Source organism: Pseudonaja textilis, chromosome 13 (assembly GCF_049901715.1).
Source record: "Pseudonaja textilis isolate UNSWEBS1 chromosome 13, rPseTex1.2, whole genome shotgun sequence".
In the NCBI taxonomy this organism is placed as follows: domain Eukaryota; kingdom Metazoa; phylum Chordata; class Lepidosauria; order Squamata; family Elapidae; genus Pseudonaja; species Pseudonaja textilis.
The window spans coordinates 1-274,577 of NC_142002.1; the positions used below are offsets into that span (position 1 = coordinate 1).

Below are 274,577 nucleotides of genomic sequence, written 5' to 3' on the forward strand. Positions count from 1 at the left end.
AGATCCTGGCGCAGGAGGCCGGCGTGGCCGATGTGGCGGTGCTGCAGGTAAGCCGGGAGGGCGGCGGCGGCGGGGGGGTTCCCGGCGGGCGCTGAGCCTCCCTCGCCCCGCAGGCCGCGCTGCTGCACGACACGGTGGAGGATACGGACACCACCTTCGCGGAGATCGAGCAGCGCTTCGGGCCGGAGGTGCGGCGCCTGGTGGAGGAGCTGACCGACAACAAGGCGCTGCCCCAGGCCGAGCGGAAGCGCCTGCAGGTGGAGCGCGCGGCGGGGCTGAGCGCCGGGGCGCGGCTGGTGGCGCTGGCCGACAAGCTGTACAACCTGCGCGACCTGGACCGGCGCGTGCCCGAGGGCTGGTCCGAGCAGCGCGTGCGCGAGTACTTCGCCTGGGCGGCACGCGTAGCCGACCCCCTCCGCGGGAGCTGCCCGGCGCTGGAGGAGCCCCTGTGGCGGCTGCTGGCTACCAGGGGCGTCGCGCGCTAGCCCGGAAGCATCGCGGGGGAAGTGCCGGAGCCGCAGACCGCGCACTTCCGGGAGGGGCTCGGGCTCCCCCGCCATGGCCTCCCGCGGCCCGTCCGACCTGCCGGACTTCGGCCTGCTGAAGCGTCTGGCCCGGGACCAGCTGGTCTACCTCCTCGAGCAGGTGGGCGCGGGCGCGGGCGGGGCGGGGCTGGGTCGCGAGGGGCGGCCCTGACCCGATTCTCGGTTCCGCAGCTGCCCGGCAAGAAGGACCTCTTCCTGGAGGCCGACCTGATGAGCCCGCTGGACCGCATCGCCAACGTCTCCATCCTGAAGGTGGGTCCGCGAGGGGTCTGGGACCTTTAGGCTCCCACCCTGGGACGCGCGCCTCCTTCGCCTCCAGCCCATTGACAGGCAGCTTTCTTCCCCCAACTATTCTCCATGGCCAGTGGGTCCCTGGCCATTCGTGCCTGCCCATTCGCCCAGGCACCCTTTGACCCCGCCTTTGGCTGCCCGCAACAAATAGCCCCCAGCCAATCGGGTGATAGGCAGAAGCACTGATGCTGCGGGGGCAGCGACGATTGGGTGATCGCAGCGCCTCGGGTGGGGCAGCGTCTGATACAAAAGAAAGATTTAGTGCAAAAGCATCCCGATCTGTCACAAGGACCAGGGGGAGGAGGAGCAGGAGGGACCAGGGAGAAAGGGAGGGGCGCCTCTAGGGAGCTTGACAAAGACAAAGCTTGCAACTCGATCAGCTCCAACCAAAGGAGGGAGCAGGGGAAAGGCTGGAGCGGCTTTTGACGCTGGGGGGGGGGGGGCGCAAAACAGTGGTTTGCGTTTTATCATTTGTCAGGCTAGTGATTAACTAGAAACATTCTGCAAAAAAGTGATTCCTGGTAATTGGCTGGGATACTTGTTTGCACCTAAATGCTTTCTTTTCTAAAAGGAAAGGAATCTTTCTTTCACTCATTGTGTCCCCATCCTGTAACACCAGGAGCTGGGCCAGCCTTGCCACTCCTCCCTCCTTTCGTTGGAGCTGACTGAGCTGCAAGCCAAGCTGTCTTTGCAAAGCTCCCTAGAGGCGTCCCTTCCTCCCTGGCCCCTCTTAACACCCACCCACCTGTGCCCTCCCCAATGGGTCTAAAGGCTGCTAATCCCGCTACCACAAAAATATATATATTGCATCACATGCTGCCCTCCCCACATCGCCTGCAGTCACCCATCATCAATTGTACATTGCCCCCACAGCATCATTGCATCTGCCTGCCACCTAATTGTCTGGTGCAGCCAAAAGCTGGTGTGAAAGGGTGTCTGAGCGAATAGGCAGGGACCCGTTGACTGTGGAGAATGGCTGTGGGAGGCCAAGCAGGGGAGGAAAGCTGGCTGAAAATAGGCTGAGATGGGTAGTTGGGGGCAAAAGAGGGGTGGCCAAGGATCTGTGCTTTAACATCCCGTTCTGGTCCATGGGGGTGGGCACCTCCTTTGTTCCCTCCCGCATCTGACAACGTACATCTCTCCATGCAGCAGCACGACGTGCACAAGCTCTACAAGCTGGAGAAGAAACCAGCGCGCAGCTCCAGTGACCAGTGAGTGGGCTGGGGGGGAGCCAGGGGCACTCCACCTGAGCCTCCCTGACTGCATCCTGCCCTTTCCTCCAGGTTATGCTTCCTGCTCCGTCCACGACTCACGAGTGTCCGGCTGGTGGCAGGTGAGTGGCAGGGAGCACCTCCTGGGGTGTGTGTGTGGAGGGGTCCCATGAACTCAGTGCTCACTCCGTGCTCCTTGCAGAATTGATCAATGCTGACAAAGCAGCAGGTCGGGTGCGCAAGTACAAGATCATCTTCAGCCCGCAAAAGGTGAGGCTCATGGGGGGAGGCTGCAGGCAGCCGGAAGCGTTGGGTTAGCCTGGTGTACCAGTTGAAAAGCTTCCCAGCCCGGGGGTGAGGGAAGTCACCACGGGCTTGAACTTTGTAGAGGTATTGGTCAACATGTCAGCTCACATTTAAGTGAGCCTCCTAGCAGAATCCCCCTTTTCCTTTCCAGGGCAGATTATCTAAGGGGTGGGGGCAGAAGTAGGTTTCAGTTTCCTGTCCTCAAAACTTCTGGCCCACTGAGTGGATACTTCGGATTAGAGCATCAGCTTTTGGGGAGAAACTTATAAGGGATGAGGAATAACATAGAGGCATTGCACTATCCCACTTGGAAAAAGTTTCCTCCACCACCTTTATTTGTTGCTGGAAAGAGATGTTTCAATCTGTGCTGGTTTATCCTGCCACGCACACAGCCCGGTTCAATTTGTCAGTTTAGCTTGGGATTCCAGTGACATTGGTAGCGTGGCTTCTTGGTGGCGTGTGTGTGTGTGTTTCAGAAGCTGTTGTGATGCCCAGGAAAGGTGGGATAGGTTTCCCTTTCTGTTTCCTTAAAACAGGGTTGGGGAACTATGGCCCTTTTATGACTTGTGAACTTCAACACCCATGCTGGTTCAGAAATTCTGGGAGTTGAAGTCTACAAGTCATAAAGAGGCCAGACAGTTCCCCACCTCTGCCTTAAAACCTGCACTATTAAAGTCCCAAATTTTTTAAAAAACGAGATTCCGGGAACAATCTTCAGGTGAAGGCCTTGTGTGGTACTGGTTAGAAATGCTGTGTCTTGAAGGCGGCACCACACACCACCCTTCCCTGGATTATTGAGCCTCAGCTGGTAAATGAGATTTGTGCCATAGAAGGCCCTCGGCCAGGAAAGATTATGAAGCCCTTAAGGTCCTTGAGGCTTCCAAGTATGGCACTTTCATGGTTACCTGAAGTTGGCTGTCTTCTCCTGCAGTTCTACACATGTGAGCTGGTGTTGGAGGAGGAAGGGATCTATGGTGGTAAGTCTCGAGAACGGTATAAACACATCTGGATGCCTCTGTTCAACCCAAAAATACGGGGAAAGGGGCATGGAAATAGATGGGAGGTGATGATTTGCTGGTTTCCTTTCCTCTAGACTTAAACCTCTGGCTATTCACTCAGGTTGTGAAAGGTAGATAAGAGAATAGGCATCCAAACAATATCTCTGACCCTCTAGATGTGACCTGGGATGAGTGGTCCTTCTCCCTCCTCCCTCTGGATAATGACATCATCAGCATGGAGCTGCCCGAGTTCTTCAGAGATTATTTTCTGGTTAGTAAGGTCATTTATGCTGGCTGTGATGAGTGTCTTGGTGCTTGCCTGCTGTCTCACCGGTATCACTAGTCTTGGAGGTTGCATTTTGGTCCCGCCTTGTAAGTCCTTGAGAGGCAGTTTGGTGTAGTGATTAAAGCACCAGGCTACAAACTGGCAGACTTGAGTTCTAATTCCACCTTATGTGCAAAGCCAGCGGGGGAACTCTGGACCAGTTGCTCTCAGTCGAGGAAGAAGGAAGAAAGGACAAATCACTTTCACCCTGGAAGAAAATTACAAAGACTTGTCCCAGGAGTTGCAGGCAGTCAACAAAGGCATACGTACTATATCCATGTACATGCACACAAATAGCAATAGCACTTAGATTTATATACTGCTTCACAGTGCTTTTACAGCCCTCTCTAAGAGTCAAGCATCTCGCCCCCAACAATCTGGGTCCTCATTTTACCAACCTCAGAAGGATGGAAGGCTGAGTCGACCTTGAGCTTGTGAGATTCGATCTGCCAAATTGCCAGCTGTTAGCAGAAGTAGCCTGCAATACCGCATTCTAACCACCTGCGCCACTGTGGCTCTTACATACAATCTTTAGGACTTGAAGGTGATCTTTTAAAAAAATCACTTTTTTACATTTATCAGAACACATATTCTAAAGAAAAGTATTACATATTCACATAAGATTATAAGCCTTACGTATTTGTATAAAGAAATCTTTGTAATAAAAGCCACATTTAATTATTAACTGCCAATTAGTAATGACATTTCAGTATTTGCACATATCGGTGATACAATGGTTGGGTCGTATTGCAGGTCATGATGCTTAACTGATACTGTTAATATGATTTCTGTTTTGAGTGCTAGTGGAGTTTTGGGTTTCCAAGAGTCAACTATTCCCTCCTGGTTCCAAGGTTCCAAGGTTCCGTTTACTCTTGCAGGAAGCGGACCAGCGGTGGATCAACACAGTGGCCCAGAGTTTACAGCTGATGAACTCTCTCTTCGGCCCATTCACTGAGACTTACGGAATTGGGCGGTGTGCCAAGGTGCGGCCAGATCAGCCCAGGCGGGTAGAGTTGCTTAGAGAGCATGTGCCCCAGAGAAAGAAATGGCTCCATGGAGGCTGTTGTTGGCTGAGCCATAAGAACACATTTCAACTAAATGCAGCGGTTTATGTAAAAGGCGCTCTTCCTTCCAAGCTATCCTGAAAGCTTTGCTCTTTTTTGTCAAGTTTTTTATTTTATATTCTTTATACATATCAGTATGTGAATGGTGCGATACCTGTATTTTGATACGAGTAAGCATAATATTATTGCTCCCAATTACATTTCATTTTCATTATTTCCTATTATTTACACATACCTTATACTTCCGCCCTTCATTTTCTAAACCTTCCCCTTGTTCTTTCATATATCTTGATATATTAATATATATGTACTATTGTTCCTCTCTTATTTCTATCTAATTTTAATTCTTCCCCCATCATTGTAATATTCAAAGACATGTCTTTTTAATTGTATTTTCCTTATTTATGTCTTCTGTTTGTGTTAAAATTTTATCCTTTCATTAACTAATATCTCAATGTATGCTTCTAGTACCAATCACAATCATTTAAATAATTAAAATACATCTATTCATGTTCTTAGCAATTATCCAATTCATGTCTCTACTGTTAATACACATATTTACATTAAAATATATTCTTTCATTATCTAATTGCCCATTAATTTTAGCATTTTACTGCTAATATTCTATGCATATTTAATGTCATCATTTAATCTCTAATTTTCCAATTAATGCTTAATTTTTATTCATAATTCTTATATTTCACTCTAAAATGTTATCCTAATGTCTATCGCACCGTATACAAATAGCTATCCAGCATAAATAAATCTAATATTTATTCACCTATGTTTAGTAAACTGTATTCATGGAAGACCTTTACTCTTTTGTTTTTTTTTTATCCATCATCTCTTGTCCGCATCAGAACTTTTATTCTTATTCTTTTGACTTGCCTCCCATATTCTTCTTTTAAATCTTTTACTTCTTCTAGCTCTATATTTTGATTCTGCAATCTAACTTTCCCTCTCTTCTCTACCCTTTGCCACTATCTAATTTTAAAGCTATCTGTTCTAGTCCCTATCTCTTTCCCACAAATAGCTTCTTGTTTCTCCCATTCCCTTTTTAAATCCTTTAAAATATTTCCCTCCTGTTTTAATTCCTTAATCATTATTAATTGTAGTAGCTTCTCTTTGTTGTCTTCTTTTTTTTGTTTTCTCAGTTCTGCTTTCCTCTCCATTCCTTCTTTGCTCATTGTTCTGATCTTTGTTCCTTGTATAATATTGTCCAGTTTTTGGTCTATATGATCAAATATTTTCACCGTCGCCTTATGTTGTTCCTGTAAAAGGTCCTTAATGCTTTGAAATTTCATCTCCATTCCATTTAAAACTCCGCTCCTTTTCGCCTTGCATTGTGACTTATTTGGTTTAATATTTCTCCTTTTTGGCCAGTTGTCCAGGATTCATTGATTCAAAGCAGAGCTTACTAGATCACAATTTTTAATGCTTAATCACTAGTCAGTCAAATCAATTTTAAATACACCAGGGTGTTTTTCACACCTCTTCAAGTCACTTTTGAACATTCAATAACATTCAGAGGTCTTTTAACTGAAATTCTTGTTTCTTATTCAAGTTTCTAGTAGTCTTAGAGTAGATGCATGTAATCCAATGAGTATTTTCAGTCCTTCAGATAGTTATTCCCAGACTCGCACAGTTGCCCTCTCATCAGCAGGTAGCACTCTTTCTTCAGCCTATTTTAACCTCTCTGCTAGCAAGTTCGATCTTAATTATTTTAAATTATAAATCCAATAAGTAGGCAGTATTTATAAAAAAGATTTTAGGTCCATTATTCCAGCATTTTAAAATGCTTTCTTGATACCATGTCTTTTTACTTTGAAAGTTCAATTTTCTGTAGATATTTTTTTAAAATTTCTTAAATTCTCTGACATTTTTCAAAGGTGCCTGTTCGCCGCTTTGATAAATAGTTCTGGATATATATTCCCCTTAAATTCCTTGGGGTCAGATTTCAACAAAAAGTATTCTCTCACCCAGTTCACACACCATTCACTGTCTCTTCGCTTCTTCACTATCTTAGGTGTTCAGACTGCTCCTGGCTTCATGGCAGCCATTTTGCTGCCGCTAAACTTAGGATGGGGGGTGGAATTTCGAAGTCAGGGAGGAGAGATGGGATTCTCCTTGACCTGCAGGGCAACCCCCTTTACTTCACCACCCCTCCAGGGTGGCTATGGCCCCTTATGGAGCCCTCTGACTTGGAGCAGGGCCACAGAGCTCGCAGTCCTTGCTTCCCATAGCACTGGAAGTACAGCCAGAAGTTCCTGAAAGCTTGGCTCTGTGTTGGTAAGATGTTGGCTCTCTTTTGTCATGACGAAGCAGGTGCCTGTCATTAGGAAAGGATCTTGCAAGGGAGATCCTTGCAAGGACCTGAAGGGTCCTATAAAGTGCAATGGGTTAATTTCTCCTAGATGGTCCATGAGCTTTGGCGTGACATAGCAGAAGAGAGCGAGGTTGACAACATGGATCGGAAGCCAGAGATTAGCCATGTCTTCCTTATAGACAGAGGTGGGTCTGGGGGAAAGGGAAGAGATGGTATCCGGCCTAGAAACTTTCCTTGGTTCCAGTGGGAGCTCCTGCTTAGCCTTCTTTGGGTGCAGGTGCTTGCTTTCCCCAAGGTTTTTTTTTTTTGGGGGATTTTGGAAATCAGAAAGTGATTCCCACAGATTTTATTTCTTGGTTTCACATGTCCTGGAAGTTGCAAGAGACCCAAGCAATTGCCAAAATTGTGAGGCACTCCCAGTGCCATTGGAATTTCAGAGAGAAGCAGCTGTTGTGCCTTAGTTTGAGCAAACATTAATGAGCTCGAAATTGGTAGCTAGAAGTGGCAAAATAGTCTGCTTGACCCTGGAAACTCCCTGTATCTGTACCAAGTGGAAGCTGTTCTCCAGTTTCAGATCACTGTTGTTCTACTCTGCCCATAGACACTGCTTTTGGCTTCTGAGCTGGGCCTAGGACTCTTGTTACAAGAGAGGCATCATGTTTATCTCTTTTTAGATGTGGATTACGTTACAGCCCTTTGCTCTCAGGTGATCTACGAAGGCCTGGTGGATGATACCTTCCGCATAAAATGTGGTGAGTTCCTCCCCAGCCTTGAGCTTCTGGCATTGGCATACTCCAGTTTCTGAAAGCTGGATTGGAGGTGTCCAGAGATTGCCATCATCCAGAATAATTACTGGGCAACTAATGAGAGGACCGTGGTAAGATGAGTGCCATGGGGCAAGTGACTTGAGCAACTCACGTTCTGCAGGAAGTGTGGATTTTGGTCCAGATGTTACCTCCTCTGACCAAAGCATTAAAGTCCTGCTGAATTCCCAAGACAAGGTAAACTCTCTCTGCTCTTGGACAGAAGTTCAGGAGTTTCTGAGAGCAGAAACCTGATGGTTGGGAGAGTGGCAAGGGGCTTCTCTGGATTACTGTGGTCTGGCCTGCATCTCTCTACAGGTGTTCAGCGAAATCCGCAATGAGCACTTCTCCAACGTGTTTGGTCTCCTGAGTCAGAAGGCACGGAACCTGCAGGCCCAGTATGATGTGTGTAGGCTAGAATGGGGCAATAATGGCCACAAGGGATGGATTTGTGGCTGGCCCAGCCTATAGGAAAATGTCTCTCTTCCAGCGACGACGGGGAATGGATATTAAGCAGATGAAGAACTTTGTCTCCCAAGAACTGAAGGGCCTGAAACAAGAACATCGCTTGCTGAGTCTCCGTAAGTGTTCTCAGTCAGAGTGTCCCAGGCAGAGGAATCATAGGAACAAAACCTCCCTGGACTCTTTTTTTGGCATGGCCCACTGCCCCGTCCCAGCCAGATGTGGGCAGCGGAGCCTTTTCAACCATTCTGTAAAACCTGTCTCTGGCCTGGCCCTAGCAGGAGGGCTTCAAGCTGTCTTTAGTTATTAAGACTCAGTGCTGAAGGATTCACTGGTAGCTTTAGGTGTGTTCCAGAAAATATTTTCTCCTCCTGGTTTGATCATCTTCCTTATGTGTGTAGATATTGGGGCCTGTGAGTCCATCATGAAGAAAAAAACTAGACAAGATTTCCAGGAACTGTTGAAGACAGAACATGGTAAGAAGGAATGTACAAGCGAACTAGCTGAATTTGATAATGGGATTGGAGTTGGTTACTGAATGTGGGAAGGTATCAGATGATGGAAATTCTCTCCTGAAAACCATTAGAACCAATGGGAAGGTTAGCAAGTGGGCAGGAGGTATTTATGGATAAATGTATAAAAAAGTATCTTGGCAACAGCAGAATTTGCTGATTGTGAACATGAACATTCATGTCCTTTTGCATGCAATAAGTTCTGTGTTGCTGATTGAAAAATGGGTTCATCTATAGTGATGTAGCAAGCGTGGAAATGAAAATGTACTAGAGATCAAGGTAGTTGTGTTTGAGAGGGAAAATAGAATGAGTAGATGCAAGATACATATATGGTAAAGACCAGCTCAAGGAGGTGAACACTTTGGAGGAATGTTTGGAGATGAGGGGGAAAGGATGCAGAAACCTTAAAACCTGCAAATGCTGCATAAGGGAAGTGGATTGGATGTAGTGGATTGGATGTAGTCCATTGTATGGAATAAGCGGCTGGAAGGGCAGAAAAGGACATTGATTCCCTTGTTGCTGGGAGTATCTGGAGAAACATCAAAGGAACTTGAGTGGGTGGGCAAAGAGGTGGTCTGGTCTTGCAGAGGAGATGATTTCAGATCCAGATGCAAAAGAAGTGCATGAAGGAAGAGGAGAGATGACAGGCAGGATATGAAGTGGGGTAAGCATGGCTGCAAGAAGAGGAATGCATGAAGAACTGTATTGAACGGTTTTGGTATCGAAGGTTTAGTTAAAAACTTTTAAAAATGCCTTTACATTTCCTTGGCTCACCGCACTTCGTATAACCCTACCCCAAAGCAAGGTTGGAATCAGTACGCATTGTTCTTGGGAGTCTCCATATGAAAGCGGGGAAAGTCTCCCTCCTGCCAGCCTTGGGCACCAGCCTGATTCTGAAAGATTCTCAGCTTGAGGGTTGGGTCTGTGGGCATTGGATGTTTCCTTTCTGATAGCTGGAGGGGCCTCATGAGGAGGGGAGGTGCTAGGAAGCAGAGGCCACGCGGGGGTCTTTGGCAAACAAAGGTGAGAGAGAGGCTGGGCCTGGCTTTGCTATCACTCTGGTTTGCTCGGCAGCTCTTCTGGAAGGGTTTGATATCCGGGAGAGCATCAGCTTCATTGAAGAGCACATTGACCGGCAGGTGAGAGGAGGGGAATGAGGAAGTGGCCCAAGCCTGGGAAAGGCTATCCATTGACTGGTTTCTCCTGCCCTCTTCTGGAAACAGGTCACCCCGATTGAGAGTTTGAGAATATTGTGCCTGTTGTCGATCACGGAGAATGGTGGGTTCTGGCTCGGAAGGGTGGGCTGAGTCAGGTAGGCCCTGCTGTGTGCCTTGACCCCACATGTTCTGCCTGCTTCTCCAGGACTTTCTCCCAAGGACTACCGCTCCCTGAAAACCCAGTACCTGCAGGTGAGGCTGGACGTGTGGCCCTCCTCCCACCCCTGGGTAGCAGAGAGGTCCTGAGTCAGTTTTCTGGAGGTGCAGCTCTGCCCCACTCCCCAAGGCTTTCACTTTCAATGTGTTCTGCACCTGTCTCTTGTTCTGCTGTGATGCCCATCCCTGCCCGTTGGCAGAGTTATGGACCAGAGCACCTGCTGACCTTCCATAACCTGAAGCACTTGGGGCTCTTGACAGAGCAAGTGTCCGGTGAGACTCTGGCGGCTATGGAGAACAAAGTCAGCAAGCTGGTGACAGATAAAGCGGCAGGTAAGGGACTTTGGGATTCCATTGTGCCCTGGCTCCTTCTGGGAAGGGACAAAGAGATGGGTATTTTCAGTCTTCAAGAACCCCCCCCCCCTCTTCCCCCCCAGAGAAGCTCTCGGATGCCTTCAGTTCACTGGCCAGGAAGAACAATTTCCGAGCTATAAGCAAGAAGCTGGGTCTGGTGAGTTCATGATTCAGTTAAGGCAGAGAGGGAAGAGGCCTCCAATTTTGACCACCTGTTCCCATGCAGATCCCACGTGGGAATGGAGAATACGACCTGAAAGTTCCCCGGGACATGGCCTACGTGTTCAGTGGCGCCTATGTGCCCCTCAGTTGCAAGATAATAGAACAGGTGCTAAGAGCCTTTGGACTGCTGGGACTAATAGGGGTGTTTGGGGAGGGCTCCTTTTTCCCCCCCTCGGCAGCTCTGGCTTGATTCTACTCTTATCTCAGGTGCTGGAGCGGAGGGGCTGGCTGGGCCTGGAAGAGGTGGCGAGATTGCTCGGGGGCCATGAGTTTGTCACAGGTAAGTGGCTGGCTAGGCCCACTGTTCTTCCAGCTTAAAGATGTTCTGTGGGTCCTGCTCCCACAGCCGGGTCTCTATCCAGCAATTTCACCCTTCTGGACAGAAAGGGGCATGCTGCCTGTTCCCTTCAGTGGTCGTGATGCAGATTTTATTATCAGTAAAAGTACTGGCATGTGTCCCCCAAGAATTGTGGTGACTCAATCTTGCTAAACTATCTAAAAGGCAGTATCAGCAAGAGAATTGGGGAGATTAAGAGAGCTGCCAGGGTCCTTGGTACCCTCCCGATTCCCATTCTGCCTCTGGGAAATGCTGATATAAAGGAATCATTGTTAGGACTCTGCTCTGAGTGGATCCCAACCTGAGGAGAATGTGGAAGGGATACTGATCAATCGGATGCTTCCATAGGCATCTTCCAACTGATCTGGAGGCATGGATTTAGGTACATTTTCCTTGCAGCTACAGAAGAGCCTCGACCTCCAGCCTCCCAGCAAGTCATCCTGGTAGTCTTCTTAGGAGGTTGCACCTTCTCTGAGGTTGCTGCTCTCCGCTTCCTTGGCAGAGAAAGAGGTATGCGATGCACCCAAACTAGGGCAATGAGTGGTGGACCTGCATGGTGTAACATTCTGAGCCCCTGCACATAAACTGGGTGGTGATGTAGGTTAGTTTGAAGTGAGGGCCCTGCTTCTAGCCATTTTAAAAGTAAGCTTGAGCAAATCAAGAGAAAAAGTAAGCTTTTTGTAACCGGTTTCCCCTCAGTGTCCAGTTACACAGATAAGCCAGTTGCAGTAGCTTCCCATCGGGCTTCTTTTGGAGTTTGGGGTCTTTGGGATTTTTGTCCTGCTCTTCTTTCAAGAAGTCAAGCAGGTGTCCCCTCCCTCCTTCCAGTTCTTCTCACAGTCCCATGGGATAGTTAGTTTAGGCTTACAAGGGGCTTGAGCTGGGGTCTCAGGGCAGGGAAGCCTTTTATTCTCTGCAGGGTCACCTTTGCCTCTCCACCAGGGCTCCGATTCATAATCCTGACGACGGCCATCACCAACAGTGCTCGCCTGCTGGAATCCACCATGGAGATGAGGATGTGACCGCATCTGAAGCAAACTGGAGGCAAAGGGATGCTTGAAAATACCTTGGTTCTTCTGCCCAGCCAGGGAGAAACTGTATTCCCACCAGCTAATCACCATCATTTACCCTCCCAGGTGCAGAGAGCACCTTTCCCCTTCTGGTCTTCCATTGGGTGGGAGCTGCTGGGATTTCTCTGTTGGAGTTTATTAGTCCAAAAGTGCTTCTTTGGAAACAGGAGCTTTCCTTGGGAGAGAAAGTGTCTAGCAAGGCAGAGAAGTGTGCAGCAGTGAAAGAAAATTAGAATCTTTAGTGAAAGGAAGAAAGCCCACAATTTCAGACAGTTCTTTCCTGCTCACCCAGGAAAAATGAAGAAAAATCCTTCATAGACTAAAAACAAAACCCAAGTGGCCCAGGGTCCTGCCCCCCCAAAAAAAAAAAAATAAAAAAAAATTTCAGCCTTCAGCTATCTGGAAACTTTTCCTGCAATAAATGGGTCCATGTATAATGCACATAAACATCTTACAGGAAACCACAGGAATAAAACAAAATAAAAGATTAATTCATGTAACTGCTACTGGTCCATTGCCTTTTGTGCTATTTCCTTGATGCCTTTGTGCATGCTTGCTCTCATTCTTTACCTTCCCCAAATCCCAAATCAGAAGCATGACTTTAAAACATTAAATTCTTGTATTTTAATATAAAATCTGAAGGACTTTAAATAACAATAGATAAACCAGTGCAACAGTGCCATCTAGAGGTGAAAGAAGGAATATAAGACAGGGAGTGTCAGCTGGTGCTCCATTCAAAAACCAAGAAAGAAATACTTAAGACTCCTTTAATCAGAGAAAAGATATCTTTTACTGGAAATCAAGTGTTAGCAACACTCTGGATAAAAGAATGGATAATTTTAAGAAATACAAGGGTGCTGACACTGGAGGGACATGATTTGTAACTGGATTGGCATGCATTTTCATGGTACGGGAAAAGTAAGAAACATGGCAGGAAATGCTTTATTGTTAGTATGGGAAAAATAGAGAACATTACTTAAAAATTCCAGTCTCGTTATCAGCAATAGAAGCTCTGATACACCCAAATACTGGAAAAATGGGAACTATTGTTAGATACAAGCAGAGGTGGTATTCAGCCGGTTCTGACCAGTTCTGGACAACCGGTAGCGGAAATTTTGAGTAGTTTAGAGAACCGACAAATACCACCTCTGACTGGAGATTTTATACTATCCTTCCCCTGCCCTGCCCACCAAGCCAGGCCCAGGTAGTAAAAAAAATTGAACCCCATCACTGGATACAAGGATATATTGAATGAAAAGGATGAGCTCAAAACTAAACAAGAATGAACAAAGGATTGATATGCATTGGTATTCATACATGCAAATACAATCAAAATATGAAGAAGATATTAAAGCTATTCATAAGGAGTTGACAGAACTGGATAAAATATTAACAGGAATGGAAGACAAGCTGATTAAAAAAAAAGTACTGTTATTTACTAGGTGTAAAACTAGAACAACAAGTAAAGGAAATCATGATAGCATGGGCAAAAAAAAATGGAGTATAGATAGAATTAGATAGATGGCAGAAACTATGGGAAAGAAATTATAAGTTAACAACATCAACAGCATATAAAGAAAATTTGTATAAGATGTTTTACAGATGGCATTTTGCACCAGCAAAATTGGCAAAGATATTTAAAGATAAATCAGCCAAATGCTGGAAGTGTCACCAGACACCTGGGTTGTATTACTGTATGTGGTGGACACGTACCGAAGCAAAAAGATATTGGACAAAAATCCACACATGGTTGGAAAAAATGATAAAGCAACACATAGATTTTAAACCTGAAATATTTTTATTAGGAAGGTTACAGCAAAGAAAAAGTATACTTGACTATTCATGTGTTAACAGCAGCTAGGATTGTATTTGCTCAGAATTGGAAAAGCGATAAAATACAGGCAGAGGGAAAAGTGATAGAGAAAATAATTGAATGTGCAGAGATAGATTAACACTGGCAATTAAACTAAAAGAAGAAACTGAATATTACTTGGTATGGGATTTACTTTATCAATGGTTAGAAAATAAAACAAGTAAAAGCTGAGTAGATGAATATATAGACGAATAAGATAATAGATTTAAGAAATAATGACTTATAAAGAAAATGTGATTATGGCTATATCGGTAAGAAAAGTATTAACTACAATTGTTAGTACTAAATATATGTACCCACCCTGTCAACACAATGTATGAACGAAAGATGGAATTATTGTAAATACCCAAAACATTAAAAAATATTTAAACAAAAAGCGCTCCCGCCCCCCCTTTACCGTAGCCTCCAGGCGGCGTGGTGGAGCAAAGGAAGGTCACTGACCCCTTTCACTACCGTTTCCCCTCTTCAGTCGTGGGTCTGGGTCGGGACCGAACCTGCAGCTTTCTTGCAAGGGCTTTCAGGTCGCCCAAGGCTGCACTAGAAGGCGGCGACGGCGGGTTTCTAGCCTAGCGCCAACAACGGGCTACGGGGCGACGTTGCCCCAACCCGGCGAAGCCTGGCCGGCCCTGAAGAGCTACAGCAGGGCGGGGGCTCGGGGTTTCCGTGGGGCGGGGCAGCTCCGTGCCGCTCCCGTTCCAGGCCAGCAACGCCCCTCCCTGCAGAGACGCGTCCTCTGCCTTTGGGGACCGAGAGGGGCCTGTGGGCGCCCTTCTGGTAAAGCTGGCCTTTATGGCCCCGCCCCCAGTGGCCGCCGCCGCCCCCGGATTGGCCGCGGAAGAGCTCTCGTGGGCGGGTCCTCGGACGGAGCCAATCGCGGCGCGGCGGGGGTTTGAATCGCGAAGCAGAAACGGTCGGGACTGAGAGGCAGCGGGCGAGGAGCCGCCTGGCCAGCCAAGATGAGACGCAGGTGTGAGGCGGGCCGCGGGGGAGGGGCGGGGGCGAGGACCGGGCCGGGGGCGTCCGAGCTGACGCCCCCCGCCTTGCTTCCCTCCCTGCACAGCGAGGTCCTGGCCGACGAGTCGGTGGCCTGCCTGACCCAGGCGCTGAGCCACCTGCGCGGCATCTGGGAGGAGATCGGCATCCCGGAGGAGCAGCGGCTGCAGCGCACCGAGGTGGTCAACAGGCACGTCAAGGTGAGCGGGGCGGCGGGGCGGCGGGGCGGCGGGGCGGCGGGCGGTGTCTGAAGCGCGCTCTTCTCTCCGGCTCCGCGCAGGACCTGCTTGAGCGGATGGTGGTGGAAGAGGAGAGCCTCCGGGAGCGGCTGCTGAAGAGCATCACGCTGTGCCGGAGGGAGCTGGCCGCGCTGTGCCAGGAGCTGCAGGTGGCGCCCTTCCAGGTGAGTCAGCGTGGAGGTGCCCGCCCCCCCCTCCGAGCCCCCCAGCCCGCCTGTCACCTTCCTGTCTTGCAGGAGGAGGAGGAGGCCACGATCCTGCAGCTGGAGAAAGACCTGCGCACCCGTGTGCAAGTGATGCTTAAGCAGAAGCATGAGCGGCGGCAGGAATTGCGCACCCTGCAGGAGCGCGATCAGGAGCTGGCGGGTCTGCTCGGCCAACCACCCTACAGCATTGGCAACAGTGAGGACGTGCCCAGCCTGGCGGACCTGGACCACTTCCGGCGCCACCTGGCAGCCTTGGCAGCTGAGAAGGTCTGGCCATCTCCAAGAGAGGGTGGGGGGGTGGGGGGGCGGCTTGGTGCTGATTCTTTCCTTTCCCCTTAGGAACATCGGCAGGCAGAGTTTGTCCGCCTGAAGCAGCAGGTCGTCCTCTGCATGGAGGAGCTGGAGCTGGAGCCAAGCACCGCCTTTGAGCGAGAGGCCATGTGCCAGGACACAGGCACCTTCTGCCTCTCCCTGAACAACTTGGCTGCCCTGAAGGATCTGCTGCAGCAGGTTGGGGGAATGGGCTGCGGGGGGCACCCATCTGCCTGCCTTGAGTTCTCTTTAGGCCTAAGGCTGTTCCTTTGCTGTCTCCCAGCTGGAGGACAGGAAAGCTCAGAAAGAGGCCGTATGTGAAGAACTGCGCTGCCGCATCCGGATGCTCTGGGACTGGCTGCAAGTGCCTCCCGAAGAGAGAAACAGCTTTGCTCCGTACATGGAGGGTTCCAGAGCCAGCATTCTGGACGCTGTAAGAGGCTGGGCTCCCTTCCTGGGTACGAGGGCCCTGTCGACTCCTGAAGGTCCAGGAGTAGCACTCTCGCCTACGTTCCTATTGAAAAGTTGCCACCTTTCCATGGAAGAGTGGGGTGCATCAAATGAGCCCTTCCTTGTGTTTCATTGCCTTGACTTCCCTCCCCACTGCCTCTTCTAGCTGCACCTGGAAGTCGACCGCTTGGAGGAACTGAAGTGCCAGAACCTGCAGAAGGTGGTAGAGGCCATTCGGGCTGAGCTGGCCACTTACTGGGACAAGTGCTTTTTTGGGGAAGAGCAGAGATGCTCCTTTGGCCCCTACTATGAAGGTGGGTTGGTAGCCAGTGTTGAAGGTGAATGAGGCCATCTTCAGTGGCCCTTCCTGCCATCCCTCATGCTTTCCTCCTTCATAGACATCTTCACCGAAGAGTTGTTGCAGCAACATGACGCTGAGCTTGTGCGACTGAAGCATTATTATGAAACACATCAAGAGCTCTTTGAAGCAATCCACAAGTGGAAGAAGAGCTGGTGTCTCTTTCAGGAGCTCGAGGTAGTTGTGGGCTGGGCTGGGCTGGGCTGGGCTGCCTCTCCAGGCAGCAGGAGACTCTCACCTTTTCCTCCCTGTAGAAAAAGGCCACCGATCCAAGCCGCTTCACCAACCGAGGAGGCAACCTCCTGAAAGAAGAGAAGCTGCGTGCCAAGCTGCAGAAAACCCTTCCCAAGGCAAGTGGACCCAGCCACTCTCCCCATCCCAGGGACCTCTTGATAGCCCCACCTTAACCTGCCTTGTTCTGATGCAGTTGGAGGAGGAGCTGAGGGTCCGTGTTGAGCTGTGGGAGCAAGAGCATGCTCAGGACTTTCTAGTGAGCGGGCAGCGCTTCATGGAGCATGTGGCTGAGCAGTGGCGCCTCCATCATCTGGAGAAGGAGAAGGAAAGGCAGGAACGGGTGAGTTGGCAGCCTCAGCCTTCCCCCATAGCTGTTAGTTTACCCTGTCCAGCAAGGGTAGCAAGCCTGCTGACTGGTGTACTTAGCCCCTCTAGCCAGAGGGCAGCCAGGAAGAGCGATTTTGCCTGCAAGCCCACCCAGCAATTGCTTTCCCCTCCTCCCAAGGAGGCAGTCAATGCTGGCTTTTTTGTTGGTTTGCTTGTTTTTAATAGTAATTTTATTAAAGATTACACCAATAAAATTAATTATTTTATTATATCTATAAGTTTTATTGCTGCCTATCTTACCATAGGGCAACTCTGGGTGGTTTACAGTTAAATGTAAGCTAAAACATAAAAAGTTAAAAACTCAAAAAAGTTTAAAAAAGGAAAAGAGTAAAAACACAAAACAAAAATAAGAATAAAGGAAATATGTAAAGAAATGACTTTCTCCTTTAGTAAATTTCACAAATAATCTCTTCTCCCCTCATCCCACTGGTTACCCACAAACAAAGCCATCAGACCTTGTCACTTCAGTCCTGAAGCCAGCAAAGATCCATTGAAGGGAGAAGAACATGTCTAGTTCAATCTTTATTTTTAACAATCATGGTCTTTAGTCCCTTCAAATAATATCCTAGAACAGGGGTCCTCAACCTGTGGCCCACTACCAGCCCATGGCCTATACCTACAACATTTTGTTTTTCTTTGTCCCTTCTCGCAAAATTCTTCAAAACATTAACAATCCTGCTCTCTAAATCCAATATAGGAAAATTACCCAGTCTTGGTTTGTCATCCCCCCCCCTTTTTTTTTTACAAAATTATTTATTTTTATTTCTATAAATATAATTTTTTTCTTTTTTTCCTTTTTTCCCCCCGGCTTTCCTCTTACTCATTTCCCTCTTCTCTATTAGATTCCATTTTTTTTCCGAATTATCTAATTCTACCCCTATCCTCGGCATATTTTCCTCTTAAAGCATTCCCCCTTCGTTTTATTACCTCAGTCGTTATCATATATCATATCATAAAGGCTCCTGGTAGCTGAACAGCAGCTAACAAGTAATTTTGGAAAACAATTAGAAAAGGAAGTAGGTCAACCAAATGACTTGTCAAAGGAGTCAGCTGCACCTGGGACAAAAAGCAGTTCAGGGGTGAGAAAAGTCAGGTCCTACACTTAGGCAAGGAAAACCAAATGCCCAGGTACAGAATGGGTGGCACCTAGTGAATGTGAGAGCCAGGTGTCCTAGTGGACCATGTATGAGCTAGCCATGTGTGACAACTGCCCCAAAAGCCAATGCAATCCCGGGCTGCATCAGCAGTGGGATAGAATCAAGATCGCGGGAACTGCTTTATACTGCACTAGTAAGGCTACACTTGGAATGTTGCATCCAGTTTTGGTCGCCACAATATAAAAAAGGTGTTGCGACCCAGCATTGTCTGGGGTGGTCTTGGGTCCCTGCTTGCACAGGATTTGGACTAGAAGACCACCGAGGTCCGTTCCAGCCCTATGATTCTGTGATTCTCTAAGATGGCTATTCCCTTGCCTCCCAGAGCTCTAAACCCATCAGAGACCTTGGGGTCCCCTCACAGCGATCCCGTCTTTTCTGGGCTTTGGGACATGCAGAGCAGGGCTCCCCCACCGGATGCCAGAAGGCTCCCTTCCCCAGGCTGAAGCAGAGCCGGTTCCAGCTGGGCTGCTGAGAATTGGGAGGCCTCGCAGCCACTCCCCTTACTTCAGACTTGCCCTCTGATTCCAAGTGTGACAGCCAAGCAGTTGGTCCATCTCGGATGAATGGAATCCATTTTTTAAAAAAGTTCGCTTGAGATCAGTCAATCTCGGATACTGTTTCTGAGGTGGCCGCCAGCTCCTGTTTAGCCTACTCCTTTCCCTTCTGTCTTTCAGCAACTCAAAAAGTCCCGACAGACGGAGGAGGAGATGCTCTATGGCAGCACCCCCACCAAGAGACGGGCTTTGGGCATCACCACACCTGGCAAAGCACGAAAGGTAAGTGGGGTTGCCCAGAAGTCAAGGTTTGCCTTTTTACCTCACGTATATAAATGCAGGACAGCTTTTTCCCTTTCCTCTTTAGTGTTTGTGGACATTTTCCTCTGGAGCCCTGGAGACTCCTGGTCTTTTGAGTGCCTGAAGACAACTCGGGTCCAGGACTAACCCAGAAAGGGGGAGGTGGCTTTGTTACTTGCTGTATATCGCAGTTAGAAGCTTTCTTTCTAAACAAATGGTAGTTTTAAAAAAACAGGGAGGTTGGAGGGTTTCTCCAAGATACAAACGCCACCCACAGTATTATCAGGCGCAAGGCACAAAGAAGGAGACAATAGGGTAGTTTCTTTACTGCTGTTCCCCATGGAGAAACTCTTGCCAGACTAAAGCACTCTCTGCATAACTGCTAAATCTTGGAAAGATTCAGGGAGGATCCCTGCTGGGCCTCTATCTGCACGCCAATAACTGAAGGCGGATCTGCCTCGAGTTCCTTGGGAAAGGCCCCCACATCCTGCAACTCAGCACCAGGTTCCACCAGAAGCATACAATCCATCCTTTACAGGGACATTTTGAAGTAGAATTGAGAAGAGCAACAGATGATTAGGGGGCTGGAGGCTAAAAACATATTAAGAATGGTTGCAGGAAGTGGGTAAGTTTACTAGGAAAAGGAAAGGAAAAGGAAGAAATTCAGTCCAGTTATCCTGTTGATAATTAACAAAACATCTTAGATATTGTTCTAGCACCAAGTTAGTTCTCTCAGTTTGACCTTTAGTGCACCCTGGGCAGTGCCAAGTAAGCTTAAAAATGCCTTCCAAAATTTGGAGGTGAATTGGACCCCTCTATCGGAGATGATCCTTTGCTGAACTCCATGAAGATGATAAATTAGGAATAATTTTTCTAGACTTTTGGTAGTTGGGATCTTTTGGCAAGGTATAAAATGTTCCTGTTTTGGAAGCAGGTCTGTCATGACCCAAGTAACAGTAGTTCCTGCACTTTCTGGCAGTTTTACAATAAAGTCTATAGAAATCTCTCTCAAAGGTACTGAAGTTTTGGCTACCTTCTGTAAGAGTCCTCAGGTTTTGCCCTGACATCTTTTTGCTGCTGCAGAAATGGGGAAGCTACTTACAAAGCTCTCTATGTCCTTTTTAGGTGATGGCCACCAAAATCATCTTTTAATTAGGTGTAAAGTTTTCACAAATCCAAAGTGTCCAGCTAATTTGGAGTTGTGTCCCCCTTGCCATTAGGTGCAGTCTTTGGCTATCTGGAACATACAACTTCCCTCCCACCCAAGCTAAGTCATCTTTCATCAAACAGCTGGATTTGTGGCTCAAAAACTATTCATCGGTGGCCAATGCTTGTTTAAAAGTTTGAGTGGTGTCATTGTCCATCGACGTTTCCTGTTTTGCCTGGGATCTGGTGATTACTTTAAGTGGCCAGTGGATTGATTGTATTGTGGCTTTCTGGATAGCCAGATTTTTTTTCCCCCTGGAGAGATGTTTGAGAGTGAAATCAAATCAGGGACCCCGTTCTTTCCTAACACCTAGACTTTTCTTGCAGTTCAACATTACCGCCACAACTCCCAACAGCACCATCCGCTCAGCCCTGAGAGGTTCAATATTAAACTCTCCCGGATGCCACCACCCCCCATCTGGAGGCAAGGTAAAGAGCTGACCCCTTTGGTCCAGAGGGAGGCAGCCTCCCATCCCATTCCCAGCTCTGTCAGAAGGCCAAGAGGACAGAGAAACTAGAGGAAGCTCAGAAGCGGGAACTGGTCAAGTGCAAAAGTACCAAAGTGTAACCCAGGAGTGGAAAAATTACAAAATAAGGGAACTGTAAAGAACTGCTTAGAAATGAGAGAACGCAGAGATTGCTTCCTAGAGAAGACTGGAAATGCCTTCAGAGCAATAGTTTGAGGAGGATGGAGAATGGAAGTCATAAATTCCCAGAAGAGTTCCACCATGCCTTAATGCATTAATTTCTTTAATCTTCTGGCTGTCCTTGCTGCCTTCTTTGCCTGCAGCCTGTCCGGACCCCACTCCGTGTGGTTGCCAAGACCCCTTCCAAAGGCCAGATGGAGCGCAACAAGGAGAACATGTCTCAGCTCAACGGAACAGCTCTGAGCGGTGGGTGTACCCCGACAGCCCTTGCCCAGCGCAATGGCAGCATTTACTCTGTTGCCAGCACCTATTCGGCATTTGCGGTAATTCCCTTCTCCCTCTTCTTCCCCTCTGCCCCTTCTGTCCTACTGGCTCTGGAGCCAGAAGCAGCCTGTGAGAGTCACCAGATGGCTGTACTTCCCATCAGGGCTGCTGGGCAGTCAGCCGTTCCCAGGGGGAGGCTAAGGGGGCTGGGCGGGCCCCACTTGCCGCTGCTTCCCCCCTGCCTGTAAATGACAGTGTCGAAGGAGGGGCCGCTGCATGCAGAAAGAGAGGGCTCCATGGCTGGAAGCAAGCTTGGGCAGGAGAGCCCAGTTCTGCTTCCACTCCTGCCCTCTCTTCCCTGCCGCTGCTTCCACTCCTGCCCAAAGCCCCTCTGAACAGAGTCCTTTGCATGCTGTCCGAATAGCTAACCCCCCCCGCTCCCTCTGACCGACTCTGCATCCTTCATGCCAATCGTTTTCCCTCCCCAGCGCGCACTTTCAGAGGCTTCCAAATCTGAGCACCCATCCCACGTCCTCAACTCCACGATGTCCAATCCCGACGGCTGAAGGGGGGCCATTACCAGCCCTGGATCCTCTCACCATCCAGGGTCCGGCCGGCATGAACTGGACCTTTTGGGGCCTGGTTTATGCTGCCACTTTTAACATTTTTTAATGAATTGATTTCCAAGTTTTATGTTACAGGGAATAAAGGTCTAGATGCAGCAGCTGTTGTGGGCTCAGGCCTGCTGCCTTGTTCACGGGGGAGCGGGGGCAGGGAGAGGTTGGCCTCCTTTCCTTGGGCAACCTTGTCCACTCAGGCCCAGCAGATGGTCTCCGGCTCACCTCGGGCCCAGGAAGGGGAGACACTACAGGGAGTCCTCTACAAGGATGCACCCCTTCCCTCTTCACCTCCTGGCCCGTCTGCTGGCTGGGCTGAGAGGCTGGCATCCCTGGCACTTTGACTGTACTTTTAACGATCATGGCTAGATTTGCACCTTCTTCACTACAGCAGCCTCTTATTTATTTGTGTGGCTGTTCGCTTGTTCAAAGATGTAGGTGAGCAGCAAAAAATCAGTTGTACTGTTTTGAAAGGGCTTTTTAAAAATGTCTGACTTTGCTCTACATAAAAGATATTTTTATTCTGCATTTAATGTTGTGCTTCTGATATGTAAACGTGGCTGGACTGCTTGAAGAAACACCTGTGAGGCTCACGAGGAAACCAGGAGTGTCATTGCCCCCCCTCCCAAATTCTCCTTCATGGGACATCCTGGGACGGCTGAATCAAGATGGAGCTCCGAGAAGCTGCTCGGCCTCCAGAGAAATGCCTGGGAGACGTGGCTTCTTCACGGCCCACTCTCGGCAGCCGCAGCTTGGACAAACGTGGTCCACGGCCCACAGACCACGTCCTGCACCCTGAGATTCCTCTCCACAAAGTAGGAAACTCTCCTTGGCTGGTCAGATGTGGCGACATCCTGGTGCCCCAACTGGCCATATTTCCCTGGGAACAAAAGCAACCGTTGACCCCACAAAACCTCTGGCCACCCCCCTCCAGCCCCAGGTGTAGACATGGACACGCTTGAAAAGGAAACGTGATTCGCCCTTAGAGGCAATTTCTGATGTTTTCCTCCTGCCTCTCCCATGGCCATATAGAGCTTCTTTCACTGTTGCAAATGCTACAATTTCAAACATTGACTATACCAGATGCAGGAAGTGTCTTCTGTTTTTATTTATGCAGCGTGTCCTGTTATTCCCCAAATCCTACAGAGTTGTCTGCCAGAGTGTACAAAATGCGAAAAGTGCAAGAGAAGAACCATTGTGTAGCAGCATATGTATGTATGTCTGCCCTAGGGCAGTTTGTGTTGTGTTTGCCCCAGGACCCCCCAAGAACTCCCTCTTTGCCAGGTCCCAGCAGCCAGTAGCACCCCACCAGGCCCAGCTGGTGCGTGTGGCCAGGTGCAGCAGAGGTGCTTCTGAGTGGGGGGGGGGGGAGAGAATGGGATGGGGGCCCTCACTCCCCGGCAGCAGCATTGGGCTTAATCAAGCCATAGGAGACAGCGTGAGCCAGGCACTCCTGGGCCAACTGAGCCACCTGGGGCTTGTCCTCTGCCCTGGTTGCCATGGACAAGATCTCCAGCATCTCGCTCTCCATCAGCTTCGTGGCCACCTCCCGGTCGGCTGCCATCATGTTTCTCACCACTACCACACCGCGGTGCTGAAGCTCTGTGCAGGGGCTGAGCAACAGAGACTGCAGGATTTCCAGCCAGTCTGTTGTCTTGGAAGAGAAGCAACAAGAGACAGGTGGCAGGCATGCCCAACCCTACCCTTGCGACCCACTGGATGCTTCAGCAGGCAACAGCCCTGGTCCCAGAGCTGGCAGTGCCCCTGGAAAACAGGCCTGTGGCAGAAGGATCTTGCGTCTTGCCTTCCCAGGCTCAGAGCAAGGTGCACCCCTCAGGAATTGGTTGGGGGTGGGGGGAGGAAGGGGGGAAGAAAGCTGGCTCACATAAACTTACCACTTGGGAAATTTGGATACAAATCTGTGGCAGTAGTGAGGTCAAGACTGCCAGCGTGCCAGAAGCTGCCCGACGAAGCCTCTCATCTTCCTCCCCACTGTATAAAACCAGCAGTTTGAGCCGATCACTACCTTCGGCCAGAAACAGCTCTGCCACCTGTATGAAAGAGGAGCAGTGTCAGGCCTGGAGGGGTAGTGGCCACCCCTCCCCAGCCTGCTCTCAGTTGCTCACCTGGGGGCTCAAGGCCAGGTTGCACATGCACTCTGTGGCTGCCAGGCGAATCATCTCGTGCTCCTCAAACATGTAGCCTTCGATTATGGGCACGGCCTTTTCCTTCACAATCTTCTGCCTGCAGGAGACATGGGGAGAAGTAGCCAGAGAAGCCATGCCGAGGTCCCAAAGGACCCTGTGTTCCCAAAGCCAACACAGGTCTCACCTGAGCCTCTCACTGGTCCCAGCCAGGTTGGTGAGTGCCATCAGCCCCTCAAAATTCTGCAGGCCAGAACGAGTCAAATGCAGGAGACTCACCAGGGGTCTGACCACCTCATAGACCTGTGGAAGAAAAGCACCCAGCTCAGCTATGAGTAGCCCTGCCCTCCTCCACGAGAGAGGAGGACCCAAGGAGAGTGGCCTCCCATTCCCACCAGTGCTCCCCCCGCACAGACCCGTTCTCCAGGAAAGGCAATCTCCGGAGCCGTAGTGATGGAGATCTTGGCCAGCGCCTGGGCGGCCTTGCTCTGCCCCACTTCAGTCCCCTCCAGAGCCAGAGGGATGAGCGCCTGTTGGGTGACAGGAGAGGGGGAAAGAGACTGGTCAGCCCCAAGAGCCCTGCTGGGAAGAGCAAGAGGAGGAAGGGGCGATACTGACCTTCCCTCCTCCAGCAGCTACCACAGCCCCACGGTTCTCCGGGTTCTCCACTACGGCCAGGAAAACCCTGTAGCATAGCAGGACGGGGGGTGTCAGAGCCAGGTTCAAGCACATGCCCTCCCACCAGCCATGTGGGCGTACAGAGAGGACAAGCAAATAGGAGTCCTTCTCTCCACCCTGCCCTGTTAAGTCACAGTCCAAATCACTGGCTAAGACATGCTGGGTCCAGAAGCCCTGCCGCATCGGAGAGCAATTTCAGGTGGAGGTGACATGGCCTCCTCTTCAGCTAGATTCCTGCACCAAGCAGGGGACTGGATTGCAGGCCTAAATGGTATTTTCCAACTTTGGGGACTCTAGTTTTAAGTAAGGAGCTTGGAGGAGCCGAAAAACAACAGCTGCAGAAAGCCGGGCACGTGCACGCACGTGCACACACATACACACACGTGCGCACATACACACCAAACAAGACCATTCAACGAATGTTTTCCTGTCTCAGGTATCATAATGCTATTTTGCTCCAATAAGCCCCCGGGAGAAAAACACGATTCATAACTTTTTGCTGGAGATGCATGGAGCCCATGGACTGCTGGTTCTCAAAGAGTCTTCTGTAGCACTTTCTTTTCCCTTGTCCAAGTGTAGGTCTTAGAGCAAGGGTGTCAAACTCGATTTCATTGTGGGCCACATCAGGGTTGTGTTTGACCTTAGGGGTGTGTGTGGGGGGGGGGCACATGGCCAGCTCATCACTTGGGTCGGGGGCACCTGTGGTGGCCCAAGTGCTCTGCCAGCAAAAATGGGCTCCCAAGTGGCACCCATGGCCCTCCTGGGCTCCGTTTTTGCTGGCAGAGGCACCGCAGGCCAGTTGTTTTTGCTTCCAGGGCGGCCCCCTTTGGGCCAGCTCCGACTCCTAAGCCTTGAGTTTGACACCCCTGTCTTAGAGGAACCACTGCCTAGCAAGGTCAGCAGCAAAATGACATGCTGTACCTCACAGGTATGTTCAATCAATGGAGCATTAACCAATATCTGAAGGTATCGAGCTGCAAGTCACCCTTGACGTATGGCAGGAAAGATGAGCAGCCAGCTGTCCCCTAGGAACTCATGCCATACACTGAGAAACCCCTCCCGGTTGCTAGCCCATCTGACTTCTGAGTTTACTTGCCTCTGGACTCCAGGTCAAGTCGCAGAGCCTCACCTGGAAATCAGCTCCCGGCAGGCAGGGCTTAAAGAAGGACTCTCATTCTTGATCATGCAAACAAGAGCCGAAACCACACCAGCGGCCAAGAGCTTCTGCACACGCCTGTGGACAAACTCTGGCTTATCCTAGAAGAGGAGACGAGTGAAGGCACCAGCAGGGGCAGCTTTTTACAGGCACCTCCATTGTATCTTTGCCCACCCCCCTAAGATGCGCATCCCTTTCTCTCCCGCAGGGATTTTGCATCCACTCTTCATCCACCCCGGGCACTTGTCTGTCTCACCTTGGGGTGCTTCTCAGGGATGTGCTGCTTGGCATATTTAGCAAGCTCCACCATCTGTGGGTCAGGTTCCTCAAAGTCATAGCTGCTGGTACAATTGACCAGTATAGAGGCCACTGCAAATAAGCAGCTCCGATTCTCCGACTAGGATGAAAGGAAGGAGAAGGGAGGTTTATTTGGCAGCTGTTTTGAATTCACCAATCAGCATCTGTAACTTAATCTGGAATTCTGAAGTTGGATAAACAAGCCACTTAAGTCAGAGTATTCCAAGAATCAAAACTGAGCACCCCCAGACAGCTATCTTCTTCCACTGGACACAGCCAGCCCATTCCCTTTGGGGCGACTTGTCATTAGGACATATCTTCCATCATTCCAGCAGAATCTACCTTCCCCTGAGCCACCAGTCAGTGGGCTGTATAACTTTTTTTCCAAAATGTTACTGCTTTTATCGCAGACAAACGTGCAATACAGCCATACTGTACTGATAGTGACATGGCACTTTTCAAGCACAGGGGCAGCTCCAGACTTCAGCACAGACTCCCCCCAACCTGAAGCACATTCTCACAAGAAGCAAGAACCAACAGGACAAAGAGGCCAACATGAGAAGTAGACACTGCAACCAACCCAGACCCCTCTGTCTACACCGAGAGCCTCATCACAGGCTCAACAAAAACACACAGGATCATTTGCTAGCAATGCTCTCTGGATTCTTCATACAACCAAGAGGACAACTTTGCACAAAAGAATTAAGAGACATGTTTGACATTGGAACTCAAGCAAGGTCTAAATAATATCGGAAAACTTCCCAGAAGCCTCCATAGCAGACTTCCAAGGGACTCTTTTAGAAAAGCAGGACTTTCACAGGATCAACCAGTAAGGAAGAGCTACACCCGCAGACATCAAAAGGCTTCAGACAATCTCTGAAGGTTTCAACCAATACAATGGGTTTTAAACAATTGATCAGCTACTCTGTCTCACATGTCACTTCCATCCATCAGACCAACCATCTTCCTCTGCCATTTCTTCCAACTTCATCCCAATTTAACTCTACATTTGTCTTCCTAAAAGTTTTTAATCAGAAAAAATGCACTTCCCATCAGAGACTACGACTCTCCACCCCAAGAGATGGGAACCCCACTGACTTTGCTTGCCAAAAGACAGCCAAGGTTACAAATAACAACCATGTGACCACAGGATGCTATGACGTCTCAACTTCAAGGACCAGCCATAAGTAGCATTCATTCAAAACCCAACACAAACTTGACCGGTTGCTGAATGAGTGGTTGCTTAGGAAGGACCACCCATGTTAGAATATGGCTGATGGGACAGTTTCCTATCATGTTCAACTCCCAAAGAAGCTCTACCTGTGCCAGCTGGAAGAGAGCCTGCAGAGCTGCCTTGTCCTCCAGAAGTTCTTCCTTGACATCTGCATCCAAGGTAAGGAATGCCAAACCTTCTGCTGCCCAGTGGCGGGTGCCAGCATCAAGGGCCTCATTGCACAACCATCTATATGTGGGAAAAGGTGCCATTAGATCCATTAAGATCCTGGCCATTCAGCAGGAAACATTAGAATTTTACTCTTAACCATTAGGACAAAGAGCTCAAACATGCAAGGTTGATAGCAATCACAGAATAGCAGATCCAGTCCATATTGCAGCTACTGTACATCAGATCAGCTCAGGCTGTTAGCTTCCATTCAGCATAAAACATGTCGACCTGCAACCAGATCACACTCGCCCCTGGACATCCACCACGTTTACAAATCCTTCGGTGGAACGGAAGGGGCTTGGGTCTTTAGAGCAGAGCACCTCTTGCATCCAAGGAAAGCCCACACTCACTTGCAGCACTGCTTGGCCAGTTTCATGGTGGAGCCTTCGGCAAACTGTTTCATGCTGAAGTCCGTGCCCCCTGCCGAGCCCAATTTACAAAGGCCCTGAAAACACAGACAACAATCCATCACACAACCTGCACCAGGCAGGTGTCACTTACCAAAGGCCTTGTTCCAAACAAGCAAGAGAGAGAAAGGAGCGCATCTGAACAAACTCCCTCCCCCTCCCTCCGTCACCCAACCTGATCCAAAACAAGCTCCTTCTACGCACCACCAGGGCCCGGATGCGAATGCTGTCACGCTCACTATGCTTGTAAATCTCCTTGAGCAGCGTCACACCATTCGCGGTGATGAAGGAGGCACGTTTGGCCTTATCAGCTGCGTGGATCAGGGCCTCGACAGCCACAAGCTGGTGAGCCACCTGGGATGAGGCACACAACGCCAGAATGTTCTCCATGATGCCATTCAGTTCCAGCACTCGGTTCCCGGCCTCTGAAGGGCCTTGCAGGAGACAGCTCACTGTCTGGATGGCCCTGAGTTTCCCAGCGATGCCATGGTCCTGGAAACAGTCCCTGGAAAGGAAGAGCAAGCAACCACTATAGACTAAATATGGAACTACTAAGTAAATACTGGATATATATTATAAGAAGAAATCAACAACTGAAGTACCACATTCCCCCCCAAATAAGACCTACCCCCCAAAATAAGCCCTGGTTAAGGTCATCATCACCTGGGAGAGGTGCAAGGTGCCGGGGGGCATGGAGACAGGTGACATGGACATGCTGCGCGAGCCATGGGGGAGCCCAGAATTGGTGGGATGGAGTGTCCAGCCAGGCAGCAACGGGAGGCTCGCCTTTGTGTCTCTCGGCTTACCTGCAGCCCATGCGGCGCGTTGGCATCATCTGCCTTCCTCCCCCACACCCATGCCTCTACCTCCATCTGCAGCCAGTGCTGCCATGCAAAGATGAGCCTCCTGTGACTGCCTGCCCACTCTAGCCCAACTCTTGCCTTTCCCACGGCCCATGTGGTGCATCCGGATCACCTGCCTTCCCCCCCACACCCCCAGTGGCTGCTGCTTGGACAGATAATCAACTCACCTGCGCTGTACAAGCTGCACAGTCCCAGAGTGCGTCAGCCAAGGGGCTGGTGGGCTGCACCTGCTGCCGGACACTGCTGGCCCTGTGCGCTTGCCACCTCTTCTGTGCATGCCAGGGAGGTGGGACACCCAGCCCGGCAAATCACCCTGAAATTGTGTTTTTCCAAAAATAAGCCCTAATGCATATTTTGGAGCCCAAAAAGATATAAGACTGGGTCTTATTTTAGAGGGAACTTGGTAACTCGTTCCTCTGTCATTCGTGAGGCGTCTGACATTAAACATTCACCAACAGAAGCCAGCAAAGCCAAAAGACTGATAACCAGCCCAGCATTCATTGCGAAGAAGCAACAGTTCCCTCTGTCAAATAGCAGTTCTTTCCAAAGGGCCACATTTAAATACTCACAGACCTACCGGACATAATCCTCACAGAGTCGATGGAAATTCTCTCTCTCGCTATCACACTTCAAGTCCTCATAAAGCTTACTGAGCAGCACAGCCACAGTCATGGGGGTGTTCTCTGTCACACGCAGACCTCCAGGATTGTAGGGTACTGTGCCCCCAACTTCCAGGATCTCTTTGAGACCTGCAAGGAACCATTTTTTTTACTAAAGCAGGGAAGGGACCAAGAATAGAAAAGTTACTGCACAGAGAGTCATGCTCACCATGATCAATGACCCAAAGAGTCAAAGAGTTGTTGGAGGCTTGCAATGACTTTGGGGCTATTACGTTGATCAGCAGATTGAGAATACTGTCGCGACCATAAGAAGAGATGCCTGCTCGAGTGAGAGCCTCTAACAGCCATCTAAGGAGCAAACGCAGCTCTCTGGATGAGTCTACAGCAAGAGTATCAGATACAGGGGTAAACATCATCTCCACTGATACTTGGTAAGCTACCATCACTTACAACACTTAGGCAAAGGCATACATTGACTTAGCATAACTGTTCTCCTGCAAATGTCTTAAGATGCTTTATCCAAGATGAATGCATGAAAACATGAATATGAGAAACATGAATAAAAGCACAGTAATGATTAGGAACACCCACCCCACCCCACCCCAAAAAAAGCAACATGGAACACAATTTGAAACAAGGCAGGACAGACTGTATTTTTCTTGCAAAGCTAGGAAATATGCAACTTACATTTCTGGCCCTTCCTGGTATAAGAGCCATCATCTAGAGCACGCTGTAATCCGTCCAGACTTAAAACGCCATCATGAAAATGTGTCTCTGGCCACCCTTCTACTAAGCAGTAAAGACAGTGATGCCATCCCCACAACTTCAGAAAGGCAGCTGGAGACTCACCTGATGCTAAAACATTGTCTTTGTGCAGCACTTCTTTATGCAGCCCTTGCCTGAGGGTCTCAAACATGACCTGCAACAAATTATAGGCAGCCAATGAAAGCTGCTCATCCTCCCTCTCTAGCACAGCAAACAGGCGTTGAGGCCCCAGGTCACTCAGAATCACCACCGTCTGCAAGAAAAGTACCAGCTCTGAAACAAGGGAAGGATTTAGACCCATCTTACCTATCATCTTCTCTAGAACCAGCTACTCTGAAATTCAAGTCTAACCAGAATTGCTCTTGAGGAGGTAGCACAGTTTCTCAAAGTCCTAGAGAAGCAGAAAGTTTTGGGATCCAAGCCAGTAAGGCCAAGGAGGTAGGGTTGATTTCTCAATAACACAGTGATATCTAGTCCCCACTGCATCATACAAAAAGATCAGAGTTCAACCACACTGGTGTCCATTCCAATATGGCAAGGAGTCACCAAGCTTCTGTGAGCAACACAAATTCAAAACTATTTCCAGAACTGAGCTACAGAACAACGTGATTGTCTTGTTCTCTCCCAAGCCCCTTTTGCTGGGTCACAAAACCAGAGGCAAAAAAGAGTCTGGTTACCAGAGATGCTTTCACTAGTTCCTGGCTGTGTGCAGTAGGTGTTTCAGTAGGTTCAGGAAGGACACTCCCATCCACCCAGTCTGCTAACTATTTGGTAAGATACTCCAAGAGAAAGATAAGTGCTGTTAGCACCTAAGCCCCCAGCTCTGAAAAACCATCATCTTGCAGCAGCCCTTACTCGAGAAGAGTGGCCATGGCAGAGGCCAGTGAAGGTCCGCAAGCCTGCTATCATCATGTCCAAATGGCCTGTATCCAACAGCTGCAGCAGTAAGCGCACTCCATCATTTTGGAAAATTTTCTCAGCACCAGGCTCCTCTCGAGCCAGAACTATCAAGTTCTGAGCTGCCTGGTCAGAAAAAAAACAACAGTTTAGCTACATGAGAGAGCTTTCCCTGTTCATACTGATTTATATTGCATTGGGAAATCTTGAACCATCATACGTCCACCTCTTGCTACACACTGGCAGGAACAGACCTTCTAGCCTAAAGCCCTCTGCCTATACTGGACTTCACACACACTCATAAATCCAACCTAGAGAAGCCACGAACAAGATTTAAAATCTGCTATGTCAGAAAATGCTGCTATAGGAGAGAGTTACCCGCAAGCAAGAACACGCTACATCTAAAATTCTGCACTGCTTCTACGCTCTTTCCAGCCTACCTGTTACTTGCAAACTTCTGCTTTCAGAATAACAAGTTCATCAGGCTTCATGAGATGCAGCACATTTTGCCCAGCTCATCACCGAGGGGCATCCTAACTCCCTGTTTCTCGACCAGTACCTTTTGCTTCTTGTCTTGATCCTTCTCCTCGTTGCTCAGCAGCAGCTTAAACATGGCTTCTACTTTGGAGTCAGTGCAGGTCATGGCTTTCATCTGAGACCAAGAGGAAGAGGAAGAGGAAAAGAGAGAGAGAGAGAGATGCTACCAGCCAATTCACAGCCTTACTTTAGGGAAGCCAAGAGCGCACCGGCCCATCCCTGAAGCCTCGGTACAGCGGGAGTAGAGGGGCCCCGGGGCCTACCTTCTCCTGGGCGCTGCTGCCAAGGTCGCGTAGTGCCTCCTGGAAGGCCTTGTTCTTGGGCTCCAAGCGCACGCACCGCTGCAGGTCCGAGGCGGCCCGGTCGAGGCGGCCCAGGCCCCGGAGGGCTTGGCTACGGCGGAACAGGCTCTTCACGTCGTGGCCGTCCAGCTCCAGAGCTGCGCGAGAGCAAAAGGGAGGCGTTTCGGGGGCGAGGCCGAGGCCGCCGGGGAAGCGAGGGTGCGGGGGAGGGGAGGCGGCCCGCTCACCTCGGGAGGCGTCCACTTCGGCTTGCGCGTAGTCCTCCTGCGAAGGGAAGACGGCAGTCGGCAAACCGAAACAGATGCTCCCCCAGCTCCGTTCCGCCCCACCCCGCCGCGCCCCCCGGCGGCCCGACTCACCAGCTTCAGGTGGCAGGCAGCGCGGTTGCGGTATAGCAGGGCGCGCTGGGATGCCTCGGGCCCGGCTTCGGGCAGGTCCAGCGCGCGCGCGTAAGCGACCAGCGCCTCCGCGTAGCGGCCGGCCTGGAAATACTCGTTCCCCTCCTGGCGCAGCTCCTCCATCGCCGAGGCAGCCATGGCGCATCGAGTAGGCGTCATGCGGACGCGACTGCCAACACTTCCGGGGGCGGGCCCTGCGCGGGGCATGTGACGGCACTCCTTCTGGCGTCACGGCGGCGACGGAAGTGCAGGAGGTCGGACGCGGCCAGCGCCAGGACAAGCCCGCCGTAGAGCCCAACGGCCAGCAGCGGCAGCAGCGGGCCCCTGCGGCGGGACGGAGCGGTGTCAGCCCGGTGGTAGGACCTTGCCTTGGTCCCCTCCCCGGCCCGCCTTCCCAACCTCACCGGAACCCGCCCGGGAGCGCCGCGGAGGCGTTGGCGCTCCGGGGACGGTCGGCGTCGGGTCGCGGGCAGCAGGACTTGAGGGCGCCGCTCCCGCCGGGCTGGCAGCAGTAAGTGTCGCCTGGCGCGTCGGAAAGGCGCGGGCAAAAGAAGGCGGCGTGGAGGCGGCCGTCCGTGCCCGAGTAACCCTCGCAGAGATGCGCGTTGGCTGCCGTGAGCGGGAGAGTCCGCGGGGCGGCGGCGGCCAGTTCGGACGAGCCCCGACGAGAAGCGGCGGGTCGTGGCTGGAAGTTGCCGGCACTTGGCCGGAGGAAGGCCGGCAGCAGCAGGAGCCAGAGCAGCATGTTCCCCGCGGCGCCCAGGCGGAGGCAGCCCGGACTGGGAGGGAAGGCAGGGAAACGGCGCTCGCCGTCCTGCTCCCACATCCATTAGTGGCCACTCCCCTCCCCGTGCCATTAAGCCCTGCTGCTTTTAGCCGTGGGGACGCTGCCAGCCTGGCGGCGGGGAGGATCCATTAGGTAAAGGCGTCTGCTAATGGGGATCCTGAACTGGCCTGCTACACCAAAGGCTTGGAGAAGGAAAAACGAGCATGATGCCTTTTGATGAAGTACCAAGCCTTTTGCAAAGCCAGTCTCCTACTTGCCTCAGCATCTGTTTAATACCTGTGAGGGGAGATGAGATTTCAGATTAGCAGGAATTACTTGCAGGAATCAAAGCTGGAAGGAGCCACTTTTGTATCCTTCACAGGGAAGGAAACATGTGGACAGTTGAAGAGTCTGTCAAGTGTTCCAGTGAAAAGAAATGAAGTAGCTCAGACATCCCCAGATGGGGGAGGCATGCATTTGGTGACTCACCACTCAAGAGGAATAGTCATCCGTTTGTAGTCCAATTTCTTAAGGGAAGTGAATTGGCTTACAAGTGCAAAGACTAAAGATGTGACAGGCTGGATATTACGCTTAAGCCCACCTATTATTATCCCTTTCTCCTTTTTCACGTGTGGATGAATGATATAACTAAGAGCCTGAAATCGATTTCTAAGGACTATGAACGATTAGGCTGAAAAGCAAAGGATCATCTGGCTGCCCAAATTGTTTTCTTATCTATACTGACAAAAGGGCAAAAACTAATGAGTGAATGGAGGATTTGAGAAGTAAACCACTGGCTCAAATGATGGTGATATTGTGAGAAGGTTGGCTTTCTACATTATGGATTGGGGTGTAGAAAGGGCGACACTGGAGCCTACAGGAAGGACTTCTAGCAAGAGAAAAACTGCATCCGGGACTATCAATGTATTTGGGAAACATGTCCGAAGGGCTTTGAAGTAAAACTACAGGGGGAAGGAGACCAAATTGTAGGACTAAACCCTACATAGCCACATAAGAAGAAAATTAGTAGTGAAACAGCATACAATTAGTTTGGAAGATACAGGAAACAAGCCCAGAGTCAACCATAAAGGACTCAAATGTCTGCATATAAATGCTCCCCATATGAGGAACAGAGAACTTGAAATCCTAATATATGAGGGCAAATACCAGTGGTGGTATTTGACCGGTTCTGGAGAGCCAGTAGGAGTGATGAGCAGCAGAGACTGAACCGGTTCTCTCCGCTGCTCTAATGGGTCTGCTGTGGGGCCCACCTGCCCGCCCAGGATCCCATACTCACCTTTAGCTGCTGAATTTGAAGCGCAGCTGCTTTGCACAGCACAGAATAGAGTCGCGCAGCAGCTGCTGACGCGACCGGGAGATTGTGCAGGCTTGCAGGAAGCAAGGCAGAATGCCTCGGCGCTTGTGCAAATGTCTCTATGCCTGTGCACAATGTGTGTTTGGCATGCGCATGCAAGCAAAGTGTGCATGCATGCAAAGCACGCCCATCGAACTGGTAGCAACAATATTTGAATCCCACTACTGGCAAATACCATATTGTAGCACCTACTGAAACTTGTTAGGACAAAACATATGATTGGAACACACATCTGGAAGGATATAAATTGTTGAAAAGAAACACGGGGGGGGGTTGCATTGTATGTTAGGAAATATTACCCAATATTCAACACTAGAAATGAAAGCCACCCTGGAAATATTTGGCTAATTAGAGGAAAAATAAATGATATAGCCATAGGTGTGTACAGACCACAGAACCAAGCAGAGGAGGTAGATGAACCCTTTGCTAAGGTGTGCAGAAAATATGACACAGTATTAATGGGGGACTTTTAACTACCCTGATAACATTGGGGGGGAAACTGCAGGTAGTGGGACCAATCTGCAAGGATCAAAAAAGGTAAGGCCCATATGAGTTAAGACTGGCAATTACTGCCAAAATAATTTTTGAAATTTCAGTAGGTAAGGAACCCAAGAAGTCAGCCCTGCTCTGTGGTGGCTTGTAATGTGCTTCCCTTATTTTGTGCTGGCCTTTCACAGACAACAGAGCTGTGGTTTTGTCCCAAGTGTTGCCATGTACCAGCTTGACTGCCTGAGTGCCATACTTCAACCTTTTCCTAGAATTACTTATATTTTTCCTACATACCAGAGCTGTACAATTCCTAAGATGAAGAAATAAAGAACACTAGATCTATGCAGTGACTAAGGTTTTCAAGGAATTTTGGACCATGTGTTGTCTACAGGGGTTGGACTTTTTGCTGTAACTTTATGCAGCTGCCAATGGATCTCTCTGCACTAGGAATTAACACTTGGGATCTGGATTACTGCACAGCTGTAGTAAACACCAGAAGCCTACTTGGCTTTTCTTAAAGCTGACTGTGCCCCAACATTCATTCAGGGTGCCTGTTTTAACAATAAGTTGAGACTTCTACACTTGGAACTTCACAAACATCTGAATCTTTTTTTTCCTGGGGTGGATCTTCAGCTGTGGTTTGTGTTTGTTTTTTATCCTCATATGGAAGGTGAGACTGGACTATATGCATCTACTGCATGTTTTACAAATGTTGGGAACAGAAGCCTCAGAGACCCTGTTTCTTATCCCAAACACCGATTTTCCTGATTCTAACCCATTCACTGGCTCTGTTGGTTGAGGGACAGCCAGAGCAGGCCAACCTGAGTCCACTTCTGCTTGATGGATTCCTGGTCCCTCCCCACCGCCCACAACAATTATGGTAAAGACAAGACACAAAGATGCACTTTCACATCCTGTTCACTGAGTTAATGCAGCACAAATTGAGCAACACAGAAAACAGTAGATTGCGTTCTCTTCCTCCTAACGTAATCAACATCCCTGAAAACTAAGAGATTCCAAGGTCTAATTTAGGTTTCAGAGCATTTGCCATATGCATTATGTACAAGTCTTATGGGTAGGTAGATCTCTTAAGGTCCTGTGGTATAAGACTAGGAGTGACAGCCCACCCATCAATCTGTTTGTAAACATACTACATCCAAAGAAGAGCCTGTCACAGAGAAAGAAGCCTGCAGAAATGAAGCAAAGAGCAGAAAAACTCTACTGCCTTTGCCCACTTCTAGGTTTCCCTCATGGCAATTGGAAACCTTGAGGCAAGTGCCTGACAGGGAGGAGCACCTTCCTAAGATCAAAACTGGGCAGTATGACCAATCCTGCAGGGCTCAATCCCACCAGATTTGCTAGAGTCATAGGGCTTTCTTTACAAAGTATGCTAGCTGAGAGCTAGCTGCATCATGGTTTATTCCAATGCGTTTTCTGGGTTTGCATGACACATTGAGCCATAAGAAGCATGTGGGCTGTGCACACAAGTGCCATGCAAAATGCACTGGTGTGCCCCAAGGGTCCAGGTGGCAAATCCCAAAAGTTAGCCTGGGAGCCTGCTGGCCAGGGAGAAAGGACAGTTGGGGCAGGAGCTGCTCCTCAGCTGCATGTTCTGCACTTCTGTAGCTGGGCTGGCACTGCTGGCTTCACCCTTCAGAAAGGAAGAGACTGAGCCAGCTGGCTCTTACTAACCACAACACAGCAGCAGGCTTTCCTCTTGGATTCAAGGCAGGAAAGGCAGCAGAAATGTCCAGGGAGTTTTCTGTCTTCATCCATAATGAAAAGGCAGGCCTTCAGCAGACTCAGCCTTGTGCTAGCTAAAAGTTGTCTTGGACCAAGCTGCAGCAGAGACTGGGGGGGGAAAGCTTTGCTTGCAGCATATCAATGTTTTTCCTTCCCTCTAGCTCAGAGTATGAATGTAGTCAGCATTTCTCTTGAGAATTCACACTGTGGGGAAACACTCCATCCTCTAAGAAAAAATATGGGGAGATGTTTCCCAACCTCTGATTGCAAGTCTGCCCCCCCCCCGCCCCCTTCTTTCTGGAGGAAGTGAGCACTCAGAGATGAGGGCTTTGCTTCAAGCTGCAGGAGCTTCACTTGGCCCATCCTCTGTTCTAAAGTGTTTGCTGTTCTGCATGTTTGGGATCATTCAAATCAAATGCAAAGATGGTTTCCGGAGCCAGGGGAGAGCAGAAGTGGGTTCTTCACTGCTGCTCAAACAACGTCCGCCATCTCTCCTTGTCACATAGTCCGCTGCCTTCCATGCCAAGCTAGAATCAAATTCTGGAAGCAGCACCACAAGTCCTCCAGGCACAGGCAACACCCAGAGCAATTTCTGCAGCGTCAAAAGAGACAGCTGCCCAAGGGTCTTGTCTTTGTCTCTGCCTGGCATGGAGCAGCACCCTTTGGGACAGCTGTGCCAGAAGAGGAAGAAGGTCCATTCGCAGAGATTCCCAATGAAGGCTATGCGAGGCGAAGACGGAAAGTGGCAATCTCCATGGGGTCAAGATGGATGGTGGTGCTGTTGGGGGAGGCCATGGTCAGTGGATACATCAGTGTCAAAGAAGAGGGCTGCAGGGAGATCAGGTTCAGGCTCTGGAATAGGCTGCCTAGGGACAGCTGGAGAGCAAGAGGCAAAAGCTGAGGGTGCAAACGCCCAGCAACCCAAGCTCCCCTTAATTCCCTAAGGCAACTTCACACAAACTCCCCCCACCAGCAAACATCCATTCCTGGTGCCTCTCCCTCCAAGGCAACCAAGAACTCTAGACATACCACACCCTGGGTGGTAGTACAATTGAAGCCCAGATTCCTGGCCTCCAGGCCACAGTCGAAGCCCTTCCTGTGCAGTATCAGAGCTGTCTCAGCAGATGGCAAAGCCTCATCCTGGGAAGAAGAAAGCCTGTGTACCACCTGGAAGCTCAAGGGCTTCTGCTCAGCAGGCAGAGAAGTCTGGGGAAGCAGGCAAGGGTTGTCTAGGCCAAGGGCTTGGCTTCTTTCCTCAGCTCTGCCAGGCCAGGGCTCACCTCTCCTTGCAATGTTCGAAGGTTGAGAAGGTGGAAGTCGCAGGGCACTGTGATCGAAAATGGCGCAAAAGACCTCAGTGCTGGAGGGGGCAGTTTTTCCTGGACAAGTGGCATGGTCAGAACCTCCGCATTCAGGTGCATGGAGGTGATGTGACTGAGTAGAGATGGGAAGCTGGTGGGCTGGTTCTCCTGGGCCTGCAGTGAGAATGAGAGAAGATGGACACAGCCATACAGGCTGTGGAGCCTCAGCCTCAGATGAGCCCCACAGGAGCCTCTACAGTTGTTCTACTATTGGCTACTAAGCATTAGGCTGGGCTTACACACACACACACACACACACACACACACACACACACACACACACAACAGGGCAGGGAAAGGCCAGACTACACCACAAGACCAGATTTTACCTCTGGGCTTCCAGCCTTGCTGCTGGGGAAGACCAGGTCTCTCAGCATGAAGGCCAGTTTGGAAAAGAAGCTGGAGCTCTGGGGGGTGGAGGTGGGGCGATGAGAATAGGTGAGTTACCAGAGTGAATGTCACTGCCTCAGATTACACCCCTCGCGGACAGGAAGCTCGTCATTCCCACAGCAGGGCTGAAGAGGAGCCGGTTCCATCTGCTTCCTGCGGCCTTCCTGCCTTCTGTTTGGATCATCTCTCTTGGGCTTCCTTTATTTCCCTTGCTTAGCCCCTCTGTTAGGTCTAATATCTCTTAAACAGATCTCTATTTATATTTATTCCCAATAGAAAGTTCTCTCTCTCTTTTTAACCTCATTGTTACTGATGGATCTACTTTTCTCTGTCACTCCTGTTCTGAACTGGAGGCCATGTGTATAAGTCACACCCACTACGAAATGCTGACCATTGACTAGGAGAGGAAAAAATGCCCTCCACTTTCTCTTCTGAAATGGAAGCGAAATGGTTTGTGTTTCTCCTGGCAGAAAAGGAGACAAGAGGGCAGCAACGCAGAAGGAATGGGGGGAAGAGGAAAGGCCACAGGGCTGCTTCTTTGGCGGAAGACCTGCCACGCAAGGATCATGGCCATGACTGTTCTGCCTTCCAAAGTCAAAGGAGAAAATCAGCTGGCTGCTTGATGGCAAGAAACAAGTTTTGCTCACAGGTGGATTTAAGATCATTTCCCCAAGCCCTTCTGAATATCCAGCTCAACGAAACCTATCTGCAGGCACTGAAAAGGTTTCCCCAAGAAATCCCAGGCGAGGAGGCGGCCCGATGCAGCCACAGAGCTCCAGGGCGTCCTACCTTGTTTGCCGAGCTGAATCGCTCCAGCAGGAGGCGGAAGCGGTTGCAGGTGCGTTTGTTGTCCTTCAGACCTTGTCCGAGTCCACGGTTATCATCCTGCATGAGACGCCGGTCCAAAATCACCTCCAGCTGGCCTGCCAATTGGTGGAGAGAAAGGAAAACCCCAGTTAGGAGGTGCCTCATCCCACAATCAGGGTCCCTCTGAGCAAATGCAGAGTTCTCCCTCTTGACTTCTCCCAGGTCTCAGGCACAACCCTCCTCCTCCTCCTGGCTTTTTCTCCAGACTGGCTGCTGGGTGCTTCTGTATTCACTCCCTCACACTCACCACTGCTAAGGCTGGACACTCCCAAGGCCTGGGCTGTGTGCAGAGTCAAGCGCTGCTGGCTATCCTGGATGTAGGCCATGACTGGCATGGGATAGAAGTTGGCCTGGAGTGGCAGTTTTTTCAGATACTGCCGGGGCTGGATCTGCAGGGTGGGCACAGTTGGCAAACATGCAGGTGGCTTCTCCAGCTGCACCAGGAAGAGGGTAAAGGATGGTTCAAGCTTCTGCTAGTCCTTTACCTGAAAGCCATTCAGGTCAGTGAAGAACCTGCCCTTACTCTCAATGCTGCTGCTGAAGCGCAGGGCCAGCTCCCTGTTGACGTGGTCGCGAATGTCAACCAGGCAGGAGATCTCCAGAGAGAGGCCATCAACCCCTGTGGCCAGAGACGCAACGTGAGGGGACTGCACCATTCTGCACAGCCACACCCCCTCCTGCAGCATGGCCAAAGTTCTCACCTGGCACATTGTAGAGTCGGACCACTTCCTGGATGTGCTGGTAGTAAATGGCTGCTTCTGAAAAAAAGGGGCCCTCGGTCACTCGCACCACCGGAGGGTCCTTGGGGCTGTAGGGCTGCAAAGAAGGAAATGGGGAGCCAATGCAAGCGCGGAAGTGTCTCTGATCCAGCTTCATCTATTTCTAGCCTGCCTTTGGCTAGTTTTTAATAGTACTACATAATGCAATTTAAAAACAATTGCACAAAGGTGCATGTTTGAAAATGTTAACAATTAACAAGCTTTTTTGGAGAAATCCCAGACTCAAAAAATCAGCAGAAGAAGCAGCAACAGCAGCTGTTCTGAAAGCCATGAACCATTAAACCTTCTTTGTGGCACTTATCAAGTATTAGGTGGAGCATTTACTCCAGAGAAGAGATGAGTAAGTCATCCATCAAAGCCAAGCAAGCACTGCTGATGTGGAAGTAGGAGCCCAAAGACATCCGTGGCAGAACTCAGCAGGCAGCCACTCTGTCAATGCAGCCATGGTTAGGATGCCCCTCACCCGCCTCCCCATCAGCAGACTGGGAGGCACAGAGGCTCTTTGCAGGTTGAAGATGGGTTGGCCTGATGGGTTGGCAATACAGTTGCTTTTCTCATGCTGGAAGCGGGCAGAAAAGGGTCTCCCACCTCCCACAAAAGCTGCCCTCCCATCCCTGGGGATAAGAAAGGCAGTGTTTCATGCCCATTTGGAAAGCCACGAGGCAGCATCCATCCTAAGCAACCCCAGCTGCATCAGATTCCCCCCCCCCCCGCAGCCCATCTCATCCAGTGGTCTGCTCTCCCGGTGGCCAACCAGGTAACCAAGGAAGCCCACAAGTCTCCCAGGAGATGACTGGGACCTCCATGACTTGATCCCACCCTTTTGGAAGCCAGCCAAACATCACATTTCATGGCAGATAGACAGACAAGATGCAGGCTCAGCAGGCTGTCCAAGTGAGGACCAGGTAAAGGTGAGCAACCCCAGCCCAGGCAGTCCACTCAGACCTTGGCTTCACCATCGGGCAGGAAAAGATAGGCACCGCTCTTGTCCTTGGTCGTCCGGGTCCCGTAGATGAGGAACTGGCTGCTCAGCTGCTGCTCTTGTTTGTCACCAACATGATGCACACTCTGCAGTCCACAAGCCGGACACCAGTTAGTGCATTTCCTCCCCCTGCCCTCCCCTTTTCCCTCCAGCCTTGTCCCCTCTGCGGGTCACCTTGAGCGAGCCACTTGGCCCTGAGAAACAAGCTCTCATGTGCTGGTTCTCCAAGCAGAAATCATCTGTGGCGGTGGACAAAACCTGTACAGGGACGGCTTCATGCTTATGTCCAGCAAAGTCATGACCATGCAGGAAGAGGCGCACTGAAGATTTCAGCATGTTGTGGCTATCAAAAGATTTGATCAGTTGCAGGATGGTGAGGCCCAGTGCTGGCAGGCGTATCATGACAGACACCTGTCAATGAAGAATAAAATAAGCCTGGTGGAGGAATAAGCCTTGGTCCTTACAGGCCCATCCATCCATGCAATGAAGGAGCCAAGCATCCACACACCTCCATGCTCCCTCCCTCAGGAACTTTCCGGATTAATTGGGACATAAACTGGAAGATGAAATTCGGGTCCACACAATCTATGGACCCTCTAGACCTGCATGTATTTAAAAAGCTCTCTGTAGACTGCAAGATTTGCCTTTGTGATTCCCGTCTTCCCTGCCAATTCTCCTAAACTACCTGGAAGACATCAGGCACCATGTCTGTGGCAGACTGCCACTGGGCACTGAGCTGCACTGCAAGGGGCTGTCCTTCCTCATTCAGGACACAGATCTGAGGGGTGTTCACCAGCAGGGACACCACAGTCAGGCGCTCTTGCTCCAGGGGGTTGAATACCACCACAAACCTGCAAGATGGCAGAGAGGTTAGCAAGCTCTGTCCCTGGCTCCACCAGCAGCAGAACTCAGTCCGGACTGTTGCTGGACCCCACTTTCCCTGGCTGGCAGCACTCCCACCCCATTTCTCCCACCTGGGTGTGGCATCCAATTTGATCACCATTTTCTCTGGCAAGGAGTCCTGATTGAGACGGGTCTCATCCTGGAAGGAAGAAGGAGACTGAGCGTGTCCCAAATGGGCCCCCACCCCTTTGCTAACATTCCTCCAGGCATAAAGGCAGAGGGAGATGAGAGCTCACTGTGCCAAGGAAGGGCATTGCCATGTCGTAGTGGTAGGCTTCCTTGTCTGCCAGGACCAGGTAATGGGCAGCATTGATGATGACCCTCTTGGCATTCATCAGCGAGTGAAGCAGTCTGTTGTGGAAGAAGAAGGTCAGCCAGGCATGAAGCTGAGTTCTGTTGCCCCTGTCCAGCAGCCCAGGTTTACTCCTACCTGACACCATAGTCCACTACTACTGCTTCCTTGGCAGTGCCAGTAATGGCATCGTGATGCTGGAAGAGTCCCAGATTGCGCCGGGCATCTGTGAGCATGGCATAATCGGACAGTGGGTACCTACTCTCTAGGCCAGCGTGGCGGGCGTGACTCAGAGCCAAGCTGTATAAGGTTTCGGCAGCCCTGTGGCAATAGGGCAAAGAGCCCATTAGGTTCACAGTGCTGGGATATGATTCCCCAGCAGAGCGCCACCCCCTCAGCAGGCCACTCACCGGAGATGGGCCTCGAGCACTCGTCCCATGCTCTTATAGAAAGGCCGGGAAGTATAGTAGCCTGTCCAGTAGTGGTCTTCCCGGTCTGCGTAGGAAAAAAAGTCCCCACTGAGCACCGGGAAGCCAGGTGGGCGCATGCCTGGGACAATACCCATCTGCTTGTAGAGGGCATCAAAATAGTCTGAGAGCGTCCCAAACTGGGCCTGCGGGAGAGAGTGAACATCATGTCAGAGGCCAGGACCTCAGCGAGACACCACCCCACCCTGCCTTTATGCTCCTTTCCCAAGATTGGGCAGCACCTGGACGTGCAGCTCTGGGCGAGCATTCAGGAAGTCAAAGAGACGCTGGTAATTGAGGAACTGGGCATCCCATTCCTGGGGCTTGTCATAGCGGAAGTCATCTCCCAGGGGCACCAGCAAGACGCTGCTTCGGAACAGCTTGGACTTCTTCCGATACTGGTCAAGCAGAAGCTGTGCCCTGGGAAGGGAGGAAGCCAGGCTGGCTGACAAGGCCCCTGAGCCTGCTTGGAAAGTAGGGCAAGAGCAAATGGGCTGCGAGGAAGAAAGCAGGAAGGGCTGCAAGTGCGTTGGAGAGGCAGGGCTGGTCCAGACCCACTTTCGGTCACTCACCGCTCGGCCACATTGGTACTGGTGATGGCCTTGGGAGGGACTTTCCAGGGACAGTTGATGCGCCCGCCTGGCAGCCTCTTGAAGTCAAATTGGCAGCAGATTTTTGGGTCAGGCCCACAAGTGTGGGGCACATCGTAACTGTAGAAAGGCATCATGTGGCAGAGGAGGTCTGTGCTGGAGTCTGGATCTGGGGGAGGGGGGGAAATCAGAACAGATTCACGCTCCCGTGTGCCCAAACAGCCCCCCAGATCCCACAGGGACCAAAGCAGTCTAGCCAAGTGACATGGGGGAGGGGAGCATATCCTGGCCGTTGGGGAGAGAGGCAGGCTATGTGTGGTTGGTTTTTTGGGGGGAGGCAATAGGAAGAGGTATGTTGGGTACGTTTCCTGCCTTGAGCTATTTGTAAAATTAATAAAGGTTTAATTAAGAAAGAAATAATTCCAAGGGGGCTGCCCCGGTCCTCAGCGAAGAAGAGTGAGTGCAAAGCAGGGTCCCAAGGGCCTCACCCCAGCTCTGCCTCCAGATGAACTCCAGGTTCTGGGTAGCTGCAAAGTGCTTCTTGATGGCATAGTGGACCCGCTGGATGAGCATGCTTGTCAGGTTAGCCCGGCGCAGGAGATAAGGCATCGTGGCACTGTGACCAAAGGGATCCACTGCCCAGCCGGAGCGTGGCGTCACCCCTGCCAAAGAGAGAGGAGACACTACCAAGGCCAGCTGCAGCCCTCCTGCCCCGCCAAGGCAACATCCTTGCTGGCAGGAGGAGAGAAAGGCTTGTTGGTGTGGGGGGGTGGAATTGGGGGGGATTCCTGCAGTTCCCACACTTTTTCCCAATAGCGTGTCTTGCAGACAGTCAGGGGGGGCTCTTCCCCTTCAAATGCAAAGAGAAGCAGATAAAAACAGGCAGTCAGGATCACCTGGCATGTCTTCAGTGGCAGGTCTGGGCAGACCCGGCCTAAGATTTGTGCCGCCAGTTAGAGGAAGACTACCTTCACTGTTTCCTCTATTCTTTGTTAGTAGGGGCAGGAACAGGACACTTCCTGGTCTTCAAGACATTTTACCTCCACCTCCATCAAATCAAGGAAAGAACTCTGGCTCTGCATCAGGCCTGGCTTCTACCTTTGCATCAGGCCCTTCAAAGAGGCAATGGCCAGTTGAATATAGTCCAAAGCAACCTTTTGCAAACTGTTTGAGTGATTTGGCTCAAGGCCTGCCTCTTTGGTGGTTATAGCCACCAGGAAGGGAATAAGAGACATTGCTTTGCAAAAGGGCTTTTCAAGCTTTTATATTTTACTCAGACTTATTTAGTGAACAAAGAATCTATCTGATGCAATCAAAGCTTTTAAGCTAAAATAGAACTTCTATAGCTCTAATCCTCAAGTTATGTTATTAGGCACTCCTCTGAGTAATAGAGGAGAACGTAAAGATGGATATGAACAATAGGTCTAGATGGATTTTCTATGGGATGGCATAAACATTGACTGTATTTTATGCTTGCTGTTAATCTTGCTGTACAATGAGATTTTGAAACTGGCATTCCATGTACTTTTTAAAAATGAAGCGTATGTCAGAGTTATACCAAGACCCAGTAAAGATTATACATTATATGCAAAGTATTGTCATATTTCATTGATTAAAGCAGACATTATGTTTACTGTTTTTAGCGAGTGATTTCGTCAGTAAGTGAGAATGGTAATGTTTGGTTATTAGTGGATTTGATTGATTTACATAAAGAAAGCTGCAATTCTATTGCTCAAAAAAATCTTTGAGTGTGTGGGAATGGATAAGTTAACTGTGGAACTAAAAGAGAAAGCTGACACATAATACAATGCAATATGGGAAACATGGTATATCTGGATTGACAATAGATATAAGAATAGAAAATGTAAATAATGTATATAAATAGTTATGAGGGTACGGAAGTAAGTGTGTATTGAAAGATTGGATAGGATGTATAAATGTATATGTATTGTCACAGTATTGTTCAATTAGTAATGGTATTATTAGGCTTGAAAATAAGCATTTGGGTTTATTTTCGGGGAAGTTTTATTTTTATTTTTTGAAATGCAGGAGGCAGCGAGCACAGTCACCTCATGGCTGCTGGGCCCCTTAACTGCGGCTGTGCTGCTGTTCATGCGCGCAATGGCACAACCTTGCACACCTTTGCAGGGGCTGCAGCAGCGGCGTAACGAGTCTCACAAAGATTCATTTCTGGCAGAATTTGTGGGAGAGAAAGAAAGACCAGGGTTTCTGCTTTCTTTCTCTCCCCCAAACTCTGTCAAAAATTAGTCTTTGTGAGACTCGTCGCACCACTGCCGCAGCCTCTTGGAGCAGGACTCTGCAAGGTTTGTTGTGTTGTTGCGTGCACGAGCAGTGGCACCACTGTGAGGTTTGACATACTGGTGCAGCCATGAGCAGCAGGACATCAGCTGTGCTGGTATGATGAAGCTTGTGGCTGTGTTCGGGTGCTGCCATTCACACACACAATGGCACAACAAGCCTTGCAACATCCTGCTCCAAGAGGCTGCAGTGCCGGCACGAGTGTAACAAAGACTCATTTCTGGCAAAATTTGGGGAAAGAAAGAAAGACTTCTGCTGCTTTCATTGCACGCAGCCAAAAGTTTGCAAAAGGTGGGAAGATGAAATACCAAACTCAACACATACTCACACCTCGTGTATGGGCCGCCCCCGAGCAGAGCAGAGGTGAGGAGGCCATCGGAGGAGCCCCGCACTGCCCCCGCCTGCTTCAGCTTTGCCTTTGCCAGGGCGGCAGGCACTAGAAGGGTGCTGTGCCAAAGCCTCCCCACCGCTTGGTTTGGGGCGGACAGTGCCCAGCAGGCCCAGGTGTGGTGAGCGGGCAGTGGGTGGAGTGGAGAAGAGAAAGAGTGGAGAGGAAGCTCTTTCAAACAGCATTGCCTACAATTCTTGTTACTCCCCTCTGTCATTTCTCTCTCTTTCTCATTCTCTCTCACACACAGAGACATTTGATTGCTTAAAAGGGAAAGGCTGGGCTTTGCTTCTATCATAAGCACGCACTTCCCACAATGTTCTGCAATTGCCTATCCTTTTCTCAAGCAGCAGCAGGGTAGACGCAGGGGAGGGGAGCCAATTCTGATGGACCGCATGGCTTTCTGCCTCATAGTAGCAGCAGCCTAAGCAACACCAGAGCTCCAGGCCTGGCAGAGCATAAATCGTGCTCGCCGCCTGCTCCATAGCCACAAGGTGAGCTGCGGAACAGAGAGGCCCTTCACTGCAAGGTTGCCTGGTGCCATGGGTAGGGCTGGGGCTAGCAAGAGTGCGCTGGAAATATCTCCAGGCACCTAGAGAGACAAAATTCCTGGCCCTCGCTGGGTCAGCTGATCCACGGGCCACGATGAAGGGGCCCAGCAGCCATGAGGTGACCGGAGAAGGGAATAGCTGCCTCCTGTGCTGGCCACGCCCATCCCCTTCACTAGGGCTTATTTTTAGGGTAGGGCGCATATTAGGCTCATCCCAAAATAATCAGGCTAGGGCTTATTTTGAGGGTAGGTCGTATTTTCAGGGAAACACGGTATTAAGCAAGTCAGTCATATTTATAATAGCTTGCATAACTTCTTAAAATATACAGATAATTCTTAGTTAACAACCCCTTTTTCAGTGACCATTTGAAGTTAAAAAGGGAGCCCTAAGATGGAGCCTTGTATTGCAGTCTTCACAGACTCCCCATTGTCATGTGATTACAATTTAGGCACTTGGCAACTGGCTGGCAGCTGCAAGGGTAACAGGGTTCTGCCATCATATGATCGCCAGTTCTGACCTTCAGTGCCAGGTTCACAAATAGCAATCACATGACTGTGGGACACTTCAAGTGTGCAAGATTTGTGTAATGCTGGCAACTGGAATGGCCACAAGTGCTATTGTTGGTCAATGTGGTCACGTGACATCTCATTCTACAACCATGTTGCTTAGCAAAAGAGTGGCTGACCTCAATTACAATCGGTAAGCAAGGACTATCTGTCAATCGGCATTATATGCTGATAGGATTTTGTTTTTTATTTCTGACCTTCATAATTCAATTCCAGCTCTGGTGCATTTGATTGGGGCATTTGGGCAAACTGAAGGATGTTTCAGCGTGTCGAGTTCAGAGACCTGCGGCAAGAGAAGCCTCTTGTTCCCCTGTCCAAGTCCAGAGAGGTCAAGACAGAAGCAGCAACTTCTGGAGAAGCTCCAAGGGAAACCCTTACCCCTCGCTCCCTTGGATCTGCCACTAGGTCACTGGAGAGTAGCTGAAGCTACAGAGCTTGACAAGACCCTGAGGGGCCCCTCCTGGCTTCTTCCATCATAGTTAGGTCTAGTCAATTATCGAGCTTGGCTGGTTGATTGGTAGTTTCTGTTCTTTGATGGAATATGGAGGAAAGATCCAAGATGGAAGTTTCTGCTGGGGTGGCCTGGGTGGCCCTGCCTTCTTTCCTTCTGGGATGCCATCTAGCCCCATCACCATGACAGCAGCAGGGAGAGGATCTTTGACCTCACCAGTGCATTCTTTGCCACACTATGAGTTTAATCGCATTTGCTTTTCCTTATTTTAAGACACATGTGTTGGGATTCTAAATTCTGTTGATGATAGTGCCTTTTTTAAATTCTCATTTATTAGTCTAACCTCCATATGAACTGCCTCCTCTTCTCTGTTTCAAGCTACCCAAGGTTACTAAAATGCTTTTGAGAACTGTGTGACTTTCATGGAGGAAAAAGAAAGAGGGGGCATAATGAACCCCCTCTAATAAGATCAGCCATGGAAGAATCCGAGCTAAACAGAAACCAATGTTTCTGTTTCCAGGCTATCTCTTGGCTCCAATTTTTCTTCTGAGTCTGGTGTCTGATGAAGTTTCAGTTTGAATGGATTTTCCCTCAATCACACAGCTCATGGAAGACCAGGAGCACCACCTATGCTCCGGCACAAAGGGCAGGGTCTAAGTCTAATAAGTAATAATGTAAAAACAGACATCAGTTAAAAAAGAGTGAAATGGTCAGAGGTGGTTGTAGATACAGTGCAAAATGCCTTACATGGTACAAGGACAATACCTTGGAAAGTTCCCCCCTTGGCATATCTTGATGCCTTTGGATGTTTGGATATAGTGTGTTTGGATGATCAACAACTTAAAGCCCTATTTGTGTAAACCAGCTCAAATTCCAAAAACATTGGTTAGACCAATACTTCAGTTATGTTAGGACAGACTTGACTAATTCTTTATGAAAAGCAAAGCCACATAAAGGATAAATGTTGTTTATATTTTTTTAAAAAAATGGAAATATAGAGTTCGGCACACAGTAATCATAATTTGATTTAAATAAATAACTAACAAAAATTGATCTAGGAATTTAATTTCACATGAGTCTATAGAAGGCAGAATACGAAATAGCCTTTACTGAGCTGTGTAACAGAGTTTCCCCAAGCATTCTCTGAAACCACACTAGGTCCATCAGGGGCCGGGGGCAAGCTGATCGAATGGGCCCCACCTCTCTACAGTGCGGGGCAGCTGTGGAGAACTCTAAGGCCAAAAGAAAGTGGTACGTCATAGCAAGAGGCTGATGTTATTGTCCCCCAAATCCAGATTACAACAACACTGCCTGGAGCTACTGGAGTGCCCAGCTACAAAGATGGAATTCCTCCCAAGTGGCCCCAAACCCCTTCCAGGCGATGCCATCACCAGTGCTTCTGCCTGGCCCTCACACACCACACCGCTGGCTTCAACTGTGGCACTCACCAATGTTCTTCTCCAGCCACTGGTGCCCTTCAATGAGCTGGTCAATCATGGCAAAATAGTGGGAATTAGCTTCATCTGGCATCACCCAGCCCCCCGTGGCCATCTCAAGTTGCCCATTCCCTATGAGCCTGCAAACAAGAAGTCTATGTCAAAAACTCTCCAAAGGAGGGAAGTGCAAAACTGTCTGAATATTCAAAATGTCTGAATATTCAAAATAGACTGGGTCAACCATTTCTGAAGCATTTTATCCATTATGAGCTGATTCAAATTCAAGACTTCTCATTTCTGGAATGATTTGAATAATTTGCTTGGAACCTGTAATATAACATTTTGAACTAAAGATGCTCAGATGTAAAATATTTTCACCTTCCTGCTCACTCAAGCAATGGTCTAGATATCCTTCAAGATTGATTCAAACTTTTAAAAATTGGTCAAAATATCCCACAAATAAAACAACATCCAGGAACAGAATTTCAGAGTTTGCACCATATGGTTAAGTACAAAGTACACTTAGCATACCGCAATGGCAGTTTTCACATAACACCCAAGCCACACAAACTCCCTTTCAGCTTAACACGATGGCCTGGTTCATGCACAAATATACTGTATAACAGCATGGAATAGTATTGCAAGGGGATGAAAGTGAAAGATTTGGAATAAATGAAAATAGTTTGTGAATGCTAATGGAGGGAAATGGAAGTGAATGGCGATTCCAACAGTAAACTTAACTGGGGGAGCTGAAGCTCTTTGCTGTGGAGGAAAATGAAAGAAAAGCAAGGCTGCCTGGACATGGCAGGGCTGGAGGTGCTTGGGGGCCCCTGGAAGGAGCGGGCTGCACAGTGGGCCTACAGTAGCCAGTCACTCTGACAGGAGGGTCTGCAGCTGCTTTAAGGAGAGCAGGGAGAATCATGATGCAGCAACTGAAAGATGGGGGAGTCTGTGGGAGAAGACTGACCCAGGAGGGAAACTATTCCATGCAGTGTTGCAGATAGCAGAAGCAGGGGCAGAAATGTAGGGTGCGTTTTCATTTTTGATGCAAGCGGTGGTTGATTTACTGATTGAGTAGCCACATTCTGAGTACTGGCAACTTCCTGTGGACAGTGCCATGTTTCAAGAAAGTTAATGAAACAAATTGTCATGCATGAAGACGATCAGCTGGCATCTAAGAGACTGGCTTGGCAGGGGAGGGATTAGACTCCCAGAGAAATGTGGCAGATGGAAGAGCTTTGTTGGAAAGGAAGAAAATGGAGGAATGGTAGAGGAAAAAGCAGGAGAGGGCCATCTTGGGTGAGAGCTGCAGTGTGGTGTTCCAGGGATAAGAGACCAGGATGGACAGGCCTTCAGGAACTGGGTGAGAGCTTAGAGGATTGTATAGTATTGGATAGGTGAATCTTGGTAGCTGTCAGTTGGGTACGTGAGGCTTGAGATGACTGACAAGCAACTGTCAGGTATACTTGAGAGATTCTGATTATGAAGAGAAAAAGAGAGGCCTAGAAATGGCCTCTTCAGGCAGGTTTACTGGAGAACTGGGCTTATTAGGGATCATAAAAGGAGGTAGAGTATGGAGAAAGAGATGAAGATCAGATCAGAGGAAGGGCAGAGGAAGTGATGACAGGAGGCAAGGGGAAGGCTGTTCTTGGGGAAGTGGCATGGATTGTTTAAGACCAAGTCCCACATGGACTCTCCTGTCTTCTACCCTCAAGCTAGATTACCAAGTCCTCAGAAACCCTTAATCTGCTTCTTATTGCCAAATTCAATTTTCTCTGTAATAAAGTTCTCTGCACCCACAAACTCATTGTGGACAGAAGGACAGGCCTGACCTATGTTACCACGATGCGCAAAGGGCAAGGATATATGCAAATCCAGAAAAATGAGTTAATTTGGTGATAAGTTTAATGTACTGTGGAACCAGTAGTAGGATTCTAATGTTTTTACTACCAGTTCTATGGGCGTGGTTTGGTGGGCGTGGCAGGGGAAGGATACTGATTTACGTGCCCATTTTCTCAGATTCAGAATTATTTTGTTGCTACCACTTGATTTCCAGTAAAAGATTATCTTTTCTCTGATTAATGGAGTCTGAGTATTTCTTCCTTGGATTTTGAATGGACCACCAGCTGACGTTTACTATGAAATCTACAGTCAGAGGTGGTATTTACTGGTTCTCTGAACTACTCAAAATTTCCGCTACCAGTTCTCCAGAACTGGTCAGAACCTGCTGAATGCCACCTTTGTGTGGAACCCAGATCTCATGTGTGAATAAGTGATGCTGCTTTTATGTTATGTAGCTGTTGTTCTATATTATCTCATGGATGCCTTGCTATCTCTTAAGAATACCCCTGTGTCACCTATGTAATATTACCAGTATTTCTTTGCCTGTATGTATTGAAGGACTCTGTCTTTCTTTGCATTTTCTGGCTTGTTATTCCTATGCAATCTTTTATATCATTCTCTTATATTTCTCCTCTATCTTTGAAATATTTGTTTCCTGTAACTCTCTCCATTCCACCAGGTTTACATTTTTAACACTTAACATCCTACTGATTTTTTTATAAGTCTGGTATAAAGGTGGGTGGAAAACCAATTCCCAAATTCCTCAAATGAAATCTGGGAGCAGTTTTTCCAGTTTTTGAGGGTGACAGAGAAAACACAAAACAATATATGATGTCCAAGTTACTTAGGGTAATATTCTTGCTCATGGACTCTATTGCTCAAAACAAACTGTGCATCTTTTGCTGCAGTCTAGTTCCTCTGGTATTTCTGCACACAGGATTACCCACCTCTGTGGCTGAAATACTTACATTTCTGCACCAAGCTCTTTCATGGCATGGATGAGGCCAACTAAGCTACCTTACACTCAACCCATGATATGATCCTTCTAAAATTATGCTTCCCAAATTCCAAAATCAGAAAATAAATCACAGACACACATCAATCGCAGTTACCTGCGGACTGCAGCCTGTTTTTGGCTGCTGATGTTGTCCCACCATTTGGAGAAGAAGGAGATTTCGGACCAGATGAAGCGCCGCCGTGGGTCTTCCTGCAGCTTCAGCACCATGTTGTTCAGAATGTGCTGAGTCTGGTCAACATAGTATTTGTCAAACGTCTTGATCCAGCCTTTGGGTAAGAGACAAGGAAGCATAAAAATACACTCATCACAAATATGTCAAAACACTAGCTCTTGACAACAAGAAGGAGATGTCAGGAAGATAAATTGAACAAAAATATGCTATTGTGGTCTTAATTTGCTACACATCTCTCATTATATCATTTCAAGGAATTGTAATGATTTTAGCTCAAAATTTGAACAAAAGAGCCAAGAAAAAGATAGAGAACAAACATTGTTCACATCACCCAGCCTAATTGAAATTTACAGACCAATCTCCTTATGCTGCATCACCTGTAAAGTAATGGAATCAATTATCAACCAATCCATTATCCTCCACTTAGAGACAAACAACCTACTCTCTAATAAACAATTTGGTTTCAGAAAAAAACTATCCTGTAATCTGCAACTCTTACACTGCAGAAACATATGGACTACACAACTCAATCAGGGCAAAACAATAGACGCAATCTACATAGACTTCTGTAAAGCCTTTGATTCAGTGGTACACGACAAATTACTCCTAAAACTAAAATCTTATGGTATCTCTGGACACCTGCATAACTGGATAGAAGTATTCCTGTCAAACAGACAACAAATGGTCAAAATTGGGAGTTTCCTATCAAATTCTGTACCTGCCAATAGTGGTGTCCCCCAAGACAGTGTTCTAGGACCAACTCTCTTCATACTCTACATAAATGACCTCTGTGATCACATTAAGAGCAACTGCATTCTCTTTGCTGATGATGTAAAGCTGTTCAATACCACAGACAATACTGCTACCCTTCAAAAAGACCTCAACTATGTATCAGAATGGTCAAACAAATGGCAACTTCAAATCTCAACAAATAAATGCTCTGTCTTATATATTGGCAAAAAAAATCAGAAAATAAAATACAAGCTGTTGATGATCCAAACTCTGCCAAGGACCTTGGAATACTCATCTCTAATGATCTAAGTGCTAGAGCCCACTGTAACTACATAGCCAAAAAGGCATTAAAAGTTGTTAACCTAATCCTACGTAGCTTTTTCTCTGGTAATATCACACTACTAACTAGAGCATACAGAACATTTCCTAGACCAATAGTCGAATACAGCTCATCATTCTGGAATCCACATTACGTATCTGATATTAGCACAGTTGAGAAAGTCCAGAAATATTTCACAAGAAGAGTTCTCCACTCCTCTACTCATTGTAGAATACCTTATGCCACCAGACTTGAAATTCTAGACCTAGAAAACCTTGAATTATTCCATCTTCGGTCTGATCTAAGTATGGTATATAAAATCATACATTGCAATGACTTACCTGTCAATGAATACTTCAGCTTCAACCATAACAACACAAGAGCAAACAATAGATACAAACTCAAGGTTAACCGCACGAAAATTGATTGCAGGAAATACGACTTCAGCAACAGACTGGTCAATTTCTGAAATACTCTACCTGACTCTGTGGTTTCTTCCCCAAACCCCAAAAACTTTAACTTTAGACTGTCTACTATTGACCTCACCCCTTTCCTAAGAGGTCTGCAGGGGCCGTGCATAAGTGCACCAACGTGCCTACTGTCCCTGTCCTATTGTTTCTTTTATTTTTCTTATATGTACCCATTTCATGTATTCATAACTATGTATATACTTATACCTATTATCTTGTAAGCGATTGAAAAATCAAAATAAATAAATAAAACAACATGGTATACCATGAAGGCAATAAGAGACAAATGTATAAATAAAATGCAGGATAGGAAAGAAATCTGCATAGATTATGAACTTCAGAAACTAAGGATTTCTGGATATAATATAAAATTTTCTGTTAACACATGCTTGTAACTGGAAATGAAAAGAAAAAATATCAAAGTTTTAGACACTGACAAAATATCAATCCAAATTTTAATACAAAAACACTATAAATTTGACAATAAAACTTCAAGATTATTGGCAAGTGTTTTAAAAATGAAAAAGTGTATATGAAGCCAATGAAAGATATTAAAAACCCACTGTCACAAATATTAATATTAGTAAAAAGTATTCAATTCTTAGACTCATTTGCATATTAAGAAGTTGATTATATTTTTGAAAATATTAAAAATGGAAAGTCTCCAGGTCCTAACCAGTTAACAGATTCTAAAAGACATTTAGACATTATTCTAAAAGACATTATTGATTGCTCCACCAGAATTTTTCTCATTAAGCAAAATCGCAGCATAACCCCAAAAAAGCTTAATTCCTAAACTAGGTAAAGATCTGATAGAAGCTTCTTACAGACCTGTCTCTCTCCTTAATCCATCAATCAGAATAGAGTTGGGTCTTGGAAATCTTCTAGTCCAGCCCCCTGCTCAAGCAGAACTAGACTAAGGGTGTCAAATTTACATTGTCACATGATGTATCACAACTTTTTCCCCTTTGCTAAACTGGGCATGGCTAGCGTGTGACACATCTGGCCCATGGGCCACAAGTTTGACAGCCCTGCCCTATACCATTTCAGATAAGTGACTGTCCAGTCTTTTCTTAAAAACCTCCAGTGATGAAACACCTACAATTTCTGAAGGCAAGCTATTCAATTGGCTAATTGTCCTCACTGTTAGCAAGTTTCTCCTTAGTTCCAAATTGCTTCTCTCCTTGATTAGTTTCCATCCATCGTTTAAGTGACCATCCATTAGGACTCCAAAGTGTCTCTCTCACAGTTACTGTTTTTGAGTCAGGCTTTATCTAATCTGTACTTGTACCTTTGTTTTTTCCTGCCCAGGTGTAAAACCTTGTTTTTCTCTACATTAAATTTCATGTTGTTGGATGGGGCCCATTGTTCAAGTCTGTCAAGGTCTCTTTGGATCCTGACCTTGTTTTCTGGGGTGTTGGTTATTCCTGCCAGTTTAGTGTCATCTGCAAATTTGTTGATTTCCTCTTCTATCCCCTCATCTAAGTCATTTATGAAGATACTGGAGAGTACTGGGCCCAAGATGGAACGTTGCGGTACCCCACTGCTGTATCCTTCCATGTAGATGTAGTACACGTAATCCCCGAGTTACAACAGCTCACTTAGCGACCATTTGAAGTTATGACATAGCCCCCAGGTACTTACAACCCAGTCCCAAAGTTATAAATGTTGCACCATCACAGCCATTGTTCACTTACAGTCGACAGCAAAAGCAGTGCAACATTGGTCCTGCCTATTCCGCCAGCCCCTGCTGGAGGTCTCCCATTGGGCCTGTGCAGATGCTCTTACCTTGCAACAACCTACTGAGCCATCGGTTCCTTTGCCTGCTTCACTGCATTTGCAGAAAACAGAAGCTTAAAGTAATGAGAGATCACATGAGAGCAGTAGTGCACAATCTCACCCTACTGATCTCATGTGATCTCGCACTATAGTACTTTAGGCCTCTGCTCTCAGCGCACCGAGGCCTGCACAAGATCCACTGAAAAAGGCTTTGCAAACAGAGGGATTTGCAAAAAGCCTCTTGCCCCAGATCTCGTGCAGGCCTTAGTTCGTAGAGAACAGAGGCCTAAATATGTAGTGCGAGATCATGTGAGATCAGTAGCACAAGATGCCATGTTAGTGATCTTGCAAGATTTCACTGCCCCATTTTTTGCGCCCGGCAGGATGAGGGAGAACAATTGTGGGGACCCCAGGGAAGGGAGTATGAGGTATCTCAGTGGGTCTGGGCAGGCCCTTGCGTAGTTTGAAGCAGGTGGCCTGTTCCCAGGAGCTTCTCCACCCTGAGATACCTCATGTGCACTTAACAACCCATGTATTCGATTGGCAAATGAGTGATTGTGGTCAATTTATGTGATTCACTCCTACGAATCTTCAGATTACAAATAAAATTGGCAGGCTCCATTACATTTGTAACACGAAAACTACCTGTACCATTAAGGACTACTTGATTAGTATGGTGGCAACCCCGAGATGGCTCGTCGGACGCTCACCATGTTGCGAGTTGACATAGTTTGTCAGCCAGTTGCAAATCCATCTGGTGGTGATGCTGTCTATCTCACATTTTCTCTAGTTCACCAAGAGGTAGTAGGTTGTGGTCTACTTTGTTGAATGCCTTGCTTTTTGTTTTTCAGTTTATCAGGAGATCTTTGTGGAACCATGCTGGTTTCTTCTTGGAGTTCTTGTTTTACTTTTTCAATCATGTTGTGTTAGACTGGGAGTTTATGATTATATTTTTCAGTGTTTCCCACACTTCTTGAGTTGTTTTTCCCTTCAGGATTTTTATCCATGGAATTTTTCTTAGGGTCTCTGAGTTTGTTAAAATCAGTTCTTTTAACACACTGGTTGGATTATATTCTATTGCTTGTGTTTGCATTATATTGAATTCCAGTATGACGTGGCCACTTTCACCTGAGGTTACAGCAACTTCCATTCCCTCTAACATTTCTTCTCTATTAGGAAGAATTAGGTCCAGTATAGCTTGACTTCTAGTTCCCTCCTCTACCTTTTGGATGACAAAGTTGTCAGCTAGGTTGGTTAGGAATCTGTTTGATCTCCTATTTGCTGCAGTTTGTCTCCCATTTGATATCAGGTTAGTTAAAGTCTCCAGTTACTACTATGGTATGTTTCTTACATACATTTATTAATTGATCATAAATTATATACTAAACTACTAGCCAATCATCTTAAACTAATTATGGGAAAAATTATATACCCTGATCAATCAGCCTTTATTCCAAAATAAATATATTTAGTCTCATCAGAATCTTAAACGTTACACTATTCCTTCTGCTAAAAAATTAGCATGTTTTCTCTATCAGTAGGCTCATGTCAGCTAGCCTACTGCTTGCTAGCATGGAAAAGTGGGGAGAGGTCAGTGGAGAATTTTTCGTTGCAGCTCTGCAACTACAGTCTGGTCTTTGCTTATCTCTCCAAGGTCATTTCTTCTAGCTTTGGCATGCAGTAGCCCTCTGGTTGCTCAGCTATAATGGAGTTGAGCTCTACAGTTTGTTTCAATTTGCTGCTTCATGTGCTTTTGCCTCAGATCTTGTCTGAAACTCGTTGCATTCAGTTCACTCCTGGTAAAAGTACCTTTTCTCTGAATCTGTGGAGCCAAGAGTTTTTCTTTCCTGGGAAATGGACAGAAGCAGTCCTGATAGCTCATTAGATATGGTAGTGTTTCTAACTCTATCTAAACCAACTCTAAAAAGATTTAATTTTGGCATTTATTTTGTCAAATAATCAGATCAAATTATTAGTTTTACCAACACCTAGATAAGAATTTCTACTTAATGATTCTGACACAGTCTCAGCAGGCACCAGATAGTGTGCAGTATTAACCTTGTTATAGAAACATTTGCTTGGAGGAATAAATAAATTAACGGAATAAAAACCAGAGATAAAAAAATACCCATTAAATATATTTGTAAGCAATATGTTACTAACTTCTGCAAATTTTGGTAATACAGTTAAGTGAATTAGGATGGAATGGACGATTTTGTAGAACTATCAATATTAATAGTAAATTGTCAAAAGTCATCATTCATGTTCTTCTACCCTTTTCCTAAACTACCGCAAGAGATAACTGGAATTTCAACTGTATCAGTGAAAAGGATCTCAGTGGAGAAGTTGCAGGCTGGAGTTGGTACAGTGACAGAGAGGGCACCACCTCTGCTTCGCTCTGAGCCATTGGTTGTTTGGTCTGTATTTAATATTTTGCAATTTTAATATAGTTTTATTTTATGGTTGTTTTTATATCTCTTATTATATTGTAAGCTGCCCAGAGTCACTTTGGGCAGTGAAATGGGTGTCTTATAAATTTAATAAATAAATAAACGAAAGCCAAGTATTTCATATATCTAGGAATCAATACCCGTTTTCCCCCTGCAAACTCTGCTGATCAAGCATTTTTTGTTTTAGATGAGGAGTTGATTATATGAAATTAGTAAATGGTCTAGCTTTAAATAATGCTAAAGTGGAACTTCCATAATTATTTCATTGGATATTGACAAGACTATATAAAACACATTAGACTCTTTTCTGAAAATTACATTTTTCTCAGCAAACATGTTAAACTGCTTAAATGCTGCTTGGAAAGGAACTGCTGCCATTTCTTCAGCTGATCCAGCCTTTCGTCAAAAAGCTCTTTGCTTCTCTTGCTCTTCAGCCAGAATTGGCTTCCCTGTAGTTTTGAACAATGAATTGCAGGCCGGCCTTGGAGCAAGCAAACACATCGCTTCCCTCTTCAAAAGGGATCCCATCGCTTCTCACTGGACCAGCTTTCCAGGCTCCCCACCTGAGCTTTACCCCATGGGAGAGAAATTGAGGCACCTTCAGAACGGAACCACCTGAAAGCTCATATTGACAGCTGTGATGGCCTCAGGAGCAGCTGGCCTTCCAAAAGAGGACAAGAGCCCAGGGTCCAGGAAGCCCAGGGATCTCTAGAAAACTCTTAGCAACCCTCCTGTACTGGACATCCCAGGGAAAACCAAAATAAAGTGATGTTATGCATCCCTTCCCATGCCCAGCAGGGGCCACATCTTGGGGCCACATCTTGGATGATTCACAAAATGGCTGCCCTAATCAAAGCAGCCAGGGAAGCGGCATCAATTTCGCTGAAAGATGTCTCTCCCACCACTCTCCCCAGGATACTCACTCTCTACCAACTATGAAGTGAAAGGGGGGCATTTTTTAGGTTGTGAACAAAGCCCTGAGTTTAGCTAACCATGCTTTATATTTTTAAGGAAACTCTGGGAAAATCTAGAGGCATTCTTGACAATGAAGTTGATTCCAGTAGTTTGCTTTGGACTATGCCTGCTTTTTAAAGAATGTTATTCAAAATAATACTTCAACAGTGATAGAGTGGGGGAGTAGGCCTCAGGGGAAACTTCCCTTGGTCCTTTGGGGACCCTAGATGTTTGTAGTGTCATGGAGTCTCTGTTTATCTCCCACACCTAAGAGAAGTCTGCTCTGCCACCTGAGCCTTGGGGAGCTATCGGCATTCCTAGGTAAACCAGACAGGAAACCCAACCAGATTACCAACTTATATCATCAAGTTACACCAGTTGAATCACACCCCTGCTTACAAGTCAACAGATGGTTGTCTGCATCCCACCAACTAGAGTGCATCACCTCCATGAAGGATATGCAGATACATAAAGGATGGATGGATGGATGGAGAGATATGTAGCGTAGTACATCCTTGAATAAAAAGAAAAAAGTGAAAGGAAGAACAAATAGCTGCAGTAAGGGAAAACAGGTGCCCTGGATGGGAAAAAATTGGGCCTGAATGGGGGGAAATTCCACTTCAAGAAGACCAGATGCTGAAAGGGTTAAAGGGAAATTAGATAAAAGGTAGGAAATGCTGGTGACTTTGGGTAAGGCCCTTTCTCAGTCCAGCAACCTCACAGGGTTGTTGTTGTGGGGAAGATTGCATTAACAGAGGGATAGTATCAAGAGCAATTGAAGTATTAGTACCACTTTATAAAGCCTTAGTAAGACCACACTTAGAATACTGCATCAAGTTTTGGTCACCATATTATAAAAAAATGTAGAGATTCTGGAAAGAGTGCAGAGAAGAAGATTTAGCCTGGAGGCTAAAACGTATGAAGAATGATTGATGGAATTGGGTATGTTTAGGCTAGTGAAAAGAAGGGGCGACATAATAGTAGTGTTCCAATATTTAAGGAGCTGCCACAAAGATGAAGGGGATCAACTTATTTTCCAAAGCACAAAAGGCAGGACAAGAAACAATGGATGGAAACAGGGGTGGGATTCAAGAATGTTAACAATCGGTTCTCCGCGTGGTTGTTGGGTGGGCATGGCCATGTGGGTGTGGCCTCCTCGGCCTCCTGCACCATGGCAGGGGGAATGTTTTCACCCTCCCCAGGCTCTGGAGGCTTTCATTGAGCCCCCAGGAGGGTGAAAACAGCTTTCCCTGGGCTCCGGAGGCCCTCCAGAGGCCAGAAACGGGCCTGTTTCTGAACTTCCGGGAGTCCCGTTTTTCACCTCCTCTGGGAGGCTCCAGAGGCTTCCCTCAAGTCTCTGGGAGGATGAAAATGGCCTCCTCCAGGCTCCGGTGGCCGGAAACAGGCCCATATCCAGACTTCCAAGAGGCCCGTTTTTCCGCCCTCCCAGAGCTCCACACGAGCCCTGCACTTAACTGGAATCCAAAACTCCGGGGAGGGGAGGGGAGGGGAGGGGAGGGGTGGGCGGGGCCAGCCAGTCCTTGCAACTACCAGTTCGGCGAACCAGATGTAAAATTAGCATCCGGTTCACTGGAACTGGTCTGAACCAACTGAATCCCATCCCTGGATGGAAACTAACTAAGGAGAGAAGCAACCTAGAACTAAGGAGAAATTTCCTAACAGTGAAAACAATTGACCTGTGGAATGGCTTCCCTCCAGAAGTTGTGGGTGCCCCATCACTGGAGGCTTTTAAGGAGAGACTGGACAGCCACTTGTTCAGGACAGTATAGGGTCTCCTGTTGAGCAGGGGGTTGGACTAGAAGACCTCCAAGGTCCTTTCCAATTCCATTATCCTGTTATTCTGTTAACATTCAAAAGCTGATTATAGATGATTCAGAAGAGGAGCCTTGCACCTCAAGGGATGCACTACAAAGAGTGCTGGGAATCACTGTACCCCATATAGAATATATCACGTCAGAAAGGTTGCTAACAGAGCCAGAATCTCCCCTTTCCTTGGCTCCCTTTCAGAGCCATCTAGAGAACTAACACAAGGGAAGGTCCACAAAACAAAGTCACTCTAATTAGTTGGAATGTGGATGGCTGGTTGTCCAAATGCAGAGCTATGACCTTCATAAGCTTCGTTAATACATCTGCTGTCCTCTCGCTGCAAGAAACCTGGCTTAATAATAGCCCTCATGGGTTTGGGGTTCGTTGGCTCAGGGAGAATTGCCACCTTTGGTCTTGGATGGGGTGGCACTACTCCAAGCAGACCCTATGCGTAATCTAGGGGCTTTCCTGGACTCATCACTCCTGCTTGAAGAGCAGGTGGCAGTCGTGGCCAGGAGAGCCTTTGTGGAACTGCGAGTTGTGCACCAGTTACACCCTTTCCTGGACCAAACGGTCCCTACTCACAGTCACTCATGCCCTAGTCCCATGATGGTGAACCAAGGGCATGTGTGCCACAGGTGGCACGCAGAGCCATTTGTACGGGCACGCAAGCCCCAGCCAAACTTACCTGCACTGCGCATGCACATGCCTCCCAGCTGATTTTTGGCCCATTTGGGGCCGTTTTCGCCCTCCCGAAGGCTGAAGGGAAGCCTCCGCAGCCTGGGGAGGCCGAAAAATAGGCCCTCTGGAAATACTGGAAGTGCCCATTTTCAGCCTCCGGAGGGCCTCTGGAGTCTGGGGGAGGCCTTTTCACTCTCCCAAAGGCTGGAGGGAAACCTCTGCAGCTTTGGGAGGCCGAAAAGTGGGCCTTCCAGGAATACCTGGGACCAGGTTATCAGAGGAAACATCTCTTGCCGGTCACATCTACCCAACCCATTAGAGCGGGGAGGCAGGGAATGCTGCAGGTCCATCCCTGAGGGAGATACACCTGGTGGGATCCAGAAGAAGGGCCTTCTCCGTGGTGGCTCCCTCTCTCTGGAACATCATTCCCCCAGAGATTAGAATGCCTCCCTGTCTAATACTCTTCCAGAAGGCACTGAAGACCTGGTTCTTCCAGAGCAGGATGGAGCCCATCAAATGGCTTGTGTGATCTGCTGTCGTCAGGGCGGGGGTGGGAGTTGTGGGGTCATTACTATTACTACTACTACTACTACTACTACTACTACTACTACTATTATTTTCAGATTTTGTTATATTGTACTTTATTAATTTATTTGATTCTTTTTGTTAGTTTTTTATTGTTTTGTTTTTTAAAATATGGTTTTACATTCTGTAAGCCACCTCGAGTCGCCATGGGTGAATAGGCGGCAATATAAATTAAATAAATAGCTATACAATTTACTCTTTAAATGCCATAGCAGGGGAAGATAGAGGCAGACTTAAAGGGAGCTTCAATATATTAACCACCAGCCTGAATATAACAACCCAAGAACTTCTGCCATTTGAATATTATGCCCTGTCAGTAAAGATTCAATCAGGACCCTGTACTCTAATAATAGTCAAAGTATATTAATTATATTCCACCTTTGAGAAGAAAACACGAGATCAGGAGCTAATGGAACAAATTAGAACATTTCTCAAATAACTTACTTAACAATGCCGATCAACATATATATCGATGGGGGAGATTTAAATTCTAGGGTTGGCTGCTACAATGAAACTCTATATATACAATATAATCAATCTATTTTAGAATCTGACTTTCTTCCTTGTACAAGGAAATCAAAGCAAACTTTGATTTCCTTGTACAAGGACCTTGTTTGTACCTAGCCCAAACTAATAGGCTAAATCTTTATATCTTGAATGTGTCCCTTAAATCAGTTTATGTTTTGGAATGGGCCCAAGAAACCCACAGAAATACACAGACAATGTAATTGTATCTGGAAAGTTTTTAGTTTCTTGACTCTCTTTAAGTTTCCCCCTTATTGTTGATAGCAATAATTTGCCACTTATTCTATGCTCATTACCCTTAGTTGGACAGATCTTCACCAAATCAATGCACGGGTACAATGGTTATCCAATTATAGAGTAAAATGGACCACTAGATAATTCAATAGCTGACCAACTCTTTTGGCACACCACTGTAGGACCTCCTGGGGCTGGCTCATGTCAGCTGAATAGTGTTATATTGCCAGAAATACGGGGAAATCCCTATAGGGAACTTTACAAAGATAGCTCAGTGGCAAATAGATCTTTCTGTACTGACATGGAAAAACTGCCTATTTGGCAAGCAGTAAAACCCAAGGAATTTATGGACTGAATTTTTCACCTCAAATCAGGTGCAAATGCTATTTATACCTGAGCTAATTAAAAATAATCCCTTATGGTGGCATCACCTTTTACAGCATCTATAAATCTGGCTAGATATTTAAGGACTAGGGCCTCACGATCATTATACCTGTCTATAAGAAAGGGAATGAGACCAGTCCTGCCAACTATCGAACTATAAGTCTCCATAATATTATAAGCAAACTTCATGGGGACATCTCCAGTGGAAGCTTAAGTGGAGACTGGATGGAAGAGAAAGGATTATTGGCAGAGAAACAAGCCAGGTTCAAGGAAGGCCGCTCAATAAATGACCAATGTCTTATATATCAACATCTTATTGAGCTGTGATGGTGCAGTGGTTAGAATGCAGTGTTTCAGACAAGCTCTACCGACTGCCAGGAGTTCAATTCTGACCAGCTCCAGGTTGGCTCAGCCTTCCATCCTTCTAAGGTTAGTAAAATGGGGGCCCAGATTGTTGGGGGCAATATGTTTACATTGTAAACCACCCAGAGTGCTGTAAAGCACTATGAAGCGGTATATAAGTCTAGGTGTTATTGCTATCGAGAAATACATCTCTCAGGCTACTATTTCATTCTACACAGACTTTGCTGATCTTAAGACAGCATTTGTATCTCAAATCAAGCTATGGGACAAGCTGTATAATACCACCATGGATAATACTTTCTTATTTGCACATTACATGAACGAACGAAGGTAAGAGTAAGATGTAGTTTGAAGGATACCTGACAGTATGAATTCCAACTACCAAAGGTGTAAGATGAGGCTGCATACTGGCACTTCTTTTATTTAATTTTTATGTGAATGATGTGGATAAAACAGCTGGAGAGAGTGAAGTTTCATCCATCCAACTAGCAGAGAGACATTAAATTATACTACTGTGTGCAGATGATGCAGTAATTCTCTCAAGGATGCCTACTAGACTCAGGAGAGCTATGGACACCTTTGTACATTGTTGTAAAGAGAAGCAGCTGGAAATCAACTACTTAAAACTAACTTAATGGCATTTGCAAATCACCCTAAAAAGCTTACCTGGATTATTAACAACTGTTCCATCAAACAGGTTGAATGCTTTCGATATCTAGGGGCAATCTTTCAGGCTACTGAATATAAAAAGGCTCATGTTAACTATGCTTCAAAAAAGGAACATCAAAGTGCAGCAGTTATTCTAAGATTTTATTGTATTTTACTATACCACTGTAGGTTAGCCTCTTAAAAGCTTGATGACTGCAGGTATGCATTAATCCACAAGCTTTTAGAGACTAACTCTCTAGCCCAATTATATAACTGTACCGTCTTCTAACTTGTCCAGTCTAAATTCTTAAGAGCAATTTTTCAAGTTCCACACTGCATCTTTAATTCGGTAAGCATGGAGGCTGGAATGGTGAGATGGGAGACCAGAATTTGGCAATTCTACAAAGTGAGGTTAATATTCTTCCCTACAGGCCTATCATGTTGGTATTAGAAGTTTCAAAGGGGGCGGAAAAAAGCAGTTTATAACAAGGTCCCCCTCCTAGGAGTCTCCCCCACTTATTAGTATCTCTGTGCTATGAGCAGGCTAGAACCCACCCTCAAATAAGGCCTGTATCCAAGATATGCAAGTGGGAAATACTACTTGGCTTCCCATGATGGACAGTCAGAGACACCTCCTGGTGCATGACGTGTATCTCACACATCTTAACATTCCCCACCAGAGAAGGGCCTTTAACTTAGCCTGATGTAATGTGCCACCTTCGGATGTCCTAGGTACAAAAGATGCCATGCCCTTTAGGAAGATGCCCTTGGCAGTCAGGACACATAGAAACAACCAGATTATTTTGTACTGCCAGTTTTACACAGATTCCCAAAATGCTCTCACTGCCCCACTCCTGGCTTGTAAAATAGGATATAATGATCAGCAGTACAAGCAATTCTTACTTTCTGATATTAATCCTGAAATAACTTATAAGATTGCCAGGTTCTGTGTGGTGGCACACAAAATTAAACAAAGAATAAATAAGAGCAACTGAACTTTTTGAGTAAGTAAATGGCTTTGCCTCAGCCTTACCTACTGGTCATTTTTTTAAAGTCAGCTACTGTTCTGTACCTTCCTTAGATTTGTCAGGGGCTCTATACAGTATTTCTTAATTTTAGGTTAGTAAAATAATAAGAATAAAGCTTTTTAGCAAATTTTTCTATGTATCACTCATTTATTTTTGGATGTTCTGGATCTTTGAAAACTATTTTCTCCTTCATTCTGGTGATTAACAACTGCAATAAAGTTATTTGAATTTGCTCATGGAGTGATTTGCTTAATGTGTGTGAAGGCTGAGATTGTGCCTGTCAACTGGAAGAATGTGTTGATAGTTCCTGTATGTGAACAGGAAGGAAGCAAACACTGAAACATTTAGACTGAAAAAGACTAATGAGATGTTATGATGAGAGATATTTCTCTCTTGACAGGAGATGAGATCTGGGAACAAGTATTTTTAGTGCAACATCAGAGAAGGTGATAAGGGACTGAAATTGTCTGGGAGAAGGGAATTCTTTTAAATAATTTTTTACTGTACTTTTTTTTACTTTCTATAGACTTCTTAGTTTAATTTTTTATCCTTGTATTTGTAAACTTTAAAAATATATACAAAAAGGGGAGGGACAAGAAGCAACATTCAGGATTTCCAATGCACTTTAATGCCGGATGGGGAGGAGGTGTGCCAATCACATTTCTGCTCTTTCAATGTTTTTTTCTTGGCAGAAGCGAGAAAGAATCTCAAGCATGTCAGCTATTTTAGAGGAAGTGTATGATACAGTGAATAAGCTTGAATTTCATTTCTGTACAAATACATTTGTGGCTTGCCTTCTGAATATGGTGAGAATAGTATAAAAGTAGTCCTTAACTTATGACCCTTCATTTAAGAACCATGCAAATTTAACACCAAAAAATGTGACTTATGACTGGCCCTCACAACCATTGTACATCCCCACAGTCACATGAGCAGAACTAGGGCGCTTGGTAACCAGCACGTGTTCACGTCAGCTGCAGCATCCTGGGGTCTTCTGATCACAACTTTCCCAGGGATCTTTCAATCAGCTAACTCAAGGGAGGAAGCTGGATTTGCTTAATGATCACTTAACTGATCTTAGTGGTTTGCTTAATGACAGCTGCAAAAAGATCATAAAACTGGGTATAAGTCAACACCCACATTGCTTAGCAGAAGAAGTTCCAGTTCCAATTGTGATCATAAATTGAGGATTACCTGCAACAGGGAAATAAATATAAGGGAGAATAACGAGAATACTTAGCCAGTGCAAGGTGAGAATGCTACAATCTCCTCTTGGATAGGTGAGATATTTTTGGAATCCTTGCAGGGACATCACAGGTGTGTTAGTTGGGGAATGTGACATGTTCATCTTAGCGGATGAAGTCACATTATTGGCCAAATACCAATAGCTTGTATATTAAATAGCTTGTATGACACAAGGAAGAGTAAGTACTTGAAAATGAATTCCAAAGACCAAATTAGGTGCGTCTGATAAGTTCATTCCCAACAGCTGCATATTATCATAAAAACTGAAAAACTACAGCAAATAGAACATTTCCTTAATATTTTGGCATTTTAAAATATTCAGCTTGCAACAGAAAGTATTAGTGTATAGCGGGGGTCTTCAAACTTGACAGTTTTAAGACTTGTGGACCTCAACTCCCAGAATTCCTCCTCCAGTCATGTTAGCTCAGGAATTCTAGGAGTTGAAGTCCAAAAGTCTTAAACTTGCCAAGTTTGAAGACCCTGGGTGTATGGACTGATGATTTAAAGAATGTTTGTCAAAATAAGTGAAACTGAAGCATGCAATTGCCCAGTCTGTTGGGGGTAAGAGGTGAAACATAAAAACTTGGTGTCCTTGGAATGGGCAACTTAACAATCTGTACAGTAAAATAAGAAGAGTGGGAGAAAGAGAGAGTCAAGAATGAATCAGTGCATAATGAACATTGACTGAACTCAAATGTGATTGACCAACACAGAAAATGTCGTTATGGTTTGGTCAAAGAAAGAGAATAAAGGACTACAAATATATGAAAGAAAATTGAATGTCTTCAGAGAAAGGAGAAGAGTGTGGGAAACTGGTGCTGAAATATTCATAGACATTAGAAGAATAAAAGGCAATATAGGAAGTGGTGCACATCTGTGATAGAAATTCCTTTGTGCTCTGGAGCTTAGTTGTTTGCTTGCAGATGTTTCCACAATATCAAAGACCTAATTATAGAAGAAGATGAGATTAAACTTTCATTTAGTATCACAGCACTATTTATATCATAGATCCTGTGAAAGAATGCATGGTAGCAGTACCACAGAACACACCTGACTTAACTGGATATACTAAGATTGAAATACTCAGAATCGTGAACCTGATCAACCTTTCCCTCACAAGAGGGAGTTCTCAACTTATGATCACAACTGAACCCAAAATTTCTATTGCTAAGCAAGAAAGTCCCATTTTATGATCGTTCTTGCCTACCTCTTAAGTGAATCCCTGTAATTAAGTTAGTTATGCAGTTATTACCATATTTTTCAGACTATAAGACACTCCGAGGTATAAGACGCAGCTAGATTTTAGGGAGGAAGACGAGAAAAAAAAATCTGCCTCTGTCTCCCAGCAATTTGCCTCCTTGCAGCAAACAGCAAACAGCCTGATCAGCTTCAGCCCAGCCTGATTAGCACAAGCAGTTGATTGGCGGTTGGATCAGCCACCCAACAATCAGCTGTTTCAGGCTGCAGGGATCACTATCGCCTATTGCCACTTCCGCTCACCCTGCAGCCTGAAACAGCTGGTCGTTGGGAGGCTGATCCAACCGCCAATCAGCTGCTCGTGCTAAATCAGGCTGTGCTGAAGCTGACCAGGCTGTTTGCTGCAAGGAGGCAAATGGTTGGGAGGCAGAGGCCGAAGGGTGGGGACCGGTGAGTGGGTGGGGCTTCGGCATCATTCACTGTATAAGACGCACAGACATTTCCACCCACTTTTGGAGGGGGAGGAGTGTGTCTTATACACTGGAAAATATGGTAAATGATCACAGGACCCTGGGACAGTGCAACCATCATAAATATGAGTCAGTTGTCAAGTTTCCTAATTTTGATTATGTGACTATGGGGATGCTAAAATGATCATGTGGAAAATGGTCATGTCACTTTTTTCAGTGCCACTGTAAGTTGAAATGGTCACTATACAAATGGTTATAAAATGAGGACTACCTGTACCTACTTTCACTTTGATGGAAAGACCTAGCAACAAACCAGAGGAATAACCTGATAGGGCAACCACTCCAGGACTCATAGCAGAGACTGTAATGCTGCCTCTAGAAACCACAGCACTCCCATACATAGACAACATAAAAAAGGAACAACCAGAGGAAACTTGAGTAACACTCAGTTTGTTAGAAAATGAGCAACTATATACATATTTTAAATAAACAAATAAGATAAAGACCCAAAAAATTATCAACAATATCTTCAAAGGAATAAAATTCCCAAGGGAAGAAAAAATAGACAAGCCTGACAAACCTCTCCTTCCAATTGTATCATTGCCCCCACCTCAAAATTATTAACCAAAAAGCCTCAGGACCTCACAGGGGGAAGCAAATACTCCATCAACTCCCCATGACAGGCCTTCAAAGAATCAAAGGCACAACAATAGATGAGGATGAAATGAGGCTCTCATTTGATGTCACAGACCTTTTCACATCCACAGAGCCAGAATTAAGTAAAGAATCCAGGACAACATTTCATCTCATCAACCTCTGCTTAACCACATACTTTCAATTTGAAGGACAAACAAATCATCACTTTCAGGACTTATAGCAGAAGTTATATCTGGAATCAATAGCACTTTCACAAATTCAACCCAAAATATGGATCAGGTATGTACAGTACACCTTTACCATAATAAAAAAGGACCACTTAGAGAACACCCACAAAACCACCACCAACATCTTCAAAGGAATCTAACTCACAAAGGAAGAAGAAAACAACTCGCTATCCTTCCTGGTTATCCTTATCAGCAGAGACTGTGAAGGCACATTAGAAACACAAGTATACCAAAAAGTCACCTACCCCAATCAAGTGCTCCCCTACCAACTGCTCATAAGAGAAGCTTTGTAAGAACTTTATTTAGAGACAAACACAACCACTGCAGCAATCCTGACTGGCAGTAAAAGGAAACTGATCATCTATTTTTTTATTTTATTTTTTACATTTGTTTACTGCCCATCTCACCGTGAGGTGACCTTGGGGGGTTTACCATGTTAAAATATACATCTCGCAATAAAATGGATATCCACAAAACTTCATCAAAAAGTTCCTGACCACTCAAGCCAATATAACATAACATGCACAAGCTGTAAAAAGTATAATAGTGCCATACATCAAAAACATCTCAGAAACTACCAATAGACTACTGCAACCACATAGTATCATCATAGCACACAAACTAACTAAAGCTCTCTAAAATATCCTAAGTTATCAAAACAACAACAACAACCCAGCAGCCCCAGAAGTAAAAACATACAGTGGAAATAAAGACTGCAACAGCCAATATGAAGGCCAAACAGGCAGAGAACTGCCAGAACGCATCCATGAACACAACTAAGTCAGAAGAAATGATAAAAAATATTTAATTTCACAACACATGGACAGAAGTAGCCATAGTTTCAACTGTGAAACCGTGACCATCCTAGACCAAACCAAGTCTGAAAACCCTAGAGATTTCCTAAAAGCCTGACATTCTGCAAGAAAACAACCCAGCTCAGAGAACACCAAGGATTCCACAGTTCAGCCTTCAGCTGCATTATTCTATTGAAAGTGATTCATGAGAGAATAGAAGGGGAAATCATCAAATTTGCAGATGACACTAAGATGGCAGGAATAGCCAACACCCCAGAAAACAAGGTCAGGATCCAAAAAGACCTTGACAGACTTGAACAATGGGCCCCATCCAACAACATGAAATGTAATGTGAAGAAAAGCAAGGTTCTACACCTAGGCAGGAAAAACCAATGGTACAAGTAGGCGAAACCTGGCACAAACACAGTAACTATGAGAGAAATCTGGGGATCCTAATGGATGATCACTTAAATATGAGCTAGCAGTAAGCGACAGTAGCAAAAAAAGCTAATATAATCCTTGATTGTATAAGTACAGAGGCATAGAATCAAAATCAAGTATTAGAACCACTTTATAAAGCCTTAATAAGGCCACACCTGGAATACTGCATCCAGTTTTGATCACATTACAAAAAAGATGTTGAGACTTTGGAACAAGTGCAAAGAAGAGCAACTAAGACAATTAAGGCCTGAAGACAAAAAATCTGGTTGCAGGATTTTGGTTTGGCCAGTTTAGAGAAAAGAAGGAATAGGGGGGGGCATGATAGCAGTATTCCAGTATTTGAGAGATTGCCACAAAAAGGAAGGGGTCAACTTAATTTTCAAAGCACCAGAAGGCAGGACAAGAAACAAAAGATGGAAGCTAATCAACTTGGAATTAGGGAGAAATTTCCTAACAGTGAGAACAATTAACCAGTGGAACAGCTTGTGGTCAGAAGTTGTGGGTGCTTCATCACTGGAGGTTTTTAAGAGACTGGACAGCCACTTGTCTGAAATGTTAGAGGGTCTCTCGCTTGAGCAGGGGGTTGGACTAGAAGACCTCAAAGGTCCTTTCCAGCTCTATTTGGATTGCTATGCGATGGGGGTAGAGTACTTCCAGGGACATTTCCTGCTCTATTAGATTGCCTTTTCCCAGGTACATATGCTTTTCTAATCATGCATTTAATCTTTGGTTTCCCATTTAATTCTTTTCTGCCTCTGTATCTGCTTACTCTGGAAGGGAAGAACCGAAATGGGGTTAAATCACAAAGGCTCAACGGAAGGTATGCATCTGAGCAGTCGGACACTGAGTGGGTTGCATCCCATTCTGCATCCTTCCTCTCCAGGACCAGAGGGGGACCTGTGGCGCCCAAGGGCTCCACAAGCACCCCCTCTCCGCCACAGGCCCCGGCCAAACAGCCCCTGAGTCCTACCCGCAGGGAAGACCCTTCTGCCCCGCCGGCTCACCTGGGTCGTTGTGGGAGTGGGGCACCACGAAGACCTGCAGCGGCTGCGCATCCCACTCGTGGGGCTCGTAGGTGATCTCGAAGCCCTGCTTCCACGCCCCGCCGTCCTGGTTGTCGTAGGGCAACAGCGCCGACACCGCCAGCATCTGCGGGCGGAGGTTGGAGACGGCAGGTGCACCGGGCGCCCCCCCTCCCCTCCCCCGCTCTCTCCTCTCACCCGCCGCTCACCTGCAGGTCGGGCTCCGGGGGGGCGGCGCGCGGGCCGAGCCGGCAGTCCCCGGGCGCCACGGAGAAGAAGGCAGGCCGGCCGTCGGCGGGCAGAGCCCAGGAGCCGTTAGGCAGCCGGAGGGGCAGCGGCGCGCTCCGCCCCTCGTGCCCGACCGTCAGCTCCAGCACCGAGTCCTTGATGCGCCCGATGATCTCGTGGTTCTCCTCCAGGAGCTGCTCCAGCTGCTCGATGCGGCTCTGCAGCGCCGAGATCTGGCTCTGCGGGGGGGGCGCCAGGTCAGCCTGGGGGAGACCCGCCCGCGCCCCCGCCCGCGCCCCCCCGCCCGGACTCACCCGCGGCAGGTGCCCCCCGGGGAGGGGGCGGGCGGGGTCGCGCTGCACGTGGTCCAGCATCAGGTAGAGCGAGAAGACGGCCACGCAGAAGACGGCCGCTCCGCACACCGTCACCTGCTTCTTCAGCTTCATCGGCCGCGGCGCCGCGGGGCCTCGCCGCCCCGACCCAGCTCCTCCGCTCCCGCCGCCGCCGCCGCCGCCGCCGCCGCTCCTGCCCGCGCCGCCTCGGGAGCCGCGCCTCCGTCGACGCGGTCACAGCGGCCCCTGCCGGCCCGGCCGGAGCGGGCGGCCCGCTGGTCCCATCCCGCGCCGCGGGCCTCGCCCCCGAGCTGGGCCCGGGCCCCGGGAGGTGGATCCCGCGCCTCGGAAGGGCTGGAAGGCAGGCGGGGCGCCGACTCGTTCCCCAAAGGCCCGCCGGGTTCCCCGCGGGCAGGCTCCCCGGCTTAGCGTCCGGGACCGCTGTGTTGCCGCCGGTGGGCCCTGCGGTTGGGGTCCCGCAAGGGCTACGCGAGGGTCCGGAGGCCCAGCTGCCCGGCCAAGGGCTCCGCTCCTCGCCTTTCCTGGCAAAGGCCCGAAGCAGCCGCGGTTGACGCTCTCCCGGAACCCCTTCAGGCCCCCGAGCGGCTCTGCGAGCTCTTAAGGGAAGCTGTGGGAGCCCGGCTTTCCGTTTAGCCCAAAGCGCCGGCCGGGGGGAGGGGGCGGCCTGGATGAGTTGTTGAAACTGTTGTTGTAAAATGGTCTTAATAATGACCGAAGCCTTTGCCACCCGTATCTTCCCGCTGAATCTGGCACATTAAATAGCCTCATCAAAGATGAGGGAGACAAAAAGAGGAAGGCATGAATGAGTCAAGATGGAGAAGCAGCCGATATACATCCCCATCCCCAGGGCCTTCGAAGAAGGGAGGGCAGGATCAGCATCTGGTTCTCCTGCAGGATTTGATCCCTGTGCCTGGATCGCTCTGGGGTGGCCTGTTGTTAACTGGCCATGGCAGTTTATGGAAAGAAGGCCGTTGATGCAGATTCGTGATTCTTTGAAAGGCTTTGGCTTGGAGCTATAAAGACAAGCTGTCCTGCTGCTTTCCTAGGAACCAGGATGGTTTGGTTGATGTGTTTCATTGGGCCTGGCCTCCTTTAAACCCTTGGTTGTGTTTGGTCATGTGGATCTGGTGCTATATCCAGGTTGTAGATGGTGCATATTGTGGCATGTTTTGGATGAAGTATCTTGCTTTGTTTCTGGTATAAGGCTTCTGTAACCATCATGAAGCTTCACTGTTAAATTTCAATTGAAACATTTAAACCTACCTCACCCCAACACAGTGAAGTGTTTATACAGTACAAGGCCTTTTACTCCTTAAATTCCTTCTTCTGTAGCTTTGTATCTTATCTATTTTATTTGAGGTGAAGATTGGGACTTGCTTTTAATTAAGCATGCATTTTTGAGGATCTAATCCAAACTTTATAATTATTATTATCAACTTTATATAAAATACAGATAACTTCAAAGACCAAAGCTTTAGGGCTCTTCTGGCCACCATTGCTGAATGCTTGGCAGGTGACCTGATTGGAGATGGTTTGTGTGACTAGAAAAATATGCCAAGAGTCGAATAGTCTGGGATGTCAGCACAGGATTTGAGAAGTGTCCATGCAAACATCCTGAGGTCAAGGTTCTCAGCGTTGCTTCTTCTGAATCACAATCAAGTCTTGGAGTATGGTACTGAAGCTGGGTCGTTTCTGTGGTTTGTATTCCCAGCACTTTAACATGAGCTGGTATACGTCTTCGGGACACTGGTCTGGAGCACTCAGACGAGTACCTGGCAAAAGAGGCAACCAGGTTATAGAAGGGACATATAACAAGAAACAGAACAAACTCCTTTTCACAACTCACTTAGTATCTTCCTGAGAATTAAAATCAATCAACCAACCAATCAAATAGGACAGACCAACCAGCCAATCAGAAACCTGATTATGGCAGTTAAATTATTATATCAGAAACCTGATTATGGCTGATCTCTGCACTAACCATTTTTTAAGTCATCTTTAAGGACATGGCACATGGCAATTGCCTTGCAATAATCCAGTCTGTTCATCTAGAAATGACCTTGGCTGGCAAATCAGCCAGAACTGATAAAACTATTTTTCATACCACTGAAGTCAGCAAATGAATGTTAATTGTTGAAGTCCAACAACGAAAGCCAAGAGCAATGATTTTATCTTCAAACTGTCTTAATGACTAACAGCAAACCTGTCTGGAGTTGTGATGTTTCTTTCTACTTATTTAGTTTCTTATACTTATTTAGTAGAAAGCTTTTACCAGTAAAGAGCCTTGGTGCAACATGAATTGTGAAGTTATTTTTGTTTCAGATATCACCATCTGCCATTCAGTTTTACTATATGAAAACAGCCTATGAGGGAAACCAAGTGGGCAGACCATTTCATACTCCAATCCAAAGTGAGCAAATATAAGGCAGATCAAATGAGGAATTCCTGAAGAAGATTCAGCAATTTGTCAGAATCTGTTGTATTTTGGTCCATGTGTGTGTAAATACTCTGTGTGTGTGTGTGTGTGTGTGTGTGTGTGTGTGTGTTTATTAAAATTTAAAATCAGGTAAAAGCTAATGTTAATATAAAGAAGAAAAAGAACAACTAAAAAAAGAGAGAAAGAAAGAGAGAAAGAAAGAAAGAAAAAAGGACAAAGAAAGACAAAGAAGTGGCTTCCAATCTTCTTTGTAACAGTTATAAGTCAAAATATAAATTGACCACTTTCTCTAAAGTTACATTTGGATTCTCTTCTTGCTGTAATCTATCCTATTTAATCATCAAAACAATACATTCATTTTTTCTGATTTATGCAAAAAATCCATAAGGGGTTTCCAGTCAGCATTAAACTTAGATATTGTCTTTTGTCTACTCAAACAAATCAACCTGGCCATCTCTGCAAGTCCCACCATCTTCACCAACCATTCGTCCACTATAGGTATTGTCAAAGAATCTATTGGATTCTGAAAGCAGAGCACCTGGGCAACTAATGGCTGAACCTCCATGGCTTGATCATAATATCGCCCCTCTCCCTTCCAACCCTCCAGCTTCCTGCTCAGGTCTCAATACCTGAGCCACTCCTGCAGCAACCAAGCAGCTCCCAACCCTTTGCTGAGTTTTTGCTCAGATCCCCAGCCATGGACTATGCCACTCTCTGCCTCTTGCTCCCCTGTAAAGCCCTTTTAGGACTCACCCTTCTCCACAGCTTCACGGGTCTGCTGGTTGCTCATATTGGCATATGGTGTGGCACCCAGGCTGAAAGCCTCCCAAAGCAGGACCCCAAAGCTCCAGACATCACTTTCTGAGGAATACCGACCTAAGGAGTGGGGGGGAGAGTAGCAGGCATGAGCTGGAAGCATGGAGGCTGCCCATAATCTTCAAGGAGAGATTTCTGTCCGGGATTAGACAGGGCGGTTGCAAGAAGCTCAACATCCATATGGCAACAGCTGAAAACAACTCAGCCAAGGCTCCGCAGCAGGCCTGGACTATGGCATTTGCAGGGCCAGAGCCAAGGAACTATGTACCGTAACTGAGTGCCTCTGGAGCTGTCCACTTCACAGGGATTTGTTTCATTCCACTCGTGGAGGAGTAAATGCCATCCACTTGTTCCCGTGACATCCCAAAATCGCTGATTTTCAGAGTGTTACTTTCTGTCACCAGACAGTTCCGTGCTGCCAGATCTCTGGAAAGTAGCAGAATCACAGGCGCCAGTCAGGCGGTTGCTCAGAGTGAAGTCCAGTTGTGGTCAGGTACTTTTCCAGCAGCCTCTGCAAATGGCCATCTCGCCATTTCTCTGTCCTCTTCAAACAGAAGAGGGGGGCCTCCCGGCTTTTTCACCAGGGTACAAGGCGACTCACTCGATCAAGTCTCGCTCAGCGTAAGTCTGCCCCTCTGATCGCAGCAATCAGCAGCCTCAGTCATGGGACAGATTGGAAAGGGCCATCTGACATCCCCAGGCAGAGGCATCTGGGAAGCTCAGCCAAACCTGACAAGGCCCTCCTAATTGGCTGCAGGTTGGGCTGAGCAGACTCACCGGTGGATGCAGTGCTTGCTGGCCAGGTATTCCATCCCTGCAGCAGCATTCTCCATCATCTTCAGGAGCTCCTTGGCTGTGAGCCGAGCCCTCTCATTGCGCAGGAAGGTCAAGAAGTCGCCCCCTGGGAAGGGAAAAGGCAGAGGCTGGGACCACTCTGGCACAGGAGCACCCCCATTCATGAAAACTAGTTCAGCCTTCCATCAGCAGAGCTCCCTGAGGTCCAGGGGTGTTCAGGTGAGCAACAGAGAAAAGAGGAGGGACACCTGGGCATTCATGGAGTAGCCACGATCAAGTAGGTAGAACATTCTTAAAGCCAATATAACAACAGCCAATCCCTTATTACTTCCTGTAAGCGTTGGTGGAAAGCAGAATACGGGGTCCAAGAAAGCAAGAAGAGCAAAAGGCTGGACTTACCCTTTACGAGCTCCATGACAATGTAGATTGGCTGCTTCTGAGTACAGACACCAATGAGCTGCACAATATTGGGGTGGCTATACTGCTTCAGGATCCTGCAGGGGGAGTCAGAGAAGACATAGCTGGAAGGGGATGGTCCACGACCGGCTTCCCATGGCTTCTCCAGTCATGGGAAAGTGGGTGGCAGTTACAAAATACGCAGTGCAGAAGATCAGCACATGCTTCATCAGAAGAATTGCTAGCACCTTTGTGTGTATTGGTGGTTAGCAAAAGGATTGGGATAAACCGGATGATACAGGAAACGTATCTAATTGCCAAGAGTACCGTCTTCAATATCTCTGGTTAAGGAAGACTTGCAAAAACAATACTGAAGCCTTCGCAGCCAGCTTCCTTGGACCCAGGGGCCCCTGCTGTGCCTGCTGCCTCCTCTCAAATGCTCAGAAAAGGAGCCCACAGTGTCAAAGGCGGATGTGCCATGAGACAGCAAAGGTAGGGGATGGCCAGGGAATCACACACAGGCTCTCTGCTGATCTGCCAGAGTAAGCGGAAGCTCCGAATGCCTCCCTCTGGGAAACTCCCCACAATCTGCCTATAAGCTGGGAAAGAGCTGGCCACTGGATAGCCAGTGAGAGAGCTGTGCGTCCTCTAAACTTCTATTGAAAGGGAGATCCTGAACATGTTCTTGAACGCCTCGGCTAACAAAGAACCATACGTACCCAGCCTCCTGAAGAAACCGGGCCTTCAGCTCATTTGGAAGCGTTTCACGGCAGGATTTCACTGCCACTGGAGTGTTACTGCCACGCAAGAATCCACTGAAGACTTCTCCAAAATTGCCCTGTGGAACAAAGGGCGAGGCCACATAGCAGCAGCCCCTCCTTTGGCATGGCAAGGAGTAGCCAAAGGCTAGAAAAGTGGGCTCAAAATTTGATGCATTCTGGCAGAACAAACAAGTTCCTAAAACTTCTGAAGAACAATTGTTAAGTGCCTTCACAACTCAAGAAAGACCAAACACCAACCACTAGCACAAGATTGCAGCAGAATATAAAACAATAATTAGAAATCAATTCAATGGAACAACATTAAACCAACACAGCTATACATTTTAATCAATACCTTGGAATAGAACAGATCATATTATTATTTAAAACTGGCCTCCATGCAGAACTATCAGCTAAATAAGCCCTTCCTCTAATCCACAAAAAGGTCTTTCAGCTCCTTCGTAGAGTGGGAAATAGACTTCCAGAGAAACAAAGGGTGTGATTCCAGAGTCGGGTCCATCCCTAAAGGCTTGGAACCAGGAACTCACAAAGTCCAACAAAATTGTCGGGTGAACTTGTGCAGCAGTGAACCCAGAGCCCTGGGGCATCCAGAGCAGGGCCTGTTGACCTTGTGCCCTTTGGTGAAAAACTGGACAAGGAGCACATCCAAAAGCAGATAACTTCCTTTTCAAAGGTGGCGGGGTGGAGTGGGGAACTGAAGTTTGTGAATAAGCTATTATTCTAAAAGGAAAATTCTGGGCATGGATGAAGGCACAACCAATCAGCCAGGTGCTTCCTCAATTCAGAGGGGTTGCCCTGCCGAGACGTCGCTCACCTGCCCAATGCGCTGCCCCAGCACGATATCTTCATGGTCCAGCACCCACTTGTCCTGTTGGAAGAACAGTCCATTATTTTCCCCCAAAGCACTCTCCAGCACATCACCACCATTGGGCTCCTACCTTGGGGATGGGCTTGACCAGTACAATGCCACTTTTCTTCGTGATGGGCTGCCTGGACTTCAGGAAATGGTCAACCAGCAGTGGAATGGTAGGGAAAGCTTCACTCTCCAAGCGGTACAGATTCTGGGGGAAAGAGCATCCTGCCATTACTCTGGAGGACTACAGTTTGTGGGGACAGTCACTTCCCTTCTATGCCGTTGCTTCCTCGTCTACATTTTCCTAAAAGAAATAGGATTCTCATATCAACCCACATCCTCCCAAGCCAACTGGCGGCAGAACTTTATTTCACACTAGAACTCTTACAAAGAATTTCCCTCCTGCTAACTTCATTCCCGAAGAGGGCCAAGAATTGTGGGTTTATCAATACATGTATACAAGGTCACAGTACACAGCTGGCCCAAGATCATATCCAACTGAAAATCACAATGTAGAAAATAGGTGTCAGGTTTCTGCTGGAACACTGTCACTCTGAAAGGGAGGGGAAATACTTCTTGGGGGTTGAATGAATGCTTTGGCTTTTGCTGTCACCACATGGGAATTGGGGAGGGGGACTGGGCCATCAGGATGGATTCCCTCCCAGCTGGTTCCAAGGCTGCGGCACCCATCCCACCTCAGAGTTCTCATAACACCTTTACGACATTGTATTGGCTACTAGTGGATATAGCACATTGTGTGGGGGCTGAACAGGGGAAATTAGTTAAACACTTCCCATGGGAATCCTCAGACTTCACCTGACTTCCTTCAATCACTTCTCTCAATAAAAGTTCCTTGTAAAATACCATTTGTTTCAAGAGTCATGCTTTCCTAAGAAAATAGTTGAGGCAGGTCCTTACGATAGGGAATGCCGTCCTTTGCACAAACAGCTTTTTTCTAGAATATACCAGAGACTTCAAGCAAGTGGCTCAAATTTCTTTGACCAGAACTCCAGCCCAGAGAACTTCTAGGCAGATGCTATCGACTCCTTGCCAATTCACTCCACTTGCATCAGCCTTCAGACCCACCACCTGCCAAATTCTGTATCTGTGCTCTGATGTGTTAAAGGGCAGCACTGAAACCCAGCTTTGTTGTGTTCACTGGCAATCTCATGCACAAGATTCTGGGTTCTTGGGGGCTCTGCTCTGCTCAATCAAGGCCCCTAGGTCTTACGTTAAAGGGCCAGAGAAGTCAGTACTGGAGTAGAAGGCTTGCCCCCAATGAGCAAAGGTCAATGGAACATGCCTGATGGCTTGTTTGCACAAGGTGTACTGAGCCTGGGCCTCCCACTGCTACCCTGCTGTTCCCTCAAGCACTCACATCAGCAGCCTGCAGGATGAGGTGTCGTGGTTGCCCATCCCACAGCACTGAGAGGACGTACTCTTGTTTGCCTTGGCTCTCACGCACCAAGAAGTCACCATTAGTCTGCAGAAGCTTCTGCACCTCCACGCGGGGAATGGCACCATGGTACCAGGCCTGCTGCCCAAGGGGCTTCTGCACCTCAGGGAGCTGTGGCAGAGAGGGTGGCAGCTGTGGAAGAGACAGAAGTTCAAGGCACTTTCTTCCCTCCAAGTCTCCTTGAATAGGAAGAATCACTTCCAGTACCAGGAGATGGTGGGCAGATCCCTTCCTTGTAAGCAAGAAAGCAAGAAGAACTTGGAGAAGGCAGGAGGGGGAAAGGAGAACACAACTGGCTTTGGGAGTGGAGAAGGAAATGCAAGAGAAACAGGACAAACTGGGCAATCATCCGGTACAGATAGTTCTCATTTAGCAATCACTCATTGAGTGCCTAGTTACAGCAATGCTGGGCAAGGAAACTTATCACCAATCCTTACCATCAAAGCTGCAGTGCTGTTGCAGTGAGCCTGGAGCTGTGTAATCAGGATTTGGCAACCAGCATGCAGTAATAATGGTTGTAGCATCCCGTGGTAGTCACATGATCACCACTGCAACCTTCACAGCCAGCTTTCAACAAGCAAGGTGAATGGGAAAGCCAGCAGGAAATTGCAAGTCACAGTCACATAATAGCATGCTTAAGATACAATTTGTTTAATGGCCATTGCCAGAGCTACCATCAGAAATCAGTGCAGCCATGTGATTTTTCATTTTATGACTACTTCACTTAGCAACGGAGTTGCCAGTTTCAATTAGAATTAACTGAACACTATCTGATCAGCAGGTGTGTGTGTGTGTGTGTGAGAGAGAGAGAGAGAGTTGACACACTCCTCCTGTAGTGCTTCCTGTCATACACTCACTATTCATAAAGATCTTTGCTGAGTTAACCACTCATAATCAACATCACTTCTAAGTAAGTGTTAAAGGTAACACAATGGCACCCCATTCAAGTGGGGGCAGGAACTTCATCCCCAGGATCAGAACTGAGAAGAGGGAAGAAGTACCCTAAGGCTGCATCCAGGTAGCAGTTTTGACCTTTTTGCTCTAGGCTGGCTGGCAAAATCTGCTTCCACGTGGCAGAGAAGCACAAGAGAGGCAGAGAGGACAAGCAGAAGGCCCAACTGGGCTGGGCATGATTGGGGTGGAGGGGGCCCTTCCCTTTGGAGATAGGCTCTACCTCTCCTTGCACAACAGCAGAGAGACCAGGCCACCCACTGACCGCCCAACTCCATCCCCTTTGAAAGAAGTTGTCCCTGGTTTCCTGACCCTTCAGCAACAATAACCCAAAAGACTGGGGGGTTGGGAGGGGTGTGGGTGGGCTTGGCAGTTCCAGAGGGTCCAGCGGAGAAGCTGCAGACAAGGCTTCTGTCTGGAAGAGGCGGAAAAGGCCGGTGCTAAGGCCACAGCTACATTTTCCATTTTACTTTATTTTTTATTCCATTTCTATAGCTCTCCATTTCCTCTGAGGAGAACTGAGCCTGGTTCGGCTTTAGATTGCTCAACTTCACTGTCCCTCTGTTGAAGTTCTTCTGGTTTCCTCTTTTTTTCTTTTTTTCTGATCATAGGAAATGCCTGTAGATCTCTCAGTTTTGCCCAGCTGACGTTGCAATTACGCCACTTTCAGTTCCTTATGAAAAGCCAGCAAGTTCAGAATTTGTCTAGCTACCCTCCTCTGCCTTTGCTCAGACTGAAATCCTCTTTTTCTTTTAATTACAGACCCATTGCTCTCACCTCAGGACTCTCCTCGTTCCTGCTTTGCCCTTCTCCTCCCCCCGCCCTCCCCTGGCCTCTGCTTGCTGAGCACCCTGGCCTTCACACATTACACTATTTTAAGAATGTTAAGCTTGCAATGTTGGGGGGGTGGCCGTAAGATGTTTTAAATTATTTTATCTCAAAACAAAGGTAAGAAAAATTGTGCTGTTTCTGAATAAATGCCAGTTTTATACATTCTTCATCTAGCATATTTTAAGGGCAGATGTTTGGGACATGGGGCCTTTTTGGCTTTGCCTGGGCAGGAAATTCAGCTGGGCAGGGAGGCAGCAACAAGGGAAGATGGCCACTCACGGAGATACGTGGACGAAAAATGCCTGAGATGTGATGCTTCAGGGCCTCCAAAGCCGGCGGCGTTCGGCCCCAATCTCGTTCAGAGTCCTGCTCCTGCCAAAGGAGGGCAGAGGGTGAGTTGGTGTGGGCAGTAGGGGCAAAAAACCCAAGCTCAGCACTATGTCAGAGACCACCCTCCAAGCAGGAGTGGGCTTCAAAAATTTTAGCAATGGGTTCTCTGCCCAGTTGCTGGATAGGCGTGGCCATGGTGGGCGTGGCCTAGTCAGCCTCCTGCACCACAGCCTGTGTGTGTGTGTGCTGTTTTTGCCCTCCCTAGGCTCCGGAGGCTTTCCTCCAGAAAGGGAGGGCAAAAACTGCCTCCACAGGCTCTGGAGACTCTTTGGAAGTCAGAAACAGGCCCATTTCCAGCCTTCCCTCAGCTTCTGGGAGGCCCGTTTTTCACCCTCCCTGAGCCTCCCCCACTGCCCCCCCACTGCCCCCCCCCACTCCCTGCATTTACCTGCAATGAAAACAGGCCGCATGGGAACTCCGGGGATGGGAGGGGAGGGGTGGGCGGGACCAGCCAGGAGTGGGATTTGGGAGTTCTTTGAACTGCAAGGAATTACCTAGGGGCTCTCTTGAACCCCTGCAAACCCCCAGCAGTGCCCCCCCCCACCTCCAAGGCTTGGAATCAATCTTGACTACCCGCAAGAGCAACCCCCCAAGGCTTGGAATCCAGCCCACCCAGGAGGTGGGGCAGAGAAATAGGAGCAGCTGGACTAAGCCTGTTGCCTGTGCCCCTCCCTTCTCCCTGATCAGCACCACAGGCAGCCTGGGCCATGCAGGCATGCCTTGCCTTGCTCTGGCTTGGCAGGGCACTGCTTACACCCACCCCGGAAGAGAGTGACTGCCTGTCGCCTTGCAGATCTGGGGCAGGTGGAGGGTCCAGGGGTCCCAGCTCATCCAGCTTCTGTTGCAGCAAATCCCTTTGGGCCTTGAGTTTCTCCTGAGTGGCCAGAGCAAGATGGAGAAGGTGGCAAGCTTCATGCAGGGACTTCTGCCTTCCCAGGAGGAGGATGCTACAGAAGAGAAAGAGGTGCATTGGACAGAGCCCAGAAAAGGAGCACCTCTGGGGCAGAAGATCAAGGGAGCGCTCCACCCTCCAAGAGGTAGGGGACCTCTGGCACAAAACGTATTTGCATCCAGCATGTGACTTCTTTGGGGTGGGCCTGCAGACAGCAATTAAGCAAAGAAAAATAAAAGCTTCTCTGTGCAAAGGACGACCTTTTCTCTTAGATCAGCTGCTGCATGAAAAGACTGTGGGAATGAGTGAGTAGCCTTCAAGGACCACCTTCGCCCCCCCCATGCCTCCTACATCATAGGGGTGGGGGATGCTGGGGACATCAGGCAGAGAGAAGAGAGAGTTGGGAAAGGCTTTGGAGCTGTGGAATGAGGGAGTTGCCTCCTCTTCTGGCCTCTTGGCAAGATCTGCTTCAGTGGCACAGGCTCACCGTTTTCCTGGGCTCTCTGCCATCTCATCATTCTGGATTTCAGCTTCTAGCATCTGGACCCGCCGGCGATGGGCGTCAGTGCTCTCTGTGGCATTGATCAGTTCCTCCTCCAGGGAGGTCAACCTGCAAAGCAGAGAAGGGGGTCTCCTGTCTCACGCGGAGAGGGCAGCCCCATGCTGGGCTTTGTGAGCCCAGGCTCAGCTTCCGTGGCAGCCAGTCAGGACAGGCCCATCTCTCTTCCCCCATCCACAGTCCCTGGCCTCAGCAGTGCCCATGTAGGTGGGTTGGACCAGCACTGTATACCCAGAGGGCCCCGCCTTCCCCTACACACGTGTGCTGCAGGCTTTCCAGGGTGAGTTCGTTCAGCTGGAGTTGCCCCTCTTGCAGGACCTCCATCTCAGCCTCCTCTAGCAAACTCCTATCAAAGGTCACCATGCCTGGCACCTCCTGCTGCTCACACCTGGGAAGAGAGACCCCAGCCATCCTGAGAATGAAAAGCTCCTGGCTCCTCCCACTCCCGGCCAGCCAGGAGACAAGCCCTCAGCAGACACTACCTGCAAGCGGGGAGGAACGTTTCATAGTCGGTGGCTGGCTGGATGCGGTCGATGGCCCTGCCCATGGCTTGGTGCACAGCCACCATCTCCTCCTGTACCAGGCTTGTGATGCTGGCATACTCTTGCAGGGTTGCCTTCCTGTTGGAACAAATGCAGGAGGATGGATAGAAAGAACAGTATTCACACCTGCACATGCGGATCCCTCTTGGACATCAGCAGGATTGTATGCCGAGTGCAGACAAGAAGCATGAAATATTAAGCCAAAGGAATTAAGGCTTACCCAATTGAGGTAAGAAAAAAGGGCTTTGTTAACTGTACCCCAACAATGGCCACTCCACCCCTCCTCTCCTTGCAACCGGTTTTGTTTCACCTGAAGGGAACTGAGCCACCCAGCCCGAATCCCACCTCCAGCCCAAGCCCATCTGGGGCCAGCTGCGGCTCTCACGTGATCTGGGCCATCTCCTGCAAAAGGCCATGCAGGGACTGGAGGAGGCCGGGCAGGATCTGCTTATAGTGGAGGCTGTGCTGCACCTCCGCAGCTCGCAGGGCCAGCACGTACTGGTTGTGCAGGGAGTAGACCTTCCAGAGGCTGCGGACATACCTGTCCTTGGCCTTCTCACGTTCCTTGCCTGAGGACAGAGCCACAAAAGTGAAAGGTAGGATCAGACCATTCCCTGACTCAGATGAATCGACTCTTGCAGCTCCATCCCCCTGAAAAGGATTCTTCCATGTCCCTGGGCTAGCAAGACCAAGAGTGGGACCTTGGCAGATGGCAGAGCCCTGCTAAAAATCCCGAGGAAATGGGCTCCAAAGAACAAACACAACTCAGCATAAGCAAAGGGACAAAATAATCCTAACTGAGCAGGTGACAATTAGGGATATTCTGTTCAGTGAAAAATGGAGATGTGGCTACTATAAAAAGAGCAAATTCAGAATGGAAAGCACCGTCAACTGGAGGAAAAATTCAATTTTTAATGTAACGTCCCTATACAAATCAATGGTACAGCTACTCTATTAATACTACCACAGTTATGATTGTTGTATCTCAAAAAGAAAATTCTGGATTTAGAAATGGTACAAAAGAGGTTACTTAAACAACTGAAGAAGCATGGCAACACACCTGCAAAGAAAGGTTCGTTCAAGCCCACTTAGATTTAGAAAAAGAGCAGATCAGATGTGACAGAGTGAGCATATTGCACAGAAATATGACTGTGTCTCTAAATAGTGAGGCCTTATTAAAGTTTTTTAAAAAAACAAAGTACCAAATCAAAAAACCAGAAAGCATATCAGGGAAGGGCAACCAAAGTGGACTCCTACTTAACAATTCAACACCTTCAGGGAGCAAGCAGATCATGCCCCCTTCCCAGGCCTGCTGAACGAACCCGATGTACGAGAGGCCAACAGGACTGGGGCCATGTGGGTTGGCTTGGCAGCAGAGAGGGCACATTGCTTGATCTCAGCAAGAGGCACCTGGCTGCATCACCCAGTGGAGGAGGCCTGGAGGGGCAGAGCTGCCTCTCTTCATGCAGCCCCTCCACCCTCTTGGACATCTTTCAGAATGCCCACTTTATCCTTAGGCCACCTGAAAGAGATATGAGTCACCGGATACGTTTTTTTTCTCTGCACCTATGTTTGTATGTTGCTCTTTTGGATCGTGTCTTTTTAAAAATGTTTATTATGTGGTCTTTGTTGATTATGAATTATTATTGAAGAACTGCAGTATGTTAATCGTGTCCAACATCCAATGAATCAAGGTTACAACTCTTCACTCTTTTAACTGAAATACACCAACTTGTCCAGATCTTGCTGATCAGGACAAAAACAATCCTGCAGCAGTTGGGCCCTAAACTGGGGAGGACTTTTCAAGTGCCTACCAGTACACCAAGTGGTGGATGGCTGGTTGACAGCAGCCAGAAGCCCAGCAATAATAAGCACAACTTGCAGAGTAGCTTTGTTACACGGACAGAGGGGTGGGCAAAGGAGGCACTTATTGAGCACACATTCTGGACCATTGCAGTTATCCCAACTGAGTTGATTTAGGCCAGAGTGATTGTGAGAAGGGTCTCCAAAATGGTCTGTGGAAGGGCTTCCTCAGCCACCTGCTTAATGGGCAGGAGCTGAGAATCAAAGAAGGCACCCAAATGACACATCAGGTAGAGCTGAGAAGTGCCACCTCTGAGAATTAAGATGCTAAATCACTGTAGCCAAAAAGCCCTTGAAATCAGAGCTCATGAGGTCTTGCCACGGTTGAGCCTATGCCTGGTCTCCGAGTATCAGGATAGGATTTCGCAGCCTTCCATCTGGCTGGGGTAGAAATGTAACTTCATCCTGCACTGAGGGGGTAACATAATTCATTCTACCTCCAGTAATGAAGAGAAGGTGGAGTCCTGTGGAACCTCAGCAGGGGCCTCAGGCTAAGTCTCTGCCTGTCTAGCAACACCAGAGAAGCCCTGCAAAACGATGCCTGGGGCATCACGGAGAGTTCAAGCAGGACCAGAGAAGTTGCCCCATCCTGCCTGGTCCTTGACAAATGCTACTGCCATCGGGCATGGTCTCCGTCCCAAGAGACGTCAAGACTAGGACTCCTTTGGATGGCTCCTTTGGAGACCTCTAGTGGGCTCTTGACAGAAAGCAGGATGTGAGGTGAGAAAGGCTTTGCTCCCATTCTTCCCCTGGCAAAGGACGCACCTTTGTTGGCCTCCTGATATTTGCGCTTTGCCTGGGCACACTCACGGATGTGGCTGCGGTACTGGGCTCTCAGGCGCTCCGGCTCTTGTTGGGTGGTCTGGAAAAGCAAAGAAGGAAGCTCAGAAGGGCTGGTAGCCCGGTTGATTTCCCCCCCCCACACACACACACATGCTTCCTGGCCCTTTCCCTGGGATCCTGTTGGTGACAAGAGGACTCAGCCAGACAGTTGTACCCGGATGAAATCCTGGTTCATTTGTTGCCACTGTTCACCGTAGCACCGGTGCAGCTGCTGCTTGTCTTGGATGAGCAGGGCCAGCGTGTTCAGGGGTCCAGCCAGCAGGGCTTCTGTGTGGCGTTCTAGAGCTTGGCTCAGCGCCTCGGTCTGGGTCACCAGGGACCACCAGCACTGCAACAGAGAAAGTGACCCAAAGCCTGCAAAGTATGGTCTATTCCCACCTGAGGAACTTAGGGGGGAAGCTGTCTGGAGACAGCTGTCTGTTGGGCAAAGATCTTTCTGAAGAAAGGCACCTCACTTTGCAACCAGTCTGCACCAAGCAGAAGGCAAGACAGCTGAAGGAGGGCCTGCTGACTCCCCCCTTCACTGACCCCCTGACGGCCTGATGGTGGAAGGAAACATGCCTCCCAAATCAGCGGCCTTTCTCTCCTCCGCGCTTTGGGCAGGCCCAACTGTGAATCTGTTCGATGCGTTTTGACCTGACTCCACGCCGGAGGAGCCACTGCTCTTTCAGAAGGGTTGCCTGACCTCTCTGAAACGGCCCTGCAAAGGTAAGGGCGGCCGTCGGAGGCCCCAGCGGAGAAGCGCAAAGGCACCGGCTGCTCCTTGTAACCCGCCTGTCCCCACCCGAGAGCCGCGCCCGTCCCTGGGCATTTCGGATGCGCCGAGGCTGCTCTGGCAGCGTGAGCGCGAGCCCGGACCCGGCGGACCGGGAAGGCGCCGGCCGAGGCAAGGCGAGATCCCGCCCGGGGCCGCCTACCTGGCCGATCTGGCCGCCGAGGCGGGGCTGCCGGCCGCCTTCCTGCTTGCCGGCCAGGCTGTGCATCTGGTGCAGCAGCGCCGCGTACTCTCGGTCGCTCTTGGCCCGCTGCCCCATCCACTTGCGCAGCCCCTCCAGCAGGCGCACCTCCGACTCCTGCAGCTGCAGCAGGGCGCTGTGGCCCTCGGGGCAGCCGAGCGCCAGCCCGAAGCCCATCGCCGCCCGGGAGGCAGCCGGGCGAGCTCGCCCGCCCCGCCCCACCGCGGAGCCCCTGTCCGGGAGCCCCGCCTGGCTGACGCCCGGGAGACCCGCGCCCCTCCTCGGGCCACGTCGCTCTCCGAGACCCCCGAAGCCGCCCAGCCGCCCTTCGCCAAGTCCGAAGGGCGAAAGAGGAAGAGGAAGCCTCCCGGCAGCCGCTCGGTATTGCGCGATGCCTCTTCCTGCGCCGCTTCTCCTTTCCCCGCTCCAAGGGCAAAAGAGCGGGCGGGCGGGCGACTCGAGGCCTCTCAGGAGCCCCGGCCCTGGCTTGGCCCACGAGCGGACGGAGGGCGGGGAGGCCGGAGCGGGCGCCGAGAGCCTGGCTGCCCTTTGCCGCCACCTTGGAGGGCGTAAGGCCGGTGGTGGAGAGCCCTGCCCGGATGGGCCTCTGCGTCCCAGAGAATTGGCGGCGGGGAGGGCGGGCGGCAGCCTCTGTTTTCGGGCACGTATTCAGTCCCAGCCATTCAACAGGTGGTTCCTCCTCTTTTCCCAACCGTGCAGAAAGGAAGTTGTGGCTCGGCGGGCGAGCCGAGGATCCAGAAGCAGGCCTCTCTCTGGAGCCCACGGATGAAAAAGCGATCCGGATGCTCAGGTCTGCAGTCGTCTCCTTCTAGAGTGCTCTTTAACAGATTGGAAGGGATCTTGTAGGTCATCTAGTCTAACCCCCTCCCCCAAACGGGAGACCCTGCCTACACCATTTCTGACAGATGGCAGCACTCTCTAAATGAAAGCTTCCAGCGATGAAGCTCCCACAACTTTCCATGGGTTGATTGTTTTGTCAGAAAATTTCTCCCGTATTTCCAGGTTGAATCTCTCCTTATTCAGTTTCCACCCATTATTCCTTGCCTGGCCTTCAGGGGCCTTGGAGAATAGCTTGACCCCCTCCTCTCTGTGGCAGCCCCTCCAATATTGGATGACTGCTATCCTGTCTCCCCTGGTCCTTCTCTTTACATGCCAGGTTCCGGCAATAATTCATCGTATGTTTGAGCCTCCAGTCCCCTTTCTTTAGTCTGTGCTTTCTAGAATCTCAACATCTTTTTTTATAGTGTGGTGACCAAAACTGGATGCAGTACTCTAGGTGTGGTCTTACTAAGCCTTGATAGAGTGGTATTAGTACCTCACTTGTTAATGCAATTTAGGATTGCATTGCCCTTTTTGGCTGCCGCTGCACACTGCTGGCTCCTATTTAGCTGGTTGTCCACTAAGACTCCAAGATCCCTCTCACAGTTACTGCTATTAAGCCTGGTCTATATGTGTACTTTTTTTTTCTTGCCTAAGTGTAACTTTATTTTTCTCTACATTGAATTTCATTTTGCTAAATATGGCCCAGTGTTCAAGTCTGTCAAGTTCCATCTGGATCTTGAGCCTATCATCTAGGGCAGTGGTTGCCAACCAATGGGCTGGGGACCACTGGTGGTCTGCAAGAAAATGTTGGTGGTCCACAGAGAAATGTCACCCCCAAAGCACCCCCCAAAGCAGTGCAGAAACAGGCTGTGCAGAAACACAAGGCTGCGCCACCCACGTGGCCTGTGGGAACACAAGGCTTGTGTCACTTGCATTGTGAATAACATGAGGTAGTGAGGGGAGGGGGGAAAGGGAGGAGGGGAAGGAACTTGCCCCACTCGCCCCACGCACCTCACCTGGCCACCGGCCTTCTTTCTGTTTTTTTCTTCTTCTGCTTTTGGCTGCATGCAGGGAAAGCAGCAGAAGTCTTTCTTTCTCTCCCCCAAACTCTGCCAAAAATGAGTCTTTGGGACCCTGCAAGGCATCCTGTTCCAAGAGGCTGCGCTGGTGTGACAAGTCTCACAAAGACTCATTTCTGGTGGAATTTGGGGGAGAGAAAGAAAGAGTTCTGCTGCTCCTGCTGCTTTCCTTGCATGAAGCCAAAAGTCTTTCTCTCTCTCTCTCTCTCTCTCTCTCTCCCTCCCTCCCTCCCTGAGAATGGAGCTGGAGACAGTATCCTGTGATCCCAAATAAAGAATGATCGATTGGTAGGAAAATGGGGTGGGGAATTTTCCTGCAGACTTTTTGGGGGATTTTCCCGGGTTCTCTGGTCTGCGGAGTTTAAAACGATGAGTTTGTTGGTCCCTGAGGTCCAAAAGGCTGGCGACCCCTGATCTAGGGTGTTGGCTAATCCTGCCAGCTTAGTATCATCTGCAAATTTGATAAGTTCTATTCCCTCATCTAAGTTGTTTATGAAGATATTGAGGAGCCTGGGCTTAAGATGAACCTTATGGTACCCCGCTGCTTACTTCCCTCCATGTAGACGTAGCTCCATTAAGGACTACTTGAGGTACAGTTTGTCAGCCAGTTATGAATCCATCTGATGGTGATAATATCTATCCCACTTTTTTTTAGCTTACCAAGTAGATTGTGGTTTACCTTGTTGAATGTCTTGCTGAAATCTAAATCTAAGTCCACAGTATTTTGCTGGTCTACTAATTTAGTCATTATGCCAAAGAATGAAGTAAGATTGGTTTGGCATGATCTGTTTTTAACAAACTGGTGCTGACTTCTAATTATTACTGTCTCGCTTCTAGATGTTGGCAGATCAGTTTTTTTGTTAGCTTCCCAGGTATGTTAGGCTGATTAGTCTGTAGGTTCCTGGGTCTTTTTTCACCCCCACCCCTTTTTTTTTTGAAGATGGAAACCACATCAGCTCTTTTCCAGGCTTCTGGTAGTTCTCTGGTGCTCCAGGATTTTTGAAAGATGTGGTATGTAGAGTTGTAATTACAGGAATGTTCCAATCTCGGATGGCAAACCTCAGATAAAGAATGTTTCCAAGCAAATACAACTCAGGTAAACAAAGCCACTAATCTAAAGGAGGATTAGAGAGAGGAAGTAAACATATGTTAGACTTTAACTAGAGATAATTAATTGTATGGATTACTGTGCTAAACAGTAACAAAAGTTAAGCAGTAACCAAAGTTAACCAGTGATGGAGGATAACTAAAAATGTGTATAAATGCAAGACTAGACTCCAATAAAGATCATGTTTCAGTTGTTCATGATCAAACAACTCGACTGCCTCGTCATTACAACAGTGGTACAATGGTTCCAAGATGACAACTGCCAGCTCCTTTAGAACTCTGGGATGTAATCCATCAGGTTCTGGTGATTTGTATTCAAGATCAGACAGGTGTTCTCTTACCATTTGCTTCCTTATTTTAACTTTTATTTCTAGCCTGTATTTTAGTTATGTTTTTGGTAGGTTGTTTTATAGTGTCTTTTTGCATGAAGACCAATGCAAAGAATGAGTTAAGCAGCTCTGCTTTCTCTCTGCTGTCTGTTACTTCCTTGCTGCCTGTTATTTCCTTGCTGTCTTCTCTCTTTAGTGGGCCAACTGTTTCCTTGATTTTATTCTTGTTTTTTATATCTTGGAAGAAACTTTTTTTTTATTATGTTTGACTTTTGTTGCAAGTCTTTGTTCATTCTAAGCCTTTGCTTTCCTGACTGTCTTTGCAGATTCTGGCTATCTGCTGATATTCTGCCTTAGTTGTGTGTGTCCCTTTCGATTTTTTGTACTTGTCCTTTGTCATTCAATTTGTTAGAGATCTTTGTGCAGCCATGCTGATTTCTGTGGTTTCTTGTTTTTCTTTTTCAGTGGTATTATGCTGGATTGGGCTTTTATGATCATATTTTCAGAGTTTCCCAAGCTTCTTGAATTGTTTTCCCTTTAGGATTTTCATCCAAGGAATCTTTCCCAAGTTCAGAGTTTGTTAAAAATCAGCTCTTTTAAAATCTAGGACTCTGGTCTCATTATGTTCTATTGTTTGTTTTTGTTGAGTCAATCCTAATGGATACCTCCAAGTTGCAACAATCAGCTGGATCCATGTCGTTAATATAAATTTATATTATTATCATTCCACAAATAGCTTCTGCCCTTGAATTTTATCTGCTTTTATTTGGAATTTGAAGACCCTGCAAAATAAAGCCCGGTGAAAGTCTGCCTGTCCCCCAGGAGGCCTGATGGGCCTTCCTCAATTTTGTTAGGAGAGAGAAAAGCAGAGTGGCTGGATGGAAGAAGCTTCAGAGAATCAAATATTCCTGGGCTTGAAGTAAGCAGGGGATGTATCATAGTTCTTGATTAAGGTTTAGGGGTTGACTGAGGCTTTTGGTGAGAGAATACAGCAAGAGAAACTAGGTTTGCATAGTTCCAACATTTAATAAACTTTAATCTCTCTAGAGTTATATCCACATCCATTAAATTAAAAAAACTGGCCCCAGGAATTGGCTCCTTCTTCAAATTACAAGAAATCATTTGTGCACCAAAAAAGTTATAGAAAAAGTGTCCTGGGCAGCCCCAACCAAACAACCTCCACCAGGCAGCTCCCGAGGCCAGTGGCAGATGCCAGGCCGGGACCGGAGCCAGAGATTGTCATCCAAGGGGGGAGGGGCAACAAGGCACATAGGAAAGGTGGAAGCTCCAGCAATACTCAGCAGATCCAGGGAACAGCCGCCAGGGGGCACTAGTGAGGAAGCCAGCCGGCTGGCTGCCCCTCCAAGGTCCAGAGAACCTGCTCGCGGGGGGGGGGGGGGCGGGGGCCCCCGGCAGCCTGTCTGCCCTGTGCAAGGCGGCGTCCTCATGGATCCCATTCCTGACTGCCCTGCTCGGCCAGGGGCAGAGAGGGGGCAGCAGATCAGGCAGGCCCTCCTGGCTATGCGGGAAGAGAGAAGGGGAGGCGATGCCTGGTGGCCAAGTCAGGGGGGAGCTGGAAACCCATCTCTTGCTGCCTCAGCCTCCATCTAGGGAGATGTGCCCCCCACGGCCCCCTTTCTTTCCACTATAACAGGACAGACTGGTTTAGTTTTTTAAAAAAACTTTGGTGAATTAAAACCAGAAGAGAATGACTCCGGCAGCAGCAGCAGCAGCAGCAGCAGAGGCCCATAAGACACCTGGGCTCAGCCCCAGGAGAGAGCAGGAGCCCCCGGGGGTGGGCCCGGCCTGCTTCGCCTGGGGCTGCAGGCTCATCAAAGTCTTTGGTCTCTGATGAAGGCAGTCCGCTCGCCCTCAGCCGCCTCTTCCTCCTCCTCCTCCTCCTCCTCCTCTAGCCCCTCCTGCCACATTATGGAGGGCAGCCCTTTGTAGGCAATGAGGTTTCCGCTCTCCAGCGAGTAGACCTTGTATCCACGCCGGCAGGGCCCCGACCAAAGCTGCAGCACCAGGAAGATGGTGACGAACACCAGGACAATGAAGGCACAGCTCAGGCCTGCCACCAGGAGCGGCAAGTTGGAAGGGGGGCTGGCAGGAGCCATGGCCTCTCCCCCCACAGCAGGGGAGGCCCGGCTACTCTGCATCTGATGAGAGCAGGTGTGCTCCTGGCTGTTGTAGTGGGCGTGAGCCGGGCAGGACAAGCATTGGGAGGCTGAGGGGCCGAGGCAGGTGGCACAGGATGGGTGGCAGGGCACACAGAGCCGGGGTTGCAGCAGGTGGGGGTCGAGGCTGTTCTCCAGAGGAGGCGGCGCCAGAGCCGGAGCAAACCCAGGTGGGCAAGTCTTGAGACAGGTCTTCTGGTGGAGGTAGAAGCCTTCTTCACACACTGCAAGAGAAGCCAAAGGAGAGACAATGCTGTGCGTGACTGGCCAACCCTCCTCCTCTGCTCCGTAGGTGAGAAACCACTTTTCTGGCCAGTCGCAGTCAGTATTTGAGCCACTACTTATTTTGTTTGCATGTTGAGGCTCTCAGCAATGTGCCAGTAATGCAGCCTCCATCAGAAGATCTCAGCTGCAGAGCCATTAAACCAGCTACTTAGCTAAGGTGGTAAGCAGGGGACTTCCAGTCACCCAGCAGAGGGACAAAAGTCACAACACCCATGTACCCTCCTCCTCCTCCTCCACTCCACAAACCCACTCCTCCTTGCCTTGATGAGATTACCTAGTTGGATAATGAAACATCTGCAAGAAAACAGCCAAGCTCATATTTCTCCTCCTCCTCTTCCTCTTCTCCTCCTCCTCCTCCCGTCCACAAATACCACTCCCTCCTAGCCCTAATGATGTTACCTAGTTGGGTAATGAAATGTCTTGCAAGAAAACAGCCGAGCTCAGAGAGCATCAAGAGGCATACCATTCAGCACTGAGTTACCCATCTTCTATCAATGGCTATAAAGGAAGACATTTGCTGCACAAATGCCTGAAGGAAAGTCATTTGGGGGAATCCAAATGAATTACATAAATGTGAGCTTAGGAAAAAGCTCATTTTTTGCCAAACATTTTAATCTCTGCAGGTATTGAGCAAAGAACACAAAAAAAGTGTCTGCTTTGAAAGGCTGAGATAAATAGGGAATGTGGGAGGCTGGTAAGGATATCTCAAATGTGGGGTGTGCTGTTATTTGGTAGTGTCAAAAATGAAACAATAATGGAAGAAAAGTAAAAGAGAGAAGAATAAATGTGGGATGGCTATGGGAAGTAAAAGGGAAAATCCTGTATAAAAAATATTACATGGATGAATTTCAAAACAAATTGAACAAGAAAGATGATGTGGAGGCCACTTGAATAAAGTACAAGGGAGAATGGGACAAGCGTCCACAAGAAGGTGGAGTGAAAGAGCCAACTGGAAACCTGGAAGCAGAGGCTGGACTGGGAGAGCCACGGGCAGGTCCAACGGCAGCGGGAGGGGGGGAGCTCTCAGGGCCTCCTCCATGCCCTCCCCCCCATGGAGCCAAGGCATAGGAACTGTACCAGGCAAGCAGCCCTGCTTCCTGTGGCCAGGTCTGGCAGCAGTGCCTCCCCTCAGGTGGCCATGAGGACTCAAGGGTTCTTGGCCCACTGGCCCACTGAAGGGGACCTGGAGAGAGCAGCAGAGAGCAGTGGGACCGAATGGCTGCACCGAGGTCAGAGCAGAGAAAGAAGAGCTGTCACCAAGGCGGCGCTTCTCCTCCTTCCACTTGGGAGTCGGGGGGCGGCAAAGGAGGCACCCATTGAGTCCAACGTTACCCAGCAGACAAAGAGCAGTGGGCAGCAAGCACAAGCCCAGGTGCAGGACAGGGGCCACCCCTGAGAGTGGGACATTCTTCCAAGTAGCCCGTGGGCAGCTTTCCCTTAGGACTTACCCACGCAGGCCTGGTTGGTGACCAGGGTTTTGCAGCCGCTGCTCTCAAACTGATTGGAGAGGTCAGGCAGGTCGGGGCCTGTCCCATACAGAACCAGGACGAACTTGGTGAGGGTGCCTGGAAAGCAGAAGAAGGGAAAGGGGGGTAAGCCCCAGAACAGCCTCCCTGACGGTCTGGATCCAAGCCAGTGCATCGCACTGCCTTCTTCCCACCCAGCTCCTGCTGGGGGGCTCCTACCCCGTACAGAACTAAAGCTGTGCAAATTTTTCAAGAGGGCCACTTTATTATTTTCTTTGTCGCTACAATTTGTTCAATGGTTGGGTAAGTCTTTGAGGCCTCTGAATCATATTATACATTTTAAAAAGTATGTTTTGCTTAATGTCCATTTCGTTATGATGGCGCTGAACCAATGCTACTACTACTAGTCCTCAAAGTTATGGATGCTGCAGCACCCCGTGGTCCTGGGATGAAAATTTGGGTGACTGCGGTCCGCCCTGCATTTATGACAGGCCCACCCTGCTTCTCCACCCCATCCCTGCCCTTTGGGCCACCCTGCACTCTGCTGCCCCAGCTGACATTTCCTTCCTCCAGCTGCCAGCCCAGGCTCCAGGCGTCGTGGGAGAAACTGGCCTGGGACACCCATGCAGGCATCAGGGTGCTCATCTGCCAAAGGAGCTCGCTGGGCCCAGGCAGAGAGACAATGCGGGAAGATGGCCGATGTTGGCACTGTGGAAGACTGCACCTGAAACCACCATTTCTAAGCGGTGCGATCAGGGATGGTTTGCTTAACAACCGCTTCACTTAGCAGTGGAAATTCTGGGCCCCATTAGGGTCATTAAACAAGAATTACTTGCACTTACAGAATAGCCTACACCTTACAAGTTCTGCAATGGGGGCATCAGCTGAGCCCGACCGTCATTCCCCGAGCATTAACAGATGACCCTGGAAGTTGCTAAATTTCTTTGGGGAGAGTTCTACTGTGGGGATGGGAAAAAAACTGCCCAAGCAAAAAGGAATAGCCAAGAGTCCGTTTTCCAGGTTGTTATTCCTTTGGGAATTGATTTGCCTCCCATCATTGCAGTCCAATTTTTGCAGCAACTGAATGTGGGGGGTGTCTGGGGCAAGGCCTGAAGCCACCGTCCGCCCTCGGGAGAGAGTCTTCCTGGCCCTGGGCAGACAACACCGAAAGGAAACGCTGAGGAATAAAGCAATTACCGTAATTGTTTGCTTCACTCGTGTTCTCAATTTCCAGCACCCATTCGCCACTTGGGTCTTCATCCCACGAATGCGTCGTCATGAAGGCCCAGTCATTAAAGCCATCGGCTGAATAGTCCCGAGGCCTGGCCAAGCAGAAAGAGGTGACAGGGAGGGCCAAGCAGAGGCTCAGTGGTCTTTCGGACTGGAAGCGGCAGGGATCGGCTTACCTGGCAGCCAGGAGGGTGGAGCGGGTGCCCATTGGGCTGACCAGGTGAATGGACAGGTCTCCACGGCGGTTGTAGGAGAGAGTCAGCCTGGCTTGGACATGCTCCAGTCGAGCCACAGAGTTAGCCTTTCCCCAGCAGGCCTCCACCTTCTGCCGCACCTCCAGACACTTGCCGATATCCCTGTGGGACACAAGGATCCTTGGGCAAGGCAGCCAGTGGCCATGGGCCCTCTACTCCCATGGGGTGGGGTGAATTAGGGCCCCCCCATTGTTAGAGGTACTGGATACATGCACCAGCTGTCTGGCTGCCTTTCGGTTATTTCTCCTATGGTAGTTTTTACTTATTTATTGCACTGGAATTCTGACTTTTCTATTGTGAGCCGCTCAGAGACTCCCTGGAGTGATTGGAATCTAAAGCAATCAATCCATCAATCCTGACAGGACAGCTGGGTGTCCTCGGGAAGTGGATATAGGGAGACAGGCCTATCTCTAAAGGGCCGACACTGGCTGCAAGGTGCAGGGTGACCTGGTGAAGGAGGGAAAAAAAGGGAGGGGGGCTCGATCCCTGAGGCCCCAGAAGTGTCCCATGTGCCTCCTGGGGATACAGGGCGTAGTGGGCACAGGGAGAATGCCAAGAGAGGATTCCAGGTTACTGCAGCCATCATGAATTCAAGTTGATTATCAGGGCCTCAAATTCTGATCTGGGTGGGGAGGCTGCAACACTTCTAACTGTGAAGATCGGCCACCTAAGTCACTTTCTCAGGCTAAACCTGTGGTTGTTAAGTTGAGAACTCCCTGTATTCAAGAAGCAGAGCCCCGGAGCCCTCCTCGCTGATGGACTGTAGACCGCAATCATTCGCGGCTACAGCCCGTGCTCTTTCGTCAGAGAGCCCCAATCATTGCTCTTAGGGGCTGAAGCTGCCTCGGAGCGGCAGTGGAGAAAGGGGAAGCCGCCAGCCAGGTTGAGGGGAGCCGCACCTCTCCCCTGGGCTTGGCAATTCCCTCCCCCCGAAGACAACTGAAGTGGTGGTCTAAAATGGCCACCCCGAAGAGGAGGACTCAGCTGGACTAAGTTTGTGCAGGAGTGAAGAAAGAGGTGGATAGCATGAGAGCCAGGACAATTGGGCACAACAGCTAAACAAAAGGTACCCCGGGATTAATGTAATAAGAATTTCTAAGAAGGAAAAGAAAAAAAAATAATTTTGACAGCTGAACGGGACTTTGAACCAGGAAAGGAAGAAGCCGGAAGGAGATACTTAACTAAATTGGACTAAAATATTTTGGCAATAAACAGGTATAAATTAAAGCTGGAATTAAGGGTGTCAAAAAAAGGGGAGGGGGAAATATACAAATTGGAGATTTGATTGTATTGGAATATTGAGGCTCGAAAAGCCCTAAATAATAAAACAGGGGAAAAAGGTGAAGACTTTGCATAACGGAGAGTGCCATCTTGTGGGCAAAAATTTAAATTTTAAAAGAAAAAGATCCTATTTCTCTATAACTTGATTTGATACAGTGTAAAGGAAATATTGAAACAATAAAACAAGAACTCTAAAAAGTGAACTAGAATAAAAGAAAAAGTAAGAAAAGACTGACTGCGGGACTAATTGGTGATTTTGGTATAGACCCAGTGTTGGAATAATTGTGAATCTAGAAAGTCTAAAGAAGAAAGAAGAAAAATAAAAGTTTTTGTGGATTTTACTGATTATAAGATTATAAGAGTGTGTAACGATGATATCTCTTCGGGAACTAAAAATGGAACTTAAAAATATGAAAGAATTACTACAGGAAAGAGGTGAATCATTTGGCTCTGTTTTAAAAGCTATGGAAATGGCGACTGAAGAACATGAAGAAAGAAGTTCAGAGAAGGAGGAGTTCGTTCAAGGCGAAGCCATCTTAAATAGACAATTAACACAAAGAACACCACAAAGAAGAGGGAAAAGAAGGGGGGTTAAAAATTTGAGATTCAAGAAGGTAACTAAAAAGGAGAATACCTGTGAAATTAGGAAAGGCAGAAAGAAACAGCAGAAAAGGGGGAAGGAAGATATAAAGAGGGAGAGGGACACAAACTGGAAAGAGAAAAGTATGGGAAAATAAAGGGGAAGAGAGGTAATGAGAAACAGGAACAGGAAATAAAGAAATATGGGAATTGTAAAATAATGAAAAGAAACTGTTTGTTTAGAAGACAGAGATAATGGTTAATGAATTAAGAAAAGGGGATTCCGCATGGAGATGAGGGGTAATAAGAATGTATTTGCAATTATAAAATATTTAGAAAATAGGGAAATATAGACTATTAAGAGGAGGGATGAACACTGATATTCTTTAGTATCACCTACTAAAGGCTAATGTATAATTTCATTCTTATCTTTAAAAGAAATGTTAATGTTTATTAAATAAATTGAAATAATTGAAATGAACTGTGAGGATGTTTAAAAATGAGATTAATATCAGTGACCAGGACTAGTTAAATGGATTGTTGTTGTTTTTTCCTTATCTTTGTTTTGAAACTATAAATAAATTCTATGAAATTAAAGGGGGAAAATACATTGCGGAATCTGATTGAAAAGATATATGTTATGTAGTTTTTTTAGGGAATGATTATTATTATAACTAACTAAAAACAAATGTTTATTGGGAATTAAGATGAGGGAATTAAGGTATATTTAAACCACTGAGGTGACACACTCAAATTAGTAAAAGGGGGGAGGGACTTATGTTTTTTCTCTTGTGCAAAAGCTTGTATTAATTTAGAATCTATGGAAAGAATATGTGAAGAAACTGCAAATCTGACAGAAAAAAAAAATTAAAAGGTAATCCACCCCCCAACACCCACTTCGGCTCTGGAAGGATGTCGATGATGCACTTCCGTTGAGGTCCCACGGAGGTCCAGTTCTTGGCCAGGGCCACCATGGCGCCTGCATCCAGCAGCCCGTAGCCGTAGGAGTGACTGACTGCGGAAAAAGGGGCCACCAGTCAGAGCTGAGCAGGGCAGGGACAACATTTGCCGCAGCCTGTCCGCTCCATCCCTGGGGCTACCTTTACGTCCCACCCCATTGGTGGCCCAGTCGTTGGTGTTGAGGTGGGCAGGTTTGGATGTCCGCACAACCAGATGCTGCATGTCCCGCCAGGTCAGGTTCTTGCTGCAGAGAAGAGGCAGTTGAGTTGGCAACAGCAGCTCCACCAGGCCCAGCATGCATGACACCGCCACCTCCCTCGCCCCTTACTTGGCTTCCAGAGCGAGGGCAATGATCCCAGCGGCCAGGGGCGCTGAGGCAGACGTGCCGGTGTGTGACTCCGTGCATTTTTGCCACAGGTCAGTTGTCACCTGGAGGACAGAGAGAGGAAGGCCAGCCCAATCATGCAGCTTATCTGGCTGCCATTCACCTGCCAGCTCAGCATTCCCCACCCCCAGGCACCTTTCAGAGGAAATGGACCCTATTCGGTGGCCATGGGGGCCACCTGCAGGGCTGGCACTCCCAGCCCCTCTTTGTATTGGCCTCCCAGGAGACACGCATCCAATGGTGCACAGCGACCTTGGCTGGGCCCCTACTGGGATCTCTAGCTGGGCAGAAATGTGCCTGAGAGCTCCATTATTTTCTGCTCTCTTTTGAGCAGACTGAAGCCTTCTCCTAAAAACCAGGAATTGCCAGATTGAAGATTTCTATCTAGCCACAGGGAAGGGGGAGGGAGGGAGGGAGGGGCCTGAACTCCCCAAACTTTGGCCTCAGGTGTTTCAGTATGAACTGAACGGATAATTAAAGCAAAAAAGTGCTTTTGCTTTAATTACTCCCAATTCAACCTGAGCCACAGGGAAATGCAATTGGCTACCCTCTGCCATGGGTGCCTGCAGGTGACCAGGTGCAACTTCTGGCTCTGCCCCCCCACCCCCACTGTGCAAGGAACAAACTCGGAGCCTCAGACTGTCCTTGCTGCCTGGAGCATTTCTCCTCTCATTCCTACCCCTATGCAGGCCCCCAATACTGCCTGCCCCTCCTTCCTTGACCGCCCCCCAGTCTCTCCAAGCCATTTGAGCCACCGGATCCTTTCCACACTCTCTTCAGGATGTTAATCTTTCCCTTTTCCCCTCAAGATACCACCTGCGATCTCCTATCCCAAGCTGGGCTCCCGTGGCCAGAAATTGCAATCCAGCAATGGTGGCGCCCATAGTCAGCAATCCTGGGTTTGGGTTCCACACTGGCAGGATGCTTTGGGGGCACAGGGGGGCTTGGGGGTGCGTGGGACTCACAATCTGCTTCTCGTTCTGGCTGCCGCTGCTGTAGGTGCTGGCCAGGGTGGAGGAGCAGGCCTCGCTGTACCAGGGCACATTGCCGTACTGGGTGGTGCTGCTGATGGAGAGGGTGTAGATGCTGTTGGTGTAGCCGTCGCAGTTGCAACTGTCACGATCGCGGCCACCATTCCCCGAGGCCCAGACAAAGATGGAGCCCAGCCCATTGCGGCCCTGAAAAAAGGATTGGGTGAAGCGACTGGGGGCCTTGGGGTTTGCCCTGACTGTCCCCCAGCTGCCCACCCGGATTGCCCTCTCACCTGGCTCACGCCCCGGCGGAAGGCCTCCTCAGCCAGGTGGGCGGGGCCATCCACAGTCTTGCCGTCATCCTCCGGGCCCCAGCTGGCACTGTAGATGTGGATGTGGTCAGGGTTCAGGCCCAGGGAGCGAGCTTCCACGGCATCTGTCACCTCCCCATCCAGCATGCGGACACCTGAAATGAAGATGGCTGCTGCTTTGGCTGCCTCTGGACAGTTGGCCCAGCCCAAGAGACTCTGGGCAGAGTCCCAGAGCACCCCTCACCTCCGATCTTGGCATTATAAGCCACGCCCACACCACATATACCATTGTTAGCCACCGCAGCCACTTCGCCTGCACACCGAGTGCCATGCCTGCAATGGACAGAAAAGATTGAGGCCACACCTGCCTAAGGAGGGTGGACGGTTTAGTAATGTGATAAAGAAAAATGAATGGCCCCCTCTTCTGGGCAGCTTGACCCTGCAAGAGTGCAGGGACAAGTGTGACCCTCGCCAGGGGCCGGGGGGGTGTCTTCCGTAGAAGCCTCTCGCCCCAGGGCCCTATCCCAGGCCATGGGCCCAGTTGCTCTCACCCCTCCTAACCTGTTGTCATTTGTTTGCGTGTAGCGGGGCTGGGGGTCCGGGTCCTGGTCATTCACATCAAAGCTGGCCGCAGGGTCCTAGGGAAAGACAAGACGCCTCTGGGGCCTCACTCTCTGCCCCTTTGCAGGAGACAAGGACCCTGGTCACCCTGGGGACAGGCCTGCTGGTGGCTGAGAGACAGACCTGTCCCCCAATGCCTTGGCTGGAGGTGGGGGCCCTCCAGCGAGAGGCAGCCTTTGCTCTCCCTCCCAGGAGAGCCAACATGCCCATCCTCTCCTCCACTTACGTAATTGGCCTCCAAATCTGGGTGGTTCTTCTCAATGCCGTCGTCCAAGATAGAGACCACCACCCCACGGCCAGTGTAGCCCTGCTGCCAGGCCTCTTGCACGTTCAGGTCTCTCTGGTTGTTGTTGGACTGCAAGAAAGGGGAGCAGCAGACACTCACCCCAAGAGCCAGGCTGCTGGAGTGGGAGCACAGGGGCTTCGAGAGCCCACTTGAGGGTAAATCCCCCCAACTAATTGTCCTCAAAACAGAATCTCAAGCCAAAGAGGGGAGAAAGTTCCCCCCCCCACAAGGCTCAATCTCACAGGCCCTTTTCAAAGCTTCATCCAAATACAGAATGCCTTGCTAGCCCTTCTCTGTGCTGCTCTCCTGCAGCCCCCCCGCCCCTGGCCCCGCCCTGTCACTGTCCCCAGCTGCCCTTGGAACTTGCCAGGAACCCAAGATGGCGCCCTTGGGACACAGCCCTTGGGAGACATTTCAGAGCCTCCGTCCCACTGGCCCTGCCCTGATCTGGGCTTCAGACAGGCTGTGTCCCGTTTCCCCAAGGCGGTCGCCTCACCTACCAGGTACCACTGCTGGGGGAACTTCGGATCTGTTGGCTCTATGAAGGCATCCCGCTTGGTTCGGCGCTTGGCCACCTGCTGCTCCAGCCAGAGCACCTGGGGAGAGATATGCATGGGCCTCCAAATCTGGGTGGTTCCCAGACCAGGCTCCCGCAGGTCCCAGACCAACAAGGCCAAGAACCACCCATTTATGTCCAAAGATGCCATTCTGGAGCTCTGCTACCCAGAGCAATGCTGCCATCCAACCCCACAAGGATCACAAGCCCAGCCCTGCCAAGAGGGCCACAGAAGGTCCCTGATGGCCAAGCTACAGGGGGCCCCTCTGCTCCCAGGGGCCCTTTTCCAAAAAGGCAAAGAAGAAAAACTCCCTTTACAGCTAAGCAGACCCAGTAGAGGCTGCCAGGATCCAGTCTTGCATAACAGTGCGATGAAAGGTTTTCCTTTGATGGGGCTCCCTTTTCTCATTTCTGTCCCAGGGTGACCTGCCCTGCTCCATTCAGGAAGCAAGGCCGCTCTGCTCACCAAGGAGGGGCCGTTGCCTGGGTCTTCCTCCCCAGGCAAAGGAAGCCCAGCATCGCCCAGACACAGGTTCCAAAGCCCTCGTATCTCTTGGCTTCGCCTGCTTCATCCACCGTGGAGCCGGAAACGATTCAACTAAGTATCTCCAGCTCCTCCTGCCAGGCCCCAAAGTCTTCTCCCCAATGGGCATCAGCCTTGGCAGATCAAGGAAAGCAGCCATTCCATCCCCGCCTGGGCAACTCTGACAGACTGGCATGCAAGAAAAGGTGCCAGTGGCTTGTGGGAGACCAGAAGGAGACCCAGAGCTTGGTAGGGCAAGATTCATGGTGCAGCCCTCCAGGGCAGCCCCCTCACTCTGCAGGGCCGGCATTCATACCTGCGGCTCCCTGGACAAGGAGCTGTGCCAGGACCAGTGTGGCGAGAGGGACCGCTTGGCCACAGCCCGATGGTAGAAGTGGTAATAGTCCCCGATGATCTGAGAAGAGAAGCCAAGCAGATCAGGCTCACTCGAGAGCTGGACCCAGCGCCCACAGCAGAGGAAAGCTGCAAACCCTTGGTGGGGTTGTCAGGAAGCAACGGTGTTCCCCACAAACAGGAAGATGCTCTTCTGCTCCTTCCTCACCTTCCCAAGCTGCCCAGCCAAGCGAAGGCCCCAAGGTGTCTTGAAACAGCTTCCCCAAATTCTGCCTCTCAAGGGCTGAAATAAGCTACCAACACAATCCCCCTAAAGGGCAGCAGGGTGGGCTGCCACCTTCCTCCTGCTGTGGGGGCAGAGGGGCTGCTTGGCAGGAAGGGACGTGGCCCCCTGGGGGTGACGTGTCTCCTGAGGAACCGCACTGAACCACAGGAAGGATAACATCCCCCACCCCCCGAAACCACAAGGGGCTCAGCCCAATGGCTGGCTGGCTGGCTGGCTGCCCAAGGGACGCGACCGACCGATCGACCGAGTGGCCCAAGCCAGCTGAGTAAGCGGTGTGTGTGTGTGTGTGCGTGTGCGCGCGCGCAAAAGGAGATGAGACGGCCAACGCAGCCTGAGTGAAGAGGGAAAATTATCCCATTGATTTGGGAAACTTTGGTGCCTCTGAAGTTATTTTCTAAGCATAGTTTTCTGTAGGAAAGTTGCCTTGTTTTTATTTAGCTCTGTACTGATTGGTATGGATCCCGCAACAAATATAATCGGAGGCGATTGCTCTCTCCAAAGCAGAAACCACAACCTGCAATTATTTTCTTCGACCACCAGAGGGGGGTGGAAAAAAAAACTGTAGCAGCCCGCATGCAATCCAGGGAACAGGCTCCCCTCCCTCACCCAGAGCCCCAGGGTAGTCAGAAAGGAGTCTCAGCCCTGGGGGGGAGGGCAGCTGCCCTCTGTGGCTGGAACTCCCCTCAGTAGCAAAATCTTGACAGTCTCTGAGTTTTTCCGCCCCTCTCTCATAGCAACAGCGCCTAGACTTATGTACAGCTTCCTGGTGCTTCACAGCCCCTCGCTAAGCCGTTTACAGAGTCAGCATCTTCTCGCCCAGCAACAATCTGGGTCCTCATTTTACCCATACTCATATGAAGCGGGGAGCTTCGTTCTCCTATCGTCTCTCTTTCCCCAGCTCACAGCATGGTTTTGCAGCTGTCATCTGTGCCACTTTTTGCCAAGATCATCTCCTTGGGTCTCTATCAGGGGGCTGCTCCACCCAAGAAGTCCTGCTGCCACAAAACTAGGAGGTTGAAAGAAAATTGCACTCCTGATTCCAGACCCCCCGTGTCAGCAGTGGGCAGCTGACAAAGGAGAGACACCCTTTCCATGAGACCTGACACAACAGGTGCTCAGGTGACAATCCTCACATGACTTCCATGCCCAGCCTCTGCTGCAGCAGCAGCCAGGAGGTTAGAAAGGGCACAGGTGTCTGCAGGCAATGCACAGAGCCGCTTTCTTAGCCTAGGTAGGTCCCTGAACTCCTCCTGCTGCAGCTCAAGCCTGCCATGAGATCAGAGGTGGCCATAATCCTCGGACCCTTTGCAGTTGCTGGCCAGATGGAATGCTCTCTTTGTAAGAGTTTATAGAGATTCTCAGTTATCCAGGTCATGGTTGTCCCAAAGGGGCTTTTTTTCAGGAGGCAACTGGGAGACTACAAAGTCCAGCTGCCTCTTGAAATAAGCACCTTTGGGGCTGTCTTTGTAACTGGGTCAGTTTGTCCCATTGACCGCAACATGTTCCAAAAGACTTGGCCCCATTCACGAACCCATGTCATGGGCAGAAGGTCTGTTTGCACTGTGCTGATGAAATGCTTTGCTGAGCAGAGGAGTCTGTCCAGTTTCAACAGGGAATGGAAAGGCCACCTTCCCACACCGAAAAAGAAGAGCTGCCTCAATTCCCTGAGAGGAAAGGGGGCCCCAGATGAAGCAAGGGGGACTTCCCGGCCTTTTGCAGCAGGAAGGGGGCTGTCAAAGAGCCAGGAAGGAGCTCTGCTTTCCAGGGAGCCTCTGCCTCTCCCCACAAGCCAGCTCCGTCCCCACCCCCGTGCACCCGCTCCTTGCCAGCCTCTTTCCGCATAGAGCCAAGGGCATGGCTGCCGCCAGAGGGTCAGGGAATCACCCAGAGCTAAGACCATAAGGAGCCCTGAGGCACCTCTCCAAATGCCCAGAGAGAGAAAAGGGGCAACATCTGTGACTGGCAAAGGGAATGGGGAGCAAAGGAATAGGAGAGGTCGAATTACCCGCGGGCAGCAATGCAACCCCCCTCCCCATCTTTTCCGTGGCAATTGCTCCCTCCCAGTCCACCAGATCATAAACATCTAACACCACCCCCAGGTTTGTGTCTCCTGTAATTTGCTGAGCAATCTTTCTATCCCCTCGTCCAAGTCATTCGTGATAATGCTGAAGAAGACTGGACCCAGGACAGAATCCCTAGAGACCCATGGCAGAGTTCCCTCCTTGACACAGATCCACTCAGGGCCACCTGTTGGGCACGGATGTTCAACAGGTCCACCGTCTGGCGGTGGGGCCGCCCATCCAACATCATTCCATTTCATCAAAAAGGAGGTTATTGTCAACCTTGTCAGATACTTTATTGATGTCTAAGTAGACAACATACAGAGCTTTTCCTTGCTCTGATGATCTAGTTGCTTTGTCCAGAAAGACAGATTGACTGACACAGACTATTTTTAACTAACCCACATGGGCTTCTGGTAATCACCAAGTTCCTTTGCAAGTGCCCATAACCCTCGGCTTGATAATCTTCTCTAGGATTTACCCAAATACGGATGTCAAGCTGACGGCTCCATAGTTTCTTGGGCCCACTTTTTCCCCTTTTTTTGAAAACAAGGTAATAGCTCTTCTTGAAATCTTCTGGCATTTCAGTTCAGAGGTTCTCTATGGTTTTAAGTTCCCATCTACCAGTTTATCATCTTGGGCTATATCTCAGAGACTTAAATTCCCTCAAAGCAGCAAGGACTTCTCTCATCACTTCCTGCATATTTTGACCTGGGTTTGGTCTTCCTCCTCACACAGCGCATGGTTTGACAAATTGGGCCATGTTTTCCCTTTGCAAAAAGGCAAATGCAAATTAAAATGAAGCAATTCAAGTTTTCCACTTTTACCTGTTACCATCTCACTCACTTCTCCAACCTGTAGATCAACCACTTTCTCAAAACCATTTTTGGGACTCATTGAGAGCCTCAGCTCATTCTGAACCCGATCCCTCCTGACTCCGTTCTTACAGATTATGGCTATTCTCTGATATTCTGCTTTTCCTAAAGGCTTTGCCTTTTCATTTTTTAATGTCTCCTTTTTGTTTTTGTTTTGGTTTATCTGAGAATTCTTTATGCAACTACACTGCGCTTTGCATTTCTCCCATTTTTCTTTTTATTTGATGCCATTTGTATTTGGGTCCTAATTATCTTATTTTGCTCTGACTGGGACAAAGTGGAGTAAAACAGTTGCTGCCTGTAAGCTGGGCTCAATGCACCTTCCGTGCTCCTTCAGGCAGCTCCACCACCCTGACAAGTCACGGTGCCAGGTTTCTATCTTATGGATGGCTGCCAAGCCAGGTCTACTATGTCCTATATTTGCACCTTATGTTTTCCTACTCAGATAAAACACTTTATTATTTCCCCCTGTTAAAATCTATCCTTTTCATTTCTGCCAACTGCTTAAGGTTGTCTCGATTTTTTCCCCCAACAGTCAGTTTTTCTGTGGCATCCTTAATGCTCTTCAGTGCTTCTGAACTGGTGACTGAAGATGTGACCCAGTCTGGGAACGAAATCTCTGCAAGCCAAGAGCCCAGCTCAGAGATAGACAGGACACCACAGTTGAATTCTGTGCTACAGAGATTCTCTTCTGTGGCTCGTCTGAGGCATCGGTCATTCGTCTACCTTTGTGCCATCTGCAAATCTAATAAGCGTTCCTTCAAAATGTTGAGCAGCATAGATTGTACCTTGTGGATCTCCATTCAGCAATTCTCTTGAAAGTATCTGTAATGTTTAGTGTCTTAGAAGTGTGTGTGTTAGTGACATTCAGTACCTTTATCTATTATTTTAAACTTCCAATCCTTAAAATGGAATGGGAGGGTTTGAAAGGGAAAAGCTAAGGTAGCCCTAAGGCTCAGACTGTGAAGAAAATATAATGTTCATGAACAGTATTTCATGCCTGCCTAATTTTAACCCAATGAAACCGTTGCTAATGCAAAGTTTGAGAACACCAGCAGCAGGGACCCCCTCCCTGATCTCAAGACAATTGCAAAACTACAACACACACACACACACACACACACACACACACACACACACAGAGGAAGGGAGGGAGGGAGGTTTCATCACAAAATAAAAGCTACCACTCAGTAGACGATTAAAATGAGTCCAAGGCTTCTTATACACTAGCTCAGTGGTCGCCAACCGGTGGGCCGCAGCCCACTGGTGGTCCATGGCAAAATTTTGGTGGTCTGCAGAGAAATGGCAGAGTAATAGCCCACAAAAGCAATTAATCTGGGCCACGTGGGAAAGCAAGGCTGCTCCGCCCACCTGGCCGACCCACCCGCTGACCCCCACCCTTCAGATGAGCGCAAACCTTGAGACTGAGAGTCATGTGAGCTGCAAATGGAAGGTAAGACCAATGGCAGGGGAGGGAAATCCACCCTGGGGTGACTTGCTAACGTTGGTGGGAAAGTTGGTCTCATACTCCAGAGCTGTATTAGTCACAGGATTGGCCGTTTGGCTATCCCGGAGCAGCTCCTCCATCAGGATGAGTACAGCTCTGAAATATGGGATTGGCCAGTGGTGGCTGGAATGAGGCATTATATTGTTGGCGGGGTGGTGGTTGCGGGCTGAAGCAGGGCTGGCTGGAAGAAGCAGTACTCACATTTGCATCTCCCTTTGCCGCGGTACACTTACAGCAGCCAGTGGCACCAAGGCAGCCCCTGGTGCAGCAGAGAGAAGCAGCTGGAGTCAACCCTAGCTCTGCAAATGCTAAAACGGCCCCCTGCAAACTCTTGTCTCTGTAGCTGAAGCAGTGTGAGAAACCGGCCAGGCACTTGAGAGACAGGAGTGACTCCGGCTGCTCCTCTTGTCTCTCTCAAGGAGCGCCCGGTAGCTTGACTGGAAGGGAGCCTCTCTCATCCCCGGCTCTGCGAGGAGGACAGCGGGGAAGCAGCACTTGGGAGGAGCAGATCGGCCACTGCCGGGCTCCGGACCTTCTCTCGTGCTGAGGGTGCAGCCATTAGGCAGGGAGGAAACAGTGTCAGGGAGGTGAGGAACAGCAGAAGCGGTGGATGGAGGGCTGATGGAGGAAAGCAACTCTCCTCTTGGAGGGGTGAAGGTGTCAACCCCCCCTTTCCTTGCCTGCCTCCAGGTGAGGCTGGAAGAGCCCTGGCACCCCCATCCCGGAGCCCCCACTTTCTCCCCCTCCCCTCCCCCCAATTAATCCCCGAGGGTGGCAGTCCTTCTGCAGGAAGCTGCCTGCTGAGAAGCCCCTGGAGGGGCGGCCGAGGGACGCGGCCCCCCCAAAGAGAGCAAAGCCCCCTTTCTGCCTTTGATTCTCCCAGTGGCAGTTGCCCCCCCGCCTTTGCTCTTTTCTCTCTTTGGAAGGTGCAGATGGGGGAGGGATGGAAGCAGCCCGGTCCCCTTCCCTCCCCAACTCCAAGCAGCCACAGTTGTAATTAAATAAGTGTGTGTGTGTGTTGTATGTATATATATATATATGCAGGTTTTGGCATGTTCGGGTCTTTTCCTGTGTAGGATTGAGAGTATCTTGGCGATGTTTCGACGAGGTCCTCTCAATCCTACATGGGAAAAGACCCAACATGCCAAAACCTGCATACCTGTACCCGTGAAAATCTACAAAAACAAATATATATGGTATTCGGCTTTGTTCGGATATTTTCCCACGTCATAGTTGTGCTTTTAAAGTTGTAGCAACGTTTTGGCAGAATCTCACCTGCCATCATCAGGCTTCTGTATAGACGAACACAATACAGAAGCCTGATGACGGCAGATGAGATTCTGCCAAAACGTTGCTACAACTTTAAAAGCACAACTATGACGTGGGAAAATACCCGAACAAAGCTGAATACCATACATATAAATACCTGCGAAAACTTAACACACACACACGCATAATTTTTAATATTAAATTTATATTTAATATACAATTTAAAATTTATATCTTAAATATATTATCATTTTTTAAAAATTCATACTCGTGGTCCTTGGGATTTAAAAGTATGCGTTTGGTGGTCCCTGAAGTTCAAAAAGTTGGCCATCCCTGCACTAGCTCACTGCCCAATCACATCCAGCCATTCTCTCAGCTCTCCTTCTGCTGTTCTCTCCTCCGTTTGTGAACAGTGTAACTGAGGATGCCTTATATAACGCATCCTTCCCAAGAAACACTCCGTACTTCGAATAAGAAGCACAGTGCTCCTCAAAAAGTTGTCATAACAGATGTCTGTCTCTAAAGTGACTTGAGAAGTTGCATGAAACGGTCTTTGCAAAAGCCTCTGGTAAGTTCTGAGCCTGTTCCTCAAACAGTGATGTGGTCTCAATACCAGAAGAATTGGTGGGAATTGACATCACTGGCTACCTCGCTTGCCAAGCAAAGCGGGCTTCGATCCCGCATCAACTCTGGGTAGCTGGGCCCTCTGCCAACTTCACTGCTGCTAAGATAAGATAACTGCCAACTTCACGGTTGCTGCAACAGTGATAGCTGATGAGTCATCAAAACAGCTATTTCCAAACAGCCAACATCAAATGTCCTGTCTTAAGGAACAGCCCTGCCACTTCCCAGGCTCAGGGGCCAGCGCCAGATGAACAGAGACCTGCTTCCCAAAGGAGAAGTCAATATAGCCAGGAATTCAGCCATGAAAGCAAATCCTGCCAAGAATTCCAATCCAAGAGAATCTCTGTAGCTCAAGATTGACCTAAGGAGTCCTTGATACTCCCTGACTTGGCTGTGGCTTGCAGACGTTTCGCTACCCAACTGGTTCACATCTCAGTTCACTTCAGTGTGCTCTGTTCAGAAGCATTAAAGATGTGATCTGCCAGGTAACCAAATGTCCACAAGAAAACAGCCATGCTCAGAGAGCACCAAGGTCTCCAAGGAAAATGGGACCAGCCAGTGCCAGGGAGAAGACTCCTCCACTGCTCCAAGTGTCAGGAACTACACACTGGGATCTCGCGCTGCTCCTCTGCTATCCAGAAATCCTAGGGAATTCACCCCCATGAGGCCCCGCAGCAGGAAAAGTAGCAGCCCCTCTGCAGCCGCTCCCTCAGACGTAGCACAAGCCTCTTTGCTCGCTTAATGGCTTAAATAGGAGCAAATGGTGTTGGGAAGCAACTCACCGGTCCCAGGTTGAGGAAGCCATGCTTCCTGGCCATCCGTTCGGCTTCCTGCAGGCCGGCGGGCACCAGGACAGCCCAGGTATTGGTGTAGATGTGCTGGCTGAGTCCCTCGCTGACAAGAAGGGCCAGGGGCACTGTCATTGCCCACCAGAAAAGCAGTAAGGACAGCCTCCGATCCATGAAAGCCAGGAGGGAAAGCAGAGCTGGGCAGCCAGGAGAGGCCCTTGCAGTGCCCAGAAAGGGCTCAGTCGGCCTGAGGAAGCATGGGGGTCGGCTCTGGGTCACACGTCGACTGCACAGCACCTGGAGACCAAAGGAAAGCACAGGGCTCAGACTGGACCTCCTCCCCCCCACAGCCCCAAGAAGAGGAAAGCAGGGCGTAGCAAGAGGATGTGCCCGTCGTCTGCCAACGGGAGCCAAGTGGCCGGCAAGAGGGTGGGGGAGTTGCCATCCTGAAGCACCATTTCTCAAGTTCCTGAGCCCAGACGTGCTTCCTCCTACATGTAAGAGGCAGCAAATCCCCCCCCCCCCGTGGAAGGCCGTCTGCCAGCTGCCCTCCTGTGGGATGGGAGGACCTTTGGGGGCTTCAGTCGCCCTGCTGGAGGAGGTGCTCCTACAGGCCCACCCAGAGCAGCCCAACCCTGAGGGAAGGAGAGGAAATGGGGCCAGGTGCTCAGAGTGAGCGGCACTTCCTTGCGTGGGACGTGGGATGCTCTCCGAAGCTCCTCCTGGCCCCCTTCCAAAGCTGTGGCCAGTAGCAACCCAAGTGAGGAGACATCAGGCTCCTTCACAGCCAGGGTTCTTTGCCATGCAACACAGCCGCATTTGTGTAGGGGAGCCAATTTGCGTCCTGTTAAGCAGTTGTCTGTTTAGTAAATAAATCCTAACTCTCAAACCACTTTGCATTGTACCTACTATGTTATTGCTTTTCTTGGAGCCCCAAGAACAAAACAATCTCATAAGGAGCTTACAGAGAAAAAGGAAAGTTGAAAACATGCTATACATAAATGAACAAGTTTGCCAAGAAAAGGAAACTTATTTGCAGATTGGCTACCACGGCTCCCTTGCTCTCTAAACCACGCAAGCATCAGTTGTGCTCTAATCTCCCACAAGCACACTGGGGAGAGTGCTGGCTGGGGCGGCCACAGAAAAATGGGACAACCACACGCAGGAGGCATGTTGGGAGAACAAGAGGCCTGTGGCCTGCAGGCCCCTCCCACGGAGCCACGGGGCACCCTGATCCCCACCCTCTTTGGCTGACTCAGCAGGGCAAAGGGACAGTATCGATTCCTCTGTGGGCAGCGACTGTTTGTGCTTGACCTCTCCACCTCTTGATCCCAAACCCTGGTCAGGATAGACTCTTTGCTGCCTGCTAGTAACGTCTGCCCAAGATCCTGGGTTTCAGCCCAAAGAAGACCTCAGGGTTGAACGCAGCTGCTCTGATCCGAGGCTGAAGAGTCAGCAGAGAGATGACCAAGCAGAAGGTCATCCCAGCCAGGGGAAGGTCAGGAGAGCCAGAGAAGAGGGGGAATTCTACCCAGCCACATTACTTAATTTCACCACACTGGCTGTTCCTGTCTGGCCCTGCACCAAAAGTGAGCTCCAGCTTCCAAAGGTTAACCTTCTAGCAGAACAAGCTTACAGATTGGCCAAGCAAACAAAAACCCTTCTTGGGAGGCCATGCCTAAGGAGCCGATGGGGGCCATTTCTGTAATTCAAGGAAATGCCACTCCGACTGAGGAACAGGTTTTGCTCTGGATGATGGACAGGTATGTGTGGCAAAGGCCAACTGGCAGCTCACCATTCTCCAGCCAATTTGGCAGAGTAACCGATACAGTGAGTACATCTTCTGAAGGGGGGAGGGTCAGGCCACCTGTCTCGTGGCAAAGAATCCGAGCGGTCTCCCTGGATCAGTGCCAGCGGAGGCGACGGGGGAGACATGCCAGAGACATGCTATAGATGTACTTTCATGGACCACTGAAAGGAGGAGCTGCTTTGCCCAAGAGGGTGAGAGGCAGGTCACAAAACAGGCTTTTGAGGGCTGCCACAAGCAAAGGGGGGGGGAATGTGTTTTCCAAAGGAGCAGAAGGCAAAACAAGAAGCAATGGGTGGGAACTGAACAAAGAGAGAAGCAACGTAAAACTAAGGAGAAACTTCCAGACAGTGAGAACAAATTAACCAGTGGAACTGCTTGTCTCCAGAAGTTCTGGGTGCTCCAACACTGGAAGTTTTTAAGAGAAGACTGGACAGCCATTTCTCTGAAATGGTATAGGGTTCTCCCCAAGGTCCCTTCTAAGTGTTATTCTGTTACTCTGACATCTTTCCCAGGACCTCTATTCAGAGTTTGGCATCCTCCGTTTTCCTGCCTGAGTAGGGAGTTGGACTAGACGACCTCCATAGTCCCTTTCAACTCATTATTCTTGAGTTAAATACATGAAGACTCTCATTGGGACCCCATCTCTTTTGCTCCCTCTGGACTAATGAGTTAAAGAGCTGCCTCTAGACATTAATTTCAATAGATTTTTAGAAACCTGCAGTTGAAAGTTCTTCAGGTCTCCTTACCCCGAAGAGGCGATTTCATTTGGAATTTAATCCCAAGCCGACTGCTCTTTTGGCACGTCTCTTGACACGTCTCCAAAATGCACCCACAAGAAGCCCCTCTCCCTCTCTCACACTCAACTGAACCAAATTCCGTTGTCTTGCAGCCTTTAGAATCCGAGGCTGGAACAGGGGTGTCAAACTTATGGCCCGTGGGCCAGGTGCGTCATGTGCTGGCCCTGCCCCCATCCAGTTTAGCGAAGGGGGAAAAAGTTCCGCTGTGATGACGCTGTGACAATGCGAGTTTGAGATATCTTGGAGATCTTCTCATTCAACCTTCTGCTCAAGGCAGAGGATGTCATATCCCAGTCAAATGTTTGTCCAGTCTATTTGTGAAAATCTCTAGTGAAGCACCCACAACTTTGAGGCAAGCTGTTCCCTTGATTAATTGTTCTCACTGTCAGGAAATTTCTCCTTACTTCTGGGATGTAATTACTTCTCTTTTTAGTAAGTTTCCACCCATTATCTCTGGAGAGTAAGACAATCCCCCCTTCTCTGAGAGAGCCCCTCAAGTACTGGGAGACAGTTATCATGTCTCTTCTAATCCTTGTCTCAGATCCACTTAGCTTCCTCAACCATTCATCATTCTATTTAGCCTGCAGACCCCTTATTATTAAGGCCTCCTACTTGGGCTGGGGGCTGGACTAGAAGACCTCCAAGATCCAGCCCTATTATTCTATGTTCTATGTTCATCTTTGTTGCTTTTTTTCCCCCTGCAGACTGACTTTCTAACGCCCGAGCATCTTTTTGATATCATGGTGACCAAAACTGAATACTCCAAGCATGGTCTTACTGGTACAGTGTAGAGTGGTAGTATTGATTCACATGATCTTGATACTATCCTTCTGTTGATGCAGCCTAGGACTGTACTGGCTTTTTTGGCAGCAGTAGCATATTTAAATGATTGCCTACTAGGACTCCGAGATCACTCTCATACCTACTGCTGTTGAACCAGGTGCCACCCATTCTGTATTTGTGCATTTAGTTTTTCCTGCCTAAATGCAAGACCAGACTTTTCTCACCACCCATCTTGTTGGAGAGGGCCCAGTTTTCAAGTCTGTCAAGATCCTTCCGAGTCTTGAGTCTATCTTCCAAAGTGTTAGCAATTTCCCCCGCTTGATGTCAATTTCACGAGTTCCCTTTCTGTGCCCTTGTCTAAGTCATTCATGAAGATGTTGAAGAGTTTTCAAACTACCCATGTTGGACGTTCCCAACTTAACACCAATTTATACCTTCTCGGCAGATACAGGTAGCCACTTTCTCAATGATGAACTCTGGCTTTGTTAGCAGGACTGAGCAAATGAAGAACATAGGGACAAACATACATGTTTCAGCCTGAATTTGCCAAGGCATTTTCTTTCCAACCATTGTAATTTCTAAAGGTGGGAAAGTGCAGATTCATTCAGGTCCTTCAGCAGCTTCAGGAAACAACCACTTCCTAACCACATAACCTATTTCAGCTCAAAGGCCCACATCCCAAGCCTGCTTGCTCAAGGCCCAAAGAAACCAGGTGCAAACCTGTCATCGGATGCTCAGCCCTCTAATTCATAGAGTTTCTTGACAGCCCATTTATTCTGACCCATGGACCAGGAAGGTGAAGGGAGCTGCTTTGAGCCACTTCTGAGGACAGAGCCTACAGGTAAACGCACGCAGGAAAAGGTGTCGTTTCAGGAGACAACTCTCACACCAACAGGAAAGCACAAATTCTCATTTATTTCCTTCTACTCTGCTACTTTCCTCCCCGCTGACTTTCTCCTCCCACACTGAATAGTCTTGGAAGAATAAAAAATAAGAAGAACCCCGTAATACAGGGGATGGGCACTCAAGGGAGGTGGGAATTCCTATGTATGATTCACATCCCTACTCTTGCACAACTTCTGTTGGGAAGCCCTGGCAGAGCTTAGCTTGAGCACCTGAGACCACCTGATGCCGGGAAGGGTCACAGGTGCAGTGGGAGCTACTTTTAAGGCTGCTGCTGCTGCTGCTGCTGCTGCTGCTGGTGGTGGTGGTGGTGGTAGGGCTCTTCACACAGAAATGGCAGTTAGTTTGGGCGGAAGCTGACCAAGCAAACCAGAATGGCTCTTGGGACCAAAACACCCAATCCCGGGGCCTTACCTTCTTGTTCTTGACCTGCTACAGAGGAGCACAGATTAAGTGGGCCTCCAGGAAAAAAAGCACTGCCTACTCAGAGATTTTGAGAAGCTGGCTAACTAGCCTGCATAGGAGCTTCAGATTTCGGGAAGCCAGTGTTGCTTTCGCATCTCTCCAGGTGTCAGACGTGCCATTCAGACTTACCCCGGAAACTCTCCCCACCCCCGCAGGGCCTGTGACTCACGCGCGGGGCCGCAGACAGCCCGGCTTTGGCTTCCCGGCCGCAGCTTCCTCTTCCCGCCGCCCCCTGCGAGGCGGGGGGCCGAGCGGGAGCGCCTGGTCCGGGCACACAGCCCTCCCCAACCCCGAGCCCTGCCCGGGGAGCAAAGCCTCGCACAACGGGATCCGTCCCGAAGGCCTCGAGGGTTCCAGAGTTTCCACGCGCCCTGCCCTTCAGATCCCACCGGGGCCAGCGCCCGACGGCGGCGCTCCTGCCGGGCGGACGTCCCGGGGCTGAACGCGCCCACCTCGTTGCACCCAGCGGAGCAGCGGCCTCGGCCCTTGCGCGGCGCTCTCGCTGGCCCAAAGCGGCGCGTCCTCCCGTCGTGGGCTGAATGCAGGACCCGGGGAGGGCGATTGGGCGGCAGAACCGGGCCCGAAAGGCGGCCTCGCCTCGCCCTCCCCCCCCCCTTTGGCCGAGCGCGGCGGGCTCGGAGCGGGTCTCCCTCCCCCGCCGTCGGCCTTACCTTCCAGCCCGCAGGGCTCGCGCCGCTCTGCTCACCGCGGCTGCCCGCTCGGCCCCTGGGCGAGCGGGAGCGGCGTCATCGCGGCGGGCGGGAGGCGGACCGGGAAGCCCAGCCGAGCTGCCCCCTCCCCGCAGGCTGGCAGGCTGGCAGCGGCTTGACGCTGGTTGACGTGCGGGCGGCGGGGCGGCCCCAGCCCGGCACCTCCCCTCGCGCGCAGGCAGGCCGGCCGGCCGCCTTGGCCGCCGCCCCCGGGGCTCGCCCGACCGCTCTGCGCGGCCGTGGCCAGGGAAGGCGGTGGAGGGACGGGCGGGGCCGGCAAAGCCGACCGTACCCCGGGGACCATGCGGGCCGGAGGTCGCTCGTCGCTTCTGCTTGCTCAGCGGCGGGCGCGGCTCCCCAGCTCTGGGCTCTCTCCGGGGATCCCGGCGGCTTCGTCGATCGCTCTGCCAGCGTGCCGAGGACCCTGAGCTCAGCCGGGCCTTTGTGGGTCGGTAGCCAGGAAGAAGCCGCGGAGAGCCGGGTGGCCGCTGGGCGGGAGGGCTCCTGGAATCCCCGCGGAACGGAGCCTGGGCAGGTGCTGAGGCAGCGGCGAAAGAGCTCCGGCCGTTCCGAGTCCGCCTCCCTTCCGCTCCGCTTCTGGGCTCCGTACTTTGAAGGGGACAAACACGGAAGGAGCCTCGGGGGAGGCGCCGGGAATGGTCAAAGGGTCTCGAAGAGCCACGAGAAGCCCCGGCAAGCGTCGCAAACCAAAGGGAGACAGCGAAGCCCAGCGGCAGCATCCAAGTGGCCAATTCGTGCGAAGGGAACCTGGAATCTCGGCTGCAAATGGCCGCAAGGGAAAGAAATGCGGGCCTGGGGCTTCCAAACGGGGCTGGAGATTTGGTGACTTTGGTAGGCCTTGAACGCGACGACGGGCACTCCTTCCAGTTGAATTCAGGCAGCTGTGCCAGAACTTGGAAGGACCTTCGAGGCCATCAAGCCCACCTCCTGCAGGCATGGAAATTAAAGCCTCCCCAATGTTTGAAGAGCACCTTTGGGGACGTGGTTTCTCAATCAGGTTGTTCCTGTTAGGAAGATTTTTAGCACTTTCACCTAGAATTGATTAATTTGGCCCTTATTCCACAGTCTGCATTCCGGAAGCTCCCTGTATCGTCGCCACTCCCAGTGCCTTTTTTGGGGGGAAGTAGTTTGAAGAGCACTTTCATGTCTACTCTCAGACAGCTTTTCTCCAGTACTTTCCATCTCTCTTCATGGGAGTTGGCCAGCGTTTCTTAACCACTGGCTTCAAGGTAACACATGCAAGTCACTGAAATCTCCAGGTATTTCTTAATCTCTCTGATCCCCTGGTTTCCCCATCTCATCCTTGTAAGGAAACCTGGAGGGTCCTGTCCTAGTTGAAACCTTCTTCAGGATCTAGCCTGTCATTGCCTTTCTCTTTAAGATCAGTCTTCTTACTTCTCCACCCACCTTCATTCTTCAGTCTTCACTTTTTGCCATCACCTGTCAGTATGTTCCTGGGCCAGGCCAGTTAACATTGCCTTCTGCCATTTTCCAATGAACGATTTTAGGTCTTCTTTAATTTCTACGGACAAAGTGGGGTTGTCTCCATATGGCAAATTGTTAGTGATTTGGCCTCCGATTTTGATTCCAACTGTGAATGTGTTTGCTGCACATTTTGACATAGGAAAGAGGGGCGCTTTCTTGCTCTAAACTTAAACCACTGTATTTCTCCAACAGCCTGACAGCCTTGAAAACAGTTTTGGTCTTCACCTGCCCCAAAGCTCCCCCCTTCCCTCTGAATCCTCCTCTTGGGAATCGTCCTGAGTTGGCCTTCCAAGTCTGCCGAGAAAGGAAAATGCCACCAAGGAAGTGTGGCATTTGGAGAAAATAAATGTCCCAGAGACTTTGGCACTTAAAAGTGGCAAATCGGGTTGCCCGAGACGTCTTTGTGGGTCGACCCAAAGTTCTTTCTGATGGTTTTTGCTTTAAGGCAACCTTTGCTTGATTATAATCCAAATCACTCAAAACACTGGAGGAAAATTCCCATTTTCTTTTTGATCGCACTCACTAAGTGGTTGCAAAAGCCTCACTAAGTATTTGGCCTAGTGGAAAGCAGATAAACTTCCTCCCAAAAAATGAAGATCATGATTCAGATTGTGATCAGTCCTTATAATAAATATAGTTCGTCTATATAGACAACTAGACTGGGGAAGCCCCTGGGTGCCTGAATGAGTTTCTTAAAGAATTTGACTCAATCAGCCAGTCATAAGCCCGGTAGGGGCTCAGCTGGCCCAGAAGCTACATTTGGGCAGCCACTCCATAGCTCCTTGAGTTGCTCTGGCTGACAGCAGGATGCAAGGGACTGCTGATCTCCCATAAAGCCAGCCAGGCTGCTGCGGGATTGCCTCTCCATCATTTCTGCTCTGCCCCCCGAGGTGGTGGGAGGGCATACTGTGAGTCCCTTCTAGCAAACAATTTGTTGCCATGCTTTCTCTCTGCCTGCCCCTGCCCCACGGACTGTCTGTGTGCTCCTGACCCTGGCATCCTCCCATAAGGCACCAAAGGCCTGGCTGTTCCACTGGTGTTCAGGCCAAGGGCTTACGGGAACCTTGTTGGCTAAATGTTGCTTTTCCAGGTTGGGACTACTGTTTTAAGCTGGGATTTGGGGGGTTGGATTATGAAATTGTTCTGAAATCCACCCAGAGTTGCTGCTGCTCTGGGACTGGCAGCCGTAGAATGATGTTTGTGCAGTGCAGTGGCGCATGGCTGCAGAGGCAAAAGAAGCGCCTCTAATGCTGACATTGCCTGGACGTGACCATATTCTTTGGGGTTGGTGGGCTGGGGTACATTTCATTTGCTCCCCTGACTGCCTGTTTCACATAGTTATTTCTAGGACAAGGGGGAGCATTCTGGACTCTCCTAGTCAAGTTTTCAGATTTATTCATGATATAGATTTTCCATCTTTTTCTGTTTTAAGCATTGTTTATTTTTGTTGAATGAAGTGGAAAACATTAGCCAAAAAAGCGATTGGCCACTCTGACAGATATATTAAAGATTGTTCCGTAATCATTGGGTGATATTTTTATATTGTTTATTCTTTGCTAATCCTATTGTTCATTTGTATATATCACTGCATACTCTACACTTATTTAATGCTTACCTGGAAATGCCAAAAACACCCATCTCCTCCCACAATGCCAGCAAAATACCTGTTTAACTAGTGACACAGAAAAAACTCCAATGCAGGAAGCCACTCGCCTGATAAACCCTCATAAATATCCAGCCAAAGAAGCACCCCCTGAATGAAAACAGTCACACATACATAAGCTACAATGATTTGTTTACTTGTGGGGAATTCCATATCAGGCTTGCTGGATTGGGGTTTTTTTGTGTCAGCAATTAAACAAGTCTTGCTGCCATTGTGGGTGGAGGGAGGTGTTTTGGCATTTCCAGGTCAGACTTCCATCTCTGCCTTGATTTGAGGGCACTGTATCTGCCATATTTCTGTGGGTCTTATTCTGGCACCTCTTAATTGGGCAGAGTTAATTCATGGGTTGAAGCACAATATAAATACATGCATATAGAATAGCTTCAGGTTCAAGCAGAAAGATAATCCATGTTTAAAATATCCCAGCATCCAGAAATAAGGAATGTGGCTGATTGGCAAAATACAAGTAGTAATTTAGATTCTGATATACAAACCATAATAAAAAACACTAAATCCAGAAATAGCGTTGGGTGTAAAGCAGGCTACAATTTTAGAAGAGAGAATTGTACGTTTTTATCTAATAGCTAGTATGTTCTGATAGAACGCTTATTCATATACTTTCTAGGGTCAGGCACCATAACAATCTTCTATTCTTGAGTGAGTCATGTTCTAAAAAAAAAAAAACTGGCTACAAGCATTGCAATTCTTCCTTTGTAGAGGAGTACAAATAAATCAGTTGCTTTGAAGCTAGTCAAGCAAACAACAGCTAGGTTTACACAACAGCTAACCTTCAACTTTCCTCATGTTAGGAAACCAGAATTCCTGTCACAGAAAGTACTGTGCCCAAATAACCAGACCACATTTTTAACACGGTGAGTTGCTTAATATGGAAATCTGCCAAACCAGAAATCCTTGGCCCTCACCTTGGTCAACCTGCCAGGAGAAGCCAGCCTATGAGTAGGTGACCAGTGTCTGCAGCCAGCATGCCGCCAAGGCTTTGCATCCCAGAAGCTTAGCTGACCTGGATCAAGGCCAACCAGAAGGAACCGTGGAAACTAGAAGTGCATCCCAATCTGGGCTCCCTGTAAGGTCCTGCCTCGCCTCACTCAAAGTAAAAAATCTTGAAACCTAGTATATCAAAAGAAACCTTTTATTGAGCAGATGTTATAGCAGAACAAAAGCAAAGCAGGCTCTGAATCCCCTCAGGCAATATAGTTGGAAATAAACCCCTCCCTCCAGCCCAATGTGGATTCTGCCAATCCACAGATGTGGAGATGTTATTGTAATGGCCCATCCTGAGAACCAGATAAGCATGCATTCCCAGGGTCATCTTCCACTGGCTTTCAGAGTGAAACAACCATGTGGCCCTCCCCCCTTGTACATTCCCCCAAAGTGAGAAAATCTCAGGGTGCTTGGGCGCCAGGATAAAGGTTATAAAAATAGCAGTTGTCAGAGGTATAAAAAAATTTCATTCAAGGTTCCCCCCCTTTCCCCCAATTGAATGGCAGTATCGCTCTAGGGATCTGACACTCCCTCTGCTGTGAAGCAGGTTCTCCCCCCGCATTTCTCCCCAAGACCCTCCATGTGGGCAGCCACAGTCCTACTTTCTTATTAGCATCTTTTACTTCTTAAGAGCTTGGAAATACTTACTCTGTGAGCTTCTTGACGTGGTTTACAAGCAACTAGGTAGTCTCTGAACAAAGCCCCCGCCCAACAGGAAATCATCGCTTGGCCTAGAAACAGAACCAAGTCATTTGATATTGGAAATCATGGCACCTGGCAAGGTGAGGGCTTCATACCACAAACACACACTCATAGCAGGTTAGGTCCCAGGCGCTGCTACGAATGAATACCACACAGGAAGTGGCCTGTCTCTCGCCTGCTGAGCACTGTCATCTGCTCCTTATGCTGGAAACACCCATTAACAAAGCAAAGCTGGTTGTTAAAAAGATAGACACTGATCTCTGCTCTAACCCAGCAGGTGGGTAGTTATTCTCTTCCCCTCACCAATACCAGGTCAGAAATCTACCTACAGAGCCAGATAGACCTGTATTACAGCAGGCCAACTTGGCACCTACCTGGTAGTCTGTGTCCAAGCCACTAAGTCTGGCTTCTCGTGATGGCTTACTTCACACATACTAAAATAATGGCTAGGTTCCCACAACATCCTGAGCCATAAACTCTCCTATTGTGGGATGAAACGCTTTTGCATTCTGGCTATATCAGGGAAGGCGAACCTGCCCATATCAAATAAAGTAAGTGTGTGAGCAATTGAGAAAAGAACTTCTGGCAGGAAACTGAATATTAGAAATGCTGATACCATTTCTCTAAACAGGCCTAGGTTTTTAAGCAATAAGCAATAATCTGAAAGGACTGATACATGGGGCTTCCATCTCCTGCTTTTGTTTTACTAAGCTTCTATATATCTCATTTTTGGAATATGCTTCTCTCTCTGCCTTTCATTTATCTCATTCTATTGAGACAATTGTGAAACTTACTTGGGTGCGCACAAACAAAAAATGTGTTTTGTTTCAAGTTGAGTAGAAAAAAGCCTAATTTGAAAGGTGTCTTTGGAACCTCTTGGACATCTGAGATTTGGTCACACAGTAAAAAAGATGTTGAGAAAAAATGCAGAGAAGAGCAACCAAGATGATGAGGGGACTGGAGGCTAAAACATACGATGAACGGTTGCAGGAACTGGGCCTGGCTAGTCTAATGAAGAGGACTAGGGGAGACATGATAGCAGGCTTCCAATATTTGAGGGGTTGTCCCAGAGAGGAGGAGGGGGGTCAAGCCATTTTCCAAAGCACCTGAAGGCAGGACAAGGAATAATGAATAGAAACTGATCAAGGAGAGATTCAACCTAGAAATAGGGAGAAACATTCTGACAATAAGAACAATCAACCATTCAGGTTTGAGCTTCTTCGGTAACAGATTGAAATCTGCGATCGTGCGCAGTTTCAATCTGTGCTCACCGCTGGAGCACCCCAAGCCATCTGGTTTCGGGGATAAGCCACCCTGTAGAGGTGGCGAAGAGGGGGGAGACTGCCAGAAGGGTCGAGGAGAGTCGCATCTCTCCTCCCCAGCTGGCCTTACTCCCTTTCCCGAAGGCGGTTGCAGCGGTGGTCAGAAATGGCCACCTCAAAAAAGAACTCGACTGGAAAAGAATGTGCAGGAGGAAGATAAGAAGAGAAAGTTTTGGCTGACCGGGTCGAACTGGAAAAACAACAATACAAGGTACCGTGTAATTTGAATTATAAAGAACAACATTGTTCCCAAAGAAGACTTTGAAGCAGCGAATGAGAGAGGGAAGGGAAAGGATTTGGTTTTTTTTTTTTTCTTCCCTATATTGACAACTAAGAGATTTAAGCAAGAAACCGGCAGAAACCCACTTTGACATTAACAGGTATTTAAGCTGAAAATAAAATGTCAAAGAGATAATAAAGATTTCTGGATTCTCAAAAACTTTTAAAAGAAGGAAAAAAAACAAAAGGGTGGGATCTGGAAAAATGGAGACCACCTGGAAGTGAAAGGAATTAACAGTGAAACTTTAACAAGATTCCTAAAAGATACAGTTTAACTGAAACTTTGTAACAAGAGAACCCCAGGAAGAGAAAGTAGAAAAAAGAAGCAAGAAGAAACAGCTTTGGATTATTTGGATTATTTGGATTACTTGGTGATTTTTGGATTTTTGGCTATTGGATTTAAAAGACTAAAATTAATCGGGTGGTTGTTTAAAAGTTTTTAAAATGGTACCACTCTTGGAAGAATTGAGAATGGAACTTAAAAACAGAAAGATGCACAAGAAGGAAGAGATCCTGAACTATGAGAAACAACAAGAAATGCCTGTAGAACAAGAAGGGCGGGACAAAGAAGAACCCATCTTCAATGACCAAGTATTTCTATGTGGGGAAAAAGAAAGGAAAGTGGGGAAAGAGAGTGAAAAATTTAGGATCTGAAAAAACAACTCAAAGAATAGTTTGAAAATTAATTACAACATTAGGAAGAAACAGAAGAGAGGATTACAGAAGAGAGAATCAGAATCAGAGAGAGAAGAGGTCAGGAGGGAGAAGAGGGAGAAGAGGGAAAGGAAAAGAAATTATAAAGGACAGAAACAGGACATAGAGAAACAGGGAAAATGTACAAGGATTAAGGGTATAAGCCTATTTAGAAGACACAGAGATGGGTGAAAGCTTAATTGGAAGGGGGATTCTGCAAGGGTACATAAGATAGTATTGTTATATTAGAAATAGAAATGAACTTTGAAAATATGAAACAAGTGTGATTAAAATGATAAATATTCATTGTAATGTAATGGAATGTTTAATAAATAAATGAAATAAAGAGAATGAGAGAATGAAATTAGGAAAGGAGGGGAACATTTTAATTATTATAAATGTGTTATAAAAATTTAAGTGAAGAGGAATATGAAAGAAACATGAAAAAATTATGGAAATATTATAAGTGTTCCTAGAAGTATGATATCCTATTGAAAATAAATGTTAAAGATGTCAAAGGTTATAACTAACATTAATGATAGAGCTGAATTGAAATAGAATACGTATTTTATTTATTATTGTTATAGATGTATTTTCTCTTTAAGAACTTAGTGCATATTTTAAGAATGTACCAAGCAGAATTCGACTGGAAGTTATGTGTTATATTGAATGTTATAATTGTAAAGGCATAAATTTAAATAAGAGCGGAATGGATAAAAATTAAAAGATACAAAGGTGTCATACTCCAATTAGTAACTACAGGGAAAAAATTGTTTAATGAGAAAAGAAAATATGAAATTGAAACAGGACAGACAAAAGTATAAATATGATGACTAGAAAGGTATTGAAACTTAGAAAAAGATATATATAATTGAATTTAGAAAGGAATGAGATAATTAAAAGTAAGATTGAGATAACTAAGGGAAGGGAAAAATTGAGAAAATGTTAAAATAGTAATAAGATATGGAATAGAACACAAAGATGAATATGAAATTGAATTTGTGTCTGTATGGAGAAGTGATAACCCGGGACCATGCTATTCTCAAAAAAAAAGAAGAAATTTTACTTGTATTGTTTTGTGAAAACCCAAATAAAATTTTTATCAAAAAAAAAAAAAAGAACAATCAACCAATGGAACTACCTTCATTGAAGGCTTTTAAGATGAGACTGGAGTGCCACCTGTCAGAAATGGTGAAGGGTCTCCTGCTTGGGCGGGGTCGAATTAGATGACCTACAAAGTCCCTTCCAACTCTGTAAACCTATTAATCTTTGTTCAAAAGTTTGGAGATCTTCCACCAAATACTGGTAAAATAGCAGCATTCAGAAATGGCTCTTTTGTTTTTCTCTGGGACCAAAAGAACAGGTAAAGCCCATTAAATACACAATTGCAGAAAATTTGGCTAATGGTATATTTTCCTTAACACTAAATAATAGAAACACAGTTCTACTTTGGAAATATGTTTGTTTAAAAGTGTATGATGAAGAAAGTCCGTTCCGCCCGTTCAGTCCCAGCACCACAGCCAACCAAAGGACAGGATTTTTTTTTAAAGAAACCATCTTAAGTTTTTACACTGAGCGATTCAACTGTTTTCAATATTTCTTTCAGTTCACACAGCATTCTTACAAAGTTGGAATAGCATTGTGTAGCATGTGACTGGAGAGATCTTAATTTTGCTCTATTAATACTGTAATCTAAATGGATTATTGTGTCTGCACCGAGCAAATTTCTTAGTCCTTCCTCATAAAAATAGACATTTAACAAGAAAGCAAGAAAAGAGACATGGACTTATTCCTTTTTTATTTATCCCAAACTTTTAATGAGTTGCTAAATAGTTTCAATATATTAGTTTCAAGAAAAAAGCCACCCACCCAAATACCTCTGCAGCCCTTCTGGTAGGCCTGGCCCTTCCATCAAGGTGATGGAACCGAAATATAATCCACGCTCCTAAAAATCCATTTTTAGGCAGGTAGAAATTAAAACTGGAGAGGGGGAGGAGGGGGAACTTGCTCTTTTGAATCTTGGAAATTCTTGAATTTAATCTTTGCCGGGTTATATACGACTCCTTACTAGCCCATGCTAGCCATGAAATACCTGGTTGGGTTTGGAATTGGAACCACTTGAAATAGGAAATGTTTCGTGCGGATTGCTGCACTCTTCCTTGCCAAGTATACTTTATTATTCCCTGGAACCATACGGGCCGCTGTTTCCAGATTGGTATTCACTGTTGTTGGATAAATCCTCCTTTTTTCGGTCGGAGAGAGTCCCGCTTGCTCCTTCGCAACCGACCGGCGGTCCCATCCACGCAACGATCCTCCCGCCGAGTAGAGGCGGCAAACCTCCCCGCCGGGGTTTAGGCGCTTCCATTCCCTCTTACCCCAGTACGCGAGTTTGGCATCCGGACTTGAAAGCCGGAGCGGCACCCCGGAGCTTTCGGGGTCTGCTGCTGCTGGAGGGACCCAAACGGCCGAGGGCCCCACCAGCGACCTCGCTTAAGCCGCTTCATAGGAAGCCACCGTCCCCTCTCCCTCGGAAGAAAGTGCGCAGGCGCAGCTTCAACGGAAGGTCGCTGAGGGCCCGCCCCCACGGGCCCCGGCGCGCCGGAAGCGGAAGCGGGCGAGAGCAGCCGGAAGTGGAAGACCGTCTCCCGTCAGTCCGGTGTTTACGCGCGGCGGACGAGCAGCCGTCCTTCCTGTAGCGGCTTCCCGGCCTCGCCGCCCACCGTCACCATGTCGGGCTCCAGCAGCGCCCTCATGAAGCAGCCCCCGATCCAGTCCACGGCGGGGGCCGTGCCAGTCCGCAACGAGAAAGGTGAGGAGGGGGCAGAAGTCCACGGCGGGTCCTCTGCGGGGAGAGGCGGAGGGGAAGGAAGAGGGGGTGCTGGTCTCAGCTGGAAAGCCTGAACCCCGCCCGCCTCTTCCAGGGGAGATTTCCATGGAGAAGGTGAAGGTGAAGCGGTACGTCTCGGGGAAGCGCCCCGACTATGCGCCCATGGAGTCCTCCGACGAGGAAGACGAGGAGTTCCAGTTCATCAAGAAGGCCAAGGAGCAGGAGCTGGAGCCCGAGGAGCAGGAGGAGGAGCTGGCCAGCGACCCCCGGCTGCGCCGCCTGCAGAACCGAGTCAGCGAGGATGTGGAAGAGAGGTGAGTGGCAGCCAGTCTACCTGGGCCAAACCTGGAGGCTTTTTTGTGGCCCAACAGAGGGAGGAAAACAGCCTTTGTCTTCCAGGCTGGCAAGGCACCGCAAGATTGTGGAGCCAGAAGTGGTGGGGGAGAGCGATTCTGAAGTGGAGGGTGAAGCCTGGCACGTGGAGCGTGAGGACACCAGTGAGGAGGAAGAGGAAGAGGTGGACGATGAGGTATGTGCAGGCGGAAGAGCCAGGTGTGGCGTTTGGGGTGGACTGCATCTTTGAGCAAATTCTGGAGGTTCCTTGGGAAAACTCTGCTTCTGTAGGAGCAGCAGCAATGAGCCCTCCTGAATTTAGAAATGCGGGGGAATATTTTGCAGTGTATCCAGTAGTCCAGGGTTCTGATTGGGAGCATCTAGAATCTTGTCCCTTTTTCCTCAGTTTTTGCTAGAGATTCCAAGAGTTGGAACTGGACCATTTAACATGTAAAGGCCCTATACCTGTGTAATTTTAATCTAGCCATAAATTGATACCTGACAGGTTGGAATGGGGTAGGGGGTGCATGTACACATATAACCTTTTCCCTTTCCTTAACAGGAAATTGAGCGTCGACGTAATATGATGCGCCAACGTGCTCAGGAACGCAAGAATGAGGAGTTGGAAGTGATGGAACTGGAAGATGAAGGCCGTTCTGGGGAGGAGTCTGAAACTGAGTCTGAATATGAGGAGTATACAGATAGTGAAGATGAAACTGAACCACGTCTTAAACCTGTCTTCATTCGCAAGCAAGTTCCATTAGTTAAGAAAAAGAAGGGGAGGAAGTGGCAGTGGGCATTGATCTCTTGAGCCTGAGTGGTATTCACAGCTTTTCTTTTAAAATATTGGTGGCACACAATTACAGCTCCACTTTGGGTAGCTTCCAAGGCATTTTTCTTGTAGCAATGGATGTGAAGTCTAATAAAGTTTTCTTCTAGAAAAGATTTAATTTGGATATTATCCAACTTGGCACAAATATCTGTTGCAGAAAGGATCGAATCACAGTCCAGGAACGAGAAGCAGAGGCACTGAAACAGAAAGAACTGGAGCAAGAGGCGAAACGTATGGCTGAAGAGAGGCGCAAGTACACCCTGAAGGTACTGGGAAAGGAAGAGCATGTGACTGAGAGATAAGGAACGTGGTCCTTCAGGAGGCTTACTCTTAATAGAATAGAATGGGAATAGAAATAGAATAGGAATAGAAATAGAATAGGAATAGGAATAGAAATGGGAATAGAAATAGAATAGGAATAGAACTAGAATACAATAGAATAAAGATAGAATAAAATAAGATAGAAAATAGAATAGAAATAGAATACAATAGAATAGAAATAGAATAGAATAAGATAGAAAATAGAATAGAATTCTTTATTGGCCAAGTGTGGTTGGACACACAAGGAATTTGTCTTGGTGCAGATTGTAGAAGAAGAAGCCAAGAAGGAATTGGAGGAAAACAGGCGTTCTTTGGCAGCCCTTGATGCTTTGGATACGGATGATGAGAATGATGAAGAAGAGTATGAAGCTTGGAAAGTGCGAGAATTAAAGCGAATCAAGCGAGACCGTGAGGAACGTGAAGCGTAAGTATAATCAGATGGAGCCTTGATTGAGTAAAAAGTTAAAACCTATCCTCACAAGAGGAGGTAAAAGAGGATGATTGTTGATGCCAAGTTATTTACTGTGCCTGATTTTTTTTAATCCAGCCCTCTTCCCAGTATGGGATTCCAATGCTACAGTTTTCTGATGGAAGCAGCTTTGTAAGCAGCTCTAGCACCTCCCAAAATAGCTTGTTCCAGTGCCAAACAGCTGATCAGTATGAAGTTTTCTAACCAATTCCTTGTAATTAAACACATTCTTTATTCTTCTAGAGTAGATGGAACAATAATACTGAGAATACCTACCCCATCCACATTATTACTTCAGATATTTATTTAGCAGTGAGAATATGACAGAAGAGAAGTAAACATATAAATTCATTCCACATAATTCATATACATACATATATGTATGTGTGTGTATGTATATATACATACATATACATACATATACATACATATATACATACATATATATATATATATATAAAACGTTTTCGCAGGTACTTACATGTATGGCATTCGGCTTTGTTTGGGTATTTTCCCACGTCATAGTAGTTGTGCTTTTAAAGTTGTAGCGACATTTCAGCAGAATCTCATCTGCCATCATCAGGCTTCTGTATAGTGTTCATCTGTGAGTCAGGCTTTTATAGTGGTTTCAGATTTAAATTTGGGGCAGCTTATTGCTGTGCCAGAATGGTTTTTTCTTCACCCTGATTGGTTGGGAGTCTTGGTCTGTGTTTATTGGTCTTGGAGTTTGCTGTGTTCTGCTTGATTGGTGTTTCTAATATCTCCTGTCTGTTTTTGGGCTCTTTTTGTCGCTTGATTGGCTGGCAACATTGTGTTACTTTATTGGAGGCCTTTAGTGCAGCTTGGCTCCGGGTAAATGGAGGGCTATCATTAGTTAGGAAGTTAGGTTTCATCTGGGTGTCTGGTTGGGGTGTGTTTGAGCTGGAGGTATCAGGGGGGATCTGTCTGTGCCCAGGTGTTTGCCTGGCTTGTGGTGTGGAAATTTTTTTGTTTGTGAGTGCAGGCTTCCAAATGATTGACAGTCTGGTGGAATCATCTCTTCTATTCATGCTTTCTGGTCTTTTTTCAATCTCTATGGCTTCTCTGATAATTCTGTGGCTGTGGTTTTCTATAGTGGCTAGGGTTTTGGTGCCATTGAAGTTGATGCTATGACCTGTGGCTTTCATGTGTTGGACTAGTGAGGAAGTGTGTTCCAGCTTTTTTACTTCATGCCTGGATGAACGCAAAAATGTAGTATATATTTTGAATAGTAGAATTCAAAAGAGCTACTGCCCTGGGATAGAAGCTGTTTTTCAGCCTATTTGTCCTTGTTTTTAATGTTCTGTACCGTCTGCCAGATGATAATAGTTCAAAAAAAGGGTTCCCAGGATGAGATGGATCTTTGAGAATGTTTTGAACTTTCTTAAGGCAGCGGGAGCTATAAATAAAGCTCTTCCAAAGAGGGGAATGGGCAACCAGTGATCTTCTGAGCAGTACGTTAACCCTCTGGAGTGCTTTCCTATCTGCCACTGTGCAATTGGCAAACCATACAGAGGTGCAGTAGGTTAAAATGCTCTCTATGGTGCAGCGGTAAAAGGGCACCAGCAGTTTTTCATTCAGTTCTTGTTTCCTGAGAAGTTTCAGGTAGTATTATCTCTGCTGGGCCCTTTTGACCAGGGCTGCAATGTGGGCACCCCAGGTCAGGTCCTCTTTGATGGTAACACCCAGAAACTTAAAACTGGCCACTTGCTCCATTCCATTGATAAGCAAGGGCTGGATGTCTGATCTGTTCCTTCTATAATCCACTATAAGCTCCTTGGCCTTATTGGTACTGAAGATCAAGTTATTGTCTCTACACCAAGAAAGCAACCGATCTACCTCATCTCGGTAGGCAGACTCATCCCCCCAAAAAAAAAAAATAAATCCCACCACTATTGTATCATCTGCAAATTTAGCAATAGTATTACTAGCATGAGTGGGAATGCAGTCATGCACATAAAGAGTATAGAGTAAGGGACTCAACATGCAAACCTGTGGTGTACCAGTGTTAAGAATAAGGGCTGAAGAGGTATGATTACCTAATCTGACCCTCTGTGAGTGGCCAGACAGGAAATCCATAATCCAAAGGCAGATTGAATAAGAAAGCCGAAGGTCCAGAAGTTTAGACACTAGTCTTATGTGGAAAAATTGTGTTAAATGCAGAACTAAAATCCACAAAAAGCATCCTCACATAGTGCCCCCCCCCCGCCCCCCGGGTTGTTCTAGATGAATCAGAGCAGTGTGAAGAGTGATGGCTATAGCATCCTCTGTAGATGTATTTTTCAATATAGATCTGTCCATTTCTAGTACAGTCTAGTATCTTCTTATTTATCTCTTCATTTTGAGGTGTTTCTTCATCTTTCATCTTTCCAATATTGTGCAAAGATAATACTGCAGTTAAAACATTTAATACTAAATACATACTTGTCTTATCAAATTTGTTTGATATCATCCCTAATAAAAATAGTTCAGGTTTAAAATCTACATGTTTCCCTATTATCCTTTAAGAAGTTGCTATTGTTAATCTATAGTTCCTTTCCCATAAATGTTGCCATTTTTCTAATTCTATGTTATAGCCAAAGTTTTTCCCCATTGTACCATTGTGTCCTTTATTTGTTCATTCTCCATTTTTAAATTTAACAATTTATATATTTTCTTAATTAATTTTTCATCAGAGTTCAACAGTATCTTAGCAAACGGTGTTTGTCCTTTATAAAACCACACTTTTTCATATCTATATCATATCTTGGCTGTATTTGCAATTGAGACCACCGTGTTAATATAATTTTTCTTCTGATACACCCAATACTCCCTTTAAGGTAGTAAAATGGAAGACATTTACTTCTTTCAACTACTGTACAACAAATATTTTATCATTTGCGCATTTTAAAATTTCCCTATCTATTTCCCCCTTTTTAGTAAGTAGAGGAGGTACCCAGATTAATCACTTCCTCTTGCTTTCACCTTTTTGGCACAAGTGCTTTTGCTCACCTTTCTGATCCCCTTTGATATTTTATGAATTACGTTTCAGATCCATGGTGCTCATCGTGTCATACACAGATTCATTCCTTGGGCAAGGTGTGGACTTGAAGAATGTTACAGTTCTATGGAACCTGTTCATTTCATTACATACTTATTTGACTCAACAAATGAGAATGTAGTTTCCCAAGTTCATATGTTTGTCAGAAATTCATTGAAGATCAGGCATCTAGCCTATACCCCCAGCCGAAAGCCACACTGAACTTCTGAAATTTTGCTCATTGTGACCTCTTTTAACCTTTCAGTCAGAATTCTTCAGGTATGATTAAAAAAACTAATCTCTTTGTAGGTTGTGCGACACAATATCATTCTTCCAGTTCACGGATGTGGCCATCCCATACTCAGTCCACATTATGACTACAAATCTACATCATTTCCATTCAACAAAATTCATCATTTTATGATTTTCTTTTTATAGGTTTCCATAGATAAACATAGATGGAGCTGAAGAGCTGGTCCACACTACCATCTTTTGGGATAGATTTTCCAAATGGTAGCAAAATGTTTTGCAAAGTGAAAGATTCCCTGGTTGATGGAATCAAACAGGGAGGGGAGAAAAAGATAGTTTGTGCACCATGTGCTAGAAAACAGCATAAAAACATGCAACTGTATAGATTAAGTTAGCAGAATAGTGAATCATTACTCTATCAAATGTATAACAGCAAAGATGACAAGTCAGTTTGTCAAACTGCACAAGAGTCTGCAGATTTATTTGGTTTCTCTAAAAGGACAGCAGAGCTGCTTCCATGCACTGGAAATAATTGCTAAATCTTATTTCTGGCAATAAGGATGGCAAGTATAAACGTTCTGTGGGGAGTTAGCCTAGGTAATTGGCTTGGGAGAAAGATCTCCCAATCAAGCTACTTCATTCAATGTGGCTTGAACATAGTCTGCACCAAATGCCAGATATCACAGGGCAGACCCTCCTAAGCATCTTGGGAAGGAAGCGAGCATTAAAAAGGAGCAGAGGGTTCCAATACCAGAGAACAGCATCCTGGGTAGAAGAGTTTCATGACATGGTTATTGATTGTTCCCTTTCAAAGTTGGATCTTCTGCTTTCTCAGAATATCCAGGTACTTCCCATCTAATGTAATGAACTAAGAATAGCAAGGGAGAAATCACAAGGATTTTATCTAGCACCGTATCCATCTCTTCAGGCTGCAACAGTGAAAGGCCTTCATATGCATAAGGCTAAATCTGCAGTTGGTCAAGAGCCATAATAGTGATGCCTGTTGTAAATCCCGTAATGTGATTTGACTCTTGGGGCATTAAAAGAAAAATATTCACAGAAAACCTTTCTGCTGTCAGAAACACAAAACTAGGCCCATGGCTGCTTGGCAACCTTTCGTGGCCAGAGGCATCTGCAAGCTGCTAAGTCACTGGTTGTGCCTCGGGAGGGACTGTGGCTGAAGCAGGCTTTTTATTCTCTATAGGATGGAGAAGGAGAAAGCAGAGATTGAACGGGTACGGAATTTGACTGAGGAAGAACGCCGGGCTGAGCTCCGAGCCAATGGCAAGGTCATCACCAATAAGGCTGTGAAGGGCAAATACAAGTTCCTGCAGAAATATTACCACCGCGGTGCCTTCTTCATGGTAAGCCTTTTGCCCCAAAACTGAAGGAGGATCAAATGTCTGTTCAACAGGCAGACCTGCCCTTTGTCATCCTCTGTACAACAGCTTTGTCCCCATTGATTTTATATCCCCTGCAAACCCGGCATGTTGGGGTCTTTTTCCTATCCCCAATAGTTCTGACTTCCCTGTGCTCTTGCTTCTTCAGGATGAAGATGAGGATGTATACAAAAGGGACTTCAGTGCACCAACTCTAGAGGATCACTTCAACAAGACAATCTTACCTAAAGTCATGCAGGTAAACGGAGGAGTCCGCTTGCCGATTGGGGCCGGGATAAGTTTTGTGGCTCCAACCAGCACTCTCGGCAGTGTCAGGGCCAGGTGAGTGATTCCAGAGACCTCATCTCAATCCTTCCCACGCTTTCTTCTCTTTGCTATTCAGGTGAAGAACTTTGGGCGTTCTGGACGGACTAAATATACCCACCTGGTGGACCAGGACACAACTTCCTTTGACTCTGCTTGGGGGCAGGAGAGTGCCCAGAATACGAAGTTCTTCAAACAGAAGGCAGCTGGCGTGCGGGATGTCTTTGAGAGACCTTCTGCTAAGAAGCGGAAAGTGACTTGAGTGGGAAGGATAATCCAGTTCCCTTTTAGCTCTGGCTCAACTGCTTTGTTACTAGGGACCACAAAATAGTTTCATTGGCCTGAATTGACTAAGCTGGTGCTGGTTCAGCTTAATAGACTCTCCTTTAGATCTTTTGCAATCCCATTTCTAATTTTGACCGACTATAATAAAGACAACTGCTCTTTATAGGAACACTGTTAACATAGTGAGGAGGGACAAACTTAAATGATCCATAATTTACTAAATGAACCATATGAACATCATACAAACATCGTTTTAGTGCTTGCGTGAAGCCGGTTTGTCTTCTAACAGGAAAAAGCCCCCTCCTTGTTCTGCTCTTATTGAACAATGGCAGCATCAGAGGATTGTTTGCAAATAAAATAGCATTACAGCTTGTACAAAATTCACTTTCCAGATTGTATTGTATTGTTCCATTTTTATTTTGGAATCTGTTGATCTCACAGTGCCAGGGTTGATTTTATAGCTGCAGTTTGGGAAATGGAACAGCTGGCCCCACTGAATTCAGTAAAACACCACTAAAAAGGGTACAAGTAATGATAAAGTTGGAATAAAGTTTATTTTTCCTATCTCCAGATGTTCCTCTTTACCTAAAAAGCGCAATCACAAGAATCCAATAGCCCTTTTCTGATTTTCTTTGCATTTTATTAAAAATTTCATATGTAGAAAATATGTTCAGTAAAATTCTTGAAGGAAGGGCCCCATTTAAAAGCAACACTTTGGTTAATTGGGGGAAGATAACTGGTTGATCTGGATCAATATAGACACAGTAAGTTAGAAAATCACACTTTTATTTAATAACTTCAAAATGTGTCGTACAGTGCATAACCTGCATAAAAAGGCCCACCAAGTGTTTTTTACTTTCTCCACAGAAATACACCTAGCAGAGTTCTCAGTTGGTAAGAGTGATAAGTGCATCCACCACATTGCCCATGTGTTCTCGTAAGCTGCGTTCTGCTGCTGCCCTAGATATCTCCATCTCATTCATCTAAAAAGAAAAAAGAGAAGGTAATTTTTAGCAGGTATCCACATTGCAGGTATCCACACAGACCTTTCTAAGATGTCAAATTCCTCTGTTAAAGTCAAGCCAACTTGTTAGCTCTATGCTAGACTTACAATCAATTCCAGATCCTCTTTCTTGATGGTGACTTTTGCCAGTTCTTTTTCTCTACAATAAGGAGAAATGGTTCGGGATTATATTCATCCAAACAATAGTACAGTCCTTCTGTTCCTTCTTTCCCATATAAGTATGCCAGAGGGAACGTAACAGAAATAATACTGCCTATACAACAGAATCCAAAAAAGTCCAGAATTGGTCTTCTAATAGCAAAAAAACAAACCACACATTAAAACAGATTTATTTCAGCTATTGCAGGTAAGCTCAACCTACAAGAGCAGATCAGTATTTAATGCCAAGTTAATTTCAAATGAATTTTAAACAAGCAAACCTGTAGAAGGGAAATTATAAAGTAATATAAAGTAAACACAGAAAACATCCCATCTCAGTTTAACAGATTAACACAGTTGAAGGGACCTTGCAGGTCTTCTGGTCCAATCCCCCACCCAAGCCGAAGACACTAAAGTTCTCAAAGAACTTCAGGGCATGCCAACCTTCCGGAGTATTCCAACTACTGCCAAGACAAGTAGAGTGATGTAGAATGGTAAGTTTTGCACAGGCCTGAGAAATAATATTTCACTCTTTTGCTCATGTGGTCACTATCACCCTTAAACTCAGCCATAATTTCCACCTAGAAAAAGCAGTTGAATTCTGTAGTTTTATACCTGTAAGCCAGTGGTGAGATTCAAATAATTTAAGAACTGGTTCTCTGCCCCAATGACTGGCTGGGTAGGTGTGTCTGAGTGGTCATGTGACAGTGGTGTTGCCAATTTGGCTACCCGCAAAGCAATTAGCTGATTTTTTCTGCTGTTTCTGGAGATCACAAATACGGATTCATTAGAAGATGGGGAGACTGCTATTGTAGCATTGAGCTCCTTGCTTTTGAAACCCAGCACTTTTTGGATCAGTTGCTCAGGCTCGGCAGCCGGAGAACCAGTGGCATTCTGGCTGCCAAGCCCGAGCAGCTAATCTGAAGAATGCTGAATTTCAAAAGAGAAGGAACTCAATGCTACAATGAGAAGTGCCACAAAGCCATAGGCAAGAGGCCTGGGAGGGGAAAGGGGAAGCACACTATTCAGCCAGTTCACTGAACTGCGCAAAACGAACTAGCTGAATCCCACCACTGCTATAAGCCCCAAGCTGCTCATTGGGAACAGAAGTTTGGAACTCACCGCTCCTGTTTTGCTTTCTGCTCTCTAGATCTTCGATCACCTATCACTGACATGGCCTAGGAAAATCAAAACAAAAGGAAAGCTCAGACTTAGAAAAGTTTGCATATATAAAAACAGACTATGCAGCAGGCATTGTTGAAAGTTTCACATCATCAAAAAGGTTTTTAAATGCTTTGAACTCTTTCAGCAATTTTTCATTGTGGAACCACTTGAAACTGCAGAAGGGTAGAGTGGGAAATCTCCATGCACAGCAGGAGTTTCAATAAACCTGAGTCAGAGAATAACATAATTTTATTCTGCAGAATTCTTGTGTAAGAGGTACCCCAGAAAACCAATCTGATTTATCAGGTAAATTAGAAAGGGCAGATTTGTATAGGTAGCAAAATCCCAAACTCCAGATAAAGATTTTTGGAGCAACAGCATAACCCTAAAATGTGTAAGGTTTGGAAGCAGAAGCCTAAAATATATGTGATAAAGATTTAAGCTGGCTAAAACACTTCCTGCATTTAGTAAAACAAAAAAGGTTGCAGATTAGGTCATATGCTTGTGTCTTATAATTTACATATTTAGAAAAAATTACTTAGGTTTGTCTAAAACAGTAATAAGTTTCTAAATAATGATTAAGAGAACATGGCAAAGATCATGTATTAAATACAGAAGAGCATAGGTGTTTGTGCTAATTTAGTTAGGTTTATTGCTTTGTTTAAATTGTTTTATAATTCTAGAATTGTAAGCTACCGAGAATTAGTTGAGTTGGGCACTATAAAATTAAATGAATTTGAGTGCGGGGATGATGTAGAAAATTAAGTGTAAGCTTAATTATGGAATAGATCGTGCGTCGCGATGTATGAATTAACCTCCTTTGCATCGCTGTGGGTGCACAGACATGGTTACCTTCTCGCGTGTGGGAATATGGACAGAACTTGAAATTAATCGGGGTGGGGGTGGGGGTGAACTAATCTCCCACCCCAGGAAAAAGAAACGGCGCGGGACTAGTCGGGCGCGAAGGCCGCTGTGTCCGGGCCATTCCAAGAGAACAGAAGGAACGGGAAGGCCGGCGGCCAGGCAGGGCGCTTCTCGGAGGCTGCGGGAAAGCCCGACGGGGCTGGGACCCTCCCCGCCTCCCCATCGGCCCGCACCGTTTCCAGGTTGGAGCTCTGGATTTCTTTCTCCTCCGCGTAGTCGGTCACGCGCTCCAGGTCCGCCGCGCCGCTGTCGTGTTTCCGCGGCTTCTCGGCCGGTCGCCCGCCAGCACCATCCCCGCCGACCGCAGAACCGTTGGGCTCGGCCTCCAGCTCCAGCTCGACATCCCCCTCGGCCGCCATCACCCCGCGCCTCCGCAATGACGCACTTCCGGCACGGCGCGCTGGGAACACCCGCAGAGCTCAGAAAGGGAAGTCGCGACGTGGCTTCCGGTGGAGGCAGCTACCGCTTCCGGCTGGCTGGCGGGCGGGCGGGGGGGGCTTGGTGGAGGTGGCAACGGGGCCCGGAGGAGCTGCCAGGCGGAAATTTTATTTTGTTAGATAGGGCCCAATGTTCAAGACTGTCGAGATCCCCCTGGAATTTAAACCTTAATCCTCTAGGGCGTTGGCCATTCTTACCTGTATAGCGTCACCTGCAAATCTTCTGTTCCCTCATTTCAATGGTTTATAATATTGAAGAGTATTGGACCTAAAACCAACCACTGCTGGAGGCCCTGCTTACTTCCCTCAATGTAAATGTAGTTACATGAAGGTGGTGATGGTGTCTATCCCACATTTGTTTAGCTTATCACAGTAGGTGGTGGTCTACTTTGTCAAATAACTCACTGTAATCCAAGAATATTATGTCCACTACATTTTTGCTGATCCACTAATTTAGGCCCTTGTCACTCAACAAGGGCCTAAAGGGACAGAAGGGGTAGCAGAAATAAAGCCAAGAACAAGGAGATGCAAGGCTGGGTGCTGATTTTAATATAGCCCTGGAATTACTGTTTTATTCATATTCTTTTGGCCCAGACACCAGAAAAGAGCTCTTTCCCATTTTCAGAGGATTGACATGTAAAATCAATTGTACAAATACTGGTGGGCTTCTTCCAGCAACTTTATGTTGGGGTAGTTCTCCACCTTTCCGTTCCCTGGTAATTTCAGCAGCTAGCCAAGCAGAGAACTTTCCTAACTTCCTTGATAATTCATTAGCCTAGGAATCAACATTGCTGTGTCCAGCTGAATCTCGTAACCTGGTCCATACAATGCAGTACCCTTGTGGCTTTGCTATGTATTTGGGGGTGGAGTGCCCGAGTGGGCTCGTTGCTGGCAATTAAGAGGGAATCCAGAGCTGGTTCCTATTCTGCAGTCAGGCTAATGCACCAGAACCAGGGAGAGGTATGGCCCAGATCAGTCAGAGAAAGCTGCCAAGGTGCCTGTGGGCCAATGATCTTCTCAGATCAACCCCCTTTAAAGCAATGCCATTGTGGAGCTTCACTGCATACGTTTAATACTTCACTGATAAGGACTACCTGTGGCAAACTGTTTATGAACTGTTTTGCACTCAGTTTATTTTAGGTTCAAATAGTCCTACTTTGTGCAATACCTCAAAGGAGTAGGTTCTCAGTCTACTCCACACAATGAATCATTTAACAATTTCAGAAGGTAAAAACATGGCTAAGGAGACTGCCCCATCATCAATTTTAATTTACTTTCTTTCCCTACCACTATAAAACCCTAGTAAGACCACACCTGGAATACTGCAACCATGTTTGGTCACCATACTACAAAAAGATGTTGAGACTTTGGAAAAAATTCAGAGAAGAGCAACTAAGATGATCAACGGCCTTGCAGACTAAAACGTATGAAGAAAGGCTGTAGGATTTGAGTATTCTAGAGAAAAGAATTAGGGGTGTCATGATAGCAGTATTCCAATATCTGAGGTAATGCCACAAAGAAGAGGGGGTCAAATTATTCTCCAAGGCACCAGAGGGCAGGACAGGAAACGATTGGAAACTAATCAAAAGAAGAGAAGCAACCTGGAATTAAAGAGAAGCTTCCTAACAGTGAGGACTGTTAACCAGTGGAACAGCTGGCCACCAGAAATCATTGATGGATGTTTTCAGGAAGAGGCTTGACAGTCACTTATTTGAAGTGGTTCTCCTGCTTGAGCACTTCATTCACTTAGCCTAGGACTCCCACAGAGGCAGCTCTCAGTAGCCCCTCTTAAAGGCAAAGCCAGTAACACTGGCTCTCCACGCAAGAGGCTCCCTGGTTCCACCATCACACAGGAACTGGGGGTGGGGGGCAAGGGTTCATTTATTCGTTCATTCCTCCAAATGTACAAAAAAAAATAGAAAACAACACCCCCCCTCCCCCTCCAGTCCAGGGCATCCATGGCAAGTGCAGCTAAGACACAAGGGGCAGGTAAAGAAGTAGGACAGCAGCCACCGGCTCTCCTCTGCCGGACGGATTTTGCTTTCCAGCAACGAAGCTGCACCACGGAGCCCTGGCCTTTTTCCCAGAGCAGCCGCCAGGCTCTCTGAGCAAGGCTCTCACAGATCTTCTTTCGGCACCTTCTTCTTCTTCTTCTTGGGCTTTTCGTCTTCTTGTAGAATTGGTGGATACGTGGCCTCCCTCTTCAGATAGCTGACAAAGTCGCTCACCTCACGCCCGCCCTGGCAAGGAGAGAGAAGTGAGGCCAAGAGGAAGAGAAGCTGTCGAGATGCAGTCCACGGTTTACACCATCTACAATTCACAACAGTCCCCCATCTTTTACCTGTGGTAGCCTAGGAATCCCAGTTGAACTCCAAACCGACTCACAATCACACTCCTCTTCCCTCCTTGGTGCCAAGGCGGAGTTGCCATTATCTTTTTGGGAATGCTTTTAAAAGATTCTAATCTAGTCTATTGCTCAGGTATTTCAGGGTGGTTTCCCTTCCAAGGCCCAATCCAACCAGACCAAATTTCTGCTGCTGTAATGTATATCCCATCTCTTTACCGAGAAAGTCCTGGTAGAAAGAAGCCAGAAAAAGGTCTGCTCACCTCGTACTTCTTTGGATTTTGCTTGCTACCAGCAGGAGAAAAGTAAATTGTAGGGAAGCTGCAGCACAAAGAAAGAGCCAGTCAGACATAGTCAATCTTTTTTGGTAGCAAAGAGCAAACATGAATTTAACTGCTCCTCAAACCTCAATAAATAAATAAAGCTCTTCTGCTGGTAGCAGATGTAGCTCACCAGGAAAAGCCAACAGCAATTCCTCGGCTTTCTTACCCTTTGACTTCATAAGGTGAAGGCACATCATTGGCTGTGGCATCCATCTTAGCTATAACAATGTGGGGGTCTTTGTTAAGCTGAAAAAGATAGGGAGGACAAAACTCTCAGCCCCCTGAGAAAATGGTGACGGAGATATGTATGGGAAGTAGTCAAATGCAAACAGGACACAGTATGTTTTAGCAGGAGAAGGAACTACTGATATTTCCCATTCTTGGGACTCCTGTACCCAGAAAGGGACCCCCCACCCCACCCCCAGTCACTTTACAGATCAAGTAACTTCTCCCAAGTTGAGGCAACTCTTGCTTCCTTTCCCCCCTACCTTCTCCCCCAGCTCCTTGTATTTGGGTTCAAGATTCTTGCAGTGGCCGCACCACGGGGCATAGAACTCTACAAGCACATCCTTATCCTCTGCGTTTACTATTTCATCAAAATTTTCAGCCACAACTACCTGAGAAAGACAAGGTTTAAATAAACAGACCAGAATTATATTGAAAGACCAAAACACCTTATGGTAAAAAGAACAGCTGCTTTCTCCAGACGCAAACTACCTGTTCTTTCCTTGCAATGTAAAGTATTGTCCAAACTCACATTTGTACAATGGTGGAGTAAGATTACCAGCTTGAGTCACTTGTTTGCTCGTATCAAGGTGAACTTGGCCCAGTTTCAGGCAGCTATTTATGCTAGCATAGAAGTACTGTAAAATTTCATTCCCCTAACATTCCTTCTATTTGTTTACTTACAGCCATTTAACGTATTGAAACAAGGAGAGCTATCATCATGCTGAATTAAGCATTGTGTTTTGAGAGCAAAATTTTGATTTTTTGTTGTTGTTGTTATGGTGCTCTTTTTTCCTAAGGGAATCAGGAGACTATACAAAAGGCTCTGCTTCCCCTATTATTTCAGAAACATTACAGCACCATATACACTCTCTTCTCCATTTACTATGGGGTTAAAGGAAGACTAGCCCCGCTCTCACCTTCACCGGACCATCATTGTTCTCTGGAATAGGCTCTGATTTCAGGTATCTCTTCAGCTTTCCATCAAAATAATCCTGAAGGAATCTCTCCAAGGCTTTACCATCACGGCTGCAAATGGAATAAGAGCTGCTTCAGCCATAGCATAGACCCATTGGTACTACCCTTAAGAGCTCCTAAGGAAATAACACAGGCCTCTCCTTCCCAGAACAATTCAATGGAAACTTTATCCTTCAGGAACTGTTTCTGTTTCAAAGGAAGGGGAACTTCCAAGTAGGAGCTGTTCACTCCCAATAAAGGACCAGAAATGTGAACTTACGAAAATTCCTCCTGCATGGCGAATTTTTCTCCTTTGGCTGTTCTGATAGCAACAACAGGGACATCACTGGTAGAACCATCAAGGCCAAACTCTGTGAGTTCATGGCCAAAAGTCTTTCGACTTGCAACAGCAAAATTAAGCTTGTGTCCAGCATCCAGGAAACTCCGAGCAACCTTCATCACTCTGCAGAAACAAGGCAACTGTCCTGTTATTGTCAGCTCAAGAAAATTGGATGGTCACGCCAAGATCTGAAGCCCCCCCAAAATACAACCAACTCCACAAGTAAACCCAGTGCGTGGTTTCAACTCCACACCTGCTCAATTGTGAATATTTTGCTAAGGATTGAATTTACAATACCAGATCACATCTGCAAGAAACTAATGGATTCACCCAAGTGAAAAACAAAATTAGAACACCTGTTTTCCAGGTAGTATTTTTAAATGTGATACTGCCAATAAAAAGAGTGCTTATAAAAGTGAAAGTTATTTCAGGGAAACATCCTGCACTTATTTTCTAAGGAAACTTGTTTTTGAAGCACCAACTCTTCAGACACAAAAAGGACAAGCACAGATCTTTTCTGCTATTGCTTGTGCACCATCTTAGTCATTCCTGGTCTATGAAACCAACTTTATATTGCTAACAAAGGGATAGTCACCTATTCATCATCCTGCCTTTAGTGCTTTTTGAAATAGTACAAGAAAATCCTGGGACCAGCTCCCTACAGGCGACAGGTCTTCAAAGTAACTGCCCAGCTCCTCTTTAGCCATTCAGCAGCAAGCTTGCTCTCTGCCTTCTGTTCGGTCTCCCCCAGTCTATCACTGCTTCCTTACCTCACTCCCCACAACAGAAAGTTTATGTGATGACCCAGGGCGTGGCACAAAGGCAACATAGTCCAATAAGCAAGAAGTGTCCCTTTACTATCTCCAACTTTGCCCCCAATGTCCAGGTTACCTTCAGCTGGAGAAAAAACTCTCCCAAGAAGTCTTTAAGTGGAGGAAATTCCGACCGATAACAAAGTACATACAAACTGTAAATAAAAATCCACGCAAACCATGCTACAGTAATTAACCTGACAGGGCAGGAAAAGGAATTTGAGATTTGAAAGCCCAGCAAAACACACACAGTTGGGAAGACGCCAGGAACACAGATAAGCCTGGACAAAACCAGATAATTCACAATTTGCTCCCAACAACTTTGCTGTGCACAGCTTCCCTTTTTAAAGCTGCAGCTAATGAAAGGAATCAGGGCCCTTTCCTCCCCTGTAAGCCACGCAACTCACGTTGCTCCCTTTTCCATTCCTCCATGCGTGCCCTAGGATGAAGAGGGGGTGGGCCTGGGTCTTTCTCTAAACTCCCTCTCCCTTGCTCTGCCCAGCTGGACTTTGCCCTTCCTCAGTTTCTTCCACAGCCAAGGGAGTCACACACCCACTCCCTGTCAGCTGCTCAGTCTCCCCCTCCTAATCAGATTCCTGACAGGGGCATGACAGTTTATTTTCAGAAGACCTATGTTCTAACAATACTTTTTTTATTGGCTTTTGCAACTTGGCTGCAGGGGAACCCTATCTGGCAGATATGGCTTTCATGTTGTTTAGTGTTTCCTCCAATAGTCAGATTTCATTTGGAATAAAATTGGTTCATCTGTCCACAGAATCGTTGACATAGAAATGGAAACTTACCTATTGCGCCAATAATTAGAGCCTTTAGGATTCTTTTCATAATCTATGTCATAATAAGCCACTAAAATATCCTTCCCTTGGATCAATTCTTTATTGTCTTCAGTCATGTGTGGGCATAAACCAAAGCTGAAATACAGAAAGTCCCTTTTGTTAGTACGTGAATCCCATTCAAACATACTTGCTATAGAAGAGAAACTATACACTCACATGTTCTCTTGAAGAAACTTCTTGATCTTGCCAGTTGTGATTTTTTCTTCTGTGTATCGCACAGAATTGTCCTCAAACTTGTTTGCAAGGTGTTGTGGACGGAACAGGACAATGCCCCTGTGGAAAGGAGACTGGTGCATTTTGACAGTCAAACACAATCAAGCATCACCCCAGAACACATCTCTTTGGTTCACAGAACTTTAAGAGTCGGAAGGAGACCAAACGCAATGCCCTTCACGCTCCAAGATTCACTGAACCATCATCCCCTATGGATGACTGAAGGTTCCTCCAGGCAGGACCTCAGTCCCTGAGCAAGTCTCAGCTGCTTGAGCCAATTCCACAGGGAGAAGCTAACACATAGCCAGCAAGCACATCAAGTTCTGACTTGCCTGCACCTGCAGGTAGATAAACAAGAACCAGTCCAGAAGGGACTTGGCAACTTGTGCCACTGTATAAATGTGACACCCCACCTTTCACAGAAGGCTACTCAGAGCAAGGCTTAAGCATTCTAAAGACCTGTGTCATCTATGTGACCCTTCAAAGACCAAAAACAATAGTAAAAACTCATTCACGTAAGTTAGCACTATAAGTTCTGCACTTTATATTTTGAAAATATATAAGCAGCTTCCAAAGTTGATTGGTCGGCAATCACACAAAAATATGAACAAACCTCATAATCTCTATAATCCTTTAACCCAAATCAGGAAAATACAAGGGCAACCACTGAACACTTACTCGCCATCTGGTTCATATTTCTTAACGAGATCCTCATCACTGACATGCCCAAAGCGGTAATGGTCCCTCAAATTGCTTGCTGCTTTCATGTATTCTGAATGTGCATCACCGAACAGCTCCCTGAAGAATCCTGTAGTTCATAAGAAATAAATAGCTAAAAGACACAATGTGTGACTGTTTTTTAAAATAACAAGAAATTCAAGCCTATCAAAGATTTAACATCCCTCACTGTTAAACCTTTGTTAGCTGTTTATTTTATAGATGAGAAATATCTGGTAACACCAGAAGTTAGCATTTTATTGCTGAACGTTGATAGTATCACTTTCTGTGTTTGAGGTCTATGTATATTTCATAAAGGGTTACCTTACAACTTAATCCACAAGGAATGGGCCACACACAAATCTGTCCCAGCTTTCAAATCCCACCCAACACAACCAACCAATGCCTTTGGTATTTTTATTGGGGAGTGTGCCTTGCCAAGACAGGTTCTCATCTGAAGGATGAAGTAAATAGCATTTCCAATAGGAAAACAGAAGGCAAGAGATAATTCACACCAACTGGAAATCAAGTTAATATTTTTTTAAATGCAGCATGCTTAACTTGGTTAGCAAATCATCCCATCCTTTTATCTAATCCATAGGTCCATGAAACAATCCTCCACAGAAACAAGAATTTTTAAAAATCACTAATTAAGGTAAGCACTGATCTATATTGTGATCTCCTGCCCCACAAACTACTTACCCACCACAGCAGCATCCTTTTCATTGATGAACTTCTCAAAGCCCTCAGGAGAAAGGGGAACCGAGGCAGGCCCGGCCTGTTTCTTTAGATGGCTCACAATTCCATCTTAAGAGAAAAAAAGATATACTTAAAGGCCAATATTGTTTAGAGACTCACAGACGTGCAAAAGCCCCAAGGGAAAAGGCTGCAGTGTGCTGTACACCAATCATTGGTTCAATGCCACTGTTCTGTTATTATAGGCAAATATCTTACTCCCACATCTAAAGTAGTCCTTGACTTACAACATTTATTTAAAGACCATTCAAAGTTATGACAGCAGTGAAAAACTTATGCCAGTTTTTCATACTAATAGTTGTAGCATCCCCATGATCAAAATTCAGATGCTTGGCAGCTTACTAATGATGGCTGCAGTGTCTCTGGGTCACGTGATCTCCTTTTGCAATCTTCTGACAAGCAAAGTCAACCGGGAAGCCAGTTTTGTTTAACAAGTATGTTAGTAACTAACCAACTGCAGTGGTTCACTTAATAAGTGTGGAAAGGGAAGGTCTTAAAATGAGGCAAACTCACTTAACCCGGGTCCCACTCAACAGAAATGTTGGGCTCAACTATGGTCGCAAGTCAAAGATTGTCTGGAGCAACTGGACAGTTTCCAACACCAGCCCATTGTGACCATCGAGCTGCAAGGGGAGAATCCGGAGCCCAAAGCCGCAACTGGGAGGAGGGGGGGCACGATTTAAATCTGCAGCAGCCCCAGGGGTGCTCAAGAGGGTCCCGGGCAGCCAAGGAAGAGAAGCGCCAAACGCCTCCAGTGTGGGCAGCAGACCCACAGGAGAGGTGCGGAACCTGCAGTGGGACTCTGGCCAGGCGTCCCGCAACGCCCCGGGGCCAGAAGCAACCCGAAGCCCCCGGCCTTGCAAAGCTCCGAGGGCTCCAGCAGCCTCCTCGGGGGCCGCTCACCAGCTGTCCTGGGCCCGTCGTAAGCGCCAGACTCCTCCCCGTTGCGGAAGATCTTCAGCGTCGGGTAGCCGCTCACCCCGTACTTGTTGCAAGTCTCCGAATTGGCCGTGCAGTCGACCTGGGAGGGGAGGGGAGCGCGTTGCCGTCCCGGCCAAGACCTCCGCCTGCCCCGGGCTCGGCTCCCCAGCCACGCCGCCCCCAGGTCCCCGCGCGCCCACGTACCTTCACCAAGGGGACGATTCCCTTCAGCCGCGTGGCCGCCGCCTCGTACTCGGGCGCCAGGCGCTTGCAATGGCCGCACCTGCAAGGCGACGCAGCCGGTCAGCCCGCGCCCTCCTCCCCCCCCCGCGCCGGGGCCTCGCGGCAGCCAATCCACGACCGCCCGCACGCCGCGGCAGCCACTCAGGAGAGGCCACGGCAACGACGCCCCGCCCCCTGGCGCCCGGGCTGCAGCTGCAGCGCCAGGCCCGCCGCGAGGACGCCCCGCGCCTCCCTCTGCCGGAGCGTCTCGGCGGGCGAGGAGGCCCAGGGAACGCCGCGCGGCCGTCCCGACTCACCAGGGCGCGTAGAACTCGACGAGGGCGACGTTGCGGTCGGCTAGGCCGCTATCGAAGTCATCATCGCTCAGCTCCAGCACGTCGGAAGCGCGGGCAGGCCAGGCCGCCGCGGCGAGAAGCAGCGCGAGGAGCAGCGTCGCCATGAGACCCAGCGGAGAGGACGGGCAGGAGCGGCGACGGGTTTCACTTTCCCCGGCGATCGCCTCGGCGCGGGGCTAAAGAGGAAGCGGAAGGCCCGCCCCCTGCGCAGACGGGCCGGATCTATCGTGTGGCATCCGCCCATTGGCCCGAGCGTCTCGGCCGGGGTGGAGCTTCCCTCGTCGCCGGGCGACGATTCGGCGCGGGCCCGCCCGCCTCTCCTGGCTCTCGGGCTCGCGCAGCCGCCGTGGCGCGGGGCGGGGGCGAGGCTAGACCTCGACGGGAGGGCGGGGCCGCCTCGGCCGTAGGCGGAGTCCCGGAGCGAAGCCCGCGCTGCCACCTCAGCCGCCTAGCCGGAACGGGGCGGGGAGCCTCGGGGCGGCTGCTGCCGCTGCTGCTGCTGCTTCGGGCGGCCGCGGAGGGTCAGGAGAGGCGCAAGGCGGGAGAGGACGGGCGGAGCGGCTCTTTCCGTTCCGGGGAGCGCCTGACGTGCAGGACGGGGCCCTCGGGCGCCCGCTCCCCGTTCGCGGAGAAGGCGGCCCGGCGTTGGGGAGCGGGCTGGCACGGAGGCGGCTCTGCTGCCGGGAGGAGAGGAGCCGCGCCTGTCCCCTGGCTGAGGGCAGCTGCCTCGAGGGCGGAAGCGGAGGACGAGGAAGGGGGCCGGGGGTGGGAAAGGAGCGCCTCCCTCCCACCTTCTCTCCTAACGCCGCCATAAAGTTGAACGGCTTTGGACTCTCTGCCTCTCTTTAGACAACCAAGGATCGGGTCCGCTTTTTTGGCTGCTGCCACAAATTCCTGGCTCATCTTGAAGTGGTCGCCCACTAGGACTCCCTCTCCCCGGGACTGTCTTGGAGCCCGGTTGGGCTTCGTTGGCTGCGTCCTGCCAGCTTCGCGGCATCGAGACCCCCTGCCATTCCCTCATTTTTTTTCCCATCTGGATTACCCTGCAAGTTTAGTAATTCTTCATTGCTAGTGTATGGATGAGTTGCAACACAGAGAATTGTGTACTAAGACTTGAGTAATTTTGACTATAATTAATACGTAATAAGATGTTATCAGAAGACTTATAATATTTTAAAGTGTTACTTAAACCCTTGGTTGAATACCATATATGTCAGACTTTTGAGGTGGACAGGTCCGGAAACAACACAGGAAATATTAGAATGCCTCTTTATTGATATGGGATATAATCAAATCTTAGGATTTGATCATTTCTCTTTTCCTTCCTTTTATATCCAAGCGAGACTGGGCCGGTTCCAAGAGTCTTCCTTGCTTCTTCCTGTCTTTCCGGTTTAAGCTGGTGCATATGCAATGGCTGCCAGATCCTTCCTTCAAGGCAAGCTCCATCCCCTATATCGGTCACCAATCAGTGGGCTGGGGACCACTGGTGGTCCACAAAAAAATTTTGGTGGTCCGCAGAGAAATGTCACCCCCAAAGGACCCCCCCCCCCCCAAAGCAGTTAATCCAGGCTGCATGGGAACACAAGGCTTGCATTGCTTGTATTGTGAACAACACAAGGTAGTGAGAGGAGGGGGGAGAGTGCAGAGGGGGGCAACTTGCCCACTTGCCCGACGCACCTGCCCTGCCCACCGGGCTGCTTCTTTCCGCTTCTGCTTTTGGCTGCACGCAAGGAAAGCAGCAAAAGTCTTTTCCCCACCAGAAATGAGTCTTTGGGACCCTGCAAGGCCTCCTGCTCCAAGAGGCTGCACCGGCACGACTAGTCTCACAAAGACTCGTTTCTGGTGGAGTTTGGGAGAGAGAAAGACTTCTGCTGCTTTCCTTGCATGAAGCCTAAAGTCTGTCTCTTCCCCTGAGAACAGAGCTAGAGATGGTATCCTGTGATCCCAAATAAAGAATGATCGGTAGGAAAACGGTGGGGAATTTTCCTGCAGACTTTTGGGGGGGATTTTCCCAGGGTCTCTGGTCCGTGGGATTTATTTTGAGTTTGGTGGTCCCTGAGGCCCAAAAGGTTGGCAACCCCTGCCCTATATCACTCCGTTCTTCAATGAAGACTCCTATCCTGGCGCAGGGTTATTGGAAGCAACTCTATTGGCTCCCCATTCCCTCTCAACCCTGCTTGGCTGTTGCCCCTGGTTGCAGACAAATCTTGTCTGCGGGTTCGATGGACTGCAAAGTCCTCTCTTCCCATTGCAGGATGGTCCAAAGTGGAGAATTTTCCAGGGCAGGAAGCACAGAGGGCCCTTCATCCTGAGGTTCACAGGGATGGGATTTGGGTGAGAATTTCAGAATGAACTTTCATAAAAGCCAGCATTTGGAGATCAAACATGACTGCTTAATTTACTTCATAAATGGGAAAAGGCCAATAAGCATGGAGTTCAGCATTTGGGGCAACCAGGTCGAAGGCAGACACATAGCAGAAAGCTACATCAAATCTCTAATGGCAACCTGGGCACCCGAGTTTGCTGGAGGCCTGCAGTTCCCTTGCATGCTGCAAGGGTAGGTAGGTGACAGATCAGCCCAATGGCCTGGCTGAGGAGAGACAGGGCCCCTCTAGGGGTGTCCTAGTAATTGAGTCTCCTTTCTCTGATCCAAATGGAGGGAGGCCCACAATCTGAGAACCTATGATTGACCAGGTTTAATCAGCCGTGGGAGAAAGGTCAGCCGGGGTATCAGGGAGTGCGGAGCACAGGGACCAAAACAGTATAGATGTGGAGAGGTGGGGGGGGGGGGAATTGTAGCACCCGTGATTGTAAGTTGTAAGTGCACTCACATTTTGATCACATGACCATGGGAATGCTGCAACATGCGTAATTTTGAGGATTCACTGTCACCTTAACTTTGAATGGTTGAAAACTACCTGCACTTGAAGCCTCCGCCATAGAAACAAAGGGGCGTGCCAGAGGTCGAGAAAACTGCAAAAACCGCTCCCCTTGCCGTTTCCCCCATTCTTTACCTCCATCCATTAAAACTGGAACAATTCTTCCCAATTTTGTGAAGTGCGTTGTCTTACTCATATCTCAGCTGACTACCAATCCATCTCAAAAATGTTCAGTCAGAGCTCAAGTTCAGTGCAGGAAAAGGGGTGAGTGCAAAGAGGCCCTCCTGGCACAGCTGCCGTCTACTCTTCAAGCATTTCGGCTCCTGCCCCAGAAAGTGACGGGTAAAGCCTACATGACTACATTTCAGAGACAGCAAAACTGACTACTTTGATGAAAGACAAAAGTCCCATCTAACTTTGTTTCCACATGGAAACCACTTTTGGACTGGATAAAGTTTTGATTTTAGGATTTGATGATTAGATGTGTTATGGTTATAAATATGTGTTTTTATTAGGTTTGTATGCTGTATATTTTTATGTTTAAGCTTTTATTAGATTTGTATGCTGTATATTTTTGTTTAAGCTTAAACCCAATTTTTCCTTTTCTGTTGTTTTGTATTTTATCTTTGAAACATAATAAAGTTCAATTGAAAACTATTTTCTATTGAAATTGACTATAATAGCGGAATCTTGCAAGACTGATTGCCATCCTCCTTATGCACCTTATCCTGAATTAGAGGCGCCTCTGCCCAAACCCCTTTTGAATAATTTCTTGTCGTCCAGGACTTTAAAAAAACAAAACACTTCAACCTTGTTTGGCTAGGTAGCAGCTTCTGTGTAACTCCATCAAGATCATCTTTGCTCTCTACAAGCAGTAGTGAGAATCCAGGAAGACCACCAGGTTGCATCCAAGTCCCAAAGGGGAATGACGGAACTAAGTGTGGAAGCTTCTTGGACCTGGTGTCTTCTCATGAGGAGCAGCTGTCCAGAGCAGGACTCGCCAACCTTTTGGACCTCAGGGACCACCAAACTCATAATTTTAAATCCCAGGGACCACTAGCCGGTTCTGTGGGCTTGGCCTAATTTGTGGGTATGGATTGGTGGTCATGTGACTGGCTGGGCATGGCTTTTATGTAAATATTATAAATGTATAAATATTGATTATTTTTATTAAAAAAGAGCAACTTTTACCCAAAATCAGGCAAAGTAGGCAGGCAGATTGAGTGGCTCATAGAATCACAGATTCATTCAGAGATCGATCTATCTGCCATTGGCTAGCTCAGTCTGTCACATAAAATTTGCTTGCAAACTCATAAAATTTGCTAGCAAGCAAACTCACAAAATTAACTCACAACACACCATATATGTAAAGATTGATTTTTTTATTAAAAAAAGAGCAACTTTTACCCAAAATCAGGCAAAGCAGGCAGGCAGATTGAGTTCTTCACAGAATCATTCAGTGATCTATCTATGTGCCATCGGCTAGCTCAGTCTCTCAAATTTGCTTGCCGAGTCTGCACTAAATAATAGCACCTTCAGTCCTATGGGAGGTTCGGCTGTGCTTAAAAGCAGAGCTGAAGATCTAGCTAGAAAGCAAGAAATCCAACCATTTCCTGCTTCCTAGCTAATCTAAATCTCCTGGCACAGCAGAACAGCTGATGGCTGGAAAAAGAAAAAATGGCAATTTAGCAGGCAAGTTTACCTGGTAAGGAGTGAGTGGGTGGGGAGGGTTCCTGCAGGCCATGTGGGCGGCTCATTGATTAATTGCTTTGGGGGGAGCTCTGGACGTGAGATTTCTCTGCAGCCCACCAAAATTTTCTTGCGGCCCAAGGGTTGGCGACTACTGGTCCAGAGCACCTATGGTGATCTCAAGTCCTCCCCTTGTCTGGAGAGGAACTATGAAAGAGTCAACCTACTCACCGTCTTTGTACTCCACTGTTTCCTCCCTAGAAGTCCACATATTTGATCCACAGTCACTCTCACCAAGGCTGAACCCAAGTCTGTTCTGCCTCTTCCAAGCCTGACAGATTGCAGGCAAAAGGGACAAAACCTTGATAAGTATCACTTGATTGGCATGGGATCAGGATAATAACATCTAGATATCATTTATATATACCGATGACACCTGATTGCCTGTTAACCTTCCCACATAGATGAGATAGGAAACATGACTAAACGGACTAATTCTACTTAATTAAGGCTACATTAAGTCTTGCAAGTCTGAAAGTGCAAATATCTCACTTTACAGCCAGAATCATTAATAGCAATGGCACTCTGCTTCACAGTGCTTTCCAGCCCTCTCTAAGCATTTACAGGGTCAGCCTCTTGCCCCCAACAATCTAGGTCCTCATTTTGCTGACCTTGGAAGGATGGAAGCCTGAGTCCACCTTAAGCCTGGTGAGATTTCAACTGCCAGACTGCAGGCAACCAGAGTCAGGAGGAGTACTGCACTGTAACCACTGCAAAAATCCTGAGTTTCTTTCTTTGCCTGTTAGGCAGCTGAGGGCTCCTTCTCCTCAGCTCATCATTCCCTGAGTGGCATCTATTCCCATAGTTTTTCCCACATATTCATTCCAAGAAAGTAGTTCATTTGATGGCATAATATAGACATTAAACAGAAGATGGGGGTGGGGGTGTTTTGCTTCTGTAGGTATCCAGGCTCAGTCTCTTTCCCTAAGGGAGAGGAGCCACCACCAACATGCCCCACCCCCAGTTCTTAATCTCTAAAGTATTTACATTTTTGAGCTCATCCTACGAGCTCTACTCCTACCCTCTGGAGCAAATGAGAATTAAGTCTGAACCCCCTACAATATGACTGCCCTTCAGATAGTTGGACTGCTATTTTTCCTGCAATTTAAATGTATTTTGGTCTGTGGAGTCATTGGTGGTTTGCTAGCAGACATTTCATTATTGAACTAGGTAACATCATCAGTGCTATGGGGTTTGCTCAAATATACAGTAGCTTCCTGCCAGTGTTGAAAGAGTGTGTTCTTGATATTTCCTTGAATAGAGAATAGTTTTCTGCTTGCTTGTCTGGTGTTAATCCCTGCTTATCTAGGTCCAGGCTCCTGGAGGTCTTTTCTGGTCTTTTTTACTTAGTTTCTTAAATTATCTCTCTTGAATGTGTTTATAGTTTATTTCTGTGTGTCTGTTGATGGACAATTTCTCTGAATGCCAAGCTTCCAAGATTTCCCTAGCACTTTTGGGTTTAGCTTGGTCTAGCATCCTCTATTTCCCAACTGAAACTGTGGTTGAGTCTGTGTGTTGTGAGATTAGGAAGTTTTCGTCATGTTTTCTGATTGCAGGATGGTGCACAAACGACCAGGCTCAGAGAGCACCAAGGACTCCACAGTTCAAAATTAAGCTACCTGAATTCTCTTCTATTGATACCTCATCCTGAAGGTATCCTGAACTTCCTTTGGAACCCAGTAGAGTCCTTTAGTTACCTAAGCAGCTCAGTCCAATGGTCCCTGCCTTCTACCATGGGAACACAAGAGGGCAGCACCATCAAGCCAAGTTGTCTGATTATCTGATCTTCCTTCTATGTCTTCCTTTTATACATGTTACTCCTGCCACAAAATCCAAAACACTTCTAAAGTGTGACATGTGCTTGTCCTTGATGACATAGAGAAGCTCTATGATTTTTATGATACCCTTCAGAGCTGCACCAGGCCGAATGCTTTTCAGGGACAGATGCAGCCTCAAGGATCAGCCTTGATATCTCACTAGAACCATGCAATGGAATCCAGCAGCTCAGGGGAGAGTCCTGCTCCACAACACCAGTACAAAAGCAAAACCCAACTGTTTCCTAAAGCCCAATGTCACAGGGCCTCATAGTTGCAGCACAGCCCCATTCCCCATGCTGGAATAGCAGCTGGCATCCAACATAAAATCCAGGTAGGCACATATCTGAAAACTCTTCTCTGGGCCCAGGCTAGTCAGCCAATTCCTCTGTGAACAGATTACAATCTGGACTATCTGGAAACAAGACCAGGAAGGATCAGGTGAGCAGAAGGCAAGCCACTTTTGGACTCTTGCTTCGTAGCCTCCTCCCAGTCTCCACATTAATGGTATTGAACCACATGACTGGTCTGCAGGTAACACTTGGAGAGGGCCTCAAGTATTAATAATTTATTAAAATTGTATGTCGCCTAGCTTGTGACCGACCACTTGATCTAGCAGCTGGACAGAGCCTCCTGCCATGAGGGGCCGAGGCAGCCTTTGACAGCCTTGACAGTGGGATACCAAAGGACAGTCCCAGTTGGTGTGAAGGGGCTCACCCTGGCAACCTCTCCTGGGTGGGCCTCTCCAGGGCTCACCCTGCTCTTGTATGGATTCTTACGCTTGAGGGATTCTTGGGAGAGTGTCTCTTGTATGCGGTACCATCTCATCAATTTGCTGAGGGTTTTTGTCAGTCCATTAGGATGCGACTATCCCAGGTTTCTTCCAGGAGGGGCGCTGCAGCTCCACCAGCTGCTCAGGTCCTGACCCAAACATCTTCCAAACCCACCAGGCTGGAAAGAATTGGGGAGGGTCTATGTGGGCAAATGGGCTTCTAGCAAATTATATAAACTTGCCAAATTACAAAAGCAAGCCCCCACCCCAGCAGCTAAGAAATGAGGCCGGAAGAGCACAAATTGGCATCACAAAGGCCTGTTCTTGACAAATACAAACCTATTTAATAAAACCGCTGAAGGTTCCCGAGGTGTCCCAGGAACAGCCTGCCTTTGCTCAGGCGCCACCGTCCGGGGGGCCGGCACAGCTCAGCCAAGGAAGCGCAGCCCTGCCATCCCAGAGAAGCCCAGGAGCAGAGCGAGGACTTTGGGCAAGCGGCCCGAGGGAAGATGCAGCTCCTGGGGCAAGATCTCCAGGAAGGTGACGTACAGGAAGGTTCCTGCCGCCACCCCCTCCAGGACGCTCCGCGCCAGGGACCCTCCGGGACCGGCACCGCAGGGCACGGCCATGCCCACCCCCACGCCCACGGGAGACATGAGCGCGAAGCAGGCCACGGCGGCCGCCAGCCAGGGCAAGGCCAGGCGGCTCTGGAGCAGCAACAGGCCCAGGCTGGCCGCAACCATGCACTTATGGAGGACGATCGCCACCGCCAGCCGGAGCACCTTACTCGGCGTGTCCTGCAGCCCCAGCGCCAGCCCCTCGAAGGCCGAATGCAGCGACAGCGAGACGACCAGCACCAGCGAACGGAAGGGCGACGGCGCGGCCTCGGCCCGCTGCTCCCCGACGGCGGCTTCTTGGCGGCGCTCAAGGACTGGCGTGGCCTCGGCCCCCGGCCGCTCGCTGCAGTCCAGCATCACGTGCTCCAGCACCAGCACCAGCAGGAAGCCCAGCGCCAGGACCAGCTCGGGCGCGGGGAAGGCCGTCTGCAACGGAGAGAAGCCGAGCGTCAGCGCCGCCGCCCCGGCCGGCCAGGGAGGCCGGAGGATCGGGGGGGGGGCGTTGCTTTCGACGACGGGAGCGGCTCAGGGACCCGGCCAAAGGCGGCGAGGGGGTTCCCCGCCGGGTCAGCGGCACCTTCAGGTCCTCCCTGAAGTCCCCGCGCGATTCAAGGCCGAGCCGCCCCCGAGCCGCCCTGCGCTCGGCCACAGGGCCGCTGCGAGTTCCCAGCACGCAAGGCGCCAGCAGGCGATGCGGTTTGGCTTGGCCTCGCCCGGGAAAGCCGCCCCCTCAGGTACCGAGAGGCTCTGCCGACGGAGTTCGTCCCGAAGATCGGCCAGCGAATCCGGCATCACGTCCAGCAAGCAGGCGGCCATAAAGACTCCGCCCGCCGCGCAGCTCAGGATGCTTCGCCTGCTCCGAGAGGCGCCTGCGGAGATTCGAGGAGAAGGAGGACGCTGAGGGAGGCCCGGCGGCCCACGCCACCTGCCCGTCCCCCAGGAGACCCCACGCACCGTTGGCCGCGGCCCCGCGCAAGCGGAACAGCAGCGCCGGGAGGAGGCCGCAGAGCAGCGGCAGCGCGGCCAGCGCGAGCAGGCAGCCCAGCTTCAGCGCCTGCAGAGACCACATGGCGCCCCGTCGGATCTGGCGCTGCCCCGGTCGGCCCTTTAAGCCCTCGCCCCGCTCCGGCCCGCCCACCACAGGCCGGGAGCTCAGCCCATCTGGCCGCCCCCGCCCCGCCCCGCGAGGTGGCCTTGTTGGAGGGGCGACGACCTTGGCTAGGAGTCCGCGGCCTCGGGGGGGCGGGGGTGGGTGGTCTGAGGAGAAGTTGACGCGCGCTTGGAACAAGAGCCGTTGCAGCCCCGTCCGCGGGGCAGGGCCCGAGTTTGTCTGCGGGAGGACGGCTCGGATGTTGCTCCGGTGGGAGAATCCATCCTCCCGGAGTCTCTTCCACGGACGGTTCCCGGGGTCCGAGAGCAAGCTCCCGAAGCGGCAGTGCGGGCGGCTTGGCATGAAGAGGGCGGGGGGGCGGGGGATATTCGGCGTAGGTTCTGTTCGGTGCGGCTCTTAGAATTACACTGAGCGGATGCGGGGGGCGGGGGATGAAGGGTGTGAGCCTGTCCTGATAGGTGACCACCTGATGGCTTTTCTTCAGAAAATGGCCCCTGCCCAGTTCAGCCGCTGCCCAGGCCACGCAGGGGGAGCTCGCCAGATTTGAGGGGTGCTTAGGGGGCCCGTTGCACTGTCGGGTTCCTCTAGGGCCCCAGGGTGAATGTGGTCCTTGGGTTCCCCCTCCTTCTGGGGCACCCCACCCATCCCGGCGGCTAGAGTATCCTTGGAGTTGGAGCATTTTGTAGATACGGATACTAGTATTTGCTGGACATTTGACACCAGCTGAACAAACCCTTGGTGCAATGAGATGTAGGAGTAACTGAGCCTGGGAAGGAGACCCATCCAGGTGTTCCCATCATCTTGTGCCAGGAGGCTGGGTGCCAGGGACCTCCAGGGGTGCCCTGGGGCAACCTCTGCTTAAGGAGCTGTAACCAATCGGTATCCATATAGCTGATGACAAGGGGACGGTTCCTTGAGCGCCCCAGAAGAAATCTAACCTGTGGACTACTTCCAGCACTGGTTCAGGCCTGGGTATGGGGCATAACCACATCAGCTGCCCTCCTCGATTTCTCCTGGTGGGCTTGGGTAGGTCCTGCTCCACTTGGGAGCTTTCAATAACATCAGCTGTGGCATGTTTTAAGGTAAACCATGAAGGTTGGAACCACAGGCATCATTTTGTAGCAGTCCCAGCCCACATGGAGCAAGAGAGGCTAAGTGGCCCAACAGGGAATAGTCTCTTCCCTCCTGTTTGATTTCCTATTTGTATGAAGTGGCTGTGGAAAACCCTGCAGAGTCGAGCTTTGTTATCAGAACCTACCCAGATAAGTAGGATCACGCGGCCAGTAGGCTTTTCGGGGGGTTCCGTTTCCTGTTCCTACTGACTCACTCACACAATCTATAGAGTGGGCTGCCTTTTTCTGCCTGGGATGATGATTGGCCCTTAGTTGGCACTGAGTCAGCCTGAAACCTTTGGACTCTGTCGGAAGCTTTAACAATCCTTCCTTTTTGGAGAGCAGTTGAAAGCTTGCTGTAGTATAAGAACACAAAATGTCATAAAATCATCTCTAGCTGCTGTGAGGGCCAGGCCTTGCTCTTGCCCGCCCCCTTCCCAAGGGCCACATCGATGTCTCAGGATGAGGCATTGGCCTTTTCCCATTGACCACAGTGTGATATGGACTGAAAGGCAGTATAGAGCAGTGGCTAAAGGCACCAGACTAGAAACTGGCCAAGAAAACCACAGGGAATGGTCCAGGCAGTTGGCCAGTGGAAGCAGTGTGATAAGGACCCTTCGTCTGGGCTTCATCCAGGGCGTGTAGTCGTTTCCAGCCCAGAGGCAACTTTCTTCTCATTCTGGACCACTTGGGGATGTAGAAGGCCTGGTTGGAGGGGCAATGGCATCATGTCTTTCCCATTAGGTGCTAATGGGTGGGTGAAACTAAGGTCCTAGGTCTTGTGTGTATCTCCTCTGGCAGTTAGAACAGAGTCCCGAGCAGTTATTTTCAATTAGTCTTTTCATGCGTATTTGTGTCACACCTTGCCTGACACTTGCTGCACTCAGTTCATTCTTAATAAAAGTACCTTTTCTCTTAAATATGGAGTCGAAGGTTTTCTTCCCTAGAATTGATCCCAAGCAGTCCTGACATTAGGCAAGGGCTGCTTTAACGGTTGGCCTAGAGACTGCAGTCTACTGAGTGGACAGAGCATTGAAAGGTGTATCAGCCATGAGAGTGAACTGGAGGAGACGGGGGCACCAGTCGGGTCCCCTCCTAGACCTCACCACACCTGAGACAAAGTGGAACAACTAGAGGAGCTGGACTTCGATAGAGGAACCTCTCAAGCCCAGATGGCCATTGGGCATGGGGTGAAGGGAAGAACCAGAAGATCAACCCTTGAAGGTACTTTTACTCCAGGAAGCAGAAGTTCCCACAGGCAGGAATGTTGTGAGGGGGACAAGATGTCCCCCCCTCTTGATCCAGAGGACATCATGCTGAGCCATATCTTGCACCTATTGCAAAAAGTGATTGAGAATCAAAGAGCCTGGGAAACGCTCACTCAGATGGTGACCACTCAGGCTGCCCGGACCACCCCAAACCAAGCTGTGGACAGAGCTGCTGCAGTGGCTGCCACACTTGCTCCGCCTGGACAGCACCAGGCCCAGTGGTGCTATCCCCAGCAGCTGCAGCTGCACGTGCCCTTCCACCTGCCCCTTGGAGATACCAGACCCTGACAGCTCCCATCTGGGAAGTGACGTATGGGGGAGACCCCAAGCAACTGGGGTTCTTTCTGGGGCAAGTCTGGAACTACACGCAAGAATATGGGGCCGAATTGGGGATGGAGGCAGCTCGAGTAACATGCAGAACTACAACCACTTCATGGCAGCCCTTCACCAATGGTTTGAGGACTCACTGTCAGAGCGCAAGACTCGGACATAGATGAAGACCATCACCCAAGATCATGTGTTGGTGGCCTTGTATACCCTGGAGTTCCGAGAGTTGGTGTGTCAACTAGCCAGATGGCCTAAAGACATTCCCATCCCCTGCTTCAAAGATGGCCTCAACGATGATGTTTACCACACCTGCATCTCATGTGGGGCCCCACACACCCTACAACACTGGTATGTGTTGGTGGGTGAGGTAGAGATTGACCTAGCCAGAGACTGACACCAGGGCAGTCATGGGTGGTGTAAATCCTCGCCCTCTGGACAAAAGGAGACCCAGAAGTCATCAAGGGATGAGTCCAGGCCTCATGGACAGCAATGCATGGCCTGTTTTAAGTGCAGAAAGGAAGGGGAACCAAGCTACGGAATGCTGATCCACCAAGTCCAGCCCCAAAGTCGTGGCGACTCCAGGGAGAAAGGCAGAGAGACCAGCTCTGAAACCCCAGGGAACAGCACTGAAATGGACGGAGGTCATTTGAGTTTAGTCCTCCTGAATATGAGGGGCTGGGAGCTCCAACCAGCCTGGGCAAGAATGAAACCAATTCCGATGATGACCCCCTGGTAAGTCAACTTGTAACCAGTGGTGGGATTCAAATAATTTAACAACTGGTTCTCTGACCTAATGACCGACTGGGTAGGTGTGGCTGGGTGGTCGTGAAACGGGGTGGGCGTGGGCAACTCGATGTCACTGTGAGTAAAAATGATGAGAGGAACTTCTCCGCTCCTTGGAAATCCCCCCTTTCTTAGAGGCATTTATCAAAAAACAGGGTGCCCCGATTGGAAAACCTGGCACCGTCTCAGCAAAGCGCTTTAGTCCGGAGACCTCCCTAAGCCAGAACTATGTATTGTACACTAATTAACTGACTTCCTGGGAGAGAGATGGGCACTGTGGTCAGACACCGCTGGAGAGCGCCCTGTTGGGGACAGACAGCCCTCTCTGGATTCCTAACTGCAGCCAGGATGATATGCAGCCGGTCCAGCTTCGCGCCTCTTCGCACATTAAGCTAAGCTCAAAAAAAGTTAAGGTAGGAAAAGTAAAATATTTTACCTTTCAGGCTTCCAGTATTCTGCTACTGTGCCTATGTCAACAATTTTGTAGTTCTAGTCTTCCTATGGAGTAAGTTTCTTGATCTAGTCTCTCTCATAAGGTGATCAAGTAGATCAAGTAAGTATTAAAAAAATAAAATCACAGAAATGTGCGCTTCCTTATTTTTATAAATGTATGAAAGGATGTCTGTGGAGGTGCGCTCCCGCGTTACGCCCAACATGCCCACGCCCCCACCTGGCCCTCCAAGGTCAAACCCACTCCTGATGTGACCCTCAAGGAAATAGAGCTTGGCACCCTGGGCTAGATCGCTCTAGGAGAAAAAAGATGGAACTCTTCATTTATGCATTGACTATAGAGGGCTAAATGCGATGGGGCAGTTGAGATGTTCCACTCTGTTGTCAGTATCAATGGTGGACAGCTGATGGGCGCGGTGCGGGGACAGCTAGGGGGCAGAGACAGTGCTTTGGAGATGGTGATTGCATGGTGCGGATGCTGGGATGGATGGGCTACTGAGCGGATAAAGGTGGTGGGCAGCACTGGGCGTTTAGTCCTGACTTTAAACGCGGTTAGTTTGTATGAACTTCATGCTGGTCAGTTAAGTGCCGGTGCCACCTAGTAGAAGATAAATGGATTACTTCTGAATCTGTTGTGCTCGTTTTTCTTGGTTCGTGGGGGCAGAACCTGACACCTGAGGGAGCAGTGCGGCAGATGAAAGGCAGAAGCACATTCCACGCTTATCTTGTGGAGATTGTAGCCTAGGCTACTGGATCTTCTGAAAATCCTTCACTGGAGAATGCGATTTATGACACTCAGCCCCTGAACGTGTTTCGCTGGAGAATCTGATTTGTGACACACCTGGGGGGCGGGGGAGACAGGGTATGATTCAAAAAAAATTACTACCGGTTCTGTGGGCATGGCTTGGTGGTCATGGCAGGGGAAGGTTACTGCAAAATCCCATTTCCTCCCCACCCCACTAACCTGCTTTCCAGCTCTGTTCTCCTATGCAAAGCAACAAAAGAAGACCCAGCCAATCAGCTGGGACTTGAGAAGCAGAGAATAGGGGGCAGGGCCAGTCAGAACTGGTATTATCTATCAGTCAATCACCTACCTCCTGGAAGCCCTGCAAAGCTCTAGTGATAGAAAATTGTTGTTGGGTAGGATAATTAGTTTTCTTAGAGAAAAATGTATGGAATAAAATATTTTTATAGCAATAGTGAACCTCTCAATAAAGAACTGATAAAGCAACACATAGGTGACAAGCTATCAAGATTTTTCAGATATTGTATTGGCTGATTCGAGGATGCACAAATAAATGTCCCCCCGAGACAAGAGTGTGTGGTCTTGGCTCTTCAGGTGGCCCCTTGAAATCCCTGAAATCCCACCATATGTGAGTCTCTCCCTCCCAAAAGGTTTTGCCCCTGGTTCTCTGATCATCTTCGTGGCAAAGGAATATTTCTCAAATTATGATGCCCAGGACGGATAATAGAATATTTGTTCAATACAAAGTGGGACAATTCCCTCCCAACCTTTGGAAATTATGCTTCTGTTGGTGAAGCCCAAAATGGCACTTATCCTTTTAGCAGCTGTGTGATACTGTGACTCATATTCAGCTTGTAATCCACCCCAGTTCCAAAAACCTTTTCACACACACACTCACCACACATACAGACTGCATTTGACTTCTTTTTCCAAGTGAGTAACATTCATTTGTCTAGTCTAGAAGGCCATTTTTCTAACTGATCAAGATTGCTTTCAACTTTGTTTCAGTCTTCTGGAATATTAATTAATGCCATCCCAATTTGTATCAGCTGCAAATTTAGTAAGTGTTCTAAATGTGCCCCTTTATCCACAAAAGTGATGAAAACACAGGACCAAACTGGGGATCCCCATTCTTATCTCACTTGTTTGATTGTTATCATTAATGAGTACTTTTTAAAAATGATTTTCAAGCTGTTGTGAATGAACTTAATTGGTATGCCACCTGGATCTTGCTTGCTAATCAGAATGTCATGGAGCACTTTGTCAGCTGCAATAAGATATTTTATGACTATAGCATTCTTGCAATGTCCTAAAGAAATTAAAATTGCCAAAAAGCAAAGCAAAAAAAGAGTCATATTACCCAAGTTGTTCCCGGCCAATCAATCTCTGCTGAATTCTGTGGTTTTAAGTGTTGCCTGGTTTTAAAATATCTATGAATCTCTTTGTGGTCGGCCGTCTTCCAGCATCTAAGGGGCTGTCACAAAGAAAAGGGGGTTGCCCAGCGCCCCTGAAGGCAGGACGAGAAGTGATGGGCACGAATCAAGGAGAGAAGCAGCCTTGACCTTAGGAGGAACTTCCTGGCAGGAGAACTAACCACTGGAACGGTTTGCCTCAAGCGGTTGTGGGTGCTCCATCACTGGATCTTTCTCAGAAGAGACGGAGCAGCCATTCGTCTGGAATGGTCAAGGGTTTCCTTAAGCAGGGAACTAGGCTAGGAGGCCTCCAGGGTCCTTTCCACTTCCACAGATTCCAAGCCTGAGGACCAGGCTGGCTGGCCTGTGGTTCTCTCCTTCCCTGCTCCCTGTCTTCCCCGCTGCCTTTGAGGAGGGCACATTCCCCGCTGAAGCTTCCGTCCCCCCTTTCTTTCCTGGTTTGGTTGCACACAGTGAAACTTTACTCAGGAAGGACCACATTAGGCCAGGAGACACCCCGCCCCCCCCAAGCCCATTTGTCTCTTTTCTGGGAATGGTCCATAGTAGCTTGTCCTCTTGGGGGGCTGGCTACCCTGATACTCCCATCCTAGATTGGGTCCAGGAGACGAGCAAATGTTGGGGACATCAGCTGAGGAAGGATTCAAATCTCTTGACCCAAGGGCTTCAACTTAACTTGAATGGCCCAGGCCAGGGGAAACAGCTGCAGCCATCGGGTCAGCCATCCCAAGGCAGAAGCATTGCCCATTGGCTTGCCCAGCTCCTTAGTCTGATGAGCTGGGAAGTCCTGGCCATGATGCCCTGTCAGCAGGGATTGCACAAGTCCTCTGCAGCCTCAGATGTGGCTGCCCTCCTGCCTTCTGCTGGGTTGCAGTTGCCATGCATGGCTCCCCTGTCCCCAGCATTCTGCTACTTGTCCTAGATCCGTGAGGGCAGACCTATGGCACGTGTGCCAGGGGTGGCACGCAGGGCCCTCTCTGTGGGCATGCGCACCATTGCCGCTACTCTTCCGGTTTCTGGTGAGCACATGCGTGCCGGCCAGCTGGTCTTCATGCGCACCAGAGCACTGGAAACCTGAAGACCACCTGGCCAGTGTACATGCCTGTGCCGGAAACTCAAAGTCCATGCACATGTCTGGCCTTCGGGTTCCGGGTACTCTGGCACACACACACGCATGTGTTCCAGTTTGGGCACTCAGTGCCAAAAAGGTTCACCATCACTGCCCTACATTTGGGGGGCAGAGGAGCAGCTTTGCCAATCTGCCAGCCCATCAGTTTGCCCTCCCAAGCCTTTCGAGCTCCCTTTGTCATCCTCTGAAGGGGAACCCGGGATTTGGAACAGAAGGTTCCTCCTGCCTGCTGCCCCCCCCGCCCCAGGGATGGGCAGAAAAAATAGCTGCAATCCAAAGGAAGCCAAGCAATTGGGACTTTATGGGGATTGCTGCAGGGTACACAGTTAGAGCCACAAGACTACGCATGCAGGCATCTCTCAAGCCTTGGAGGGTCTGGTTGAGCTCAGCCACGGGACTGGCTGACAGGGGCTGGGATGCGGATATCCTGGCCTCGTTCCAGGCGCCGCTCACAATCAATCAGGTAGTTCACACCATCGATCACCAGCTGTACCAGCTCAACCTGCCAAGGATGGGAATACAAGCAAGGGTGGTAAGAGACAGAGGCTGAGCTGGAGCCGTTGGGTCTAGCCTGCTGTTTGTTTGTGTGGTACTAAGTCACCCCCAAGCTCTGAAGGAGGAAGCCCCCCCTCCCGGCCCTTCTTGCCACAGGCATCCCCTTTCCCAGGGCCCTTGCCTTAGGCCCACAGTGGTCTGGATGACTCGAGCAGGCATTGCAAAAAGCAAGGGGAGGCAAGAGAGGGCACTTGCACCCAGCCCAGCCTGGGAGTTACCTCGGATTTGCCCAGGCGATCCAAGTTGGAAATGTCAAAGACGTTCCCTGTGGCAGCTGTGTCCACACCGCCGGTGCCTCGCTTCTGCAGCCTCAGATTCTCCAGGATCTTAGAAAGCCGGTGGTCCTGGATAGAGAGGAGCACGATGGGGAAGAATCCAATATCACATTGAAAGCTTGGGGGTGGGACAACCAGGTGCCTGGTGTGTTTTGTGAGGTCAAAAGATGAGGGGGAAAGCACTGAGATTGCCTTCCGCCAAGGACAGGAGACTCTCGGGATTTGACAAAGGATTCAGAGCAATTGGGCCATTTCTTTTCCTTGGTCCTTACTTTGCTCAGCAGTGGCAGTTTGATGTGAACTCCAGCACGCAGGCCGGTGCCAAGGTTGGACGGGCACGTCAAGATGTAGCCCAGCCTTTCATTCCACATGAACTCCCAGCCTTTCTCCAGGATCAGACGCTCTACCTGGTCACGGGAGGAAAGGCAAAGTGTAAGTGGATCCATCTAAGCCAGGGCTCTCTGACCACCTTCTCCCCAGTTTTGCCCACCTGCCCAACCCGGTTTCCCCGGTGCGGAGCCCCTTCCCTTCAGCTTCTCTGGCAGCCTCTGATTCGGCCCCCTTGAGAAGGTCCCAGTGAGGAGATGACTCACTTCCTTCAGACCCCGGCAGAACCTCTCAAAAACTCTCTTCATGTTGCCACCTTTCTCCATAGAGATGACGCGAGTGTGGTCCTCCTCGTTGATCCAGACCAGGAAGGTCTTCTCATGGTTGTGCCTGAGCAGGAGTCAAGAGGCTGATGAGGAGAGGGGAGGCTACCGCCAACTGACCTGGCTGCGGTGAGATCTCCCTTCCCTCCCTGGGCAGCCTCCTCTGGTCTTCACCAATCTTGGCGCAGCTTTCAGCAGCTCTTATTCGGTGGCGGGAAAGGCTCCATTCCCCCACCAATCCACACTCTTCATGCCCCAGAGGACCTCTGCACAGGGAGACACCTCTCCTGGGGCTGGAGTTTCCGCCCAGCCTGGTCTGTCCCGATCAGAAGCATCCATGGAGACCTACCAGATTCCTCGGGCATCAGGCCAGTCGCGAGCCATGCCTGCTGCTGTCAGTAGAGGGGAGACCGGCTTGTCAAAAAGGAAGTGGTCCTGGAGGAGGAGGAGGAGGAGGAGGAGGAGGAGGAGGAGATAATCGTCCCTGCTAGGGTCTCTTTATGCTTCCCTTGAATTTTGTCCCGGGGCATAGCGGCTGCCTGCAACCAGGTGGGCTGAGGAAACGGTGTGATGTCTGGCAGCCGCGGGGCCTTGCAGGAAGTTACACACACTCCCAGACAACAGGTGACCTGGGCCTGCAGGTCCCACTAGCTGGGCCTGATCACCACCTCGGGAGGGTCCACTCCGGGCCCTGCCCCACCCGGCACACTCACCTCAATAAGCTGCTCCTGCTCCTTGTCCGTCATCTCACTGAGGCGGTAGTACTTGCCCGCCAGCTCCCCGGTCAGGCCGTTCAGGGCTTCTGCTGTGACTTTCTCCACCTCCCGCCGTTCTGCCCGGGTGCACGCTGGAGGCAGGCTCAGGCCACGGATGCTGCGGCCAGTCCGGACCCGGGAGGAAAGGACGTAGCGTTCATCAAAGTGCCCGCCCTTGATCTGAGGAAGACGAGGCTGGTCACACCTCAGGGAGACAAGGGGTCTTGGATCTCGTTGCGTTCAGGGCTTGGCAGGAAGCCAGGTCCCAGGTGGAAGCTAGGTGCGCTGGGCCTTTCACAGGGGGAGCAAGAGGAAAGGCCCGCTTGCCAGGTGGCACCCTGGCCTGGCTGGCACAGGTGCTCCTGAGGAGGAACTGCAGTCATGGAAATGGGGGGCAAGCCCTTGGCCCCAAGCAGAAGCATTTTCCATGAAGCGTCCTGTGCTCAGAACATGCGCCTGTTGCTCATGCTTCCTTTGCTTGGAAGCAGCTGGGCAGGCTGAGGCAGGCTGGTCTAGTATGTCATTCCCTGGTTTTCTCCCTCCCAAAGGTCCCCTGAGCTCCTCATTCTATTTATTTGTCAATTGCTTACAAGATAATAGGTATAAGTAAAAACATAGCTATAAATATCTGGATACATATAAGAAAAACAACAACAACCATGGACGGCAGGCACATTGGTGAGCTTATGCACGCCCTTCTTCTTCTTGCTCTTTAAAGCAACTGTTTCCCCTAAAGCTTTTCTCTGGGATGCAGCTCCCCGTGCCGCCCCAACAAGGGTCTGAGGCTGCAGTTGTAGGATTCCCAGAGCTTGAACTGTAGGATCGAAGAGATTGCAGCAGCATCCTTGGCAAAAGGCCATGGATTTAATTTCATTCCATTTAATCAAATAGCCATCTATTTAAATGCCTCGTGCAACGAGGATCCCATCCCAGGCAGCTCTTAACCAAGCTGTGTCTCCTTGCAGAGTGTGACGTGCTCTGGGATCTGGGGCCTGGCCTTGGAGAAGCCTCCCCCGTCAGCCTGGCCTCAGCAGCGCCCAGAGGAGCTGGGGCTTGAAAGGCTGCCCTGCCCCGGCCTGTGACAGGGAGACGTTGGGGTGGCAGGAAAAGGAGGTTCTGTCCCCCCACCCCCCACGTCATAGAAGTTCCCTGGGTGACTTTGGGTCAGCCTTGCCACCTGGCCAGCCAACCTCACTGGGTTGTCGTTGGGGAATAGAAGGAGATTATATTAGATATACCTTGGGTTCCTGAAGGGGCGCGTAAGTGTACATCTAACCAGTATTATTTGACAGGCTAGTCCCTGAAGCAACAGAGGCTGTGCTGGACAGGTGAGTTGCTTCGTGTGCAGAAGAGCAATCAGCTGTTTTTGTCTTTTTAGAAAAACTGTTGTGACTTCCAGATCTCTTTGGGTTGATGCATTCAGTTTATGTTTATCAGACTCTGAGATGAGCATTCACTGCACCAGCATTAACATTTTCTGACCCTTCAGGACCCACCTCCCCTACCTGACGAGGGCCAGCATCCCCCTCTCCTACATAGCTGGCTAAATATAAGTGCATTAAATAACAATCACCAGGCAAATGCAGAATTGCTGGGATCCAGAACAAGTTTTTTCTGCATTTAGGCTGTCAGAGGAAGAGACAAAAACATTTGCAGATGCTCATGTCAACTATTTCACCCTTAAAACCTCCCTCTACAGGCCCAGCCACATTGGAGAGTCACCAAATATTGTGTCCTTGAGCTCACAGCTGTTGCTATCCCTGTTTGGGTTGAGCCCCCTTATCACTTTTTCACAATACTTGTCCTAAGGCCACGGCTGATTCTGGGAAAGAGTTCCTGGCTTGAAGTTCCTGCAGGCTTAAGAAGGAGCAGAGTTCCATCAGGCACCCAGCCTTGACCTTCCCATCCCATCCCATCCTATCCCAGGAGCAGGATCTGCCTTTAGCACTCACTCCGAATTGTACTGAAACAAGCGTGTGCCGAGGCTGTGATCCCCTTGAAGCAAAAGGGTTCCTGAGCCTTTAACAAGTCAGAGAAGTTTTCCAGACTTCCTTTTGTAAGGAAAATTCTTGAGTCAACAGTGGGAAAGGCTCTAGAGGAAACGAATCACCTGGATTTTGAGCTCAGCCCTGAACATGGATGGCTCTGGCTCTGGCTACGCTTGTAGATGTCTTTTGTCAGGACCTGGGCAGGGGGAGTGTAACGGTCCTGTTCTCTTATGCCTCTCAGTGACCTTTGCTGGTTACCTTCTGGACCATCCACTTGGGTTACAGATTGGGGGCTCTCATCTGCAATGGTCCCAGTCCTTTTTCAGCAGCCGGTTCCACAGGTTGGCCTAGTAGTAGCCTCTGCCTGGTAGAGTATCTTCCCTCTAGTTTGAAGATCTACTTGAAGCCATCATGGAATTCATTCAACCGTTTAGGGCTCAATGTAATCAGTAGGCCAATTAAACGAGCTCTATGCCATGAGTCTGAGCCATGCTGGAGAAGTCACTGAAATCCTGCCCTGAGGCTTGGAGGCGACAAGACTCTGGATGGGACAGAACCAGTTCAAAGTGATCCCAAGCAAAACAACACTCTGGGTGATTGACTAGGAGTCTCTGCCTGCTCTAATGTTACCCCTTAATATGTAGAGGGTCACTAGGGCTGGGGAGGGTGTGTGTGTCCTCCTGGACTTGGAGTCCAGCCTGAATAGGAGGCCGAGGCCATGGTGCAGCCCTACCTTGGCTAGGAAGACCTTGCCGCAGTGGCTCACGACTCATTTGACGAATGGCACAAGCTCTTCTCCAGGGGTCCCAGCTCCATTTGTGCATGCACAATATTAGGTTGTACACGTGAAACCATCACCTCCCCCCACCCCATCACCACCTGCTGCCTCTGTCAGTCTGGTGATCAGGAAAGGTTGGAGACCGTTGCTCTACTCTGTTGTGCAAATGTCACTAAGACCTGGCTTGGGAGCACATTGTGCTGTGCTGTGGACCCTGCACAGGTCATTTAAAGGGCTGATTTAAACTCTCAAGGTCCCCGAGTTGGCATTGGGTTTCCTGTAACCAGAATTCGACCAACTTGCCTGAAGTTTGTGGGAGAAGCAAGTCATAGATCCTCTCTTTGGGAAGTGAGGGGTTAAGGGCAGGTCCTTCTGGAGGGGCGCAGTGCTGGTCCTTTGGCTGAAGGTAAATAGGCTCCTTCCCTGATGGGCTTCCATTAACATCTTACAGTTGAATTCTTTTTTAGAGTGTTTATGGACTTTGGTTTATTATTTATTATATTTCTTCTATTTTTAAAGATTACCTTTCCTTCCTTCCTTCCTTCCTTCCTTCCTTCCTTCCTTCCTCCCTCCCTCCCTCCCTTCCTTCCTCCCTCCCTTCCTTCCCTTCCTTCCCTTCTTTCTTTCCACTCATTGTCAAGTTATATTTTGCTGTGCTAGCATTGCATCTTAGGAATGAATTTTCTGACAGTACACGCTCCCCATTGTGATATAATTTAGGAGATTCAAGACTTGTTTGGAGAGGACACCCTCCCCCCCCCCGCCCTTCATTGCAGAAGATGGGTGGATGGTGATAAATTCTAAGACCAGTTTTGCTAATAAAGTCCTACTGAGCTTCCTTGCAGTCAAGGCAGGCCCCTAGTTAGCATACCTTACGAGCGTCGAGATCGGTGGGATGCTTCATGGTGCGTGGGTTGTAGCCATTGTGCCTCTCCTCAATTACAGGGTCAAACAGCTCTGCAAAAACCTGGAGTCCCAAGAGGGCCATTGGTTAGCAATCATCCCACAGAAGCTCAGGGCTTGATAGGCAAGGGAAGGTGGGCCCTCTCCGCACTCACCTCATAGGATTCCTCATCTCCTGCCACCATGCCTACTGTTTTGATGAAGGGATGTCCGGGATTGTCCACCCCAGTCTGGATGCACTGATCCAGGGTCCAGCCCGCAGCTGTGGCTTTGTCACAGAGCCGAGCGTAGATGGCAGGTGTCAGGTTGCTGGCCATGCAGTTGTTATGTTTGCGCAGATCAGGGTACTCAGCACTGTGGGAGATGGTGGAAAGAGCAGGGTGAAAATGACAAGAGAGCTGTGCCTTTTGGCCTGAACCATTCCCATCTTTTCTTTCTCTATCCTTCATTTGGACACTTGTTCTGTTCCTCCGTTTCTAGGGTTTTCTGATGCCCTTGGAGCAGCACTGGGTCTTCCCTCCCTTGTCCCTGACTGGTGAGGCCTGGTAGCCTCCTATTTCTGCTGGGGAAACCTGACACCGTGGCCTTTGTCCCATCCCCAGCCCAGAGTTAGTTCATCTTTAGCTGTATTGGTGTTCAATTAGTATTTCCTCCCTTATTCCACAGCCAGGCATATACACTTTTATGGCAACAACAGCAACAGAGACAGGGGAGAGATCAACAAGAATGGGAACGGTTAATGTGCAGCCAATCTTGTTTCCATCCAAGGATGGATGGTGAGCAATTAAATTTTCTGCTTCTCTGTCTTCTGTCGCCAGCTATTTTTTGTTTCTTGGTGCCTTTGAGTCAGTGTTGACTCCTGAGGACTGCCTGGTCAAGTCCCTGCAGTTTTCTTGGCAAGACTTGCTGGTGTGTCATTGCCTCCCCTTTCTTCCTAGGGCTAAGAAACCAGATTGTCTCAAAGTCATCCAATTGGCTTTGTGTTTAAGGCATGACTAGAACTCACACTCTCACAGTTTCTAGCCTAATGCCTTAACCAAACTAGCTCCCAGGTCCTCTTAGTGACTTAGTATTGCTGGCTATAGCATTGGATATCTGCTGCAGGTTGAGTACCACCGTGGAAGACACTAGGACTATTACAATTAATAGAAGTTTATGAATAAAGTTATTGCATCAGAGAGTTTTCCCCCAATCTGGACCCATCAGCCCAAAGAGCAGGAGAATTGCCATGGCATCTGCTTGCAAGGTGCTTCCTTCGGGCTCTCTCCCTTGGAAGATGCTTAGTTTAGGCCAGTGGTTCTCAACCTTTTCTTCACTACAGACCCCCTTTAAATACCTTTTGTGGGCTCCAATACCCAAGGCTTCACTCAAGATTTAAATTATAACATTTCTTCAAGCTTTTGCAGACTCCCTGTGGTGACATCACTCTCTCTCTCTCACACACACACACGCACACAACTGGGGTTTACGGACCCCAGACTGAGAACCACTGGTTTAGACTGGTAGCAAGGGAAGTTTGCAGGTTAGTGAAGATCAGCTGCTTTGTTAAGTGCTGACTAGCAGGCAGAGGGTGCCCAGTTAAGGTCAAACTGGGACAATTCTATTTAAAATATTATTTATTAGATTTGTATGTGTTTGACTCCCAATGGGTCACAAGTAAAAATATTAGAAAGATACCATCAGAAACAAAAATAAGGAACAGAGACAGCAAACTGAGTAAATTATCTCAGTGGGGAGTTGGTTATTTGGCAGCTTGTACTTAGCAAGGTGCACTGCCCAGAACGGCAAATAAGAGAAGCTGGCTGGTCTAAGCACCTGCGCTTCAAGGTGGTTCAATCTCAGGTCACATGGACTCTGCCTTGCTTCACCATCCTGGGAAGGGCCACCTAAGAGGAGGCTTGTTTTCCTCTCTTCCTACTTCCTGGTGCCAGGTGTCTCGGCTCTTGCCTCTCACAAGCTGGAGAATCCTCCCTTCTCTGCTGATTCACCCTTCCCTCTGAGGCGGGTGGACACCTCACATCAACCTGGAGTAGTTAAGCAAGTGGGATGACCCCAATTCACAATCCTGCCGCAGAATAATGCTTGCATTAAGTTCCCTCCCTTAATCTGCTTAGGAAGCTGCTCTCCCTTGACCTCAGTGCCAATTTAGAGGGTCCTTGAACTCTTCTAAGGTGTCTTGAGGAAGGGGTGGAGGCTGGGGAGGTGCTGGGAGGGCTCTGGGTCCTCCCTCCCATTGGAACCACCACCACAGCCGGTGCCGGCAGGGCTCTTTCTCGGGAGAGAACAGCCTGCAGCGGGCTGGTCTCTCCAGCAGCAACCCAAAAGGTGGGCAGGGCTTGGGCTCCATTCCTCCTTTGCAGATAAGGAAGCTGCACCAGAAGCCTCGGCTTGCTTGGCACCTGCCACCCTTGCTTGGCCCCTCCCTGTTCCGGGCGGGATTCTGGCAGGCTCTACTGCCCGGTTTGGCCCAAGGTGGGGGGATGCTTCCAGGGCCCTTCTTGGGAGGATAATCACCCCGAGGTTGGCGCTGTTTTGTGGGTGGGGGAGGGACACCTGGAGCTCGCCAAGCCCCCAGAAGGCCCGGGAGGAGCTGAGGCAGAGAGGGCTCCAGAGCATAAGCCGACTGCTGCGTTTCTCTCCGGCCTCTTTAGCTGCGCTGGGGAGAGGAAGCCACCCTGGGCGTCTGGGGAGGCAGGAGTCAGGTTGGCTGCCCTGGGGAGACCCCCTTTTCTGGGGGTCGCTCAGGGGCAAAGCAGACTCCCTCTTGGTCGTGCCTAAAGGCCAAAGCCAAGGTCACTTTTGCGGCGCCGGAGCTAAGGGAGCCGCGCGCTCCTGGGGTCACGGCCGGGGGTCCGGGTTGCCTTTCGCAACGGCGTCCCAGGCCCTTTGCTGCAGCTCCGGGGAAGCCCTCCCGGGGGCCGCCGCGTCCCCAGTCGCCCCGGGAGCCCTACCTTGGCGGGTAGAAGCGCCGCTTGGTCCTCTCCGAGGGGCCGAGGGAGTCGCGGGAGAAGAGGAAGCCGGCGCCCAGAGAGCCGGCGGCGCCCACCGCGGCCAGGAGGGCGGCGGATCTGCGGGCGGAGAGGGCGCGGGCGAAGGTGCTGGACATGGTGCCGCCGCGGGGAGTCTGAGCAGCGAAGGCGCCAAGCAGGAAGGCGAGCCGCGGGCGGGCGGGCGAGGACTTCGCACAGCCAGGCGGGAGGAGACGCGCCGCCAATGCAAGCCTCGCGGGGAGGGGAGCGCAGATTACGCCGCCCTAGCGCCGGCCCGGCCGGCCCAGCCCAGCCCGGGGGCCTCGCCCGAAGCGCCGCGCGCGGCTGCGGCACCCAGAGCGCGCTTCAGCACCGACCCCGGCCTGGACAGCGCCGGGCAGGGCAGGGCAGGGCAACGGCAGTCAGGCGGGCCGCCCCCCCCCTCCCCGGCCCCAATTGCCGCTCCCCACCGCCGGCCCTCGATCTCCGCAGCCGGCCCTCCCGGGCGTCTGCCCGGCCCCCGGCCCCGCAGCTGTGTCCTGAGCTCGGCGCTCCTCCTCCTCCTCCTCTTCCACCGGCGGCGACGTCGGAATTTGGCTGCTCTGGAGACGGCGCTGCTCTTCCCCTTGGGCGAGGCTGGCTGGGAGCTGCTGCTTTCCTCCCCGCTTTCCTCCCCGCTCCCGACTGGGCACCTTTTCACCCGCACCGGGACGCGCCGAGGAGAATAAAACAAGCCAAGAGACAAGCAACCAAACGACCCCGGGGCATTTCCGCACCATTTTGACGCTGAGATGATCCGCTTTGCTCACAAGATGTTTAACGGGGATGAAAGAAGCTTCTTTGTGCAATGCGGTTCTCATCCAAGTCTTCCCCGACCCAAACCTGATCTCCCCAGGAAAGAGGAGAGGCGGGCGGCTGGGCTGGGAAATGCTGAGCAGATTCGCTGCTGCTCTGGCCAGATGCAGAGCCCACCCGGCCCTGTTCTCTGCAGACCCCTTTGCGGGGTGCTCTTTCCTTCTTCTGGTGCACAGGGACCCCAAGGGCAGAGGCCCCGCTGAGCCCCCACCCCCCACCCCCGTGGCTGAAGGGAATGGGAGAACCTGGGGGTGGCTGCCTTGGGAGGTGGGCAATAGGTTCCAGTTGATGAGCCTCAGACTGGGCACAGCGGATTCTGGGCTTTTGTCTGGTGGACGGTCCCCCTCCCCATGGGAAAAGGAGGCTCCGGCTGACCACCTCTCTCCCCCTCCTGCTTCTTTGGCATGTCGGATTTCTCCCTCGGTTGCCAGCAAGAGAGAAAGAGAGAAAGACCCTCGGAAAGGTGTTCGGGTGCACAGTAGGATGGTGCCTCCCTCAGAGCTCCCAGAGACCTGTTGATGGTCCGCAATCCTAAAAAATTGGGGTGTAAACAGAGCTCCTTTTAGCAGGGGGGATGGGGGGCAGGACAAGATGGAGAGCGATGTGACAACCCCCCCCCCCCACCATATTGATGATAGCTTCCCCTTCTCTTCTTCCCCTATCAGGGACTCTCCATCATCCCTAGAGGAGAATATGTGTAGCACTGCAAGTTGAATTGGGGGGGGGGTCCTGGGGGCTCCCTGAGCTTGGTGGTTTTCTTGCAGTGCTGAAGATGTTGCCAGGTTTGAGTCAAGAAAACCACCAAGCTCAGAGACACCCCCCCCCCGGACCCCTTACTCTCCCTCATTCTTGTCCCCCACCAAATCTTAGAAGGCCCCTCCCAGGCGATGCACAAGGTCTCCTTCCAAGGTCAGTCTTCCCAAAGGATTCAGCATGAAGAGGCAGAGCGGATGGAGAGAAGGCAAACCCGCGGGGAACAGCTGATACCACGAAAGACGCGTGAAACGTTCCATCACGGCCACCAATCGCCCTAGATCAGAGCAATGGGCCCAAAGGAAGGAGGCGGAAGAGACCCAGGACAATTCCTAGCCTGGGCAGAACTCCTCCGGGAACCGGAGGGGCAGGGCCGGCTTCCACCGAGAGTGCTAGGAGGCGTTTCCTCCGCTGCTCCCAGGTGTGGCTGGACTTTGTTTCCCCGGGCAGGTGTGTCGAGGTGACCGCTGCCAGGTACGCTCGGCGACCTTTGGATTCCTTCGCAAGCACAACTTGGCTCGGGGCTGCCCCGCCCTCGCCTGGCTGCTGCCCGGGATTGAGTCGGCCCGCTCTCCGGCGCCGCTGCCCGGGGGCGCCGTCGCAGGGCCTGCCCGCCCGCTTCTCCCTCCGGCCTCCGGCCCTCGCCCGCCGCGCCCCCCCCACCCCCCGGGCCTCGGTTGGGCGGGAGGGGGGCGTCCCTGCCTGGGAGCCCCGAGCCGCGGCGGGGGAAGAAGGCGGGGCCGCGGCTCCTCCCCCGCCAGAGCCGGGGGCCGCGGCAGCCGCTTCTCCCCCCGGGGCGGCCTGCCCTTCGCGGGCGGCGGTCTGGCGGGCGGAGCCTCGGGCGAGCCAAGCGCCTCCCCGCCCGCGGCCGCTCTGGCAGGCGGGGCTGGCGCGTCCGGGAGGCCGGCCCGACTCCCCGCTGGTGCCCGGCCGGAGCGCGAGCGCTTCCGGGTGCCTCCCGCGGCCCCGCCGGCCGAAGGCTCGCCGTCCTGGCAGGCTGCGAAGATCGGCGCGGGCAGGCCGGGCGCCGCTCGGCCCTCTCCTGCCTCCGGAGCCCGCCCGCAGCCCCAAGGATGCGGCAGTGTAAGGCTCCGGCGGGCGGCGGGCGGCGGGCGGGGCTCCCTGGGCGGCCGCTGCTGACGCCGGCCTGCTCGTTGCAGAGCGGGATGGTTGGCTGCGCGCTCTGGCATGTCGTCCTGGACGGGCGAGCTGAAGGCGGGCGCTTCCGCGGCTAAGTTCTTCGTGGGCTCCCGCGATGAGGAGCTGGACTTCCCGGGAGCAGAGCTGAAGATGGAGCCGCTGCCCTTCTTTGAGGACGAGGAGGAGGAGGAGGAGGAAGAGTCGGTAAAGGGGCTTCTTGCTCGGCCTGCCTCGGAAGGAGCCGTGCCGGCCTGGGGGGAGCGGGGGGCCTGGGAGTCCCCTGGAGGGGGCCTAGTTCGGGCCTGCCTGCGTCTTTGTGGGAATAGCCCCCCCCCTCAGCCCTTGCTTTGATTTCGGGCCTGACTTTACTACGGAAGAGCCCGGTTTTGCCAGACCCCGCACCGCCCAGGGTGACGCTGCTGCTGCTGCTGCTGTGGCTCTCTTGCAGCCTCCAGAACGGCAGATTGTGGTTGGCATTTGCGCCATGACCAAAAAGTCCAAATCGAAGCCCATGACCCAAATCCTGGAGCGGCTGTGCAAGTTCGAATACATCACGGTGGTGATCATGGGGGAAGACGTCATCCTGAACGAGCCAGTGGAGAAGTGGCCGGCCTGCGACTGCCTCATCTCCTTCCACTCCAAAGGTTGGCCAGCTGGCGTCCGGGCTCCTCTTCCTGCCTGGGTGCTCAGGTCGTGGTCAACATGGTTTTCCTCCCCGAATCTTCCAGGGTTCCCTCTGGACAAAGCCGTTGCTTATGCCAAGCTCCGCAATCCTTTTCTGATTAACGACCTGGATACACAATATTACATCCAGGACAGGTAGGGTTGTGGAGGTGGATAAACTTGTGGGGTTATTATGGGCTGCATGGTACATGGTGCCTCCAGCAGAGGGCCGAATCTGCACCCTGATCTTCCACCAGGTCTTTGGGTCATTTGGGGTGGAAGCAGCTTAGGAGCCGGAATTTGGTTAACTAGCAGCAGCAGCAGGGAGGAGCAAGGCAGACTGGAGCGAAGTAAACTCCTTGCAAACCGCTGCGGTCCGAATGTGGCCAAGCTGAGCTGTGCTATGGCCACCCGGGTGGACCCGGGAAGCAGGAAGGGCCGAACCGGTCACGCCGCCTCACCCTGTGTTCCCATCCTCTGTAGGCGGGAGGTGTACCGGATCCTGCAGGAGGAAGGAGTGGACCTGCCTCGTTATGCGGTGCTCAACCGGGACCCTGATCGCCCAGAGGGTGAGTGTGGGGCAAGCAGGGCCGAGCCCCCTCCCTGGCCCACTTTGGAGGCAAAGGCAGGTGGGTCAGCTGCCAGACAAGGAGGAAGGTGCCCCCTTGGCCAGGGCCTGAGAATGCACAACATGTGGCGGCATTTGTGCAGCCTACTTGGGGAGGGCTAAGAGGCATTGTGGAAACCTCGTGAACAGATGTGCAGCACCGCCTCGTGCAGGGCCGTCTCCTTTGTTGCCCAGAGCACAGCCAGGAGAGCCTTGGCGCCAGAGGAGGCGCGGCCTGAGAGGTGCCCTCAGGAGAGGAAGCAGCTTCTGCCTTTTGTGCAAAGCAGCACCAGGAAAGCTCAGGGGGATGCCTGCTCAAGAGCCGGCCCTCCTTGCTCGACAGAGGAAAGTATTGGTAACTCAGGAGGAGTCCTTCGTCTTCTCTGAGCTTGGCGGTTTTCTTGCAGAGGTTTCATTACCCAAACTAGGGAACATCCTCAGTGCCGATCTAGACTAGCCCTGTGTTTCCCTTGATCCTCCCTTAGGCCACAGGTTTACTTACCTCCACCCATTCACCACCCGTTACCCCCCTTGCCTCCTCTCCAGGTGTGCCCAATTCCTTTGACCTCTCATGCCCCCCTCACCCCCCGCTTAGTGCAGCCATTTTGCAGAGTGGCTTTCCAGCCTCCCCCGCCCTCCCTGACACTCAGAGCCAGAGCCAGCCTCCTCCAAGGATGATCCTGGCTGTCTGGAGGCTCCGTAGCTCCCCAAGAAAGGAAAATTGAGGGGGGGGGGGTCAGCTTCCTGTCTCTGAAGGCTCTGTATGTTTGTGCAGAATGCAGCCTGGTGGAGGGGGAGGACCACGTGGAGGTCAATGGGGCCATTTTCCCCAAGCCCTTTGTGGAAAAGCCGGTCAGTGCTGAGGACCACAACGTCTACATCTACTATCCCTCTTCGGCTGGCGGGGGCAGCCAGCGCCTTTTCCGCAAGGTGAGAAGGCTGCGGCCTCGGCTGGGCACCATCTGCCTGATGGGGGGCATTCCCAATAGCAGTGCACTGGCCGACATCTATTGAATTCTGAGGGCCCTGGGATTCTTCTAGACTTTTCCCCAGGAGATTGTGTGACTCATACAACCAAAGCAGGAATCCCAAGCCAAAGAGACACAGGGCACAGCACAATCCATGTCCGTCAAATGTTGAAGGGCGATTCACTGGCACCAGGGTCATTGGGGTTGGGTCCCCTTTCAGGTGCCAGATTTGAGAAGTTAAGGTAACGTGTGTTTCCGGGGTATCTTTACTTCCTTTGAATATTCAGTAAAGTGGCAATCTGAATTCCAGAAGTTGATTAAGATTAAAGCGCTTTTGATTGGGCTCAGCTGGAACGAAGGTAATGGGATTATAGTTTTATTGAACTACGGTAATAACGTCTTCTTTCCCATTTTAAACACCATTGGTAGGAAATAAGCAGCGGCATAAGGCAGCGGTCCCCAACCTTTCCACCTTGGTTGCCGGGCCCAGTGCGGAAGGGAAGGGGTGTGAGCGATAGGCACCTGCACGTGCACACAACTCCTTTGGTGTGAGTTGCGGGTGCGTGCGGTCTCCCTTCGCGTAAATGGAGCTTCGTGCATGAGCAGAAGGCGCTTGCACACACTCGGAGCTCCCATTGAGCAGAGGGCGCTTGGGTTGGTGCACAAAGCTCCGTTCACATAAATGGAGCCACACACAAACACCCTCTGCTTGGGCCAGTGGAGCTTCGTGCGTGAGCGAAAGTACCCACTGCTCGTAGGAGTAGCGCTCCGCTCACGTGCTTGGCCACCACGCTTGCAAGTGGAGCTTCGTGCATGTGCACACTTGCCCATGGCTTGCGTGGCCCCGTTGGAAGCAGGCAAGAGGCAGTGGGCCACGGCCCAGGAGTTGGGGAATCCGTTCAATGCTGTGACTGAAAACCAGGAGAGGTTCCTGGGCTTTGTTCCTCTCAGGCCCTGCTGCCCAGGTGGAGGTGTCTTTTACCCCTTGGCGTGAGGCTCCAGGGCTGCTCATGGCCCCGCTCTTTCAAGGGGCAGCTCGCCTCTCTAGCTGAGTTCCTGAATGGTTTCAGATTGGCAGCCGCAGCAGCGTCTACTCTCCAGAGAGCAGCGTGCGGAAGACCGGGTCGTATATTTACGAGGAGTTCATGCCTACAGATGGCACGGATGTCAAGGTAGGAGGGGGCGTGTGTGGGGCCTGCGGGGGAGTCCTCTCAGCTGGTCACCAGGGCTCCTTTCAGGCCCTCTTGGCAGCTCTGAGCGCTGGTGCTCTTTCATCCAGGTCTACACCGTGGGTCCCGACTACGCACACGCCGAGGCACGGAAGTCCCCTGCTCTCGATGGGAAGGTGGAACGGGACAGTGAAGGGAAGGAGATCCGCTACCCAGTTATGTTAACAGCCATAGAGAAGCTGGTGGCCCGAAAAGTCTGTGTGGCCTTCAAGGTTAGTCTTTCCCTCTGACTTGGGGCCTCCTGGAACCCTCCCTGAAAGTTGTAAGCTCTTGTTGCTGAGGCCTGGAATGCCTGGACCGGTCTTGGGGCCACCCTCCCCTCCCCACACAGGTCTTCCCTGGCTCTGAAGTCTCAGGCTGTAGGTGCTGCTTCGGAGAGTCCCCGCAGCTCCCTGCTAACATTATGGCAGGGAAACGGGGGCTCCTCCTGCAGTCTCCTGCAGTGCAGGGCGGCAGGGAGGGCCTGAGGGTCTCCTTCGGTTGGTAGAGAGCCTTAAAGAGTCCTGAGTCCTTTCCCTGGGGCCTTCCCTTTGCAGCAGACGGTGTGCGGCTTTGACTTACTGCGGGCCAACGGCCAGTCCTTTGTCTGCGATGTCAACGGCTTCAGTTTTGTGAAGAACTCCATGAAGTACTATGATGACTGTGCCAAGCTCCTTGGGTGTGTGGTGCTTCGGTTGATCGTCCCCTCCTGGAAGGGGAGGAGGAAGGGACCAGAGCACCATTGGTCTGAATCCTGTCTGCCTTGGGCTGATGGCCCTTCCAACCAGTCCCTCCTCTCTCTGCCAGGAACATCATCATGCGTGAAATGGCTCCCCAGTTCCAGATCCCCTGGTCCATCCCCACAGAAGCAGAAGACATCCCCATCGTGCCCACCACATCAGGGACAATGTTAGTGTTGGCCATGCTTCCCTTTCTGGTCACCACTTGTGATGACGGCTCCTGAGGTTGGCCTGTCAGTAGGAGGCACATTCTTTTTTAGAAAGACCACGTAGGTTTGGGGTGCTATTTGCGGTATTGTTGGATTTTCTGATAACAAGATAGAGTTGGTATTAATGTGCAGGAGCTTCTGGATACAAAAAATTCAGTCTCTGAAAGTGCTCGTAACAAAAACAGATCAGGTGAAATGCCGCCCTTCCCTCTTCTTCTGCTGAAGATTTTGGCGTGGTCTCTTTTGGGCTGAAGGCCCACAGCAGCTCCTGGAGTTCAGCTGAAATCAGTGCCCAAGTTCTGAGACTCGGCTGTAGGAGGTTCAGGGAAGCCAAGGGGGAGACCAGGCCAGCGAGGGTGGTCGGAGAGCCCAAGGGCAGGAACTTCTGGCTGTTCTCTTTTCCTGTTGGTTGGTGGCGATGAAAAAAATGGAACCATATTTTCTGGGACTGTGGGAACAGCGATTGGAAATGTAGGTGGCGTTTGGTCATCAGAATCTTTAGAAAGACAAGGGTTTTTGTAAAAGCTTAAATGTACTATAAAATTTAAAATGGAAGATTTTATAGCTCCAGTATTCTAAATTTCATCTTCGTCATCATCATCCTCATCATCATCCTAGCCATTGTTTATCCACTGCAGGATGAAGGTCTCTTCCACATGTTTCCAACCAATGCGGTCCTGAGCTTTCTTTTGCCAACTGGGGCCGCCATCATTGCTGATGTTGCCTCCATCTTGTTTCAGGTTTCCTTTCCTTCTTTTTTAGCAAGTGGGATCCATTCTATGACTGCCTCGGTCCACCTTCCCTCAATTCTTGTTGCTATGTGACCAGCCCACTTCCTTTTGACTCTCTTGATGGTATCGTATGCTTGCGTTTGTTCTCTAACCCATGTGCAGGATGCCTTTCTATCTTGTCTCATAATGCGGAGCATGTCTCTTTCCATGTCTCTTTGCACTGTTCTTAGCTTTTGTATTGATTGCAAGGTGAGTGTTCATGTTTGTATCAATTGTGAGGTGAGTGTCTGTGTTTTACTGGCATATGTTAGAGCAGGTAGCACACACTGATCAAAAACGTTTCTCTTCAGGCATAGATGGAGGTTGTTCTTGAAAATTACACTTAGTTCGCCTGACAACCACGTTGTTCGGTTTCCTTTATTGTATCACCTTCCATTGAAATCTGCTGGCCAAGGTATATGTAGTGGTCTACTACATCTAGTTCTTCTCAGATATAAAAGTTTTTCTTTATTTGGTGAATTTATTAAACATAACTTGGCTCTTTTTCAGGTTTATTTTTAAGCTGAATGGTTCTACTTCGTGCAGTTCTTGTATGTGTCTTTATAGCTCTTCTGAGTCTTGCGAGAAGAGAATATCATCACCTGCAAATCTTAGGTGATATAAATAGGCGCCATTGATTTTTATTCCAGCCTGGTTTGCGAAATACTTCTTCAAGCAAAGGATAGGTGATATTGTGTTGCCTTATCATACACCTTGTTCTATGCTGATTTCCACTTTAAGATCATTAAGGCAAATGGTTGCAATTTTCATATATTGATTGTAGTAAGTTTATGTAAGCAGAATCACCGCCTTGGTTAAGCAATGCCTTAATGATTGCTGGCTGGAAAAAGGAATCAAAGGCCTTTTCGTAGACAAGGAGGCCTGGTGTAATCATTGTGCCATTTTGCTGAACACCTTGGATGTGATCCACTCTACTGTCACTACTTCTGAACCCTGCCTGCTCCTTTGGCTGTGCATCATGTTCTCAATATTCTTTTTGCTATTATCTTGGTGAAAACCTTATAGATGACTGAAAGGAGGCTGATTCGGTGATAGATCTTTAAATCATCCTGGGTTCCTTTCTTGTGTATAAGAATCACTTCAGCATTTTCCCCTGCCTCGGGTATTTTTTTCTTCTCTGAAGCATCTCAAGTAGAGTTTTGCTAGTATCTTGTGTAAACTGTGATCACCAGCTTTTAGCATTTCAGACATAACGCAGTCATTTCCTGAAGCTTTGCCATTTTTCATTGATTTTATAGCACTTGATAGTTCTGCCACTAAGATATCTTTAATTTCCTCTTTTGTGAGTGTTGTTCCTTTTGAGTGATCTTGATCTATGTATAGCTCTGAATAGAATTTCCCAATTATTTCTAACATTTCCTGCCTTGTTCTACACCCAGAGCCATCTTCACATTTCTAAAGTAAGGAAAATGAAATAGTACCTCAAACTCCGGACTAAGGTAAAGTCTTTGCCTGTCTTGAATTAAGGCAGCTTTTCCGTCTTGGGAGCCTTGGCCCCATTCCCACCTGGTGCTGTGCAGAGGCTGCTTCTCCTTTTAGCTCTAAAGACTATAAGTATCAAGCAAAGTGCAACCGTTTTGGCGTTATTTTGCCTTACATACAAAAATATAAGCAAACCATTAACATTCCTATTATTGGTACAGTATTTACATTTTGATTCTAATCATCCTAGCTATTTTTGTTCTAACCTTCCCCTCTTTTTTGCAATCACAGATAAAACTTATTCCAGGTATCGTCATATTCTGATTCCCTCTTATTTTTCAGTATTAAAGTTAATCTATCAGATTTTGCACAAGCCATTATTTTCTTTATCTCTCTTTTCGGTGATATACTTTCATTTTTCCAATATTGTGCATAAACCATTCTCACCGCTGTCAACACATGTATTATTAAATGTTATACCCTTGCTGTGACCTTCTGTCATTATCCCTAAGAAATATTTCTGGCTTAAATTGAATGTGTTTGCTCCACCCATTGTCTGTATCAATCTCCAATATTGTCTTGCGATGATTACACGTCCACCACGTGGTAGAATGTGCCTGCTAAATTCTTACACTTCCAGCATTTTGGTGATAAATTTTTGAACATTTTGGCGAGTCTGGGGGGAACATGCCACCTGTAGAATATCTTGAATAGATTTTCCTTATATGCCGTAGCCATTGTTAGTTTCCTATAATTTTTCCAAAGATTTTGCCATTTTGCCAATTTGATATTGTATCCGAAATTTTTAGTCCATACCACCATTGTCTCTTTGACATGGTCTTCCTCTAGTTTATATTCTAATAGATATCTATACAGCACCTTAATCAGTTTGTCATCAGTCCCTGTCAACAGTTTGTCTAGTGTCGTTGGTTCTGTATTAATGCCCCATGTTTTCCTATCCCGAGTATATCTCGACTGTATTTGTAAATAGGACCACCACTCCAGAGTTCCCCCTTGCGCTATCAGAGGAGGCCTTGGGGTCTCCTAGGCATTGGCCATTGTAGGAAGGAAGGAGGGGTGGGGGTGGGATATGAGCTCAAGCCTCTCTCTTGCAGGATGGAGCTACGGTGTGTGATTGCAGTTATAAGGCATGGTGATCGGACCCCAAAACAGAAGATGAAGATGGAAGTGAAGCATCCCAGGTATGGGGGAGTCCCTGGGTGTCTTGGAGCCGGGCTCTCTTCTGCAGGACAAAAAGGCTCCAGGACAACATGAGCTGCCGGGAAAAGGAATGCATAAGTGTCCCAAGCAAGCAATAATGTCAGTAACCTGCTTTGCTTCTGCTGTTGCCAGGTTCTTTGTTCTGTTTGAAAAATATGAGGGCCACAAGACTGGGAAACTGAAGCTGAAAAAGCCGGAGCAGCTTCAGGTGAGTTGGGGGCTCCCTCTGGTCCGAGAGGAGCCCTGCAGGTGCAGCTTCCTCCCTCCATTGGTTGGTCTTGTGCTTGTCTTCCTGGAGGGGGGGGCAGGGAGCGGGGGGGGGGGCGAGAGCCTGGGCAGCCAAGGAGCTTGTGCCTTTGATTCCTAGAGCCCCTGGGCCCCCAGACCTGAACAAGCCTTTGCCCCGACAGGAGGTGCTGGACATTGCGCGACTGCTGGTGCAGGAGCAGGGCGCTCTCGGGGATGCGGTGGCCGAGGAGCAGAAGTCGAAGCCGGAGCAGCTCAAGACCGTGTTGGAGATGTGAGCAGGGACTGGTCTCCGTGGCCCCTCTGCCCACTCCCCGGCCTCTGGGAGAGTAAAATCAACCTTGCAAGCCACCCTTGCACTTTCCCGCATGTCCCCAGAAAGAGTGACTCCCTTTTGCACCCCAACAGTTCTCTGGGCAGGAGGGAGGCAGTTGGGTGTCCTTGCTGCTTCCGCAGTTGTGGTGTGTAAAGTCAGAGGTTTCATGTGGCCCTTTGTTGTCCTGGCAGGTACGGGCACTTCTCCGGAATCAACCGCAAAGTGCAACTGACCTACCTGCCTCATGGGCACCTGAAGGCATCCAGTGAAGAGGAAGGCAGGTATTGGGGTCTTGCAGGGTGGGGTCATGAAGGCAGCTGTGGGAGAGGATGGCGGTTGCAGAAGCGCCCTGCCAATTTCATAGGATGAAGACCCTGATTGCATGCACGCACCTATAGACACAAGGAGGGCCATTCTGGGGGGTGGGCGAATGGGGGTCAATGAGGACATTGAGAATGTAAGCTGAGAAAGCTTCGGTTGAAATGCCAACCCTTGTGAAGAAGGGGAGTTACTGCTACCCCCCCACCCCCGCTGCCCTTGCCAAAGAATCCCCACTTAGGGGGAAAGTGCCAACTGATAAGAGGACGGGGGAGGCAGAACTGAGGTTAGCTTTAGGGCAGCTTCCAGGCCTCAGAGGCCCCTAGCAACCTCCCCTCCTCCAGTTTCACCAGTAGGTCTTCCTTCAATACTGCAGGCTAATTCTGCCACTTGCCAACTGCCAGGAGTTTGGCAGTTTAAGTCTCACCAGCTCCAGGTTGACTCAGCCTTCCATCTTTTGGAGGTGGTGAAATGAGGACCCAGGTTTTTGGGGGCAAGAGGCTGACCCTGTAAACTGCTCGGAGAGGAGGGTTGTGAGTCTCCGCGTTATTGCTCTCCCCGCCCAGCCCTGGCAGGAGGTGACTCTGGTTCTCTGCTGTGTGCAGATCTCAAGGAAGGCTCCCCGTCTTTGCTCTTGGTGCTGAAGTGGGGGGGCGAGCTGACGCCTGCCGGCCGAGTGCAAGCAGAGGAGCTGGGCCGAGCCTTCCGCTGCATGTATCCAGGGGGCCAAGGTGAGCCTGGGCTTGGCTTGGCTTGCTGCGGGGAGGCAGAGGCAGCAGCTGACAGCGTCTTGGGAGCCACCGCCAAGGAGGGGTCAGAGTGCTCTTTGGCCTCTGCACCTCCACCGAGAGGATCGTCTGGGCTGTGGGTGGAATCAGATTGCAGCCCTTGGGGCAGCCCTGGTCTCAAGGGCAGTGATGATGGGGGTCGCCTTGGGAGTCCTACCCAGCCTCCACAGTCCTGGGCAGTAAGGCAACTTTTGAGTGCTCACAACTTCTCATCAGGCAAGATGGTCTCAGGGTGGAACTGGCCTTTCCCGATCAAGAGGCCTTCAGAGTTCAGAAGCTGAGTGAACGCTTCTGTGAATAGAGTAGATCTTGGATGCCCTGCACGGCTGGCTCCCTCACGATTCCGCTCCTGAGCTTCCCACGAGGAGCTGCAGTTTGGCCTCCTGCTTCCTGCTGCTCTGGTCATTTGAGGGCTGTGACGCAGGGGATGCTGGGCAGGGGAAGCAGGAAGCAAGCAGCCAGTCTCGCGTGGCCCCTCCCCTCTAAAGCGGCCTCCTCAGCCCGCATCCTTTCCCCATAACCCTTGGCAGCCCCCCACTTCCCTCTCGTGCCCAGGGCCTTCTCCCTCTCCCTTGAACCGCTTCGTGCCCTCGTCCCCGTTGTGAGTCGGGGGGGGGGGTCTCATCCCGCTCTCCCTCCCAAGCCAAAAGGTCCGTTGCAGGTGAACCAGGCACCTTGAGGCCATCTTGACATAACAGATACCCGGCTCTCCTTTTTGGCTGAGCTACAAGGGGACGGCGTGGATTTCTGTAAGTCATTGGAGGGGCGGCTGCTGTGAGCCAGGCTGGTCTTCTGTGCTTTGGAGTGGGGCTCCGGTGACAGCAGGCGACTCTTCTTGGTCTGAGCTCCATGCCTGCAGCGCAGCTGCTGGTCTCAAAGCAGGAAAGAGCCCCAAATCTTCCTGGAACAGCCAGCCAGCAAGCAGCAGAAGAATGGTGGTGATTGGAGACTGGGCATGAGAAGGACTCCTGGGCGTGTGCTGTGAAGTTTTGGGCTGGCCTTGACAGGAGGGGAATTTTGGGCTTCTCCAGTTGGGTGTCTGTGGCTCTTCTTATCCATCCTGCCTCCTTTTTATCTGCTCAGAAACGGTCTCTCTTCCAATACTCTGACCTGCCGCTCTGCTTAAGGGTGCCAGATGCCCTGGCGACCCTGCCTGCTCAGTGGGCTTTCTGCCCTTTAAAGAGGGCACTGTGAAAATTAAATGCCCACACTCCTGGAACAGCCACAGGGCTTCTCTTTCCTGCCCAGGAGACTATGCTGGTTTTCCAGGCTGCGGCCTCCTTCGCCTGCACAGCACCTACCGCCATGATCTCAAGATCTACGCCTCCGATGAGGGCCGAGTCCAGATGACGGCAGCAGCCTTTGCAAAGGTTCCGGGGTGGGGGGACGGGACTCTTCTGGGAGGGGGCATTCCAGTCAGGCCAGCAGAGACTGTAGGAGGGCTTGGGTCCTTTCCTGACCCTCAGTGTCCCCCCAGCCCGCTGCCTGGCTAGAGCAGGGGTCCTGCAGAGTGGAGGGTGGGGGGAGAGGCTGACGCTGTGTCTTCCCACAGGGCCTCCTTGCTCTGGAGGGGGAGCTGACGCCCATCCTAGTGCAAATGGTGAAGAGTGCCAACATGAACGGCCTGCTGGATAGCGACAGTGACTCCCTCAGCAGCTGCCAGCACCGGGTGAAGGCTCGTCTGCGAGAAATCATGCAGAAAGACGCCTCATTCTGCTCAGAGGACTATGAGAAGGTGACGGAGGCGCATTTCTTTGGCCTTGAGAAAGGTTTTTGTGGGCGCCCCAATTCCAGAAAAATGGCTGAAAGGTCCCAGACTTTGCTAGCCATCAGAAAGGCAGCCAAAGGTTGTTCCATCGGGCTGATAACGGCCTTTTGCTGCTGCACTGGCTGAAGGGAAGCTCTCTGACAGGACGGCTTCAGGGCCTTTGTGGAAACTGGGGCGTGGCAGCTCTGTTTTGTGGCATAAATTTGGGTCCCTCTGTGGGGGCACGGAAGAGCACTAGTGGAGTGGTTGGAAGTGCCCCGGCCAAGGCCTTCCCAAGAAGGTTGCTCTTCAAAGAATTGCCCGGGTCTTTCTTGGCCACCCAGAACGGGCTCTGGTAGGCGAGGGGCCTTGGCCTGATCAGGCTCATCTGCTCTCAAGGTGAAGAGGAGGAGCTTAGGGTAGCGGTGAAGGTCGCAGCCTTTTTCCTAAACTCTGGCCGGTCACTTTAGGAGGCACAACTGAACCAAGTGAATCAGGCACTGAGAGGGCCTGGAAACTGAGGGCTGGATTGCACTCACCCAGCTCCAGAAGCCCTTTCCCTGGGCAAGGTGCCCACACATGGAAGAAACAATATTCTTTAAATGCATTTTTGTTTACCTTTTCTTTGGGATATCCTATAGAAGTGACCTGATTGCTCTGGTTTCTTCTCTTTGCTGGAAGAGAGAGCTAGAAAGTGCTACCACGTTGATGTTCTTGCAACCCTGGACATGAGGGAATCCTGGGGCAGCATAATGTCTTGGGAATTGCATGGTGGCCCTTTCCTGCCTGCTGGACTACAGTGGGAGATCCCCCTTGAATCCCGTGGTTTAAGGTGGACTTTGGTGTCCCTCTGTACTGCCCGGCCAGGTGCAAAACTCGGGAGTGGTGCTTCACTGGCTCCTCTGTTGCTTCCGGCTAGTCGGAAAGGCAGCTTCTTCCTGCAGGGCTGTCTCAGCAGCAGCCTTGCCTGATGAACAAGGTTAGGCTTGGACTGAGTTTGGTGGGGGATGGGCAAGGCTGCGCCGAAAAAGCTTTAAAGGTTTCCCCTGCCTCGTTGTTTCCAACTTGCCAAAGTTTGCAGCAATCCAACCAGCACATGAGAAAATAATTCAGCAGGATTCATTTATAAAAGAAACTTCTTTATATACAACAATATCAAATATTGCACGTATACAAGACCCATGAACCAGAACTCAGAATTCAGAAGTCATAATCACAGAAGCCATATAAACACAGAAGCATTCATATATTACAGAGCCACTCATATATATGTGAACCTAAGCCAGGCTCCGAGCCCTCTGGTCACCGAACAGTCCGCATTGGCTGACCTGTTACCACGTCTATTCCAATTTATGAACCTTATATACACTGACACAACTCAAGGAGGTGGAGCTCATCTCTGTTTCTTAGCCGAGGGAGCCAGTGTTGTCCAAAGGTGCTTCTGTGATCATGTGCCTGCATGAAAATAGGAAATACCGTTAGCTTCTCCCCAAAGTTTTTATCTACTTGCACTTGCAACCTTTCAAACTGCTAGGTTGGCAGGAGCTGGGGCAAGTAACGGGAGCTCACCCTGTGGTGTGGCACTTGGGTCTTGAACCGAGGCTACCAGCTTTCCAGCTGACAAGCCCAGCGTCTCAACCGTGAGCTCTCGCGCTGCTCCTAAACATGGGATTCAAACATTGATCCTAGCAAAAGGCCAAAGCCATCTACTTCTATGTGGTTGCCAAGGAAACTGCACAGAGGTGTGCATTAAGTCCCTAGAAATCGGACCTATTACGAGGCCATCTTATCCTCGCCTTTTTGAAAATGAATCCTGCTTAATGTATTGTTACAAAGAGTACTTGTTCTATTGTTGGTGGTCTTACTGAAAGCTGCATTTTTACACACAGCTTCTCTGGAGGAGACAAGAAAGAGGAGGGCAGCCAGCCAGATCGAAAACCTCCTGCTGGGGGCACCTCTTGCTAGAGCAAGAAGAAAAAGACACCCCCCCCGACCCCCACCTGCCCCCTTGAGGCAGGAATGCTGTGGGCTCAGCCGGAGACATCGCCACACTCTGCTATCCCCAGGGGTTTAGAGCCATCTAGGGAGGTCTTGAAAGAGGTTTCTAAGGAGTGGCGTCCCAGAATAAAGATAGTTTTCATTCTCCATCACCTGGTATCGAGCTCGGCTGCACAAAATGGACAGCACTGCCAAACCTAAGCCTGTAGGGGAACTAGCCATTCCCCTCTGAAGCTTGAACGTCTCCTGACAAATTGCCTCCTTAATGGGCGATAAAGAATAAAAAAGGAAATAATGCTGATTATTTTATCCCAATACGGAGCTATCCCAAGCGAATAGTGACCATTCAGGGAAAGGCATTCAGGAATGAGGTGGCTCTATAGAAGGATCAGCAGTGCTGGAGAGCCACCACCATAGTAACTTTTAGGACTACGTGTGGTTTCTGCTAAGGACTGTAACATAATTCAATTTTCAACAAATCTGAGTTGCTAGAAGCTTGGAGAGTTTACGCAGGAGTTATAGATGTGTGTGTCTCTCTCTCTCTCTCACACACACACACACACTATCTTTTTTGCTTATCTAAGAAACTGTCAGAAATGAACCTTTATCAAAAATAGGTTGGTCATCTTTTCATTGGCATCCAATTAGAATAATGTAATAAGGGTACATAAACTTTCAAAAAAAGTAGAAGTATGCAAATACATGCAGTTCCTAAAGTTGATTATTGGGATGATCAATGATTATTGATGAATTAATAGAACAGCTTGCTTGCCAGAGTTGTGGGTGGATGTTTTCAATAATAGACTGGGCAACCATTTGATCAGGATGGTATAAGGTATTCTGCCTTGAGCAAGGTTTGTACTAGAAGGCCTCTTCCAACCCTATGAATCTACTAGAATTCAAAGCCAATTGGATTATAGCCATTATTATCAAATCTTGCTAACACTTGGCCTCTCCAGTCAGGGTTTTGGTTTCCAATCACATGCGCAGTCAGGATTCTTGCTGTGCAAAAAACCCTCCATATGCAGCCATTCCTCAAGGCGGAGTGAAATAGACTATATTTCCCAGTGGCTTCTGCTTTCAAGTCCTGCACGCCAGAGATGGCAGCTGAGGATGATGGAGCCAGTTGGCCCAAATCTGGGCAGCAGCCTGGCTGGTCCATCATGGGCAACTTTGACCCTTGGCTCTGATTTCTCTCCAGCTGGCGCCAACAGGCAGTACTTCACTCATCAAGTCCATGGGAATCATTGGGAATCCAGTGGAGACCTGTGAACAAGTTTTTGAGCTGATTGAGAGCCTCACTTCCCAGATCCAGAAACGTCTGGAGGACCCCAAGTCTGCTGGTACGAGAGCCGTTTCCTTTGCAGGAGAACCAAAGCAGGTGTTGTCTGGACGTGGCCCGTGACACAGTGGGCAGCTTCTGAGGTGGCGGATCTTTGCTTTTCCAATAAAACTCTGGAAGCAGTGGTGGTATTCAGCTGGTTTGCACCGGTTCACACGACCTGGAAGCAAGGGTTTGGTGTGGGTCGCCAAACGGTGGTAAGTTCTGGCTGGCCATGCCCCCAATCCGGTCGCCCAGTCACCATGGGCTCGCTCACCCTGCCCGCCTGATGCTCGCCCCTTAAGGTATTTCTTTTTTTTTTCCACCCTGACAATCAGCTGTTCATATGTGCTGGGACTCCCCTTGCTGGGGCCCAAGTAGGCAAAAAATGGAAGGAGAGGCGCAGCCCCCCCCTCCATTTTTTGCCTTCCTGAGCCCCAGGGGAGCCTTCTGGGAGCAAACATGCCCCCCAGGAGGCTTGCCTGAGGCCCCAAATGTGGAGGGGTGGTTGCAAAAAAAGCAAAAAAAAAAAGGCACGCCCACCCAGTCACATGGCCACGCCCACCAAGCCACACCCACAGAACCGGTAGTAAAAGAAATGGAACCCCACCACTATCTTGAAGGTCCAAGAGCAGCTTGGGACAAGGGGCAAAGTCTGGGGAGCGTGAAAGCGGCACAGACCTCAGGAGGCCTCGCATCTGGCTCCTCTCCAAAAGGAGTTACCTCATCTGCTGTCCGGGCGTTTCTTTCTTCTCAAAGCCAGGCGTGGTGCTGGGGCAGCAGTGTTTTGGGGCGGGGGTGGCTCTTTGCAGAAGGAGCTGGTCTGCCAGCCGGGGTTCAGCCGACCTGTCCCTTCGCCCGGCACTGACAGGTTGTTCTGACTTGGCAGACTTGCAGCTGTACCACAGCGAGACCCTGGAGCTGATGCTGCAACGCTGGAGGAAGCTGGAGCAAGACTTCCGACTGAAGAACCGACGGTATGACATCAGCAAGATCCCCGACATCTACGACTGTGTCAAGTACGACATCCAGCACAACGCTGCCCTGCAGCTAGAAGGCCCCCAGGAGCTGCTCCGGCTCTCTAAGGCGCTGGCAGATGTCGTCATTCCCCAGGTATGGGGCAAGCCTCGCTCCCCTGCTGCCGAGCCACCCCAGCCAGGCTGTGCAGAGGCTGCCCTGCAAACCCTCCGGCCTTTCGCAGGAGTACGGCATCAGCCAGGAGGAGAAGCTGGAGATTGCAGTGGGCTTTTGCCAGCCTCTCATCAAGAAGATCCAGCTGGATCTGCAGCGAACCCACGAGGACGAGTCCGTCAACAAGCTGCACCCCTTGTAAGACATGGGCAAAGGCCCACTTTGCCCCAGGCGGGATGACGGGGGGGCTTGGGCTGTCTGAATACGGGAAGCCACTGAGCTGTGATCCTTCCTCCGGCTCCTGCCCTTGCAGAGGGGGCCCTGGGGGCCTTGGTGACCCGGCCCCGCCTGCCCAGCAGGGTGACTCTTGCTCCCTGGCCGGTCTGCTTGCAGGTATTCCAGGGGAGTCCTGTCTCCAGGGCGCCACGTCCGGACACGTTTGTACTTCACCAGTGAGAGCCACGTCCATTCCCTGCTTAGTATCTTCCGTTACGGAGGCCTGCTAGATGTAAGTGGGGAGCCTCCACCGGGACACTTGGGGCTGCTACGTTCAGGCACGGAGCTTTGAGCCCCACGGACAGGGGCTCCTATTCCAGGGGCTGGGGCCCCGTGGAGGGCCGTTCTTTGGTGGGTCCCTGTTAAGCCTCCTTTTGGCCCTGGTCTGAGGGGCAGCTGACTGCGTGATGGGCTTTGGAGTCCTGTGGGGCTGCAGAAGGAAGGGGAGCTGCCTTTGCCTGAGGCCAGCCAGGAGGGGAGGGAAGACAGCAGCAACTCCCCGAGGCCCTCTTACTCAGGGCTTCCTGCCCAGCTTTGCCAGGACTTCCGTCCGGCCTCCCTCTGCCCCTCTCTTCCATGCCAGGCCTCGAAAGATGCCCAGTGGAAGAGGGCCATGGACTACCTGGGAGCCATTTCGGAGCTGAACTACATGACCCAGATCGTCATCATGCTGTACGAGGACAACAACCAGGTGAGGGCGGGGCCGGCCAGAGCGGAGCCAGCTGAGCCCTTGGGCCCATCTCATCCACCGTGTGGCCTCTGCAGGACCCGTCGTCCGAGGAGAGGTTCCATGTGGAGCTGCATTTCAGCCCCGGAGTGAAAGGCTGTGAGGAGGAAGGCAGTGCCCCAGCAGGATGCGGCTTTCGCCCGGCCTCTGCAGAGGTGCGCTTGTGTCCAGGGAGCCTCCTCTCTTCAGGGGTAGCTGGAGGTTTCCCGCCACACACGGGGTGTCAGGCTGTCCCTGCAGTGGCAGGATGAGTGGCAGAGAAACAGCTGCAACCTTTCCTTGTGACTCTAACCGGACTTCTGCCTCTCTTTGACTCTTAAAGAGGAAACTTGGGCACACATTTGTTAAGCCACCAAGCTGCAAAAGCAGGGAAGGAGCGCTCCCCTGTCTCGGCAGCCCCAAGCCGACCAGCTTGCTTCTCCTTGCCCATTGCTAGCAAGGCGGCTTCCGTGCCCCGAGAGAGATTCCCACTGCTTGGAGCATCACAACCGCGGCTTTCTTGCAGAAGGAGGCCAGAAAGCCGGAGCAGGGCAGTCTGGAGGACCTGGCTGAGTCCAAGGGCAGCAAGGAGACAGACAGGGCGGAGGCCCCGCAGCCCTCGGAGCCGGTCTGCCTCCAGCGCCGGTCCCCCTTGATCCGGAACCGCAAGGCTGGCTCCATGGAAGTGAGTGGGGGAGCTGGAAGTCGGGGGGGGGGCATTGCATCTCGGCTGCAGCGGACACGGGTGGCCCGGTGGGGGGGCTGCTCTCCTCCTCTGACGAATGGGGGCTGCTCGCTTTTGGCTCTCTTGGCTTTACCAACATTTCCTTTCTGCAGGTGCTGTCCGAGTCATCCAAATCCGGCGGGTACCGGCTCTTCTCCTTCGCCAGGCATTCGTCAGAAGGGAAGCAAAGCGCCCTAGGTATCAAGCATGGAAATCCCCCTTGGCTACCTTTCCGACTGGCCTGGCATGCAGGCGGGGGAGGGGGGCAGCTGGGAGCAGCCCTTACCGAAAGGCTGGCGGAGGCTGCTCGGCGCCCCCGGGGCTCGGATCCAGCTGGGAAGGAATGGGGGGAGCTCCTGCTGAAGAGGAAGGGCTGGGGGCAAAGCTGCTGTGCTGGGTTTGTGGGGCCTTTGTCAAAGCAAACCCAGGCCGCCTCCCTTCCGTGAAGGTTGAACTTCAGGCTGGCTCAGTTAGGAGGACTCAGCGACAGGCCCAAGTCAGGAGGAGGCCTGTTCTCTGGTGGAGATGAAGCAGCATCCCCTGCCTGGCCCTTGAAGTGGGCAGAGAGAACGGGCCCTCAACCCCAGTCTCCCATTTGCCCGTTGCCTGGGAGGGCAGCCACCTTAGCTGGGTTGCCTTGGGGGGCTCCTTTGGGGCCTGGCCCCTGCAGGGCATCATCGGCCTGCTTGTGCTGCTGGGCTGTTCAGCCCCCGCCCCCTCCATGGGACATCCCGGCCCCCAAAGTGGGGGAAGAATCCCAAAGCCCCCACGAGCTGCTTTGGCCCTCGGTCCTGGGGGCCGGCCGGCTGGGTGGGGGCACTTCGGAAAGAAGAGGCAAGAAAGGGGCTTTCCTTGCCTCTCCTTCCTGAGATGCCGCCCCCCTGGCCAGGCTCAGGACCGAGGGCCAAACCCCAAAACGGCAGGGATGGCTCAAGGCCGGATTGCAGGAGCCCAGGCACTCCTAAGCCCCGTGGGACGGCGGTGGTGGGCAGATGATCCCAAAGGGCCCCTGGCGGAAGCCATGCCTGCCTTCTTCGTCGGGGGCTCGGTGGCCAGAGGAGATGAGCAGCCAAGCGGCCAGGCTTTGGCCCAGGAAGGAAGCGTCCAGCACGGAGGGCTTCTTTTGGCAAAGCCGATAAGCTGCCTTGAAAAGGCACGAAGTCGATTCTGAGCTTTGCTGGAGGATTTTCCCTGGGCTCCCCCCGGGCGTAGGGACAGTTTCTTGAGTACCTGAACCAAGGATGACTCTGTCCCTCTGTTTTCTTCTGGCCAGGGGGTTCAAAGGGGTTCCACATTCCAAAGATTCAACCCTAGAAATAAGGAGGAATTGTCTGACGGAACAGTCAGTCCATGGAACAGAAGTTGCCTTTGGAGGTTGTGGGCTTCCTGATTGGGGGCTTTCAAGAAGAGATTGGACTGCCGTCTGTCAGAAATGGTGTAGGCAGGGTCTCCTGCTTGGGCAGGGGGTTGGACTAGATGACCTACAGGTCCCTTCCAACTCCATTAATCTGTAAAGTGAAAAAAACCCCCTCCGTTTCCATTATAGCCACCCGGGGCCAATCCTGGTCCGCGAGTCTCTTGTGCCCAGGGCAGAGTCAGCTGCCCTCCCTTTGTTCCCAGCCGGCCCAAAGCTTGGCGCCTCTCTCTCCTGGCCTCTCTCCCCAGGGTCTCCGGCAGGGAGTCTGCTCACGCTCCCGCTCTGCTCCCCAGGGTCACCCTGCTCAAGGCTCTTCAGCACCACGGTCCTGGGGGGCTCCTCCAGTGCCCCAAATCTTCAGGACTACGCCCGCAGCCACGGGAAAAAGTTTGTCTCCAGCTTTCTGTACAAAGACGGTAAGGGTGCCTTCTGAGCGGGGGCCAGGGAACCAGGGCCTGCCTGGGTGTTGAGGCTGCGGAAGGACTGGCCTCTCCCTTCTGCCCTGAGGCTGCTGCTGGGGCCTGGCAGCTGTTCAGAGAGGCAGGTCATTGGGGGCTGAGAGGCCCCCCCCCCCAAGAGGCCCATGGGGACTCTGGCCCTACAAATTTCTCAATGCGTATTTTTATCCTTGCACCCGTAAAAACTTTCTGAAGCATCTATTATGGAAACCACACATGAAGAAGGATTCAGAGACGAGTTCAGACATGGGGGTGAGGATGATTGGAGGACAAGGAATCACTTTCTGCAGAGATATTTCATTCTTATTCCAGCCGAAGGCCACTTCCGTTGAGCCGGATTCTCTATGGCATCCACTCTATTTCACTAGCAGGCTTCCTAGCAACGCACTGCCAGGACTAATAAAAAGGGCTGCTGTTCCCAGAAAGTTTGGTCAGTCAGAAAGTTTAGCCAGTTTGGCCTCTTGGTTCGGGTAATGGCCTCGGAAGCAGGAGATGGTGAGTTTGAGTCCTGCCTTGGGTGTGAAAGCTAGCTGGACGACTTTAGGCCTATCCCAGCCCACAGGTTTGCTGTGGAGGAGGAGGAGGAAGGAGCGTTAAGCACACTTGCTGCCTTGAGATATTTAGGAAAAGAAGAAAGGATTCAGTGAAACTTGGTTCTTCCAGTGTAAATGGCCCCAAGGGGTGGGGGCGGGCATGTCCACGTCAGTCCCTCAAGGCTTCTCGGAACAGCAGGGAGGAGGGCTGGTGGGGGTCCCGGAGGAGCCGGGTCCCCTGAGGTCGGCCCAGAAGAAGTGCCTCTTCCCTGACTGAAAAGCTGGGCGTGGCTCTCCTGTACCCCTCCCCCGATTCTGCAGCTCTTTTCAGGATTTGGCTTGAACCCCTTCAAGCAAAGCCTCGGTCGGTCTGAATTTGGGTTGGCTGTTTTAGTCTAAATTAGAGTACCGTTTGGAAATCCTTCAGGAGCTCGACCGCCTGGTCAGTCAGAAGGTCTGGGAGAAGTTGGGGATGATGGGCCACCAGGGGAATCTGGTCTCGGATGCCGAAAGTGGCTCTTACGTTGCCAGGGGGGATGCCAGAGTCCCCCTGATTTTGCGGTGGAATCGCTGCCTTGAACAGGACCCAAGGGAGAAAGGAGACCCAGAGACAGTCCTGGCGTGCTGGGTGTTAGTTAGGTGGCTACTGAAGGAACCCGCTGCCTGGTTTCACGTAACACACCAAACCATAAGTGGAGCAGAACAAGACCGTAAACTTAACTCGCCTCCTACAAATAAGCCTCAAAACTGCTCAAGTGTAAGCAGCCAGTAGCTGGCCTGAGAAGGCGCCCTCTGGCCTGCCTGGGCTCTTGGCCTGGCCAGCCTTGGCACTGCAGAGCCCCGGTTGGGCTGGGCTGCTGGGGAAGGGAAAGACCGCAGAGCTGGTTGGCGTCTCCTGGGGCTGGTGGCTGCTTCGTAGTGCCGGAGGCCGCGGAGAGGCCTGGGAAGAGATGCCAGCAGAGGGTCTCCCGGTCCGGCCTCCTTTTCTTCAAGTTGGGCTCCATACTGTCCTGAAGATGCTCTCCTGCCTTTTTCAGCCTCAGCCTTTCAGTAGACTTTGGGGATCCAGTGAGCTTAGCCCGGCTTCTCCTCTGCCTCTCCCCTTTGTCCCCCCCCCTCGTGCTTCCCCACCAGCAGCAGCAGCAGCTGCAGCAGCCTTGGCAGGGGCCAACTGCCCCCCCCCAACTCAAGGGATGTTTTTTCTTGTCTCCCCAGAGCTCTTGTCCATGCCAGCCATAAAGAGATTTTCTGTGTCATTTGCAAAGCATCCAACTAATGGTACGTTTGCTTCTTCATTTGAGACCCTCCCCTTCTCGGCTGCCCCTGCCCTGCACTTGCTGTGTCCTCACCTCCTGCTCCGTGTTTCTGACTGGCTGTCTTGTGTAATGTTGCCTTGTGTTGCCTCACAATGACCGCACCTTCCGCTCTTTTCCGAAGGAGGGGAGGAGGCTCACTTAGCCACCACCACGAGGGACGGGGCCTTAGGGGGCAGGGCCGCTCCTCCACCCCGTCAGGGTCAAGAAAGCCCGTCCCCTGAGCCACGGACGGAGCCACCAGGGCTTGAGCTCCCTTGGGAGGAGCCTAGACTTTGAGGAGGGGGAAACACCTCCTGCCCTGCAGACGTCCCCCCCACCCCACCCCACCCCAGCCCCCATTCATATTGAAGCTCCTGTGCCACAGAAGGGCTTTTCTGGAAGGCGGGTGGGCCGAGAAGGCCGTTCCCCGGAGCAGGTCGAGCGGGTGGGGGCGGTTTCCGAAGACTGCAGCAAAGTCCGCATAAAGCAGGCGAAGAGCTGTCTGTGGGGTTCTACTCTCATTTTCATTGTTCTCCTTCTGAAATTAGGGTCCCCTTTTAGCAGTCATGTTCAGAGTGGGCTTCCAAGCTATAAATAAGGGGCTCAGAGGTGACAGGCGGCTTCTCTGAAACACATACATGGATTTTTCTCCCATTTGCAAGCTTTGGTACGCCACATCATGGTCGTTTTTTTCAATCTTGTGACAGAAGGGGAACAAAATGAGGCAACAAGTGCGCCACTCTGTCTTGGGGATGTTGATCTGGGTTCTTCCATGTCCCTCTGACCTCCCCGAAGGACAGAACAATTGACCTTGTTGGTCACTCTCTCCGAAGGGCAAGGAGGCTGGTTTCCTCCATCATGAGAGCACCCGCTAAGCCTGGCAGAGACCCCTGAGGCCTCCCCCTGGGGAGGCAGGCAACACCTGCTGGCCTCAAGTGGGAGGCAGCACCTCTACCTGGTTTCCAAGCGCGTCTAGGTCTCAACCTTTGCTTGGCCAACTCTTGGGAAGGTACCTGAGATGAAGGGGCTGAGCAGCCTTAGCTTGCTGCAAGTGCCGAGGTTGAAAGACTGGAGCAAAAGGCACGAAATTCTCACCACAAGGGCCATGAACAGCCCAGACCAGGAAACCGCATTTTATGTTGTAAAGTGGAGCTTCTGAGAGCTCTGGGCAGATTTTCCTCTAGTTTATTGCTAAAAAAAGAAAAGTTGCTGCTCGTCCCCTAAATTGTTCTTTGGCTGTAAGAACAACCGGTTTCCTTTCTAAGCTGTTGGCTGTGCCACATGGGTCCACTCTCAGGGGGAAACCTTTTGTGAGGCAGGAGCTCAAAGAGGAGATTGCATGGGAAGATGGCCAGGTGGTTTTGTGGTGGAGCTGATGTTCACCAGCACCCGAAAGGCCCCCATGGGCCTTGGGGCTACCTCCAGGCCACGTCCCTCCTGCCTCCCGTTTGAGGGAGAGACCCTTTTGTGGAGAGGCTCCCCCTTCCAAAATGCAAATCTTAGCTGTTTCTAATCCTCAATCCTTTTTGGAGATCCTCAAAAAAACAATGACGCTTTCCTAGTTTTGCTATTTTGCAAACACAGGTAGAAATCGCCTTCCCTTAAAGAGCTTTTATTTTTTAGGAAATGGGCAATTTCCCCCCATATATATTTCTCATTCAGTTTCTTATCCCCCTCAAGAAATGGGTTATGCTTGTGGTCTGTTTCCCTATTTGTAGAAGTAGCAGAGTGTGTCCACCACAGCGTTTTATGAGTTGATTTGTTCTGCTCTGGACCAGTTGAGGAACGTTTGAGCCAAGCATCTGCCTGTCTTGTTTCAGGAATTGCTACCCAAATGAGAAGAAGGAAGGAAGCAGAGCCTCCCCTCATCCCCTGATGTGGTTTTCCCCACTCGGTCCCAGTGGGTGGGGTGGGGGGAACCCTTCTGCTGGCTGTGAGGTCACTCGGGTTTAAAAAGGCAGATCCAGGGCTCTTCAGTTAGAGCACAAAGCTGCCAATCATTTTTCATGAAACCGTGAAAAGGAGAGGCAGGTCTAATGGTCTACAGCTGCTCCCAGGGTTAGCTCTGTGCATGGCCATGCACCCCAAAGAGTGCTGCCCTCCAGCGTTAACCTCCTCAACAGTTTTTCTCTAGGATACAACAGGGAGAAATGGCCCAAAGCAATAGAAACGCCACGGATGTAAACCAAGCCAGCGAACGAGACCTGGGCTTTTATGCAGCACAGCTGCTCTGCACAAGCCTGGAGGCATCTGCAGACAGGCGCTTTCCCCAGCTGCTGCCACTGAATTTGCAAGTCCTGGACTGTCCAAGGGTTTCTGCCCCAAAAGAGCGTTAAGGTTGCAGCAATGGAGCAGCTCCCCCTGCCGCCCCCCCGTTGAAAGATGGGGCCTGGGAGGTGGCTTTCCTTGCTGCTTGTTCTGCAGATGCGCCGCCTCCAGCCCCCCCTCCCCCCGTGAAGGGGGAGCTGTCAGCTCTGCTGCTCTTCAGCTTGGCCCGGGGGGGGGGGGGGGCTCATCTTCTGCCTGAGAGGCTCAGAAAGGGTCGGAGGTGCTGCTGCTGCTGACATTTGGGGCAGTCGGAGTGGAAGCAGGCTGGGTGGGTGAGGCTCCCAGACCCTGATGTGCCGTCTTTGGTCTGCAGGGTTCGAAGGCTGTTCCATGGTGCCCAGCATCTACCCATTGGAGACGCTGCACAACTGCCTCTCTCTTCGCCAGGTCAGCGATTTCCTGACTGCTCTGTCCGGGAGCTGCCCCGACTCCCACCTGAAGCCCTGCACAGGTAACCCCCTTGGGAGGGGGCAGAGAAGGGGACCTCAGGGCTGGCCACCCTGGACTGCAGCTCTGGACCCAAAGCCGTGTTAGTTTGGCTTCTCTTTGGGTCATGCCATTGGTAGACATGCATGCCATCCTGTCTAAGTCAGAGACAGCTTGTTGGTATCGAACAGAAGAAGTAAAAAGGTCGGACATCAGGTGGATTCTCTGAAATTCTTGTATTCTCAGCTAATGGATACTGAAGCAGGAGGACATCCAAAAGGATGCCAGGACAAAACAAACAGCATCACGGTTATTTAAATGGCTTCATTAGTCCCTTATAGCTCCCGGGGCCTTCCTTAATCTGCCAGGGGAGCCCAAATGGCAAAGAAGCCTGCAGAATTCAAGCCCCCGAGGGGTTGTTTTTGTGGGCCGAGTTTTAGGGTGCTGCTACAGTGCAAGGGGGGAGTCAGGATTCAATTGGGGTAAGAGCTGAATGTTTGTTATCTCACAGCCCGAAAGAGCCAATGGGAAGAGCTGGCTTGTCTCAGCAGCCTCTCTTCCAATCTTAACCAGAGGCCCATAACCTCCTTTCTGAGCCAACCACAAAGCTCTTGGGGGTCTCCATGCCTGAGCAATACTGTCGCCTGGAGGTCAGCTAAAACTGCAGCACCAACACCGGGCAGCAGGTAGGGAAGGGCAGGTGGAGCATCTGAGAAGAACTGTGCACACCCCACGGTGTCATCTCCAAGCTTGGCTCACAAGCCACCCGAAGAAGCAGGCCTGAGATTCTGTCGGTATCCACCCCACCTTCCCATCTGTGGGGCACCAAGATCAACAAACCAGGAAACAGTTTGCGCAAGTAACCTTGGCTAAATCTACTGGCTTTGCTTTGAGAGCAACTCAGGACGCCTGTTGGAAGAGCCGAAGACTTTCCCAAAGGAGGCCCATGCTCCCCACGGTGTGGGACACCCCAGCAGCCATGAATTCCCAGCAAGACAGAGCACAAAGCCTTCCAGAAGAGCTGCTGCCATTGGTGGGCTGCAGGCCTCCAGGGGCCCCGGAAGCAATGGCCTACCCAGACCTCTGAGCTGCCAGTGGGTCGGGGTGCTGCTGTGCCCGTTTGGAATGAGGGATGGGGGAGAGGATGGCAGGCCAGCCTTGGCTGGGTCCTACGTTTCTTCTGTACTGGGGTCAACCTGGTTTGCGCCCTACAGATTTGGGATTTGTCAATTGGGCAGCCGTGTAAAGCCAGTGAGCAGAATGGAACCCGGGGAGGCCTCAGGTTGGGGCCCTGCTTGTCCGCCGCTTCTCCAAAGGAGCAGAAATGATCTTTTTTTCTGGGAGGGAGCGAGTGGTTGTCGCCCTATGCTGGAGGATGGGACAGGAAGGCTTTGAGGTGGCTGGGAGATGGGGCAGCAGCCCACCTGAGCCTCTGCTGAGGGAACCGAAGGGGTGGCAACGTTGCCAGATTCTGGTAAGCGGCTCTTGTCCCGCCGCGAGCACTTGGGCAGCCAGAACAGCAGCGAGAGGTGGGCTGCCCGTGCGGGAGGGTCTCGCGGGTGTTGGATTCCTCCTGGCTGAAGGTGCTGCAGAGACCGGGCTGTCCTGGGGGTCCTGGCCAGAGGACCAAGCCAGACTTGCCCGTGACCATCTCCCTTATGTTTGCTTTGCAGAGGGGAGCACGTTCGACGTGGCCTCTGGCAAAGGCTGCATGGAACCCTTGCCTTCTTTGGCCAGCTGCTTCCACGAGGACCAGCCTGGCGACAGGCCCCCCAGTCAGGACCTGCTCAGCGTGGAAGAAGGGGGCCTGCAGGGCTTTGCCCCTTGGGGGGAGCTCCTGGCAGTGAGAGAGGAGGAGGCGGCGGGGCCAGAGCAGAATCGGTTGGAGGAGGCCCCAGCTGAGAGGGGCAGCCATGGGGCCTGGGAGGCCCAGAGCCAGAGCCAGACCGGCTGAAGAGCAAAGAGGCGCTCTGGACCTTGTTTCAAAGGCCCCCAGCGAGGCGCTCAGGGACCTGGCCTGGGAGCGGAGGCAGGGCACCTTCTGCTCCTCGGCAGCACCTGGGAAACTGCCGTTTGACCAGCAAAAGCCCAGAGCGGTGAAGACTCCAGCCAGGAGCCAGGCTGCCCCAGTGGAGCAGCCCAGGCGGACTCTGCACTCCAGGTTTTCCAGGGGGATTTTCTGGTGAGGCCGCTGAAGCAGCGATCCCCCTGAAGCCCCTTCCCAGCCTTGCTGGAATCACCAAGTGAACCAGGTTTTCTTAGGAATATACAAATCAGTGGCTGGGGGTGCGTGTGGGGGTGTTACCAAATGCAAATAGTAATATATTCTTTGCATCTGTGGTGGGGGGAGGGGCAGATGTCACGTCCAAAGTGTTGGTGGTTACGATTTCTGTGTTTCTCTCGTTCTGAATTATGACACACCCGCCAAGTCCTTGTGCTGTAGTTACAATCTGTAGTAAAACACTCTTGGCCCTGGTAGCATCTTTATTCTCTGCCAGACTGAGACCTAGAGCCTCGTGAGGCGGGGGTCTCTTTCTCGGAGGAGGTTCGCGAGGCATGTGGAAAAGGGGCCCCAGAGCAGAGCCTCCCTGGGCAGGAGCAGTTTGCCTTGAAGGAGCTGGAGGATGTTCAAAGAGCAAGGCTTGGCCTGGGGCTGCCGGTCAAAGGAAGGGAGGCCTTCCGATGTGCCCCAGAGGTCGGCCTGCCCCATGACAGGAGGGGAAGCCCCTGCTAGAGCTCTGGGGCTCTTCCGAGGGGGCTTACAAGGAGGGGTGCCGCGACCTACGGACGGACGTTGGCCATCGAGCGGCTTCCCCGCATTCTCCAAAGATGCTCTGCAGGGTCCTTCCAGGGAAAGGAAGCGGCCGGCAGGCAGGTCGCAGGCGCAGGAGGAGCTGGCCTACCCTTCCAGGGGCTCCGTCTGAAGGGAGACCGAGGATCCCGTCTCAGGGTCTCAGCCGTGGCTTGAAATGGTTCCGGACAGGCTGCTTCTCCAAAGCCTGCTGGGGGGATCCTGGCGGGGCTTTTCAGACGACCTTTTTGGTCTAAGAAGGAGGCAGAGAAAGCGAGTTAAAAGTGAGTTGCTGGAACACTCCATGTCTGAGCTGCAACAGCTGTGCAGTGGTGCCTCTCTGGAGGGAGGGGCTGCAGAGACACGGGTGTGTGTGTGTGTCCTCCGAGAGCCTTCTGGTGGCATTCAAGACGGTCAGGCAGATGGCGAAGGAAGGCAGGCAGCAGAAGGGGAAGAAGGAAGGGACTTCTGCTCTGTGGACGGACAGACTGCTAGGTGTGGAGAGGACAGTTAAACTGCCAAAGCCCCCAGTCTTGGTGAAGAGAAGCAGGCCGGCCACCGGGGGGGGGGGGGGCTTGCTGGGAAAGATGGCGTGCTGAAATCTCTGAGGATCCGAGATCCCAGCCAGGGGGAGCAGCCCCAGCCGCACCGAAGCCCCAGCGCTGGCCCAGGCGGGGTGGCTTCCAAGGCCTGCAAAGCCCTCGGGGGTCAGAGGAGGACAGGCAGCCCCAGTTGCCAGGCTCGGGATCCGAAATAGGGCTGGGCCACCTCTAATGTCCACTTCCTTTATTTCCCTTTGTCGAACGGAAGCGGCCCAGAGCCTCTCAATTCTGTGGCAGTGCTTGAGGGGTTCGTCACCATGCTGGGCTGGGGGCCTGAAGTGGGGCGTTAGACGGGAGAGTTTGAAGCCTGAGGAAGGGCTTAGGCTCAGCCTTCCAGGTGTGGCCAGGTCCAGCAATAGCCCTTAGACTTATATACCGCTTCCCAGTGCTTTACAGCCCCTCTAAGCAGTTTACAAAGTCAGCCTCTTGCCCCCAACAATCTGGGTCGGAAGGATGGAAGGCTGAGTCCACCTTGAGCCGTTGAGAATCGAACTGCCAAACTGCTGGCAGCCAGTGGTCGGCAGAAGGAGCCACCGTGAAGCGCAGGTGGGCTTCTTGTCTCAAGGGGCCACCCTTCTTCACGCTGACTAGGCTTCACTCGCTGCCGGTTCTTTTAGCTCCCCGGCTTAAGGCCTCTCTCTTCCCCCCTCCACCCAAACTTGCTACCCAATCAGAGCCTTCTGATTTCCTCCTCCGTGACCCCAAAACCCGCGGGACTCTCTGCCCACAAAGAGTGGCCATTTCTCATTTGCCTCTGCTCCTTCCTCCGGCCCAACTGGAGTTCTTTAGGATATTTGGGGGCGGGAGGGCTGAGGGGGAGATCCGTGCAATCTCCCAGAGAAAGCGTTGCCAGCATCTGGAGGGAGGGAGGGAGAACAGCGGTTCCCTCTGCAAGGCAGAGGAAGTTGGAAATGCCCCCCCCCCGGGAGACTGGTGGGCCCCGGTTCCCCTTTCCCAGCCAGGCTTACAGCCCCAAAGAAGGGAGACCCAGAGCCCACGACTGCTGATCAGCCCTGGCTGCATCTCCAGGCCTCCCCGTTAGGGGAACCCAGCCAGTGGCGCTGAGCGTCTTACGTAGAACGCCAAGCTGGGCTGGGCTGTGGTTTGTTAGGGCACAGCCTGTTCCCGCCCCACTTCTTCATGTTCCTAACTCTTAGGGTGCCCAGCTGTAGCCGGACTGAGGCAGGGGAGGGGGCTGTCCCGGGGCTGCTCTGTGGCCAGGTGCCTTCAGACAAGGCGAAGAGCCTCCCAGCTCAAGAACCAACGCGGGAGCCGGGCCTTGCTGGGCTAAAAGGGCCCTCCTGGCCTTGTGATCCCCAGTGCGCCGGAGGGAGAGCCTCACACAGAGCCTGTGGTGAAGGTTGCTTTATTGGTCAGCGCAGACCCATTCCTTTGCGGTTATTAGCATTACAGCGTATATTGCACACAGAACTGAAGGAAGGCAAGACGTCGGAGGGGACGGGACTAACGGAGAGCAAAGGGCCAGCGGAGAAGGGGGCTGTTTAGGCGAGACTCCCCCAGACGCCCCGGAGGGGTTGCTTCTCGTTCTTTGCCCCAAGGCCAAGGGAGTCATAGGAACAGGAGCCCTCGGGCACGAATTGCCACATGCAGGAAGAGCAGAAGCCGTATTTCCCTCCTGGGGTTGCCAAAGGTCCAGTTGGTTCTCATGGCTAAGGATGAGCAATAATTGTTATAAATTTTGCCATAAAATGGGCAAGGGGAGGCTGCTGAAGCGTGCTTCAAAATTACAAAATATTGGAGTGATGAGACTCAGGCAGGGCTGTGTGAGGAAGAGGAGGAGAAGGAGGAGGAGGAACAGATGGGTCAGAGTCCTTGTACTGCCTAAGAGGAAGGAACAGTTCTTGGTCTCCCTCCTCCCACCGCGTCAGCTTCAGCTTCTAAGACACATTCATAAGTGGGTCAGTACATTCACTTGTCTAACTACAGATGGAGACTTGGTCTGCCAGCTAAACACCAGCCAGAAGGGCAGCAATTCAAGCCACGAGAGCCACGAGAAAGGCTGGCACGCATTTCCCCTCATCCAGGACCAGGTGTCCCAAGGCTGACCTGGGCCGAGCAGACTGAAGGATTCAAATGTATGTTACCCAAGTGATTTGGGAGGGGCGGGGGGATAATTCTTCATCCTCTGTCAGTTTGCAGCATTTAGAAATGTGAGTACCCTGTGACCTGGGAGTTAAGAGCCTACAGTAAAAGTCAAAACATTTGAAAACACAAATGCAAAACCTGTACATGAAAAAGTACATGTCATTAAAAAATAATAAATTAAACAATAACCGGAAAAAGTAACATTGCTCTATTTCTCCTCATCCACCCTCTCCTTCGAAGGGTTCCAGGGATCCTACGGCTCTTCCAAGCTGATCTATTCCGGCAGAGGACTAAAGCATCCTTGCAACCTGCTCAGCGCTGCACCAGGCGGCTCCCAGTGCCCGCTGCCTCAACCGCCCATCCAGAAAGTGAAAGGTTTTGCTTTCAGCCTTTGAGAAGAGGAGAGCTGTGGGCGGAGGGGCAGGCGCCATCCCAGCCTCGGGCCCTTGGGCAAGGGCCCGAGGGCAGCCTGGGCACTGGTCGCCACAGGAGCCTTCCCCCCGCAAGTGGTTGTGCCACAGAGGGGAAGGTGGGTTGTGCCACTTTATGCCTGGTCTCTCGAGACGCCCTGGGGCCACCTCCTTGCTTGGCTTGCTCCAGAGCCCGAGCCTTGCCTTCTCCACCAGGGCCCCCACGTGGTCCCCCACTTTCCCTCCAAGGTTGGGCCAAGAGCTGGGCGGAGCTCAGCCGTGGGATGAGAAGGAGCAGGGCAAAGACCGGGCAGACAAACCAAATCCAGGGAGCCGAACCCCCCTTGGCAGCGGTTCCGGGGAGAGCAGACAAGTGGTGGGGCCACTCGGCACACGTATCCAGGCGTGTGGGGCCGGTCTTGGGGCTCTGGCAAGCAAGAACCACACACGGATGGAGTGCTGCTCCTGCCGAGTTCAGCCGACACTCAGGGAAGGCAACAAATCAAGCAGTGGGGGGCAGGTGGGCCTTCCAAGTGCTGCGTGGGAGGGGAAGGAGAGGAGGGGAAGCTCAGAACTCGATCTTGCATGCAGGGAAAGATTCGTCCTGCATCACCACGGTGCTGCTGCTGGCCAAGACCATGATCTTCAGCTCCTGCTGTTTCTCGTGAGTCTGCTGGTACCATTCCCGCGTCACTTCGGTGTCGTGTGTTGGGATTAGAGTGACCTGGGGGAACGAGAGAGATGGACCACCTGTCAAAAGCCTGTGGCCTGAACCGTGGAATTCCAGCCAGACTTTGACAACCAGGGTCGGCGGCGCAGATTCTCTTGCCAGCTGCAGCCGCCTTCTTCAGGATGGGGGGGGGGGAAGTGGGGGGGGAGAAGAGGGGCGTGGCAAAGTAGTTGCGGGCCAGCCGGTTGATGCGGGGGGGGGGGGGGAAGGCTGCAGCGAGCCTGCCTTCCTGCCGGCCCTGGAGGCAAGGTGTCCTTCTGAAGGAGGAAACCCCTGAGCCCCTTTCGGCTCCAGCCCAGGAGCCCAGCTGGTGGACCAGAGAAGAGGATCCCGGGCGGGGCCTGCAGCCATGCCCAAAGGGCCGAGAGGAAGCGGGCCTCCCAAGCTGCCACTCCTGGAGGAAGGGAAGTCAGCCAGGCACCTACCTGCAGGTTCTCCCCCCACTGGGCCTTCCCCTCCAACAAGGCCTCCAGGACGGCACGACTGGGCTCCCCGCTACTGGGATCGTTCCCACTGACCACGTAGTAAGAAGCTCTGACTCTCCTGAAGAACTCTTGGTCCGTATTTTTCCCGTTGCAATGGTTGGGGATGTACGCCAAGTCCACGTAGACAGGTGGTCCAGGTGATGTGGAGGAACCTTTGGGGCTGCTGGAAACTTGTGGAGAGAAAATGGAGGTTTTTGATAAAAGATGCAACAATCGCCAACTTTTCCTTATTGTTTGGTTGGAAGAAACCTGGTCAAAGAAGCATCTATTTTTTTTACACTTTACTAAAACTTGATCTTTTGCAGTAACAAAAGTATGCTAGGCAGCTCACAAAACTGTCTCTTAGATAACCTTTAAAACTTGGGACCGGGCCAGAAATTGTCCCAAAGCCCGGCTAGCTCCCTAACGGCTGCCAGGTCCTGTTGGCAAGGCCCTTCCCGGATTCTTCTACCCCCAAGAAGCAAAGGCAATCCTTGCAGGACACATCCCAGTAACCGAAGGACAACTGACCGGGCAGTAACTGGCATTCTACTATTCTGCTAATCTCTCCACATTCACACACAAGGTTGAGGATTTTGGTGGAAAGCAATCTTCCGGGGCACAGTTTTCTCTGGTAACCACTGAAATGATAGTTGTATAAAGTTGCTGGAGTGCACCCAGTTTCTCTCCCCTATGAACTACCTAGACAAAATGAGATTGACGTAGATTTGCATGGTTTCTTCCATTACAAAAGTTTGCTGAGAAATGTAGGCAAATAAATTTTCTGCTGTCCTTTTAGACTAGGAGAGAGAATTCAGTTTCCTGAAAATTGGTGGCATGGAAGATGGACTTTGTCAAGTAGCCTTGGCAGACCAGAATAGTTCCAAAAGAATAGGAATGGCTACTAATCAGGTTTTGGCAATGCAAGCCATAGTGGTTATTGCAAAGAAAACCGGAAGGAATGAAGCCTGTTTCCGATTTGGGTCCAGCGCCGGGAGACTGGAAAGGCTAATCTCATTTTCTCGATAGGGCCACATTTGGGACGCTCATTAAATTTGCAGGTGACACAAAACTGGGGGGGAATCCCTAATATTTCGGAAAAGGGAGCTTGACAGGCTGGAGCACTGGACCCTATCCAACAAGATGCAATTCAGTGATGAGAAAAGTAAAGTCTTACATTTAGACAGGAAAAACCAACTGCACCGGTGTAGAATAAATGGTCCCTAGCTGTGAGAGAGATCTAGATGTCTTAATAGGCCACTCCTGGAATGAGCCAGCAGTGAGCTGCAGCTGCCAAAAAGAGCCAGTCCAGCTCATCGGCAGAGGGATGGCATCAAGATCTCAGGAGGAGACAGTACCGCTCTGTACCACATTAGCGAGGCCACCTTTGGAATACGGCATCTAGTTCTGGTCCACACGATACAGAAAAAGAGGAGAAAGCCCTAGAAAGTGTGCAGAGAAGAGCAAGAAAGATGATACGGGGCCTGGAGGCAAAAACCTTACGAAGACAGGTTGTGTTTGGCTTAACCCTGAGGGGGGAGTTGACCGCAGTCTTTCCTCTACTTGAAAGGCTGCCATTGATTGAGTCTCCATAGCGCCAGAGGGCTAGACCAGGAGCAATGGGTGGAAGCTTGTCAGAGGGAGATCCCCAACCTGGAAATAAAGAGGGATTTCTTGACGCTATTAAGCAGTTGGATTCGCATGACTCCCGGCATGGCGAACGCTTTGTCGCTGGAGGTTTTCAAGAAAAGATTGGACAACTCTTTGTCTGAGACAGGGGTGGACTAGAAGACTTCAACCCTGTGATGATTCTATGCTTCTATGAAATGCAGAGATTGGATCCTCAATGGTAATTAGTCTCAATGGCTGTTTACAAAGTCCTGATCACAAATAACATACATTAAACACTAGAGCTGTGAGTCGGCCATGGAAGGGAGCTGGACCCTCCTGTCCATGTTTGTGAGGTAAGTTCTGCTTGACCGCGGTGTGACATAGAACGCGACCAGAAGAGGGGCCTCCTGGTTCCCCCTCCCCCTTGCCACTTAGGGATAGCACACCTTGTGCCAATTCACACTAAACCATCCCACCCTTGTTTCTGCATGGATCCACCACAGGTCACTGTATATTTTTTCCATTAGCAATAGGAAGCAGGAATCCATTTGACAGCTGACCAGTTGAAAATCAGGTAAAACTCCATCTATTTCAGGATCTGGGCTTGCTGCTTAGTTTATACTGGGCTAACCCTTCTCAGAAACACTGTCCAATTATTGCTCTTCTCTTGTTCGTCTTTTGCAGAAAAAGCTCCCTTCCCCTGTGATCCCTATAGATAAGGAATGAAGCAGCCAGGGAGGCATTCCTTTACACCGGTCACCACCAAAGGAACGCTCTTTCTGGGACGTTCTTTGCCTGGGCCTTGTAAGTTTGCCTCCCTACAGGCATCATCCTTGGAACGAACCAGTGTGTGATTGTTCACCGGGCTTTGTAGGCATCTGCACGCTCCTCAAAATCCCAGAGGAGTGAGGGCCTTTGGGCAGCCCTCCGAGACTCCCAGCTTGGTCACCTCCTCCCCCCTTTCTCTTTCTGAAGGACCTTGAGTGGCTGAGTCATCTCTAAGGGCCAAGGAGAGACACATTCCAGACTGGGGCCCAGGTCAATAGATTTCCAGAGCCCAGGTGTGAATGATATCCTGAGAGTCTTCCCTTGGACTCTCCTTGCTGGCCAGACACAAGTCACTGTTGCTGGGAGGGAGGGAAGGAAGGGGACAGTTAGAAGTCTGCGCTCTGCCTGCTCTTTCCACCACCTCGGTACTGAAATGTGTGAAATCCTCAAGACTCAAGGCTCAGGGGCAGCAACTATATAGTTACCCCTAAGACGGTAACAATTCAAGTGGCTAAATAGACACCCACATGGGGTTTTCTACTATCGTAAGAGTGCTTTCATCAGCTGGTGCCATCGCTATTCCTGAAAATAATCTATGTCCATTAGTAGCCTTAATCACGGATTTGCTTGATCCACCTTTAAAGCCATTATTAGACCTTGTGGTACTGAACTCCACAAGTTAAAAATGTGGCATGCGTGTAAAGAAATCTCTTCCTCTTGTTTGACCTTAATCTCCTACCATTCAGATGCAGAAAACGCTCCCACTGAGTTCCAGTATCAGGAGACAGGAACGGTATGCCTTTGTTGTATCTCTTTTCTTTTTCTTCAGCCAAAAAACCCAGGTCACAAGGAGATTTCCAGTGTCCAAGGAAATTGTCCCTGTGTGGATTACCATAGCATTGAAGGATCCCCCTTATTTCTGCATAGGAGAAGGAAATAAACTACCCAGAGGGAAAAGTCCCACTGTGTATGATTTTGTGAAGATCATTCCTCCTAGCGAGGCCTTCTATATTCATGAACTTGGAAAGTGGCCGGCTGTCTCTTCACTTCTAGCTGTGTCTAGAAAGGAAGCCTCATTAGCCTGCCTTCCTTGGCTTTTCTCAAGGACACAAGAGGATGTTCTGGTCAGGTCAAGGGAAGGTGTGCAGATCAAGGGCAGGTGTGCAGGAAAAATCACGGGCTCTTCCAACACAGCTTTCATTCTGTCATGGCCATACTTCCAACCTAGGGTCACGGAGGCACCTTCTAGACTGTCCAGTAAATCGCAGGGCAAGGGTACGTGACCTCAGCTCCTCTCACCCTGAAGAGCCTCAGTTGGGCTCCTTTCAGATACTAAATTAGGCATGCGGCTCTCATGCATTTTGGCATGAAACTGGAGACACGGGTGATGTTATTTCTGGTAACTCTTCATCAATGTTTGCTGATTAGACCCCAAGGATGAGACTTTATAACTTGTTTATAGATAAGAGATCAGATATAGAAGACGAGGTCTTTGGTTGAAATGTCAGAGAAAGAAGTAAATGGCTAAAATTGTTTGTACTTGTCTTGACAAGGAGGTTAGTAATTATTTTATGTATCTTTTTTCTTTATTGTTTTCCTTTCTTTGCACTTTTTTCTTTTATATTTTTCGCCATTTGTATTAGTTTTTTTTATCTTTGTATCTGTAAACTTCAGTAAAAAATAAAAAAATAAATTGCTGGTATAGAAACAGACAGTCTAGCCTCCTTTTTGTTGTCCCATTTCACAGATGGGGCGGAACGGCAGGGGCCAAGGAGCTGAAAGGCAGCCCAGCCAAGGGTTCTGGGGGGCCCAGTCCAAATGCGGCTGCGCTTCCTGAGAAAAAGAAGCATATGCCCGAGGGCCAACCAGCCGCCCCTTTTCTTTCAGGAGGAAGACTTTAAGAGGAGGCCCCTGTAGAAGATTTCAGGGGAATCTCCAGACTGGCAGCTCAGAACGTTTGGGGAAGCGTAGTTGGCCCTCCCAGGCCCATTCCTCCCCGCAGGCCTGTGAGACCAGCAAAGGAACGGCCTCAGTAGCTTGGTAGTTTCCGGCTCTCAGCTGTGAACAATGTGAAAATTGCACCGTGGACTTTCAGCAGAAAGATCACTAAACGCCTAAAACATTTTGTATAATGTTTAAAATATAGGCAAACAAGATGAGCTTGAGGCCTCCCAGCCCCTGCCCTGTGAAGGCCCAAAGCCAAACTGCTTCAGGCCTGGAAAGTTGTCTGCCTCCACAAATATCCCCAGAAAGGCTTCGCCTTCTAGAGCTGTTAGGGCCTAACTTCAGGCCATGGTCTTTTCCAAAGGACCTCGTAGAACTAACTGGGGGAGAGTTTTCTCTCACACCTCTGAGCACCAGGGACACATTTGCTCCCCATGAAAGTAGCAGGCCTCAGTCCTGGATACAGACCTCAGGCTGACTGACACCTTGGCTGGCCAATTCCTGCCCTCTCTCAGGCCTTGCAAGCTCAGAGCCCGGCAGAGGCGGTCCCTCGCATTCAACAGCTCTGCTCACACAAAGAGAGATCCATCACCTAAATAAGGCTCAAGTGCCAATGGCCCAAAGGTGCTTTTTCAAGAGGAAATGGGACTTCCTTGTTTTTCTTTGAAAACATTTCGCTTCTCATCCAAGAAGCTTCTTCCGCAATGACTGGATGGTGGGGAATGGAAAGATTTATATATTCCTTGCAGGCAGCTGGTCATTTCCATTCTTTTAGAGAGTTGTAGAGGCCACTTGGAGGTCCCCTGACTCATTGAGAAGTTGGGACTGTGCTTTCTGCAGGATGTTTTTCTGCCCTGTGTCCCTTCACCCAACAGCCTGTGCACTGTGTTCAACAGTGAAGGGACACAGGGCAGAAAAACATCCTGCAGAAAGCACAGTCCCAACTTCTCAATGAGTCAGGGGACCTCCAAGTGGCCTCTACAACTCTCTAAAAGAATGGAAATGACCAGCTGCCTGCAAGGAATATATAAATCTTTCCATTAGCAATAGCCCTTAGACTTATATACCGCTTCACAGCGCTTTCCAGCCCTCTCTTAAGTGGTTTACAAAGTCAGCCTATTGCCCCCAACAGTCTGGGTCCTCATTTTACCCACCTCGGAAGGATGGAAGGCTGAGTCAACCTGGAGCCTGGTGAGATCTGAACTGCCAACAGCCAGAGGAGGAGGAGGAGGAGCCACCTGTCTCTGGTTTTAGAAGAGGTTAGCTTTTGTGCTAACTAGACATAACATGGCCAAGCCAAACCTGAGCATCAGCTTTTTACTAAAACTGGGTCGGAAGGTGGCACAGTGGCTTTTGAATATAACAGCCAATCAACGGCTTCGGAAGGAAGGGCTGCAAGCTGGCTCCCAGGTTCACTTAACAATTCACATGAAATTTTCAGCAGAGGCACGAAGCACGGTGACAGCTTTAAAGAAGAGATTTTTATCAATATGATGTGGCATCACATACATATCAGCCAAAAGGGATCAGAGAACAGTGAGTCAGGATTCAGGATCTGATTTAAAAATATCCAAACCAATGTAGAGAAGACATCAACTTTGAACAGTTTTCTCAATCCTACCAGGTTCAGCCACACTCTGGGTTCAAGAATATCATCCTGAGATGGGAAGGCAGGTGAAGAATTGGCTGTCTAGCAGCCAGAGAACTGGAGGTGCACCTTGGGGAACCCACCTCTGAGCCGCCTGTCAACAAGAAAGGCAGGGTTTACAAGGTCACGTTTAAAGAGGGGCAACCAGAGAGAAGAAAGAAGGAAAGGAAAAGAAGGAAAGGAAAAGGAAAAGGCTCTATTTGTGGTCAACCTGCCCAAAGAATTGGGGAAGCTGTTTCCCTGCTTAGATTTTCAATATGCCCTAAGATGGGAATGGTGCCATGGAAATCATCGAGCACGATGGCAACTTCCATAGAGGAAAAAGAGAGGCTGTACTAGCAAGTAGGGGACGGAGGGAGAACTGGGAAGACTTGAAGGGATGTTAGCCGTCTAGGGAAGGGGAGAAAAGTCGGCTGGAGATATCGGAGATGAAGTAGATAACGTCACACTGCTGAAGAATGGTCTATTCCAGAGCAGGGTCCAGAGAAGACTGCTGTGCCCCAAGATGGACCCCCAGGGGCATTTCTTTCTCACAAATTGCTTTCATGAGAAGCTGAGGAAACTGAAGAGAGGAAATCCCGTCCTGCCAGGCTGAGGTAACCAACCCCCTGACTTAACTACGTGGGAACCTAGAAACTGCTAGGCATATTTTTGTCCACACTGCAAGCTGCACGTGTATCCGGTAGGGAGAGAGACAGTGAACTTAAACTCTTAGATATCTAAACAAAGCCTTTATTGTTTTACTGGGGCTTCACTACTAGTAGTCAGAAAGGCAGATAAAGCAATGGGGGAAGGAGGCGGCATCTAGCTTGTTTAGCCCTTATAATTAATTTAATTCTGTCTTAAAACGTTTTACGGATAAAAGTCAAAGTAGTAACTTGCCCTATATTGTTAGTAATGAGAGGGGAGGAATTGACAAGACTCTTGTCGATTAATTCTTGGGACCCCGACCAAAAGGCCGACCTTCCAGAAGCACTAAAGGGTTGGTGAAGCTCAGCTCCCCTGCCCAAATCATCCCTCCGGAGGATCCAAACCGTCCCAATCTCTGCTGTACCTCTGTTCATTCTTACCTGGGCCAGTTTTGACACCATTGATGAGGTTCTTGCCGGGGCTGGTGTGGGCGCTTCGAGAACCTTCCTCTCGGTCTTCCATGGGTGGCTTGAGCAGTTTCTCTTTCTTAGCCATCCCTGGCTTTGAAGACCGACTGTCAGATGGCTGTTTCATGGGACTAAGTAATTGTTTATTAGCTTTCTGGTACGGGGAGGAGGACTTGGACTTGCCCAGGAGCTTCTTGGATGCTTTATTTTTATCCTTCAGGTCCTTCTTGGTTATCTTGTCAAGTTTGTTCAGGTTCTGCTCAATCAGCAGCATTTCAGGATCCATCATGCAGACATCTGGGCGTGGAGCCTGAGGCGGAGGGTCTGCCAAGGAAGTAGGTGGTGGGTCCTGGCCAGACTTTGAGCCATGCTGGGAACTGCCTGCAGCTTTGTCTACTGGGAGGTAGTCAGTCTCTTCATCCGAATCCAGGGCGGCCTCTGCTGTAATGGAGGGACATTCCTCTGTTTCAGGAGGGACATCGGAGTCTGACTGAGAAGTCCCTGAATCACTGGCAGACGTGGGAGGCGTTTCCTCCACAGCAGAAGTAGCTGGTCTATGGCCACCAGGGACGGAAGGGGGCTTTCCTTTGACTGAAACGGGCCCTTTCCCCTGTGGACACTGACGGCCTTCTGATGAATCCTGAGGACTTGGGTTGATGAAGGATGGAGACAATTCACCCTTTCTTTGCTTACGCTCATATGATTTCTGCCCACGGTTAGATATGGCTTGGAAGCCTGGCTCCACGGCTTGGCAAATGTCCCATCCGTGCTCCTGCCTTTGGCTGTTCAAGTCCCCCTGGGGAGGGCTCACCAGTGACAGGGGACGGCTCTGCCTCGCACACACCTCCTGCTCCTGCCTAGACTGCTCTGAAAAGGGGGATGAGTCAGACAAAGGGAGTGGACTGAGGCTGACTTCCGTGGGGCCATTAGCTGTTGCTCCTGCCTCCTGAGGACCACAAGGAGAACCGGCCCGGGGCGGGGCTGCTGCGGGCCATTCTTGGGGGCTTGCCGGCTGTGGGCAACAGCCAACTGTGCATGTGGGTTCGGATGGCTGCCCAGCCTTTGGGCCAGCAGAGGCTACGTCCTCTACCACATCTAAAGCCGCCTCTCCTGAAAGCAGTGGAGGGGCTCTGGGCGGGCTCTGGGCCCCTGCCATGTATTGGAGGCTGGGGAGGGGGCTGCTCCCTGTCGGCTGCCCTGCAGAGAGAGGGGTCCCTGAGGAAGGTTCCTCAGGGGGGCTGGATGACTGCTCGTGGATCGGATCCTCTGGGGATGTCTGCAAAGGGAGCTTTCCTTCTTCTTCCTCCTTTTTTGATACCTCTAAGTATTCGTCTTCTTGACCCTTTCCTGGAGAGGCAGGTTCAGGCATGTTTAAGAGGAGAGATTTATGCTCCAAGTGTGAGGAGAAATGGGCTTCATGTCTGAACAAAATGGATGGCTCGTGCTTTTCCAGGCAGGAAAGTTCAAATCCAGAGGAAGAACAATCAAGCCCTTTGGGAAGGAGGACGGGCCCCTTTGGGGAGTCCTTGTCTTTAGCAGAGACGGAAAGTAAAAAGCTTTTAGGGTCAACATCCCCACAGGCTTTTTCCACAAGGTCCTGGGAGGGTTGCTCGAGGGCCACCTGGGACGTCTTTGTGCCCCCTTCCCGCCTGCTAGGATCTGCAAGGCTGTCCCCGGCTGTTTTCTTGGAGGGACTCCCCTCTCCCAATGACCCACCGCAGATTTCTTGCCCTGGGACAGAGACGTTGTCCTTCTCTGAGGCAGCACAGAGTTCTTTTTGCTTCACCAGGGGAGACGCGGATTCTTTTTCTGACCTCTCCTTGGCACCTTTCTCCAGCTCTGAGTCGCTAGCACTGTCTTCTCTTTCAGCTTTCTCATAATAAATGTCTTTGGGATGAAAACCTGTTGAGGACTCTTGCTCCTTACTGGGTTTTCTATCTGAAGGGCTCACCTCTTCCCTGAAGGTTGTATCGCCCAAAGAGGAGGCAGGCTGGAGGCTCACTGGGCTTTCTTTCCATTGTGTGGCGTCTGCGGATGTCATGAAATGGGGATCCTGCAAATACTGCTCAGTAACCTCTGCATACTTAAAGGAATGCCCCGTCATAACCTTTGGCGAACTTGGGGATGAGAGTTCCTTCTCGGTTGGAGTGGAGAGGTAAGAATCTTCTTCTTTGGAGGAAATGGGGTAGAGGAATTCCTCCTTCGGAGGGCTCAGTGCTTGAGTCCTCTTGGCTGCTGCATCCTTTCCAGGATGGCCAACATCAGACATCACCACATTCCTGTAGACGTCAGCATACTGGAAAGTTTTTTCATGAGGGTAGGGCGTTGCTTCCCTCTCTTCCCTCTCTTGCCCTTTCTCACCTGCCTTTGCTTTGGAACCAGGCAACTCCAAAGGACCTGAGGAGTCCAGAGCACCTGGCCACACGTAACATTTGGTTTGGCTAGCAGAGCGTGTGTCTTGTGAAGGGATGTCAAGATCCCGGCTTCCTCTGCAATCTTGGTCAGGATCAAACTGTCTGTTCTCCTCGGACCCTGCCCTTGCATTCAGAAGAGCTGCAGAAGGTCTTGGCTGCTTTCTGCTGCCATCTGGGTGATCCTCACGATGCTCACTTGGTTTCTCATCAGCATTTTGCTTTCTCTCCACAGCTTCACTGATGAGGTCAGAAGATGGGTACGGGGTCACTTTCTCCATTACTTGATTAGATTGAGGGGAAGGTTCTTCTTTTCCTTGCCCTGAAGTGGGCATCTTAGCCTGGTGTGGAAAGGACAAAAAAGCCCATTCCACCCTTGATTTTGGCTCCCTTTCAAGTTCAAAAGAGGGACGGTTTTCAAAGCTACAGAGTTCAGCTTTCTCTGAACTCAAAACACCTTGATCGGGATGTGCTTGGGGATGTGCGGGTTTTTCTTTCAACATAGGCCTGCCATCTACAAATAAAAAGCCACCCTTCTCATTGGCCGCCTCTTCCTGAAAGGAGCCGGGTTCAGCATCCAAACTGTCCTGCTTGGGAATATCTTCACTCTCCACAGAGCGAATCTCTTCTTCCTTCTTAGCAGGTATGTCTACCTCGTCATCCAAAAATGTAGATTCCCCCTTTTCTTTGTTATATTTCAGTTGCTGCTCTGTGCACGGTATTTCCTTCATTCCCTCCGGAAACCACACTTTCTTCTCATAATTTATTTCTCCCAGATAAGGATTTTCCAGTTTTGGAGATAATTCATTTGTTTTCTCTTCCTTTCCTAGAAATTGGTTAGGTTCTTTCTCTCCAGATGAAACTTCCAAGGCCCCGCTATCTAAAGCTGGGCTCACTGATGAGAGGCTTGAGGACTTTGAGTCTGGAGAGGTTTGTTTAGGAGACAGTTCCTTGCAGGTTTGTTTTTCTGTTAAGGAAGCTGATCTTTCACTTTCCAGAAAAGGGTCTGCCGAAGGCTTTATTAGGGTGGCATCTAGAAATGGGCTTTGCTGAGAGTTCAAAGAGGAACTGCATGGATCCTCTTTGATGGCCGCTTCTGTCCTTTCATCTGCCCTCGGGCTCTCTTCTGCTGAAGCTGGGGGTTGAGTTGTAGGAGACAGCTCTTCCACGCCCAGTGACGTTTCTTCAGTAGGGCTCTCTTTCATAAGCAGGAGGGTAGTAGTACCTCTTGGAGAAATTTCTCCTTTGAATACATATGAAGGGGTTTCTTCCTGAAGACTCGGAACAAATTTACTCTCTTCTGGAGAAAAAGACTCTTTTTGTTCCAAGCCAGTTTCTGTCAAATGCAAACCCTTCTGAGATATTTCAGTGATGATGTTATCAGAACACGATGTCTCTCCGGGAATTTCATCAGTAAAAGAAGACGCCTTTTCTTCTCCTGGTAAATTAATGATTTGTGAAGATTTTTCCTCTCTAGATATGTCTGAAATTGCTTCCCAGCCTTTTGGCAGAGGTATTTCCGAAGGTGAGAGCACCTCAGTCCCAGGCCTAACAACCTCTTCACAGGAGGCTTCCTCAGCAGGGCCAACATTCTTAGGCGAAGCATCTTTTAAGGTCCCTAGAAGGTTATTTTTAGTGGGAAGATCCAGGTCGGAAATATCAACAGTTTCTTGTTTGTGGTAGAAGCTTATTGCTAGCTCCTCTTTCTCCAAATGCTGGCTCTTGTCTTCATTTGGGGCAGGTAAAAATCCCGCGCGCAGGATGGCTGCTGCTTCCAGGTCAGGCATGTCACGAAGGCCTGTCTCTCTGGTTTCATGATGCTCCCCATCACCTTCAAATGTTCTGGATACATTCATCGCTCTGTTGGGTCTTTCTATTTCAATCCCCATTACAGGAGATTCTGCTAACTTTTCAAACATGTCTGCTTCTGCAGTATCCAATTTTTCTTCTATAGGGGATTGATGAAAAGGTGTGTGCCCTGCACTAGTGGGGCCTGACTGGGGGGGAGATGCCATCTTGACTGTGCTATCGTCAGGGCTTAGGCAGCGATCCTCAGCATCGCCAGAGCCTTGTTGTACCTGCAGCAAGTGTGCATTTGCTTCACTCAAAAGCATGGCAGTTTCTTGAGATCCTTCCACAGATATTTCACTTGAGCTATCTCCCAGGGGCCCTTGCTGTGAAAACCCTAGGGCATCATAGTGTTCCTCTGCTTGCCAAGGCCTCTCAAAGTGTGGCGTTTCTTGCTGCTGCGGCGGCTGCTGCTGCTGCGGCTGCTGTAAACCTTTCTTGCAGACTTCAAGTTTCTTCTCACTTTCTATTTGACTAGGGAAGTCTTCTGGAGGAGGAGACTTAAAGCCTTTGTCCTCTTCTAGGGACGATGTGGGAGAAATGGTGCCAGCAGAAGGTACGTAATCTAGGCCTTGGGTGACCTCTGTTCGAGAGGAAGGTATGCTGTTCACCGTATCCAACAGGAAGGAACTTTTGCCTGTTTCCTCTGTCTGCGGCGCTGTGATCGATGCGACTGACTGGTCTTCAGCGACAGAAGTGGCGAAGGAAGAAAGTTTGTCACATTCTGTAATGGATGTTGCTGAAGAAACATGCTCCTCTTCTGCCAAAGGGGCTGCCACAAGATTTGTAGGGTAGGCAAGGATTTCAGGTTCCTGTCCAGCATACCCTTTGGCAACTCCGGGCGCTGTAAGAGTCTGGATCCCATTGGCGGCTTCAAAGGTCTGGTCTGCTCTTGCAATGTCATAACTGCCAATGTCTGGCTTGAAGTGCGCCACCTTCTCCTCGTGCTCATCATGGATCTCCTCATCCGAGATGGTCTGTTCTGTCTCTGAGTAGCCAGGGATGGTTTCGTCTTGGATGTAGGAAATATGTTCTCCTGATGGGAAAGGCACGCTTCCCAGGTGAGAGTCCTCCCTTTCCTTGATCCCGGGCGACTTCCCAGGTACTTTGCTCGAGTTCCCTCTGTCTGTCTTGTGTTCTTCTTTTCCTTTCCCATCAGAAAGCAAAGAGGGGCCTGGTGCTGGCCGGACTCGGGAAAGCTCTTCCTTTCCTAACTCTTTGCCTTTTGCAGTTACTACTTCCTCTAATGTCCCTTCCAGCTCCGCCTTTTCCAATCCATCTTTCTTTTTCAAGCTGGCGTCTTCTCTTCGGGACATCCAATCCCTTCCGGAAGCAGCGGTGTTTTCTTCCCCATGTGATGGTATCTGATCTTTCCCTTTTCCTGGACATTCTCCGACACTCCTTCCAACATTCTCATCCAGTTCTTGCCCAACAGGCTCTGCTAAGGTGGCTTTCTCATCGGGTTTTTCGGGTGACTTGCCTGCTTCCACCACCCCACCTTCTGGGGAAGCCACCTGCTCCTCTGGCATGGCCAGAGGAAGAAGTCCCGAACTTCCGGTCCCTGTGGCTATCGGCACCCCCTTTCCAGCGACCATGTCACAGGGATCCTGCCTTTCTGCATGCTTGGAGACAGTCTCTGCCTCTAAAGGAGCAGGTGCAGGATGAGGCCCTTTTTGCTCTTCACAGCTCAGCTCCTCAAAATCCTTGGTCAGGTCCTCTGGTGAAGATATCACCAGCCTCTCCTCAGCCATAAATGGTGGCCCTTGAGGCTGGTCATGTTTCTTTGGCACAGTTGGAGACTTCGGTTCTCCAGTGGTGCACTTTTCAGTTTTGGTACGAACTTTGTCCGTTTTTATTCTACTGGGAGCTTTTGCCTTGTATAAAGTCTTCCTTACTTCAGGGGTGAACGCCTTCAAGTCTGGCTTAGAAACTTTTTTCAACTCTGATTTAGCTTCCTTCTTTTTTTCATCTTTCCTTGAATCTTTCCTTTCTTCTTTCTTCCCATCATCTTTTTTGATCTCCCTCTTCTCCTTTTTAACATCTTTCTTTTCTTTATCTCTCTTTTCTTCCAGTTTAGAAACTTTCTCTTTCAGATGTTTTTTGCCAACTTTGTCTTTGGCAAGTTTTCTTTTCTCAGCTTTAAGGGCATCGCTGGAGTCTGTTTTCACTTTCTCTGCTTTGACCAGCTTCTCTTGAAGCATGTCAGAATGCTCTTTCCCTTTTCTCTCAGTTTTAGCCTCCTTTACTGTCTCCATCTTCATCTCCTTAGAGCCCTCTTCAGCAACCACCTTTGTTGTAGGAGGCCTAAGCGATACCTTGAGGCTCTCTTTACTGTCTGTCCGTTGTTTAATCTTGGACTGCTTAAGCACAGAAGAGGGTGTGACAGAAGCCACATCTTTCTGAGTAGCTACAGGATACTTCAGGAAATCAAGATGCTTGAGTTTCTCAAGACCTTCTAAAATCTTATTTTGCGGTGCATTTCCTGGAAACAAAACTCGTACAATTTTTTCTGTTGGTCCTGCCGGAAGCCACACTACAAGGGCTGTGATGGATGTTAGATAGGGGACCGAAATCTCCCCTTCTTTCCCATTGCTAAGGATAATGCCTGTCTTGGCTTTACTGTTTCCAGTCCACTTTTGCATGAGAAACTGCATCTCCTTGCTCTCTTTGACGGGGTTCAAGATGTACATGTCCAATCTGCCAACGCCCATTTTGTGGAACAGAGTGATTGGCTCAATAGTACTGGTGAGCACTCTAGAGAGAGGCTCCGGCTTGATGCTTAGCCTGTGGAGGTACTGCAAGGTCAGGCTGGCTTCCGCAATGCTTCTTTTGGCTTTCATGGATGACTCTGGCGTCCTGAGCTTCTCAGGAACGTTGAAGAAAACCACCCCAAGCTCTGGGGACAGAAGGTTTTTTATCCAGTCACTGTAGTTAGTGGAGCCCTGTGACTGCTCTTCTTCCTGCTCAGCAATCTTCCTCTGCAAGAGTCCATTAATCCCCGGGAGATTGTCGGCTCCAATGTGGGTCAGGAGAATTGAGTCAATCCTATCCAGATGTCGGACCAGTTTCCAGAAACAGGACTTCCTGTCTGAGCCGCCATCCACCAGAATGTTGAATCCATTGACGGCAAAGAGCGCAGAGTCTCCCCTTCCGCCGGGGAATATGTAGCAGCAGGGCTTGGAGAGCTTTAGAAAACCCCCGGAGGTTGGGGGCTCCAGAAGATCGAAGGGGGAGGGGACATCCACTGTCTCGGAGACATATTCAGCAAATTCGGATACCCCATCCATCTCTGGCAGGACTGGATCAGGATTAACTCTCAGGGAAAAATGGTCTTGGAAACTGGAGTGCTGAAGGTTTCTCCAATCCCCTTCTCCCGAGCACGATATGGTGAGGGAGGTTTTACAAGCTGGATCAGTATTACTGAAAAGCTGGGCGACCTACAAGAGTTTAAAACAGATTATAATCATGAAAACTTCTTGAATAAGTTCAAAAGTTATTTTAGTGAATACTATGCAAATTCAGTTGAATTCAAAAAAATACTACACAATCAATCAATCAATAATCTAGTCTGTTACTCCCGGATAACCTACAACTATTTTTACTAGAAACATGTTTATTAAATGTATATGAAATATAGACATAAACGTATATTACATTTATACGAACTATACACATAAGGATGCTATTTAATCGCTATATTGACCAGAAGAGCAGCTACTTGGAAGGAATTTCTAAAGAGTCTAAGAAAGTATCCAAGATCTCTGGAATATCTCATTTGTACAGTTCAGATGATGGAAAACATACAGAATGTTTCTGAATTAATGCCATGTGGCGAGTCACTATATAAAATGGTCTGCAGTGTAGCAACTCAAATTGCAAGTGCCAAGGTAGCGAATGGCTTAAGACAAATAATTGACTAGGCTCCCAAAATTAAATGCAAGGTAGGAGGGCCTAGTGGCAAGGGAACAAAGCAACCCGATTCAATTGGAATCCAAGCTTACCCTCTCATGAAACTTACCTCTGGATCTGCAAATATCCCGGTGAGTTTCTGGTAGGTGAAAGTCCCAGTCTGCAGAATCAAATCACCTCCCTGGTCAGAGCTTTGCCCACACAGGACTAGCAGCTTGTGGGCGGAAGGGTCACATATCAAAGAACGCACCTGTTCACATCAGAGATGGATTTCAGCTGCCTATTTGCCATTTCTGGGTTTTCAGAACTTTATGACAAATGTGCCCCCCCTCCCCCAAACCTGCCAAGCTTTGTGGCGCATTTGGACTCATATTCACCCAACAGTGTTCAGGAGAATCAGTACACTGTGGTTAAATAAAGAGGAAGAGCAGGAGGTCAGCTTACTTTTTAGAAGGCCTGGAGGCCGAAGCTAAGCACACAGTTTTGAAGAATGGCTCATGACATTTCCACCTTTTAGCTCCAATTTGACAGGCCCTTGTACAATTCCATTGCAGCAACTCTGACCAAACCAGTCGTGCTGGCCATGCAAATGTTTTTTACCTCTGACACGGCGCTCCACTCGTCAGGATTGACTAAGATGACTGTGTCCAGGTCTTCGCTCTGGTGGTGGAGGGTCCTCTGACCTGGAGAGAAGTAGAGAAGTGTTGGCTTTCAAATAGATCTGTCAATTGCAATAGGTCCCGTTTGCTTCAGCACTCAAGGCTCAGCAGCCATAACAATACAAGAGCACACAACAGATACAAACTCAAGGTAAACCTCACCAAACTTGATTGCAGGAAATACGACTTCAGCAACAGGGTGGTCAATGTCTGGAATACTCTTCCTGACTCTGTGGTTTCTTCCCCAAACCCCAAAAACTTTAGCTGTCTACTATTGACCTCACCCCTTTCCTAAGAGGTCTGTAGGGGGCGTGCATAAGCGCACCAATGTGCCTACCGTCCCTGTCCTATTGTTTCTTTTATTTTTCTTATATGTATCCATGTATTCATAACTATGTTTTTACTTATACCTATTATCTTGTAAGCAATTGACAAATAAAATAAATAAATAAATAAATAATGTATTTCTGTCTATTTTTTTTCCACCTTTTGATATCCCTACCACATATGATATAGTATGAACCAGGTATCTGATATTTCCAACATTTTGCAGATTGTTAGATGTTTATCTTTGCTAACCTTGAAGGCGGAAAATGCTATCTATAAAACATTTTATAAAAATTTTCTTAGAATGCAGTAGACATTGTTAATTTATAATTTCTATCCCATAAATTCTGCCATTGGTCTAGCTCAATGGAATAGCCAAAATTTTTAGAATCTTGCAACATTTTCAAGTTTATCCTTGCTTTTTTTCCCCTTGCCAAATATATTTTAATATTGTTTAATTTTTCAAAATATTTTTTCCTCCAGTTTTATTGGTATTGCTTGGAATAAATACAGTAATTTTGGCAGGATATTCAATTTTATGGTGGCTACTCTTTCCATCAATGATAGTTGTAGATTTTTCCACTTAACTAAATTTGTTTTAATTGGTTGCACCAATTTATAATTTTCTTGACTACTTCTATACCTATTTTCCTCCTTAGTTCTTTTCCTATATGTCTGTAAACAATTATCTTGATTTTTTAAAATTTATTTTCAGTCCTGCAATTTCACCATACTCTTCTATTTTCCTAATTAGTTTGCTTTCAAATCCTGCCCCAGATGCTTTAAGAGTGATAAGATGCGAATGGTCATCTGGGACAATCTAACAGTGACCTCTTGTGGAGATGATGAGTTGGGAAGGATGGCCTGCTACACTGAGCTTAGGAAAAACTTGGGAATCCCAATCATGTCTTGCCAAGCAGATCCTTGCTGAAGGACAGCCGGTGGAGTTCTTTCAATATTTGCGCCGTGGGACATTTCAGGGAACAACTGGAAATTCACTGTATCATGGCAATCATGGGTTTGTCACACAAAATGTCACTCCCAGTCCACAGAGGTGGCTATCTGCTAGGCCTAGCCTTCACCCCCAAATGGTTGATGTGCAACGTGAAACTGGACAATGTGAAGGTTCCTGCCTGACCTGCCTGAGTGTTGCTCCCACCAGTAACCTTCACAGAGTGGGAAGAATGGGGAGGATGGTCTATCCAGGCAGGAGAGGGTACATTCAGAAGCATCTCTAAGCTCTTGGCAGGCTCAGCAAGCTCTGGGTTGCAAAAATGCTGGTTGAGATCCCCTGAGCAGCCCCTTCCTACTCCCAGCGGTTCCTCGCTGTACCCTGGAGCTCTGAACCAGCAGCAAAGAGAGCCGTTCTGGAGTGAAAGAGAAGCACCCTTGCAACCAAGCTTCTGCTGTGGGGATTAGGGCAAGACTCCCTTCTCTGCTGGTGGAAGATCCCTCCTCGGGAGGAGGCAGAAGGGTCTCCTGGGAGCAGCCCTGGGACCTTGGAGACTAGTTTCCCCCAAACCCCCCAATTTGCTCTGGCTTGGCCTGCATGGAGGAGGAGGGAAGGGCTGGGCTGGGCCAGTGACCCTCTAAGGGGAGCCCTTGGCCTACAGGGGCAGCCCAGAAGGGGGACAGCCGCCACCCGGCCAGCCTCCCCTCGAGGGCCTGGCGGGAGCCCCCAGATGGAGCCCCACCCCCGCGGATGGCCGGACTCGGCTGCTGCTGCTGCTGCATTGGGCCCGCCTGCGCGTGACCTTCCCCGGCCGGGCAGGAGCAGGGCGGCCCTCCTGCGCTTTCCGACCTTCGGGCCCGAGGCCTGGGGCGCTTCTCCAGGCCGGGGCCCTTTCCTTCCTTTGGCCCGGTCCATCGGAGAACCTTCCCCGGGTTCCTCGTCGCCCATCTTGGAGGGAGGGGCCCCCAGGGCCGGCATGGCTGCGGGGCCCGGAGGCGCGGCGCCCGGGGCAAGGGCGCGCGACCCGCACCCGAGGGGAAGCAGCCGCGGGGCCAGGAGACCCCGCCCGGGCAGCCACGGCCGCTCGCGCCGGCCCTCCCCGAGGCCGGCGGGCACCCCTCGGCTGGAGGCCGGCGGCTCGGCCCGGGGAGGGGCGGGGCGCGGGGCGTTCGGAGCAGAGGGCGCCAGCTGCGGAATTTGCCGCAGTGGGCGCGCCGGCGGAGCGCGCGCAGCAAGTTCCCGAGCTTCCCTCCCCGCGGGGGACGGGCGGGCGTTGGCCGAGGAGCCCTCCCCGCAGGCCGAAAAGCGGCTCGGACGAGCGGCTGCGGAGGGCAGGTGCCGCCCCTCCCCGGCTGAGGCTGGGGAAGCTTCGCGCGGCGCGCCCCTCCCTGCCTCCCCCGCGGGAGTTCCTGGGTGGGTGGGGGGCTAAGGGGCCGGAGGATCCTGGCCGCCCCCGCGGGCCTCCTCCGCCGGCTGGATGCGCCGAGGGGACGCCCGCCCGCCCGCCCGCCCGCCGCAGCTGCCGCCCCCGCCGCGCCCCCGCCTCACCTGCCCGGCGGCGGCCGATCCTCGCGGGTCCCCTGCCGGCACCGCCTCCAGTTCGGATGCCCGCGCCGACTAGCCGGCCGGCGGGCCCGGGAGCACCAGACAGCTGCGGCGGCTGCTGCTGCTGCTGCGGCTGTCAGCGCGCGGAGGAGGAGCCGCCCGCCGCGGCGGCCGTAACCCCTTGTGAGCCGCGGCCGCGCCTGCCGCCGCCTGAACGCCGAGGCTCGCGGACGAGAAGGCCGAGGCAGGCGCCCTCCGCCGCCGCAGCAGGCGGACGGAAGGCCCCCGGAGGCAGCGACGCGGACGGGCAGCCGGTCTTCCTGCCGGGTGGCTCGAGAGTCTGCCCAGAACCAAACCCCCCCCGCCCGCGAAGGCGCTTCGGGCCCGGCCTCTCGCCAGGGAGAAGCCTCCCGGAGTGCGGCGGGGCTGCCGCGGCGGTCCCGGCTCCCCGGCCCCGATGGAGCGGCGCTGCCTCAGCCTTCCCTCCCGGCTGGGCGCCCGAAGCCGGACGTTTCGGGAGCGGGAAGCCGAAGGGTCCGCGCGGTGCCTGAATTCTAGGTCTGTTGTCATACTTGGGATGTTGCCTTTGCTTGGGATGCCCGAACTCGGCTCCCCGCCTCAGCCGAAGGCCTGGCTGCCCCTCGCCGCCGCCGCCGCCGCCATTTATGCCGCTTGCAGGCCCCCAGAAAGGTCAATAGAATCACTTCAAACGGGGGTCCCTCTGCCCAGGCCTGGTTGGAAAGTTCGGCCACCCAGCCTCGGAGGGACGGTGCCTCCTCCTCCTCCTCCTCACGGCAAATGTTGGGCGCTTCTGGGGTCCCAACAGAGAAGAGATTGAATTGGAGGAATACCAGAAACCCTGCAGGGCTCCAGGCAGATGCCGCTGGAGGTAAAGAACAGTAAAGAAATATCCATGCTCCTATACAACACGTCTGTAACATTTTGTGTATGAAATAAAGCCAGAATCCAAGTAATGCACCTCACTTGTTTGCTCCATTATACTGGCAACACCTCCTCTGTATCAATTCCCAGAGTTTTCCCGAATAATCTCAACAGTGCCATTTCTTTCATTCTCTATACTTCTCTAAACTGGATTTTATTAGAATTTCACTTCTAATCATTGATGAGAGGATAACTTTGCCAACAATAAACCAGTATGGAGAATAATGTAATGGTCAACATATGATCATGATAAAAAAAATAATACTTTTTTGTACAGCATTATTATGTACACCTTTTTCTAACTTGAGGATATTTCCATCAAGTCCTGCTGATAAATGACAAGTTGTACCAGAGAGAAGAGTTAAAATTGCATCACCTTATCTGCAAAAGAAGCTGAAGAACCTGCAAACACAAGTGATCTTCTCACCCATCCTTCCAGTTCATGGAAGAAAGCAGGCGAGGGAAAGAAAGAGGCTAAAAGTTGATGACTGATTACACCAACAACGTAAGCAGAACACCTCATTTCTGAGGCCAGGGTTTCAAATATCAAGATGGCAGGCAAGAGTCATTCATCATATAAATTGATGAAATGGATTTGGCTAAAGCAGTGTGAATTTGATCAGTGGAAGAGGGTAGGGAATGTATGTTTAACTGATCTCAGATAAAGAATAATGCATAGGAGTTATGGGAGGTGAGCTTGACCATGGAAGGAAAATATTCAATAGGTATATCAGATATCTGATGAAATAAGTCCCCTACTAGGATACCCAAAGCTGCTGTTGGGGCCTAAAAGTTGCATTCTAGAAAAATTGTGAGCCATCTTGAACAAATGGCTTTCTGCTTAGATCTGCCATAAACTTATTACTTCATTTAGTTAATTTATATATTATGTACACTTAGTCTGTGGGCCTGCCATGACAACTGACAATAGAATCAATAAACAGCCATCAAATTCCAGAATGCAACTCCCAAATGACTAAAACCTTTGGACCAGTGGGAGGAGTTCTTCATCAGGCAGGGCCCCTCTGAGGGTCATCCCAGCCCAGACTGAAGAAGACGGCGATCTGGGCATTGAAGGACTCACAGGAAAGCAGCTGCCAGACCTGCAGGATATGGTGAGAATGAGCCTTCCCAACGTGCTCAGAAATCAGAAGTCACTTTGTTCTTGTTAAGAGCTGAAGATCTGCACTTCAAGCTGCTCTTCAGAAGGGGTTTTTGTGCTGGTTAGGGTTATGGTCAAGAACTATTCTTTTTCTAAAGTCATGCATGAAACTGAAAAAAAGATTTGTTTTCAGCTCAGAGCAAAACAGCCCTTGGAACGTGTCGTCGGAAAAGTCTAAACTGGCTGAGTTCCAACAAGATAAAAGTTGAGATTCCTCGGCCATGTAATTGTTGGTCTAAAGAACAAAACTTGAAATGTTCTGAGTGTTCCATGATAGGGAAAATGGGAATTTGAAACAAGTCCTTACTCCTTCAATTTTTGATCTCAAACTACGTAAGTGAGTTGATAGATGAGCTCCATCTTGAGTGCTTTCTACACCAAAGTTGGCCAAAGGAATTTTTCTCTTAAAAATAAATAAATAAACCAAAGCAAACAATGGAAGTAACATTTAAGCACATGTTTTGTAGTGACTCTGCAAACCTTACAGGAAGCAATGGTGTAATTTCAGGATATCCACATTGGATATCAATTAAATTAGCACAGACACACCAAGTTGTGTGCGCTCTCCATTACTCTTTTCTCTCTATACCATCTCAAATGCATCTCAAAGGATCCCTCAGTTAAAAGTTTGCTCCTTGACCTTGATCATTCAAGGACATTGGTCTCATTCAAGGTGATGATGAGTCTGCAACAGACAAGAGTTAGATCAACTGGCCTATGGTGCAGCCAGAACAATCTGAACATGCTTAAAACTGTAGAGATGAAAGTGGGTTTTAGGAGGAGCCCTTCTACCACCTCTTCAAGCATTAGACAACACAGTATCGGTAGTAGAGACCTTCAAGGGTTCTATAACATCCCAGGATTTGGAATGGATACCTAACATTAAAACCATTAAAAAGGCACGACAATGTTCTTCCTGCATCAGCTCAGAAAGCTCAGATTGCCCCAGGAGCTGCTGATACAGTTATACAGAGGAATTGTTGAGTCTGTCATTTGTACTTATATAATTGTCTGGTTTGGTAAAGCAACCAAACAGGACAGTTACAGACTTCACTGCAGAAAATATAATTGCAACCAACTTGCCTTCCATTGAGGACCTGTATACTGTATGAGTCAGGATCCCAATCTATTACCATTGACTAGCAATTGTGTCTTCCATTGTGCATTGGTCTTTGCACAAAACTTTGGATTCGCAACTCCAAAAGATGGAGACTTGGCCATCCTGAGATTGCAACTGAGAATTGCAACCACCAAGATTCCTCTTCCCAGCTGGGTCCATGGTCGTCCAAGGATTGTCTTGGGTCATTCCTAATTGCTTCCATTTGAACCCGGGGAGCATGTCGCCATAGAGCCAGCTTTGGTGACAAAACCAGCTGTTTGTTGGCAGAGGGAAAAATGCACCATTTTTGGAGGATTTGAGAGCTTTGTTCTTTCTGAGGCAGAGGAGGAGGTGCCTAGTATTCGAATGAAAACAATTCTACAGCTGTACTGGCTTCCTCTACTGCTGACTCCCCTGGTTTGCCTCTATAGTCTGAGTTTAGGCACCTCCTATTTAGGCAGCTCATTAAAAGGGACTTTGTAGGAGAAGAGCAGGCAGAACTCGGGAGATGGAGTTAAACATGTCAATAGGTTAGAGTCCTTATGTTGCCACAAATGATCCAAGTCCAGCCCCCCCTTTGAATTCTGTTGACCCTTATCTAGTACCAATTTAGTGCTGACCATTAGTTGACTAGATTCTTGCGTACAGGCTTGAAATAATAAATCTTATGTGCTGCAACATAGGCTGGGCTTCGGTGGCTGAAGTCTCCCAGCTGGTGTCTCTGTCTCAACCTCCTGGGTTGCTAGTCCAGCAATATCACTACTGGCATAACCGGCTCCCAGAATGCAACCAGTTTTACTTCTGACCTCCAGACCATCAGCCATTCCTTTTCCTTTGGTGTCATTTGTAAATGTAAGGTGGGCCTCTCTGTGTGCTCGTGTGAAGCCTGCTGTGCTTCACCCTAACTGCCAGCCCATGCAAACCCTTTCCCATGTGCTCAGGACACCTTTAAAAAAAGAAAGATTTTAGACAACAGCCCTGTACACAGGCAAGATAGCGAAGTAGTGCTAGTCCTATTGTTTCTTTTATTTTTTTATTTTTCTTATATGTATCCATGTATTCATAACTATGTTTTTACTTATACCTATTATCTTGCAAGCAATTGACAAAATAAATAAAATATAAAAATAAATAATCCCTTAAAGGCGGAAAAGGAGAATCATCTTTACCATCTTTTATTCCATTTCCCTACAGAAGCTTACACAGAACTTCACTCTCTGACAATGCCAAGGGCCTCTTTGGAAAGAAGGCATAACAGACGGCTAACTGCACTCTGTTTATGCGTTCAGGATAGTTCATGGTTGGAAGACAATCACATTGCAAGCAATATCAGGAAGCTATATTTGTTAGCATTTGTTAACCCTAAGTCTGCCTAGCATAGAAGAAAAAATCTATTTCATGCTGACTAATATAACAAAACAAATTGCAGTGATTGCAAGGAAGACACAAACACAGATGCTGACAGGCTTTCAGATGCAATGAAGTTGATGGGAACTGCCTTAATTTTAAATGGATTTTTGTTAAATTGCTGGGGTTGCAAATAAATATACTGATTATTAAAGAACTAAAGAAAAAAATCTATATGGTAAGTATAAATACGCATATAGAATTACTTCAATCATTGAGCATTAAATTTGAACCACATATCAATATAATGGTGTCCACTTCTCATTTTTAATCACAACATCTTCAAATATATATAATATATTCATATCCCGGATTTATTTTTTTTAAAGCAGGAGAGTAACATTTTTCCAATTCTATAGCATTGCCTTTTTTGCTGCAAAGCTTAAAAAAAATCTTCATAAAATGACAAATTCTGAGATATTTTAAGAATGTAAATTTCTTACATCATTAGTATAGGAACTTTAATATCTTCCCTTTAAAAATTATTGAGATGTCCTATAGATCTGAAATAATATTTTCTTATGAATTAATTTCATTGTTAAATCGTAGGAAATATATTTCACGTGTTTTAATAGTTTTGACCCACTGATTTTCCAAAACCAGATATTCTAATTCTTCCTTTCACAGGTCAATTTTAATACTAATAAAAAATTTGTTTCAATTTTTAATACTTCATAAAAATGAATTTTTAGTTTCTATTCAACCACAGTTTCTCTTAAAAAATTAAAAGTGAAAATGCCAAAACATCCAGGACATAATGCTTAGTTGCCAATTCCAAATATTAACATGTCAAACTCAAAAGACAACCTCCTAAAATCTTTAAAACAGTGATTAAAATCCACCATTTTAAAGTAGGAATCCTTTGTTTAGCCCAATTGCCATAAAATATATTCCTTGCTATTTGTCATATTTGAGATATAACAATACATCAATTTCTCATGTGATTTGGGATCAATATGCAACTGTTTACTCATTAATAATGAAGGATACATAAAATGTTATTTACTCTTGAGCAAACACATATAAACTTCGTGTTTGCAAGTGTCTTACACAAAATCATGGTGCACCCATCCCAGGAATATTACATTTGCTTGAAGAAGAAAAGCCCAGGGAGAGGCCAATTTTAAAAATGAATATTGAATCAACCATCCCCAGTCTAACCTGGTCTGGGCAGACCAAAGGCGATCAGCATTCAACTGCTCAGTGGAGCCGAGTGTATTTAAGAGGCTTGCCCAGTGTGAAAGTAAGTCATCTCTTTAACCAGGGCCTGGAAACAAGGCAGTGACTGCAGCCAAAGCTGCTGGATCTGCCTCCTGGGGGCTGGCAGACAAAGCGCCACAGGTTGGATCATTTCCAGTGCAGCCCCCTGTGGAATGCATTACAGAACGGGGGGGGGGGGCAAGTGGGGACTCCATGCAAGCCTACCACTTTATGGAGGAGATGCCTGCCTTTTCAGCGGGCCCTGTGCTGCCATTATTCACAATGCTTATCGGAATGTCAAAAGATGAAGAAATGGGCTCTGACCTTTAACCTCTGATGAAAAGTGGGCAAGATGACATGTGACAAAGAGTTTGAGCTGCTTATTCAGGTCACAGAACTGAAGGTCAATATCCCAGGAGCGAAGACCTGTTGAAAGACAGGAAACAAGATCAAAGTCACTTTAAGCCATGGCAATCGTTTGTTTCTTTGAGCAAATGACTCCGAGCAGCTCACAATTAGAGGAATACAATTGGGTTTATGTAGAAAAAGACTGACACACCCCCCCTTTTTTTTTTCTTTTTGCATGTGGCTGCCTTTCCAGCTGTTCGGAGTTGCTCAGAATATAGGCCCCTCCTGCAGGATTATTCTCAACCTACCTTCCCTCAGCAAGCATTTCCCTCTTAGTCATGTACAGAGTCAGATTACCCCAGCCCCTCCTTGGGGTTATTTTGCATGTGCTTCCCTACCTCAGCAGCATTTGAAGAATCCTGGAATAAGCCTCGAAATCCAAGGCTATTTTGCTGCAGGACAAACCAGTAAATGAGAAACTGACTGGTCAGGAATATTGTGCTTGGTTTAGCTTTTGGCCTCAGCTTCCAATTTCTCTGTACAGGGTAGTGAATTCTATGCAATTCCATCTGCTTTCTAGGCTGTGTGTGTATTTGGGGACTTTGATCTGTAATTGGCTACACTTTGAATCACAACAACATTGAATTATATTTTAATGTTATATTAAAATGTTCAAAACCTAATTCTGCACAATTCAATTGGCTAAAATGTAGATGGAGTGTTGTGTTACACAAATTGGCATTAAACTCTTACTTGTGCCAAGCACTGATGATATGACTCGTTTGGTGAGAACACAAGAAGAAAACCAAGGTGAGTAAAGACTAAGATCCCAGCATTGTTTATATTTTTGTGCAAATTTACGTATGTAATTTGATTAATGACAGTAATCAAGGGTTAAGCCTGTTAAGGTAGCCAGAATGAAATAATAATGCCCTCCCAAATGCCACATAAATAAAACTGATAATTTTAGATCAGAACTCTATAGTGCATCTTTTTTTGTCCTGCAACAAACCATGATTACAAACTCTGGCAGTTAATGTCCACCTTAACCATAACTGAATCTATGGTGACATCTAAATGTCACACCAAGACAAACCAGATTGTGGTTGATTGAAAATAAGTCAGGGTGAAGATTGGCTTTTTCAGGCTTCTTGGCAGAAAGATGTATTCCTCAGAGGAACATGGGAAGTCCCCAAGATGTCTTCACTGTTGCCTGGGCAGTTCCATGGGCCTGCCTGCTCAGAATTATGGCCTAGGTGGTGGTTGTGGGCCTTTGCTCAAAGCAATAGGCTTCTCTCCAACAGTAGTGGCAATAATGTCCTCTTATTTTCTCCAGATCCTGCTGCTCCACCCTTTTTTATCTCTACTGATCTGTCCCAGACGGTCCGAACAACTCTCTCAGCCATTCCCCCCATGGGACACTTGAAAGAAAACATTAAAAATACCCAAGAGAATAAAAGAATATAATGCAAGTGAATCCACTTGACCTAGACTCTCCACTGGCTTTGGCCAATCTTCCTTCCTTGGCCATTTCTTTGGTTGGTTCTTTGATTCCTTCCGGGGTTGTCCTTGGCTTGCTAGTTTCCTCTTTTGCAGTCCTTTAAATTTTCTGCATTTTCTCCCACTTCTGTCCACAAAATCTAGGTTTCTGAATGTGTTTTTAACCATAATTGTCTATTCTTCTGCAGTGGGTTCAAGGTTATATTTCACAGGGATTAGATTATTTCTGGGGTGCATTTCAGTGAATGGTGTTGCTTTGCCATTCAGCAAAGAGCTTCACCATCTATGGCTGCATAAGGTATTTTATTACAGCATTTTCCAGATGCAGAGTTGTTATCTGGATTGTTGAAATAATGTGTTAATAATATACAGCTCTTTTTCTGTACACATTGTGGGTTCCCAGTCTAAATTTCCCTTTTTTTTTCAGCAGAGTCCAATTTTTGCACTAAATTTGCAAAAATTATTAGAAAATATTTTCTGGTGTTGCCTATTACTTGTGATACAAAGAATTTATCAACCAGTTCTTCAGTGGTTGATTTGATTATGTGCTGTCAAGTCGGTATCAGCTTTTAACAACCGTATAGATAGTTCTTCATTCATCCCTGCCAGGGTGAGGCAGCGTTGCAAAATTTTTATCTGTGTTTATTTATTTACAAAGCTGATATGGCTCAAAATAACATTGTGTATGTTGATGACGCTTCTCAGTCATCCAGGTAGAGATGTCTGGAAGCTGAGTCATGGGAATGTTTCGCTGCTTACCCAAGCCCCTTCTTCAGTCTTCTTCAGTCAGAAATGTTTCAACTCAAAAAGGATTCAATTTCCAGATAACATTGTTGATGCCTATAATCATATAACCTTGAATCCTGATGTCCATTTTTCTGTCATTGAGTGGGTTGCAGAGAAAGCAAGGTCTTTTGGGACGATATTATTTCACTTTTTCTGTAAGCTTCATTTCCAGAATAGAAAATCCCAAATTCATCTGATGACAAGTTTTCCATGCCCATCCATATGAATTCACTGACTCCTAGATTTCTTGGGGACTTGTACCAGAGGGACTGAGTGACCCACTGCTGGCAGCCTGGGCATTGAGTCTTAAGATGGCTCAAGTTTGCTTTGTTCGCATTTTTGGATTGGGGGGGGGAGCATTTCGTAGAACTGTATTGTCCCCTTAGTTCACAGTATCTTGCTGACACTGCTGTCCATGACTGATATCTATTTATTCCTCAGAATATATCCTGCTTAGAGACCTCTGGGAAAAGGATAGCAAACTAAAGAAAACTCGGCACAAGTGGAACGGATGATCACAGCACAGACCAAGGAACTGGTGAGGATAACAGAAGGACAAGGAACCACCCTGGTGGCTGCTCCTCATGAGGAGACCAGAGGACAACAGTTTTCTATGCCATTTGTGGGAGATGATAGGATTAGCCATCTTGCTCACAACCACAGGGGGATTTTTAAAGGCCACTAAGTTTGCAAATCACTCTTTTTAAACACAAATTTTGTCATTAATTCAAACTATTATCACTGAGAGGCCAAGAGAATGACTCAGAAAAGGATGTCTTACTGAATCTATAAAAGAAATTTGCTGAGACTTTAAGTCTTTAAAATAAAATAAAATGACAAATCAAGTGATTGATCTGGATAATTATTCCCTACTGAAAAAAAGGATCTTGTTAAAATCTCGAAGAATTATGTGTGATGAGGCAAAGGAGAAGGGAATAGAAATTACATCCTATGACAATATTTGAATGAATGAAAGATGAAGACTGTTTGAAATAAGAAAAGGAATATAAAGTTGGTTTATTTGATACAGATTAAAATAAGATATGTTTTTACTTCTGGCAACCCTTTACAGACTTTCTGCTGACATCAAGACTGAAAAAAACAGTGTTTTATGGATTTGTTTTAAATAAGAAATGGGATATTGAATGAAGAGATAATTGTTTTAACCTTAGAGGGGATGAAGTTTACTAAATTTGTTTATACTTCTGAGGAAGGTTGGAAATAACTTTACTGTATATATATTTCCCCTTTATTATATTCTTACTTTTCTCTTTCATCTCTATTTTTTCATTTTTCTGCTTTTATTCTTTTCTTTTCTCTTTGCTTTTAGTTTGTATTAGATTTTACTATTATAATCATTCTTAATAAAATTATACACACACATATAATTATTATAATAATATGTGACCACAACATGATTGACTTTTGTCTCAACATACATCCACACATAACAATGGGATCCCCAAATATAACTTCAAAAAAGGCAACTATGATCTTATAGACAACGATCTCTCATCTCTTGATTGGCAATTTCTATTCACTGGATGCAATACTGTTGAAGACCATTACAACGTATTTTTACTTGAAGTCAAAAGAGTCATCAAACTATATGCACCAATAACAACTCCCAAAACCAGAAAAAAAAAATTACCCATAACAATAAAGAAGCTTCAATCCAAAAAGAAATCACTTTAGCAGAAAAACAAATCTGGTCACGTTGCCAACTTCAAAAGCCGATACAAAAATTTATGCCATCAGATAAAGACTGAATGCACATTAAACAAGAGGAAAACCTTCTATGCACCAATTCCACCCGCTCTTTCTACAATTTTGTAAACAGCAAACTAAAAGACTCAAGGTCCATCCCACCCCCGAAAGGACCTAATGGTAAAGACTGCAATGATGACACCAGTAAAGCCAACCTCTTTAACACATTCTTTGGCTCAAACAAATGGCAACTTCAAATCTCAACAAATAAATGCTCTGTCTTACATATTGGCAAAAAAAATCAAAAAATAAAATACTAGCTGAATAGTCAAGACCTTGTTGATGATCCAAACTCTGTCAAGGACCTTGGAGTACTCATCTCTAATGATCTAAGTGCTAGAGCCCACTGTAACTACATAGCCAAAATGGCATTAAGAGTTGTTAACCTAATCTTACGTAGCTTTTTCTCTGGTAATATTACACTATTAACTAGAGCATATGAAACATTTGCTAGACCAATACTTGAATACAGCTCATCAGTCTGGAATCCACATTACATATCTGATATTAATACAGTTGAGAAAGTCCAGAAATATTTCATGAGAAGAGTTCTCCATTCCTCTAATCGTTGCAGAATACCTTATGCCACCAGACTTGAAATTCTAGACCTAGACACCCTAAAACTACACCACCTTTGGTCCGATCTAAATATAGTATATAAAATCATACATTGCAATGACTTACCTGTCAATGGATACTTCAGCTTCAACCATAACAACACAAGAGCACACAATAAATACAAACTCAAGGTTAACCGCACCAAAATTGATTGCAGGAAATACGACTTCAGCAACATGAAGACTCTGGAATACTCTACCTGAGTATTCCCCAAACCCCAAAAACTTTAACCTTAGACTGTCTACTGTTGACCTCACCCCTTTCCTAAGAGGCCTGTACGGGGTGTGCATAAGCGCACCAACGTGCCTACCGTCCCTGTCCTATTGTTTCTTTTTATTTTTCTTATATGTATCCATTTCATGTGTTCATAACTATGTTATACTTATACCTATTATCTTATAATCACTTGACAAAATAAATAAATATATATATATATTTGTGTGTGTGTATGCATGTATAGGTGTGTGAGTGTGTATGTATGTGTATGGATAGATATGTAAATATAGATTGCATACACATACTCATACACATGCACACACACACACAGGGCATATATAGTATATCATATATCATATACATCATATCATATTATAATTATATCCTACAATATATATTGTGCAATACAATATTGCAGCTAACTGGCATATCTATGACTGTCCTGCTATCCATCATCTATAGAGACACTTCAGTTCCTTGAGCTCAGGCATAAGAATGGTGTTTATATTTTATATTTATTTATTTGCATATGCACGCACACATATAATGCATGCGTGCACATACATATGCACACACACACACACACACACACACACATGAATGCTCATGCAGCCATTTTTTTAAAAAAACAGATTGTCAACAAACGGTTTGCAAGACTGCTGGGCATGTTTAATAAAAGTTTTAATGAGAAGAAGTCTGGTAAATCAGTGTTTATAAGGAGTCCCTATGATGCCCAAATAGTGTTTTAGGAAGTCCACAATAGTGTTAAGTGGACCGAAGCCTCAAGATTAAGAAGGCTCCCAATCCTCCTCCATGGAAGAAGACCTATCCACAGCAACCTCAACCAGCCAACAGGAATCTGACTGATGTGTTATCACCAAGATTGTGAAGAAGGCATCATAAATCATATGTAAAGACTTGTACTAGAAGAAGACCAAAGATACTACTTAAACATGTAACAGCTAAGAATTAATTTGGGCTTTTTTTGAAACAAGATAGCAATAAGACAAAGGTTGTATAACGAAGATATTTTCTTCTAAAACGATTATTGGATCATGTCTCAGTCTTAAAGAAGAGCCTCTGAGCATTTATTTTTTTATCATGGAACAAATGTTCCAGTCCAGTAGAAATCACCATGAACACATATAGACAGAACAGAATACGGAATAGCAGAGTTGGGAGGGACTTTGGAGGTCTTCTAGTCCAACCCTCTGCTCAAGCAGGAGACCCTGTACCAGACAGATGGCTATCAATCACTTCTTTAAAAACGTCCAGTAACGCAGGCAAGCCTTTCTCTTCATTAATTGTTCTCACTGTCAGGAAATTTCTCCTTAGTTCTAGGTTGGATCTCTCCTTGATAAATTTCTTGTGCTGCTCTCAAGGGCTTTGTAGAATAGGTTGACCACTCTTCTCTGCGGCAGCTCCTCCTCTTACGTCACCCCTGGTTCATTACGCTTCATTCGACTAGATACGCCCAGCTCCCGCAACCCTTCTTCATATGTCTTAGCCTCCCATCCCTTAATCATCTTTGTTGCTCTTCTCTGAGCCCTTCCTAGAGTCTCAACAACTTTTTTGCATCACGGTGACCGAACTGGACACACTATTTCAAATGTGATCTTATCAAAACAGTGCAAAGCAGCCCTTAGCACTTCATGTGACCTTGATACCACCCCACTGTTGATGCAGCCATTGGTCTTGTTGGCAGCTGCAGCTCATACCAAGGCGGTGGTCCACGAGGGTCGTTAGGAGCCTTTCACAGGGACTAATGTTGACCCAAGAACCATCTATTCTGTATCTGTGGATCTGGTTTTTCTTGCCTAAGGCTAAAGTCTTACTTTTTTTCACCATTGCATTTCATTTTGTTAGATGGGCTCCAGTGTTCAAGTCTGTCAAGATCAATCTGGATCTTGAGTCTATTTTGTGAATCTGTTAGCTTGGTGTTGTCTCCAAATTTTATGACTTCCCTTTCTATTCCTTCATCTAATATCCGATGTAGTCTGCATAGTCAACATAGACTTAATATGGAGAGCTATATCTGACAAGATTCTACATAGTAAGCTGCAAATTAATCCTGGGTGTAGCTTTTTGCTGCTGCAGTATTGTAAAAATGTGCATCCCAAGCATACATTCTCATAAATCCCAAGCATACATTCTCATAAATTTTTATTGAAAGTATGGATAATTATATCTATGGGTAACTAAATATAAAAATGCTTGTAGGTATTGTTACCTGCTGTTGGGCACATGCACACACACAATACATGCAGACCCCTGAGTGATGTATTATTGCTGAGTCATTCTTTTTGACATCCAAAGGGGCTGATGGAATCCATGCAACTGCTATGTGAATGTAAAGACATGGCTCACCTGGGCCTCTCCCAGGCTAAAGCACGCAAAACAAGAAAGGGGTCAGGGCAGAAACCACTCTAGAGAGGCAGGACAAACATCCTGTCATTTGTGCACAGCTCTCTGAATTTTGTTGAATGACTGAGAACTGCCGGGCAACTACCTGTCTTATTTCAAGGACAGAAAGTTTTCAATACAAACACAGAAAGTAACTTGGCTCTATAGCAAAACTGTTGGGATTGTATACCCAGCTATGAGGATAAGAAGACTAGCTTCATATTGCTAGAGGTAGATTCTCAGAGCTATTAAATGCTGATTATGAAATGTCTGGTTAACTGAGTTACTTCCTGCTGAATAAGTGGAGACTCTATGAGAAATATAAGGCATCTGGTTTAAGAGTTACTATTTTTTTCTTCTTCATCAAGTGTTTGGCTAATATGAGACCCTAAAAAAGAATAAGAAATAAAAAATAAAAAATATTTCTGCTCAATCGAAAGAAAGAATTAGAACTCTTTTGAAGAGAAGACGGAGGCAGGCGCATATCAACACACTTTCAAGTACCTGAAGGGAAGTCGAAGAAAAAAAGTTCTCCAGACTGCAGGATGCAGGATAATGGATTTTATTGTTGGATTTTGAATGATTATTAGGAGGGAATGGGTGGCCTCCTCCCCTGTGCGGATGCTGCGCTTGAGCCTCGGAGCGTGGCGTCTGCGGGGGATTTGCCTTCTTCTTCGCGCGGCACAGAAGAGCCGATGTCATTTTCTGCTGACTCAAGGGAGGGGAGGGGAGGGGGCGGGGCTGAGGTTGAGAAGCCGCAGACCCCGACCAGCTCAGCCCAGCCGTGGAAGCTTCCAGGGCAGCTTCGGGGGAGAGGAATGGGTCCTGATCTCTCAGACCAACATAGAAGGCCGCGGGGGCGGGGGCCAGGTGGGAGGGGAGGGCGACCTCTCCAGAACCACCTTGAGCTCCCCAGGAGAGACGCAAGAGGGGCGACCTTCCCCTCCGCCTCTTCTTCCAGCCCGAGGGCTCCTCTCCGGGATTGGGGGTTCTGCCCTGAGCAGCGGGTGGGACTGGATTGCCTGGAGGAGCCCCTTTGATCCTTCTGAGGGCGACTGGTTGGCAGGCCTGACCAGAGCCCCCAAAGGCGGCCTGGAAGCCCCAAACGCCGCGACGGCTCCGCCCGAGGGATTTCCCGGAGGAGGTCAGGGAGAAACCGAGCGCCTCTTCGGCCCGCTTGCTCCTCCGGGGAGAGGAAAGGCGCCGCTGCACTGCAGCACTTTCGCCCGAGGCCGCCGCCGCCGCTGCACCAGGCGGAGCCAGCCCACCTCTCCGGCTTCCCGGCGCAGAGCCGGAAACTTCCCTGGCCGGCTGGAAGGGGCCGGGAAGGTCCTCTCCTTCGCCGGGACCCTTGCTCGGAGGCGGGGGCAGGAGCGGCCGCCGTTGGCGACTCTCAGCCTAGCGCTCCTCAGCCCGGAGGCCCGGCCGGCCGGCCGGCCGCTCTCCCTTCCCGGGGACCCGCCTCTTGCCTCGCCGTTGGCTCGGAGGCGCCGAGCGCGGCTGGTAGCCGGCGGCGCCGCGGGATTCCAGCGTCTGTTCCGAGTCCCGCCGTTCAGCCGCGGCCAGCTGGCGCCCCTCCGCCCGCCGAGACGCTGCGGGGCAGGCGCTTCCCCCCGCGGCTCCCTCGGGAAGCGAGCGTGGCCCCGGGCGGCTTGCGCGGTCTTGGGAGCAGCCCCGGCGGCCCAGAGTCCCCGGGAGCCCCTGCGGGGAGAGGCGCCCGCCCGGGACGCCCCGCCGGACGGCCTCTTCCCGGCGCCGCAGCGGCCGCCGGCCCCTGTCCCAGGTGCTGAAAGCGCCCGGCGCCCGCCCGCCCGACGGCTTACCGCGCTCCAGGCTGTGACGCAGCGCCTCCCGCTCCGGCTCAGTCCCGATCTCCCCGATCACCGCCAGCAGCGCGTGCCGCCGCCCGCCGCCGCCGCCGCCCGGCGCCTCCATAGCCGCCGCCGTCCACGACTCGCGCTGAGCAGAGGCCGCGGGAGCCGGCTCTTAAAAGCGCTCGGCCGCGCGCAGCTTGGCCCTTCCCCGCGCACGAGGGGCGGCTGCCCGGGCGGCGGCACGTGGCCGGGCGAGCTCGGCGAGCGGGGGGTCCGCGCCGCCACTGCGACACTCGCCCGCCGCCCGCGCCGCCCTTGCTCCGGGGGGGGGGGCGCGCTGAAGGGTTGTCTGCGACGGGCGGGGCGCCCCGTCTTCGTTTCCCAGGGGCGCGTCGTCGGCGTCTTCTGGCCGTCTCCTTGGGCGGCTCGGTTGGAAGAGCTAAAAGCGGCGAGGGAGCGGGCCCGCAGGAAGAATCGGTATTTTCTTGCAAGGAGAGTAAATGAAACGAGTCCAGAATCCCAGTAAAGCACAGCAGGGTAGGAAACGATTCCACATCCGGAGGAGTTTGTAAGCAAACTGAAGCAGCTGCCCGCTTAGCCCAAAGTCAAGCCTGACTTGTGAGAAGCAGTCCTCCCAACCCCAACCCTTGGGCGGCCCGCTTCTGAGAGCCACCTTTATGCCTTCCCCTCCACTCCCCGAACAGCAGCAGGTCCCCTTCTCCCCTTCTAAGAGCTGCATCACAAGGGCCTCCTGAAACCCAGGCGGGCCTGACTGGCAGGGTTCTCTCCCGCCAGGAACCCCTTCCCAGTCTCCAAAAAAGAAGCAGGCAACAGCCAAAAGGCCGCGGCCAGAGCGGAGCAGGGATCTGGGTCTTGCACCGTTGTCTGCTTTGGGGGGGGGGTCTCTCCACCTCCCACTCCGGAAGACAGGGGCGACCTCAGTCCGGTCTGCCCAAAGCGAGCTGAGCCCAAAAGAACCCAAGAGGCCAAAGGCAGCCCTCGGAAGCCAAGGCAGCTGGGCGAGTGGGCGGGAGCGGGCAGCGCCCCCGTGGACCCAGGCAGGGCTCAGGCCGGGAGTCCGTTCTAGCCGGCCTCCCTCAGGCCCCCGGGCTACCTGCCTGGAACCAACGGTCAAACCACCACCGCCTTCATCTCGCCCTCGGTTTGAAAAGGGGGCGACACGTTGGGCCAGCATCGCGCCCTCCTCTCCGAACTCCCACTTCAGAGGAGCGCCGCCGGTGGCGACGGGCCCAGCGAGCGAAGCCCCCGGGGGCCCCGGGCGAATTCCGAGCCTGCAGGTGAGAGGACCGGGAAGGCCCCGCCCACGGAACGCCCCGCCCCGCCCCGCCCCGCCCCTGCTAAACGGCCCAGGACGCGGAGGCGTGGCGCCAGCGGGGCCCTGCTGCGCCTGCGCACGTGCCCACAGGGAAGGCGCCCATGCATCCTTGGGAAGGGGGGCGCTTGCCGCGCGAGCGCCCTGCGGCTGCGCAGTGCCGCGACGTCGCCCCGCCCACCGCCCTGCCGCCGCCGGCGTCGCCATGGACCCGTCGGGCTCGACTTGCTCGATGGCCGACACGCCTCGCCTGCTGGTGGAGGACTCGCAGCCGGAGCCGGAGCCGGAGCCGGAGCGGGGCGGAGCGGCGCTGAGCCCGGTCCTGGAGCCGCCGCCGCCGCCGCCGCCCTCGCTGGTGTGCCCGGAGGCCGGCGAAGGTAAGGGGGAGGGGCGCGGCCTCCCGGGCGCTGCGGCCTCTCCGGGCGGCGGCCGAGCCTCCCCCGCCTCGCAGCGTCGCCCTCGCTCAGCCCGACGGGGAGCGCGGCCAGAGCCGGACCGGGCCGGCGACGTGCGGGAGGGCCGCGGGGGCAGCCCTGGGCCTCGGCGCGCCTCTCCGCTCCGCTCCGCTCCGGAGGGTCGGCGGGGCGGGCGGAGAGGCAGCCTTGGAGGGGGCGGCGGCGGCGGCGGCGGCGGGACGGCACAGGCTCTGCCCATTTCGTGCCCGGGCCCCGAGGGGCGCGGAGGCCGAAGGGCCCCGGTTAAAGTTGGGCTGCCCGCCCCCCTGCCCCGCTGGCGGGCGGTTTCTGTGCCGGGGGAGCCCCGGGAAAGGTGCCGCCTTCCAAAGAGGCCGAGAACGGGGCTTTGGCTGGCGCCGTCGGAAGGTTGCATTTCAGTTGTGGGGAAATGTTCGGCTTGGAGGCCCAGGCCAGCCCGTGAGACCCACAGGGCCCGTTGGGTGAATGCCATGCTTGGTCTCGAAAGACCCGGGAGGCCGCCCAGCTCCCGCGGGGGAGGCTGGGGGGAGGGGCGGCCCTGGGGGCCCGGGGTCAGCCCTTCTTCGCCTGGCCGGCTGCTGCTTTGCTCTAGGTGAAGCTCAGGTTCTACTAAAGTCATGGTGACAATTTCATAGCTTGTAACCAAACCTCCATTCCTGGTTCTTTCTTAGTTCCACCTGCAGACGTAAGGAAACCCAGCAGTGATTATTCTAAAGGGTAAATATCTGTCAAATTTGTTTTTCACCCACCTGGGCATCTAACTCGCCACAACTAAAACAAAAGCAGAGATGGCACAAATGGCGCCTGGAAAAGAGTGGAGCCATGGGGCGTCCCTCTCTTTCGTGAAAGGCCTGCAGGAACAGCCCTTCTAAGCCACAGCCGGGTGGGGCCTCCCAGTTTCCAGGGGGGGGCGGGGGTCTCATTCCAGAGGGCAGGCATTGCTTCCGGGAAGGGTCTCTTGCTGGGATGATGCTGTTGGAGGAACCCGGAGCACGTAAGCAGGCCAGATCAGGGCAGTTGGGCAGCCACTACAGGAGACGGTCTTTCCAAGAGAAATGATACAATCAGAGCGTTGGAAGGAATCGTGCGGATGGACAGACGAAGGCGTTTTCCTAGGCAGAGAATTTCTTTTGTGTTTCTACTCCTGCCATTAAGATGCTTTTCCTAATGTTCACCTGGAATTGCCTTCCTGTAACTCAGGACTGTTGTTATTCTCTACTCTAGGATGTGGTTGGCCTGTGTAGCCTCCCTTCAGGCAATTGATATGTGCCACCGTAATTCCCCTCTTCTTGAGGCTACGTGATCTGATTTCTCTCAATCCTGGGTTTGCAGCTTTTTAATGTCATTGAAAAGAAATTCTCTGAGACTGACTTGTACATCTGATGTGTTTACCATTTGTTTTGTCTGTCTGCAAAGTTACAAGTTGGTACCTTTGCTGGGCCATGAGAAACGTTTCCCCTTGAATTCCCCAGTTCAAGCTCCGTGTCCAGCCGTCTCCCTGGAATCATGCAGCCCCATAAAGAAACTCCCGAGAGCCCAGGGTCTGCCTGCCTCCTCCTGGAGAGGACGCCGCCAGTGAAGAACCCTCGTCCTTGGCCATTGGAGGAGGCTGAGCCTGTCTCTTCTACGCAGGAGGACATGTTTGGCCAGAATAGCTCAACAGGTGATGGGAGGCTGTCATCTTTTTCTTGCTCACTGTTCCCACTTCGAAGTCAGGCTGGCCTGCTTTGCTTATCCCGGTATTTGAGGAGTGGGTGATAACTGAGAGAGGAGACTGTCTGGGCCCCCACAAAATGAATACTAATTTGAAGCAGGGTGGTGAGGGACGTGGCACATACGCTGTATGTCTTGTGAGCTAAGGGTAAGTGGAATAGAATATCGCTTGGTCCTGTCATGGGACCATGACTTTGTGGAGAGCAACCTGCGCCTGCTGCGTAGAGCCCTAGAGCTGAATGCCATGCCCCCCTCCCCATTGTGCAGGGACGGGAAGGGGGGGGGTACTGGTTTCATTTCAGAGAGAATGTTTAATGCCCATTTGTACTTGTTGGATTACCAAAGTATCTGTTTCCAGCAAATAAATGTATTGTTGTAACTACAGGTTGTTCCGTGGTGAATATTGGAGCATTACCCTCTTGTCTTGTTCAGACAGCTTTGAGTATGTTGTAACCTGAATCAGCAATGTTGAGAAAAGTAACAAACAGGGCTGTGGGTTTCTCAGAGCAGAGGGATTCTCGTCATTCCCCTGTGGCATCTGGAGAGCCCCAGTTCTTGGGTGCTAGATTTTTTTCCTGACCTGCCCGGAGCAGCTGACTGGCTCCCCAGGAAGCAGCCTCTTCAGGGGAAGGTATTTCTTCAGTGCTGGAGAATGGGAAGCTTCTTCCAGCCAGCCACAGTGTTCCTAGCAGCCATGCGGAGGGTCCAAGGTCCTTTGCAGTTTGGGGTAGGTGCAGGAAAGCAGCCCCAACAGCTGGGACCTGGATTCTGAAGCGTCTCTCTTCCGTGTTTTAATGCAATTGGAACAGCTCAAGGCAGACTGGAAGAGGCAGGTTCCCCATCATCCACTCCAGCGGATCCTCTGCGCGTCCTTCAGCTCTCTGGACAAGGGCCTCTTTCCAAGTAAGTGGCAAGCTTGATGCCTGTTGAGGTGCCTTTATGGGTGTCTTTCTTTGGGATCCCTTTTCTAACCAGTTGCTTTGCTTTTCTGCTCCTTCTTTCTCCTTTTGGTGTTCCGTGATTTTGTTTGGGTTCTTGCGCTTCTCTGAAAATTTGAGGTGTGGAAAATACTTCAAGGCTGGCTCTAAACTTGAGATTACTTGCAGTCCATTTTGAAGTTGTACTGTCAGATCTGGAAATCAGAACATTCGTGCTTTGAGATGGTTTGGCCATCTCTGCTGAAGACTGAGGACTCGGCTCTGCTCTTCAGCCTTTTGCTTGTCTTCTGTTGGCCAAAGTAGAGGGACGGGGGTGCAGATGGTGGAGGTCTTTCTCTGTTCACTGTTCTCTCTCCCCTTAGTTGTGCTTCAGGTCTTGCTAGAACAACTTCTGATGTCTTACAACCAGTGCCTTTTATTCTTCCCAGAAGCCCAACTGAACAGGAGGCAGGAGGTATGCCGTCCCTTTTTGCCAGATTAGTTACACTTGGGAATGTCCCGGTTCCCCCCTTGGTTCTTGGGGGAGGAAGAGGCTCTGAGGACTGACTTGATCTTACACTTAGGAATGGCAGTACAGCGGAGTAGTCCGTTTTCCCTTCATTTGCCACGAGGCTTTCTTGTTTTCTATTTGTTTATAAAATGTATATGGCTGTCCAACTCATTCACGATGACTTCGGGAGACACACGATAGTAAAGCCTCCAATAAGCCCATAAGCCCCACTTGCCTCCCTGGCAACAACAACCCACAAACCATTTCGTGGGCTCCGTATCACCCTCGGGTCCTCAGGCCCACTGGCAAAACCATGTCTTCAAAGGAGTCCTTTGGAAGACTATGAAGGAGGGAGCCACCACGGAGAAGGCTCTTCTTCTTGGTTCCACTAGATGAACCTCCTTAAGAAAGGAGACCTGTCACATACTCTGCCTCCCCCATTCTGCTGGGTCAGATGGACGTAAGTGGGAAAAGGCAGTCCTTCCCATAAGCCCCAAGCCTTGTAGGACTTGGAAGGTGACAACCAGCACGTTATTGTGAATTCTGAACTGGGCCCAGAAGCAGATTATGAACTAGTGCAGCTCCCGCAAGAAAGGTGAAGGGTGTGCAAATCTGTACTTGCACCAGGCTGCTGCATTTGGACCAAGTGAACGAAGTGAAATTTCCGGGAAACTGTTCAAGAATGGCCCCATTACAGCAGTCAAAAGTGGTGTCAGTTTCCTAGAGGTGCTAATAGTCTCCACTTTTTTCACAATTCTAACTAGGAAAGCAGGAAAGCCCACCGTTGGAGACTGCAGGCACCCTTCAGGGCTCTGGTCCAGGGTCTCAAGATGCTTTTGTGCTGCCATCCCAGCCCGAGTTCTCTCACGTGAGTGACTGCCTGAGCTGCTGCTGCTGCTATGAATGCGGGTAGCAGCCAGGCAAATAGCCCAGTGAGCCTGTCATATTCCGAAAGGCCTTTTCTGGAGCAGAAAACATTCTGAAGGTCCAGTGGTCAGCTTGGGAATAGCAATGGCACTTAGACTTGAATAACGCTTCACGGTGCTTTACAGCCCCCCTAACCACCTGAGTCCTCTTTTTACGAATCTCAGAAATAGGGAAGGCTGAGTCAGTCTGGAGAATCGAACTGCCAAACTGCTGGCAGTCAGCCGAGGTAGCCTGCATTCTAAGCACTATAGCCCCATCTCCGGAGGGGAAATTTCTGTCGACTTTTCCTTAAAAAGGGTCTGTCGGGGATAGCTAGTCTGCCATAGGATTTCACTTGGGAGCCACAGGATGCGGTTTTATGGTCCTGCTCGGTGTCGGCCACGAAGGCAGCCGGCTCCGGGCTGCAGAGTGGCCGGAGGGATGGCACCCCTTTCCTTTTCCTTTGCAGGACACCTTTCTCCCCACTCCAAGCCTGGAGGAAGGCTGTAAGACAGGAGCCGAGAAAGGAGGACCTTCTGCCGAGGCTTCCCTGGCAGAGGCTTCCCGAGAGGACGACTGTGTCCTGGCCCTCTCGGCCAGTCAAGGCAGTCCGGGGACCCCAGCGGAGGAGGGGAAGACCACCGGCCATGCTGCTTCGCGTGCTTTGGAGGAGAAGCTCCGCTTGCCTGAGGACTGCAGTGAACAGGAGGCTGACGAGGAGACTTCCCCTGGTGACGACCCTTGCAGTGACCCTGGCCAGGAAGGCGGCGTGCCAAGCAGGGCCTCTTTGCTCCCGGAGGGTGAAGCTGTCCCAGAGACTCCCTGTGAAAAGCCAGAAGAAGCCACGTTGCTGGATGAAGGGCTTTCCCTTCGTTTGACGATTTCCCAAGCCGTAGAGCAAGCAGAATGCTCTGCACTCGGGGAAGCCTTTCCCCCAAACGATCCACAGGTAACTGGCGAGTCAGGAAAGCTAGCGCAAGCTCCTCTGGATCATCCCAGCAAGGCTGGGCTGGAAGTGCAGAGCCTGAGTCGGAGGGTCCATCCTGGAACGATGCTGAAGCAGACCGATTCTGAGCCCCAGCCGGAGCAGGGGAGCAGGCAGTCCCAGAGAAGAGCTGGTAGTTTTCCTGGAGAGATTCTGCGTGCCCATGCCCCGCCAGGTAGGGGCCGCCCCAAGGGCCGCAATGCCTGCCAGAGAAGAGCTGGCTGGGGTGCGGGGAGCGGGGCTGCTTGGCAGGGACCAGGCAGTCTGCCCGGAGCAAAGTCGGGGGAGCCCCAGGGCCCTTCCTGGGAATGATTCGGGTCTAGAAGACAAGGTGCCAGGTGATGCTGTGGGTTCCTCCGGAGCTGGGCCCCCCCGTCCAGGACCAGAGAGGACAGTTGTCCATGGACCAATGAGCCCCAAGCCCAGAGCCCTTCCCTCTTGCCGGGGCTCAGTTTCGGCCTGTTGCTCCCTGAACAGCTTCCAGGCACAGCGAGAGGGCGGTCATGGCCCTGCCTGACTCACCAGGCACACAGACAAGTTTGCCCTACATGTGAATCCTTGCTATTCCTAAGACTTGGTTAGACTCGAAGTGAAGCTCATGAAGGTCAGACTTCAAACGGGGTAGCTTTTGGCTAGCGATCCTCATCTTCCCATAAGGACCTCCAGAATTTCTTGTCCCGCAGTTAAAATGTCCCCAATTCAGATTCCTGCTTATGAAGGCTTCTCTCGCTTTCTTTTACGGGAGACTCTTGACGGACTCTTTTTCAGCGTTTCTTTGAGCAGCATAACCCTTTGGCTCTTTTCTCGCATTCAGCACGTTGGCTCCAATATGTTAATTCCTCTGCCTAAAACCTTGCAGTTTTTCTGCTCTGGTTACTGATTTGGAGCTAAGTGTTTCAGTCCGTGAGGTCACTGGAGTAACATTGATCTAGTCCAATTAATTTTGTTTCTTCAGCACGGTTGTTTGTTTAGCTCAGGAAATTGAAGTGACTCCTATTAGTCTTGGATTGGAGGATTTTAAATCTTCTTGAAGAAACCCGGTCCCTCCTTGTTTGAGCCCCCGTTCTTGCTTCCATTTTCAGGCTTCGGCTCCATCCGAGCAGCCGAGCCCTTTGCCTCTCCTCTCTTTGAGCTGCCCCTTCAGAGAGACAGAATCATAGAGTTATAGGGCTAGAAAGGGGCCTTGGAGGTCTTCTAGGAAGAAGTTCTTCTGTGGGTCTTGTGCTCTTTTCAGTGTTGTATGTTTGTTTGACTCTGCTTGAACTCAAAGCAGATTCTCTTTCTATTCTTACGGTTTCATTTCTTTCATTAGACTCGCAGGCCGCCCACCTTCCCTTAAGTCGCCATCTCAACTCCCTTCCCCTTTCCCTGCCCTCTTCCTTGGGCGGTCCACCCGGTCCGCTGAACCTCCCGAAGGCCTCTGAACGGGGATTTCTCTCCTCCTCTGAGTAGAGCAAGCATCCCCCTTGGCCCTCCTGTCTGTGGGCTGCAGTTCCCAGGCCGGCTGCAGCACAGGGGAAGCGGAGCTGCCGGAGTCCCAGGCTGGGATTCCTCGGCCCACCCCAGGCGGTTCTTCTCTCTTACTGCTGCTGGGGGATGATGGAGGCATCGTTGGAGAGACTGTTTTTGTCCAAAACTCTTTTGAGTTTTCTCCCCTTGGCAGGAACGGGTATCTTTGGTTGCCTCTCTGCCTGCCCCTTTCCATGAAGCCCATGCAATTTCTTTGGGCATAATACTTCTATTCTACAGTGCCATTGTAACTTTGAACGACCATTAAACCAGTGGTTGTAAATTGAGGACTACCTGTCGATCTTCTTGTCCCTCCCTCTTTGATTCCCTTCTGGGTTCAACCCATTTTTCAGTTAGCAAACCCAGAAACCCCCCTTGAATATCTGCCCTTTTTAGCAAAAAGTTTATAAAAGGTCTTTTGTTATAATGATGCTTATTTTATCCCTGATCGCCCAGGTCAGTTCTGAAAGTTCTGTCACCTTCACCGGTCATTCCCCCATGGTCGCCATGCCAGGTTTTGCGCCCGTGGCAACCTGGCGCCGTTTCCGGTGGGGTGGAGAGGGAAAGGGCTGGACCAGGAGTGGGGAGAGCCACGTCCCCCCTCATGCTCAGCCCTAAAATGGGGCGTGGAGAAACTCCTGCCCAACAGGCAGCCGGTGGGCCAGTGCAGCAGAGTCTGCCCCCCCCCCCGAGGGGGCTGACCCAGGGCGATAGCGGCCATTTGGAGGACGGCTGCTTGGGATGGAGGCAAGAGAAGCAAGGAGGTGGGACCCTTCTGCCTGTCATTTCAGAGCCACCCTTTGGCGTCTTACTGGCGAACGAGAGAGATGCCCTCACCCCGCCTCTGGCGGGCCAGCACAAGAAAGGCCCCAGGCACAGCACCCCCATCGGTGAGTGGAGGGTGGATTCTGTGGGGGCAGGAAGAGGGTTTGTCAGGAGCCTCTGGGGGGAGAGTTGGGGGGGGGCTGAAGCTCTGCGTGGTATTTTTGCCTTAACGATGAAGCCGTTTTGCCAGCTGTACCTCGGGGCCTGGTTGGCCCATTGCCCGGACGGCAGCTGTGGTGCTGGAAGAAGGCGCCAAGGCTGGCACACGTCTCCACGGACCTTGCAGAGGAGAAGGGCCTTCGAGGCCCCGGGAGCCCCTTTGAAGGCCCCCTTTTCCTTGGCTTCTTTCAGTGGTGGCAAGCGATCCAGAGCACCCTGCGATTGGCCCAGAGGGCAGAGACGGCGCCTTGGAGGGGGCTGGCTCGGCTGGCATGGCAGCCATGGAGGAGAGCCCCCCAGGGAGTTCTGTGGTGGCCTGTGAAGAGGACGGGGGGCTCTCCCTGCGTAGGAGCCTGGTGACCCCCGTGATGGAAGAGAGTGACGAGCCTCTGCCTTTCAGCCTGGAGAGTAAGAGAGGCCACCCGGGAATGGTGACCCCAGGGTGTGTGTGTGTGTGTGTGTGTGTGTGTGGCCCGGGAGGTTTGGCTTCTTTTGGGGTGGGTGTCCCGGTTGCCTCCAGTGATTGGGATGCCCCCCCACCCAGGTGAGAAAAGGGGTCATTGAGGTGGCCACAAGCCTTGAATGCGGCTTGTTTGGAGAAAGGATGGCTCCTATTTGAAGGTCGGTGTATTCTGCTCTTTCTCCTTGCTCCCCGTAGAGCCTGAAGGCAGGGAAAGGACGAACGGGCTGGCCACCGCAACCAGTCCCAGGTAAGACCTCTGGCAGGAGAGAGTTTGGCCCCCGCCCCGAGCTCCTCTGCCTTGTCGGGGGATCTGTGCCGGGTGGCGGGAGAAGGGAAGCTCCAGGGGCCTTTGGCCCTTGACGCCCCTCTCCCCTCTGTCTGCAGTTCTCAGAAGACGCCGTCGGTGTTCGCTCGAGTCTGTGGCCCTCTCCCTGAAGAAAAGGCTCCGGGCCCAGGACAGCCGTCGCCCCTGTTCAGGCAAGGCTCCAGCCGGGGCCTCCTGGCCGCTTCCTCTGCAGGGACGGAGGACTCCCCTCTTTTGAGCAGCCTCCGTCTTTCTGGGTCTCTTTGCTGGGTCCTTTGTTGAGAAGGTTGGGACTTTCTGCTGCGTTTCGTCAGCCTTGAGGGTTGCCGTCTTTGACTCCCTGCAACGGTTCCATCTGGCCGGAGACTAATGTCCAGGCTCACGTTTTATGCTGCTCCTGGGGGGCTCCAGCTTTAGGGAGAAGGTAGCCATGGCAAGTCGGCTGCGGCACCTAAGTTGAGTAACGCGGAAGGGAGGAGACGGGAGTGGTCAGTTGCTGGTAAGCCCTGGCGCCTCCTGAGAGGATTCCCTCTGGGATAGACCCCGTGGGGGAGCAGCTGGCTCACAGCCAAGGGCCACCCACCCACAGTCGCTCGCCTGTCAGATGGGCGGCATGTCCACTGCATAAATAAAGGGTCATGCGGGAAGGGAGAGCCCCCACCTCGCCTGGAGGCAGCATCCCATGCAAGGGAAGCTGGAGGGTTGGAGCGTGGCCTGTTGGCTCATCAGATTAGACAGGATATTGGATCTGATCCAACAAAGTTGCTTTTTTGTCATTATCCTGTATTTTAGGGGTGACTTGTTCAATTTTCCAAGTTCCCAAGAAGAAGAGGAGCCACCAGGGACCTGGAAGGATCAGCAGAAGTGTGTCTCCTTGGGCTTCAGGCCAGTCCCGCCTTCTGAGCTGGTGGCTACAGAGCGAGCGGAAGGCTGTGCTGAAGTGGCAGGAGAGGCCATGGAGGTTGCCCTACTGCTGCAGCGAGGGGAGGAGGGGCATGGGGGCGCCCCAGAAGAAAAGCCCGCCCCAGAGTCGGGATCCAGCCGTGGCAAGAGCCCCCAGGCTCCAGGGGAGCGCCAAGGAGACCCAGCAGGCCCCATCTCAGCTGCCACGCAGACGGCCTCTCCCGCTCAGGTGGACGTGGGCACCAGCACCGCCCCTCCTCTGCTCCTCCAGTGCAGCGCCAGCGTGCAAACGGAGAGGGACTTTATGTGGCGGCCCGGAAGCCCCCCAGAGGCCTCGCCCAGTCAGGTGAGGAAGGACGGGACCACCTGGAGTTCAGGCAGCTCCAGTGCAGCTACCTGACAGCAGCAGGGAAGTTTACAAAGGAGAAATCATTTCTTTTTGCATATTCAGACCCATCGGGTAATCCCAGTGTTGAATGTTTCAGGAGACGATCATTGAAGTACCTCAGTTGGAAAATCCTCAGCAGGTTTCTCTTTAGGAGCTGATGGCAAACAATGCATCCCTTGAGCAGCCGGGCAAAAGCTTTGGGTGTCTGGGGTGTGTGTGTGTGTTTGAAATGCCCCTGGTGGGGGTGGGGGGAGAAGAGAGTCATGCAGAAAGTAAGTGCCAGAAAAACTGCCCTCAGTCCGCTTCTCCCTAGCCCCCTCCTGGAGGTAAGGAGCTTAGGAGGGGCTTTGCCCTGCCGCGGGGGTCCTGCCAGCACTTTCTGGATTGGCTGCAGCTCCCAGGGGGTCTCCAAAGACTGTCCCAGGTCAGGGAGTGGGGCAGTCAAAGCCCGCGTCCTGGTGCCATGCTGGGCTGCCAGAGCACCTCCCTGGGGGGCAGATGGCATTAGGGCGAAGGCGAGTTCTGAGGGAGACCTGGGACGGATCTTGCCAGCACAGCCTGGAGTTCCAGGCTGGAGACGTGTTCAATAACACCGGGGTCACCAGGCCCTGAACCAGGACAGCCACGAGCCCTGCCTTGCCCTGACTACTGAAAGGAATGGCCTGGCCTGGCGGGTGTGGGGTACTGAAGTCGGTCCCTGGAGCCTCAGGCCCTCCGGGCGCTGGCAGCCGCCCCTGCCGGTCACGCTGGGAGCAGCCAGGAGGTCTGGAAAGCTGCCTGCGGTCCGTGGGGGGCCGGAAGGCGGGCAGAGGGGGGCTGGGCGGCTCCTCTGCTTCTCCTGGCTGGGAGGTTGCCGAAAGGGAGAGCGGGCGGGTCTTGTGGTCCTCTTCGGCCTCCTGGTTCTTGAGTGGGCGGAGCAGTGAGGCTGGGCTCCCTTCCGCCGAGTGTCTTTGGCAGGAGCAGCTCCACTGCGGGATTCCTGCTCAGCTCCCTCTCTCAGGGCCACCACTCCTGTCAGTGTGGCTGCTATGGCCACAATGTGGACTTTTTATGTGGTTCAACTCTCTTCTGTGGCTGTGGTTTCTATGGTTTGTGGTAGAGATTGAGGAGGCCGCAACCCTCGGCAGGTGTGGCCCTGGGGCTCTATGGCAAATGGGCCACGTGGGGTGAGATCAAGTGTGGCCCCCGCCTAACCTGCCTTGGGCTGCCCTGGGTTGCTCGTCCCTCTGCCCATCAGAGCAGCCCCTGCTCTCTCCCCTCCCCCCACCTACCTGGGGCCCTGCAGATGAATTCTGGATGGGAAACGGGGGCGGGGGGGGGGGTGTAGGCCACCACAGCTGAGCCAGTCAGTGAGAAATAGGGGGTGCCATAGAGAAGTTGCTGGTTGGCAGATGAAGGAGCGTTTGGTGTTTGAATGACACAAGCGGTGGTGTCAGCTACACAAGTGTGCAACAGCATTTTTACTTAGTGATTCCTTAGAGCCTCTAAAGCATTGGCTATTTTATCTGGAAATGGAAGCGGCGTCAGGTTTGGGAAAAGCCCTCCCAGGTCCTCTCAGCATCCAAAGCTCCTTGGGGTCACCTGGACCTTTCCCAAAGGAGGCTGGTCTTGGCCACTTTCTGGTGACCTTCAGTGGACAAATAGGAGTTTTCACTGGACTGGCCTTTGGCTAATGTGTTGTTATGGCAATGGTAAATACGTAACATTTTTTTCAACAGGTTTTTATTGTTGTGTTTTCTGCCTTTGGGGTTGCTTGTATTCTACTTATGGATGAACTGAGGTAGGTTGTAGTTTAAATGTATTTGAATGAAAGTGATAATTTTTAAGCATCTGTGCTGCACAAAACCAAAAGAGAAAATAGAGCATTTGAATAGGAATCATACAGAATTAAACTTGTCAATAGCACAGATAATCTTATATGCTCAATATTAGGTATAAATGCTTTCTAACGTCTCCTCTGTGTAAAAGGCTTGGATTCTATCAGTTTCATCAATAAAGAATATTTGCAGCTCAGGCTTGAAATGAAGGTTCCTTCGTGCTTCTCTCAACCAGGTGGTTTTCCTGCAGATGTTTCATGACCTAAACTAGGTAACATCATCAGTGCTAGCAGGGAGTGGGGTTTGCTGTCAGTTGATGTTCTAGTGCAGGGGTGTCAAACTGGCGGCCCATGGGCCAGAATGTTGTGCGCAGGCCACGCCCACCCCAGCTCCGTGAAGGGCAAAAAACATGGTGATACATCACGTGATGGCAACGTGACGCCACAAGTTTGACACCCGTGTTCTAGTGGCTTGCCAGGGTTGGTGGGAGAGAGAGTGGAGGGTTTTTGGTTGGGCTGTTTACTGTTGGCTTGTTTGGCAGCGCCTTGGTTGCAGTATTGTTTACTTCTGGGTTGTTGGTCTGATGTTGACCTTGGTGTTAATCTCTGCTCATCTGGGTGCCGATTGCTGGCAGGGAGAGTTTTGGTCCTTTTGTTCACTTCTTGCACAGTATGTAGCTGTTGTTTATGTGTCTGTTGGTGGCCAATTTGTCACAATGTCAGGCTTCCAGGAAATCGTTGGTCTAGGATGGGCACGGTTTCCCCGTTGAAACTAGGGTTAATTCTGTCCATGGGTTGAGATATGAAAGGTTTTTCATCGTGTCTACTGACTGCTAGTTGTGTTCATGGATGCCTTCTGCCCGTCCTCTGCCTGTTTGGCCTACATATTGGCCGTTGCCGACTTTCATTTCCACTGTACGTTGGAGATGATTCTGGGGCGGCTGGGTTTTTGTTTTTTTATAACTTAGGATGTTTTGAAGAGCTTTAATTGGTTTGTGTGCTATCCTGATACTATGTGGTTGCAGTCGTCTGTTGGTAGTTTCTGAGATGTTTTGGAATCTTTTAATATTCCATATTCTTTTGAAAATGTTGGTGATGGTTTTGTGGGTGTTCTGTAATTGGTCCTGTTTTATTATGGTGAAGTTGTCATCTGCATACCTGATTCATATTTGGGGTTGTATTTGTGGGAGTGCTATTGCCTCCAGATGTTGCATTAAAACTTTCGCTATGAGTCTTGGAAGTGGTAATCTCATGATTTGATTTGTTGACAAGTTTGTCCATTGAATTGAAAGTATGTGGTTAGGCTGAGGTTGATAAGATCCATGATTTTGAGTGTTTCAGTCTTGGTGTATTTGGTTAGGTCAGGTGTCCGTGGAGCAAAGTAGTCCTGGATTCTTTACTTAATTCTGGCTCTGTGGATGTGAAAAGGTCTGTGACAGCAAATGAGACCCTCATTTCATCCTCATCTATTGTTGTGTCTTTGTTTCTTTGAAGGCCTGTCGTGGGGAGTTGATGGCGTATTTGCTTCCCCCTGTGAGGTGCCGAGGCTTTTGGGTTAATTCTTTTGTGATTCTGCCGGTTGGGGTTCCTGGTAAAGATACAACTGGAGGGAGAGGTTCTGTATTGGGGGGCACCTGTAGAAACATGAAAGGTGGGTCCACTGCTTCTCATCCGTCCCTATTCCTCTTTGGTAATTTGATCTTTCTTGGTGAGGTCACGGAGAATTTTCTTGAGCCAGTTCCCCAAAGTAATCGCCCAACCTCTGCAAGAGAAGCTGCATAAGAACTCTATATAGACATGCACCAACATTGCAGCAACCCTGAACAGCAGGAAAAGGAAACAGATCATCTACACACCTTCCAACAAAATGGATATCCACACAACTCCAGCAAAAAGTGCCCGATCACTTAACACACCATAACCACAACCCAAACACACCGCAAAAGGGATAATAACACTGCCATATATCAAAAACAGCTCAGAAACTACAAAAAGACAATGACAACCACAGGGCATCAGCGTAGCACATAAACCAACTACAAGTTCTCAACTTACCATAGTTCATTTAGTGACCATTTGAAATTACGACAGCATCGAAAAAAGTGACATGACGGTTTCTCACATTTTTGACCATCCCCATGGTCACGTGATCAAAATTGAGCTGCTTGGCAGCTGACTCATATTTATGACTATTGTAGTGTTCTGGGATCTTCTGACAAGCAAAGTTAGTGGAGAAGCCAGATTCGTTTAACAACCGTGTTACTAAACAATCGCAGTGATTCCCTTAAGTAACTGCAGTAAGAAAGGCTGTAAAATGGGACACATTCGCTTAACTCTCTCGCTTAGTGACAGAAATGTAGGGCTCAGTTGTGGTTGTAAGTTTATATATAGCTGTAAAGCTCTCCAAAGCATCCTAAGTTACAAAAAAAACCCCAGCCGCCCCAGAATCATCTCCAACGTACAGTGGAAATGAAAGTCGGCAACGGCCAATATGTAGGCCAAACAGGCAGAGGACGGGCAGAAGGCATCCATGAACACAACTAGCAGTCAGTAGACACGATGAAAAACCTTTCATATCTCAACCCATGGACAGAATTAACCCTAGTTTCAACGGGGAAACCGTGCCCATCCTAGACCAAAGATTTCCTGGAAGCCTGACATTGTGACAAATTGGCCACCAACAGACACATAAACAACAGCTACATACTGTGCAAGAAGTGAACAAAAGGTCCAAAACTCTCAGCACCCAGATGAGCAGAGATTAACACCAAGGTCAACATCAGACCAACAACCCAGAAGTAAACAATACTGCAACCAAGGCGCTGCCAAACAAGCCAACAGTAAACAGCCCAACCAAGAACTTGTAAGACCAACCCCATAAACACTGACAGGGGAAGCCACTGGACTAGAACCTCAGCCGAGAGCAAACCCCATTCCCTGCTAGCACACATGAAATGTCTGCCAGAAAACAGCCCGGCCCAGAGAAGACCAAGGAACTCTTATCCTTTGTTTCGTTTTCCCCCCCCAATAAGTTGGTGCCATAGATCTAGCATGAAATGGCGGTTATGATTCTGGCTTCTTAGGAGGAGAATCAGCTGGTATCCTATTTATGAACAATGTGATACTCCCTAGCTACTTCCAGAGGCAATTCAATTGAGAAGCACCCCAGGCCCTGTTGTCTAAAAATAGCTCTTCAGATGAAAAAAAAAAGGGGGGGGGGAGTCCCAATTGCAATATCCATGCAATTCTCATGAAGCAGCCTGAAGGTGGTTTGCCAACTTTTTCATGTGTTTGACTTGCCAGGCTAGTTTGTAGCCTTTTGATTTCCTGGTAAGCTCCCATCTAAGTGCCAGCCAGCTCTGATCCTGCTTTTAGCTTTCTTTCACAATTGGCCAGACTTGATACCTGCGGTTGTTGGGACTATGTTTAGCTAAATCTAGTGAACATTTAGGGGCAGGTTAGAACTGGAAGCAAGAACGGCCAGCTTACATGCCGTCGTCAATTAGTAAATGTTTCAGTCCAAACCCAACGTACTTGGTTTTGATGAAAGGATGTCTGGAAATATTTTGGATTTTCTTTTTTTCTTTAGAAGGAGGAAGAATTTGAACTGCCCCACCCACCAGCAGGTAGAGTCCTACAGCGCCATGTGAGAACAATTCGGGAAGTGCGCACCCTCATAACACGTGTCATCACAGATGTTTACTACAAAGATGGCAGCGAAGTGGAACGACAGGTGGTTGAGGTAGGGTGTTTCCAATGAGGCCCCAGTAACGCTGAAGACCCCATGGTTTTCGGCACAATCTCTTCAAGGGTGATGTCCGTCTTTTGGAGGCTCCCGGAGGCAAAGGCTGTGGCTCTTCCGTACTCTGCTCTCTTCCAAAGAGGGACAGCCATCTTTGCTTGCAAAGTGAATCAAGCCACATCCAGAAGGATCCGGATTCTGGGGGGCCCTGAGGGGGGACGGGAGTGAAAGGGAGGGGTCAGAGGTGGAGGAGGTCAGGCTGGAAGGCCTGGGCAGCCCCCCCCCCATTTGCCTGAGAGCCAAAGCGATGGTTGAAGATCCCTCCCAGCTGAAGGACTTTATTGGTGGAAGGACGTTCTCCTGCCTGGGCCCAATTTAATCTCTTGGCAGGCTGAGGATATTCCACTCCTCCAGAGCACATAGAAATGTAGCAACGCTACTCTCTGGTATATTTGGGTCCTCCCAGCCAAGCCTGTGTCTTTGAGGGTGTCCCCCAGATCCAGGACCTGATGAGAAGCCAGGCCTGTAGGTTCCGCGGAAGGTCCTGAGCCCGTCCGTGGGAAAGGCTGAGGCTGCCCGCCCTGAGGGCCTCATCCCTCCAAGGGAGCCACGTTCAGACCCAGAAAGAGGAGAAAGGGGGGGGGGGCGCTGGGGGAAGGAAGCCATTCCCAGCCCAGCCCAGATCTACCATTTAAGGTAGGAATGGATGCGAAATGTCTCCTTTCTCCGGGAAAGAAAATCTGTTTTGCACGCTTTTCATTTTTATCCGTGGGGTGAGAATGAAACGGGAGGCTGCGTTTGCTGGGAAACTATCTATTATTTCAGAAGAGATTGAAGGGCCGTTCGTCTGGAACGGTACAGGGTGTCCTGCTTGATCAGAGAGCTGCACTAGAAGACCTCCAACTCTGTTATATGCTGTTATATGACAGCAGAGCGTGAGCAGAGTTGTACCTTCGAAATGCCATCAAACGGTGCAGGGATTCTGGGAAGGGCGGATGTTGGTGGGGGAAGGGCTGGGGGCCTAAGTGGAGGGGGAGGGGATGAGGAGGATGGCATCTGGAGCCTGGTCTGTTTCAGGAGCGAGAAGAGCCCCACGTGGATTGCTACGAGTGTGAGGTGGACGTCTCTCCTTCCCGGACAGGGGACTTTTCTCCGACCTCCGGAGACCTTGGAGACCTCAGCTCCTTCTCCTCCAAGGCGTCAGGACCTCACCAGACGTCCAGCGGAGGAAGCAGTGCTCTGTCTGCCACTCGCAGCCGCCTAAACTCTGCAGGCCCACGAAGAGGCTCTCAAGACTCGGCCTTGTCCACGGCCAGGAAGCCAAGGTGGGTGGAGGCTTTGGAGATGGCCCGCCAGTTTGCACAGAGTTCTTCGGTTGGGAAGTTCTTGGGCATGAGAAAGTCAGTTGATGTCTTGCAAGAGAAGCTCGTGCCAGAGTTCAGAAAACTGAGCTCTGAAACCTTAAGGGTAGTTTAACTTATTGAGCACAGAGGCAGATAAACAGACGTCAAGAGTCCAGATGTCTGGCAAAGCTTTGTGAAGGCCACCCGTGTTATTGAAAGTTCCCTCCGAACTCCGTCCTGAAGAGTAATATCAGATGGTCCTTTACTTAATCAGTTTCTTTAGCCACCCATCTCGACCACCTTTTGTAGTCCACCTTTGGCCTTGGTTAGCAACACACTTTTCTGGAGACCTCCGAGCGCTTAGCCAGCTCCAGGGTTTTCCAAAGGGAAAAGGAGCTTTCGCATCCATGGTCAGTGTGTCATGGACCTGAGCGGCTTCCTGTGGGGAAACTAAGCTGCCTCTTATCTTCCCAGCCCAAAGAAAGGGACCGGCTTCTGCCCAGCGCATCGGGACCATGGCAAGGCCGCCGTGGGGGACGAGGCGGGAGACCCTGGCCCCAGCAACCAGCAGTGCAGAGGCGCACCTCTCACCCCCCGTGGGCGAGGGCGAAGGGGCCGCCCCGCTTCCCGATCCACCGGAGCAAGGTAAAGCGGGAGCGATGGGAGCGGAGGTTTCCTGGAAGGTCTTTGGGCCCCCCGTAATCCCTCTTGCTCTTTTTGCAGGGGCTCCATGCAGGCCGAGGCAGATCTTTCAGCCGGCGCCTCTTTGGATGGGCAGCCCGGCCTGGGTCCACATCTGGAGGGACGGGAGCAGGCTGAGACCCCTCGGTGCCGCAGTGGCTCCCCTGAAATCCCTCTGCAGGAGCAGTCAAGCGCCTCTGACGATCCCAGGCCCCCTCCCCCTGGGAGTTGCCTGGTGGGCCTCCGGGTGGTGGCCAAGTGGTCCTCCAATGGCTACTTCTACTCTGGGACCATCACGCAGGATGTGGGCGGGGCCAAATACAGACTGCTCTTTGACGATGGCTATGAATGCGACGTTCTGGCCCGAGACGTCCTCCTGTGCGACCCCCTCCCTCTGGAAACGGAGGTGACGGCGCTCTCCGAGGATGAATACTTCAGCGCAGGTAACCACCTGTTGGTTCGGAAGACACCCGTCACTCGGGGTGGCGGGACAAGGGGAGGGAGCAGGATTGGGGCCTCGGCCTGTAGCTCTGCCTTTGCTGCAGGTGTGGTCAAGGGCCATCGGAAGGAGGCGGGGGAGCTGTTCTATTGCGTCGAGAAGGACGGACAGCAGAAGTGGTACCGGCGGACGGCGGTTATCCTGTCCTTGGAGCAAGGGAACAGGCTCCGGGAGCAGTTTGGACTCGGCCCGTGCCAGCCGGCCACTCCTCTGACCAGGGCCGCCGACATCAGCCTAGGTGTGGCCCTGAGGCAGGAGTCCCGGATGGGTGGCCGGAGTGGGAGGGGCTGGGCTGGAGAGCTCAGGGCAGAGTCCCGCCTTTGTGCCCCTGGGGGAGGGCTGCAGGGAGGCTGGGGCAGCCCTGTGCCCCCCAGCTTACCAGTCAGGTGAAGCTGACTGTGCTTTACCTGGCGGACCCAGATAACCTGGTGGAGGGAAAGCGGAAAAGACGCAGCCTTGCTCCATCCAGCCCCGCCAGTGGCAGCACCACCACGCCTGTCCGCAAGAGCCCGGAGCCCCTTTCCAGCAAAAGGAAACTGGCCGCTGTCTCAGAAGAGGAGCAGTCCCCAGCCAAGCGGGGGCGGCACCTGGCCCTGTCGAAAACAGGTGAGGCTCGCCCAGGCGACCCTGGTCTCGGCTGCCGTCTCCCGAGCCTGGGGGGCTGCAATTCGGCCGTGCTCTTCCGGTGACATGCTGGGACGTCCTGGGAAGAGCTGGCAAAGGGCAGGAGTTGACCTTCCTCTCTGTCTGCAGGAGCTGCAAATGCCAGGGAGATGGCAAGCCCGTCAGGTGATCACTTGGCACCTGATCACCGATGGGGCCCTTTGCCCCAGAACAAAACCCTTTTTTTGGGCTACGCCTTCCTTCTCTCCATGGCAAATGCAACAGAGAAGCTTTCTGGTCACCCAAAGACTGCAGTGAGCAGCGAAGAAGAAGAAGGTGAGGCAACCTGGCTTGCTTGCGTCAATGTGCGTTGGTCCTTCCGGAACACTCAACCTTCTCTAGTTAATTGTAGATCTTTGATGGTGATGTATTGCATTAAAAGGGATGTTAATATATCAAATATTACTAACTCCTGGGCAGAATTAAGGTGGTGCTGATGGCTGCCTGTACATGTTGCACTAAACTGAAGCCAAACCACCGACCTCAGCAGCTCTCTCTCCCCTTGACTGACTTTCTTCTATCTGGAAGTCTCGGTGTCCCTTTGCAAGGGTTTTCTGGGTTGGATCCAAAAATTCCTCGTTTTCCCCGGTCAGTCGGACAAGTTCCCACCTGGCCCTTCACCTCTTCCAAGGAAAATCCACCCAGGTGGGAATGGCCCTCAGGAACAGGAGAGGAAGTGCTGCCGCCAAGACTTTGGGCAGCTAAAAGGCAGCTGGTCAGCTGGAGTCTGCGGCAGAGTCCTCACTGTAACGTCTCAGTGGGGGCCAGGAAGGCACAGAGAGAAGGTTCTGCTAGGGTAACATTACAATTAAAGTAGTATTGGTCTATATGAGTTAAGGTTTCTAGCCTAGCCCACCTTTAAGTGCTGATACCAAAATCAATTCTGATTTGGGGAGAGAGGGAAACTTCTGCCTTTTTGTCACTTGCTTTCACGATGCTTACATTGGAGTGAAATTTTCCTTAGTGCAGCAACGTGTGGCCAAGCGCATCTCAAAGGCAGGGAGGGAAGGTCCCTGTCCCAGGATGGCTCCCAAGGTGGGACGGGGAGGAGCTGGAACTAGAAGGCAAAACTGGCGCCTCAACACCGCTGGATTAAATCTCCAGGAGGGGAGGAGGGAGGCCTCTGGGTGACAGAAATATGTCAAGAAATCAGTGATGTTCTCCAACAATGAAAGTTCAAAATACTAGAAACATTAAAGAAAAGCTCGCTGAGAACAGGATAGTAAAATGGCCTCCTGTAGCCCTCAGCCAGCGAAAATGGAGCTCAGGGGAGGGGCACACACAGCCCCCGCCCCCCCAGCTCCATTTTTGCTGGCTGAGGGGTACAGGAGGCCGTTGCGGCTGGTACAGGAGCCGGGGGGTGGGGGGTACACAGCCCTCCCTAGCTCTGTTTTCGCTGGCAGAGGGCTAGCAAAACAAACTAAAAACAAAAAGAGAAATGTTTCCCCTTGTGCATTTGAGCATGCAAGACGGGACAGGAAAGGAGGAAGGGAAAGAGAAAAGACAAAGAAAAACAAGGAAGGATGGGAAGAGAAGAGAGGAAGGAAGGCAGAAGGAAGAGGGAAGGAAAAATGGAAGGAAGGTTACAATGAGAGTGAGGGAGGGTCTGAGGGAAGGCCTCCCTTAGCATTTGGACACCACAGGTGCCCCTGACGTGAGTCACCCTGGCCATGTGGGCCCCCCCCTCCCTCTTGGAGGTCAAATGCAGTCCTGATGTGGTCCTCAATGAAATCAAGTTTGACACAGGTGGCCTACAAGAAAGACCTTCTAGCAACCACTGCAATCCAGCCTGAGGCCCAGAGGCGTGTGTGTGTGTGCGCGCGCGCCTGCCTGCCTACGGGAAGAAAATTGTTCCCACGAACGAACTTGATATTAGTCCGCTTGGAGGCCTCCTCGCAGGTGTGAGGCGAATATGCAATGCTGGTTTGAAGGAAAAGTAAGACCTGTCCAATATGCTTCCCTATTCCAGAATTAGTGGAGAGAGTACCTTACAACAAACCCTACACTGAGCTGCAGCTCCAAGCAGGAGGAGGTTTCATCCTAGAAGACTTCAATGAAAGCCAGGTCAGAGTCCCGGGCGGGGTGTGTGTGTGTGTGTGTGTGTGTGCTCATAACAGGGCAGGGAGACGAGCCGTGAGCAAAACCCGCTGATGCAAGTGCACACCCAGAAGGCACAGTGTCCCCCTCCCTCCACAAGGTTCGGGGATGCCTGAAGAAGGGGTTTGTTTTGCGCTGTTTTCAGGCTGCATGAGTGAGCCAGATCTGCTTTGGGCTTCGGTAAATGGTTGTATGCTTTTGGCGGCCACCAGCTTTTGTAGCGGCTTCTGTAGGCTCCTGTGACTTGGCCGTTTTGGGCTACAAAAAGTCCCCAGTACTTTGGTGATCACATGTTATAATCGTGACTTTGTGACTGGGGGGTGGGTGGGTTTTCTATGTCTGCCCGGGTATCTCGGTGGGAAAGTGGTTCTCCCAGGCCTTTGGAGTGTCAGGGGTGGCACGAGGGCTCCGTGCTTGAGGCGCTGCTGGGCCTGTTGGCTAGAAAGCTGGCAGCCCAGGTTTGAGACCCAAGCATCAGGCCATAGGGTGAGCTCCCATCCTCGCTCTCGATCCTGCCCGCCTCGTGGTTCAAAAGTCTGCAAATGCGAGGAAGTAAATAAGCACCGCTTGACATCATGCTGGCCACATGACTGCGGAAATGTCTTCCGACCATGCTTGGCTCAGCGGCCTCAAAAGGGAGATGAGCACCACCTCCAGGAGTTGGCAGCAACGCGCGGAGTAAAACCGCAGGGGCCGCTTTAGGGTGCTGGGCAGCGCCTGCTCTGATTTCCAGGCCGTGTCCCGCTTGTTCGTGTTTAGCAAGGGCGGCCCTGAGGACAACCAGCACTGTGGCTGGAGGGCCCTGGCGGAGGGAGGCCCCCGAGCCTTCAAGGGCAGCTTGCGCTTGACCCGTGAAGAGCAAAAACAGCATGGTTGACCTCTGAGGTTGTTCAGGACGCCAGCAGCCCCCACACCCCAAACAACAACAACAACAACAACACAACCTTCAGTGAACTTCCTCTTCGCCAGGTTGTGTCCTGCCCTCCAGTCTTGGGTTCAGCTGCCTTTTGTGCTTGTCCCAAATCTCAGGTGTTTCCGTTTGCCGCTGCCCGCCCTTTCCCGCTTTTGGGTGAGGTGGAGTTGGGTATTCAGGGTGATCTCCCCCGGCTTCTTCCTGGCACCTGCCCTCCTGATGCTGCTGGATTTTTTGGCGTTGAAACCTCTGTGTGCAAAGTTTAGTTTCACCCTCTATGTGAGAAAGAGCTGGATAAATAAGGCAGAGAGATTCTGAGGAACAATCAGACCTGGGCCGAAAAAGAAAAAAGGCCGCTCAGGTGGTTCTTTCAGCCTTGCCAGCGCCTGTTAGCAGAGCCTCCCCGTAGCAGCTCAGCCGGTCAGATGCCGGTCTGGTCAGCCTTGATCCACAGATGAGCAAGATCAGCAGCAGCTGCAGCAGCAGTGACCTTAACTGACCCTCCCCTGGGAGCCTCTCCTCACCCGTCGATCAAGTTGTTTTCACACCACCTTAGCCCTAAAACCAAAAGGCAGGCAGCAGAATATTGCGACGTCCTGCTGGGAAATAACCTTCGCGGGGAAAGAGGCAGGTTGCTCTGTACGATGCCTCCTGAATTGCAGGCCTGGCAAAATGTCCAGGGAAAGGTGCTGAAGGAAAAAATAATAATCCAAGGGCAGAAGCTGTTTGTTCGGTGATGAAAGGGAAGCTGGCCAGGTCCCAGGCTGCGCTGGGCTATTTGGGGGGCTTGTACCCATCTTTCAGAGCATAAAGCTGACCAAAGGGACTTGCAAAGCCTAACAGTTATAAGTAAAGAGACAAGAAATTGCTCTTGTAAAAAGAAGACAGTTGCCCACAGAGTAGCTGATGCAAATGGGGGGAAAGTTCTCTCTATTTTCAGGGATTTTAAAATTACGGTTAATTTGACGCATATATCCAATATTCAGTGCATTCTTTGTGCATTCATGACAAGCTATGTTATGTTTTGAATGGGGTTAAAAGATGCAAATGGAAGGAACATCAGTAATAATTTGTAGCACTTAAATCAAGTTGTTTCATTAAATAAAGGTTCCTTAAATAAAACCAACTTCAACCAAATAAAAGGCCCAGGGCCACCGTGGTCCAAGTTATAAGTGAATCATCTCAGATTGAAGTGAAAAGCCCAGTTAAGGAAGATCTCAGGTAATGAATGCAGCCCTCTTCTCTGCCTCTATTCAGTTGGGAGTGAATGGTCACCTTCGTGGAGCACTCCGGCATCTATCAAACATTGCCCGATTAAGGACTTGGCTGAGGCTTCCTGGCAGGGCTTGTGCTGCAGGATTCTCTTCCCAAGCATTGTTGGGATGCGGCCTTCCTGGCTTCTGAAACCACGAATGGCCAGACCAGCATCTGCCTTAGTGGCTTCAGGAAGAAAGGGAGAGGCTGCCGGCCAGAGAAAGAGAGACGGGACAGTGCTGGCCATCAGCAAGCCTTTGATCGACAACAGTAATTGGGGCCAGAACTTCCACTGCTAAGCGATCTGGATGGAAAGGGAGGCGGGCCATGACTTAGTCATAGCAGCTCCAGCGCTCCCAGTTGCCCTCCTTGAGCAACTCCAGTGCGGCCAAGGGTGGTGCCAGGCAATCCCCCTTTGGGGGCAGGGATGTCTTTGTGAGGGGTCGTCACAGCAGGCATTTTGGAGGGCTAGTCTTGAGCGCCCCTCATTCGGGGCTAGCGAAGGGTCTGCTGTAAAAACTGGGTCTTGGTGGCTTTCCGGAAGGACAAAGTCGGGACTGTGCTGTGCACGTTGCCCGTGAGCGGGAGCCGACGCAGGGCAGTCTGCACAAAGCCACGAATGCTCCTCCTCCGCCTGGCAAAGCTTGCTTTGCTGTGGGACCGAGAGCGTCTGTTCTCCTTCCGTGTGGCTTCCAACTCAGGCAGGCCCAGATTCGTTCTTGGCCTCCCTCTGGCCTGCTGGCCTCACCCTTGTTTTTCCCAACCTCTGGGGCGACCTCCGTTTGTGGCTGGATTGGCACCAATGTGACACCCCCCCCCCCTCGATCCAGTGCAGCGCAGCCTACGAGTGCCTCCTGATAGCAGACCAGCCCTGCCGCACCCGGAAGTACTTCCTGTGCCTTGCCCGGGGAATCCCGTGTGTCTCCCACATGTGGGTCCATGACAGCTGCCTGGCCAATCAGACTCAGAACTACAAGAACTACTTGCTGCCAGCTGGCTACAGCCTGGAGGAAGAGCGGTTGCTGGAGTGGTGAGTGGCCGGCTGTGGGCAGGGAGGCGGCCTTGGGAGAACCGGCCAGCTTCAGTACGGGGGGGGTGTGTGTGTGTGCGTGTGTGCGGGGGGAGACATTGCTATCCCAGCCCAGCAGGAACATCTCCGGTGTCCAGTGTGTATCCCAGACGCCTCACTGCTCTTCCTTCTAGGCATCCACGGAAGAACCCCTTCCAGAGGCTGAGGGTGCTCCTGGTGTCTGACGAGCCCCAAAACTTCCTGGAACTCTGGTCCGAGATCCTGATGATGGGAGGAGCCGCTTCCGTTAAGCAGCAGGAATCCTCCACGTGGAAGAAAGGTGCAGGCAGCTGCCAGCGGCTCTCTGGGGACGGGGGGCCAACGGCTATTCGGGTGCTTTTTAGAGGGGCTGGAACAACTCTCCCCCCCCAGTTGAAGGCGTATTTTGCCTCTGTGTAAGGAAGGGCTTGGCCTAAGAAACACATTAACCGCCCCCTTTTCTATTCTAAAAGGATTCTTCGGATCCTTTGAGAAACTGGGCGCATCTCCTGCTGCGAGATCACGGTTTCATGGGAAAGTGTTAAGCGTGAGAGACGCAATACTAGAAACTGACCATCATCGTTTCCTCCCGTTCTTCTAGATGTGAGTTTGGGCGTGTTTGATGTGGTGGTGACGGATGCCTCCTGCCCGGCTGCCATGGTGCCCTGTGCCAAAGCATTACAGCTGCCAGTAGTAACCCAGGAGTGGGTGATCCAGAGCCTCATTGCTGGAGAGTGTGCTGGGTTTAAATACCCGAAGTATCAACATGATTACGTCCCCTGTTGAAGCTCCCATTTTGCTTTGTGGCATTTTCATTCTCTAGATTTTAAACTTTTTCGTGGTGTTTGACTTATGCATGGTGTGCTTGTATATAGTTTTAATGTGAACTTTTATGATAAAATAAATGGTGATTTCTTATCTTGGTCATTATTATACTATTACTTGCACCATGGAAGAATTTATCAGTAATTCCTGCCATACTGGCCAAGGAATTCTGGGAGTTAAGCCCACAAGTCTTAAAGTTGCCAAGTTTGGAGACCCCCGGTATGAATGATAGAATTTGTTTTCACAAGGCAAGAAGCTATGTGGTGTGAACACAGAGAAATTTAGTGCAGGTGCTCATGGTACACAACACGAGGCTGGGAAATTCCAAACTTGGGTCCCCTTCCTCCCTTTTTCCAGCAGGAGGTTTCTTGCAACAAAAGTTCCAGACGAACCTGCTGAGTCCCAGGTGTTCAAGAGGAAGTTTGTTAAAAGCAGCACAAACCAATCTCAATGAGTATACTTAGAAAAGCTGATTTGAAGAGCTGCAAACACAAGGAGGGAGCGTGTTAAGGTGGAATAGCTACCAAAAGTTTGGTTTGCTTTCTAGAATTTGTGAAGCCAGAACAATTAAAAGTGCTTCTCCTGGGATATTTTCCATGCAAAGTTACGGGGTGAATGTAGGTTAGAAAATCAGGCTGGGAGAAGAGAGGTTTCCTATCTCTGGGACATCTGCAGATCCCTATTCCCAGGCCATCGACTTCTTGAAAAAATGGACTTTTTCATTAAAGGTTCCAGCAGTTTTGTTAGGAAATGAAATGGCAAGCGGCTCCTCCTCCGTCTGGTGTTTTGCTGTTTCCAGCAAAGGAGGCAGCAAATGGTGACAGTGTCCTGGCCTTGTTGTTCAAACTGGGTCTTCAGCGGAGCTTCCCCTCCGAGCGAGAGAAGCAAACAAAAGCCCGAGCAACTGGAATCTCCAAGTTGCTCCAGGCTGCTTTTCACATACTATTCCACCTTCAGAAATAGAACACAAAATCATTCATACGGTTAATAGCGTTGCGCCCTTTATAGCCATCACCTGATTTTGGCACAGAAATGGTGAAGGTGACACTTCAAAAGGCTGGACTTGCGGCTCTGCAGTCACAGCAAAAAGGGGGGACTCACTTGGGAGCCCAAAGCAATCGTTGTTCCTCTGTTTGCTTCAAAAGGAGCCCACGGAGCCCACTCCCACAAAGCTATTGAATACGCAAGACCCCATTTGCAACTGTTGTGGGAGCCCTGCGAGAACCCCCCAGTTGCTTTGAGAGCAAATCTTGCGCCTCCTCTGCTGTCCTCTGCCACTGGCTGGAATGTCGCTGCCACTGCAGGCCAGAACACTTCTTGGAAACCGCGGCCATCCAGTGGGCTAATCATTCGAGCCCCACGCTGCAAGGAAAGAGAAGGGATTCAAAGGGAGGAAGCAAATTGGGCACAAATGGGTACATTTTGTAATACATGGACAGATTACAACCATAAAAGACCAGGGCGGCAGAGGGCAGCTGCTCTTCTGCCGTTTCCCCCATGTGGGATAGGGAAGCCGCAGGGCTTGACACGGCCTTTGTCCCGGTGTTCCCCACTGATTCCGTTGGAAGGGGGGGGGGCTAGAGGAGCATCCCCCGCTTTGGGATGCTGAGCCTTACCTGCCCAAAGTGCCTCCAGCGTGAGTGTAGTACTTGTTATAGTCCAGGCGTAACAGCAGTTGTGCCAAGTCAGAATTGATCTGGTGATTGTGAACGCTGGAAAGAATCTTGAAGAGAAGGGAGGACTGGCAGCTGAAGCCCTGCAAAGGGAAACGCAGGCATCGGAGCAGCCTTCTAGAGCCACTGCCCCTAGGGAGCCCCGCAGAACCTCCCAAAAGCCATTTCAGGCAGGAGAAGAATGGCACTGCCATGCCCAGGGTGGGAAAAAAAAATACATTTTTCAAAAAAGGGTTGTGCAGTTGCATCTGGAGCAGTGACTTTGGCCAGTGAACCTCTGAACCGGAACTGAGGAGCGACCTACGCCAAGTGTTCCACACAAACCTCAAGGCCGCTCATTTCGGCAAAGAAAAAGGCTAAAGCACAAAAGTTGGGTTCGCCAGTCAAAACGACAATCACACGAAAATGAAAGTACACTCTGTCTGAGTACTGTGGCTTTACATATCAGGGCAAAGTAAAAATCACCTGGTCCTTAGCAGTTCTTAAAAGTAGGTAAATGCAACCTCAGAGAACAGCACGCGATATATTATACCATGTCATTATTTTACACACACACAAAAAAAGCCAAAATGGAGAAGCCTCATGTGAAAAAAAGCAAGTCCGCTCTTACTGCTTAGGTACATATGAAGAGGCTACCTATCAGCCGGGTGCTGCTAATCAAATGCCCCTGATCAACTGATCCATTAGCAAGCCTGACTCTCTAAAAGCGGAAGTTTTGGGGTGAAAAGTAAAGACATCAGCAATAGGCTTAGAAAAGCAATTGTTTCTGCCCATCGTTCTGAGAAGGCCACCTGGAAACATTTAAAGTCCATCGTTCTGTGATGGGGAAGAGCATTCACAAGTGCAAAACGTCCAAGACAATTGCCAATCTTCCCAGGAACAGAGTCTCAAAGTTAGATCCTACAATGCTCAAAGAAATTGCAAAAAAATCCAAGTTACACCTCAGACGCCACAGAGTTCACTTGGCATGTTAAATGTTAAAGTTTATGATAGCACAATTAGAAAAAGATGGAAGAAGTATGGCTTGTTTGGAAGGGTTGCTAGGAAAAAACCTCTTCTTTCTAAAATGAATATTGGCAGCAGGTTTGCAAATTTGCGCCTGAACAAATCACAAGACTTCTGGGACTCTGCCCCTTGTGCAGAAGAGACCAAAGGGGGAGGGGTCTGGCCATAATGCAGCGCCACGTTTGCCAAAAACCAAACAGCACAAGCCTGCCAACTGCCAAGCAGTGGTGGAGGGGTGATGATGTGGGCTTGTTTTGCAACCACAGGACTGGGGCACGTTGCAGTCACTGAGCTGACCATGAACTCCTCTGTTTACTGAAGTATTCTAGAGTCACACAGCAGGACGATGATCCCAAAGGCATCAGCAAATCTACCACGGAATGGCTGGAAAAGAAAAGAATGGAGGTGACGCAAGTCCAGCCCTCAACCTGATTGAAGTGCTGTGGCGGCACCTCAAGAGAGCGGCGCATAAGCAAATGCTCAGAAACCTCCATGAACTGAAGCCACGTTGTAAAGAAGAGGCGGCCAAACAACGCGAGAGACTGATAACGTCACACAGAAAACGATTACTTCAAGCTATTGCTGCTAATGGTGGTTCTACAAGCTATTGAATCATAAGGTGTACATGGTTTTCACACCTGGCTTCTCCATCTTGGCTTTCTTTTTGTAAAATAAAGGATGACATGATGTAATGTGTTGTATTTACCTACTTTTAAGAACTGCTAAGGACCAGATGATTTTTATTATATCCTGATAGGTAAAATCATAGAACTCAAAGAGTTTGTATTTAATTTTTCACAACTGTAAAAGCAGCCAAAAGGCGTAATTGGGCTGCGAGGTGACTCGGAGCAAACCGGTTCTCTGCCAGCTGATCTTCAGCGCTACCGGTATGCCAGAACCGGGCCAAAACGGGAGAATACCACCACTGCGTCAGTGTGCATCTCTGTGTGGTTGGTTGTGAGTGGGTGGGTGTGTACTTACCTTAGCCAGGATGCTCAGCTGGGCTGTACCTCGTTCATCCAGGGGCCCTCGGTTCTGGCTGACCAAGGAACAAAAACTATGGCAGAGATCTAAAATTTCATTCAGGCAGTGGAACGCCTACAAAAGAAGGATCAGAAGTGGGCTAAATTATTATGTATTCATTTATCTTCCCACAGTTGTAACTGTTGATTCTAAACTAATTTTACCTATGAAAATATTAATTAGTTCAGCTCTGGGTTGTGAACAACACTTTTTTTAACAACTTGGATTAGAATTATGGAGAAAATGCTTATCAAATCTGTAGACAATGCAAATTAAATTCCTTAGAACGCAAGAAATCTAGGAAAATGATCTTGGTAGAATTGGGCTGAAAATAATTGTCAGGCTCCTGTCAGAACGCTGCCATTTGGGGAGGGCGGGGGGGCGGGGAAGAGGAGGCTTTGTAGGTTGAATGTTTTGCATGCTGTCACTGTTGCTGTAACTGCTTGGGAGTTTGGGGAGGGGAGAATCAGCCATCTGCACAGGCTCCCCCTGACTCGGTTTCAGCCTGGTATTCAAAGTTGCAGCGCCTCTTCTCACCATCCCGCCTCGGAGTTTCCAAAACACCTTTGTGGCATTTTATTGGCTGCAGATGGACACGGAGTATGGGGGGGGGGAAGGGGGTTAAAGGGAAAATTTAGCCTAAGGCTTGGAGCCTGACTTCTCTGCAATCACTTTCTCTCTCTCCTTTTCAAATGCAAACTGCTGCAAGAGTTTTACTTTCTTGAGAAGGCAGCTGAAGCAGGTCTTTACAATACTGAACGTTAGAAATCAAATGCAGTTTTTGAATGGGAAAATAACCAGCCGAAAAAGATCTGGAAGCCCAGCTAATTGCAAACTTCAAACCAGCAGCCCTGATAAGGCTGCAAATGGGCAAATGCAAACAGAACAAATTCCGAAATTATAGGGCTTAATCATCCCACTTAACTTTGTATTGATAACTCCTAGTTTGGGTGAGTGTCCATTCAACTGTAAAGGATTCAAACTGGCTGGAATAGATGACCTTGAGAGGAGCCACAAGAAAAACTGGGGCAAGACTGAAGGGCGCTCTTCAAGTACCTAACAGGATGTCAGTACCAAAAGGTGATCGAGATCTATTTTCTACTCTAAGAGAGGACGGAAGATGGAATAATGGACTGAGGTTGCTGAGAGGCAGATTCCAGTTGAATATTTGGAAAAAAAAGATCCTCACAGGAAGCGTTCTTCAGGGGAACCAATTCCCCTCAACCAAATCGACCGTCCACACTGGGGAGAGGAGTGGGCTAAAGGCAGGGGCATGCCGACCTTCCCCGTATTCCCTTTGCAGTCCAAGGGTCCAAGATAATGGACCCACAGAGAAGCTACTTGCCGGCTTCAGGAGAATGAAGGACTGGGCCAGGAGGTTGCTCAGAAAGTGATCGTGGGCCAGTCGGATGCTCTCAAAGTCACGGGTGGAGTTGATCTGCTGCAGGAGCTGGGAGAACTGAGACTCGAGGACATCCACCTGAAAGAAAACATTACTTTTAACGCCTACGGTCAAGGAAAAGTAGAGGAAACCCTTGTAAGAAGCAGCTGGCAGCCGAAAAAGCGGAGAAGAAAACAGCTGAGCTGTTTGGCCCTTTTTCAGCCGCCCCGGCAAACACTTACTTGCAGGTAATATTGCAAATTGTCCACGAGGAAAGTCATGTGATGGCGCAGCCGCCACTTGATGGCATCCGTCCGCCTGGATTCCAGGCACTTGCACCGCATCTGCAGAGCCCAGCAGTGCTGCAGCTCAGCCTGGACTCGTCTCACACTCAGCAGGTATTTGAAGACCACGTTGTACCTGCAGCCAAGAGTCGGCTGGGCTTAGCCCTGGGCCAGGAAGCCCCCAGGACTCCAGCAGCAGAAGCCCCCTCCCCCTTCCCACCGACCCAGAGGAGGCAGCCCTCACTTTTCCAGGACGGCCGGAGTGAAGAGGATGTGCAGAGGCCACTGGACTTTGTAGGAGAGCCCCAAGGCAGCCCAGCCGGATGTGGGGGACTCGTGGGGAGAGAGTTCTCGAGAAGGGGTTTCCCGGTTCTGGGAAGGGTCTGAAAAGGAAGCCAGCCAACAACTTGGACTGAAGAAGGCTGGAGGCAGCTGGACAAGCCAAGGCCGCGGCTCAGAGAGTTGGAGGAGGCCGGGGTCCGCGTGGGGGGGGGCCTCCTGCCGCCTCTGCTCAGCTAGCCAAGGCGCTTGCCATCTTGGAGGAAAAACAGCAGTTGTGGCTTAATGCAGGTCTCTGCTACGGGGGGGGGCACCCCCTTTTAACTCCCCAATGCGGCGTCCGGCCTCCTGCGCCAACACCCACCTCGGTGTTCCTTTCCATGGTAATGGATGGTCAGGTGGAGGAAAGGCAGGAGGTTGTCGTCATCCAAGAGCACTTTGTGGGCCGACTGCTGGAATGCCACGTTCACATCTGGGGGAAGGAGCCGGGGGGTGGGGGTAGTAGAAGGAAAATAGGCCTTTTGCCGCCTCCCCGGTTCTACCCAGCAACTCGGGGGGAGGGGAAACAACTGTGCTTCCCTCCTCTGCATCCACCTGTCCGGGCTCAGGTAACGACTCCGAGGGCACTTGAAACGGCGACTTGGGGGCGTCCAACCTGGCAGAAATGCCACTCAAGGAGCATTTCAAGCTGCTTGGGGCCCTTTTGGAGATGGAGAGACTCACCGTGCTCAGTCACTGCGGATGGGGGCGTCTTTAGCATGTGCTGGGCGGTATCAATAAAGGCCTGAAACAATTCTCCTCGCCCCAAGAGGTAAAAATCCTTAATGACCTGGAAGAAAGGCACCCTGTTCGGCCACCTCGACACCCCCCGCTCCCCCTCCCCCCGCTTGGGAAACAGGGCCTCCCGGTTTACCTTCAGCTGACCTATCAAGTCGGCCTCCTCCACCATCAGCTTCCATAGGTGCTTAGGGAAGAGAAAAGGCCCAGCATCAAGACCCAGGAGCTGCACCCACCTGCAGCGGTGTGATCCAAAGCTCCTCTCCCTGCTCCTTCCTTGGGCAGGGCCCCCCCTGCCCCCCCCCCGGCACGCTGAGCATCCCTCCACGGGTGGGGTGGCTTCTTCTCCCCATGAGGAAAAGCTTCCCAAGGGTCCTTTGCTAACATGCTTCGTGCGCACAGCCTGACCTCAGCCACGGCGCTCCGGATCCAGTCAACCACAGCCTCAAAGTCCATCAGGTTGAAGAGGGGCTGCTGCTTGAGACGATGCAGCTCAGCCGCGAAAGTCTCTTCCTGGTTCTTCAGGATGGAGCCTGCGGAGAGAAGAGATTTCACGGAGGCTTCGCCCTCTTTCCAAGACCTGGCATGTGCGACTGGAGGCTGCATAAATACACCAGCTCAGTCCAGATCCCAGGAACAGCCACTAAGAGAGAGGTGTGCCTTGTCAAGGGAGTCGGTAAGGCTTAGCCCACGTTGCAGAATAAGAAGCAGCTTCGAAGATTTAAAAGAAAGAAAAGGCACTATCCTCAGGGGGGTCTATATAGAACAGCATCGGAAAGAGGGAAAACTTCATCAAGGCGAACGACTGAAACGGGCTGCAAAGGATCTCGCCTTGATCTAGTCAGAGAGGCCTCTTGTAATCTGGATCACTGACCCAACTCAGAGGGATCGCCAGGGACCACTTTCGGGGCCTGCCCATCCCTGATTGTCCCACTTGGGGTAAGCAAAACAGGAGCTTTGAGCAAACCTGGTCTATGGATTGAGACGGGCTGCCCAGGCCGCTTAGCCCATAGCCCAGCCTTGAGAGGACGTGGGCCGTGGCTGGCAGGAGAGGAGCCCTGCAACCAGCGTACAAACATCTGCCAGACCGGTTCACCATCCTTCTTACTCCCTTGAAAGAAACCACAGCCAATCACGGTACCTTTTTTGGCAAGAGTCACATTCTGACTCTCAAACATCTGCACAGATTCCCCTACAAAGAGGATTTTTTCAGCGACACGAGCTGGAATGTAGGAAGGCAGCATCTCCATCCGCAGAGAGAACTGTTTTGGAGAAGGGGCCAACATATTCTCTTCCTCAATCAGCCTCTGTTGAAACAAAGGTTGGTGGAAGGGAGGGAGAAATAAACATTAAGGCCAAGGAAACTCCAGAGCCATGGATGGAACATCAGCCTTTTTAGAAGGCTTGGGAGGAATCTCCCTCTTAGTCTCAGACCTCAGGGACCGGGAGGAACAAGGCTAAAGGGTTGTGGGGGAGGGGAGGAATACGGCCATTTGGCCCTTGTTCCCACTCCCTTGATTCTCTTCTAAAAAGCACAAGGAAGCGAGAGAAGTTCCCCTCCTCATTCCTTTTCCGCCCCTCAAAGGTCAACATGCTCTTTCACGCAAGATCCTCCTTCAAATCAGGCTTGCTTGAATCAAATTCCTTCAGTTTTGAATTCTCAGCAAACTACATTAAAAGGAATATCCAAACTTATTTTTTTTCCTCCATGTTTTACTACTTCTTCCTCAAACTGACATTCCCCCCAGTGGTGAACATTCTGCCCCTGAACTCTCACAGGAGGCCCGGGCGGGTAGAAGGGACCCGCTCTGGCAGGGCTGGGTGTGTGTGTGTGTGTGTGGAGCTGCGCTGTGACTTGGGGAGTTTTTTAGTCTAGAAAGGAGGCAGGTGAGAGGAGACACAACTGAGATGCATAAAATTATGCATAGTATGGATAAACTGGGCAGCAGAAGTTATTTTACCCTTCCCAAAATATCAAATTACCATATGAAATTCAAAAGCCAACAGACAAAAGGAATGTACACATTTGCTTTGGAATTCACTCCTCCCGTGAGATCGGGTGCCAGCTGCCAGCTTGGCCGGCTTCAAAGAAAGGCTGAAGCAATTCCTAGGAGTTCTGGGGATCAATGGCTACTAGACACGGCTTTGGGAAAGGGAAGTAAGTTGTCCCGTTCACTCCCTTCTTCTGTGCCCACCCCCTGTTGGTGCTGATAGGAAGCGAGAGGCTTTCGGCTTTGCAGAGTCCTGCAAGGTTTGGGACTTCCTCTGCTCCTGTTTAACGTCCACGTGAAGCGGCTGAGTGAGATCAGCCATCCCTACAGGGTGAGGTATCACCAGCATGCAGAAGACGCCCAGCTGTATGTCTCAAGTCCATGGTGAGGCTGTTAAGGGCAGGATGGGGAGCAACGGCCTGAAACTGATCCCTGGCAAGACGGGATGGCTCTGGATTTGGGGTTCTTCGGTGCGCAGAGAATTGCCATCTCTGGTCTTGGATGGGGTGGCACAACTCCACAAAAACCCAGGGCATAATCTGGGGGTTCTCCTTAACTCACAACTCCTGCTCGAAGAGCAGGTTGCAGTTGTGGCTAGGAGGGCCTTTGGCAACTGGAGGCTGTGTGCTGGTTACGCCCTTACCTGGACCAACAATCCACGTTCACAGTCATTCACTCCCCTAATTACACCTACCATCTTGACTACTGCAAGGCACTCTACGTGGGCCCTTGAAAAGTATCCAGAATCAGAGAAAAGTATCAGCTGGTTCAGAGTGCAGTTTTGTGAAAGTCTAGATTTGCACAGGTCCCGTCTCTTGCAGGAGCCGCGTTGGTTGCTGATTTGCTTCTGGATTCCAATTCAAGGTGCAGGTTGTCGCCTTCAAAGTCCTACATGCCCTTGGGGCCAGGTTATTTCAAGGGCCCTTTTCCCCCCAGGTACATTCACCTGGCCCACCAAAGCAAGTCAGGCAGGGTGTGTTACAGGTCCCGTTCTTAAGGAGGTCCACCTGGAGGGACCAAGGAGACAGGCTTCCCTCCAACGGTTCCCTTCCTCGTGGAGATACGATTCGCCCCAACTAGATACCCTTTCGAAAGGCGCTGAAAACCTGGTTTGTCAGTGGACCTGGGGACTTCAGGGGTAAATGGGAGTTTATTAGATTGTTGTTGCCAGGGGGGTGAGGGTTTGCTGGGTTTTGAATTTGGGTTCACTCCTGAAAGCCTCCTGGAGTCACTGTGAGTTGGATGACCAGGCATTTTCTTAATGAATAAAAGAGTAAGCCGCTTGGAGGGAAGACGGGGAAGGCTCAACCTCACCATATCCTGCAGCTCTCGCAGCTGCTTCCCTGTGAGTCCTCCGATGCCCAGATCGTCGTCGTCGTCTTCCGGCTGGGCCGGGGTAAGCCCCAGGGAGGGGCCCTGCCTGATGAAGAACTCCTCGTGGTGGTCCAAGAGCAACCCGTGCAGCATCCAGGCAGAGAGCTGCTTGTAGAGAACGGCGTGGCACATGGCCAAGACCCTGCAGGAGCGCAAAAGGAAGGAAAAGCTCAGGGGAGCAAACGTGACGGGCAGCAAAAGGCGCCAGCGTCCAGGCAGGA

General features: G+C 49.9%; 16 protein-coding genes across 35 annotated transcripts in view; 6 read left to right on the top strand and 10 right to left on the bottom strand.

Annotated features, from left to right (window-relative positions):
* Positions 1-5: 5 nt before the first annotated feature.
* On the top strand, positions 6-2,169 carry HDDC3 (HD domain containing 3; the record flags this gene model as incomplete). Its single annotated transcript, XM_087941770.1, has 5 exons — positions 6-47; positions 114-645; positions 717-797; positions 1,986-2,047; positions 2,120-2,169. Coding segments are annotated over 2 exons (414 nt in total), but the record flags the coding sequence as incomplete, so codon positions are not given.
* VPS33B (VPS33B late endosome and lysosome associated) lies at positions 529-12,699 on the top strand. Its single transcript, XM_026709383.2, has 23 exons — positions 529-645; positions 717-797; positions 1,986-2,047; positions 2,120-2,169; positions 2,250-2,317; positions 3,285-3,330; positions 3,528-3,622; positions 4,555-4,659; positions 7,155-7,251; positions 7,741-7,818; positions 7,994-8,067; positions 8,188-8,274; positions 8,360-8,450; positions 8,733-8,807; positions 9,918-9,982; positions 10,067-10,121; positions 10,206-10,252; positions 10,417-10,549; positions 10,654-10,727; positions 10,797-10,898; positions 11,000-11,072; positions 11,529-11,639; positions 12,072-12,699. Exons 1-23 carry the CDS (start codon positions 559-561, stop codon positions 12,149-12,151), a joined length of 1,836 nt encoding a protein of 611 aa, XP_026565168.1. The 5' UTR covers positions 529-558; the 3' UTR covers positions 12,152-12,699.
* Positions 12,700-14,795: 2,096 nt separating this feature from the next.
* PRC1 (protein regulator of cytokinesis 1) lies at positions 14,796-22,469 on the top strand. 3 transcript variants are annotated; one of them, XM_026709387.2, is made up of 14 exons: positions 14,796-15,039; positions 15,133-15,265; positions 15,346-15,468; positions 15,541-15,777; positions 15,850-16,020; positions 16,106-16,255; positions 16,439-16,586; positions 16,671-16,807; positions 16,885-16,980; positions 17,058-17,204; positions 19,083-19,184; positions 20,736-20,837; positions 21,199-21,378; positions 21,808-22,469. In XM_026709387.2, the coding sequence occupies exons 1-14, from the start codon at positions 15,029-15,031 to the stop codon at positions 21,883-21,885; spliced, it is 1,815 nt and encodes a 604-aa protein (XP_026565172.1). In that variant the 5' UTR covers positions 14,796-15,028; the 3' UTR covers positions 21,886-22,469. The 3 variants fall into 3 exon arrangements, with proteins under 3 accessions (XP_026565172.1, XP_026565173.1, XP_087797928.1); XM_026709388.2 differs by having other exon boundaries at positions 14,924-15,039; positions 21,199-21,301; XM_087941802.1 differs by lacking the exons at positions 20,736-20,837; positions 21,199-21,378 and having other exon boundaries at positions 14,924-15,039.
* A 551-nt stretch (positions 22,470-23,020) lies between these two features.
* On the bottom strand, positions 23,021-32,625 carry UNC45A (unc-45 myosin chaperone A). 2 transcript variants are annotated; one of them, XM_026709385.2, is made up of 19 exons: positions 32,406-32,625; positions 32,274-32,310; positions 32,008-32,183; positions 31,767-31,859; positions 31,166-31,333; positions 30,395-30,563; positions 29,754-29,924; positions 29,503-29,674; positions 28,267-28,567; positions 28,006-28,100; positions 27,532-27,673; positions 26,171-26,311; positions 25,888-26,015; positions 24,699-24,765; positions 24,497-24,610; positions 24,268-24,383; positions 24,063-24,180; positions 23,832-23,987; positions 23,021-23,590 (listed from the first exon to the last, which is right to left on the bottom strand). In XM_026709385.2, the coding sequence occupies exons 1-19, from the start codon at positions 32,601-32,603 to the stop codon at positions 23,327-23,329; spliced, it is 2,826 nt and encodes a 941-aa protein (XP_026565170.1). In that variant the 5' UTR covers positions 32,604-32,625; the 3' UTR covers positions 23,021-23,326. The 2 variants fall into 2 exon arrangements, with proteins under 2 accessions (XP_026565170.1, XP_087797920.1); XM_087941794.1 differs by having other exon boundaries at positions 32,008-32,310; positions 32,406-32,582.
* Positions 32,626-35,974: 3,349 nt separating this feature from the next.
* Positions 35,975-71,994, bottom strand: MAN2A2 (mannosidase alpha class 2A member 2). 4 transcript variants are annotated; one of them, XM_087941787.1, is made up of 23 exons: positions 71,766-71,979; positions 71,433-71,690; positions 71,206-71,350; positions 52,114-52,285; positions 49,172-49,299; positions 43,937-44,110; positions 43,431-43,617; positions 43,101-43,278; positions 42,802-43,004; positions 42,530-42,691; positions 42,336-42,450; positions 42,171-42,238; positions 41,882-42,047; positions 41,371-41,607; positions 41,160-41,282; positions 40,137-40,251; positions 39,921-40,054; positions 39,683-39,824; positions 39,358-39,491; positions 38,508-38,585; positions 38,098-38,292; positions 37,847-37,957; positions 35,975-37,693 (listed from the first exon to the last, which is right to left on the bottom strand). In XM_087941787.1, exons 1-23 carry the CDS (start codon positions 71,895-71,897, stop codon positions 37,538-37,540), a joined length of 3,513 nt encoding a protein of 1,170 aa, XP_087797913.1. In that variant the 5' UTR covers positions 71,898-71,979; the 3' UTR covers positions 35,975-37,537. The 4 variants fall into 4 exon arrangements, with proteins under 4 accessions (XP_087797913.1, XP_026565027.2, XP_026565023.1 ...); XM_026709242.2 differs by having other exon boundaries at positions 42,530-42,712; XM_026709238.2 differs by lacking the exon at positions 38,508-38,585 and having other exon boundaries at positions 42,530-42,712; positions 71,766-71,994.
* A 1,236-nt stretch (positions 71,995-73,230) lies between these two features.
* Positions 73,231-87,595, bottom strand: FES (FES proto-oncogene, tyrosine kinase). Of its 5 annotated transcripts, none has more exons than XM_026709360.2 (18): positions 87,128-87,595; positions 86,365-86,538; positions 86,133-86,229; positions 83,890-84,073; positions 83,445-83,582; positions 83,222-83,350; positions 82,891-83,013; positions 82,272-82,458; positions 81,401-81,493; positions 79,262-79,471; positions 77,969-78,091; positions 77,845-77,898; positions 76,968-77,086; positions 76,252-76,346; positions 75,835-75,958; positions 75,326-75,483; positions 74,995-75,117; positions 73,231-73,576 (listed from the first exon to the last, which is right to left on the bottom strand). In XM_026709360.2, the coding sequence occupies exons 1-18, from the start codon at positions 87,341-87,343 to the stop codon at positions 73,434-73,436; spliced, it is 2,490 nt and encodes an 829-aa protein (XP_026565145.1). In that variant the 5' UTR covers positions 87,344-87,595; the 3' UTR covers positions 73,231-73,433. The 5 variants fall into 5 exon arrangements, with proteins under 5 accessions (XP_026565145.1, XP_026565146.1, XP_026565148.1 ...); XM_026709361.2 differs by having other exon boundaries at positions 81,401-81,487; positions 87,128-87,516; XM_026709363.2 differs by having other exon boundaries at positions 79,349-79,471; positions 87,128-87,516.
* Positions 87,596-91,530: 3,935 nt separating this feature from the next.
* FURIN (furin, paired basic amino acid cleaving enzyme) lies at positions 91,531-125,354 on the bottom strand. Of its 4 annotated transcripts, none has more exons than XM_087941795.1 (17): positions 124,900-125,354; positions 120,460-120,542; positions 110,167-110,469; positions 102,726-102,824; positions 101,831-101,926; positions 101,271-101,399; positions 100,985-101,061; positions 100,668-100,756; positions 100,406-100,578; positions 100,107-100,319; positions 99,085-99,185; positions 98,897-99,000; positions 98,694-98,811; positions 95,859-96,038; positions 95,650-95,774; positions 94,435-94,551; positions 91,531-92,925 (listed from the first exon to the last, which is right to left on the bottom strand). In XM_087941795.1, exons 2-17 carry the CDS (start codon positions 120,532-120,534, stop codon positions 92,357-92,359), a joined length of 2,568 nt encoding a protein of 855 aa, XP_087797921.1. In that variant the 5' UTR covers positions 120,535-120,542; positions 124,900-125,354; the 3' UTR covers positions 91,531-92,356. The 4 variants fall into 4 exon arrangements, with proteins under 4 accessions (XP_087797921.1, XP_026565235.1, XP_026565234.1 ...); XM_026709450.2 differs by lacking the exons at positions 120,460-120,542; positions 124,900-125,354 and adding exons at positions 114,283-114,397; positions 115,602-115,743; XM_026709449.2 differs by lacking the exons at positions 120,460-120,542; positions 124,900-125,354 and adding an exon at positions 115,602-115,740.
* A 53-nt stretch (positions 125,355-125,407) lies between these two features.
* On the top strand, positions 125,408-133,528 carry MFAP1 (microfibril associated protein 1). Its single transcript, XM_087941804.1, has 9 exons — positions 125,408-125,616; positions 125,729-125,948; positions 126,034-126,163; positions 126,530-126,721; positions 126,961-127,065; positions 127,384-127,544; positions 132,080-132,239; positions 132,424-132,513; positions 132,658-133,528. Exons 1-9 carry the CDS (start codon positions 125,535-125,537, stop codon positions 132,838-132,840), a joined length of 1,323 nt encoding a protein of 440 aa, XP_087797930.1. The 5' UTR covers positions 125,408-125,534; the 3' UTR covers positions 132,841-133,528.
* Positions 133,529-133,632: 104 nt separating this feature from the next.
* On the bottom strand, positions 133,633-136,491 carry HYPK (huntingtin interacting protein K). Its single transcript, XM_026709465.2, has 4 exons — positions 136,287-136,491; positions 135,148-135,203; positions 133,975-134,026; positions 133,633-133,846 (listed from the first exon to the last, which is right to left on the bottom strand). Exons 1-4 carry the CDS (start codon positions 136,470-136,472, stop codon positions 133,751-133,753), a joined length of 390 nt encoding a protein of 129 aa, XP_026565250.1. The 5' UTR covers positions 136,473-136,491; the 3' UTR covers positions 133,633-133,750.
* A 1,922-nt stretch (positions 136,492-138,413) lies between these two features.
* Positions 138,414-145,745, bottom strand: PDIA3 (protein disulfide isomerase family A member 3). Its single transcript, XM_026709460.2, has 13 exons — positions 145,552-145,745; positions 145,217-145,295; positions 144,995-145,112; positions 144,038-144,142; positions 143,297-143,426; positions 142,562-142,678; positions 142,355-142,480; positions 140,680-140,862; positions 140,363-140,471; positions 139,706-139,834; positions 139,384-139,463; positions 139,158-139,215; positions 138,414-138,790 (listed from the first exon to the last, which is right to left on the bottom strand). Exons 1-13 carry the CDS (start codon positions 145,692-145,694, stop codon positions 138,668-138,670), a joined length of 1,500 nt encoding a protein of 499 aa, XP_026565245.1. The 5' UTR covers positions 145,695-145,745; the 3' UTR covers positions 138,414-138,667.
* A 7,385-nt stretch (positions 145,746-153,130) lies between these two features.
* Positions 153,131-154,764, bottom strand: LOC113441980 (zinc transporter ZIP1-like). Its single transcript, XM_026709260.2, has 3 exons — positions 154,376-154,764; positions 154,160-154,290; positions 153,131-153,847 (listed from the first exon to the last, which is right to left on the bottom strand). Exons 1-3 carry the CDS (start codon positions 154,488-154,490, stop codon positions 153,233-153,235), a joined length of 861 nt encoding a protein of 286 aa, XP_026565045.2. The 5' UTR covers positions 154,491-154,764; the 3' UTR covers positions 153,131-153,232.
* A 7,294-nt stretch (positions 154,765-162,058) lies between these two features.
* CKMT1A (creatine kinase, mitochondrial 1A) lies at positions 162,059-171,222 on the bottom strand. The gene is made up of 9 exons (XM_026709463.2): positions 170,632-171,222; positions 167,836-168,034; positions 167,649-167,744; positions 163,970-164,191; positions 163,606-163,691; positions 163,200-163,323; positions 162,879-163,013; positions 162,550-162,675; positions 162,059-162,278 (listed from the first exon to the last, which is right to left on the bottom strand). Exons 1-9 carry the CDS (start codon positions 170,784-170,786, stop codon positions 162,162-162,164), a joined length of 1,260 nt encoding a protein of 419 aa, XP_026565248.1. The 5' UTR covers positions 170,787-171,222; the 3' UTR covers positions 162,059-162,161.
* A 1,991-nt stretch (positions 171,223-173,213) lies between these two features.
* PPIP5K1 (diphosphoinositol pentakisphosphate kinase 1) lies at positions 173,214-199,730 on the top strand. 5 transcript variants are annotated; one of them, XM_087941783.1, is made up of 29 exons: positions 173,214-173,340; positions 173,418-173,601; positions 173,846-174,041; positions 174,126-174,216; positions 174,544-174,629; positions 175,443-175,597; positions 176,706-176,807; positions 176,915-177,076; positions 177,401-177,522; positions 177,651-177,752; positions 181,121-181,207; positions 181,359-181,434; positions 181,637-181,746; positions 181,980-182,065; positions 182,712-182,837; positions 184,143-184,264; positions 184,447-184,629; positions 187,841-187,982; positions 188,850-189,073; positions 189,162-189,289; positions 189,485-189,599; positions 189,951-190,058; positions 190,133-190,249; positions 190,600-190,758; positions 190,911-190,995; positions 192,463-192,630; positions 194,397-194,483; positions 197,142-197,279; positions 198,928-199,730. In XM_087941783.1, the coding sequence occupies exons 2-29, from the start codon at positions 173,446-173,448 to the stop codon at positions 199,206-199,208; spliced, it is 3,714 nt and encodes a 1,237-aa protein (XP_087797909.1). In that variant the 5' UTR covers positions 173,214-173,340; positions 173,418-173,445; the 3' UTR covers positions 199,209-199,730. The 5 variants fall into 5 exon arrangements, with proteins under 5 accessions (XP_087797909.1, XP_087797910.1, XP_087797911.1 ...); XM_087941784.1 differs by having other exon boundaries at positions 194,421-194,483; XM_087941785.1 differs by having other exon boundaries at positions 192,508-192,630.
* A 2,267-nt stretch (positions 199,731-201,997) lies between these two features.
* On the bottom strand, positions 201,998-238,532 carry MAP1A (microtubule associated protein 1A). 2 transcript variants are annotated; one of them, XM_026709438.2, is made up of 7 exons: positions 238,348-238,532; positions 229,211-229,312; positions 220,194-220,276; positions 219,703-219,843; positions 211,399-219,121; positions 204,319-204,548; positions 201,998-203,887 (listed from the first exon to the last, which is right to left on the bottom strand). In XM_026709438.2, the coding sequence occupies exons 1-7, from the start codon at positions 238,457-238,459 to the stop codon at positions 203,732-203,734; spliced, it is 8,547 nt and encodes a 2,848-aa protein (XP_026565223.2). In that variant the 5' UTR covers positions 238,460-238,532; the 3' UTR covers positions 201,998-203,731. The 2 variants fall into 2 exon arrangements, with proteins under 2 accessions (XP_026565223.2, XP_087797904.1); XM_087941778.1 differs by lacking the exons at positions 229,211-229,312; positions 238,348-238,532 and adding an exon at positions 223,080-223,495.
* Positions 238,533-239,802: 1,270 nt separating this feature from the next.
* On the top strand, positions 239,803-264,662 carry TP53BP1 (tumor protein p53 binding protein 1). Its single transcript, XM_026709442.2, has 23 exons — positions 239,803-240,048; positions 240,777-240,822; positions 241,578-241,768; positions 242,628-242,721; positions 243,119-243,210; positions 244,011-244,114; positions 244,622-245,312; positions 247,438-247,536; positions 247,823-248,038; positions 248,289-248,340; positions 248,478-248,570; positions 249,190-249,646; positions 255,094-255,246; positions 256,324-256,571; positions 257,064-257,234; positions 257,313-257,713; positions 257,816-258,007; positions 258,190-258,375; positions 258,523-258,708; positions 260,402-260,496; positions 263,527-263,726; positions 263,900-264,045; positions 264,346-264,662. The coding sequence occupies exons 1-23, from the start codon at positions 239,877-239,879 to the stop codon at positions 264,528-264,530; spliced, it is 4,470 nt and encodes a 1,489-aa protein (XP_026565227.1). The 5' UTR covers positions 239,803-239,876; the 3' UTR covers positions 264,531-264,662.
* An 886-nt stretch (positions 264,663-265,548) lies between these two features.
* The window catches only part of TUBGCP4 (tubulin gamma complex component 4), an 11,345-nt gene continuing 2,316 nt past the window's right edge, over positions 265,549-274,577 (bottom strand). The window contains exons 7-18 of one of the 2 annotated variants that reach the window (XM_026709459.2): positions 274,297-274,498; positions 272,133-272,298; positions 271,400-271,524; positions 271,128-271,178; positions 270,938-271,043; positions 270,579-270,686; positions 270,180-270,318; positions 269,894-270,071; positions 269,616-269,750; positions 268,229-268,345; positions 266,186-266,325; positions 265,549-265,931 (exon numbers count right to left, since the gene is read on the bottom strand). In XM_026709459.2, coding sequence (XP_026565244.1) covers positions 265,916-265,931; positions 266,186-266,325; positions 268,229-268,345; positions 269,616-269,750; positions 269,894-270,071; positions 270,180-270,318; positions 270,579-270,686; positions 270,938-271,043; positions 271,128-271,178; positions 271,400-271,524; positions 272,133-272,298; positions 274,297-274,498 — 1,483 coding nt within the window. In that variant the 3' untranslated portion in view covers positions 265,549-265,915. Of the gene's footprint in view, positions 265,932-266,181; positions 266,326-268,228; positions 268,346-269,615; positions 269,751-269,893; positions 270,072-270,179; positions 270,319-270,578; positions 270,687-270,937; positions 271,044-271,127; positions 271,179-271,399; positions 271,525-272,132; positions 272,299-274,296; positions 274,499-274,577 lie in introns of those variants that run through there. The other variant, XM_087941800.1, reaches the window with a different exon arrangement.

Coding starts and splice junctions, on each gene's coding strand:
- VPS33B (XM_026709383.2), top strand. CDS start 559: ATGGCCTCCCGCGGCCCGTCCGACCTGCCGGACTTCGGCCTGCTGAAG. Junction 8,451..8,732: donor ACATCGCTTGCTGAGTCTCC/GTAAGTGTTCTC, acceptor TTATGTGTGTAG/ATATTGGGGCCTGTGAGTCC. Junction 10,728..10,796: donor TAAGCAAGAAGCTGGGTCTG/GTGAGTTCATGA, acceptor GTTCCCATGCAG/ATCCCACGTGGGAATGGAGA.
- PRC1 (XM_026709387.2), top strand. Junction 15,469..15,540: donor TGCAGGTGGCGCCCTTCCAG/GTGAGTCAGCGT, acceptor CCTGTCTTGCAG/GAGGAGGAGGAGGCCACGAT. Junction 16,021..16,105: donor TGAAGGATCTGCTGCAGCAG/GTTGGGGGAATG, acceptor GCTGTCTCCCAG/CTGGAGGACAGGAAAGCTCA.
- UNC45A (XM_087941794.1), bottom strand. CDS start 32,582: ATGGCTGCCTCGGCGATGGAGGAGCTGCGCCAGGAGGGGAACGAGTAT. Junction 28,568..29,502: donor CTCTGTGAGGATTATGTCCG/GTAGGTCTGTGA, acceptor CTTCCTTTCCAG/GGACTGTTTCCAGGACCATG. Junction 28,101..28,266: donor TTCGCATCCGGGCCCTGGTG/GTGCGTAGAAGG, acceptor CTGTGTTTTCAG/GGCCTTTGTAAATTGGGCTC.
- MAN2A2 (XM_026709242.2), bottom strand. CDS start 71,897: ATGAAGCTGAAGAAGCAGGTGACGGTGTGCGGAGCGGCCGTCTTCTGC. Junction 49,300..52,113: donor AAACAGGCTGCAGTCCGCAG/GTAACTGCGATT, acceptor TCTTGTTTGCAG/GCTCATAGGGAATGGGCAAC. Junction 39,825..39,920: donor CTGACCTGAATGGCTTTCAG/GTAAAGGACTAG, acceptor CCCACCCTGCAG/ATCCAGCCCCGGCAGTATCT.
- FES (XM_026709360.2), bottom strand. CDS start 87,343: ATGGGCTTCGGGCTGGCGCTCGGCTGCCCCGAGGGCCACAGCGCCCTG. Junction 83,583..83,889: donor CAGGAGATGGCCCAGATCAC/GTGAGAGCCGCA, acceptor TTGTTCCAACAG/GAAGGCAACCCTGCAAGAGT. Junction 73,577..74,994: donor CCGTGAAGCTGTGGAGAAGG/GTGAGTCCTAAA, acceptor CTCTTTTGCCAG/GTACTCGTCTGAGTGCTCCA.
- FURIN (XM_087941795.1), bottom strand. CDS start 120,534: ATGATTTCCTGTTGGGCGGGGGCTTTGTTCAGAGACTACCTAGTTGCT. Junction 100,757..100,984: donor ACGCAAACAAATGACAACAG/GTTAGGAGGGGT, acceptor TGTCCATTGCAG/GCATGGCACTCGGTGTGCAG. Junction 99,186..100,106: donor GCCAGAACGAGAAGCAGATT/GTGAGTCCCACG, acceptor TCTGTCCTCCAG/GTGACAACTGACCTGTGGCA.
- MFAP1 (XM_087941804.1), top strand. CDS start 125,535: ATGTCGGGCTCCAGCAGCGCCCTCATGAAGCAGCCCCCGATCCAGTCC. Junction 125,949..126,033: donor AGCGAGGATGTGGAAGAGAG/GTGAGTGGCAGC, acceptor TTTGTCTTCCAG/GCTGGCAAGGCACCGCAAGA. Junction 126,164..126,529: donor AGGAAGAGGTGGACGATGAG/GTATGTGCAGGC, acceptor TTTCCTTAACAG/GAAATTGAGCGTCGACGTAA.
- HYPK (XM_026709465.2), bottom strand. CDS start 136,472: ATGGCGGCCGAGGGGGATGTCGAGCTGGAGCTGGAGGCCGAGCCCAAC. Junction 135,204..136,286: donor AGAGCTCCAACCTGGAAACG/GTGCGGGCCGAT, acceptor TGATTTTCCTAG/GCCATGTCAGTGATAGGTGA. Junction 133,847..133,974: donor AAGAGGATCTGGAATTGATT/GTAAGTCTAGCA, acceptor TTTTCTTTTTAG/ATGAATGAGATGGAGATATC.
- PDIA3 (XM_026709460.2), bottom strand. CDS start 145,694: ATGGCGACGCTGCTCCTCGCGCTGCTTCTCGCCGCGGCGGCCTGGCCT. Junction 142,481..142,561: donor AAGTTTCTTCAAGAGAACAT/GTGAGTGTATAG, acceptor TCTGTATTTCAG/CTTTGGTTTATGCCCACACA. Junction 139,216..139,383: donor TCACCTTATGAAGTCAAAGG/GTAAGAAAGCCG, acceptor TTTGTGCTGCAG/CTTCCCTACAATTTACTTTT.
- LOC113441980 (XM_026709260.2), bottom strand. CDS start 154,490: ATGTGGTCTCTGCAGGCGCTGAAGCTGGGCTGCCTGCTCGCGCTGGCC. Junction 154,291..154,375: donor GCGCGGGGCCGCGGCCAACG/GTGCGTGGGGTC, acceptor GAATCTCCGCAG/GCGCCTCTCGGAGCAGGCGA. Junction 153,848..154,159: donor TCCGTCGGCAGAGCCTCTCG/GTACCTGAGGGG, acceptor TCTCCGTTGCAG/ACGGCCTTCCCCGCGCCCGA.
- CKMT1A (XM_026709463.2), bottom strand. CDS start 170,786: ATGTCCAGCACCTTCGCCCGCGCCCTCTCCGCCCGCAGATCCGCCGCC. Junction 162,676..162,878: donor AACTGCCACTGCTGAGCAAA/GTAAGGACCAAG, acceptor CTCTCTATCCAG/GACCACCGGCTTTCTAAGAT. Junction 162,279..162,549: donor ATCGCCTGGGCAAATCCGAG/GTAACTCCCAGG, acceptor CATCCTTGGCAG/GTTGAGCTGGTACAGCTGGT.
- PPIP5K1 (XM_087941783.1), top strand. CDS start 173,446: ATGTCGTCCTGGACGGGCGAGCTGAAGGCGGGCGCTTCCGCGGCTAAG. Junction 189,290..189,484: donor GTCAACAAGCTGCACCCCTT/GTAAGACATGGG, acceptor GTCTGCTTGCAG/GTATTCCAGGGGAGTCCTGT. Junction 189,600..189,950: donor GTTACGGAGGCCTGCTAGAT/GTAAGTGGGGAG, acceptor CTTCCATGCCAG/GCCTCGAAAGATGCCCAGTG.
- MAP1A (XM_026709438.2), bottom strand. CDS start 238,459: ATGGAGGCGCCGGGCGGCGGCGGCGGCGGGCGGCGGCACGCGCTGCTG. Junction 220,277..229,210: donor CTTTTCATCAGAGGTTAAAG/GTCAGAGCCCAT, acceptor ACTTCTCTCCAG/GTCAGAGGACCCTCCACCAC. Junction 219,844..220,193: donor AGTGGAGCGCCGTGTCAGAG/GTAAAAAACATT, acceptor TGATGTGAACAG/GTGCGTTCTTTGATATGTGA.
- TP53BP1 (XM_026709442.2), top strand. CDS start 239,877: ATGGACCCGTCGGGCTCGACTTGCTCGATGGCCGACACGCCTCGCCTG. Junction 242,722..243,118: donor GGACAAGGGCCTCTTTCCAA/GTAAGTGGCAAG, acceptor CTCTCCCCTTAG/TTGTGCTTCAGGTCTTGCTA. Junction 258,709..260,401: donor GAGCAGCGAAGAAGAAGAAG/GTGAGGCAACCT, acceptor TCCCTATTCCAG/AATTAGTGGAGAGAGTACCT.